This window comes from Martes martes (genome assembly GCF_963455335.1).
Source record: "Martes martes genome assembly, chromosome: 1".
Lineage (NCBI taxonomy): Eukaryota > Metazoa > Chordata > Mammalia > Carnivora > Mustelidae > Martes > Martes martes.
Genome location: NC_137888.1, coordinates 28,958,812 through 29,247,169, shown reverse-complemented (window position 1 = coordinate 29,247,169; position 288,358 = coordinate 28,958,812). Strand labels below are relative to the sequence as shown.

The 288,358-nt window shown below is 35.7% G+C and overlaps 1 pseudogene across 1 annotated transcript; it reads right to left on the bottom strand.

Moving 5' to 3' along the window:
• Positions 1 to 38,365: 38,365 nt before the first annotated feature.
• LOC308358627 (microtubule-associated protein RP/EB family member 1-like) lies at positions 38,366 to 39,177 on the bottom strand (annotated as a pseudogene). Its single transcript has one exon. The product of its transcript is annotated as a microtubule-associated protein RP/EB family member 1-like (transcript).
• Positions 39,178 to 288,358: the final 249,181 nt, after the last annotated feature.

Genomic DNA, 288,358 nt, shown 5'->3' with positions numbered 1-288,358 from the left:
AGATATATGACAGGAAGATGCCAGAAAACCACTGTAAGAAAAGCTTCCTGAAAAAGGAAGTGTGTTGTCCTAAGTTATGGAGAAGGTCTGGCAGAGTGGAGGGAAGTGAGGACGGAAAGATGTAGATCTTTGGGTGGATGAACAGCTTGGAGGAAATACTTGACAAGTCATTGTTTCAGGGCTTACAAATGCCTTATTTGGGTAAGAGACTGTATCCAAGGGTAATCATAAAAGGAATAAAGAGACAGGAAAATTTATCTTATTATTTTTAAAAAGATTTTATTTATTTATTTGACACAGAGAGAGAGATATCGAACACAAGCAGGGGGAGCAGCAGGCAGAGAGCGAAGCAGGCTCCCCACTGAGTAAGGAACCCCAGGGCTTCAATCCCAGGACCTGAGCTGAAGGAGACGCTTAACCGAGTCACCCAGGTGCCCCAATGTGTCCTATTTCTTAAAAGTTATAAGCTTAGGGGTGCCTGGGTGGCTCAGTGGGTTAAAGCCTCTGCCTTCAGCTCAGGTCATGATCCCAGGGTCCTGGGATCAAGCCCCGCATCAGGCTCTCTGCTCAGCAGGGAGTCTGCTTCCCTTCCTCTTTCTCTGCCTGCCTCTCTGCCTGCTTGTGATCTCTGTCTGTCAAATAAATAAATAAATAAATAAATCTTTAAAAAAAAAAAAGTTATAAGCTTGAAGTAATGACAGTTTAAAGGAAAATATTATCTACATTGTTAACATTTTCTAATTTTATGCTTCTAAGGTGAGCGAAGTTTGATTGCCTTCTCCCTTCATCCTCGCGTCAACACCCATGGATCGAAAAAATTTAACTTAGGACTGAGCCACTTCTTTGTTTCAGTGAGAAATATCTGTATTTATTTTCCATCTCAGTTTTTTTTTTTTAAGATTTTTATTTATTTATTTGACAGAGGTACAGTGAGAGAAGGAACACAAGCCGGGGGAGTGGGAGAGGGAGAAGCAGGCTTCCCACTGAACAGGGAGCCTGATGTGGGGCTTGATCCCAGGACCATAGAATCATTACCTGAGCCAAAGGCAGGTTGTTTAATGACTGAGCCACCCAGGCACCCCACCTCCCTTCCCAGGTTTTATCTAGACATGTCACGGAAGGGATGAGCTACAAAGGTTTAAGAAAATAAAGAGGGTAAAATAATGTTAAATAACCAATTAGAAATAGGATTGGTCAATTCATTTGGCACAAATGTCAGAAAAGAGTTCATTAGATTTTTAAATAATATGCTAAAACACAAGTATAAGGACAAGCACTTTTGCAGTCATTTAAAGAGATGCTGTAGAATAAAGCAGCAGCATACATGGGAGACACAATGGGACTCAGTGATGTGACTTTTTTTTGTCTGAAGGCAAACATACCCAGCGTAGTAGTAAGAGTAATGATAGTAATAACAGACAATAAGGACCACAAGAACAATAGCCACTGTTACTGGATGCCTGCTTTGTATCAGGCACTGCGCTGAGCTGATTAAATCTCATTTAAACCTTATGGTGAAATAGGGGGCAGATAAGTGGGACCCCCAAAAGGTAAACTGAGGCTCAGGGAGGTGACTTGAACAGCCAACCAAGATCATGCAGCTAGTTCACATCAGACCTGGGATTTGTGCCTAGGTTCATCAGGCTCAACAACCCATAAATGTACAGTACTGACAACCAAAGAATCTGCAGCCCTTTAAGCTTTTTCCTGATTGATGCAACTATAGGATTTCCTTTACGATGAGCACTGGGTGTTACAGGCAAATAATGAATCGTTGAACACTACATCAAAAATTACTGATGTACTATATGCTGGTTAATTTAATTAATTGAATTTTAAAAAAGGATCACCTTTAATACTAAACTGTATGGACATTGTTGAATTGGTGTGTGTTCTTAAAAAAGTGGCAGAATGATGCAAGTGCTTCAAAACAAGGCTATGTGGCATTTAGAAATGTAAGGGGATCTATGATAGCTTTTTTTCTAAATTATTATTGAAGGCTAATCATGTAAATGGGTATCACCTGAGATATCAGAACTAGGTCTGATGCAAAGGATTAAGGGCACATAGAATCGGGTTCAATATAAGGAACATTCTGACAACTGCTATGACTGAAAATAATTTTTTTGTGTCCAGAAATAATATGTTGTTCACAATATGTGTTGCATTACACTCAATTGGTGTATGTGTTTTGGGTAGATAATACTGCTCAAACATGGGAAATCCAGAAAAGGGTGTAATTCTATTAGAGGAGGAAGGACACCCATTTTTAGCTTAGAGGAAAAAATAAGAGAAAACAAATTGGGAAATTAAGGAGAGATTACACAGTTCTTGTAGAGAGAATAAAAAGCAAAAGGAGGGAAAGCAATTCAACCTAATGATTGCACTGTATTCCTTCTAAGAAATTTAAAATGTAGGGGGCACCTGGGTGGCTCAGTGGTTTAAGCCTCTGCCTTCGGCTCAGGGCATGATCTCAGGGTCCTGGGATAGAGCCCTGCATCGGACACTCTGCTCGGCGGGGAGCCTGCTTCTCTCTCTCTCTCTGCCTGCCTCTCTGCCTACTTGTGATCTCTCTCTCTGTCAAATAAATAAATAAAATCTTAAAAAAAAAAAGAAATTTAAAATGTAGAATGAAGTTCTTGGGTAACTATACACAATCCATTCCTGGGTGCTCTTACAAGAAGACCAATCCTCTTGGTCATTGTCTTACAGTGAGAAAAGAAATTGAAATAAATAGTAATTGAAGGCAAGTGATTAGGGGGGGTGGATCTTGAAAGGAGTTGGGGAAGAATTTGTGCCACAGCGGTAGAATGAAGACACACTGAAGCTGAAGAATTATATACACAAAGTACTATATCAGGAAAAAAAAAAAAAAAAGATCAGGTCAACATAGATAATAAATTCAGAGTTGCCTCCTCATATTTTATCACCCATTCTACAGATTTACACTCACTGAAGGAAATCTCAAGAACCACAGATGCACTAGTTCCCTGCATCAGTGGTCCTTAAAGTAGCAGAAATTATTACAGCCTGTCTGTGTTCTTCATCCTGCCCTTACCTGCATCCAGCAGCTTCTGGCCAAGAGTTGGAGAAAGGAGCAGAACGCGAAGTAACACTCCAAACAGACAAATGGTTATTGACTTTGTAAAGTCTCTAAATAACTATGTTGTTACATCTGAAACTAATGTAACATCATGTGTCAACCACACTTCAATTTAAAAAAATGTGAATTATTTGTTAAAAAAGGGGGGGAGGGCAGTCACAGATGTAATCACCATGTGCCTTGCATTGGTAAATGAGAAGACCAGAAGAGATCAAAACTGCCTATGTCCATGGGAGTGCCCTTGATGTAATCCTCATCTGTTTTGTGTACTGCATTTAAAAACAAGGATTGGAGCTGTTACCATTAATCCATGGTCTTTAAGAACAAGCACCTTGCTTTGGTACACATTACATCTTTTAGCACTAGTCCTGAGTCTGAGACAGCAAAGATGCTTAATATCATAGTAATTGCCTGTTGAACGGATCTCTCTCGGTGTCTAACCAGAATCTTGACAACTTGGCAGGAATGTTTTCAGAAATTAAGTTTGTTTCTTCCAAACAAACTTTGATTTCTTCTATAAGTCAATATGGCTATGTCTTTATCATAGTCACATTGTTCAATATTTCAAAATATTTCAAAAAGTATCTTAACATGTCTTACCATCACCTGGTAGGTATCGCTTGCCCAAAGTGAAGGAACTTGGTTGCATCTCCCCTAATATGGCTGGAGGATATGCAATCCAGTCTTTATCATATTTTTTAAAAGTATTCTTCTGGAGGACAAGGTGTAAATGCAAAACTATAAATATAACTTCTTTCGTATGAAACGTAAGTTACTTAGAAGAGGAGGAAAGACCCATGCTTCTTATAACAAATGTTTTTTTTAAAGAAGAGGCATCATTATCCTAATGGCTCAGTGTGGTATTGGAACATAAAATATTTCAAAATCAGTATTGCCATAGCTTGAGGCAGCTTATAACTTCATTATGACATTTTCTTCCTCACAACACAAGCAAAATATGTTTTTTTTCTTCTAACTTAAGTGATTTTGCAACTCCCTGAATAGTACTTGAAGATTTTCATGCTTCTTGGAATAAATTACATTCTTTTATTCCTAAAATATGATGCAATTCTTGAGAAGTGTCAGAAGAGAAGTGAAACCCTAGGGAAGCTATTAACAATTCATCATTTCCAATTCATATGGGAATGTGAATTACATAAAATGCAACTATCACAACTGAGAGAGTTGATCTTAGCTTGGTTTATGTTGAATATATTATCTTGAACAGCAAAAGAGGACACATTCCTTCACATTTTTGGTGTTTTAATGCAATTGTTACCAAATTTGATAGGAATTAGTTCAGATAGTGTCTATCTCTTCGTTATCAGCGTACCAATTATTTTGAAACTCTGATACTCAATGGCTATGTTTTTGTTTTTTGGTTTTTTTTAAGATTTTATTTATTTATTTGACAGAGAGAGATCACAAGTAGAAAGAGAGGGGGAAGCAGACTCCCTGCTGAGCAGAGAGCCCAATGTAGGGCTCAATCCCAGGACCCTGAGATTATGACTTGGGCTGAAGGCAGAGGCTTAACCCACTGAGCCACCCAGGATCCCTCAATGGCTATGTTTAAACAAAGTAAACTAGTAGATTAGAAGAAATCCAGCAAAATAAAGCTGAAAATCAATAATAAGAAAGGCATGGGATATGGTATGTAGTAGAAATAAATCAGGAATTATTTATTTTTTTAAGATTTTATTTATTTGTTTGACAGAGAGAGAGTGTGTGTGCACACAGGCATGGGGAGTGGCAGGCAGAGGGAGAGGGAGAAGCAGGCTCCTCACTGAGCAGAGAGCCTGACGCAGGGCTCAATCCCAGGACCTTAAACTGAAGGCAGACGCTTTACCAACTGAGCCACCCAGGTACCCTAAACCAGGAATTCTTTAAAAAGAAACTGGAAATGACAGAGTAGCACTAAGCACTAAGTTTAGAATACTACCAATTCAAATTAGAGTAAGAGATCAAACTCCAAGAACAGAATCAAATAAATTCCATGTTTTCATTTCGATGTGATGATATCAGCTTGTAGGCAAAAGGGAAGATCTATTTCTTCTTAAAGTAAGAAAAATGGTACCAATTAAAAACTTAAAAATTGAAAGTCTCCCCTGAAATTTCCACTCCAGGCAGGAACTAAACTGATTGAAGTGTGATTTAAGAAACTGATAGTATATAAGAAAAAGAATCCATTTAACTTTATGTTAGGATCCCTTGAGTGGTAGAGGAATCATAATATTAAGCCCACAGAGAATGAAGCAAAATCCTAGCACACTAATTTGCTTTGCAGAGGCAATATTTAAATGGTTGTAACTCTCTAGAGGCTTTTTGGCAGATTCCAGTTTTTAGATTCAAGCTTTAAGTCAAACACTGCAAGTTTAATTATGGCTACTTTAGACTATAAGCTGTCATCAACCTTGACGATATAAAAATAAGAGTACACTACATAAATGGGAAAGAGAGACAGAGCTCGTGAGACAGATGAAATGACAGAATGCTAATAGTGTCATACCACATAGTGTGTGGGTTTGGGCACAGTTAAAAAAATGGATAAGAGAAAAATGTAGGGTGTTTGTCATGTTACCTAAAGCCATATAATAATCAGTGGAAAGATTAAAATATTGACATAATTATGTAAAAACTTATAGCAAATGGAAGGTGACACTATAAATAAGCTAAATGCTTGTCTTTTAACATAAATAAAATATCTAAAGTAAATTGAGTAATAAAAGCATAGATTATTGTTAGAATTATGGAGATGACTATGAGAACAAATAAAAAAGGTAAAAATATGGTTTCTATTGGGATAGATGTTGGGGGCTTTAGGTCAAGCTGTTGTACAATTTATTTGCCTGTTCATGATTTACTTAATAAAAATAAAAATTATGTAATAATATAATGTGAATTAGTACACACTCCCTTATAATACAGATCTAAAACTTACACATATTTTCCACACCTACCAAAGCTGCTGTCTATATTATCTTTTGAGATAACTACAGCTTTTGATAAGGTGAACATTTTTTTTTAGTTACATGGGATCATAATATCAGCCATGGAAGGAACTAAATTCATTGAAAAAAAAATCAATTAGAAATGCTTAAATAGTGTTGTATGAAAGGAGAGAAGGTTAGAAATGCTTAAATAACTAAACCTCAAATCAAACACTACCCATTGTTTACCTGCAATTTTATAATATGTATGTGTATCAACAATCACATTACAGATATATTCACTGAATCTAGTATTCTGAATCATTCATATACACTTTGGCTTTATTCCCTTCAAATTCAACAATAAGAACATCCACTCCCTCTTCTTATATACAGCAATGTACTGATTTTATTTTTTATTACTCTGACTTAAAAAAAAAAAATACTTAACCCTCTTTTGTGTCCGAGGGTTAAGAGTTACAAAGGTAGGGGTGACTGGGTGGCTCAGTGAGTTAAGCATCTGCCTTCAGCTCAGGTCATGACCTGGGACGGAGCCCCACATCAGGCTCCCAGTTCAGCGAGGAGTCTGCTTCTCCCTCTCCTGCTCCTCCCCCCAGTTTGTGTGCTCTCCCATTCTCTCTCAAATAAATCAATAAAATCTTAAAAAAAAAAAAAAAAGAGTTACAAAGTTACATACTGACCTGCTTCCAATTTCTTCATGCCTAAGGGAGAAACAAATGGAAGATAACTTTCTTCTTTAATGCCTATAGCTTGGAAATGTGCTATTAATTATGATATGAGAATTCTTAATAGGAGATACTAACGTCTCCTGAGGGCTACAGCTGGTGAGTTTCTCTTGGGGTATTAAACTACTCTTCTTTTTGAGAAACCTTTAATAAATTACCGACTGCCTTGACCATACTGATATGGTAATTACTTCAAGAAAATTAATAGTATCCTAGGTGCCTACAAAATACATGTACACAAAAAAGGTCAATATAAACTTCATTTTTTAATTTAAGTAATGAGAAATTTACTGAGTCATCTTAACGAATTTTAGTCTTTTTATATATTACCGCTCTACATATCACTTGAGGTTTTATTCCAGCTGAACTGAACATCCTTCGTATACTCTGTTCTCATTTCTGGCCATTTACAACCAAAGATGAGAGAGATGTCTGTGTGTGTGTTTTTGTTTGGTGTGTTTTTTGTCAACATGTCTTGGGTTCCTCTCCATAAGTCCTTTCCATGTCTTTACTTTAGCAAACTCATATAATCCCTAGATAAATCATTGTTAAAAAGTGCTCTGGGGCACCTGTGTGGCTCAGTTGGTTAAGCGTCTGCCTTTGGCTCAGGTCATCCTCTCAAGGTCCGGGCATCGAGCCCCATGTCTGGCTCTCCACTCAGTGGGGAATCTGCTTCTCCCTCTCACTCTCCCTCTGTGCTCCCTCTCTCTCTCTCAAATAAATAATAAAAATAAATAAAATCTTAAAAAAAAATAAGTGCTCTGGAAAAGTTGCAGGTATTTGTAATCCTAACCCACTTTCCTATCCCTCAAATTGTTTGCAGAGCTCCTGGAATAGACAAGGTATTTCATATCATTTCAATTAAGTCTACTCTATTACATAGAAAATTTAATAGTACTGACCTTGATTTATTTATTGTTCATTTTGGGTAAAGATTTTTCTCTACAACCAACAGTTTATACTTTTAAATATAGTTCATTTTTGCCGGTGACAAAATTAGATTTGAACCACCTGCTTGTTGTGTGCAAGCTTCAACATCAAATTCACAGTTCATCACGCCGTAAATACTTATGCCTTGGGAACTTGCCAGACACATGCCTTTTTCGGTAATGTGATTTCACCCCAATTCCCTACTACAGAATTGTAACTCATGGAGCCAGCTAAACCATTCAGAGCAGACACTTAGAAATGTGCCTTTGATATAAAGGCATGCATAAGATGAGGGCTTTGCTCGATCTTAAACAAAATTAAATCAATTAAATACTCAAAGCCTATCATTATATAAAAGAAGTCTCCCTACACAGTTGTCAATCTCATTTCAGGTGAATACTAGATGATGGCGCTTACAAAAGTGGGCTATACTTTAAGTCGAGGAAGATAAGAAGGCAACATATAAGTAATTTACACAGCGCTGTTTGCTGTTAGACACACAGTTGCAATATAGGGCAGCAAAGTGGGACACCAAGCAGGAGGCAGTGAGAGATGATTAAGGTTTTAAATAAAAGCATATGTTATGAGACACATACCTTTGTTTCTATTTTTATTTTTGTTATTGCAAAAATAATACATAGCCCTGTTTAAGAGAAAAAAAAAAAGTGTGAACAGCAGAAAAAAGCACCCAAAGAAAATTAAATGCTCCACTCTAACTCACATCCTATCTATTCTCACTGATAATTACTGATAAGTTTTCTTTCTGACATTTGCTGATACATGTGTGTATAATTATTTTTCTTAAGGGAGAAAAAAATACACTTCACCCTTTTCCAAAATAAAGAGTCCCTTTTCCTCGAACATTTCATTGTATTATGTCTGCAGATTAAAGCTCATTCTTTTAAACAAATATTATGGGATATTATAAAATATTATGGGATATTATAAAATATCCCATTGTTTGTCTGTGCCAATAATTGTTTAGCTAGCCCCTCTAAATAGATTTATAAGCTAATTTCATTTTTTGTGTGGGATTACAAGTTATGCTAAAATAAAATATGTGTATGTGCATGTTTTGCTATACATTAATTTCCTTGTAGTAAAATTTCAGCATCTCCTGATACACATATTTCACATTTCACTAAATATGCCCGAATTCTTACCCTAAGAAGTCCTCATTGCCTTCCCTATTGTACTCCAGTGCTGTTTCTCATACCATGATGATAATGAGTATTATCAACATTTTAATACCTGCCAGTCTGATACAGAATTTCATTGCTTCGATTAGTTCTCTCTCAAGATCTTAAAGTTGTAATAATGTTCTATACATTGCCACATCCCATCTTCCCTACTGAACTCGTCAGCCCTCTACTCTACCAGTTGCTTCTCTGACCGTCCACCAAACCTGCTACTCAGGGCATCCAGAATCTTTCTCAAATCAATTATTTTCTTACTAATACCCTTCAACATCTTCCGACATCTCTTAGAGTCCAAAGTTACTTAATATGTTTCACAACACTGGTCGTGATGTTTCCAGACTAATCTCTCTTATTCCCATTACTAAAATCTGTTAGGAATAGAACTAACCAGCCAGAACCAAAAGGAACTACTTTCAGTACCTTAAATAGTCACATGTTGTCTCATCCCTAGTTTAAACGGGGATACCACCTTTCTGGGGATTCACTCAAATATGGGTTACATAACCCACATGGGTTCACAATATTGTTTGTTAACATGATGCTTACCATTGCTTCCTCAAGTGGCTTTTTTTGTTTTGTTTTGTTTATTTCTTCATTTGTTAGTTTTTACCCCTCAGTAAGACTAAGTCTGTAAGAGGCTTAGGTTTTTTTACTCTCTACCATACCATGAAACACAAAAGAGCTGTTCAATTAACCTGTATTGGATGCATTATATGATTAATATATGAGAGACAAAGTTGAAGCTGAAACTCAGCGCCTCTGAGAGTCTTTGGCTGCTTTGTCTGAGCTGGTTACCACCCATAGAAATCACTCCATGTGTGTAGTTGCACACTACTAGTAGTGTACTTTAGGGTCAGAATAAATGTAATTGCCAAGTGAATTCTAGTTAATCCACTTCAAATCTGGATTGTTCTTTATCAATTACTTTATTTGTTACATGCTACCAAAAAATATTTAAAAGATATTATCCCAAAAATATATTATTGCTTATAATTGAAGTTTGTCCCCCCCCCATGCTGTTAAGGAATTCCTGAAAGACTGTATGTGACACATGACATGTGACACATGAGAGGGAGATGGCATTTGATGGACACAGCAGTGGAGGGATCAGATGAACAATGTTTATCAACTACTATAGTGAAGATGAATTGTGAGATACAGTGGAAGGAAAACTAAAATACAAGAAACCATAACAAAACCATACAGGAAGGCTACATCAAGAACTTTCTAAATAAAGCCATAGGTTGATTATCTTAATTGTATTTAACATTAAAAACATTCAGTAAGATCATTGGTGCTTGACGACTGGGAACATTCTAAAATGACATAGAGTAAGAAGGAATGTAGAATAATCGAGAAAGAGGAAACAAATTTACTTTTACCCATATGGAGCGTGAAATGATGGTGGGACTTGGAAAGCATTTTCAAATATTTGATGACTTTCAGATAGGCCACCTCTGGGACTAATGGGGGAAAGTTTTAAGAAGCCAAGTGCCAATTAAACCTAAGAAAGAGTTTTCTGTTAAATGAATCCACTTGAAAATGAAAGAGGTTGCCACTGGAGGAAAGGATCCATGCTCACTGACGATGTTTCAGTCCATTATTGATGGCCACTTATCACGGCTGACACAAAGGAAACAGGATCAGCTAGAGGAAAGTGTATATTGATGGGGTATTCTGAGTTGCAAGGATATTTCCTGCTCCACTTGTTACACTGAAATATCAACTTGATTGCAATCACTAAGTAATTTAATTGTAAAATTCTAGGAACAAACAGAGCATTTGCAGGAGAGTCGATGGCTTCCTCCCCGCTGTTTACATTGGGCACGGGCTCAGGAAAAATCCCTACAGAGGCTATGGGATTGCAATACATTTTTAATAATGATATTTAGAGGCAGTAAAATTTATACCACAGCTACTGTGATCTGTTCTTTGGGACCCAAATTATAGACAATGATGGGGATCCTGATGAAAGATTCTGGGGGGAAAGGATTCAAGAACTCAATACATTTGCTCATACGAAATTTAAGAGTTAGAGCAAATTTGCAGTTCATGAAAATTTTTAAAAATTTCCAATGAAAAGTTGTGATGAAAAATTGAATTTTATAGAAGATTTTTCACTGTTAAATATCCCATTTTAAGTGTTAAGTTCCTATTTTTTTAAATATCCCTCTTGCACGACAACCCCCATCAATATTGTGAGATTGAAAACAAGAAAATTTTCTAAGAAATATCTTGATATTTTAGTCATTAATAGCATCATAAATATCTGCAAAACTTTTTCAGATAATTTTTTAAAAGTTCACCCTTATGTTGTTCTACTGTTACCTTGATAATTATTCTCCATCTTATATTCCACCTACTTTTTTTTACACATTAGATAGTTCAGACTTGCACAAACTATCAGTTTATCCCCACAATCTACACTCTGTGGGGGTACAGAGTGGGCCCTGCTTCCATGATCATATTTTACGGCAACTGAATGCTCTTATTTAAACACTCTCATTTTTTCTTTGTCATTGGAGTCCTCCCCATCCCACATTCTCAATTCCTCAACGCAAACAGACCAAATCCCGGCTATGGTGAGAAATGAATGCTATCTGCATATCTGTAACTTTATTGCTTTCTCCTTGACTTTTCCACTCCATTTTTTAAAAAACCTCCCTCCAATTACCAGCAATAAAAATGACAGAGGATGAAACATGTTTCCTTCTATATTTATTCCTCAATATTTCAATATTTATTCCTTATTTCTTCATCTGGAATGCCCACTCTTTACTACTGCCACTGATAGGTGTCTGGAACTCTCATTTGTCATCTCCATTGTTTACTGGTGTCCTTTTCTTACCAACTCTTAAAGACAGGGTACACATGAAGGCACGTGCTCTACCACTGAGCTACACCCCGCTACCAAGACAGGGTACAATCTGCTCTGTATTCCAATCCTAACCTTTGCCTCTCAGTGTTTCTTTACAGGGCTGGAAGCTATCTGCATCCCAATTCAATTAGAAAACAAAAACAAAAACAAAAACAAAAACAACCCAGAAAAAGTATTGACTACAAAATTTCATTTCGTTGTCAGAATATAAAAAATGCCAGAACCATAGTAAGCTCTCAATGAATGTTGAATGAATTGAATGTGAATTTGAATGTGAAGCACACTTTCCTTTTAACTACTGTTTCTCTCCTCCTGGGAGATGGAAGAATCAATACCAATTAAAAGAAATATTCTGAACATCCAAACACAACATGATAAATTTACTTAGGCCAATAATAAAGTAGTGATTTTTGTATACACACCATTCTAAAGAAGTGAAAAGGTGATTGATTTAGGAATATGGAATGCTATTAAAAAGATACTGATCTCTATCATGTGACTTGCTTTGCATGACATTAAAACAAATAATCCAATCCTACCAGGCCTGTAACAGCAATCATATGATGTCCATCATAGAAGATGCACAGTTCTTATCCCCATAGCAACATCTGTAGTACTTATGCTAATCACTTTAAATTAACCTTGATATGAAAAAAAAAATACCCCAGGGATATTGCTATTGTTGTGGAAGTTCAGATGAGTAACGTGATTTTCTAATAAAACTCCACAGCAAAATTAGGATGATAACTAGATCCTGTGAGCAAAATTTTTTAATATGCATTGGTTAAACCATAACAGCAGTACTAGCACAGGGGTAATTAGAGGTATCACAGATAATGAGCCACCTTATTGATTATTGCCCTTCTATAACCCAGTATAGTTCAAGTAAAGGAATGTGTTTAGAGTAATTTGCACTTTAAAAACACTGGATAATGATAATTTTACATTTGTAACTTTAAATTTTGGTATGAACTTAGTGCTCTCTTTTTCTCATAGAAATATTTTCTGTAGACATCAGAGCTTAAGAACAAACTTTGCCCACCTAGACATAAATCTAAGGAATTAAAAAAAAAAAAAAAGGCCTGTTATTGTACAAAGGAAGTACTTAGGCATTAGGGCAAAGGCACACATTTTCATCATTGGTCGAGTGATTTATAATATTATTTCAATGTAATAACTAACAATTTATTTGGAACCTTATACATAAAAGAAAAGTAAGTTATGCTATCAGAGTCTGCAAAATTCCTAAGTGGGAAACTATTTCATTTTAGTGTAAGTAAATTATGGAATTTCTTATTAGATGTCACCTCTATTTTAAAATCTATTTTGGGGTGCCTGGATGGCTCAGTCATTAAACGTCTACCTTTAGCTCAGGTCATGATCCCGAAGTTCTGGGATTGAGCACTGAATCCGGCTCCCTGCTTGGCAGGAAGCCTGCTTCTCCCTCTCCCACTCCCTCCTGCTGTGTTTCCTCTCTTGCTGTGTCTCTCTCTGTCAAATAAATAAATGAAATCTTTAAAAAAAAAAACTATTTTAATAAAATATAAAATCAGATATAAAATTTTATTTAGTTGAACAGCAGCAACTAAATTACAAGGGAAGAGAATTTTCTGAAAATAAATATAACTGCTTCTGTGCATTGAATTTTGAGGATTCCCCAGAGTAATTAAGTAATTAGGTTTTGCTTCTGAACTGGATTACTTAAATACGGGGTAACTAATTTTCAAAATTGTGAATCCAAGTGCTACTTGGCCCAAGGGACTAGCAAGTGAGATGGAAATATCACCTTTTGGGTAGTTTGGATTTGGCCCAAATTAATATATCAAAGACATCAAGATAGATAGATGAAGTTTTATATAGAGTAAATCAAGTTGTCAGAATACCTTGTGGTAAAAATAAAAATAATTTACTGTCAAACACTAGAGATGGTAGTGATATAGGGTTGGGGAGTATATTTATTTCCTATTGCTACTATAAAAAACTACCAAAGATTAAAGGTAATAAAACAACAAACATGCAGCATCTTAGAATTCTGGAGGTAAACAGTCAAAAAGGGTCTCACTGAGCTAAAATCAAGGTGTTAGGTGGAGTGCGTTCCTTTTGGAGGTTCTAGAGGAGAATCTTTTTTCTTTCTTTTTTTTTTTTAAGAGGAGAATCTTTTTAAGTGCCTTTTCAAGATTGTAGAGGCCATCTACACTCCTTGACTCATGACTTAATTCCTCCATCTTCAAAGACAACAAGATTAAAAGTAGTTCTTCTCATGCTGTTGTATTTCTTACTCTGTTTTTTCTCCTTCCTCTGTTAAGGACCTCTGTGATTATATTGGACCCACTTACATAATGAAAGCTAATATCCCTAATTTATGTACGGTCAGCTGATACCAAGTTTAATCCATCCACAACCTTAATTTCCCTTTGCCCAGTAAACTAACTTATGCATAACTGTTGAGATTTAGGACATAGACATCTTTGGGCAGCCATCATATTGCCTACTACAGATGTAATTGTCAAAAGATGGTCAATTAGTAAAGAGTTCATTAAGTTATTTTTTTGCTCTGTGATATGAGAAATAATATAGTTATCTTCCATTAAACTAAATTCCAGTTGTAGAATTATATTGAATTAAATTGGTGTAACACAATAAAACAGCCAGTATCTATTTAGATTTCTGAGGGAAGAAATAAATATTTTCCAAATTATGCTATTTATATTTATATATATTTATATAATACTTATATATATTTATAGTTGACCTTTAAACAATGGAGGGGTTGGGACACCAGCCCCCATACAGTCAAAAATCGATATAAAATTTTGACTTCCCAAAACTTAACTGCTAATAGCCTACCCTTGACTGGAAGCTTTATCAGGAACATAAATAGTCAATTAACACATATTTTATATCATATGTGTATTAGATGCTGTCTTCTTATCATAAAGTAAGCTAGAGAAAATAAAATGTTATTAAGAAGATCATAAGGAAGAGAAAATAGATTTATGAAACAAAGACAACTCTGCGAGTAGGTGGATTTGTGCAGTTCAAACCTGTGCTGTTCAAAGGTCAACCGTATAATGTTGTAGGTGGATCACACACAAAAAATGTCCAGCTGGGAATTTGGAACTGTATTACCACGGAGCCACTGGATAAAGCCAAGTGGGCCATGACATTATCCTTACAGTAAAACCACAGATACAAACTTAGCCACTGTCACTTCACTTTGTGAAAAGTGAGAAACAAAAACAACAAAATACTTCCTCTATTATAGGTATTTTAAGTCACCTTAATTCCTTTTCAGAATATGGAATATATTGATTTTATAATAGGCTGAATCTTGCCTTAATCAAAATGTTTTGAGTAATAAGTAATTAAGTATACACACAGGTGACACTAATATATTAGTAGGTAGGAGTAGGCATTAACTTGAAAGAAGAACAAATTTAGAATCAAACTAACCTTTTTGAAGAAGTATAATAGGACACATTAGGAAACACAAAACACATTCAAGACAAAAGATCATCTTAACCATGGATAATTGAAATGATTTTATACTATGAATTTCAATCTATGAAAGTAGAAAGATATTTTGTAGGGATATATTTCACTAGAGTCAAAGTTAAGGCTATAACTGAACACGATTAGAACATAAAAAATTAACAATGTTAGAATCATTAACGAAAAAGCTACTGGAGACAGCACACATAATTCTTAAGGCTCAAGGAGAATCATTTTAGTTTCACCAGTAATTACTTATAAGCCTTATCTTAAGAAAACTTTCACATTTTCAAAGTAAAATGTATATCACTTTGACAGAAACATGGAAAACTCTTTTGTCTAAAACTTTCAGTGATGACTTAACTGACAACAGGTATGCAGTATTAAGATTTTCTAAAACCAACTCAGGCCTTTATTTGTCCTATGTAGGTAAAAATAGACCCTAAACTTCATTTTACTTCTCAATGAGCCACATGCATTTTAGGTTGTAAACTGTATACAAAAGTTGCTCAATCATTTTATCAGGCCAGGTGCCTTAAAAAAAAAAAAAAAAAGCCACTGAAATTGTGTCTCTGTACCACAGACCTCTGCGATGGCAATGTGGAACAAAAATAGCAGAAGGATAAGTTCAATTAATGCTATCGTTTGACACAGCACAAGAGAAAAACTCTGGTTTGTTTGAACATCTTTTCTCTGTAAGTGTAGGCCTGGCACTGACATCCACTCACTGTGGAAGACACGAGGGACAGGTCTTTCTTGTCCTTGCACTTGAGACAATTGGACTTGTACAACTGTATATGGGGACATCTGAATCAGAAATGGGATAAATTACTTGAGTTGACAAAGGGGGCAGCAGGGATTTTTAAACAGATTACATAGTCAATGTTTGTTGAGTTTTTACTATGTACCCCACCTCTCTTCTCTTATAAGTTCTTAACTTATATCTTGCGACTAAGCTAATGGTGACCTTGACACTGTGAGGTTGCTATGAGGAAACAGAGGCACAACAGATTGAATTATTTGCCTGTGGTGACCTGCTATTAAGTAGTGAAAATGGAATTTGAATCCAGAAGGTCTGATTCCAAGTTCATGCCCTTCTTCATGGTATACCTCTGGTGTGGGCACCAGGGCCTTTTAAAGCCACTAACAATGTGGACAAAACCATTCTGGAAATATGACTGTTTTAAACCACAGAAGGTCATTTTTTTTTTTAATGCAAGAGTGTTGAGAGCTGTATAGAAAATACAATTGAACTATAAAAGCCAAAGTAATGGCCAGAGGAAGATTTTTTTAAAGTATACGAACTTAACATAGATAATACCACAAAACTTCAGTCAAAATAGATTTAATATAAAAAATGGCCAAATTAATTATCTTTGACCTTCAAAATAGATATGTATTTTCCATTTCTAAAAGATTAAATGCAGGAGTGCCTGGGTGGCTGAGTTGCTAAGCATCTGCCCTCAGCTCAGGTCATGATCCCAGGGTCCTGGGATCGAGCCCCGCATTGGGGTCCCTGCTCAGCCAGAAGCCTGCTTCTCCTTCTCCTACTCCCCCTACTTGTGTTCCCTCTCTCACTGTGTCTCTGTCAAATTAGAAAAAAAAAAAAAATCTTAAAAAAAAAATAAGCTTACTTGTGGAGCATAAGAATAACACGGAGGCCACTAGGAGATGGAGAGGAGAAGTGAGTTGTGGGAAATCAGAGAGGGAGACAAACCATGAGAGACTGTGGACTCTAAGAAACAAATAGGGTTTTGGAGGGTAAGGGGGTGGGGGGGATTGGGTGAGGCTGATGGTAGTTATTGTGGAGGGCACATATTGCATGGAGCACTGGGTATGGTGCCTAAACAATGAATTTTGGAACACTGAAAAATAAATAAATAAATACATACATGTAGATGAATCAACACAAAATGAAAGAAACCTTTAAAGTTCATGGTCATTAGGAACTGACCAATGTCCTTCTCTGAGAATTGACACCTGAGCTGACTTCCAAAGGGTGAGTTGTCATTTTCCAGATTGGGGGAAGTGGGACAGGTGCTCATAAACAGCTACTGACACTTGAGGGCATGAAGAAGCTGATCATAGTCTCAGAAAGTTGAGCTCACTCTGGTCTGCAGAACAGCCTTGTATAGGTGTCTATAGGTGGGTCAGAGGCTGTTGGGGAAATGAGATTTTTTAAATCCTGTATACAAATCTAAGAATGTTGGATCTTCTTCCATCAAAGGCAGTGGGAGGAGTATTAGAAGAAAATGAAGAGAATGTGTCCAGATTTTTCCCTCAAGGTAAGTCTAGCATCTTTTCTAAAGACAGGGTGAGGAGTATGAAATTATTGCCAGAAAAAAGAGAGAAAGAAGAGATTTTTCTATGGAAATAGAAAGAATGGTCAAGGGGAGTGATGACTGTAAGTTATAACTGAGAAGGTATGGTCATGATAACCATGATGTTGATAAGAGTTAACATGGATAATAATTACTCTTTCCTAGACATACCATTTCCCTAGCAACTCTATGAGATAGATATTTCTGTTATCAACATCAGTTTCACAGATCGGATGTGAAAGTTAAATAATTTGCCATGATTATAGAGCTAGCAAATGAAAGTGTTAAAGTCTAAATATAGCCTGTTTCTCTGTGAGCCTGCATTCTTTGCCACAATGAGGCAGCTTCCCTCCTTTGTCAGATCTGGGAGCAGAGAAAAGAGATGGCTCTAGGCTTCTGGGTTTTTTTTTTTTTTTTATTATTATTATTGGGAAAATTATGAGTTCCAGTAGCTGCTAGCTGTGCTCTCACCTGGTCTTTCCTCTGTGCATGTACATCCTTCGTGTCTCTTTGTCTTCCTATAAGGACACCAGTCTCATTGGATGAGGTCCCAACGTGTAAGACCTCATTGAACCTCAAATCTCTTTAAGGAGCAGTATCTCCAAATCACAGTAGGGGTTAAGACTTCAAAATAAGAATTTGAGAAGAACACATTTCAGTCCATGATAGTCACTGGGGGAAATTAGATGAATATATCTTGAACAGAGTTACAAATATAATACTGATAGAAAAAATTAGATAAGAGATTTAAGTGTATAAATTAGTAGCACTTGAAATTATGGATGGGGCCCCCCAAGAAGAATGTGAAGTGAGAAATTAATCAGAACAAACATGAAATCCTGAGTTTCAGGAGGAAGGAAAGAAAGAGAAGACAGTAAAGAAGAAGAGATAAGTAGGATAAACTGATGCCACAGAAGGTGTACATTTAATGATTTGTGGAGTTGTCAGAAGCTCCAAAGGCTAGAAAGAACTATAAAGAGAACTGAAAATGCTGTTTAATTTGGCAGTTTGGAAGACTTTCGTGACTTGAGCAAGTACAGTATCAGAGGCTAGGGGAAAAGGAAGACAGTATTAAACAGAGTAGAGGGCCCAGTAAATGTGGACAGACCTTTCAACACCCCTGGAGTGAACGGAAAAAAAGAGGAAGCTACTTGAGGGAGATATAGTGAGAAGGTGAGCGAATCCAGGCTCATTCTGAGAGAGAACAAAAGCTAAAAGTTAGTCTTAGTTTAATTTTTCTTAGGCTCTCTACTCAACCAGTAAATAGCAATGCAAAGATGTACGTATAGGTCAAAAGATCTGGTAAATAGATGCAACTCTTTATTGTAATTTCATACCTGCTGTACAGTGCAAACAGCCCAGCAAGAGAAACCCAGGGCTTAGACTCACTCACTGTCTTTATAGGTGAAGGTAGATAGGGGAGTGTTGTGGCCTGGTGCAGGGATGCAGGGGGAAAACCAGCACAGAGAGGTCCATTCTATTTCTATGGAAGAAAAGTGCTTATCACTGTTATACACTCCCTAATCACTGGGCTCTACAAGACATTCCAAAGCAGTGGGCCTGGCATTGACCTAGCATACAAGCAAGATGGACCTTATTCCCCCTTTTTTAAAAAGAAGTAAGTGGCTTAAACATGTTCCTAGGTGAAAAAGAAAATGAGGGTAAAGAGAAAGAGATTGGGATTCAGTAGACAGAAATTGTAATCTCCATTGACATCATTGAGCAGATGGATGGCGGTGATGAAACACGGCCCTTCAGCTAGCTGGTAGTTCGCTGTAAAGAAGAGGGACAAACAGACACATCAGTTGGTGAAGCTAAAGGCTGAGCTAGAGGAGAGAGGCCAGTTGAGAAATTTCACCTTAATTTCTCAAGAAAGAGGTGGCAAAATAATTCCTGCCATGGCATTAGTGTACAGTAAATCAAGTAGTTCAAGGAGACTGGAGACTAGTGGGGACAAAGTTGTGGAAATTAATGAGGTAGGAAAATCGTGACCAACAAAATGAAAACCAGCCCCATGGTGATATAAAGAAATAGTGAGAACCACTAGTTTCCAATCCAAACTGTGCTAGTCCCTTAACATCATCCCAACTACTTGCATCCAAGTCTGAAATCACCGCTACGAGGTCGGCCATGCCTTTCCTACCGGCCCCACACCATGGGTGGGACCCAACAGAATCCTCAGTCCTCTAAGTTTGCTCCTCCCCCTTCACCTTCTGAAGGCTGGGAGCTCTCCTGAGCCAGACTCTGCCTGGTCTGGACCTCTGGCCTCTCTCACAGGGCTTCCCGGGCATAGAACAGTGTGTGGCACAAGTGGGAGAAATAACTGTAGGGATAAACAAAGCCCTCATCTCTTCAACAAATTAGAGGGTTTGTGTGTTTTATAGAAGTTGGAGCATTGATACTGAGAGTAAAATGGACTCGGGAATTAGAAGATTTGGCAATGCTTTTCATTTTAGTAAGAGCAAGATAAAACATAGGTGTCATCAAGGCCCACACATATTTGACAAGGATCTTAGATGGAAAGCAATTTGAGGAGATTTTGAGCTTTTTGAAGGCAGGATGTCTTATTGACCTAGCCTAACACGTAGTTATTTATTTATAACACATAGTTATTTATTAACTAACACATAGTTAGTTATTTTGTAACTATTTATTGAAGCAATGAGTTCTACAACTTAAATCAACCCGAGTTCTGGGAACAGGATTGAGATTTAACATAATTTTTAAATTAAATGAAAATTTGAATAGAAATACTAAAAATAATGAAATTTCCTTTATCCATCAGTTATGGCAGATTCCATGATCCTTCTTTGTATTTCAAAATTTAAAGCAAAAATGGAAAATGAAAAGAACAGGGCGGTGTTCACTGCACGGACTTGCTTCGAGTTCCCAATTTAATGTTTAGCCTTTTCCTGACAGGAAGTTTCACATAAAAGGGAAGTATCTTAAGATTTAAAAGTGACTCAGTCTGGGTGGTAAGTTTATGGTTTTTTTTTTTTAAGATTCCATTTATTTATTTGACAGATGGAGATCGCAGAGAAGCAGGCAGAGAGAGGAGGAAGCAGGCTCCCTGCTGAGCAGAGAGCCCGATGCGGGGCTCGATCCCAGGACCCTGGGATCATGACCTGAGCCAAAGGCAGAGGCTTTAACCCACTGAGCCACCCAGGCGCCCCAGTTTATGGGGTTTTTAATTTTCTCCTTTTGCTTATCTGTATGCCCTAGTATTTCTTCAGTGGGAGTAGTCTGATATTTGTAAATGAGCACAGGAGTAGAACAAAGTAAGGTCAGTTAAACCATACCACTGCTGGGTACTTAAAAATGTGGGATTAAGTTCAAACTTCTCCACTTGAGCCCAGCTCCAAGCTCACTGTATAATCCTAGTTCTTATGCATTCCCAAGGCCCAACTCCACTCCAGTTACCATGTGTATCTGAATGTATCATTCTGTGCCCCGCCCCCGACACTCCCTACAGCCAGAAACCATTTCTCTTGGCCCCCTGCAATACATATTCTCCCCTCCTTCAAGATTCTACTTGACTCACATCTCTTCTGAAAAACCTTGTTTTGATTCCTAATGCATGCTTCACTCCGTCACCGAATGCCGTCTTAGGTGAGTAAGTACCATGAAAGCTTCTACTTGCCGCCTCCTGACCTGGCACGGGAGAAGAATGAGCCACAAACAAGTCAGCTGCAAGAGAATGGGAGCAGGGGGCGACAGTCTTTTCTACTGCATCTACTGCATTGTCAGAGAGTCATTTAAAAGGGAAATATCTATATTAAAAATCTTGGCTAGCTGCTCCCCAGCAGGGTCCAAAACGGAGGACGGATCTCCTCAGGTATATTCAATTTTTCATGATGCTTTCATTATGACTGGGCGTTTGCCTGAATGCCTGAACTCTAAATGTTCCTCTTCTCTCACTGAGATGTAGCATTCTCTTATCCTCTTTTGGATCGTTGGCCTGATAACCGAAACTCTGTCAGAAAATTTTTGTTGGTTAAATTTTAATGCTACAAGCTTTCTGACATATGAAAGTAGAAAAACCTCAATAAAGAAAGATGAGAATAGGCAAATCATGTTACCGTCTGACCTACCTGTCTCTTTATATTACACATTTTTTTCATGGGCTATTTCTAGTAGAATTCCTTTGCCTCTCGTTCTTTGAACAAGGAGCAGACTCATAATTCTAGTTTATTCTAAAGGTTTAAGTATCTAAACTTTTATACTTTACTACTTATGATGGGTAATACAACTCAAAAATTTCATTGTGTGTGTGTATGCGAAATCTGTGGAAAATGTTACTTGATGTATTTAGTCTTGAATTTTATGGCCTCCTATCCATGAATGAAATACAATACAGTATTTTTATTAACCACACCCTAGCACCCTACTGGATGTGTGTGACTCTTACGAGGTAAAAGATCAGTTTTCACACCAAGAAGTTCACAGTTCATGGATGATACAGGCTTTAAACATGCCCTACCTTGGAAGAAAAATGACTACAGTAAACAATGGTTTGTGAGAATACATGCCTATTTTAAAGTCATATTCAAAAAAAGTACTAAATGAGTGACATGTTAATGTTGTGAATTTAGAAAAGGAAAAAAAAAAAAACTATGGACTGAAAGATTTAAAGACACCTTCTTTGTAGAAGTTATTATCTTAATGGACACTGTAGAAAATGCCTTTGCAAAAGAGAAGGACGAGAAAAACCAAGCATTGAAAATTTTTGTTCTTTTGCAAACTTGTCCACAGGGAAGCCAGAATCTTTTCCTTTTCAGAATACATACACCCACCCACATGTGTATAAATATGGGAGGTGTGTATGTGGGTGTGTGCATTCAATTTCCCCTCTTAGCATTTTGGTTTAATTTTGTTTATGTCTAGATACCATTATGCTTCTGTATTTTTAACCTATTAAATATAAAAAGTACATTCACATACTGTGCATCTTTCTTGGAGGAGCTGTGAACACGTTTTACTCCTAGAGTTATGTACCTGTTGCAGGTCCTCAAAAGATGAGTACTTTGTAAGAACAAAGAATAACTAATTTTAGCCTATTTTTACTGCAAATACCACATTAATCCTAAATTGGAAAGTTATCTTCACAGAAATAGAAGTGAAGAATACAAAACATCCCTTTGCATTCACATTGTCTGTCATGCACGTACCTAATCATCAACATCCCAACAAGCTGGCATTTTCCTATACTCCTGTCTATATGACATCTGCACGGTCTAAAGAGATTTATACCTTAAAAAATACTTTATTTGAAGGCATGAATAAATTTGAAAGCATGGAAATTCATTACTAAATACTCTTCCCTCTGACAAAATCCTCTTTTAGTAGAATTTCAATATTTCTTTAAAACAGTGTTTAATATAAAACAAGATGAAAGCAACTGGATATCTTCCAGATGAATAGAAGGGATTATTTTCTTTCAACTCATATCTAAAATTTTCAATAGCGTCTTAGTTTCTCAAATATATGTTGCATTTTAAAAGTTACTTCAACTATGTCTTTATTGCAAGAAACTAATGTAAAAAAAAATGACCCTACTATTCTCAAAGCTTATAATGATGTCCATAGGGATGGAATGAAAATAATTTTTACTGGCTTTCTTCCTCAGAGTTATCAGTATAGAAGGTTTTCTTCCCCGCGCTCCCCTTTGGTTTTGTAGGTGCACAGAGGCTCCTTACTCATAACATGCATCTTTTTAATGAAAGAGATATATCACCTTTCCACATGTCAATCATGTTACAAAACTTACTTCAAGTTGCTAGAATAGTTGCCTAATTTGAGGAGAGGAAAATCACCTGTCACTGCCGACGGAGAACATAACATGGTAAGGTCATGATGGTACGTTTTACTTATAAGGCAAATTGTCTATCAGTGGCAGAAAGTTAGCAAATTACTGAAAAATCCGTCATAACAAATTCTTGCAATTTTGATCATACTTAAGGGCAGTTTGAGGCATAGACAATCACAACCACTTTGAAAACAATCTACCGGTTTCTCACTCTTAGATGGCATGACGGTGGTTAGCTTGTTTGGGAAACTGTTATGGACTGAACACCTGTGTTCCCCCCAAAATCATATGTTGAAATCTAATCCCCCGTGTGATGGTTTTGGTATTGGTATTACCTTTGGGAGGTAATTAGCTCATCATAATGAACCCTCATGAATCGGATTAGTGCCCTTGCAAGAAGACTCCAGAGAGCTTTTCCATCTGGTGAGGTACCTGCACCGGGAAGAGCGTTCTCACCAGAATTGGACCATGCTAACCAACACCATGATCTCAGACTTCTAGACTCCCGAATGATGAACAAATACATTTCTGTTGATAAGCCACTCAGTTTATTGCATTTTGTTATAGCAGCCAAGGTTGAGGAAAACAACAGCCTACAAAAGTAAGCATGATAGGTGAAGAATTCAATGTTTCGAAGGCTGCTGGGGAGATATCTCGTGGCTAACCTGTGTTACAGTGCTGTGCTTTCTGATCACTTATTTTTGACTAACTAAAAAATCAGGTAGAGACTTTTTTTCACCAAAAGAGGAGATCATAAATTCAGCATTCAGCTGTGAGGCAAAGAGACTTGTTGCTGAGAAGACAACAAAATAAAAGACTGAGTTGGGAGAAGGAAGGTGGTGGGACAGGACACCACATGTAGACAAAGCATATCTAGTGTAAGAGAGGCCAGAAGAGGCAGTGTGTTAGCAGGAATAGCACTCCTTATTTGCTAAGAGCTTAGATTCTAGTGTTGGAGAGGAACGTGTGTAACTCCTGTTCAGACTCTTACTAGATACATGACGTTAGGCAAGGTATTTAACTTCTCTGAGCCTCAGTTTCCTCATCTGTAAAATGGACCTCAGAACCCTGCCATGAGAGTTAGGAGAATTAAATATAATAATGAGGGTAAAACTCCAGTGTTAATATGCATTTAGTGAGTGGCAGCTTTAATGTTTATTATTTAAATAAACCGTGAGCATTTGGAGGGTCATCAGTTAAGAGAAAAGTTGTTTGTTTGTTTGTTGTTTGTTTTCCAGCAAATAGCACTAAAAGCTCTGATGCAACTACTTCATTAAGTCACTACAGATTACCAGGTGACACTATAAGCATGTGCTGAAGAAACCAAGAACAAAACAGCATAAACAAAACAAAAATTTAAAAAAAAAGGGAGAATATCAGAGAAGATGTAAAGCAGCTGTTTTACTTTTTTCATGATGTAAGTTTTATGTCGTGTTTTAAAATAAAATATTATAAATCAGTCTATTGAAATGTATACTGGGAAAAACATAACATTTTTAATATTTATGTCCTTTAAAGAGTTTGGCTTTACATGGGATATTAATGAATAGCAGAGGACACCAAAGCCATCCACTGAATCTAAAAGAAGAGAAATTCAAACCAGATCAAAGTCCCTTATCCGCAGATCCGCAGTGACAAGTGAGGAATGCTATTATCAGAAGCTTACCCTAAAATATTCATGGTATGCTGTCCATGCATTTGGTCTAGTTCTGAGTGGCAAAAAGTAATACAGTTTTCATTTTAGAGTATATTTTCACTCATTCACCTTAGATTCTTCATTTTTATAATGCCTCAAGGTCAAGAACCCCTTGATACATGCCTAATTCAATTTGCCCAAAGTGAGGTGAAAAACCAAAAAACCAACCTATATTGTATTTAACAGAATTCCCATTTCATGACTTTATTTGCTGCAAAGAGCCAAGTTCTACTGGGACATAAAACTTTACACTTTAATGATTATTTATTTCTTAGCATAACTGAATTTACAAACTTCTATCATGAAGGAAGAGTCAAGCATAGACATGGGGAATATAAGCCAGGTTAATGGAGACTCTTCTGGTAGGAAGGGTAGTGTATTTAAAGGGAATGAAGGTAAAGAGTGAGACTGAAGGTACTTTACAGTAATACCATAGGCCAGCCCTACATACAACCTTTATTCCTGCAGCAGGACAGGGCAGTATTTTTTTTAAACTAATACCTATTGTATATTTTGGGTCTTTTTTGTTTTTTTAAAGATTTTATGTATTTATTTGACAGAGAGAGAGAGAGAGATCACAAGGAGGCGAGAGGCAGGTGGGGGCGGGGAACAGTCTCCCAGCTGAGCAGAGAGCCCGATGCGGGGCTCCATCCCAGGACCCTGGGATCGTGACCCGAGCCGAAGGCAGAGGCTTTAACCCACTGAGCCACCCAGGCACCCCTATTTTGGGTCTTAATAATTACCATTTCCCCAAGCTCTCTACCCTTGGAAGCTTATGCATTCATTTTATTGAAGACAGGGTGGGTAGAGACTAGGGAAAAAAGGTCAAAGTGAGATTCGTTTTTTAAAAATAAAATTTTGCCTGTATCCAAACAAAACATCACTTTCATGTGTAAAAGCCAAGTAACTTGAAAGGAAAAAAGGTTTTCAGATTTTCAAACTCCATGGAGGTTGAGCATGAAGTAATGGTGTTTCTAGTTAACCTGGGCCCAAATGTGGCATGAGAGAAATCTAGATAATAAAGTGTCTACCAGGTAATCAACAGAAGAATCTATTACCTCCATATTCAAAATATTCAGTACCTGAACGCTTTCAAGTATCTTCAATTCCCTTATCTGGTCCAAGCCCCTACCATCCTAGGTTATTGCAATTGCTTCAAAATGTGATCCCTTGCCAATCTCTCCCATCATCAACCCCATGCACAGCACCACCCACAAGGCTTCTGTCAAAGGTAGGTCATGTTACATGATTCCTTTGCTCAAAACTCTCAATGGTACCTCATTTATCTCAGAATCAATACTGAAGTCTTGAGTTTACAAATATATTTCCGGCGACCTGAATAATACCTGGGACCTAGTAGGAAGTCACCAAATATTTGCTGGAGGAGTTAAGAAGAAATAGGTTGATTCTTATCTCATTCAAAGCTCAGGTCCTTTTTGTTGCCTAGGAGGCTTTAAAATTCTGCTCTCCACACCTCCATTTCATTTCTCACCTCTCTCTTTCTCAATCCTTCTGGCTAGATAGAGTATTTCCCAAACTCAGTAGATTGGGAAATAGACTGGATTCCTTCTGGGGGAAATGCTCTCTTGCAAGATAGCTGTGTTGTTCCCTCACTGTCTGTCTTTATTAAAGGCTTTGTGAATTCTTCCCTGTCTTATTTAAAATTAAAGCACCCATCCATCTCTCTTCTCTGCTGTATTTTCTACAAAATATTTATCACTATGTAATAGGCTATATATTTACTTTTTAATAAATCACCCCTTTCTCTACCTCACAAATATAAATGTTAGCACTGTGGGTATTTTTATCTCGTTTATTCATTCCTTTTCTTCCAATGCCTAGAACAGTGCTACCTGGCATTTAGTAGGTACTCAAAAAGCATGTATTGATTTAACAAGTGAATATGAAGAATGCCTGGTTTGGGTCACAAAGAGGAAGAGGATGGAAAAAAAAATAAATTAGAAACTCTGCAAGATAAAATGGACAAAAATATACTCCGATTTTACTCCTAATGCTGCCACTAATGAACTATATCATCTTAAAATACTTCTTGTACTTCCTCTTTTCTTTTTTTTTTTTTTAAAGATCTTATTTATTTATTTGACAGACAGAGATCACAAGTAGGCAGAGAGGCAGGCAGAGAGAGTGGGGGGAATCAGGCTCCCCGCTGAGCAGAGAGCCCGATACGGGGCTCGATCCCAGGACCCTGAGATCATGACCTGAGCCGAAGGCAGAGGCTTTAACCCACTGAGCCACCCAGGTGCCCCGTACTTCCTCTTTTCAAAATTTTAATGCTTTCTTTACAAGTAAAAGTTGGGTAAGATGATCTATGAGATCTTTAGCATCTGTGATATATATATTATATATGTATATTGTTTTATTTTTATGACAGATTCTATATTCCATTCTGTGCCCCTTTTGGAAAATATTTATAGTTACTTAAGTATATGTCTATATTAGTCTGACTTTTGTCAGAATTTACATGCCATATAGCACTTTTTAAAACTTTTCCTTCCAAATATAAATAATTACAAAAGAGAAATTTAAAAAATTTGCTGTTAGGCTTTCCAAAGTAATGATGACATGAAAGAAAAATACTACTCATACACATTTACAGCTGAAATCTATCGGAAAAAAATATAAAAGAATTTTCTCTTCCAGGCACTTTTCCCCAGCTGGTCTAAGGACATACATCATCATGACTTCTAAATTTTAATTTACAGGGAACAAATATGGTAGTTTTATAGGCCCCTGACCATTACGAAATCACTGATTGCAAGGCCTGTCTCCTCAGAAACTAATCAAAAGGTGACACATTCTGTTAACTTCTTATTATACATTCATAACACCATCTTTCAATTCAATGTCATAAAGAATTTATGTAGGGCATTAATCATGCAAGACCACTAAATTGTTCTCATTTCAGTGATAATTGTTTACTCCTATAAATGGTTTGTGTTGAGTCCCAACAATTCAGCTGAATAAAAAATCTCCCACTCACCCTGGGTTGGGAGAGAAAATTAACCTACAGAAAGGAAACAACAAACTGAATGTATAATATGATTAGTATAAAAAACTAAAATTTTGTAGAGTTCTCTTTTTGATAACAAAGACTGATGGCATCAAGGATAATTCTATAGTTTCCAATAAAAGGAATCTTGAAAAACAAAACGAAATAAAAGAACAATAAAACCCTGTGTGTCATCTGCAAATATGTAAAACTAATACCTAGTTGACATGGTTGATTCTGAAATCAACTAAAGGTACCATGTAAATGAAACTCAATGCACCTTGCTGGTCAATAAAACTAAACCTAATCAAAGCGGTGTCAATCATTTGCCAGGAACAAAAGGATAGAAAATCTAATGGTAAATTAATTCAGTAATGCCTGGTGAATTGGCATGAGAACCGCAAGTCTTATGACCTGACTTCTAACGCTTGGCCCACCAAATGCTTCCATAACCTTGACACTGACACCTGAACTCCTGTCTCAATTTCCTCATGTGTAAAATGAGAGGGCTGGACTCAATCATCTTGTAGGTTTGTCCTAACACCAACATTTTATGAGTCTATCAAGAAACTCAGCTAATCAAAACTTCGCTTAAAAAAAAAGAAAAAGCAATGATTTGTCATCTGCTTTTAGATTTCCCCACTGTCTACTGAGTGGAATAAGAATAGGATCAATTTGAGATCGTCCTTTCAGCCCAAGAGTGCCATAATAATGGCACTGTCTATTCCTGCTTTCTAAATGGAACCCTAGCACACACACACACACACATATATATATATATTTTTTTTTTCTGTAGTAAAGTGTCTATTTTATGAGCATAATAAATAGCAATTGCCCCTTAATGGCAACTTTAGCTGTGACCATTATGGCACAATTTAAGTGCTTAAAAACACTAATGGGAGTGATACAATGTTAATTATTCTAAGGATATGAAGCCTATACACAAGAACTCCTGCAAAATTAAGTAAAACCCTGGCTAATTCTAATTACAGTCTGTGTGGAAGAGATAAGAGAAATTAACACTCCCCCCCCTTTTTAGGGCATTCCTAATATAATAGTACTATTTGCCCACATTGGTTGAGAAAACATTGTAAGTGACTCAGAAAAGTAGGGTTCTGAAATAAAAGAATTTTTTTTCAGCTTAAAAAGGAAAGAAAAGATAAATTACATACACACAAAAAACATCTTTACTTGAAACAATGCTTACTTTCTTGCCTCTAAGCCTAGGGAAACCTGCTTTTAGAGAGCTCATTCATTACATTGTCAGACACAAATTAATTTTTGAACTATTTAGAAGAAATATATTTGAAAACCATGAAGACTCTCCTTCACCTTATCATATATGGAAAAACTGAATTTTTTAACAATGGCCATTTTAAGTATTTTTGTTTCTTTCCAAAATACCTATCTCTCCCTCTCCTTTTCCTTTTACTCATTTACTGAATGCCTCCTATGTGTTAGTACTGGGCATTAAAAAATGGGTAAATGATCTTGCTGCCCTTAAGGGGTTTACAGTCTAGCAGAGAAAGACAGAGTTTTAAAAACAAAATAATAGTTCATATTTACATCTTAGTATCTGTTATTAGATATAGTTCTCTCTCTTTGTCTTCCAGACTCTTTTTTTCTTCTTCAAATTCTCTTGTTGACTCATTATAAATTGATTTACATGGGTCCCTAACTAAATTGAATTAGAGTAGTAGAAATTAAGTTGCTGATTTATTTGATTTTACTAATTTGTTAGAAATAAAAAGTTCACAGGTTTTCAAAAACAAACAAACAAACAAAAAAAACTCTCTGCTGGAAAGCCCAGCACATTTCAAAGTGCTATCATTTTAAAATTGAGGCAAATGACATGTCATAAATAATGAAAACAATTGGGTGACAGCCTACAATCTTCAATACACACATTATTTTAACGGATCATAAACCAACTAACCTAGCATCAGGATAAGAAAAACCCACTCATTGTAGATAAATAACAGTCCTAACCAATTGAAATCATCTAATTTCATTGAAAAGCATCACATAATCTTTAAATTATAGGCATTTGGAGGTTAGCACAAATAGTTATGGCAAGTATCTAGGTACTTAAAAATTGTCATCCTCACCTTAAATCATTTATTATCTGTAACGGACTTTCTAATTTGTCAATATATCTAGTTTCAAGTGACCCATAGGGCATGTGTCAAATACCCACCTTGGCTATTTTTCATTTCAGCAACCCCACTTTTACAGCATTAGGGTAGTCTCCATGACATTTAATCTGTGTTCCCTTTGAAAAATAATTGTGTCAAAAAAAAAAATAATAGTGTCACTCTTCCTAAGTGTCTGTTTCCAAATACAGGATACTTCGCACACTCTGTTTTGTTTTGCTTTGTTTTGTTTTTCTAATATATGTAGATCTTCATCGTCTCCTGTGGTCAAATCATACTAAACATAAAGAGGGTTTATATATAAATTCACTGGTTCCATTGTCATTCCTTATGACCATTTTCTGAAATTTCTTTTTGTTGTTTACCTTTTAAAAACAAGACTTTAAAACTGGACATAATTTTTCATTCCCCTCAGATTTTTCTGAGATTTTTGCCCGGCATGTGAAAACAAACACGTACACATAACAAAGTCACTAACAATTTTCTCCCCTTACTCACAGGCTTGGAGTCAATGTTTTCAGACTGCTTCTTTCTGGTAAACCATTTTGCTTCTGATGATATTTCTTTTGCTATATGACTGTTTGTTTGTTTTTTCCTATACTAAATGTCAACATTGTAATCATCCATCTTATATTTCAGCTTCTTTACTGACCACTACAGTATGATCTACTTAGCATTGCCAGCATTTCCCACTAAGGTCATTAATCCCTCGGTTAGATGGTTACTCAAAAGGAACTTTGTTCCCACCACCAGAAAACAGATTTAAAAATAAATAACTTAGACAAAGCATCAAGGAGAGAAAACAGGGTGAGATGATGAGAGACTCTGGAAGCCACACGGGAATAGATAGTGTGTTGGAGAATGGAGGACCTAAGTGGTGGAGCTCTATAGAGGAGACACGATTTAGATCACAGAGGCTTGAGATGCCGCTATGAAGATGGCCAGTGACTGGTACGAACGCACTGTGAATGCAGCCAGTCATTGACTTTCTCTAGCACTGTTTCCTCATCTCTAAATCAAATAGTTCAATCCCCTCAGAGGATATTCTCAGAAGAAACAAAAGAAAAAGGCAGAACATTTAAGGAGTGTTTGATTAATAGATTAGGGGGAAAGAGATAAAATTGAAAATAAAATGGAAAAAGTATTTTGAAAGCCTGGACATTAAGCTATAAACAATTGGTTGTCATCAAGAATCATCTATAGAAATAAAATTATTGATCATTGTATTCTCCTTCTTTAGAAAGGCATGTTACACACACACACACACACACACACACACACACACACACACACAGATGCAGAGAGGATGCCATTATGGTATAACCAGTGTAATATTATCTCCCAGAGTCCCAAAGAATCTAGTAGAATCTAGTGTGCTTAAGTTGATCTTCTGTAAGTCAAAAGGAGGCCAAAATATTCCACTGGTAACACTAGCTGTAGGCTAGATCCAGAATAAAAAGAGATACAGAGACAGAATTACATAAGAGAAGTCAAGATGAAGCCCCCCCAAAAAATCTAGGATTTGGCATCTCAGATGTAATTCTATTTTCTAACAGAGGAAAGTAATGGGGATTTAGCCTCTAGTCTTCACTGGAAATCATCTAATTCAATTTGGATCAGGATAAAAAGAGGAGAGGAATGATAATCAATTCTTGCAATTCACTAGTTCTACTTATGCTAATAAGTAGCATAGTATGTATAGCACAGGTGGATGAATTGCCTTGGCAAAATGGGAGATGGAACATTCAGTAGAATCATAGTTCAATATACTATGGAGGTAAATTATTTGTCTAACATATAGTTTCCTTTGGGTTGTTGGTATTAGAGTGACATTTTGCTTTTTACTCCTGCCCGTGAAAATACTGAGTAACTTTCTGTACATTTGGAAATCTTTAATAAACAAGAAAATAGTTTATCTGATTATGTTTTTTAAACTTGAAATTTCACTTTTCAAATTAATTCAATTTTTACAAATATTGCCTTGATTCTCCTTTCTGGTCAGATACATTTTATTAAATAACAGAGAAACAGAGAGTATAGACACATGCATCAACAGTTGGAATTAGGAAATAAGCAGTGCTGTGAATAATTCCAAACCACTAGGTGGTTTCAAAAAAAAAAAAAAAATTCCATTTGGCTCTTGAATACACACAATGAGTTGGGGAAAATAGATTTATTTCTCTAATTACCCCATGTTGTACTTGGGCCAATACTGAAATGATTTTACATACCCTGAGCACACAGCAACTGCTGGAGGTGAGGAAAGACCTAGAAACATACCTGATACAGACAGAAAAACATTTTTTGCATACAATCCACAATGTAAAATGTCATTCTTAGTGTCTGCATTATGACAAAACTGGTCAATTTATTCAATACAGATAAGGAATTGAGAAAATTCCTCAAAAAGAAAAAAGAAAATCAAGTTAACTTTTTTAAATACTAAATTGATCCCTTCAGTCCAAAGAGCTAATTTCAAAGCCACATGCAGATGCAAATATAGTCTAAGTAAGAGCAAATTATATTGACAATTCCCCTATAAACGTTGATCACTTTTCCTACTCTATAAATAAAAATTTTTAAAATGAGTTTTACCAAATTTATAGTGGCCTTATATAAAATGGTGTAAGCACAGAAATATGAGATTTTTTAAGAAAGATTTATTTATTTATTTACTTATTTATGGAACAGACAGTAAAAGAGCACAAGCAGAAGGGGCAGAGGGAGAAAAAAGAAAGATGAGATGCTTTTAAAGATCAATGACAAATGAGAAATGCAGCCAAAGAAGACAAGGAAAAACAGAAAATGCATATGTTGAGTTACCATCTCTCCAGGATTTATTATGTGCTGAATATGGTGCTTGTCTATAGATACTTTATCATAACCCTCAAAAGAGTGCCCAAATGTAGGCATTAATATTGCTACTTTCCCAGTGAAAATTTGAGGCTCTCAGAGTTTGAGAAATTTATCTTACTCAAGATACAGCACTGGTAAGTTGGTAAAATTTTCCAGTTTGGACTCACATATGTCTGTTTCGAGGCTTTGCTTCCCCTGTTCCTGTCTACTAAAAAGAAAAAAAAGACGGACTGGAACGTGACGTTTTGTGCAGTACAGTGGAGACTCACCTTATCAAAGAAATAGAATAGTCCAGATCTGAAAGGTTACAGACTGAACCCTTAATCTAAAAATCAGAAAGACCCCTTCTTAGAACTCATGGGGTTTTAATGGAATATTATGCAGCCATTAAAAAACCCAAAATTTGCCATTTGCAATGATGTGGATGGAACTAGAGGGTATTATGCTGAACGAAATAAGTCAGAGAAAGACAATTATTGTATGATCTCACTGATACGAGGAATTTGAGAAACTAGATAGAGGATCATAGGAGAAGGGAGGGAAAAATGAAACAAGATGAAACCAGAGAGGGAGACAAACCATAAGAGACTCTTAATCTCAGGAAACAAACTGAGGGTTGCTGGAGTGGAGGGGGGTTGGAGGGATGGGGTAGCTGGGTTATGGACATTGGGGAGAGTATGTGCTACGGTGTGTCGCTGCCAGCGCGACAACACGACCCACTCAAGCTACTGTGCGGCCTCCCACAATGGTGAGTGCTGTGAATTGTGTAAGACTGATGAATCACAGACCTGTACCCCTGAAACAAATAATATGTTATTTGTTAATTTAAAAAAATAGTGGGGTTTGTTTCTTTAAGATGTGGGCTGTTAGTATCATGTGACGCACAGGTTTTTCTCAGGATTGTTTGAGTTTTACATGAAAAAAGCAGTTTTACACGAAAAGGTGAGAATTCATCTCTAAGGTCCCTCAGTAGATTAGGCCTAGACTAATATATGGATCATAATATTCATCTGGACCTGGTTTTCCTCCACAATAAAATTAAGAGTTAGCCTAGATGACTCTTAAGATTCTTTTTAGTTATAAAACTCAGTAAATGTTAGCATCCTTGCTTTTCAATCCAATATTCTCTCTACTACTCCAACCTATTTATCATTATAATACCAAATCCTTCTGATGGGCTGGTCATCACTAAGCCAGTTTATTAACAGTTGATCAGGTGATCAATGATCCGGTTTATTACCAGTTGATCAGAACCAGAACCAACATTCACTAGAGACAGGGAACCAAATATTTCTGGTTTGTATCTTGTCACCTGACAGGGACAGGGACTAAAGATATATATATATTGTGATTACAAAGGAATAGAATTTCCCTGTTTGACTGATGCCTGGGTGCTCTAATTTGTTCTTGGGCTTTGGGGCTGATCAACTTATGTGGGGGACATAAGTTCCTTGATTCTCCCTCCCCTGTTCAAGTTGTATTGATCTTGTTAAGAGCATCAGTGGGTCAGAACATTGGGAAAGAGCAGGACTGATCCAGGTTAATCTAAAATGAGAAGTAATATGAACATGGTACTTTCTTATCTCTCTCCATAAAACTATTTCCCATTTCAGGCAAATATTCAGGGTATTTGCCATGGCAGAACAAAATACACGTAGGTTGCATAAAACCATTTAGACATTAACCTATTTGGACTCCGTTCTATATGTTGATAGGATATGTGATTGTTATTTTTTTTTAGATTTAACATTTTTATGATTGGTTAATTTTTTAGGTTTAATGTTTATTTTATTTTTAATTAATGTTTTATTCTTAGTTAAATTCAATTAATTGGCATATAATGTATTATTAGTTTCAGAGGTTTCAGAGTTTAGTGATTCATCAGTCTTATGTAATACCCAGTGCTCATTACATCACATGCTCTCCTCAATGTCCATCATCCAGTTACCCCCATCCCCCGCACCCCCTCATCTCCAGCAACCCTGTTTATTTCCTATGATTAAGAGTCTCTTATGGTTTATCTTCCTCTCTGGTTTCATCTTGTTTCATTTTTCCCTTCATTCCTCTATGATTCCCTGTTTCGTTTCTTAAACTCCACATATGAGTGAGATCATATAATTGTCTTTCTCTGATTGATGTATTTTGTTTAGCATAATAACTCTAGTTCCATCGACTTCGTTGCAAATGGCAAGATTTTGTTTTTTGTGATGGATGAGTAGTATTCCATTATATATATATACTACCTCTTCTTTATCCATTCATCTGTCGATGGCCATCTGTGTTCTTTCCATAGTTCAGCTATTGTGGACATTGCCACTATAAACATTGGGGTTCATGTACCCTTCAGACAACATTTGTATCTTTGGAGTAAATATCCAGTAGTGCAATTTCTGGGTCATAGGGTAGCTCTATTTTCAACTTTTTGAGGAACCTCCATACTGCTTTCCAGAGTAGCTGCACGAGCTTGCATTCCACCAACAGTGTAAGAGGGTTCCCCTTTCTCCACATCCTCACCAACATCTTTTTAATTTTAGCCACTGATTTGTTAATTTTAGCCATTCTGACTGGTGTGAGGTAGTATCTCATTGTGGTTTTGATTTGTATGTCCCTGATGCTGAGTGATGTTTAACATTTTTTCATGAATCTATTGGTCATTTGTATGTCTTCTTTGGAGAAATGTCTGTTCATGTCTTCTGCCCATTTGATTAGATTATTGTTCTTTGGGTGTTGCGTTTGATAAGCTCTTTATAGATTTTGGATACTAGTCCTTTATCTGATAAAACATTCGCAAATATATTCTCCCATTCTGTTGGTTGTCTTTTGGTTCTGTCACTGTTTCCTTTGCTGTACAAAAGCTTTTTATCTTGATGAAGTCCCAATAGTTCATTTCTGCCTTTGTTTCCCTTGTCTTTTGAAGGTGTTTAGGAAGAAGTTGCTGCAGCAGAGGTCACAGAGGTTGCTGTCTGTGTTCTCCTCTAGCATTTTGATGGACTTCTGTCTCACAGTTAAGTCTTTCATTCATTTTGAGTCTATTTTTATGTATGGTATCAGGAAATGGTCCAGTTTCATTCTTCTGCATGTGGCTGTCCAGTTTTCCCAACACCATTTGTTGAAGAGATTGTCTTTTTACCATTGAATATTTTTCCTGCTTTCTTGAAGATCAGTTGAACACAGAGTCAAGGGTCCAGTTCTGGGTTCTCTATTCCATTCCATTGTTCTATGTGTCTGTTTTTGGCTAGTACCATACTGTCTTGATGATTACAGCTTTGTAATAGAGCTTGAAGTCTGGAATTGTGATGCCACCAGCTCTGGTTTTCTTTTTCAATATCCCTTTGACCATTCAGGGTCTTTTCTGGTTCCATACAAATTTTAGGATTATTTATCCCAGATCTATGAAAAAGTTGATGGTATTTTGACAGGGACTGAATTGAATGTGTAGATTTCTTTGGGTAGCATAGACTTTTTAACAATATTTCCTCTTCCAGTCAATGAGCATGGAATGTTTTTCCATTTTTTTGTATGTGTGTCTTCCTCAATTTCTTTCATGAGTGTTTAATAGTTTTTTGAGTACAGTTGCTCTGTCTCTTTGCTTAGGTTTATTCCTAGACATCTTATGGGGTTTGGTGCAGTTGTAAATAGGATAGACTTCTTAATTTCTCTTTCTTTTGTCTCATTGTTACTATATAGAAATGCCAAGTGATTTCTGTGCATTGATTTTATATCCTGCCACTTTGCTAAGTTCCCACATGAGTTCTAGCAATTTGGGGGTGGAGTCTTCTGGGTGTTCTGACATAAAGTACCATGTTATCTGCAAAGAGTGAGAGTTTGACTTCTTTGCCAATTCAGATGCCTTTAATTTCTTTTTATTGTCTGATTGCTGAGGCTAGGACTTCTAGTACAATATTGAACAACAGTGGTGATAGTGGACATCCCTGACGTGCTCCTGACCTTGGGGGAAAAGCTCTCAGTTTTTCCCCATTGAGAATGATATTCACTGTGGGGTTTTCATAGATGGCTTTGATGATATTGAGGTATGCACCCCCTATCCCTACACTGTGAAGAGTTTTAATCAAGAAAGGATGCTATACTTTGTCAAATGCTTCTTCTGCATTGATTGAGAGGATCATATGGTTCTTGTCTTTTCTTTTATTAATGTAGTATATCACATTGATTGATTTGTGGATGTTGAACCACCCTTGTAGCCCAGGAGTAAATCTCACTTGTTTGTAATGACTAATCCTTTTAATGTGCTCTTGGATCCTATTGGTTAATATATTGGTGAAAATTTTGGCATCCATGTTCATCAGGGATATTGGCCTGTAATTCTTTTTGGTGAAGTCTTTGTCTGGTTTGGGGATCAAGGTAATGCTGGCCTCATATAAAGAGTTTGGAAGTTTCCATTTCTATTTTCTATTGAAATAGCTTCAAAAGAATAGGTTTTCATTCTTCTTTAAATGTTTAGTAGAATTCTGCTGGGAAGCTATCTGGCCCTGGACTCTTGTTTCTTGGGAGATTTTTTAATTACTGCTTCAATTTCCTTGCTCGTTACTGGTCTCTTCAGGTTTTCTATTTCTTTCTGTTTCAGTTTTAGTAGTTTATAAGTTTCCAGTAATGCATCCATTTCTTCCAGATTGCCTAATTTGCTGGCATATAGTTGTTCATAATATGTTCTTATAATTGATTGTATTTCTTTGGTGTTGGTTGTGATCTCTCCTCTTTCATTCCTGATTTTATTTATTTGGCTCCTTTCTCTCTCTCTTTTTTAATTTTAAATACTCTTAAGGCATTTATTTATTAAAACATTCTCTGCCAAGATTTCATATTAGCTTAAAATTCAAATCAGTCTGTACATTTCTCTACTGAGGTTCCCACCACAGTGTATTCCATAAAAACTCCTTCTCCAGCAATCAGTGTTACCAAGGTCCACACAGTGAGCCCCATGGTCAGCCTCTTTGTTCCCTAGGTGACCCAACTAGATGTTAATACTGCTCTGCTACAATGCAGAAGTTCCTAACTCAAACTCACTGGAAAAGGGATGAAACTTCTGCAAAGTGCACTTTAAGAAGAGTACTGTTAAAAATAAATAAATAAATAAATAAAATAATTAAAAAAAAAAAAAAAAGAAGAGTACTGTTTGCTTATGAAAAGAAACCAGTGGGCCCTCTAAGAATAATAAAAGGGGGTATTTTATGGTTAAGCACGTGATTTGGAGTGAAGAATTCAGATGCTGCTCTGCTGGTCCCAGCTGTTAATAATTTTCTTGTTCCTCCTGTGGGCCCCTTTCATCAGGTACCAAAAAGACTTCATGTGTGGCAGAGAATGCCCACAGTCCTCTGAAATACAGGGTTGTTTTCCTGGCAAATCAATTCAACGTGCCTTAGTTTCTCAAAGTAGAAATCTCTTTCTTTCTCCGAGTCTTGATGGTATGTTTCAATACGCTGACCTGCTGCATCGATTCAGCTGCTTCATCATCCCTGTTGCCCACACCAGGTTTCTCTTGTGCCACATCTGGGCTAGCCTTAGGGTTTGCAGTGGTTCTTTGTGTTGCAATGGGCCTCTTGGGAGCTCACTGCAAGAGCTGAGAGGTTTCTTCAGTTTGTTCAGAGCTGGAGCAACAAGGGCGGGAGCCACTGCAGTTTCTTGACCTTGTCTGGCAACTACAGGGTCATAATCTTTTTCATCATAGTTTGCATCAATAAACTTCTTGAACCACTGAACAAATTCAAAATTGTCCTGAAACTTTCCTTTCACTAATTTGTCCACAGGAATTATTTTGTCAACATCCATTCTCTTAAAACCTGCTTGTATTTTGAAGTTCTGGATATATTCATGTTCTAGCTCATCCTGGAATTTCACTTTCTTCAAGGCAATGAAGCCATAGAACAACATGTCCATAAACTGACAATGGACAGTCCCTGAGCACAACTGTTCGATCTTCATCAGATTCAGTTACAGAGACTCATTGATCCAGGCCAGCATGTCATATAGACTTAGGTTATCACTGGTGACTGACATTGAGTATATGTTCACTGACACCTTCAGCTCTCGCTGGGACTGCATCCACTGCCTGTGGCCGGTTTTGGTTCTGTCTTCATCTCATTACACTTCTTCTTTTCTTTTTGATAAGTCTGGCTAGGGGTTTATCAATCTTATTAATTCTCTCAGAGAACCAGCTCCTAGTTTCATGGATCCATTCTACTGTTGTTTTGGTTTCTGCTTCATTGATTTCTGCTCTAATCTTTATTAATTCTTTTCTCCTCCTGGGTTTAGTCTTTATTTGCTGTTCTTTCTCCAACTCCCTTAGATATAAGGTCAGGTTGTGTATTTGAGAACTTTTTTGTTTCTTGAGAAAGACTTGCATTGTTATACACTTCTTTCTTAGGACTGCCTTTACTGCATCCCAAAGGTTTTATACTGTTGTGTTTTCATTTTCATTTGTTTCCATGATTTTTTTTCAATTCTTCTTTAATTTCCTGGCTGACCCATTCATTCTTTAGTAGGATGCTCTTTAGCCTCCATGTATTTGATTTCCTTCCAAATTTCCCCTTGTGACTGAATTCCAGTTTCAAAATACTGTGGTCTGAAAATATGCAAGGAATGATCCCAGTCTTTTGGTACCAGTTGAGACCTGATTTGTGACCTGGTATGTGATCTATTTTGGAGAATGTTTCATGTGCACTTGAGAAGAATGTGTATTTTCTTGCTTCAGGATGGAATGCTCTGAATATATCTGTCAAATTCATCTGGTCCAGTGTGTCATTCAAAGCCTTTGTTTCATTGTTGATCTTCTGCTTAGATGTTCTGTCCACTGCTGTGAGTGGGGTGTTAAAGTCCCTGACTATTATTGTATTATTATTGATATGTTTCTTTAATTTTATTATTAATTGGTTTATATAATTGGCTGCACCCATATTAAGGGCATACATATTTATAATTGTTATATCTTGTTGGATAGACCCTTTAATTATGATATGCTATTCTTCCTCATCTCTTACAGTCTTTGGTTTAGAATCTAATTTGTCTCATATAAGGATTGCCACCTCAGCCTTTTTTTGATGTTCAATAGAACAATAAATGGTTTTCCACAACCTCATTTCAATCTGGAGGAGTCTTTGGGTCTAAAATGAGTCTCTTGCAGACAGTATATCTATGAGTCTTGCTTTTGTATCCAAGCTGATATTCTGTGTCTTTTGATTGGGGCATTTAGCTCATTTACATTCAGAGTAACTACTGAAAGATATGAATTTAGTGCCACTGTATTACCTGTAAAGTCACTGTTTCTTTATATTGTCTCTGTTGCTTTCTGCTCTGTGTTACTTTTGGGCTCTCTCTTCACTTAAAGGAATCCTTTTAATATTTCTTGCAGAGCTGGTTTAGTGATCACAAATTCTTTTAGTTTTTGTTTGTCCTGGAAGCTTTTTAGTTCTTCTATTCTGAATGAAATCCTAGCTGAATAAAGTATTCTTGCCTGCATATTTTTCTCATTTAGCACTCTGAATATATCATGCTAGTCTTTTCTGGCCTGCCAGGTCTTTGTGGATTAGACTGCTGTGGGTCTAATATTTCTAACCTTGTAGGTTATGGACCCCTTGACCAGAGCTGCTTTCAGGATTTTCTCTTTGTCTCTGAGTTTTGCAAGTTTCAGTATTATATGTTGGGATGTTGACCTATTTTTATTGCTTTTGAGAAGTGTTTTCTGTGTCTCCAGGATTTGAAAGCCTACTTCCTTCACCAGATTAGGGAAGTTTTCCATTATAATTTGCTCAATATATCTCTCTCTCTCTCTCTCTCTCTCTCTCTCTCTCCTTCTTCTGGGATCCCAAATATTCTAATATTGTTTCGCTTTATGGTATCATTTATCTCTCAAGTTCTCCCCTCGTGATCCAGTAGTTGTTTATCTCTCTTTTTCTCAGGTTCTTTATTCTCCATCATTTTGTCTTCTATATCACTAATTCTCTCTTCTGTCTCATATATCCTAGCAGTTAGAATCTCTGTTTTTATTACATCTCATTAATACCTTTTTTTAAATTTTGAATTGATTAGATTTTACTCCTTTTATTTCTCCAGAAAAGGATTCCTGAGTGTCTTCTATACTTTTTTTCAGGCCCAGCTAGTGTCTTTATAATTATTATTCTAAACTCTAGTTCTGACATCTTACTTTTATCTATATTGATTTGGTCCCTGGCAATCAGTATGGCCTCTTGTTCTCTCTCTCTCTTTCTCTTTCTAGATTTTCTTCAGTTATTCATGAGAGACAGAGACAGAGAGAGAGGCAGAGGGAGAGTGGGACTCGATCCCAGGACCCTGGGATCACAACCTGAGCTGAAGGCTGATGCTTAATCCGACTGAGCCACCCAGGCACCATCTTGTTCTCTTTTTTGAGGTTGAGTTTTTCCATCTTGTGATTCTTGCAGAAAATAGTTGCTCTTCTACTTGTGAGTTGCAGCTATTCTTTTTTTAGATTTCTGGTTGAGTTCATAGGTGTTCAGAATTATTTGACAGTTATCTAGCCTAATTCCTGGAACCAGATGAAATTAAGGTCTCCTACTCTGAAGATATGTGATTGTTCTGTTTTTGTGCCTCAAAGCACTTTCAGAAATTTGACCATGATGAAAGGAACAGGTTCTCCACTTTGGACAGCAGTGTAGATAAGTGAATTTAAGTATAGAGTGAAGCCAGGCACCCTGATTTTTCCTATCTATAAAATGGGAATGACAATATCAACCCCATTGGTTTCTATGATGATAAAATGGATCAATGCATGTAAAAAAAATATGTAAAATACGTATGAATAGTAAATGCCATGTTACCTTTAGCTGTTTTTCTTTGCTGCCAATTGGATTTGAGCAGGAATTCATACTCTACCATTTGCCATCTATGTGACCAAGGGAGAGCCATTTAAACTCCCTGGAACCTCACCTTTTTTTATTCCTGAGATGAAGAAACATCAACCTATTAGTGCTACTGTGAGGATTGATAAAGATATACATAAAACTGGTGGTCTGATGCCTGACCCATGGTAAAGATTTAACACACTGATATCCCTTTACTTTTCTCTCTTCCTTTTAGTTACTACTAATCTCCTCCCTTGCCGCAAATTTCTAAATAGGCAACTATATTGTTAGAATATGGTGGAATTCACCCATTGAGCAAATGCGTTCTTTAAACATATTTATACATATGCGTGAATACAGATAAAACATTTAAATATATATATATATTTACACGTACATGTGCTCATTCAAAAAACACCATACTTGCCAATCACACTGTGTACATATTTTATTACAGATAAATTGAAGAAAATCATATGAGATTATAAAATACTATGTAAGTAGACCTATTTCTCATCTAAAGGTTAAACATAACCTTGCTGAAAAGTGGTCTGGTATTTCCCATGTCTGTTTCATAACTGTGTAAAAAACTCACTGTCCCTTTGAGCAACATTTACTTTTAAAGTAAGGAAAGAAAACCTGAACTTGACTTAGAGATTGCTCAGAGATTAAGCAATAAGCCATCCGCCTAATTACCCAGAGGACTTGCAGACCATTCCAGAATATCATTCTGCCTAGGAAGTTCTCCTTCTAATAATATTTATATTTCTTTTGAATATTATTTTTAGGCCATAATGCCTGTCAAATTATAGAAAATTGAGGCTCAGTTTCATCTCTAAAATAAAGGAAAAGGAAAAGATCTCTCAGGTTTTTTCTAGTTTAATTTTCTATGACTTTATGATTCTCTGGAGATTTGTTTCACTAGAATTGTTTGGGTGGGGGGTGAGAGAAGAAAAGAGAGTGTGGACAAGAACACTGGTAAATTTTAAAGTGGAGTTACAGCCAAGTTAACAGTCTACTAACAAAATGTAATATTGAAAAAAAAATAGAATACGTCACATCACTTTATTGTTGCTGCCACTCCAGTAATGAAAGGAAATCTGCAAGTGAATGTAAGAATGTGTTTTGGGTTACATTTTGAGCTTCAAATTTGTTAATGCAATTTTTGTGGAGGGTTCCCAAATCTGGGGAAAGTCAAAGAGGAAGTAAACTCATTCTCTGCTCCTGCGTAGATTCATTCTTGGTGTGAGCAATGATGGGTGTTGGCATGGAGGGTGGAGGGGAGAATAGAACACTTTGGGGGCATCTGGCAGAGCAGCAAAAGAGTCTTTTCAGCTTTGATGTTGACCAAGTCCCAGTTACAATTCTTACTAAAAAGCATACATTATCAGCCCAAATCTAGATTATAAAATATCCACTCCTCCCTTTATGTAAACTGCACAGAATAAAATTCTGACTCTTAGGCATATAATCCTATTAAAGTTTCAAGTATATTGCAGAGGAAACTACAAATAAACCTACATCTATCAGGTGTCTAAATCTAGCTTTTCACCTCTGACTTTCTGTTTTATGCTTTTTTTTCCGCTTGCTTTTCACTTTCTTAAATGCTTAAATGCCTTGGGGTTCTTAGTACCACATGCCACCAGCCAATATAAAACCTGTAAATGAAATTGAGAGGAAATTGGACATAAATGAGTAAATAAAGAACTGCTCAGGTCGCTTTGAAGACATCTTAGTTTTTATACAAGTGACAGTTGGAACAAATTGTGTTCACTGCAAAAGAAATAGCAATGAGCACTTGACAGAAAGTAGCTGACCCATTCAGTCATTAACTTTTCATAGAGTCCACAATATAAAGGATAAAACTTGTTTCTCTTTCCCTGTATTCTTAATATGTGATACAGTTTCTGACACAGAATAGATGTGTAATAAATATTTTAGCTGTTGTTATGTAAAGGAGAAAAGAGAAGCTTAGGCTTTATATGCAAATGTATATAATAGAGAGCAAAAATGATGTGTACACATTTGGTTGGGTAAGTTTAAAAGTTCCAATATCCACGTTTTTCTTGCTTGTTTTATTTGGTGATAGTTTGGAAACAAGGAAATATACTTAAGAATAAAATAATAAGCACACCAATTTCTTAAAGTTACAAATCACTCCCCAAATATGGAAACAAATCAAATTAACTTAAACCATCCATTTTTCCCTTTTATCCAAACACTGTGTTGAATTGCAAAGACTGCTGAGCAATAGAAAACCACAGAAGGGGAAAGCAAAAAGATTTGAAGAAACCACATTTGAAATCAGGTTAAAAAATAACTATAATTAGACACAAGTTAAGGAAAACTGCTAATTTGAACATCCCAGATTAGAAATAGTTGCTATCACAGAACAAAGATTAGCTATTAACAGGGTTCATTAGTGTGGAACAGAAGGTCACAGAGAGAGGACAGCACAGTGCAAGGGCAGTTCTGAAATCAGCTAGAAGCGAATAAGCTATTAGGAGAAAAAAAAAAAGGTTGAATTTAGGTTCTTTTACTCTGATCATTTTCTTAGGGAAAAATGCAAACAATAACACCTCTCATTTATGCGTGTCTCAAACTAAGGGCTGATCTGCACTGTCATTAGTTAGCAGGTGTCATTAAAGAATACTGTGGAAGAGAGAGAAAAGGAAGGTTAATTCTGATAGTCATCAATCTTCTGGGCTTTCCCAGTAATAAGCCAAAACAAATTTTAAAATGTTCCAGTCATGGAGAATATAGTCCTTAAGTCAATCTATGGGCTGGAGAAACTGAATTGAGGGTAAGAGCTCAGGAAAAACTGATATTCAGAAGAACTTTATGTGAAGTTACAGAAAAAGAAATAAGACTTTAAAAGGATAAAATGAACCCCCCAAAGGCATCAACAACAATTATCACGATTTTTTAATAATAAAGATTAAAGGGCCATAACAACATTTCTTCAACAGTATATTTATTCAATATCTTTATTTCTACCATTTTTATAAATAATATATTTTATAAATAATATTTATAAATATTATTATTTTATTATTATTTTATTATTATAAAATATTTATAAATAATATTTATAAATATTTATTAAAATATTTATAAATAATATTTATAAATATTTATAAATAATATTTTCCATATTCAGATAGGTTAGGATAATGAAGAATATCTTGACAGATTAATGAAGCACAAGTACTGGGTTCTGGAGACCCACATGAATGACTGACAATTCTCAGCTGCTTCTGAGAATTGTACCTGTTTATTCATAAGCTTGGAATTGCATCTTACACAAGCCTAAGGTCAAGAAAGTGAGGACAGAGCTTCACAGGAGCACAAAGGTGGGCTATAGGGGAGAGTATCTGTGACTGAGGACTATAAAACTGGGAGAAAGTCTTAAACAACATCTGCTCAAACTTCTAGATGTAACTCCCAGTTCTGTTTTTTGTTTTTTGTTTTTTGTTTTTTTAATATAGGAAACAGAGAAACATGTTAAATTATACCATGAGGATGAAATTATCAAAACTTCATGTGTGGGGAATAACAAGACAAGTAAGACAATTTTGTCAACAAATAAATAGCAATTTTTACAAAAAGGGAGGGGTGACTGATAGATTTAGAAAGACAGTGAAATATCAAAAGAATACGATGAGTAAACCTTAGATACAGATTCAAATAAATCAATTCTGATGAAACATTTATGGGACACTTAGAGAAATTTGAACATTAGGTATTTTATGACATTAAGAAATGGTTGTAAATACTTTTAGGAGTCTTAATGATATTATGACTATGTTTCACAAAGTTCTTATATTCTTAAGTTTTTAAGAATGAAATGGTATGATGTCTAGAAACTGTTTCAACATTACCTGAGATTAGAGGTATGGTAGGTAGGGATACAGGTAAAATAAGACTTGCGCAGTCTGATAGTTACTGAAGCTGAGTAATGGATACATGTAGTTCCTTACACTAATCTCTACATTTTTTTTTCTTTTTTACATTTTGAAATTTTGCAAATTAAAAAAAATATATATTAAAAGTCAATGAGAGCTATAAAGATGAAACTAAATAATTAAGCAAATTTGCTCCATGACATATATAATTATATTCAGGTATTTGATCTATATTTAATTATTCTAGTTTTCCCATTTAAAATAATTCATAATAACTTGAATGTTTGTTACTTCATTTTGAGGAAGGCAGTTTGGGGATGGAAAATACAAGAGTTGTACAGAGTTCAAAGAGAAGTTAAAGCCTCCCACCATGTGCTTTCAGTCTCTCTTGGCATAACATTCTTAGTCCTTATGGTGTCTTCCAAGGATTTATGATCTACTCCTAGTTACTGGTCAGACTGTCAGGGACCTTCCATGATCATCCTTTCTAAAGTGGTAGTACCATTACTCTCAACTCATTTTTCAGGCTTTATTTTTCCTTGTAGCATTATCCCTAATTTAAACTATGTTATAGATCTCTCTGTTTATTGGTTTTCTTATTCTCCTATATCATAATATTCATGATACAATATTTTGCTTTGTGGCTTTAATCTTCAAACATAGAACAAGGGTTAGCACATTATTAAACACTAAATAAATATTTGCTGAACATGAATTCTGAAATCCACACGTAGGTATTTATGACAAAGAGTTACTTGGGCTTTGCTAGAATAATAAATAAATAAATAAATAAATAAATAAATAAATAAACTGTGCATTCCATTGCCCCCAGCAGCAATTGTTAGGCTGAATGTTACTTGTTCTACTTTCTATCCATTGCTAATTCTTCCTTGGGGTGCTATGAGAGCATGCTCTATCTCCCATTGAATAAGGATGAGCTCTTTTCTTTTTGAAAGCTTGGCCAAGGTCATCCTTTTGCTTGGAATGCTGGGACTGCAAAATAATATTTATTTGAGACCCATAGCAATTATCCAAAGTCAAGCTGCCACCTTGGAGTTCTACTAGAACCAGGTCTGGTGTCCACTGAATCTCTGCCTCTTTCTTGTCCCTTGGTTCCCCTACATCAGGGGACAGGTAAAAGTTTTTCTGCAAATCCCTGAAACAGAATGGGTATGACTGAATCTCTTTTCTCAGAAAGGAGAGCTATCCCCCACTGAATGTTCTATCACTCCTGTTCTACCAGGCTTCCTAGGATGATATTTCAGCCTACCCTCTCTTTTTCAAGAAAACCTACCCTTAATCTACAAAGGCAAATTTTCTTCTAAGGATAACAAAGGTGACTTTCTCATATTAATCTCACTAGAGGCAGACACAAAATAAAACAAAAATCCAATTCACTATGTGGGCATTGTATATGACTTCAAAATGGACCTTTAATAGAAAAACTAACGCTTGTTCATATTCACATCTCCCCACACCTACTTTTTAAACTTAAATAAATAGATTAATGATCATTCAAATATTTTTAAAGCATAGATAGGCATATTTCACTTATCAGCTGATGTTTCTTAAATTTCTCAACAATTTTTCATTAGTAAAGCAGATAAATTTCCATTGTCATCTAAATGAAGGAAGGAGAAATAATAATAGGATTTTGAATAGCTCCAGATTGTTTCAGGAAATGTGTTATGTATTTATTTTTAATGTTTTTCAGAATAGCTCCAAAATAGATATATATCTCTATTTTACAAATAAGGAAACCTCAATTAAGGAAAGAAAATTACCAATGTTCACATAAATAATTAATGATAGATTTGGATTTGGACCTAGTTCCAATTAGTTTCATTATAATTTATTGTCACACTAGTACCTTTAGAGCAATATTAAACATGAGCATCTTAGAGGTAACATGTTCAAGATCTTAAGAGAATTAGAAATAACCAAAACTGACAATGACAAGTTTGTGAGCAAATGTATGCACTTTACTTTGATTAACTGAAATTCACACCTTTCTTTAAAATGTGTAGAAGTTTTGGAGCCCTACTGTGGCTACATAATAACATGACCTTTATTTCTGATGTTATTCTATTAAGTGAAACATATATATATGCATGAAGAAAAAGACAGCCAGGGAGTGTCCACTATATAACCATTTGTAAATCGTTCCTTTTGGAATGCTACGTGCTATTGAAGGATTAAAACATATGCGTGGCCACAACTTTGAATTCCTATGAAAGGGAGATTAGAGAGTTGCCCTTTTAAAACCAAAGAGCTCTGGAAAATGGTTTAGGGAATGCATTGTAGACCCATGCTCAAAATCTGTTTCCACCACATACTAGGTATGTGACCTTGGTGAGTTACTATACACTAAGTAAGTAACTTTCTCCCTTTATGAAATATGAGTAATAACAGAACTTGTCTCATAAGGTCATTGTGAGGATTACATAAATTAATGTGTGCAAAACACTTAAAATAGTGCCTGACATTTATTAAGTGCTATTTAAGTGTTAGTTGCTATTATTATTACTATGCTCTTTTATGGCTGGGTCCAAAGAAGATTCCATTCTAATAGAATGAAAAGAAATTCTCCATAAAGGGCACATCTGCTTCCAGTTCTTAGAAGTATTAGATTTAACATTTTCTGTCTCCCAACACTGGACTCTTCTTTGAAAATCAATATATTATTTTATTAATAAATGTGGTTTTTTTTCTTACAAAGAACTCATATAAACTCATATTTAGTAAAGTAGCAATAGTTACATGGCTAGGGTAATCTTTTAAAATAACAAACTCAAAATCAATTTTATGAACAACACACTCATTGTACTATTTGTATTTAGATTTCCCAGACATTTAAAGCAAATAATCTTCATGGGACTTGAAATGAAATTCTATTTCTATGAAAATAATTCTCTCTTCTCATATAAAACACTTACCTCTACTTTATGCACTTCACACAATTTTTTAATGTTGTTTGTAGTTATTTGTTAATTTATTAATCAGTAAAAGTAACGGAAACATACAACCCAAAGTTTCATCTCAAATAATCTACATTATTTGTTAAAAATTGTCATTAATATTTCCCTGATACCAAAGACTCAAATGTGAAGTTCATATCTTTTTAAAAAGTTTATAAACCTTAATTTATGATTAAATTTTACTAGGATGATCTTGACCAAGATTACCAAAAATTAAAACAAATCAGCCAAATCCCCATTTTTAGATAATATTACAAAGAACCTATGCATTCAGTTTTACATAAATTCCTCATTCAATTATTTATTCATTCACATGTTTATTAACCACCGATCATAACTTCTTGAACGGGGATGCATGCTCCATTTCTCAAGTCTTTTGTGGAACAAATAACATTATTTCATGTTAAACTGTTTTCAGATAGCCAGTGTTTTTTAATTTAGGGTTTGTAAAATAATATGATAAAGCCCATCTTACCTTAAAAAATTACAGTGAAAGGCATGCACAGGATAACTATAAATCAAGAATATTTTATTAAATGTTTTAATGGAGGTACAAAGCATGATGGGAATAGGGATGGAAGAAAAAATATAGTGAGGAGGACTGAGGAAAACTGCTTTTGAGTTAGACGTTGAATGACTAGGACAGGGTTTTGGTTGCTAAAGAGAAGAGCGAGCATTAATTAAAATCCAGAAACAGAAGAAGTATAGGATCTGTTGAAGAATTACATAATCAAGGGTAGCTGGCACACAGATGCTACTCGGGCAAAGCACAACATGAGACTAGAATATTAGAAAGAAGTTAGATCGGGAACAGGCAACTGTGAAGAAGAGAAGTACTCTTTGTAAGCAAAAGGAAGTCAGCAGGGGCTGCTGAGCCACACAGAGATACCAGCAGAACTAAGTCTTAGAAAGATGGCAGGGATGCCAGTAAGGAATGGATGTGCTCACATGCACACAAGTCAACATTTCTATGTAGTCTATTGCAGGGTCTTCCTCAATGCTTTTCAAAAGGGAATTTCTGTCTCTGTGACTTAAATAACAGCCCCCACAGGTCACCTACAAATACATAATATAAAAAGTATAACTTTTCACTGACATCGATGGGGCAGAAAGCATTTTCTTAGGTCTTTCTCTTATGGATGACATACTGAATTAGATTCCTAAGGCTGTCGTAACAAAAGTACCATAAGGAGCGGAGGGTAGAAGTATGAACTCAAGGTCTTGACAGGGCCATGTTTTTTCTGAAGCCTCTAGGGAAGGGTCTTTCCTTGCTTCCTCCTAGTTTCTGGTGGTTGCTGGCAATCTTCAGTGTTTAGCTTGTAGATACATGACTCCGATCTCTCTCTCCTGTCATCACATGGTCTTTTCTTCATTTCTCTATTTGCATTTCTTCTACTCTTCTTATAAGGACAGCAGCTATATTGAATTTAGGGTCTACTCTACCCCAGTATGATCTCTTGTTAACCGGATTACATCCTCAAAGACCCTATTTCCGAATAAGGTCACATTTACAGGTATTAGGGGTTAAGACTTCAACATATCCTTTTAGGAGACACAATTCATTCCACAACACATACTAACAACCTTTTAATGTGATATTCAAAAACTTCTGTAGTGGGGCACCTGGATGGCTCAGTGGGTTAAAGCCCCTGCCTTCAGCTCAGGTCATGATCTCAGGGTCCTGGGATCGAGCCCCATATCAGGCTCTCTGCTCACAGGGAGCCTACTTCCCCCCCTCTCTCTGCCTGCCTCTCTGCCTGCTTGTGATCTCTGTCTGTCAAATAAATAAATAAAATCTTAAAAAAAAATACAAAACCTTTGTAGTGAAAAATGTTGAACTATCTTTAAGAGCCTCATAAAAGTTACATATTGCTAAGCAGGGATAGTGGTTAGAAAGGCCATGGATACTAGAACTCCTTGTTGAGGAAATAGCAGATTATTTTTGTCTCGTTCTTCCAAAAAAATCTAAATCATATGTGCATTGTGCCAAAAGACCAAATCGCTGGGTGTGCTCTGCTTAACTGATTCAAACATCAGATTGGTTGAGGCAGTTAGTTATAATCTAGGAAAAGATCATTGATTACATTTACCAAAACTAATTCTCAAATCTTTCATCAAACTATTTTTCAAATCTGATTCTTGTCTCCAATTTCCTCTTTCCCTACTCCTGAGTCATTATTTATCCTATTTCCTCATCCCTTTCCATTTGCCACATACAAAGATAAAGCTCAGTGTCAGCTGCAAACATAATAATGTGTGGTTTTCCATCTTTCAGGTTAATGATGAAATGTGAAACAATAGTACTCCTGGTACCCTAAAATAAAGGCTATCATCAATAGCCATGATAGTAGCTAGGCCCGCACTAACAAAATTTCACAATTTAAACAGTATGTTCTAAACTTATTGATGAACATTTAGTGAAGGAAATAATCAGAAGTGATGATAAGTTATGGCTACCAGATTTCAATCTTCTAGAACTGTCACTTTTAAATTAGAGTGGATTGGGCTAATGGGTCTCATAGGTCTTTGATCATTAGGTGGTAGCCATGCCTTTCTGCATCATTTTCTGTCTCTCACATTTTAAACTAATTCTTGTTTACATCTCTTATCAAGTCAAAGTTTATTTTTCTGCCAAAGAACTAGTGTACTCATGCAAGTGCTCAGTTATATAGCAAACACTGTAAGCACTATCCAATATTGTTTTACAGACACTTATAAAGTGTCCTCAGCAGCAAAACACCTAATGCAAAATATTTATGCTATGCATATTTTCATTACTTACTATTCTATCCATAATTTAAATCACTGACATTTGCCAAATTATCAGACAAAGAGAAAGAATGATATAAGAAATGTTCTCCTTATACATCATGGCAAATCATGATCATTCATTTTGTGGGAGAAACATAAATTATAGCTTAACTTCAGTTATTGACATTAACGATTCTCATGATGTGTTTGAACAGGAAAAGAAAAAAAAAATAACAAAAGCTAGATGTATTAAGTGAATTATTTGAAAGCTAACATTTTTAGGGAAACTGTTAGAGAATATATTGTGCTCAATCATCTATGGCCAAGTTGGCCATTTTTCATTGGTTGGTTTAATTCACTTTGTTGTCATTGTTTAGAACTCCTCTATACCTTTCCAAAAAATGTTCTGCTTCTCTTTTTAGTTATCTACACATGGAACTTGTTGTCTTACTCAAACATCACAACACTTCCATTTTTGAAATATATAAAGCATATCTGATTTTTTCCCTAAGTAAAATGTCAATTCTAAGTGTTAGCTTTTATTTTATTCATATTTACTTATTACATTTATCACAGTAAATAAGCTTATACCAATAAAGCTAAAACTCCTCCTAATTCAGTAATGCACAGGGAATTTACACTTCAGAGCAGAGGAAAAGGAGCATTTGGTGCAGATTGCCACAAATTTGTTCAGGTGGAACAGGGTTGGGTGACATAACAGTCAAACAGCAGAGATGGTGTTGACAGTTTATAGACAGACAATGAAATTGGACTTTGAAGAGAGGAGCAGCTGTATTCTATTGTATCCTGCAATTAAAGCTATTAAGGTAGAAGGAAATCATCATCACTTCCACCTTCATGATTCTGGGCTGTCTCTCTGCATTGTCCTCATAAAGCCTGATACATTATATATTTCATCATGATAAAACACGTCATGAACATTTTTAAATTATTACTGTATAATGTATGCTTTTAAGAAACCCTGTATTTATTATTGTAAATGTTCAAATACTTACTCTGAATTATAGTGAAGATTATGAGAATATATTTTAAAAGTGTTCTCAGTGGCAAAATGATTCATTTTGAAGGCTAACTTTTAATTAATTCCACAATAGTGGAAATTTCATTTCTAGTCCCTTCCAGAAACTATAAAAATAACATCCTCTTCTTTGTGGTTATGAAAGATAAAAGCCACAACAAGTCAAACAGTGTGTATCATTCAGAAGCCATTTCTATGGTTATAAAAATTACTGTGTAAAAAACTGGGGACACATAGGATAGACATAAGCCATATCTACCCCCTAAATATACATAGCTCCTCTTTAATGCCCTACAGACCTAAAACATTAGAAAAATTATAGCCCTACATTTAAAACAGATATTTGAGATTTCATAATTAAATATTTTCCACTCATTAAGAGGAAATACAGTTTAGGATGAAGAAAAAAATATACAGGTTCTGAATTCTAGAGAGATCTGGGTGGGTTGAATGTCTATCTCTGTCATTTATCAGCTAAGTGACTTGATTCAAAATTAAAAGATTGTCACAGCCTTAACTTCAGGACTGTTTTGTCCACTACTATCCCATGTGCCAAGAACAGTGCCTGACACACACGGGACACTTAACACTACCTGTCGAGTAGAAGAATGAGTGAATGGTTAGACGTGTCAGAAATATAGTATGGGATTAATAAATTCTCTTGTCTTGGGGTCCTCTTTGACTTTGATTCTTCCTATCTCTTTTATTTTCTGCCGTAGCAGACTGGGATAATGTACCGAAATTTATCAGTATGGGAATATTTTAGTTCAATTATTATATGTAGGAGAGTCTGATTCACCCTTTAAAAGACTAACAGTAGACATATTTCTATAAAATGTAAAGAAAATCAAGTCATGTCCTTAAAACTTTAACAGAACTTTAAGAGAAATAGTTCATAATTCTGTCCAAATTAAACTTACTTTTCAAATTGATAAAATCTAGTTTAAAATAAGAACTAAATGATTCTGGTACATAAAACCAGAGTGAACAATTTACATACAGGTGCAATAATAGCTTTTATTTTTAACACTCATTCTGAAATTTTGCAGGATAAGTTATGAGTCTTATGACAAATATGCGTCCCAACCCTCCCGGTGAGGGTGTCCAGCCAGGCCTGCTAGAGTCATGACAGCCTGGAAGCTGCTGTGTCTAGTACAAGTCAGGGGATGATTCAGAGCCCCTAAAAAAATAGTATTTCTTTTATGAAAAACTATTCTGGATCACTATCATTTTAAAAATTCATACTATTTTTAGGGGCGCCTGGGTGGCTCAGTGGGTTAAAGTCTCTGCCTTCGGCCCAGGTCATGATCCCAGGGTCCTGGGATCGAGCCCCACATGGGGCTCTCTGCTCCACAGGGAGCCTGCCTCCTCCTCTCTCTCTGCCTACTTGTGATCTCTGTCTATCAAATAAATAAATAAAAATCTTAAAAAAAATTTGTACTATTTTTATTATTTCCTTGTTCAAAATTAAGAAAATTTTGAATCATACAATCACCATACAAAGATATCCAATTCTCAACTTTATCTTCTAGAACTGACTTTAATAAAGTAAAAATTACCTTTTGGGGAAAAAAAATTACCTTTTATCTCAAGATTTTTGAATCATGCACAGAGCTTTCCAGAGCTGTCACTCTCTCACTCAAAATTAATGTGACTCTTTGTGAAGAACATAATTAATGCAGTCCCCCCAACTCCCTCTTCTGTGGAGGAATTTACACCTTACAGAAAAGCAGGGCCCTTGGTGCTGATTTTGTTTTACAGGGTCACTCCTGTTGGCTCTGAAGTAATTGGATCCTCAAGATTATCACCTTACAGTGGTCCTTACATAGTCATATAGTGTCTTCCATATTTTTCTCCAAAATTAACCATGTTTCCTGTTCTGTCCCCCAGTCTAGTGTTAAAAGGATTTTTTCCCCCCAGTGCAGAGTGTTTGACTCTCACTTCTATATGGAAAGTTTCCATACTTTTAACCAGGTCTTTGAGTAGATAAGAATATTCTGTCTCTGTTTTTTACAAGGTTTAGCAAAAGGTCTTGTTTATTTATATATCAGTAAACACTCGGGCTGGGCTGAGCTCCATAGTAAAAAAGAATTCACAGTCTACAAAGCAATAAAAAATTCTGTCTTCATTGTGGATCGGGGTGGGGGGTGGATTTTTGGATGATGTTGATTTTAGGAAATTGTTTGAATATATACTCTTTGAAAGGACTGCTGATGTGCAAGTGTGCTTGTACACAAACATTTGTTAACTCTGGCCCCTTTCACCCAGTGTGTGGCCTAATAGTTACCCACAAGTTACCCTAATAGTTACCCTAAGAGTTACCCATAAGGATGCAGGAAGAATGAGCCAGGTACATATCCATTTCAAACTGGTGAAGAGGTCTCAAAGGAGACTGATTGTGATGTTCAAAACCTATAGCTGATGTCTTTTCTGTAATGATTTTTTAAAATGAGTAATTTAGGACTTGAGAAATGTACTGCTGAGAGTCAAGAAATATAAGAGTAGGAGGCAGAGTGATTAGGAGTAGAAGGTGGCGTGCATTCTTCAGCCAATGAAGAGGTAAAGGACTGGACATCAGGCTAGAGAAGCAAACTTAGCACTGAGAGCTGTCAAGAATGGGACTCCTATGAAGGAGATCTCATTTCTTCTCCCATTTTCTTTAGACTCTAAGAACAGGCATACTTAGCATACCTATTTAAGTGTTTTTTTCTCCTATACCATAAATTTTCCTACTTTTCAGTAAAGGGCATTACTCACAGAGCCTTATATGGAAGGAAATTGAGGGCAATGACAAAGGATTGTGTGGCTTTTGTGACATCAGCCTTCCATGTGCTTGCTCCGGCAGCCCAGATACTAACCATCAGCTGTCCAATAAGGACGAGGAGGTGATTCATTTTGGAATTCCAGGTGATGGTCAGAAGTAAAACCTAGGTAGACCTTTGAATGGCAGAAAGTTAAACTGGATAAGTAGAAGTGGATGGGGTGAATAGAAGTGCCATTCACAGAAATGATACAATCTTTTTAATTCCTAAAGGTACTAGCACTTAATGGGAAACAGATGTATGCTTGATTACAAGTGTATCTTCTTTATTAATAATTTATTTTTATTAGTTATTTTTCCAGCTTTATTGAGATATAACTGACAACACTGTTATGCAGTTAAAATATACAATATGATGATTTGACATATGTATATATTGTGAGATGAGGTGCCACAATCAATTAATACTTCCATTACTCCACATAGTTACCATTCTTTTTCTGCGGTGAGAACACTTAAGATTTATTCTCTTAGCAAATTTCAGATATACAATACAATATTATTAACTATAATCAACATGCTGTACACTAGATTTTCAGAACCATTCATCTTATAATGGAATGTGTGTACCCTATGACCAATATCTCCCCTATTTCCTTCATTCCCCAGGTCTTGGAAACCACTATTCTACTCTCGGTTTCTGAGTTCAACTTTATTTATTTATTTTAGAGTTCACATAAAATTGAGGTCATACAGTATTTGAATTTCTCTGTCTGGCTTTTTTCACTTAGCATAACCGCTCCTGTATCATCCATGTTGTTACAAATGGCAGGATAAAGAAAATGTGGTGTAGATCTTTATATGGGTATACATAATGAGATGTTATTTAGCTATAATAAAGAAGGAAACTTTACCATTTCCCATAAATGCATTTTAATGTCTGGTAGAAAAAATGTTCATTCTAAATAATTATAATATTTCTAAACTCTTGTGCTTAGTCATTGATTCATTAACAATGTATTTGGCAAATATGCACCAAGGCTTTTTCAAATTTATATTCACAGTTGTGAATAAAATACTGAAAACTTCTTCCTTCTTGAGTTTATCTTCAAATAGAGGAGCTAGACAATATGTAAGTAAACAAAGGGTGTATCAGAGTTCTCCAAAGAAACAGAACCAATGACACAGACAGACACACACACACACACACACACACAGTGAGAGAGAGAGAGAGAGAGACCTGTGATTTATTTAAGGAATTGGCTCAAATGACTATAGGGATTGGCAAGTAAGAATCTGCAAGGAAGGCCAACAGGCTGGGAATTCTTTTTTTTTTTTTTTTTAAGATTTTATTTATTTATTTGACAGACAGAGATCACAAGCAGGCAGAGAGGGCGACAGAGAGAGAGGAGGAAGCAGGCTCTCTGCTGAGCAGAGAGCCCGACTCGGGGCTCCATCCCAGGACCCTGGGGTCACGACCCCAGCCAAAGGCAGAGGCTTTAACCCACTGAGCCACCCGGCTCCCCAGGCTGGGAATTCTTGTAGGCATTGATATCACAGTCTTGAGTTGGAAGGTAGTCAAAGAACTCCTTCCCCTTTGAGGGAAACCAGCTTTTTCTCTTAAGACTTTTGACTGATTAGATGAGGCCCTCCCATAGTAGGGAGGGTAATCTGCTTTACTCAAAGTCCACTGATTTAATGGTTAATCATATCTGAAAAATACCTTCACAGCAAATCTAGACTAGTGTTTAATGAAACAAATGAACACTACATCGTAGCCAAATTGACACCTAAAATTAACCACCACAAAGAAAGACAAGTGTATTATTTTAGAAAAGATGGTCAGAGAATTCCTCTTAAAAGATGGGACATTTAAACAGAGATATGAGAAAAATGAAGGAGGGAGCCTTGAGAGTGTCTGGAGGAAGATCTTTCCTGAGCAAAGGAAAGAATGTGTACAAAGGCCCTAGGGCAGAAGTATCAGACAGTTTTTGAAGAATAACCGTACGATGCCCACTTTGCCTGGGTGTAGCAATCTAGGAAGAGAAAAAAATATCAAGAAACCAGCAAGGGGCTATTTGTTTTTTTTTAGGAACTTTGCTGTTTATTTTAAGAGCAATGAGAAGCCATGTAGAATTTTAATATATAAACGGCATGCTCTGACTCAAATATTAAGAAGTTCATTCTGGCTACTATGTGATGAATAGACCATAGAGAGGCAACAGTGGGAGCTGGAAGATAAGCCAGGGGTCTATTGAAATTTCATCATTGTAGGTTGGGATGCCATGGTGATAGGGTGGTTGGTGAGAATGGGTCAGACTCCTGATGTATTTGGAAGGTAGGCAATAGGATTTGCCGATGTTTCAGTAAAAATTGTAAAAAGTAATAGAGAAATGAAAAATGATTCTAAGGTTTGTGATCTCAATGAGATGAATGGGAGTCAAGATTTCAACTTGGAACAGGTTAGCCTTAACTTTGGGATGCCCGTTAGATATCCACATTGGGAAACCAAATGGTCAGTTGGAGGTAAGAGTTGTGGGAACAGTAGAAGTGAATTTGGTAGTCATCAAAATATAGAGGCATTTAAAACTTTAATAGTGGGTGAAATAATCTAGGAACTCAAATTGGATGAAAAAGATAATAGGTCTGAGAACAGAACCTGAGACATTCACACATCATTTATTCTCCTACATTAAATTTACAAATATCATCAGGGTCCAAGGATTTTTATTGAAACTGAATTACATTTATAGATTGATTAGGGTCATCCTGTGTTTTTTACATCCATCTATTCATCTTTACCCTAAAATGTGATTATATTTAAATTGGAACTTAAAGAACGAACAGTGGAATTCATTAGGTGAGATGGAGAAGTGGATGCAGAATTGGGCAATGCGGCAAACACTTTTTATATCTGAATTTTTGTAACTGTGACAACAATCTGGAATTATATAATACATTTATTTCACAGATAAGGAAAATTGGGGGCTTGGTAAGGTAAAGCAGTTTGCTAAATGTCCCAAATTTTGCCTGGAATAGAGTACAAAGACAATTTCAGAAGTGTTTTCATTATACAATGATTCTTTGCTGACCTCAAGGACTTTATAGTACGACTACTAGCTGAATTCATTATGAAGTATTAATAGGCATGTATTTTGTGAAGCACTCTCCCTTCATAGAAACATAAAACCATGGATAATTTGAGTAAGAAATGCCCATAGCTTTTCTAAATTCTTGATATAAAAGTAAAACCCAGACAGGCACTGGATTTATTTCGCATATGGATTTCATATTTTGTATTCTTGTAACATCGGTATTCTTCTTTACAGGCTATATGAGAGACCTGCTCAAAATCCACATTATGTGAACATTTTCACCCAATATTCAAGTACTTTTATAACATAACTGGTTGACCATATGTTTCTTCCCTATGTTTGATAATGCTTTAAAAAGAAAGAACAGAGCACATAAAATCTAGAGGAACAAGAAAATAGTCTATAACCTAAATGACCCAGAAAAATTGTAATATGTAACACCAGAATGAAGAAAGATTTATGACTGCCAGTGAACAAATGATTAATCATTTAATCATACCTGACCAAGTTAGTAAGTACTTTGGTGGTAAGACATTTAAGTTTTAATCACTTTTCACTTATTCAGTGTGAGACTGTTTGGGGGAATTAAGACATGACAGGGCATGTTTTAGTACTCCATTAACACACAACTCAGGCACACTCAAATATCTTCAACCACTTAAATCAGGTATTAATTAACCAATAAAACATAACCTGGAGGAACTGAGGGCTATTACATTATTTTTGTATCTTCAACACTGAAATCAGATGAGGGAAAAAAAAGAAATGGAATGAAGGAAAGTACAAAGTACTGTTAAAGACAAATTAAAAGCACTACTAAAATGAAGATTCCAGAGGATATTATTATTATATTTATCTTTTATCTCTTTAAAAATGTTTACCCCAAACATGTGTGCAGAAGTATCTTTCCCCCTTTTAAAAAAATGAAGCGAAATTAAAATAACCATCTTATTTTATTTTTTAATATTCATTCATTCATTCATTCATTTATTTTAGAGAGAATTAACCATTTTAAAGTGTACAATTCAGTGGCATGTTAGTACATTGATATTGTTGGGAAGCCACCATTTATATCAAATTCCAAAACATTTTTATTACCCTTGTACTCATTAAGCAGCCACTTAGTCCCTATTCTTCCTAGCCTTGGGCAACCACAAATCTGTTTTCTTTCTCTATGAATTTAAGTCTTTTGGATATTTCATATAAATGGAATCACGTGGTTATTCTTTTATGTCTGATTTATTACACTTAGCATAATGCTTTCAAGGTTTTGCCATCTGCTAGCATGTACCAGTATTTTCTTTTTATGCCTGAATAATATTCCACTGTATGTATATACCACATTTCATCCATTCATCCACTGATGGACAGACACTTGGGTTGTTTCCACCTTTAGGCTCTTGTGAATGGTGCAGCTATAAATATTCAGGTATGAATATTTTACCTGTTTTCAATTTGGGAGGGGGTATATACCTACGAATGGAAGTGCTGGATCTTGTGGGTATACTTTTAAAGGCAGATTTCCCCTCAATTTTGTGTTAAGTATTCCCATATTTTAGATACCCTTATTTGTGGATTAAATTCAAGAAATCAGGCATTTATTTAAAAAAAAAACCCTAAAAAAAAAAAAACTAACTAAAAATTATTTTCTACAACACAAACTCCTCATGATAGCTTTAAAGCTGAGGGGAAATAGGTGATCCATTCAACGTCTTGGAGTGGTACAGAACAAAACTTATTTTGGAGGGGTATGGAGGCCAGCAATGGAAGTTTGTGTTCTAACAACTTCACTAGTTTGGGTTATAGAATAAGGATTAGTAATGGACATGGATAGAGTGAGAGAGTATCACCAAGAGAAAACTTGAAGGCTTTACAAGATGTAAGGTGTAAAAATAAAGGGTATAGAATTTGAAAAAGCAAAAAAAAATTTATGAAAAAATAATATGTCTAGTATTTAGTGGAAAAGCATTAAACTTCCCAAAAGAATTGGATGAGGAGAAATTAGACCAAAGCAACGGTTTAAAGCTATCTTTGGTATTTTCATATCTTGGCCTCGACAAAAATTTCATTGGATGGATTTTTCTTACTTTAACTTTGCTTTGCTTTGCTTTTTTTTTTTTTTTAATCTTTTTTCTTTTCTTTTTTTGTCTAAATGTTTTGGATTTACATACTAAGATATATTAACATCCTAGGTTTGTCGCAGAGAGACAGTGACAAAATAGAAAATGCCAAATGTTAGGAAGACTTGTGTTGATGAGTGAGTTTAGCAACTACAAAATATCCAAGGAAATAAAAAAGGAGATCAAAGTGATATGGTCGACAGCAACAATCAAATAGATTTTTACCTGCATATAAATATTGAGACAACTACAATACAATGCATATATGCAGAAACATGTCCAAAACATGCCATTCTTTATTGCTTTTTTTCTATTTTGAATGTGGTTGTCTCTTCCAGTGAATGTAAATATTCCAATTTTGAAGGTTTATGGTTTTTTAAAAAGATTTTATTTATTTATTTGAGAGCGACAGAGACAGACTATGAGCAGGAGGGAGGATTCGAGGAAGAAGCAGACTCCCCACTGAGCAGGGAGCCCAACAAGGTTGGGCTCCATCCCAGGACCCCAAGATCATGACCTGAGCCAAAGGCAGAAACTTAACGAAATGAACCACCCACGTGCCCCTGGAAGCATTATATTCTAGGCTGGTGGTTGCCATAGAGGAAGTTGGTGGGGTGATGGGTGAAACAGATAAAGGGGATTAAGAGTACTCTTATTTTAAGGAGCAATGAGAAGAAATGTATAGAATTTTTGAATCATTATATTAAACACCTGAAACTAATATAACACTGTGCATTAAATGTACTTTAATAACAAAAATTTTAAAACAAGAAAAAACAAAAACAAAAAACAAAGCATTATATTTTACAATTAAGTTATTAAAAATTTAAACTATATTATAACAAAAGTATGTTTTAAAATTAAATTATAAAATTATAACTTTATATATATACAATTACAAAAACTAAAATTATTAGATAAGTAATTATTAAAAGGTATGTAACAATAAAGAAAATTATGTGTTTGTAAACCTATAAGCTTAAACTATAACTATAAACATATAAACATTAACTATCAATATGTTAAAAATACATATAACTATAAAATGTAAAAAGCCATTCAGTTAAGTCCTTTCTTCTGGGTTTGTTCATTTTAGAGGTGAAAAGAAGATAATTGACCAGAAAATCCAAGTTGGGTGAATGGATAACCTCTATTTACTCTGAGGAGAAAGCTATCTATAGTAAAAGTTTATGGCTAAATTATATAGGAAAATTAATATAAAGATGTAGGGAGGGGTGCCTGGGTGGCTCAGTGGGTTAAAGCCTCTGCCTTCAGCTCAGGTCATGATCTCAGGGTTCTGGGATCGAGCTCCGCATCGGGCTCTCTGATCAGCAGGGAGCCTGCTTCCCCCTCTGTCTCTGCCCGCTTCTCTGCCTACTTGTGATCTCTGTCTGTCAAATAAGTAAATAAAATATTAAAAAAAAAAAAAAAGATGTAGGGAGAGTGAAACATTGAGAAGTTTGTATGAGAGCAAAACCAAAAAACATTAAAAATTGAATTTTTTTCCTTCTCTTTCTTCCTTTGTGCCCTTTTGTAAACTAAATGTCATACTTTTCTGTGACAGTTTTGCCATCCAAGACAGACCATTTGCAGTGAATTTCCTTGAGACCTGGAGTAAAGAATGACCTTAAAAAATATATATATATATATGATTCTATCCTCAGAAGCAGATGGACCAAGGGCAAAAATCTATAAAAGAACATGTATGGTCTGAAGAAGTGAACATATACGCAGTTACTATATAATAATATCTTTAATATATCAAATAGAATTGTTTCAATCATGCAGTTAATTTTCATCTATTTACAACAACAAATATTGGAACTAGACTGATAAAATGCACAGGTAATTAAATAGTGTGGCCAAAAATTAAAACCTATATTTTTGAAGTATTAATAACACCTAATAACGTATTTTTTGTTCTAGTCTTTAGTCCCACATCTGACAAAGTACTGATGAGAGGGAGAATAGAAGAACTCTGGAAACTAGGGTTCTCATTCTAGGAGGAAGCAATGGTTAACTATTATAAATACATTTTCTTGAGTAATTTTTCAAAAGAAGCATGTGTATAATGCCTAAATGAAAACCAAAAGAAGTAGAATATAGTTCTGATTATATTGTTATATAATATATACTGATATATATAAATGTTATATATACACCAGAAGTTGCTTAAAGGAGTCCATATAAAGCTATACATTTCTGAATTATTTTCCATCTCCTTCATTCTGTATTTCCCACCCAAGGCCCTAATTCCTCAGTAACTTCTGAATTCCTTTTGGTACCTCAGTTGATCTCATTCAACTTAATATTGTTAACCACTCTGGAGTTATATGTGGGGTGTGTGTGTGTGTGTGTGTGTGCAAGTGCAGATTTATAGGATGAGTGGAAGGCTGGGCATCAGATAGAATAAGGTAGATATCATATTCTGATATAGCTAATACATATCCCACATGGTTACTTATTGATAGTGATGTAACTTGGTTCTGATTAATCTTCACTGATGATCAAGTAAATTAATTCTATAATACTTATAGTTTAAGGCATTTGTTCTATTCAATCTTCTTTTATTTTTCTGTTACTTTCAACCTACTGATTCTTTTTTTTTTTTTAAGATTTTATTTATTTATTTGACATACAGAGAGAGAGAGATCACAAGTAGGCAGGAAGGCAGGCAGAGAGGCAGGCAGAGAGAGAGAAGGGGAAGCAGGCTCCCTGCTCAGCAGGGTGCCCGATGCGGGGCTCGATCCCAGGACCCTGAGACCATGACCTGAGCTGAAGGCAGAGGCTTAACCCACTGAGCCACCCAGGCGCCCCTCTTTTTTTTTTTTTTTTTAAGATTTTATTTATTTATTTGACAGACAGAGATCACAAGTAGGCAGAGAGGCAGGCAGAGACAGAGGGGGAAGCAGGCTCCCTGCTGATCAGCGCGCCCGATGCGGGGCTCCATCTCAGGACCCTGAGATCACGACCCGAGCCAAAGGCAGAGGCTTTAACCCACTGAGCCACCCAGGCGCCCCTCCCTACATCTTTATATTAATTTTCCTATGTAATTTATATATTCCTATATAATTGCCAATCAGATCACTTCACTCACCTACTTGAAACTTTGATGGCATTTCATCACTCAGAATAAAAGCTGCACTCCTTTTCCTAGCTTACAAAGCCTAACGGGATTGGGGTTTTGTGCACATTTCTGACCTCATCTCATTCTGTTCTCCTCACTGACCTTCTTCCTCTCCCTATAACTTGCCAAACTCATTCTTGCCTCAAGTTACTTCTGGGACTCCCCTTAGCTTTGCTTTGCCAATTCCTTCTTGTCATTTAGATTTCAGTAAGCCCCACTGATCTGATAAGCGCCTTACTGGACTTGCCATAGTGTAATGTCTCTAGCACTTGTCATAATTTCATTGTTCTTTTATTTCAGCCCCTCCAGTTCACAAGGAGGCTTCTTCAGAATAAGGTTTTTGTTTGCTTCCTTGTGTTTTGTGTCCTTTACTGTGCCTGGTATAGTTGACACGCGGTGAACATTTGCCGAATGTATAAACAAAAGTTTGGAATGTTATTACTCACAGAAGTAGAAAGGAAGAAAAATATATCTGCAGTTTCCTCCTCCTCTCCCTCTTCTTCCTCATTTCCTTTCATCCAATAATCATTTACTTCTACATTCCAGATTTTTTCCTGGGAATCTCATTATAATTGTGCTTTCTATTTTATGAAATGATAGACTCTTCCTCTAAGACTTTCATTTTCAGGAAACATTCTTCCCTCTTGCCATCACACACACAACACAAAGTGCCTCAAGTTTTTAAAGCCAACATAGAATCTAATCGAACCAACTTCTGTTCTCCCTCCCTTTCCCAACTCCCTCCCTCACTTCTTCCTTCCTTGCTTGCTTCTTACCTTCCTTCCTACTTTTATGGGAGTGATAATAGTTCTCCTGAGACTAGGGTCTGCTCTTAACTCATCACTTTTTGTCTCCCTAACAATTTGCTGTATCAATCACCTCAGCCCTAATCCCAATCCTCTCCCTTTCCTGGTTCCAACAAAAAACAGAGTCAAATACAAATATCAACAATGAATCAACATAAATTCCTTCAACTCCAAATCTCTTTTGGTCTCCTTTCAAATTTTTTCCCTCTCTCACCCCTTCAACTGCTCTATTTTTTTCTATTTTCCTATTTCTCACTGATTCCTAAATCCACTGTTTTTTGTTTTTGTTTTTGTTTTTCCTACCCACATCACCCCAGGAATATATCTTTGCCAAGGTTACAAAAAATTCTTCCATCTTTTCATTCCATGGAAATTTCTCAGTCTTTTGTTTTCTTTGGCCCAGTAGCAACTGTTGACATTTAACCTACTCCCACCTCTCTGGTTGCCTTAACCTCTCTGGATGAAGTTCTCCATCTTTTTTGTGGGCTCCTTTCCTCTGATTAGAATTTTCTCTTTAGTATGTGCCCCTTATTATTTTATACACTTTTATTTTGTAGGCACGTCCAGTTCCAAATTTCTATTTCCAACATATTTGTATGCCTTACAAATCTATTTCTCCAGCTGTGTATTTCCTACGAAGCCACAAACTAATATATATGTGTATATATATATATATATATATATATTATTATATTATTTAATATACAATTATACATTGGGAAAGTTAGCATTTGACTCCACTTTGCTCATTCTGGTATCTTATCGTTCTGTGAACTGAACCTCATATAAACATACTTCATCTGTTATCTTTTCTGTCCTCCTTAGGAATCACTTGCTATCTTTCTAATTTCCTTCTGCTTCTAGTTTCTCCTCCTCCTGAGTTTTCAATGTGTACATGATAATATCTTAAAATTACGGATATCATCATTTTGCTTTGTTGCTTGAAATTCTTCAAATTTCTTGGTATAAAATTCATAGTCTTCCTTGTGTCTGGGTTTTATATGAAGCACAATTCTGTACCAAAAATTTTACTTGTATATATTTCTTTGAATTAATTATTAAATCTGGAAAAATCCTAATGTATTAAATTTAATAATGTTTTTTCATAAGTCCCCCTTATTCTGAAGTGAAATGAATTATCTTAATTAGTATTGTGCAGTCATTAAAATGTGAACATAGAAATTTTGAGGCATGGATTTGGTATATACCAAATAGATCCCATATTCACTGCACATAAGGCAAATATATTATTGTGAAAAGTAAAAAAACAAAAACAAAAAAACAACAAAAAAAACCCTACCATGAAAGGATAAGAATAGCATACCTTTTTTCTAAGAATAATAAATAGTAACTATCACTTTGAGATTCAGAAAACCACTAAATAACAGGGAAATAAAACATCTTTAGAATTTGCCCTCACACATTTATTTTTATTTTTCTAATATTTGAGAATACTCTCACTGATCCTTGCCAAATGTCATCATAAGACATTTCAAAGATATATGAGTTTTCATTATCACATAACCAGACATGTTCTGCGTAAACATTTTTGGGAAAAATATTTGTTAGAAAATCTGTGTGAAAAAACTCAAAGGCCTAACCCCCTTTCATAAAAAATATGTGCTCCTTCTAAGCCACCAATGCAATTCAAAAGTGTCACAATTCAATGTACCTTGGTTTTATATACGAAGGATAAAAATTTCTATACATAAGTACAGATCATTAGCCTAGAAAGAGACATAATATCAACCCAAATTAAATCTTACAGAAGCACCTTAAGGATTACCTGCAAAGGATCTAGAATTGGGTATTTATTACTCCAGAAAGTTGGAACTATTAGAAACAGTTCCAACATCACCTCTTTTTTGGTAACTCTCTGGTAGCTGTGAAGTCCTTTCCAAAAAAACTACAACTAGAAGACAGGTACACATAGTATGGCACCTGATGCTTCCAGTAGCTTGTAGTGAGAACACAGGAGGGCTTATTTTCAAGCTAGCTTTATGATTAACAGATGGGAGATGGAATGAGACAATGACTTGCCCCAAATTGTGTAGCTGGAGAGTGACAGAGCTAAAGCTCAAACTAAATCTTACGAATGACATCTTATACACTTTCTGCTTTCTCGTGTTTTGGCTGGTGAAAGGATATGGAATGGAGTATGGTGAACCAGTTCAAAAGTGGAATTTTGTATGGAATTTGAATTCTAGACAGTTTTCCTTCAGTTCAGATATCACCCTTAACTTTGAAAAACATTTTTTTAAAGAGGTTGAGATGTATTACTTTGGATAAACCTATTTTTCAAAGCAGATTCAAAAGATTCCTGAAAATAGTTAAAGCAACACACGTGGTGAATGTCTGCATGTTCTGTGGAAGGGGTTACTGGTATATCATTTCCTTAAGTTAGTTTAAGTAGGTGATTAAGAAATAGGGTGTAAAGAGCAAAGAGAATGGACAGCTGATCAAATGGCTCCTTCTCAAGAGACAGGAGTGGGGGGAAATGTCCATAGTTAATAGGACACAGAGTATTAGATTCAATACCAGTAAAATTCTCCTTAAGATAGAAATATTTTTCTCTTATCCTTTTTCACTTTCTTTTGGTTGTCACTAAATTAGATAAGAGGGTTTTCTTGATGGCCTGTAGGGGTATACCAAATAAAGAACTCACTTACCTAACACTTGAAATGACAAGCTAAAAACACAGAAGCGTTGGTTATAAGTCAGCATAAATCTAAATTGGATAATTTAATGGAAAGTATTTATTTCCTCAGTACTGCAGGTATTTTTAGAGGTGATTTCAATTTCTCCTGGGAAGAAAGGAGTGTTTGGCTTTTAATTGTTAATTGCTGCTTCTCAGTCAAGCTTTCCATGTTGCAGTACAAACTCCCTAGCTGACTATGAGCTCATTGGGAGTAAGGGCTGAACATTCCCACCATGTAACATGGTTACTCACACAACAGATAGCTCAATGGGTGTTTTTTTACTTTCTGGCAGAGATGATATGGATTATACATATGGCAGTTTCATATCCAGTGTCATTATGTTGGTAATATATGTGACTTATATGAAGAAGATACAACAAATCCTTAATTAATAATGAGAGTTAACATGTCACTGGTAAGAAGTAGTATATTCATAAACAAAGTAATTATTCTATACTGCTCAGTAAAATTATGCAATCATGTAAGCAAATTGTCTCTAAAAATAGTTTTAACATATCTTTACCTTCACAGGGCCATAACCACTATAATTCTTATCAGTGTTATTTTTTTTAATTAAAAAAATTAGCTAATAGTGTCAGGGCACATGAAAGTAACTTAAGAACATGACATAACTCTTTATTTCCTTAAATGAAATTTATCATTTTGAGTAATGATAATTTGTTTAATAAAAATATTAATTTGAGGAAGTTGGAAACATAAGAATTGTTCCTGAAAACATCATGTTAAGTAACTGAGTTTGTGATAAATTCTACACAAAATCCAGCTAACCTAATTTTGCAAATTGCTTGAAATCACACATGAAGACATTAACAATTCTTTTATTAAAGGATAAAATGACCATAATACCCAAGGCAATACACTGATTAAAGCAGGTGCAATTGAAGATAATCTGTAAGCTTCAAAATTCCTTGGATAATAGATCAGTGATTCACTGTAATGTGCTTATTAAGCAATATGGAAAATTGGGTCAAATTAGACAGTAAGATAGATTTGTTCATATATGACATGGCTTGCTATGGAGACAATCAAAGTGACATTTCTTAACTGAAGTCTCTAGAGATAAGATACTTGGCATCGAGTTAGTCTGTTACATAACCTTTTGGAAAATCTATGGCTGTGATCAGTAAAAGAAAATTACATCAAAAACAGGTGATCATGATATACAGTATAATTGTAGGGGACAACTTTTTCTTTCTCATCGTAAATTGAAATTCTGCCTTGTTGAAGAAATGAGGGCTTAGAAAAAGGCACTAATGGTTATTTGCATAAAATAATGTACCTAACTCACACACTTATGACGGCTGCTCTGGATGGCCAAGATAAACTCTCACATTCATGACGAACTAGTCCTCAGAGAGCTGTTGTAAGATTCTTATAATTGGTGATATCAATCATATTTTTGTCAGCTTTTCTGAAATGGAAATATTTATTTTTTCCATGAGGCAAAACATTTATTTTGCTTTGAAAAGATGACAGGAAATAAAACTATACTGCACAGAGTGAGTCGATGTTAGCTATATATTAATTAATTAGTGCAGGGAAACTTGAAAGTTGTTCTTTTAGCAGAGGTTTCCTGGGCAACTTCTATCTGAGGTTTGGTACTTCTTATACACATACGAGTGTATTATAAGACTTCTTTCCTTGGGTCACTAAACGGAGAGGAAGTCAGTGGTCCTTAAATACAAATCTGACTGAAAATAGTCTGTCTAAATTTGGATAACTCCCATGTTGGAATGTACTCATTTGATTGTTTTTTTGATATACATGTGAAATGAAGGGGAGATCCAGCTCACATAGGCCTTGCTACATTTGGTAAGGGTCATATTCCTGGAACAGAGTTGGCCGCACATATAGAGAGGACCTGATGTTGTCATGCTTGGACCACCTGAGATAACCAAATAGTCTCTCCACAGTGACACTGAAGGCACATTTGCTAAGAATAGAAACCATTTTCATTCTGCTTGGATGAAGAGGGACTCACTCGCTTGGGAGTCTTCAGGGTATTTGATGCCATCCCAACCTTCCCCTTCCATTTGCCTGCACCATCAGGTCACTCCCCTGCCTGGAATGATGTTCTTGACTTTTATTTCCTCTTTCTCAGTGGTTCTGAGGCTTCATGGTTCATGTGGTTCATGTCAGAATCAACTGCAGTGTTTGTTGAAGTGTCGAGTGAGGACCGGGCTCTACTCACATAGCTTTTGGTTCAGTACAATGGGGGTACGGTCCAAGAAGATTCATTTCTAAGAAGCTTCCAGATCATGCTGATGCAAACTTTGAGAGCCCCTGCTCTTCCGAGCTCCACTAGAATTTCCTTTGATTCATTCATGTTGTTTCCACTTATATATTGTTTTAATCATATTATCATCCATAAATTATATTAAAATATTGATGTATCATGAAGCTCTATAACCATGCACTGTTAGTCACATTAAATAACAGCAGAGCTTACAGTATTCTTCTAGTCCAGTTGCTCCATGACTTCTTGCTGCTCTAGACTCTCAACACAGTGGGGCTTCCTTCCAGACCCACTATTCCCTAGAGGAAATCCAATTTTGAAATTGTTTCTTTATCCAATTCTTCATTGCTTTTCTTTTCCCTCATGCAATCACAATTTCCATTTACTCAATGGAGGTGATCGCATTTATGTGGAATGAAGAAAGCAATCTACTTAAACTAAAATACATACTAATGCTTGAGACCTGGTTTGAATGTTCACATTTTAGAAAAAGATGCCTCAAAGCCAACATCAATTTCAAAACCATGACAACATGAAGCAAAAACTGTCAGGTAGTTGAGATGTGTTTCCTCCCTCATACCTGCTGTCTTTGATTGGACACATCTAGTCAGCACTGCAGATTAATCTAGATACAGAGCATTGGACTAAATAAATTGGTTTGGGGCTACATGAGATATTTAATAACTTTGTAGAAACCATATACAATTTATGTTTTAAGTAATGTGTTTGCATAGCCCCTCAATCAAAAGTTGGAAAGTTATAAGACCCTTGTGATAACCAATAAATCTGCCTAAACATCTGTTCTTACTGGAAATGTTCCAATAGGATGTTTCTATTTTTATAAAGTGAAAGAATTATTCCTTACTTGACAAAGGAAGCTCATGTTTCAGGTAATTATAATGTTCCCCTCAGAGGTACATATGAGGAAACTAAAAATCAGAAAAGTAATCGAACCTGAGGACACCCAGGGCTCACTCATCCAGAAGTAGTCAGCAGGATGGAGTTTCAAAATGCATTTTTTAATTTAATTTTTTTTTATTGTTCCCAAATTCATTGTTTATGCACCACACCCAGTGCTCCATGCAATATGTGCCCTCCATAATACCCACCACCAGGCTCACCCAACCCCCCACCCCCCTCCCCTCCAAAAACCTCAGTTTGTTTCTCAGAGTCCACAGTCTCTCATGGTTTGTCTCCCCTTCTAATTTCCCCCAACTCACTTCTCCTCGCCATCTCCCCATGTCTTCCATGTTACTCCTTATGCTCCACAAGGTAAGTGAAACCATATGATAATTGACTCTCTCTGCTTGACTTATTTTATAGCATAATCTCTTCCATTTTGAATGCAAAGCCACTTTCTTAATGGGGGTATTCTGAGAACTTGTATGAGAAGTACATCACTTGTCTAGGAGAGCAAAGAAGAATGGAGAATATGTAAACAATTAAATAGAGACTCAGGAATAGAAGGGAAAAGGCATTGGGAATTGTGTTTGAGTGGGGATGGCATGGCCATTTTCTGGAGGAATTCATACTTAAGGGTCCTGTCTAATGACTTCCACTGATACTGGTGCCTTGTCCCCTCTTCCACCCTTTCTTCTTCTTTTTATCTCTTTCCTCTTTATTCTCTTACATCTCCTCCTCTTCACTCTCCTTCTTCTTTTTAACTTGGTTCTTATTTTCTTGTTTCTTACTTTGACTCTGCCTAGTAAAATCTATATAATCACCACTTACCAACTTTATTTGCTCATATGATGGTTTCAGCCAACATCTGAACAATTGAAAATAACTGTGTATATATAGTCACAATTTCACTTTATGGCAAACTCCTTTAAAATCTGACTCCCACAGAAAAGGCATTTCATCTAGAATTGGATGCTGCTTGTCCCTAAAAGTAACACCCCAGATAAGTCGCTTAAGACCCCTCTGGGTCTTACTTTCATCCCTTAGCAAATAGTTGAATTAGGCAATTTCCCATTCTGAAGTTCATATTCTATCCTGTATTTTCTATTTGATATTTTTGCAAGGTTTTTTCCTCAGTTGTAATAAAAATCTTTATCTTCTGCTCACTGCCTACTCCTCTAAAAATATTTGTTTTCAGTACTAGCACTTTAGGCAATTTCTTTTACAAGTGGTTACTCTGGTATAAACTGGAAATATTATAAACAGAACCAGCCACTCAGGCAGTATGTGAGACATTTTTCTGGTCAAATCTCACACAATGTATTTAGTCGATTTACATTCTCCTCACTGAAGCTTATAAAGCAAGATAGAAAAGGCAGATTTTCACATTTCCTCAGGCAGAGGTCAGAAGTAACTTTCAGAGGGAACTTGAAGCTTAGGCAAAAATCCAAACACATAAAAGCACAACCATTTTAAAACTAGTAAAAATGAACTGTTACTCGGTATAGCAGATGGCAATATTTTATGAACCGTTTCGTAACATTATAGAACTCCCAGCATCTACTAAAATCCAGCCTCATGAATACCATTAAAGAGGCTATCCGGCTTTTGCACATGTATTTTTAAAGGAGATGCTATATTGTGAACCTAAAAAAGAATTTCTTAAGACATGAAACGACTGTCTGATGTGCTCCATGGCAGGTGAGAGGCAGGTCACCATGACATAAGCAGAGACCATTTTTTTTCATGTTGTGAAGACAGAAGGATATTAAAGTTACTGTATCTCTGTTTTAAAGAAACTCTCTAAGTTGTGTGAAGGTAGAAAAATCTTAATTTACATTAGAACATAACTTTTTAAATTCACATTTAGCCAATGACTATCTAATCTTAAGTTATTATTGCTAAGGGAACATTTACTATAAATTGCTAATCCATTTAGAACTAGCAGCTACTTACCTGATTGGGGGAATAAGCCAAGGAGAGTGTGAGGCACCTTCTGAATGGAGAGATGACATTTAATAGAGAGTAAAATTGCTGAATGGTGATGCACTACATACGTATAGATATCCTCGTCATGTCTCTGCCAAATAATATGGAAGGGAATGGAAGCATTCACAGCAAAAGTTTTGGAAAGTCTTTGGGGATTTTCTTCAGTAGTTAGATATAAGGAACAGCAGCAACAGGGATGTTTGATTAAACTGAATGCAATCACTGAGCGCCTGGGTGGCTCAGTTCGTTAAGGTACTGCCTTCAGCTCAGGTCATGATCCCAGAGTCCCTGGGATGGAGTCCCAGAATCAAGTCCCGTATTAGGCTCCCAGCTCCACAGGGAGTCTGCTTCTCCCTCTGACCTTCTCCCATCTCATGTTCTCTCTCTCTCTCTCTCTCTCAAATAAATAAATAAAATCTTTAAAAAAATAAATGAATGCAATCACTAACCAGGAAAACCAGGAAGGAAGGGAATTGGGTCCTATGAGCTCTGAGCCCTGTTTATTACCTGTCAGAATGGCTAAAAGCAAAAAATAAGAAACAGTGAGTGTTGGCAAGGGTTTGGAGTAGAAGGAGACTTTGTGCACTGTTGGTGGGAATGTAAATTGGTGCAGCCACTGCAGAAAACAGTATGGAGGTTCCTCAAAAATTTAAAAATATAATTACCCTATGATCCAGGAATCACATTACTGAGTATTCACTCAAAGAATATGAAAACACTAATTCAAAAGACATGCAGTCTTATGTTTATTGCATGATTATTTACAATAGCCAAATCCAGAAGCAGCCCAAGTGTCCATCAATAGAGGAATGGATAATGAAGATATAGTATAAAATGAATGGAATATTATTCAGCCACAAAAAGAAAGAAATCTTGCCATTTGCAATGACATGGATGGATCTAGACAGTACAATGCTATGTGAAATAGGTCAATCAGAGGAAGACAAATATCATATGATTTCACTCAGGTGGAGTTTAAGAAACAAAACAAATCAACGAAGAAAAAAAAAAAAAGACAAACCAAAGAAATAGACTTTTAACTAAAGAGAACACACACATGGTTACCAGAGGGGAGGTGGGTTGTGGAGAGGCTGAGAGAAATAGGTGAAAGGGATTAAGAATACACTTACCTTGATGAGCACTAGTAATATACAGAACTGCTGAATCACTATATTGTACACCTGAAACTAATTTAACACTGTCTATTAATTATAATGGAATTAAAATTTAAAAAACGAATACTATATATAAATCTGAGTGGCAGAAGTTATGAATTTTAAAATAAAAAAAAACATTTTTGCTTTTGTTTCCTTTGCCTTTGGAGACATGTCTTGAAAGAAGTTGTTGTGGCCAATGTCAAAGAGGTTACTGCCTATGTTCTCCTCTAGGATTTTGATAGATTCCTGCCTCATGTTGAGGTCTTTTAACTGCTTCTAGTTTATCTTTGTGTATGGTAAGCGAATGGTCAAGTTTCATTCTTCTATACATAGCTGTCCAATTATGGACATATTAATGGACATAGCTGTCCATTAACGAAGAGACTGTCTTTTTTCCACTGGATATTTTTTCCTGCTTTGTCAAAGATTACTTGACCATAGAGTTGTGGGTCCATATCTGGGCTCTCTACTCTGTTCTATGGAATGGGAAAAGATATTTGCAAATGACACTACAGGCAAAGGGTTGATTTCCAAGATCTATAAAGAACTCCTCAAACTCAACACTCAAAAAACAGATAATCATATCAAAAAATGGGCAGAATGCATGAACAGACACTTCTCCAAAGAAGACATATGAATGGCTAACAGACACATGAAAAAACTTTCATCATCATTAGCCATCAGGAAGATTCAAATCAAAACCACATTGAGATACCACCTTACACCAGTTAGAATGGCCAAAATTAACAAGATAGTAAACAACAAGTGTTGGAGAGGATGTGGAGAAAGGGGAACCCTCTTGTACTATTGGTGGGAATGCAAGTTGGTGCAGCCACTTTGGAAAACACTGTGGAGATTCCTTAAGAAATTAAAAATAGAGCTACCCTATGACCCTGCAATTGCACTACTGGGTATTTACCCCAAAGATACAGATATAGTGAAAGGGGGGGCCATATGTACCCCGATGTTCATAGCAGCAATGGTCACAATCGCCAAACTGTGGAAAGAGCCAAGATGCCCTTCAACAGATGAATGGATAAAAAAGATATGGTCCATATATACAATGGAATATTATATCTCCTTCAGAAAGGATGAATACCCAACTTTTGTATCAACATGGACGGGACTGGAGGAGATTATCCTGAGTGAAATAAGTCAAGCAGAGAGAGTCAATTATCATATGGTTTCACTTACTTGTGGAGCATAAGGAATAACATGGAGGACATTAGGAGAAGAAAAAGAAAATTGAATTGGGGGAAATCAGAGGGAGACAGAACGTGAGAGACTGTGGAATCTGAGAAACAAACTGAGGGTTTTGGAGGGGAGGGGTGCTGGGAGGTTGGGTGAGCCTGGTGGCAGGTGTTAAGGAGGGCACATATTGCATGGAGCACTGGGTATGGTGCATAAACAATGAACCTTGGAACACTGAAAAATAAAATAAAGTCTAAAAAAATATATAAATACAAAATAAAATAAAATAAAAAATAGTAGCTGGCTCTTCCTCTCTCAAAAATTAAGGTAAAAATTGCAATGTTATTAAGGTAACATTTAATAAACTTTTCAGAGATACCAGAGGTATCAAGACTTAATCTTGTTTCAGTAATAGAAATATTAATTTGATCATTCCCTGTAGAACTTGGTTTCATATGCAATATCTACATATTTTGTTGTAAAGCTGTAGGTTTGATATTTTTGTAGCATTGTAACTACCAATTTATAATACACTGATTAATGCTACATCAGTTATATATAGAGTGCTGTATAATCGCAAAAAATCATAACCCTATCTTGTTCAATAATGGAATGAGTAGTGATTATTTTCATCACTAAGTGACAGATTAATAAAAAAAATACATTATTTTTATCAGTTTTTAAACTCCTGGTCTGACTGAATATCAAAGGATCCTAAATGCTATCCATTACCTTCTTAAATATTTGTGACACAGGAACAACAGTTAAAAAATTTTTACCTTGAGAATGTATTTTATAGCAGATAAGAGGATAAACACTGTGCATATTATTATAGTTATTATATTTTTATTATTAATAATAATATATATAAATATTTAATATATTTAATATATGAATGCATGAACAGACACTTCTCCAAAGAAGACATATGAATGGCTAACACACACATGAAAAAACGTTCATCATCATTAGCCATCAGGGAGATTCAAATCAAAACGGATTTGAGAGCGGATAAAAGACCTCAACATGAGGTATTATAATTATTTATATATTTATATATATAAATGTTTATTATTATATTTTATACAATATTTATATTATATATAAAAAATATATATATATTTGCAGATATACCCAGGAAGTAGACATGATTATTTCCATTTTATAGTTAAAGTTGGGCAGCTTGACTAGGCTCCTACTGCTGGTACTCTGTGAGGTGAGAATTTGAACCCAGTACAGCCTGCTTGCAAAACCCATCTGCCTTGGATGATACCATTTGGGCTGTCACACTACACAATGCCAGTGAGCACCATTCATTTGCATTAGCTGTAATGGATAGCCTCTGAAGTTTTGCTGCCTCCTGAAATGTTATATAAAAACATTTTTCAGGGGCGCCTGGGTGGCTCAGTGGGTTAAGCCTCTGCCTTCAGCTCAGGTCATGATCTCAGGATCCTGGGATCGAGTCCCACATCGGGCTCTCTGCTCGGCAACGAGCCTGCTTCCTCCTCTCTCTCTGCTTGCCTCTCTGCCTACTTGTGATCTCTCTCTGTCAAATAAATAAAATCTTTAAAAAAAAAAAACACCATTTTTCAAGAACATTCATTATATTAAGTGTGATAAAAATCTATGTTGGTAAATATACCAGGGGATCCTAGCTCTCATATACATCAAGTCATTTCATATACATTCAAGATTTACCTTGAGGTAGCTAGGTATGACATTAGTGGCAGAAAATGCCACAGGATCTTCCAGACACCCAGGGTTAAAGAGTAGAACAGTGAAAGAATAGGACAATGGCTAAACTTGATCCATAAGACATTTCTTCAAATGAGTCACAGCCAAAATCAATAATCTGTCCAGCAAGCAAGCACAGATACCATAATCCTTCTAGTAAAAAGAGAACTCTTTCAGTAGATCGGCGTTCTTTCTTACAGCACGGGAAAGGAACAAAGATGGATCTAGGCATTGTTTTACCCCTCAGCTTTCAGGGACAAATCCATCGAAATCCAAACAAGAAAGACACAAACAGTTCAGGTACAGCTGAATCTCTCACAGCTATTTTACAAAGAATTATGTCAGTGCTACAATCTCTAGTCTAGATTTAGGGAAAGGGGAGAAAGAGCAAAACCAAACATAGCTTTGAAAGACTTGAAGGATTAATAAAAAAATGGAAGAACCTTGGTTAAGGCAAAGCTGACTATGGAATAAAGTGGGGATAGCTTCCCTTTACCCTCTGAGGGGATTATTTCAGTTGTGGCATCCAACCTGATAGTACTCTTAGTAAGTGTCGCGTCTTTAACACTGTACTAAAACTTCTCTTGAATTCTTTCCTCATTTTGGTTTCTTAGAATGAAATCAGCAATTTTGTTTGGAGTCACTGCATGAATAAATATATGAAGGTGACGTTTAAAAAGTAGTAAGTTTCCAAATACATTTAACACATAGTTCCTGTCCATACACAAGACACACACACACACATACACACACACACAAACACACACACACACACACATTTACTTTCAGTTGAGTTTTTTTAAAAGTAAAATAGCAGAATATATTTAATACAAAAGATCCCAAAACACATCACCAGAATGATCTTTTTTCTTTTCTTTTTCTTTTTTTTTTTTCTTTTGAGAAAGAGAGAGAGAAGGGGGAGATGGGAGGGGCAGAGGGGAGGACAGAGGGAGAATCTTAAGTAGGTCACCACCCAGTGCCTTCCTGAGCAAATTCTGCTTCCTGTTCCCCTACCGTATTGTTTAGGTTGTCATGATACAGGAAAACTTTCCATGCACCCCATGCTTGCCTTTGATCTTTGGCATTTCTGGCATTGCCATGTGAAGAATATGCCCATGGCCTGTTCATTCCAAGAGGAGAGTCAGAGAAAAGTAGAGGAAGCATCTTCTAGTTGAGTACAGCCTAGTTCAGTCAGCCTCTGCAGACTCTGAGTGAGTCCAGCTGAAATCTGCAGGGGCTCAAACCTTCACCTTATCAGCGGACTCAAGACAATGGAACCAAATAATGGTTTATTGCTGACAGGACACTGATGAGATTTTAGTGACTGTTTTACAGCATTTTTGTGACAACGGCTGCCTGATACACCCTGATATTTTATAGCAAATTCATCATCACACATATATTATACTTATTTGGTTTTTGGCTTATTGTCAAGTTCCTCTAATAGATGCTCCTTGAGAAGAGGGATTTTATTCTGTTTACTGTTACTCTTCTACCACCTAGAACGGGAGCTGGAGCTCAGTAATCACTCAATAAATATTTGTGGAATAAATTGTCTACTGTGTGTTTTTGTATTATCAAAAATGTGCAGGAACAGGGGCAGCTGGGTGGTTCAGGCAGTTGAGTATCCGGCTCTTAATTTCAGCTCAGGTCATGCTCTCAGGATCCTGGGATCAAGCCCCACACTGGGCTCCACACTCAGCAGGAAGTCTGCTTGAGGAGTTTTCTCCATCTCCCTATGCCCCTCCCCTCCCCCTGCTCATGCTTTCTCCTCTCTCTTTCTCTCTCTCAAATAAATATAAATCTTTAAAATAAATAAATAAATAAAATGTGTAGGAACGTAGGAGCTAAATGGACAAAACAAACACATTCTTTTGTCCTCATAGAAATTATAATCTAAATATTTCTATAAATACTCTAAATTTTATATTTTGCTGGTATAAAATGTTATATCATTTAAGTAGGATTAATTGGAAGTTTGTAGTATAATATTTATAATTTTATCTCTAGTGGCATCAACAAAACTAAACTGCTGTTACCAAAAAAAAATATTTTCACTTACAGCATTTCCTGTAAAATGGCATGAAGCTAATTGTCCTTATTTTCATCATGCTATTAAAATAACCTATACTTGCACATAATTGGCCTAGTATATTATTTATAATTCAATTATCTCTTTGTTTATTCTTTCCAGAGTTTGGCAGATCAACTAAATCTATGACCTTCTCCTTCCCTTTCCTCCCAATTTTTCTCAGTCAACTATGAGTTAAATATTTCATACATGCAAAGCACTACAACAGGTGTTTAAAGCTAACGTTAAAGATATGGTAGAATCTTTAGGGCCTAAAAAATATTAATTATCTTAGAAGATGAAATATCACCCCCAAAGGAGGCCAGACATGTTAGCAAGTAAATAAAACAATCTACAGCTTAGTCCAATGTGTATCTGCAACCTAAGTTCATACCACTCTCATGCTTCAGGAAAAATCTTAATGTCTCCTTAATGTCCTATTCTTTTTCACACTCCTTTCTTTTGCCTGTGTAAAAGATATAAAAAAGGTAAAACAAATATGTTACCCCTCCCTAGATATCCACTCAACACTTCCTCATTTGGAAGAGAGTTTATTGCTTTTACAAAACAGAATTAATAATGGTACCTGGAAAATATCCCCCCTTTTCATAATCTTTATGATTGCATCCGAAGTTCTGTGCTAAATTTTATATGACTTTATTTTTCTCAGGAAAGCCACTGTTCCTGGCCATTGTTCTAGTTAGACTCTCAAAGGGAATCTGACTCCCAAAACTTATAAATCATACACTGGAGTACAAACCGTTGAAAGTTAGAAATTCTTACTATTTGTTTATTATTACAATCCAAAAAGTAGGTATTCAGAAAATAATTTTTGAAAGTAGAAAAGATTACTTAGGTAATTGTTCAAGAGTAAATTCACTAAGTGTCAAAAGGTATCATATTAGATAAATATTATTTTGTTGGCTCAAAGAAGAGGTTCTTAGGTTGACTTGGCACACTCAAGTAAAACCTCAAAAGAGGCAGAACTTGAGAGGGGCCTAGAGGGTGGGCAGAAATAGGATATCAGGAGCCAACAAAATCTAAATAATATAGAGAAGAAAACAAGTCAAAAAGACCTGGGGTCTGAAATGGGCTTTGTATGCTTGTGGGTGTCAGTCCAAATAGATGTGAAGTGTTGATGTGTGCTCCCTTATAACAAAGTGAGTTCATTTTGAAAATTCATGAGCTCTGCTCATTGGGAAGCCATAGGAAGGCTTCTTGTAAGTTAAATCTTGTGAAAACTGCATTTTTGGAATGTAAACACCACTGATAGTCTTCTCAATGCTTTCTTTGACCTTTTTAAAATTTTTATTTTCAAGACTCTGACAGCATTGATCACCTGTGTCTGTTCAGCATTTTTTTCATGAGACTGACATACTGTCCCAGCGCTCACATCTATCAACATCGCTCTGATTTATCGGCTTAATAACAGGAAATCATTTGGTAGCCCAACTCTATTTTGCTTGAACACTGACCTGTGACCTTAATCTGATGCTTTTCAAGGTTCTTTGTTTTTCCATATAAGACCAATTAAGTTGAAGCATTTTGAAGAGACTATATGACATAAAAAGTCATATTTGAGCATTTAAAGCTAATTTTTCTTTCAAGCAGATAAAAATAAAAGAATAATTTCATTCAAATACTTAAAAATCACATTAATAATATAGTTATTAAAGAGACTGACTTACATTACCTAAGAACAATTTTTAAAAATTAATGTAGTGGCTGGAAGAATGCACAAGTCTAATTTTTATTTATTAATATAAAATGTGTAGATAACAGGATGAGTATTATATTAGTTCTTTTTTATAATAAATTTATTTTATAAATGCATATCTGTTTCTCAAAATATTATTTATATTTAATCCACTATCCCATTCTACAAATGAGCTTATACTAAAAACTTTTATAAACTATTGAATTTAGAAAAACAGAAATCTTTGAAAATGTTTTTATTAATACAGGATATTTTACTGATTGTCCAATTATAGAAAAAATTAATTAGGAGGTAACCATTGTCAATTCTGCTGAAAATTTGACACATACATTTTTCCCATAATTTAATGATGGGAAATGAGGCAGCTTTATGGAAGAAGCAACATAACACACACATATACATATACACACACATTCATGGAAACACAAATGTACACATATTGTATCAAATCACAGAGAAACGTTACAATTTCAGACACTTGATATTGTTAATTGTTAACTTGATATTGTTAATGATGAGTGTTATTATGCGGATTAAAAATGGGTTTAAGAATTTTTGAAAATTATGCAAAAGTTGTCTTTTGTATATAATGGTGTGGAGTTTCATAAAAACCATGTGAAGAATCATAGCTTTTAGTTATGGACATCTTTATTTGAATTACATAGAACAACCTTCATATCAGGCAACAAGTGCTGTGTGTTACTAATATCTATCAGGTTTCCCTTGCATTTTATGAACAATTAAAAGCTTACTGTTGAGCCATTCTAAGAGAAATAGTCTCATATACTGAAGTGATACACTTACTGGAAAAAAACCTGAAAATTAAATCTACCATAAGCATCTTTTAAAAATCTGCATAGCATAGTAAAAACGAGTGCTTCTAATTATCCAGTCATTCCACAAGAATTTATCGGTTGCCCTCCTACCTGCCACGACCTCTTCAAATAAAATTGGCTAATAGATGATTGATGTCCTTAAGCAACTTTAGATATTAAAAGTATTGGAGGATACAAGTATACACAGGATGCCATGGGAATATAAAACATTGAGTGTCAGAGAGGTTTCTCCTAAAGGGTAAGAACTTTATTTTTATCTAAACAATGAGTCAAAGGTAGATAAAACGAGCAAATAAAAAAACAAAACATCTTGGAAAATAACATGTAAGAAGATATGGTTATATAGAATTGTATACTTATTGTATTGTGGAAACTAAATTCACTCAGTAGAGAGTATGCATAAACAAATGGGGCTGGGAAAGGGGTAAAAGATAAGACTAGAAGTGTAGGCAAGTGCAAGATTACGAAGTGTCACTGATGTAGATTATGGGAAGCTATGGAGATAGGAGCAGTCTCCAAAGATGATCTACAAGAGAACCATCTTCCCCAGTGTTCATATTCTACTGCCAATCTTTCTCTTTAATACGAGGTGATCAAGTGATTCACTTTTAACCCCCCCCAAAAAATACAGTGAAAGTGATGCCATGTTTCCTCCAAGGCTGGGTTGTGAAGAAATCTTATGGCTTCTACCTAGTTCTCTTGAAGAGCTAGCTCTTGGTATGCTGCTTCTGGAACCCAACAACTATAGTATGAGAAGGCACAAGGAGAAGCCACTGTAGGGGAACTAGTCACAGTCCAGCCTAAGCTCCCAGCCACAGTAGCCAGTCACATGGTGAGCCACTTTGGGTTGTCTGGGCAACTGGAGACTTCAGATGACTAATCCTGGCCAACATATAACTATGGTCCTGAAACATACCCCTAGCAAGAATTATCTAGCTGAGTCTTGTCAACCCACAAGGTTATGAGAGATAATAATAAATCTATGTTTTATCTTTAACTTTTGGGGAAATTGTCACACAGCATTCAATAGCTGAAATAATATCACTTAAAGATTTTTAAATCTGGGCCATGTTTTAGGGAAATCACCCTAACTGTGATATGAATGGTAAAACAGAGCAAAATCTGAAGAGTAGCAATGCAAGTTATTACAGAAATTCAGATGAATATGATGAAGACTTGAACATAAGACAACGGAACAGAGAAGATCTAAAAGATATAATTAATAGGACCTGAAGCCTGATGTCTCACTGGATTTGGGTACAGAGGGAGTGGCAAGCAAAGGTGAGGAGTCTAGGTTAGGTTGCAAGATAACATATTTTCCTTCATTCCTTTCTTTATTCATCCATCTAGTAGATGTGCACTGAACCCTGATATCTGTGAAAAGGTGAACAGAAACAGCCAAGCATCCTGGTCACATGAATAAGCAGAAGCATATGGAACTAGATCTAGTCACGTACCACAGGAGGTTGACAGAGGACTAAATAGAGAATCTCAAAGAGGATTAGTAGCTGATTAAGTTGAGTCAGTGGGAAGAGTCATTTTACTTTCACAAGGAATAAGCATTATGCTTCCACAAAGAATCACATATGTGGGGAATTAAAAGATGAGAGAGAGCATAATGGGAAAGAATGGTAGGGGGTGACGTATGAATCAAAGCTCAAGAGAGGTAAGAAGGGGTAAAGTCTTATAAGCCTTGCCAGGCAGCATATAACAGACTTTGTATTTATTCTAACAGCACACAGGATTCCTTAGGTGGGTTTGAGAGCAGTGTGATAACAACACTTACTTATTATATTATTTTTTTAAGATTTTATTTATTTATGAGAGAGAGGGCTCCCTGCTGAGCAAGGAGCCCGATGCAGGACTCGATCCCAGGACCCTGGCATCATGACCTGAGCTGAAGGCAGCAGCCTAACTTGACTGAGCCACCCAAGCGCCCACTTACTATATTATAATTCTGATTTTAGTGTGGAGAAAGAATTGAAGAATTACTTGTATGCCTGTGAAAATACCCACCAGTAAGCCATTGTAGTACAAACCTTATAGTACATGACATATATTAATAACTCAATCAGTTAAAGTGCCTGGGTGGCTCAGTTGGTTAGGTGTCTGACTCTTGGTTTCAGCTCAGGTCATGGTCCCATGGGTTGTGGGACTGAGCCCCTTTTAAGTGCTTTACGCTCAGACAGGAATCTGCTTGATGATTATCTCCCTCTGCGCCTCACCCCACTAATATGTGCTTGCTCTATCGCTCTCAAATAAATAAATCTTTAAAAAAAACTCAGTAAGTCAATAAATGTTAACAGTTATGATTATCACCATCAGTATTATCACCACCATTGTTATTATGTTCAATTAGGTTGATAAAGACTGAAAGTAGACATACTTGAGATATATTCTGTGATAATATAAAAATAAATGGTGATGGTTTGACTGCAGGATCGGACTGTAAGTGAGAAGTGAATCAAAAATGACTCCTAGATTTCAGGTGTATACAAGAGGATAAAAAGTGATAGCCATTTGTGAGGAAAGATACAGTTGAGCCTGTTTGACAGCTGAAATAATATCCATTCAAAGACTTTTAAATGGATGAGTCTAAGATTTCTCTTATATATAAAGAGGAAATATTGAGTAGAAAATTGAATATTGCGGTTGAGAGAATGTGTTAAAGAAAGAGATGGGGATGACAACTGTAGCTGTAGGTACAGTAAGAGTGTCCAGTTAGACGGCAGACAGTGAGAGAAAAGGTTTAGGAATGAGTCTTGAGGAACTCCAACACTGAATGGCTAAATAGAACAGGTCTAATCTATATACTTTGAAAAATGGGAACAAGGGACAGAAAACTCACACATGTGTTATCAATAAGAAAAAAAAGGTTTTCAAGAAGGAGGGAGTGATTCATACTATAAAAGTTGCTGAGAATAAAAAGATGTGATTATTGTCGAACATAGAAGGACAGTGGTGGTTAAATGATAAGGACGAAGTCAAATTGTAGAAGAGTGAGGACTGAGTAGGACGTTAAAAAAAAAAAAGAGAGAGAGAGAGAGAAAGTTTTCAGGAGTCTTTCCAAATGTGTGGCTAGGAAGGGGAGAAGGCATAACAGGCTGAGCGAGGGTAGTTGTTACTTGTTTTCAATATTGGAGATTCCACTTAAAGGCCCACGCATTCTAAGTGAAATGAAGTAGTTAAATTAACAGGAGAAGAACAGGCTAATTTATCATGTGTTCAAGTAAAGTATACCTTTATCGTTTTCAACGTCAAATATAGTGTTTTGAAGTGATGACAGTGAGGGGCACGTGGTGGTTCAGTCATTAAGCGGCTACCTTCAGCCCAGGTCATAATCTCACTGTCCTGGGATGGTACCCCTCATCGGGTTCCCTGCTAAGCGGGAAGCGTGCTTCTCCCTCTCTCAATCCCCCTGCTTGTGCTCCTTTTCTTGCTGTCAAACAAATAAATAAAATATTTCAAAAAAAATAAAATAAAATAAAGTGACAACAGTGAATTCAATCTCTGTATTTGATTCCTCACCTTCCCAAGCTGCTATTTAATGTAGACTTGGAGAATTTAATGTAGACTCAGAGAATCTTTCCTTGTATCTAAAATGAGGATAATAATAGTTTCTGTATCAAAAGGCTGTTTAGAAGATTAAATGAAATAATTTACATAGCAATTTCAACATAAAGCTTGGCATTTTGTAAATGATTGTTACTGTTATTTCTTACTGCAAGAAACTGTCATGGCTGGCTACTCCTTTTTGAATTAAGCTCAGATTTGAAATAAAATTTATATTTTTAAGAGGATACTTTTGATACCATAATATATTGCTATGGAAGGCTCAAACACATAAGAAACACAGAGTCAACATGAACACTTCACTGCAACGTGCGCTTAACTTAGACAAGACTCTACCAGACAATATTTATACTAACCTATGCCACAAGTCTTTACCCATTTCTAGTGAGGATACTGTCATTTTAATACTTAAACACAAAAATAAGGTTGTGTTCTTTTTCTTCTAAATTACTTCATAAAACCAGCCCCTGAAAGGTATCCTTTCTCCCTGTAAAGACACCAACCAAAGAGAACATGTGGCTTTCAGGGTCACCTGGCAAGAGAATTGAGGAATGGATAGAGCACCTGGACCCTTCACTCGTCTGGCCCAGAAGTGGCACCTGTTACTTCTTACAGGCCTTAGCCAGAACTAGTCACGTGGTTCTGACCTTCCTTCCAAGGAGAATTAGGAATATAGGGGAGCATATAGAGCATTTCATGAGGGTACCATCTGTCATAGTTCTTAATGTGTATTTTATTTTTTGATACGTTTTTATTTTTATTTTTAATATTTATTTATTTATTTGAGAGAGACAGCTCACACGAACAGGGGGAGAAGCAGAGGGAGAGAGAATCTCGAGCAGACTCCCCGCTGAGCTTGGAGCCCAATAACGGGGCTCAGCCTCACAACCCTGAGATCATAACCTGAGCCAAAACCAAAGCTCAGACACTTAACTGACTGAGCCACCCAGGCACCCTTGTTTGAGACATTTTTAGAAGGTAGAGGAAAAAAATGCAGAAAAATATTGACCTGATTTTTCAATATCTCAATGTTGGTATATTTTACTTTTTAAGTTTTCTGTACAGAACATATTTCATACAGTTATCTTGGGTGCAATATCAGATATGGTTGCCATATAACATAACTGGAAAAAAATCAATACTGGCTGCATCATTAAGTTATTTTCAAACATGAAAGATACGTCAAGTGCCTTTTCATTCCTATCCACCATCGACTGGCCTGTAGGCAAATGGTTATGTAGGTTCTGGATATCCAACAAAAGTTCTCTCTTGATGTTCATACCTTGCTAAAAAAGACCATAAAGAATATTTCCCCATCCCAGTCCTTTTTATTGCACACAGCTGTAGAGGGTATCACGTCGTTCTGCAGCTATCATAAAACTTGTTCATAGCTATTCTTCCTTTTATCTTTTAAAATGCTATCGTGACATCTTAGCATAATGCCTGTTTTCTCAACAGAAACAAATTCATATCTGTACATACATAAAATTTAATATTAAAGCAAATTTTATTTCATGATAGTGAATGATGATAGTGGCACGGTGCTGTGAATTTAATGGCTGATGGAGCCGGGAAAGGGTCCTCGTATATCTCAAGATTAGTTATGACAGAGGGTCCCCAATGTTCTGAATGTACAGAACTGAAGTGTTGGCAATATGACCTGCATATATGAGACACACGTGCCAGAGATGGAGCACGCTGAGAGCCAGCCTGCACTTTCTACTTTTTTTTTTTTTAAGTTTTTATTTATTTATTTGACAGACAGAAATCACAAGTAGGCAGAGAGGCAGGCAGAGAGGGAGAGGGGGGAAGCAGGCTCCCTGCTGAGCAGAGGGTCCGATGTGGGGCTCGATCCCAGGACCCTGGGATCATGACCTGAGCTGAAGGCAGAGGCTTTAACCCACTGAGCCACCCAGGCGCCCCCCAGCCGGCACTTTCTAATAATGAATGATGGGGCACCAAAAGGTAGTAGAAACTTACATGAAAAACACCATAAGGTGACACAAATAAAGACACTCAATATCAGAAAATAATAAATATTAGCAATAAGAGTTTTCTTGCACACTATTATTCATATTTTTTCCTCTCTGAAAACACTTAGTTACCATGTAACATTAAATTAAAAAAAAAAAAAGGAAAGCATTACATTATGGTTCTCCTACTGAATGAAACAATTAGTGTGCATGGTCTCCCTGAAAGCCCACACTTTCCGAGTGATAACACAATTTATTCTGAAAGTGACATGTACCGACTTATAATAAAATTAATATAGGTATTGCCATGGCTTAAACTAATAATTTAGTTTGTAAAATAAAGTGATGGAAATGGCCAAACATAGGCCTTCGTATTTCATCCCGACAACAAATGTAAATTAACATTATAAATGCTAGGTCAGAATATAATTTTCTACCAGGTTAAGATAAAGATGTCTGGGGGCGCCTGGGTGGCTCAGTGGGTTAAAGCCTCTGCCTTCAGCTCAGGTCATGATCCCAGGGTCCTGGGATCGAGTCCCACATCGGGCTTTCTGCTCAGCAACGAGCCTGCTTCCCTTCCTCTCTCTCTGCCTGCGTCTCTGCCTACCTGTGATCTCTGTCTGTCAAATTAAATAAAATCTTTAAAAAAAAAAAAAAAGATAAAGATGTCTGATGTCATATGTAGTTACACAGTTTGGTATTCTAGGAGTCCAGCATCATTATTGTGCATATGATCTGTGTAGCTTGTTCCAAGAATTTTTTTAGAGAACATTTTCTATCTTTTATCTAGTATATTTTATTTTATTTATTTTTTTTAAAGATTTTATTTATTTATTTGACAGACAGAGATCACAAATAGGCAGAGAGGCAGGCAGAGACGGAGGGAGGAAGCAGGCTCCCTGCTGAGCAGAGAGCCCGATGCGGGGCTCGATCCCAGAACCTGGGATCATGACCTGAGCCAAAGGCAGAGGCTTTAACCCACTGAGCCACCCAGGTGCCCCTTTTATCTAGTATATTTTAATGGAGTAGGGGCCATGAGGAGGATAGGAAGCAAAAGGAGAAAATATGCAAATAGAAAAAAAAGACAATTTTTTTCTTTGTTTGTCAGACTAAAGCACCTTACCTAATGTAGGCACCCAAAATAACAAGAATAATTAAAATGTCTTGATTTCAATCTCCCTTAGTCTGGCAATGGTCTTTATAATACTTGAAGGTTAACAGTGTGACAGTGATGTACCAAGCCATGCAAACAAAGTATCTTTATGGAAGTGGACAGTTTTCTTGTGAAATGGATTAGAGAAAAATGTAGTATACAGAAAATGAGGGTCCTTCAACCCGATGAATATCATGAGTGTTCCTTTCTTAAAAACACTGTCAAAATTAGAAGCATTTATCTTATAACAACTCTCAATTATCTACATGTAGAATATCTACTTTGTGGATGATCTGACACAATTTTAAAATTTCACGATTTCTTCCTAACAACCATTGTTTTTCTGAAATAATTATCCAACACCTCAGTAATAAATAAAAACCTCAATAAAGCACAGTACAATAGAGTCTGGGTGGGACAAGTGAGTGTACAAGCTTGCATCCCAGATCCTATAATTGATTTCAAATCCCAATGTGAACTATTTTCATTATCCACTATTTTGTAATGTTTGCAATATTTCTCTGTATTCTTCTTAATGGTCAAATAATGAAATATGGAATGTACATTTTATCATAACTTGATACTTGCACATGCGTTCATATATACTTTTGACTAACGTAAATCCTTCCTTTGTTTCAACACGAACTCTAAAAATTATGATCCCTGTTTTAAGTAGTTATTGTGTTTTTCTGTAAGCCAACCAGTAATCTGGGCACTAGAAATTCATACACTTGTATACCAACCCAAGAGAATACCTTCCGTTGATGAGTTTATTTTCCTTTTGAGAAAGACTGTACCCATATAAACAAATGAATAAACAAATCAATAAAGAAAGGTTTAGATACTCATACGAATCATGAAGAAAATAATACTTGGTTATAGAGAGATTGATGGAAGAGATGATTTATCTATGGTAGTTAAAGAATAATCTCTTGAGGAGTAATAGTTGGGAGATCTGAAGAATTTAAGGAATGCAATAATTAAAAAAGAAAAAAGTCCTATTGAAAATACTCCAAACAGAGAAATAGCAGGCGCAAAGATCCTGAAGGAGATTAAAGGAAAAAAATATGTATATATACACTTCTGAATATATGATTGCATACGACTTTCCCTGCTTAAACTGGAGATCTATTTGACTTATCCTTGGAAATTAATATTTTTCTCCCTTCTGGAAGGTAGTAAGGCAATTGCGTTTCTAATGGTTAATTTATTTCCACCAGGGAAACCATAAAGGAGCTTATATTGCTGTCATTTAAAATTCTTAAATCCAAAGTTCTCTTTAAAGATGATTCTAATGGACTATAGACACCTACTGAGATTAAAAAACAAAAAAAATAACTGAATGGGGGTATTTTTGAGTGTGTGTCAGGAGTGGTTGCTAGAGATAGAGTGGCTTTGATCCTTCAGAGCAGAATTGAAAGAAAGGAAAGACAAAGAAAGCAAGGTTCATGGATTTGGCAGTGTGAGCCAAGTCCTTGGAGCGGTCTTATCTGTTTCGTACAAATGCTGAAGACAAAAGCTCTGGGACATGTTTTCAGGTCAACAACATATACCTTTAGGAGTATTCCCTTCTGATGTTTCTCAGACTGAATATACTACTTGTCTAATATCCTCATGAACGACATCAATAACTTGTGAATGTGAAAGAAATTTTGGATGCCAAAATCTTTTAGCTTTTCTCCAAGGAAGCATTCCTATTAAAACTTGGGATAATCACAACTCTGAGTCTGTACTTGTAATCAGACTGGAACATGTGAGGAACTTTAGACTGTGAAAAGTATTTGAACTATGAACAGAACCGACTTGCATGTCTTCTGTCAAAGCCTATTTCTCTTTCCAGCTCCCATTATTTTCTTTCTCTCTTCGTCTGTTTCTCTCTCTCTCTCATCCCCAAATACTTCTGCCCCATTTAATCACTGCTAAAATGTTAACAAATAACTATGATTTTAGGTGATGTCATGCACAAAGGTTAGTTGGACGGATACTTACTGAGAAGGTTGCTTCCACTAAGCCTCATAGTAACGGTTCTACTGCCAATTTCCATAGTAAGGTGGAAACCGCAAGTACCACCTAGCCATTTTGGGGATGCTCATGACAGTAGTACCATTGGCAAAAAAATAAAAAAATAAAAATAAAAAAAGTTAATTTATTTGAAATTTGCTAAAACCTCAAAGTTCTCATCTAGATGAAAAAACCATCTAACTTTAAGAGGGGATGGATGTTAACTAAACTTACTGTGGTAATTATTTTGCAATATATACATTTGTCCATTCATCATGCTATATACCTTAAACAATGTTGTATACCAATTATATCTCAATAAAATGAAGAAAAAATAAAAAGATGAGGATCTTTGGCTGTCACTTCATAATGGGGGCGTGGGGAAGGTGTCCAGACCCAGGCCATGCACAGAGGTAACCGTTGGTGCTTCTGTGCTCAGTGATAACTGTAAGTAAGCAATGGCAGCAATCACAGCCTGACCAGGAAAAGGCAACCACAGGCTCAGATTACTCGGGAATAAAGTCTAGATCATGGAAGCCCCCATCCCCGTAGGCACAGAACTCAGATTATCAGAACGTCTGGCATGGGATGTGGGGAATCTGAAATGGGTAATGGAGGTGAGAGACAATGAATGTCAATGACAAACCTAGGATTAGCTGCAGCATGAAAACTATAGATTGCTTTGCAAACCCTATTTAAGTCTTTTTAAGAGATTGTCAAAGGACCACTGCATTTAAGGATTGAAACTGTCCTCATTTTAGGGAAGAAATGAAGATAACTTGTCCTCAGATGAGCTTCAAATACTATAAAAGGATGCAAGCAGATCGAGTGTACAGAAGGAGACAGATCCTACACAGATCTGGTACCATTTTATACCACTTGGCCCTACCTATACTCTTGGGCCTCAGCTGCTTTTATTGATTTCCCAGCTGGAGGAGCCTTGGCAATGGGCCACGCCATTCTGATGATAATAAATTCCTGGCCACTGCCTCCACTTTCCTGCTGTTATGGATGGAGGAGACCCATGTGCAGTGCTGACCGGCAGGAGAGTATACCTACGCACTAGCCAAATTGGACCTGTAGACTCTGAAGCTAAATAACAAGGCTGAATTAGCTCATTTGATTAAACTAAGTAATGCAAAATTTGTCCAAAGAGAAAAGAGGGGGAAAAAATGGGGCTATAAAGGATACCCAAAAATTATAGGAAAAAAAAGGTAAAGGATCTTTTTTGAAGGAAAATTTAATTAGTAGCTTTCAAACTTTTCTGACAATGATAGTACTTATAGCACAGTGTGGTATACACATAACATATTCAGACATGCTTATGTATAAAATTATATGTACAATCGAGCTGAAGGAAACAAACAATATTTACTTTTACTACCTGTGGTGTGCTCTAATTATTTTTCTATTATATCTCACACTATTTATTTAAAATATAATTGCTGATCTTTGTGATCCATATTTGGATCATGAAATAAATTTAATATGTTTTGATCAGCATTAAAAAATCTAAATGCATCACTCAAATGCTCAACATTATTTGGTGAAATTTAATTTTAGTCATACACACATATATACATAGATGTATGTGTGTACGTGTACTGAGTTTTGCTATATTGTCAAATGTCAAAAAATAGGTTGAATGTCCCTATTCTACACTGTTCGACATCAAATTAGGAATTGAGAGGAAAGGACTCAGGTCAGTAATCCTGAAGCTGGGACTGTACATTAGAACCTAACATCTAGTCATGTTAGAATGAAAAATCACTGTTTTACAAATATTCACTAGTAGTTTTAGCACTGTACTTATATATCTATTCTTGATTTCCCTAATGTTGATTAAATATTAATTAAGCTACTTTGAGAAATTCCAAGTGGCTTCAGCTAAACTGAGAAAACAAAAATTAAAAAAGAGGTATTTGGGTCACATCTAGGCTAATAAAAAAGGACAGATACGATGTCTGCACTCCAGAGTCTAGATGTGATTGAAGTTGTTGGTGGAAGAGGATTAGATAAAGAAGTGAAAAATCAGAAGGGATTGAGTCTGGCTCCCTTCAGTGCTTACTTACAGAATTTTTGCTTTTATTCTCTGTTATTTTTAAACAGAAAGGCTTGTAGGCAACTAGGGTGACACAAACATACCACAAGGTATGAAGAGAAACATTAAACAAAATAAAGATTTAGGATTTGGGACAGCAATTATAAACTTATTTGCTTTACAAATCCCCCTTTATTTACTAGGTCCACCCCATTTCTCAGAAAAGAGCTGGTAAATTTTATTGTCAGCTGTAATATTCTACTAAAATTATTATTTTCAAATAATTTGAAAAGGAATTCTGCTAAAATATTTCAAATAAATTTAAAAATCATTTAAATAACACTTTTATAAATACCATCTTGTTTATGAATATCTTCCTTATACCAAACCCAGGAAGCTATTTTTTTTATTTTTTCCTAAAATTTTAAAGCCTCATTTTATTAACCTTTACATCTTTAAGCTACTAGATTATTTTAATATATGATATGATGCCAGAATCCTGTATTTTTTTCCACCAGATTTTCTTAATTCTTTCCTTATTATTTTACGATGGTGGTAATTCTGCCATAGATCAGATTTTATTGATGCATGGGTTTGTTTCTGGGTTGCTTATTTTATTCCACAGGCCTATTTATGAATCTTGTAGCTGCATAATCTTAATCTCTAGAGTTTAATTTAGGTCTTAATTTTTGTTGTTGTTGTTGGTTATCTATAGCTGTATGACAGATCACTCAAGAATTTAGTGGTTTAAGGCAACAATAAACATTTATTATCTCACATTTTGTGCAGGTCAGGACTTTGGGGAATGGCTCAGTTGTCCATTTCTGGCTCCGGGTCTCTCACTAAAGTCAAGATGCTGGCCAGGATTATAGTCAGCCACAGACTGACTAGGGGATTTGCTTTCAAGTGGCTTACTCACATGGCTGGCAAGTTGATGTTCGTGGTTGTGGAAGGGTTCAATTACTATCCACATGGGTTGCTCCTCACGAATGCTTGAGTATCTTTGCAACATGGCAGTAGGGTTGTCCTAGTACAGGCAACCCAGGAAAGAGGGCCAGAAGAAAGCTATCCTTTCTACGACTTACTCTTGGGAAGACACAACGCATCAATTCTCCATATTCTATCCATTAGAAGAGAGTCACTAAGTCCAGCCTACATTCATGAAGAATTTTTACTGTAATATTTACTCTGAATTCATAAGTTTCAACATATTTTGACATGACCCTATGTTTCTTTTTCTATGGAACATATTAATGTAATGATTTAAATTGATGGCTTTTCTGATGTTTTACTATTCATAGGTTTATTTGAGTTTCCTTATTTTATTTTATTTTTTTCTGGTAAGGCTTTGTAATTTATGCCTTGGGGGAAGTATTTCACTATATTACTGACATAAAGCTCTTAGTATTTTTCATAAATGTAGCTGTTTTACAATTTACACACAAAAATAAGCATAAACATAAGACCAACAACATATTCTTTCTAAACTTTTTCATTCTGTTTAATAGTAATTTTTCTTTTCAGGTTACAAAATAGTTTGATGTACCTTCTGGTTTTTTCTTTGTTCATTTGCTGAACAAGTCATACAATTGAAGAAGTTATTGTTATAGCAAGTTATAGGTGAGAAAACTGAATTTAATCACTTAATAGTAACGGTTGATTGAAAGACATTCCTAATAAAACTATTGAGTGGGCATATAGTAATGTTTCCCCTTGTTCTTTATTAATTATCCTTCATTTATTACCCACAGGATGAATTCCAATAATGTTGGCTATTTTTAGCTGCTTAAATTTGATCAAAATAATGCATGGAAGTCATATTACATTACCGATTGTTTCTATGTAACTTAGCACCAATTTGCTACTTGGTGCAATACAGTGTGACTACTAAAACTGAATAGAGGCTATAAAAGTTACCGTAACTTCTATAGAAGAAAAATGCAAGTCATTATACCACTTCCTTCCAAAGGGTAGCATACAGCTCAGGTGCTTTTAAACAGCCCAGTAATAAATGGATAGAAGACATAAAGATAGACAGACATACTTTAATACATGTTGTGTGTGTATGGGGGGGGGGTTCCCTGTATTGTCCTCCTTTCTGATGAACATTATACGGTTGAGATTTTAAAATATATATCATAAGTAGCACAGGGATATGTAGAATAGGTCATCTTCTGTCCACACTGTATTGAGAAGCATATTTATGTATAGAGCTTTTCTCCATATTATATCATAACCTAATAAATCTGAGTGTCCCAAACCACACAAAAACAATAAGATTTTTAAAAATAGATAAATGTTTTGATACATGAATAATAAAAGTTAGACATAAGTTTAAGAATATTTAGAAATTTGAGCTCTAACAAAGGTAAATTTTCCTTTGCTCACAAAAGTTATGTATAAAGCACCAGCCCCATATTAAGAATGATATTATTGGGTGTGCCTGGGTGGCTCAGTGGGTTAAAGCCTCTGCCTTCAGCACAGGTCATGGTCTCAGGGTTCTAGGATCGAGCCCCACATCAGGCTCTCTGCTCAGCAGGAAGCCTGCTTCCCCCTCTCTCTGCCTGCCTCTCTGCCTACCTGTGATCTGTCTCTGTGACAAATAAATAAATAAATAATCTTTTAAAAAAAAAAAAAGAATGATATTATCTTGGTCAAGATTGTATCGTAATTCAGCAAAATTACGACTTTCTTTAAATCTGTATGAAAATGCACTTAACGTGACATTCTCTTAATATGCCTCCACAATGTGATTCATATGTCAACTGGTAACTGAAGACCAACCAGTGTCATTCAAGATAGAGCTTCAAGACACCTAGTCCATGTTTCTGAGTCACTGAAGTCAAGTATCTTCTGATATTTGTATATCATTTTTGACACATTATTCTCTCAGTCTGTTAATAATCAGTGGCATTAGTCAGTTTGCTTTACCTGATTTTTAAACAGTGTTATACTTTGACAGCATATACAACTGGAATGAACCATGACTGATGGTGTAATTAGAACAATAAGAAAACATGAACAGAGCAACAGAGCATTGTGAGATTTCTACCTGTGTTTGTCAGAAGCAGCCTAGTGACTACATAACTCTTTCTATTTTAATTGGATTTTTATCTTCTTTGCAGATGTGACATTTATCCATCACCACATTAACAATGAAATAATTCTAACACTACAGTTGGCAAGATTAGAATGCCTATTACTAGGCACTACTCTATTTACTGAATCGCACGTTTTCTTATAGCTAAACTCAAAAAGAAGACATTGATAACTATCCAATACACTACAAATGCTTATAGCTTGCATGTAGTCTAAACATGGTAATGAGACATTTATTGTCTGATTACGAGCACAAAGAAATCCCAACCTTTTTGTATATTCATGGAGTCAAACTGAAAAAAAAAAAAATATGTCTCTGGGACTTCATTCTTCACATGCATAATGAATGATGCTGCTGTCAGCAATCAATCCAAAATAGCACTGGTATAATGTACCCCACAGTCAGACATGACATGCAGACAAATAAAAACCAATATTCATTTCTCTAATGAATTTATGAGTCAACATGGACAATAGCATATTAGAATCAGATCACTCCTGTCTATGTGCTTGCCATGTGTGTTTGACTTTATCTTGATTTTGTTTTTCCTTTATTCTCCTTCCTCTGAAAGGAATGTGAATGACAAGGACAACTAGTCAATGAAAGTACAGAAATTTTCAATCTCCTTTTAAGATATGGTAATGCATAACATTTAATAGGATTACTATAGGAGAAAGATAATAAACTTTGTCTAATTTCATAATATACAAATATATAGGGGATAATTAGTTTCTAAATTATGATCTACACATCGAGTCCCAAGAATTGAAATGAAGTCCAAATGTAAATACATATTATTATTTTTTTCTTTTTAAATTTAGGTTCAAGATAAAGAACAGCATGAAAATATCAATTTTATGGAATATCTGACACCGACACTATATGAAAAACAGATATAAACCAAAGAACAAAAAACAAGTATCTCTCTTCCTTACTATGATTTAATTTTTGTATTGCCTACTCTTATGTATGTGTTGGTTAAAAATAAAAAATGCAAAGCATCTAGCTCAGTGCCAGACAAATTACAGTTCCAACTTTGGAAAATGACAAGACTGGATAAAACTAAGTATCTGAAGCACAGTTTTCCAATATATTAAGAAACGATAATATGAGACCTTCCACTATAAAAGCATTCAGCAGTGAAATAAATTTGTGAAATACTGCATATATCAGATATTTCTTAAAGAATATGATAACCCAATCAGTTAAGAAAACATTTTTGTAACTTTAATTTACTCAGGTCAACACCTGAGTAAATTAAACTTAAGGTAATTTGATCATAAAACTTTACTTTTTCCAATCCAATCATTAATATCCTACCATATTTATATTCTTCTGAGCACACTTTGCCCAACATAAGCTTATTTTTTTAAGGGACAATTGCACTAACTTTCTCTTTTAGAGAACTGAAAGGTGCTTAACTGAATACCTATGACTTGTTAGGCAGGTCTTTTTACCAGTTAAAAATGTTTATTTAAATTTATGATATTTTTTAAAAAGAGGCTAGAAGAGAAAAATGATTTAAAAAATAAAGGTTTAGGTTTAGGTTTAATAGGATAATAATAAAATATTCTCCTAAGAGACTGGGAAGTTGAGGGGAATATTGAACCAAACCAACCTCTGCTAAGTTTTGATTTATATTCTCAGCTGCATCAGAATTGTGTCAAACAAAAAAACAAGATAAAACAGCTTCTTCCCTCTAAATAATTTTAACAGCATCAACATAAATCTATCAGAATGAAGGAGAAATACTGTGAAGGTATGAGTTCTCCAAGGAAAATTTTAAACAGGGACTCCTCTTTCTTTCTTTTTTTTTTTTAATTTTTTAAAAGTTATTTATTTATTTATTTGACAGAGAGAAAGATCACAGGTAGACAGAGAGGCAGGCAGAGAGAGAGGGGGCAGCAGGCTCCCTGCTGAGCAGAAAGCCCAATGTGGGGCTCGATTCCAGGACCCTGGGATCATGACCTGAGCTGAAGGCAGAGGCTTTAACCCACTGAGCCACCCAGCTGCCACAGTGACTCCTCTTTCTTGCTCATCATCTTACAGCTTTCTCGTAGCTGAGAAGAGCTCTTTCTCCTTGGTCAACTATCCCCTCTCATCTCTCTATCATTCCTACACTTTATCAACTACAAGAAATTTTTTTTTTTTTTTTTGCTTTGTCAAATGATTTTCCCTTTACGCTTTCATTATTTTGACTTTTAAGCAATGCAGATTGACTCTTATGATTCAGAAAGGCCAAACACTTATGGTATTATAGTTACTTATTGATCTCTAAAGTGTCTTTCCCTGGCCTCAAAATGCTTAAAAGAATTATAAGCTCTTTACAGAGTGGGAAATTGCCATTCTTGTGCCCCATTTACCTGGAGCCACTGCTGGCAGAGAAAGAGCTGCTGATTATGCCCAGAAATTTTCAAATAATTTTTAAGGATAACACCTTAGGTCATGGTTTGATGAAATCTTCCACCATTATAAACTTCACAGATGACATATGTGGGACACTCTTGGAAATTAATGATTAAATAGCTAAATAGGATTTTTTTTTCCAGGAAAGTTGCAACCAATCTCTTCTTTAGATCATAGGGTTTTTTTCCCCCAATAAACAAATACTGTTAAGTTAGGATAATTTAAGAGAAATGTGTTATAAAATTTTTGGTACAGCAGCACTGGGTGGTAGAGACAATGTATTTTTTTTTTAAAGAATATATCAAAAGAAGCGATATACTCCTTTTTTATAAGCTGCAGAGGCAAGAACAAATAATGTCATATTTGTGCACATGTGAGCAGACATGTGTGGTGAGGTAACACATGTCAATTTCAGGCTGAGGCACGGAAAAGCTTTGAAATAGTCCCCCATTGTGCCACACTGTTAGGTGGTTTACTGAGGCAGCTGGAACCCGGAGTGGCAACATGAAGAACATTCTCCCCAGAGAAGCATCTGGGGCTAGTGTGGATTTTGTATGAGAGGTAAGTTATCTTAAGTGGTCTAAAGCCACTCAAATTTTGTATTTGGTTATTATGACAATACAACTAAGCCCATTATGGATGATAGAACAGGTATTGTACACATCTGTAAAAATTTATCTCTAATAAAATGCTCGGGGGGGGGGGGGGTGCCTGGGTGGCTCATTCCTTCAGTGACTGCCTTTCGCTCAGGTCATGATCCTGGGGTCCTGGGATCAAGCCCCACATCAGGCTCCCTGGTTGGCCAGAAGCCCACTTCTCCTTCTCCCACTCCCCCCTGCTTGTGTTCCCTCTCTTTCTGTGTCTTTCTCTGTCAAATTAATAAATAAAAATCTTTAAAAAAAGAAAGAGTCTGACTCAGTCTCAGCTCAGGTCATGATCTCAGGGTCATGAGTTCAAGCCCCATGTTAGGCTCCAAATGCTCTAATATATTTTTTTGGAAAATGTCTTTATCTAAATATTTTTTAAATACTGGAAACAAAAATATGTACTTCAAATGCAAAAATTTTAGCATGATTTAATTTTGAGTGTTCCATGCTGCTTGCAAACCTCATTAACAAAGTAACATTGAATGCAAGAAATATGACCATCACATTTCAGTAATCTTTAAAATTTAAATGGCATCATCATAAAACCATTTGTTCAAATCTTCATCATTTTCTTCTGCCAATTTAAAATTTTTCATTCTGAAATTTTCAGATGTTAAGAGTAAAAATAAATTCTAATTAAAATACCGGGCTAACTCTATTACTAGATATTAATTACAAACCTATAATTGAAACATTCCTTTAAAAATGATAGATAATTATATTACAAGTGTGACTTTTCTGAAATATCACACTTTCCTGTGGTTTTTTAATCTTTCAGTCGGTCACTTAGCTTCATTTTGAGGATCTACTTTCTTGGACATTTTTAAATCACCAAACCTACTTCTGCTTTGGTTATTCAGTCTCCTACTTCTATCATTGTGGAAAAAGATAAAATCACAGAACTAAGACTACATGAAAAGGGACTTACTCTTTTCCTAAACATTCTGATATGTAGGGTGTTTCTGTTCTCTCGCATTACAGTGGAAACAATACTCATAAAATAAAAGATTATTTCAATAAAGGGCTTTTCTCATTATCAGCCTCTTCAGCTTCACGTTGGTAGTTAATATAGTGTAAAACTGTGTATTCTTTATTCCAGGGTCAGAAACATTTTTCTGTCTTTCCATTTGCGGCAAGTTAAGCAGATGGAAATTTTACCATGTTGTGAATAGCCAACGTAGGTGATAAACTCAACCATGTTATGTTTGTTAGTAATTGCTTTATGGGCAACCAAATGATGCTGAACAAGTATCTAAAAACTCTTTTCAGGGTAAGTACTCTATGTGGTGCTGCCTGGTTTCACTGATCCAGAAATAAAATTAGAAGATTATATCAGACCTTAATGTACAACAGTTAAACTCCATGTTGGGAAGAACAAACAGAATTGACTTTTGATATGTATACAAGTCAAGCTACAGAGATATTATTTAGAGAGGTTCCTGCCAGTCAACAGCATTCAGCAGCTCTAAAAACATAGCAAATCAGTTAAATGAAGTCTGGTTAAGAAAATTTTTATATGATATACACGTGTAGAACTACGTCCATCTCCTGGAGATTAGTCTCCAGATTTCCAAACACAGTGTAGCAAATTTCGTAAGTGATCTATTTTTTATATTCACCCATGATTAGTATGCCTTCTCTGCTACGAGGCTTATTGTGAATGCTAAGGAATATATCCTAGTGGTCTACAATGTAGGGAATGCAAAATGATCTTTTGGAAGGATAAAAAAGGAGTTCAATATGATTCATATATTTGAAACCCTCAAATTTACATTTTTATATAATTTATAATAAACATAATTCAGTAAATCATGTATATCACTTTTTAAAAGATTTTATTTATTTATTTGAGAGACAGAGATAGCGAGAGAGGGGCTCCCCAGGGAGCTCAACATGGGGCTCGATCCCAGGACCGCTGGGATCATGACCTGAGCCAAAGGTGGACACTTAACCCACTGAGCCACCCAGGTGTCCCAAGCATGTGTATCATTTATACCAACTTTTAAATACATAGATTTGGCAAGGTCAAAACATTTTTACAAATGAGGGACATGGTCAGTGAGTTTTGAGATCACTATTCTATTACAGAAATGAGAAAGTCAAGATATTCCTCTTTATTGTTTATAAATAAAAAATCATTCAATCATGTACTTAAAAATTCATAGTCACTTGTTCTTTATAACTTATAAAATGCCTTTGTAAGAATATATCCCCTTTATGGAACCGATTCTATCAAAGCTGCTGTCACTGCGGGAACCAGGTTGGTTATAATGAATAGGAACCTGGTGCATTTCATTAATGATCCAACCACTTACCACCTGCAATCCTTTGGTATTTTAACTACCCCAAGTTGAGTTTCTCATCTGTAAGATGGGAATAATTCAGATTACCTTTTACGTTATTGTGAGTTATTATGAGTTATAGATGAACTAACATGTACAATGTGGTTCAGAATATGTACTGAATAAACTTTGATTAAAATAAAGTTTCTAAAAGAAGTTTCAGTTGGTTCCAACCATTCTAAGTATCTCTCCTTAAAAATGTTTAAAATTATTCTTTAAATCAGAATTTTATGAGGACTATGAAGCCGTAAGCTATAGAACCGCAGTTTATATAGTCATTATGTAAATCATAAGTAGAGAAAGCCAACGAGAATTTTGGTAAGACAACAACCAACCTGGGTTAGTAAAAAGTCTCTTCTCATCAGAATGTTGCAGAAACCATTAAGTCCTCTACTAGAGCTGTGATTTTCCCCTTGGTGGGCTGTGCGTGGTGCTCATCAGATCAGGTGTGGATTCTTTTCACAAGAAACCATGAGCACACTGATGGTGTTCTGGTCATGTCCTTGTATTAAAATTTATTATCAGTTGCAATGATATCATGAGGGCTCTACATTTGAAGTACAGAGACCTGCTCCCTCAACACGAACTCAGTGAGCATATTTACATTGAACATGCTTGTTAGTTTAAATTTGCTACCACACATATTCATCTGTAAGAAAATTTTCTAGAAGATGGCTTACCATGAAAGTTCCTTTCAAAACCCCTTTAAGCTTGAGGGGGGAAAAAAGGCAAGGAAAAAATTGAACAGAATATTACTAAGTGTTTCATCTTCCTTTTCTCCCTGAGTTCTGATAGACGATTTCTCTATGCTAGTTTGCCTTCTCAATTTCAAATGGCTGTTGCATCTCAAAGTTGAAAAATATCTTCTTTCCATTAAGTTTTGACAACCTGGAGTTTTCTATTTAATTGTTCATGCTCACTGTACTGGACAATTACAATTTAAGAAAGTTAATTTAAAAATATGATTTATGCAACATACTTAGACTATGTAATAAATGTATTCATTTTATTCATTACTTAGAAAAAATCTTTACCTTCTTTTGCTAGCAACCTAAATTCTACTATAATAAGATGCAATTATAAAGAGTATATCATGATATTTTTATGGTTTTAAAGTAAATGGATGTAAGGATGTTAATTCAGCATTTTTAGTATTTCTAAAAAAAACCCTGGAAATAACCAAACTGTCTAACAATAGAACTGATTAAATGTCTGAATATCATTTTAATGGAATGGTTTATAATTTTTAGAAATGATGTAAGTGTGAAAAAATCTTCAGTGACATTAAAAATGTTCGCTATATATTTTGAGTAAAACAGGAGGTTAAGAAAAAACTATAGGATAATTATGCTTCTATTTCTATGGAAAAAATGCAGATAAACCTTTGGGGAAATACTGAGAATGTCAAGTTACCTTTGTGTCTTATAATTACAGACTTAGATTTTTTATTTGCCAATTAAAAATTTATATTAAATAATCTTATAAGAATAATAATTAGAATAAAATCTATTTTGGAGAAATAATTGGCCATATCTGTTTTATGAACACTTGACCAAAATTTTTCCTAAAGAAGGTCACAGCCATATGGCTAGTCCTTAATGAAGACTAGCAGAAATTCTTAAATTTTCAGAGAATAAGAAATATGTGGGCAATTTATCTAAAACGGTGCCTAAATCCCATTCCTCAGAGACTCTGATGAAGTTAGTCTGAAGTAGTTCCTAGTAAGTCAAATTCTTAAGGAGTACTTCAGATGATTCTGATAGAAGTGGCCAGTGAGAAAAACTGGACTGAAATTAACATTTAAACTGCACTCTTTTTCAACTGATCATCTTTTACATGGCAGACCATGCAGTATTTGTAGAAAGGGCACTTTTAACAATGAGAAATCATGCTGACCTGAAAAGTTTCTGTCTACATTTAATAACACCCTCAGATAAAGTTCAACAGCAGAAGTACCACCAGCAGGGGCAGAAGTAAAGATAACAGCTAATACTCATTTACCCTGTGAAACGTATTGCCCAAGCCTCACGATAAAGAGCCAACTCAATAAAAAGAATAGAAAATAATAATATCTGAAAGGCAGGTCTCAGCTCTGCTCAATTTCCACTAGAGGAAGGAAAAAGTTTAAAACGATTGAAGAGGTCTCAGGATAGATTTATAGACTATATATCCGAGAGAGCATCCTGATTAAACTGTTAGATGCAGGGAGAGGTTACTGGAGTAGTTTTTGACATAAAGATGAACACAGAATATTCCTAGGTCATTTTGCCGTATAATCCTTAAAAATTTACAGCTTGACTAAAAAAGGGAGCTGTGGCCATAGCAGCATCTTTTTAGATATGTCTACTAAGGCAAGGGAAACAAAAGAAAAATAAACTATTGGGACTATAATATCCAAAATACATGAAGAATGTATACAACTCAACACCAAAAGAAAACAAGCAATCTGAGTAAAAAAATGGGCAGAGGACACAAATGGCTATCTTTCTAAAGAAAACATACAGATGGCCAACCACATATAAAGATGTTCAACATCACTAATAATCAGGCAACTGCAAATCAACTCCAGAGTGAGATATCACCTTAGACCTGTCAGAATAGCTAAAATCAAGAAGACAAAAAATGACTAGTATGGGTGAGGATATAGAGGAAAAGGAAAGCTCACACACTGTTGGTGGGAATGTAAATTGATGAAGATTGTAATGTATATTACAATTGTAATGTATATTAATGTAAATTGCAAAGATGTATGCACCCTTATGTTTACTAAAGCATTATTTACAATAGCCCAAATATGGAAGCAATATAAGTGTCCACGATAGAAAAATGGAGACTGTGTATACATACCTCTCTCTCTCTCTCTCACACACACACACACACACACACACAAGAATATTATGCATCTGTTTTAAAAGGATGAGATCTTGCCATTTATGACAACATGGATAGACCCAGAGGGTATTATGCTAAGTGAAATAAGTCACACTGAGAAAGACAAATACCATATGATTTCACCCATGTGTGGAATCTTAAAAAAATAATCAACAAACAAACAGGCAAACACAAAAGCAGAATCAGACCTATAAATACAAAGAGCAAACTGATGGCTGAGGGGAGGGGATGGGCTAAATAAGTGAAGGCGAGTGGGAGATACAGGTGTCCATTTATGGAATGGACAAGCCATGGGAATAAAGGCATAGCACAAAGGAGCTTGTCAGAGATGTTGTCCTAGCATGGTATGGTGACAAATGGTAGTTACACCTGTGGTGAGCATGGGGTGACATACATAACTGTTGAATCACTATGTCGTACACCTGAAAGTAATGTAACGTTGTAAGTCTAATATGCACAAATGAAAGTATTTTAAGTGAATGGAGTTCTACAGTATTCTCTGTGCTTTCCAGGCTTCCTCCAAGTTTAATTGCTCAGTTTGTGGATTATGCAGCCCTTTTACTTGTTTCTCCTCTGCCCTGGGGGAAAATAACCTTTGGCCTTTCCATCCACCACATTCCTCCTGAAAGGCAAGTAGGGAGTGCACACTGGTAAAGCGACTTTCATATTCCCTGATTTCTTTCTTTCTCCTCCCTTCTCTCTCCCTTCCTCAGTTCCCTTAAATGAAGCACGTTTACTAAATTGAAACCAGATCCCAACACTATTAAAGGTTTCAGTTTAGTAGTGAAAGTTGGGCTATATGGAACCAAACAGTCTAGCAGCTGGGAGTGTACATTGGGCAATCCAGCAGAGAGCAAGAAGTTTCAAGCTGGTTTTATTAACATGAAAATTGGCTTGACACTTAATTTGCTGCATTTCTTCATCTAGCTACAAGAGGCAAGGGGAGAATTGTACCCAGATACAAATTGGCTCTCTTGCTTTCTCACTTGTGGGCGGACACTCACACTATTTTTTTAATAGCTGATGGGATGAACACAGATATACTGAAAATAATGACAAAGGAACTTAATAGCTCTCTACTGAACCAAGCTTCGTACCGCAGGTGCTGAATTCCTGGGTTGTCAAAATGCTTCTTCCGAAAACTACATTTCTGCCCTCTGGCTTTTAATACATAACTTTTCAAGAATAATTTTTTTTTTCTTCTTCCAAATATTTAAGATTCTTTTGACTAATAGTTCCTACGAAGCTCTGAATTAAACTAGGAAACATTCCTCTTACATTTCTACTGTTTCCACTTGAGTTGTTCAGGTACTGACATGCACTTCTCACAGAGGCTTCCTTGGAGGACTTCTGCAAAGGACTTCTACATAACCAATACCCAAGATTTCTTTTTTTTTTTAAATTTTTATTTATTTATTTGACAGACAGAGATCACAAGTACGCAGAGAGGCAGGCAGAGAGAGAGAAAGAAGCAGGCTCCCTGCTGAGCAGAGAGCCCGATGCGGGGCTCGATCCCAGGACCCGAGATCATGACCTGAGCAGAAGGCAGAGGCTTAACCCACTGAGCCACCCAGGCGCCCCAATACCCAAGATTTCTTTGAAACTCTCCTCTGCCCTTTCTCTATCCAAGTAACTAAAAATATATCATCGTGTTGTACAAAATATCCAAGCACTGGTTTTGCAAAAATGAGGGGCATAATAAAATTTCTTGTTCTGCCAGGATAAGGCACCTTGACTGGTTTTCTTGGGATCAAATGGACATTATCATTTCCAACACACCATCTTCCAGTATCTAATTTGTGAAGTCCACTGAATATAACACGAAGCCTCTCAAAAAAATTAAATTCAACAGTTAACATCCACGTTTTCAATCCATGTTCTGTATCGTGTTCTAGGTATTAGGCTAGAGATAGGATAATGGGCAGAAAGAACATTGCTATGCACCTGAGAAGTTCCCATTTTGTAATAGAGGGAGACTGCTCAGAGCTCCGTTGTACTAAGTCGGCATTGACCTCTAGATCCCAAAGACTGTCTACTTTGAAGACCTCTGACTCTGTCTGCAGGTGTTCAGGTATAGAGGCAATCTTGGCCCTTGTTGGGGGTAAAGTCAAAGTGCCAGAGAGTTAGTGCTTCTGGAAGGAGCCTTCCACCAGTGGCGGATGGAGATTTGGTGGATATATAAAACCCATTTCTGCACTCTGAGGGGATAACTCTGAGATGTGTTCTACCTTGCTCCTTCAAGACTTTCCAGGGGTATTGTGCCTCAGCCGCCCTCCGTGGTGGTCTGCTCAGTAAAGCACCCTTTACAGATCTCTTCTCTCGCTGGTTCTATCTACTTCCTCATTTTCCTAACTGCATCATGGGATCCCTTTCCAAATAAACTACGTAAACTGACATCCTTGTTTTAGACTTGTTTGGAATTATATACCTGGGGGTCTCAGCTCCTGCTGAATTTCCGTTTTCCTCCATGGAATTTCACATCCTCTCCCTCTCCACTTGGTGTCTCTAGTGGGAGAGTCAAGTGTCTTATATGCAATTCAGGGCTTCCAAGGATGCAAATAGAGAGACTGCCACTTCTTCTTAAGGCTTAAGCCTAGAACTGGAAATGTGTCACCCTTACCACATTCTATTAGTTAAAACAATCCATACAATCCCCCAAGATTTAAGGAGAACAGACAACACAAAGACATGGATATCAAAAGACAAGGTTCCTTGGGGCCACCAATGTGATGGAACCACCAACCTCGGGTGTGTGAGAATATATCCTCACAAGTCCATGGAAGAGAAAGGGTAGGAGGAAAGTCTAATCCTTAGCACATGATTTAACTAACTCTTCCATCACTCATTGACAGGCAGATGTTAAAAATAGGCCAAGGATAATTACCTACAGATTTCTAATTCTTTCTTCAATTTCTTAAACTGTGGAGCATTTCCTACATGGCCTACATTTTGCTAGGCACTGTGGGAGTACTTGCCCTCGATGGGAACAAATAACTTCATTATTTTGGCCATCTTTTTATGCTTTGCATGATCCCTATGGCTAGGCGGCTTTGGAACATGCTAGTCTCCATGCCTGGATATCACTTAGCTCTTTGATTCATTCTTACCTTCTATTTATCCTTCTAGTCCATATCAGAGTCACTTCTGTAGGGATACCTTCTCTGATCTCCCTGATTCAGAGCTCCTTGTCTTTTTTGTAACCTTTAGTGGAATCACATTTCTTTTTTACATTTGTTTTAGTTTCTGCACTAGTTCTAAATTCCATTAGAACAGGGACCCTTGTGCCTTCGCATTTTCATTTCCCCAACATCTAATATAGTCATAGACCTCAATAAAGAAATTTTTAAAAAATAAAAATTCTTACTTTTTATTTTTAAATATTTTAAATAAAAATTTTTATTTTCTTTTATTTAAAAAAAAAAATAAAGCCACCCCTGTCACAGTCAGAACTCAATAAAGAAATTTTTTAAAAATTAGTGACTGGGGCACCTGGGTGGCTCAGTGGGTTAAGCCTCTGGCTCTCGGTTTCGGCTAAGGTCCTGATCTCAGAATCCTGGGATCAAGTCCCATGTTGGCTCCTTACTCAGTAGAGTCGGCTTCTCTGCTTCTCTCTCCCTTTCCCTCAGCCCCTCCCCCTGCTCTCTCTCTCTCTAAATAAATAAATAAATCTTCTAAAAAATTAGTAGATGAATAAATAAAGCCTAATGGTGTGTCTTGTTAGTTACATGCTTTACTTCTTTCAGTTATTCTCTAGAAATAGACCTTAAAAACCCCATCCTTTCTCCAGTCATATTTTGCAGCTACATACAACCACATCTCAACAGACAAGAAATGTAAAAACCACCAAAATCTTAAAGCCTCCAAAATAATTTAAAGAAATTTATATAAGCCATAACTTTTAATGACTCTCTGAAAATCTTTTTTTTTTTTTTTCTTTTTTCTCCCTGTGAGCCCAATGCCTTGATTTCAAGACTTGGGTCACTTATCTCTGTATCTCATATGTTTTCAGATTCTAAAAATCTGTTAAATCACTGAATGCATACATTTAAAAATGTTCTAGTTGACCATTCATCTAAGAATTACAATAGAAATTGTGCATTAACTCGAAAGTTAATAATTTAAGTTTCAATTATTCCTATTTGATATATACTCTAAAATGCAATTATACGAGTAATACAATCTGGCATTTAACATTTTCAAACAAATCCCTACTTCCATGTTGTTCTCTGGGTACAGTCATATTTGACTTTTTGATTTGTGAGTCTATGACTATGAAATTAGGCATATTAGTGAAAGAGACAGAACTTTTTCACAGGTTTACTTGATGTAAAATGTGTGTCACTGTCAAATTTAAGTATATTTGTCAACTGATTACACTTAAAAACTGGAAAATCAAAATGATCCAAATGTAGGCTACGTATCAATTGACATATTTCATATATTTCTCATGTCTAAATGTGGTACAAGTTAGTTTCACACTCTACAAAGAATGCCCTCATAGCATTTTATTGCTATAATCCCAATTCAGGATGGCATATTTTCAGTGAAATTTAAGTACCCGATATTTACACAACTTTCAATGGATAGACTTTTCTAATGAACCTCTGCTTCTTATTTCCCAGAGAATATAAATTCTTTCTCAAGCAGGAATATTGCCTGTCTTATAAATGCTGTAGCTTGCACAAAATCTTGCAAATCCAACAAAGTTTTAAGTTCTGAGTGGACATAAAATTTGTCATTCCAATCCTGGAACTGTATATGCTTAACCTTTTGCAGTGGGTCTTATGTCCTTGAGAGGCATCAGCCCACTAGAGAGCACACTTATATTTGAGAGCATAGCCATGCCCTGACCATGCCCTCCCCCGGCATCGTATGTTTGGAGGCACAGAAAAAACTGGCTGGCATCACCATCTAGCTATCAGGGAGGGATGTGGATGGCATTATTAAGTGACTGATAATGTTATGAAAGGGCAAATACCCAGCAGTAGTAGGCAGTATTTTAGAAGCAATGTCATCTTCTTTTTCCTTCATTTTCTTTTTCCACTATTCTGTGTATGTTAATGGGATGCAGAACATAAACAAAAGAGAAGCAACATGGTGAAAGCTTCCGTTTTGATTACGAGAGGAATTTTCTGAATTTTTAAGGCGTGAGTATGTATAATACTTTTAAAACCACCCCGTTTTCTTTAAATTTTATTAAGCCATTTATTTATGTAGAATTCAGAGTACTAGTATTATTTAGTGTGCTTTAAAAACCACATGTGACATTTTTAATTTTAAAGATTTTATTTATTTGTCGGGGGAGAGAGAGAGAGAAAGCACAAGCAGGGGGAGAGGCAGGCAGAGGGAGAAGCAGGCTCCCCGCTGAGCAAGGAGCCCAATGCAGGACCCTATCCCAGGACCCTCGGATCATGACCTGAACTGAAGGCAGACGTTTAATGAACTGAGCCACCCAGGCGTCCCCTCATGTGACATTTTAATTAAGTGAATTGAAAATACTTCTCAAACCAGTGGCAAGATTGGAGATGGAATATAAAATTATTGTAAAAAATTTTCTTCCATGCCATCTATTGATTTCTTCCCTTCTAAATATTAATTGTCCTGCCTGATAGACTAACCTTGTTTTTTTTCCAGTTGTATGAAACCCAGTCAGCGGTGACCAACTCTGGTTACACAGTGGTATACTTGGGTCTTTTCACTCATATTCTTTATCATTATAATTAACGGCATATGTAAAATATTTTGGGGGGGAATCTAAATTCCAGCTCCATTCAATGCATATCAAATCATACCTTATTTATTTTTTTTTAACTTTGAATTTTCAAAAGCTTCAGCACTATCATCTCTCATACATGGACTTTAATGAGACCTAAACTTCAAAGCATGGTGATTCATATAGTTTTGTGCAAAGATTGGATCATTCTTTTGTTCAAACTCAATTTTGAATTGTACATTTTAAAAATACCTGTCAATGGGGCGCCTGGGTGGCTCAGTGGGTTAAGCCTCTCCCTTCGGCTTGGGTCATGATCTCAGGGCCCTGGGATGGAGCCCCACATCCGCTTTCTACTGAGTGGGGAGCCTGCTTCCCCCTCTCTCTCTGCCTGCCTCTCTGCCTACTTGTATCTCTGTCAAATAAATAAATAAGTAAAATCTTAAAAAAAAAAATCTGTCAAATAATTGAATGCTATATTAAATAATTAAATGTGATGGCATTTCACATATTTTATTGTGCTTTGAGGGTAGCTAGATTGGTGTACACTGAAAAATAACTCAGCCATGCAATTTAAAATCACTGATTCTCTATTTTGCTTTTCTTGGCCAAAGCACCCTACCTGTGACCCCAGCATCAAAGGATGTTCAAGCTAAGTGTACCTTCCAGACTGATAAAATGGATATCACGTAAAAGGCAATGGGCAGGACATTCTCGTGGATGATACTGTATGATTATTTCTGAGTTCAGTTTCCTGAAGTCTCTCTTGATTTTCCTCCAAATTGGATCAGAATGGCATCATAGTTTTCATCCTGACATGAACAAACTTAAGATAAGAAAGAGCATAAGAAAACCAGCCAGCAATCTCAAGGGAAAGAGAGAAATGCAGGCATTCTAAAGTGGTTATTCCATCTTTAAGGTTTAGAGATTTCTATAACCTTAAAGTGGTCAGATTACTGGTTCAGATCAATCTCTAGAACTGACTATAGAACTGGAACTAGAATTGGAAACATGGCTATCATTTATGTTCCTAAATATGAACTACGATAATCTTTCAAGTACACGTGGCAACATACACATGTCTATTCAGTTGTCGAGTCATCCACCTGCTCAAGTTTTGGGGACACACATACACAACTACACACATGCTAAATGGATAACAACAATGTTAATGTTATCTAAATGGATAACAACAATGGATGTGAACTATTTTCCTTAATGTACTCATTTTTTAATAGAAATTTCTGCCACAAAAATAACACGCAGAGGGAAAGAATGTTTATCATCTAACATTTTATTGTGTTTGACCAAAATGTAGCTTGAGAGCTATTTAAGGTAGGGTTACCCGGTAAAATACTAGACAAACTGCTAAATTTAAATTTCAGATAAATAATTGTTATTTGTTAAATAGAATATACTTAAACTAAATACTTTTATTGCTCATCTGAAATTCATGTTCAACTGGCCATCCTGCATTTTTTTTTGTTATTATATTTGGCAGTGCCAATATAAGACTGTCATTTAGTGGTAAGGTTTTAATCTTATAAATATCACATAAGTAGCATACAATTTTACATTCCATTTTGGAAGATATTCATATCTTAATATAATCCAATTAAAAATAAAACATTCTAAGCAATTAATTGTTGAATTTGAGACTCCTACTAGATTGTAGCTATTTTACTAATTGCTTAAAAATATCAATGCTTTTAGCAAATCTTAAACAATGAAATTTTCTTTTGAGATGGTGGTCATGGTTTCTAAATTCTCATTTATAAAATGTGAAGAAATAAGTACAATATTCTGCAGTGATCTGTTTTCCTTCCTTCCTTCCTTCCTTCCATTCTTCCTTCTACCCTTTTCTTGTCATTTCCTTTCCCTTCCTTCCCCTGGCCTCTTTTCCCTCTCATTGTGGTGTTAGACCTCAAAGATGGCCCTAGTGTCCTGTTCTGGTATTTGTGAATTTGCATAGCTTCCTCCTTAATTGCATCCAGGTTGGTTGATGTGTCCAATTGAATCCAGCATCAGTCCTTCCATGGCATACTCTTAAAAGATAGTGTGGCTTCTGCCTCATTCTCTTAGATTGCTCATTTTGGACAAAGTCAGCTACTATGTTGTAAAGAAGTTGTCATGTTGGAGACTTAAGGTCTCCTTCCAACAACCAGTGGGAAACTGGTCTCCTATTCATAGTCATGGGATTGAACTAGCAAAAAAACACACCCTCCAGCCCAGCCAAGCCTTCAGAGGACTGCATTCCTGGGTGACATTTTGATTGCAATATCATGAGAGACCTCAAGCACCCACCTACGGCAATCTGAGATGACTCACTCGAAGAAATTGTGTGAGATGATAAATATTTGTTGTTTTAAGCCATAAATTTTGGAGTAACTTGCTGGGTAGCAAAATATTACAAATGCTTTCAAGAAATCCGCTTTAAAAATAGATTTCAAAAAACATAAAATATTCCATACTAATGTCTTCATTTCATCTAAATGTCTTTGAGGCCATCAATTTCTAGAGCAAGGAGAACACTCATAAGTACAATTCCATTTTTCAAAAAACTTTACATTACTACACTACTGATCTAAATCTTGTTATTCTAACCATATATTTTTCCTAACATTTTTATTCCTATTTGAATATTATGCAGATTTTGTACTATTTCTACAAAATCTAGACATTGCTCTAGTCTTATTTGAACAACTCTTTGTAGCTCTAGATATGCCAATATGTAATCTTGTAGAAGACTAAACTCCATATTACATGAATGACACACTCAACTTTGATGATTACCATTTTGGCACACAATATATTCCTTTTACTTATAGGTGGAATTGTAATGATTCTAAGCAACAACGTGGAATACCCAAGCCTGGAAGTCATTGCTGTATTTCTTACACTAACTGGTCTCTGTTTCTTTACCTTTCAGTGTTCCCAAATATCAAAAATCAAAGGTTTTTTTTTTTTTTAATGTATAAATCCCTCTTTCATTAATATACCAATCAATTTATGAACACATGCACATGAACTTGATATTTAAATGACAAGCAACAAACAAACAAAACCAAACTTCCTCTGCTTGGTACCGGGCTAGCACAAACTCCTTCCCTTCTTTACTCCCTTACTTGTTATTTTGGTGTCACATAATACTCATTTGGGATCAAGAACATTCTTTTCTATTTGCTGATTTTTTCCTCTTGCAAAGGATCTCTTTTTCAGGTTAATGTTTCTGCTCGTTTATACTTACGACTATCTTGGGAATACTTAATCACATTATTTTGTTCTACTAAGCTTAATCTACTGGCATTAATGCTTACAAAGTATAGTCATAACTATGGAACTTTTAAATTTACTATATCATCCATGGTTTACACAACCATACTGCATGATATAATATTTTCCCTATAAATTTAAAACCTTACCACACTTGTGATTCATCTGATTTTAAACACGTAAAAGTCTTCCTTAATATTATCTGACCACCTTTAAGTCAACTCTAAAATATGCTAAAACCTCTATGTCTGATAGTTTCTAAACATCATAGAGATATCTAATTACTAAGGTTTGAGTATATTTTTTTTAATTCCTTTGAACATATATGCTTTTTGGCTGAAAAATAAAAGGCCTTTGTGTGATGCTTTCATAAAGTCAAGGAAGAAGGTAAATTTAAACAGTGTATTTATTTAAAGAATGATTAACTAGTTTATCAACTTTTCCCTACAGAGTCAGTGATGTTCAAAGGATTCTGACATTTTAAGTTTTTCAGAAATAAGACAAGTTGTTTCTTCCACCTGCTCAGCTACTCAAGGAACATAATTTATACCATAATTATAAGCGGAATTATCTAATGATATATAAATAAATTGCTAATAGTCTATTAGCTTGAAAAAAATACTTCAAAGGCAAAAGAATCTTGTCATCCCACTAATAAAAGAACCAAAAAATTCTATGAAATGAAGGATAGAAATAATTTAATACACATATATAAGCTTTTAAGACTTTCTAAGGATTGTTTTTCAAGCAAAACATACACAAATGTCCCATCGTAGATAATTTACTTATTTGCCAAACAACTTATTGAGCGCCAACTAATTCCATGTTTTAGGCACTGCTAGATATGAGAATTGAAAAGGATAATAAATCCCTTTTTTAGACAGATTTTGATAATTGAGCTGATGTGAAATGTCAAAATTGAACACAAGGTCCAGCCAGAAATAAAATGGGCCACTTATAAGCCACATTATCAACTTAATATTAGAAAAACAAAATGAGAGAACTAGTGGTACTTCCTATAAAGTGAATTGAAGAATACTGAATCTATAAAATTTCACTTACCAGTGCTATAAACTTTTAAGTACAACATGTCATATAAATAAATAAAAAGCTGAGGACGTGTACTTAGGCCTGAAGGGAGGTGAATGACAGTTACTTCTGAATTCTAAGAAAATCTAGATCAAATGCATGAACAAGTATTGTCAGAAGTTTATGATACCCATGACTTTTTATTCATGCCTGAATAACCATGTCATGCCTACTCTTCCTTCTGTTCAATCAAAATATCTGCTAACTATTTTCACAAAATTCTGTTAGATATCAACCGACCTGACTATAGTGCTCAAGTAATCACCTTATCACTTATCTTTGTGTATGATGACTACATCATAGTAGGTACGTAATAAATGTTGAAAGAATAAAATGAATGAATATCTAGAGGCAGTTCATAAAATATATTTGAATCTGATATTGGAATGACATTGCCCACTGAAACTATTAACTATACCATGCCTTGTAATTAACAGCCCTTCAGAATGGCCCAGAGATATAAGAAACACAAAATTTGCTGTATAGGTATAAATGTGATATTTTTGTAATTAGTAAAAACTACACAAATGTAAGGAAGAATGTTGATGATTAAGCAGAAAATCATGCTATTCCAATATATAATACGGTATTAATAACTGTAGTCATCTTGGGGTGCCTGGGTGGCTCAGTGGGTTAAGTGGCTGCCTTCGGCTCAGGTCATGATCCCAGAGTCCTGGGATCAAGACCTGTATTGGGCTCACAGCTCAGCCAAGAGTCTGTTTCTCCCTCTCCCTCTGCCTGCTGCTCTGCCTACTTGTGCTCTCTTTCTCTCTGTCAATTAAATAAAAGCTTAAAAAATAAAAAACCAACAAAAACTGCAGTCATCTTCACCATGTTATACATTGGACGTCTAAAACTCATCCTATGTAACTGCAACTTTGTATATTTAGACCAGCATCTCCCATTTCCCCCACATCTCTGCTCCTTGTAACCACCATTCTACTCTCTGCTTCTGTGTATCCTATTACACATATAAGTGAGATCATGTAGTATTTTTCTTTTTGTGTCTGGCTTATTTCACTTAGCATAATATCCTTCAGGTTCATACATCATTTCACCATGTATATAGAGCAAAAGATCATGTTGTAGTCCTCAAATACAAGTAATTTTTGTTTTAAAATATAATAAAAAACTAATGATGTATTGTATGATGACTAACATAACACAATTTAAAAAATAAAACATAATAAAATATAGTAAATTTTAAAAAGGAGGACAATTTTTTAAAAAAGAAAATTATAATACTGTGGATGAAACTATTGAAAAATATTAAAACCATAGTATTTTGTTAAAATGCAATAGTCAATTTTGTAGTAATTCCTAACTTTAATTTAGTTGAGGATGAATAATATATTGAAAAGGGACACAGAAAATATCTAGAATAGTAAAATAAATATATATATGAACTATATATTAACTATATATGGGAATAAAGCTAGTAAGTGATGTTATATTACAATTTTTTCCTGTGAGCCTAGCTCATAAGGATATAAATTTTTTTTATCCAAATCCCTAAATATTCTGGTGAGTTAGCACCTATTAGTATGGAAATAATACAGTGTTATAATATATCTAACCATGTATTCGAAATAAATAGAGGAAAAGAAAAATAAGTTTTGATAAAAAACACAAAGATTGTAGAAAGGCAAAAATCAGTTTAAAAATAGATGGAATCTAGAAGTACTTAGAAAAGAGAATATTCAGCTCTTGCATAGTTTTGATCACTGGAGGACTTTATGTTTTTCACACTAAATGTGACCTAGCAGACCAAATCACTCTTTACTTCACATCAATAAGATAAAATAAAGGGCAAAAGTAACAACCTATTACGGTTTTAGGGGAGTGGCATAACCAACCTGTCAGAGATAACGGGTAGAAACCTAGGTAAATCCCACTGAAGGAACACAGAAGGTATTTGAGGCAACTGGACACCTGTATGTCTTCTGCGATTAAATCTGAAAAGACATATCCACTTTGCTTTGCCTTTGCCACTAATTGGGTGCTCTTAGTGCACTGAAGACAGATTCGCTGTCTGTGTGGGTAGTGTGGGCAGATTGGCCAGGAATCTGACAATCTAGACTGACTGTTATTTTGATCACTCTTCTTCCCTTTACTATCTCTAAAAGTAATAGGGTCGGTCCCAAGTCATGACAAGAGCAGGGAGGCAACACCTCTGTCCCATATAATGTGACAATGTTACAAATGGGCAAGACGCCATGTTAGCAGATGGCAGAAAAAAACCCTGGAAGAAATTAAATGTGCCCCCTGATTTACAGTCATATAAATATAGTCAAATAATGTTGAAGTTGCAGTTTCTGTAAACCTTGTGCTGCTAAGTTTATGGGGATGAAACATTTAGTTCGGCTAAGAGTTCATTAAATTTAAATTGGATGAAGAGAGGCTGTGATGTGTTCTACTTAGTTTGATTTTAATGTTACTGCTCTCATGGAAAACCCACAAAATTGTCCTTCTGGAAGATTTTCCTGGAGTATGCTCTATTGTCACATATTATTTTAATCATACCAAACTGGAAAACCAAGAAGAAATTTAGAATGCATTGTCAAAGCCATAAAAGTTATATTTATCGACTGATAGTTGTACGGTATCAGGAACTGCTCTTAAGCGCTTTAAAATATCATCTCTATCCTCATAACAATCCTACTAATGGGTTTCCCATAAATGTTAGTTCTTTGTCTCTCTTCTCTTCCCAGGCAGGGATAGCTACCCCTGCTCTCTACTCCCATAAGCATAGGTCTGTAGACTGGATATAACATACATCTTATCCCATCTTGTGGTTGTTGAAACTATATATGTGTGTCTGTGGGCCCACTGGACTGCAAGCTCTGGAAGGGTAAAGCTTTATCATATTTATTTTTGAATTCACAAAAACTAACGTATGATAGGGATATATTAGGAGGTCACAAATGTTTGTTAAAAAGTGACTTGACGGGGTACCTGGGTGTCTCAGTGGGTTAAAGCCTCTGCCTTCGGCTCAGGTCATGATCCCATGGTCCTGTGATTGAGCCCCACATAGGGCTCTCTGCTCAGCAGGGAGCCTGCTTCCTCCTCTCTCTCTCTGCCTGCCTCTCTGCCTACTTGTGATCTCAGTCTGCCAAATAAATAAAATCTTAAAAAAAAAAAAAGTGACTTGACATTAATTTATTACCATGATCCTATAGTGTATTGGAATTTGGAACTGGACCTTTCAGTCTTAGGGCTTTGAGGGAGCAGTGAGAGGAAAACTGGATCTGTCCTGCTGGAAAGGCTGGTGCCATCCAATCAATATCACAATCGTGAAGATCACCAGAGGCAACTTGGAAAGGGTGAGATCAGGAAACCAGCCTCTGTATGTGACATTTCCCTCGTGATTACGATCATTTGGCTTAGCTCAAAAGAATGTTAATCCCAAATTTCCATCCATGTCTTTTCCACCCACTAATACTAATAGTCAAAAGTGAATCATAGTCGAATGTATGAACTTTTTATTGGAAATTTTCTGAAATATCTTTGTTCTTAGGAATCAAATGAAAATAAAACAAAACTGTAATGAGTTACTTTGTGTCTCTGTCAGAATATAGAATTAGAATAGCAGTGTTAGAGAAGCAAAAACTCAAATCTAAGAACTAAAGCATTTTTACAATATTGTGAATCTAAAAAGTATTTATTTCCTCTCCTCCTCTCAGTTAAAAACTATATTATCATCCCAAGCAAACTCACAAGTCCTGGTGATTTTTTTAATCATTCAGAGTTTATTCCAAAGCTTTCTTTTGGAATTCCTGAGAACTTCTTTGAAATCATTGTTCCCAATATGAAAATATACAATATAATGATTCCACTCTGATTTTTCTTTTGAAGGAGTCCACAGGGTTAAACAATCATGCTTTTTACGACTGTCCTTATGGTGTGGATTCATTATAAAAGTGTTAAGTGTGAATTTCTGAAACCTATGGGAAGGACAGAAACACAGGTATTTGGGCAGATGGGAATTATAAGGCCTTCTATATTTTAATATTTTCTGCTGAATAGACACAGACTACTGAAGCAGAAACACCACCTGGTTTCTTATTTTATACATAAACATAAACTGAGAAAAAAAGCATTCTCATAGCACTAAAACTAATTATAAACTCAAATAAATTTAATGGAAATATTGCAGCCTCATTTCCCCAAAAGTAGAGAATACATATTTTTAAAACCTAAAAAGTCTAAAGACAAAAGTAAAATATTCTACAGTCAAGGTTAGGCTTGCAGCGTATAAAACTAGTGAAACTGAATTTATGCTAAGATATTTACCTAAAAGCCAGTTTCTTGGATGGAATCTAAAAAAGAAACCTATCATTTTAAAAGACAGCTTTAAATCCGATTACTTTGAAAAAAGATACAACGTAAGTGTAATAATTTGACAACTACAACTACAATAAGCATTGACATTAACTCATGGATGGCAGAAAAATGTATTGTTTACCATTACTGATTATGTGGATTGCTTTGATAAAACATACTTTCTCCTTTTAGAGTACTGACAGTCTATTGAAATATTCTTCTGACATCACAATTGGGAATTGCTCATCTACTTCCTTCAAAACTCCTAAAGTCAGAACTTAATTCAGGACATAGATTTTTGTAACCATGGGTATATTTCTGGTAACTCTTCTTTACTGTTCTTATATCTGCAGTAAGCTTCAAAATTTAAAGTATATATACTGATCTACCCCTCTGCTCATTATCACCTTTTTTCTTAACCATTTCTTTGAGAGCACTTCCATGTTCGTTTTATCATTTTTACACCCAGCATGATATTTTCTCCTTCCCCTGCCTCTGTGGTTTCTAGCGCTACCAGTTGCACAAATTTGTTAGGCCTTAAAGGTCAAAACTGTTGACCAGAATGCATAATAAATGTCAGAAAGTGAGAACGCAGTAGTGAAAATGGCCCCTGATTAAAACAAAACAAAACCCACATGTAACAGAGGCTCATCATGTAGAGCACGCACTGTTAAGGGCATTTGCATATGATGTGCTAATGCTCATTGATTAATTTTTAATAGTACAATCAGGTTGAGAGTATAGAATAATAGCTGGGTGATGGGAAAATATATATGAGGAGGACACCATATTCGTGCTTGTACGCATATATGAGGGCGGATTGTTAAAATAAACAATTAGATAAATGCCACACCTATCTTCTCCATAGAGCTGAATTTTTCCCTTTCTATCTTCTCAACTCCACCTTTTTAATATGAACATGATTACAACATCACACAGCAACACTTTATCACCGAGTATGGATTGTTTTATTTTTTATTATAGATCACTGGGTATGAATCCTTTTACTATTCTATGGCATTTCAGAGATTTCTCTTTACCTCTATACAGTCAAGCTTCCAAAACCATGAGTCTCATATTTCCATGAGAGTTTTCCTTCTAACTCAGGTCTTCTATAGCTACCGTCTTCAGTTTTCCTTACTTGGAAATCTACTCATCTATTCCTCCAACTACAAACAAATTCAATTTTATCTTTAAAAAAAAATAAATAAAAGCAAAAGAAACAACAATCTTCCCCATTATCTAATCTTCTTCCACTCTCCCATAGTTTTCTCTTTTAGACTCTAAAATCCCCTGAACTACATTAGATGCTTCATTCTTTTTTTTTTTTTTAAGATTTTATTTATTTATTTGACAGACAGAGATCACAAGTAGGCAGAGAGGCAGGCAGAGAGAGAGGAGGAAGCAGGCTCCCTGTTGAGCAGAGAGCCCGATGTGGGACTCGATCCCAGGACCCTGGGATCATGACCTGAGCTGAAAGCAGAGGCTTTAACCCACTGAGCCACCCAGGTTCCCTAGACGCTTCATTCTTAACTCAAAGATTACTTCGTATTTTTTTAAGTCCAGTACTCATGTTCTCCTTACTACTTAGGAACTCTGCAGGGAATCTCTCTCTGTTGATCATTTCTGTATTCCTTCCGTATTTCCACAGAGTTCTAACTCTCCAGTAACCTTTTTGAAATTTCTGAATATTTCCTATCTCATTTGCTGGTTCCTCTTCTGATTCCTTAACTGTGGATATACTTTACATCAGAGGCATGTTTGCTTTTAAAAATTTTCAGCATTGTAAGGACACTGAACATGAGATCTACACTCTTAACTAATTTTAGGCGTAGATGGCATTACTGTTGACTACAGGTACAACACTATACGGCCTGTCTTTAGAGCATATTCATCTTGCTTAACCAAAACATTAAGCCATGGATTAGTAATTACCATTTCCCCCTTCTTCCGAGGTCCTGGAACCCTGCAGATATTTGTCTTTCTTTGGTTTATTGCACTTACCATAATGTCCTCAAGGTTCATCCATAGTTTTGCATAATGCAGAATTTCCTTCTTTTCTAAACTAAAATAGTATTCCATTGTATACACACACCGCATTTATCTCTCAATGGACATTTAGCTTGATTCCATATCCATATTGTGAATTGTAATGAAAATGGGAGTGCTAATACCTCTTTGAGATCTTGATTTCATTTATTTTGGATAAATACCACAATGGAATTGGGGGATCATATGGTAGTTCTAATTTTAATTTTTTGAGGAGCCTCCATAGCATTTTCCATGGTGGCTGCACTATTTTGCATTCCTACCAACAGTGTGCAGGAGTTCCAATTTCTCCACATACTCAAAATATTGTTGCCTTTTAAAGGTATTTATTTATTCAGTATATATATATATATATATATATATATACACATACACATATATATGCATACACACATATATATAATTTAATGGTTATAGTATAATTATCATATTATATTGTGTTACATTATTATGCTTGTATATAATTTATTATGTTAATTAAGTATACTATATTAATTAGAATTAATTAACACTAGCCAGGATAGCTACATATATATTAATTTATAATATATAATTTATGATTTACATATATAGCTAACCTGACAGGTGTGAAGGGGTATCTCATTGTCATTCCAGTTTACATTTCCTTGATGATTCATAATGTTGAACACCTTTTCATATATCTGTTGACCATTTGTATGTGTTCTTTGGAGAACATGTTTACTCAGGTCCTTAACCCTTTTTAAAGTGGGTCATGTGGTTTTTTGCTCCGAGTTGTAGGAGTTTATACATTTTGGTGATTAAACCCCTTCAATATATGATTGCAAACATTTTCTCCCATTCTGTAGGTTGCCTTTCACTCAACTGATTGTTTCTTTTGCTCTGTAGAACTTTTTGGGGTGCTGTAGCTCACCAGTTTATATTTTTGTTCTTGTTTCCTATGCCTTTGGTGTCATATAAATATTATTGTCAAGCCCAGGGTTATGAAGATTTCCCCCAATGTTTTGTTCTAAGAGTTTTATGATTTTTAATCCATATTAAGTTGGTTTTTTATATGGTATAAGATAAGGGTTCAATTTCTTTCTTTCTTTCTTTCTTTCTTTTTCTTTCTTCCTTTGTTTTTGTATGTAGCTATCCAGCTCTCCCAGTACCACTACCACTTGTTGAAGAGACTACCATTTACCTATTGTGTAGTCTTGGCAAAGATACATTTGATTTTAAAGCTAGAAGGCACTTCAGATGTCATCTACTCTGGAATGGATACTGTCAAAGTGGTACCATTCAAGTATGGAGAGAACATTTGTCAGTGCTACAGGTCCTTGACAGCCTGCATTTAATAGTCTTCCAAACTTTTTCAGAAATCTGATTCACCCCTCATTTCTTTTTATCCACAAACATTTAGACCCATCCCACCTATGTTATATCAGTGTTAACATCCACATGCATGCATAAACACTAACACTGGCAATCTTCACACTTTTCACCTTTTCCTTTTTGTACAAAATAATTAAAAGAAAGAGAGGTAAATTAGTAAGTATTTTAATATCATCCAAAGAGTTGATGCTAAACTGGGAAACTTAGCCCTAAAACATATACTTGCTTAACATCTCTGTCCTCATTTCAGTCCTTTTATTCTCAGATAAGCTAGGCTTAACTCCTTACAAACATACCTTTACACGCACTGGTTCACTTTCAAGGGAATGAAGAATTTGGGAATTTTAAGGGAATTTTAATGGTTTTAAAGGGAATAAGAGAATTTGGTTCTATTTAAAACATTTTTTGGATGTCTACTCTGTTACAGACACTGGGCTTTGGCTTTGGGTACAAAGAAGGTCTCTGTCCTTAAGAAATTCATAGTCTATTAGGAGAGCCAGAATCAGAAACCGATACTTCAAACACAGAGTGTAGTTTATGAATTGGTTACCTCAACTTTGGGAGTGACTACTATTTGCATTGGGGACATCATAGTGAACAAGGATATATATTCTCTGCATCACAGAGCTTCAGATTAGCAGAAAGAGAAAGAGTTACAAGTGAGAAAATGGTTTAAAAGGTTAGCATAGGTTGGTAGTTTGAGTAAGTAAAAATACAAAGCCTTCCAGTTAACTTTGAACTTCAGATAAGTAATAAATATTTTTAGTATACATGTGTCCCAATCGGTCCTAAATTTTGTTAAGTGGAGTGTCTTACTTTGTTTGGAAGAATCAGGATGCCAAATACACATTAACTAGGTAAAGAGGTAATGGTGAGATAAAAGGATGAAATTCTATTTTAGGCAAATTAAACAGTAAGTAGAAAGGCCCAAGGGCTAAAAAAAAATAATAATCATAATAAAGCATGGCTCACGCATGTATTAAAAAGGATCTCCATGTGGTTGAGACACAGAGTGCAGAGAAGATGAGAACAAATTTGTGGAAGTAGAAGGGGCCAAGATCATGGAGGAACTAGGTTGTGTTATTAATTTAAAAAAATGTCAATGCTAGTGGTATGCTTGGTTGGGCTAAGACAGCAGAAGAATTCCAGAAATTATCCTAGGTGGCTAGGATATTGAGTTTACCACATTCTCAGTGCAAGTGACTGTGCTATGTACACCTTTGGGTTACTTCACAGAACATATTTAATATACTAGAACAGATTTATCATATCAATAAATTAATATAATAATGTATATACCTTGTTAGTAACACATTAAAGATTAAGATCTATTGGCAAACCTAATAACTATGGCAATTTTAAAATTTTGATGAACATGAATGAAAATTGTTCATATGATTTATAACTGTTATGTATATTGAGTGATATTTTTAAATATCATTAAGGTGATATAAATGTATCATGATTTCTGTTGGTAATGAAGGTACAGATATTGCTAACAACTGTGGTTTGTTGCGTATATTCTTAAATGAAGACAAGGCTAGATATTACAGTAATGAAAATAGAAGCATAATCTTTGACATCCAAAATCACAACTACATGACCTCTACTCAGGGGCGCTTTGGAGGCCCTTGGATGTCAAGTCAAAGTCTACTGCTCCAATTGTCTCCATCATCTCATAGTGGAATGATTAATCTCTGTCTTCCTATAATGTCAGGCAGGGCTGCCTTTTTACCTAGTCGAACAAAAAGTACTTATTAAAAACCTAGAGTTCATAATGCATTACTTGAAAATAGCTAATAAAGATCACACAACAGGGATTTTCTTGTTTGCTAGTTTTTCAATCAGTTTGTACTTTAAGTATTTGAAGGACAGGAAATTAGGTATTTCCCCTCTTAATTTGACAATGCTACTTAAAGCCATTGTACAGGGGTGCCTGGATGGCTCAGTCATTTAAGCAGCTGCCTTCGGTTCAGATCATGATCTCAGGAACCCAGGATGAACCCCTTCGTCGGGCTCCATGCTCAGCAGGGGAGTCTGCTTCTCTCTCCCTCTGCCCCTGCTCCTGTGCTCTATCTCTCACTTACTCTCTCTCCCTCTCAAATATATAAATAAAAAATCTTAAAAAAAAAAAAAAAAAGGTTTGTACATCTATCATCGAATAAAAGTGCAGATCCATTGAGGCTAATGCCGTAAACCTGGTCTATCTTTACCATTTAGTTCATTGTGATCTACGGAACTCCCGGACATATCCATTCATTAACTGGACACTTTAATTCCTGGCTCACAATCTTCTTTTCCATCTCACATCCTGCTATTATTTTAGGACACTTCAAAATCCCCACGGACAGATAACCACGAGCCCTAGCATATCAACTCCTTGACTCACATTCAGTGAATTTACCTCCACTGACTTCCATTTCCACTCCTCCTTAAAACTATAACATGTCATCGCTCAGAAATTCTCTGCTTATATAATTTTGGACAAAAAAAAATTAATCATCTGGTCATCAACTCCTCTCTGTCCATTTTTCTTCCTCGGTTACCTCCCTTTCTCCTGTTTTCCAATTTATCACATCTATTCACTCCTTTCCCACAATAGCCCAGTTTTATCTCTGCATCTTTTCTATCATCTTAAATTCAGCAGCTCCCATGCAAATAGCTTCACATTTCTTTTCTCATATTATCTTTCTATCTCATTCATCAGGCAATATCAGCTATATGCCTTTGACAAATGACATCCTTGCTGCTAAGTGTAACTGCAGAAAAATATAACGAAATATACTGGCCCCACAACTGGAGGACCTACCCCCTGAGCTAGGTTTGGTGTGGTTCATGGCAGTTCTGTTTTCCTCTTCGGCTCTCTCCACTACTCGTCTGCAGGACCTTCTATTTCACCTTCTCCCTGTTCCTTTCAACTTGCTAAGTGCCACCTTAAGTTTTTACAGAGAAAATAGAAGCAATTAGATGGTAACCTCCTCACTCTGTGGCCAAACCTCCATGCTTACCCGCACTTGTCCCTGTTCCATTCGTTTTACTTTCTCTCTTGCTGCAGTGGGAGACATGGTCAACGTTGTAAGGATATATTCCTTCACATATAGGCAAGATTTTATCTCCTTTCACATCCTTAGGTATCCTCTTATGCTTATTCTCCCCTTTCTTTCGCAGACCTTTTCTTTGTGTCTTCACTTTCAAAGAAACCTCACTTCTTTCTTACCTTGACCTCTGAGCTATAACCACTCCTTTTTCCTCCCTTTCAAAACCAGACTTCATGAGTGGGTTGACTAAAGTCGTCTTTTCTACTTTCACATTTCGATTCATTTTTATTTTAAAAAGATTTGCAGTGTCCAAGCATTTGGGGGAAAAATCATTTCTACAGAAACTCTCTCATCACTTTGCTATTAAGAATTTTAGGCATGTTTCTGATTCCCTGACTAATGCACATAAGTAAATTTATTTCATAAGTTAGATGAAACAACTCTTTTATAGCCTTGATCCCATTTACAAAGAGACAATGCAATTTACTAAATGGTGCCCCAGTGGCCTGAAAGGTTAATTCAGATCAAACATGCAAGTAGTTTTTAATCTTTGTTGAGAGGTTGATTCACTGTTTAATACGGAACTCTAGTGACCTGTGTGAGGCCCGGGTCTACCTGCTTACACAGAAATACCTCAGTTCATCCATATTCTCTTTCAGTCACTCTCTCAAGATAAATTTGAGTCTAAATCCTGATCTAAACCTTATTAAATAAGAGTCTGAAGCCAAGATACACAACACTTTACTAGGAAGCTATCACAAAATTGTACATTTAGGAGAGGCAAGAGTGGACAATGGACAGCGGGAACCACTGAAGGAAATTAAGAGTAACCGTATAAAAAGATTGTTCTGCAATATATATTCCCTTTATTTCCAATCCACTGTTACACATATTAGCCTATCACATCAACAGGTATTTAAATATATAAACTGGAACGTCTGGGTGTTCTCTTTGCACATAACAGGAAGCAAGACATAGGAATATGAAGAGCTGGCAGAAAAAGAAGACAAAAAGAAACCTTAGAAGGGTCATCATAATTTTATGCAGAGACAAGGTAAAAAATGTGGACTAAGTATGATTTTCATAGTAAAAATCATACAAACTTGTCATTCGGACTCTTCATACCTATTCCAGTCCCATTCCTTTTTTTCAGAAGAATATTGCATAGATGGATTACTAAGGAAACACATTGTTTTGAAGAATACACTAAATCTTGTTTTCTAGTAACTACCGATGATACTTAAACCCCCTTAGGTCCCATTATCTCACTTTCTATAAGGAATATTGCATGCACTCTCGAGTTCTTGGTGTGAACATCAAAACGACTGGTGGAACTTTTCAGTGATGAAGATGGACACACCACACATGCTCCACCTGACTAAGAGCCAAATCAATTGGTTAGGAGTGGGGTGTGGGTATCAGTATATTTAAGAAGACGTTCTTTAAGTATTTCTAAGATCCACCTAGCATTGAAAAACCAGTGTTTCTTTGAGATACAAGTAATATACACCATATTAATACAAGTTATAATATGATAATCTGGATTTCAGGTCTGATGAGTGACATACAAAACTACTAGTCAGCATTTTTTAATAATTCCCTCATTCTCTACCTGCCTAACTTCTTCCTATTTCACATTACACATGGTTTTATTATTTTTTTTAATTTATTTTTTTACACATGCTTTTTTTTTTTTTTTAAGATTTCATTTATTTTTTGACAGACGGAGATCACAAGTAGGCAGAAAGGCAGGCAGAGAAAGAGAGAGGGTGGGGGGGAAGCAGGCTCCCTGCTGAGCAGAGATTCCTGATGCAGGGCTTGATCCCAGGACCCTGAGATCATGACCTGAGCCAAAGGTAGAGGCTTAACCCACTGAGCCACCTGGGCACCCCTTTACACATGCTTTTTTTTTTTTTTTTTTTAATTTTATTTAATTATTTGACAGAGGGAGAGAGAGATCACAAGTAGGCAGAGAGGCAGACAGAGAAAGAGGGGGGAAGCAGGCTCCCTGCTGAGCAGAGAGCCCAATTCGGGGCTCGATTCCAGGACCCTGAGATCATAACCTGAGCGGAAAGCAGAGACTTAACCCACTGAGCCACCCAGGTGCCCTTTACACATGCTTTTACTAGAAGTAAAGAATAGTCAAAAACCATTATCACTGGAAATACAGTCTTTTGAAATGTAATAAAAAATAATTAATGTATTCTGTGGACATATTGAACTTCCTTTTGGCTCTTGTTCTCAGCAACTATAGTTGAATGAACACAAAATTCACTACAGAATATAGGCTGCTATTCACCTAAACATTGTTGTCTGTTGAGTTCCTCATAGGAAATGTTCACTTATTATTACAACCAAAGTATAAATAAATACCCAAATACAGGTAGAGTTAAAATAATGCTAGATTTATTTGTTACAATATTTTCTTAAATTTGATATTTATCCCTTCAGTTGGAAGACATTCATCTATTTAATTGATGTTTTATACTTAGCTTTGCTGTCAAACTATCGATGCCTCCAATAATCTCACTGCTTTCCTGCTAGTAAGTGCTATTAAATATCAGCATGAATTTCTTGACCAACTCCAGGGATTGAGAACAAACTATTTATTGCCATTTCCCTGCTCCTTACACATATGGAACATCCTTTACTCATTGCTGATAGCTTTTATATATTTAAACATATGGAATGTAATGATAATTTTCTGTACAGATATAAAATAATTCTGATTCAGCCTTTCTAAAAAGGAAATGGGTACTATTCATTATAATTGGTAGTATTCTATTTGAGAAAATGGGAAATAGAAAAATTATTTAATTTGAAAGTAGTTGGAATTATCTAGAGAAAAATACAATTGATTGAAGCATATTCTTCCTAGCTGATTAATAAGAAATATTGATATTTTAATATTGACATAAAATGTCAGATAATCTATATGAGTTATATGTGTGCATGTGTCTATACTTCTCTACTAGTGAACATAGCCATCTTTAGTACTAATTCTGTTTTGAATGTGTTAGAGCAATCTATCTAATCAAAAATATCACCAGTAAATTAGGTTTTGTTTTCAACTTTTTAGACTAACATTATATACAGAAGTGTAACAATGTTGGCATCATCTAAACACATTATTTAAATACATTAGGTTAGCGCTTTACTTCTACATGTAGTTAGACCTTTTCTAACTACCACTGATTAAATGGATGGTAATTGCATTGTTAGTAGCATAATGATATATTCAGAGGTTTCTCAAAAAGGTCAAATAATAAATGACTGACATGGTGTAAAATCAACTATGGTAATTTTCCTTAAATAAAATAATGAATTCTTCAGAGAGGCAGTATTTTAAGTATTTATCTTATTTCCTATCACTAGATGAGTCTTTTAATAATATACTAAAATAGAAACTGTATATGGTCTGGAGAGTTACAGGTAAGATTATAGAGGAATGGTTAATTTAACTACTGATTAGGGTGTTTTCTTGATTCCAAATGCAAAGGCCTTTTCACCTGCTGATATATCACTATTATTAAAACAAAAAAACCATTAGAATTAGTTGTTCCACACTGAATATCAAATGAACATCCCATAATGAATATAATCATATAATATTGGAAGTAGCTATTCAGTACAATTTGCCAGGATTTAGCTACATGATTCCCATTAACATTAATAAAATATGAGGTTAAATCGCCTTGATGCATTTGACCTTAAGAACATCATGTTTTCTACTTTCACCGGGGAAGAAAAAAAACACAATGTACAACTTTTTCCTCAATAGACTGAGAAAATAAATCCTTATCACTGTAGTACTATGTGATCTAGATTTTACAGCTTCTTTTGTGGAGCAAAGACCTACACAGGTAGTTCATTTAGATCTTGATTGCCCTGAATAAAAAAGTAGTTCAGGTAATAAAACAAATCACCTTCACCTGTTTTCATTGCAGGCCAGTTAAGTACTGGCACAAAAATAGACACTTAGATCAATGGAACAGAATAGAAAACCCAGAAATGAATCCACAAATACAAGGTCAATTAATTTAATCTTCCACAAAGCAGGAAAGAATATCCAATGGGAAAAAGACAGTCTCTTCAACAAATAATGTAGGAAAAACTGGACAGCAACATGCAAAAAGATCAGAAACTGGTCCAGAAACTGGACCACTTTCTTACAACATGCACAAAAATGAATTCAAAATAGATTAAAAACCTAAATGTGAGAACTGAAACCATAAAAATCTTAGAATACAGGAAGTAACTTCTTTGACACCCACCATAGCAACTTCTTTCTAAATATGTCTCCTGAGGCAAGAGAAACAAAAGCAAAAATAAAGTAGTGGCACTTATCAAAATAAAAAGCTTCTACACAGTGAAGGAAACAATCAATAGAACTAAAAGGCTACCTACAGAATAGGAGGCTATAATTACAAATGACATATCTGATAAAGCATTAGTATACAAAATATATAAAGAACTTAAAAACTCAACACCGTAAAAATGAACCAATTAAAAAGTGGGCAGACAACATGCATACAGATGGCCAACAGACACATGAAAAGATGTTCAACATTACTATCACCAGGGAAATGCAAATCAAAACTACAATGAGATATCACCTCACACTTGTCAGAAGGCTAAAATCAACAACATGAGAAACAGCAGGTGTTGCTGAAGATCTGAAGAAAGGAACCCTCTTGCACTGTTGGTGGGAATGCAAATTGGTGCAGTCACTCTAGAAAACAGTATGGAGGTTCCTCAAAAAGTTAAAAATAGAACTACACTATGATTCAACAATTGCACAACTCAGTATTTACCCAAAGGATACAAAAACACTAATTCAAAGGGATATATGTACCCCAATGTTTATAGCAACATTATTTACAATAGGCAAATTATGGAAACAATCCAAATGTCCATGGACCGATGAATGGATAAAGATGATGTGGGGGATGTGTATGTGTGTGCGTGTGCGCACGCGCACACGCGCACACAGTTGGATATTCCTTAGCCATTAAAAAGAATGAAATCTTGTCATTTGCAGCAATATAGATGGAGAGTATGATGCTAAGAGAAATAATTGAGTCAGAGAAAGACAAATACCATATGATTTCACATGTATGTGGACTTTCAGAACCAAAACACATGAGCAAAGGGAAAAAATAGAAAGGGAGACAGATCAGGAAACAGACTCTAAACTATAGAACAAACTGATGGTTACCAGAGGGGAGACAAATGGAAAGATGGTTTAAACAGGTTAATGAGGATTAAGGAGGACACTTGTTGTGATGAACATTGGGTGTTGTATGGAATTGTTGAATCACTATATTGTACACCTGAAACTAATATTACACTGTTTATTAAACAACTGGAATTTAAATAAAAACTTTAAAAAAATGTGTTGGCAACCCAATTCCATTGGTGTTTGTATTAATTTGGAAAGAGATGTATTTGATTTAAATGTACACAGATACATGCAACTGTCCATTAACACCATACTGTCACTTATGCTCACTTTGACTCAACAGTGAGTCAAAACATAGTTTTCCTGTGGTTACTGCTCATATTTCAGGTTTTCTAGGCTCTCATTTTCTTCCAAACCAAAGATTTGGTGGAAGTATTGGGGAGGGGGGCTCAGAAAATACACAAATAACCTACAGTGTAGCATTTGGTAACATATATCTTAGCACATATACTTACCACTCCCATTAAACCTGCTTTCATTAAAGTCTACAAAACAAAATACATGGAGTCAGGGAAAGAAAACTAGAAAAAAAGGCATATTCGCTTCCTTATTACATATATGACCTGAGAAGTGTGGTTTAAATGTAGTTGCATTGGTATTTTGATCATTCTTAGTTCTCATAAAGAAAGATAATTGTACTGTAGAGAGTTACAGTACCTATGAACAATAACTGAAATAATTCTAGCTCATGAATTTTTCGTTTATCAGTTAACTTGGTAACTAATAGGATCTACAAAGTAATTCAATAAACAACTGACAAAACTGATTTGAAATGTCCTTAAGTATATTTTTAACTAAATGAGCTATACATAGTAGATGTGTGGTTTTTTTTAATTTGAGAATTTAAATATTTTACATGACTCAGTTTGGTTTGAAGATCATTTTAGCCTGATATGTGCTAGAAAACACATCCTTGTGAAAAATTTGATTTTTTGTAACTGATTACTGGTAGTTACAGGAAAACCCCACCCTTCTGGTATAGATAAGAACAAACTTCACTTGAGGTCCTTTATCACCTAGCTATCTTTTTGAACTTAAGAGTTTGGACTTGGAGAAAATAGTCCATGTGAATTTGATTTTTGTCTTCTGCTTGGGAATTTTATTGTCTGTGGCCGTCTTTCCAATGTGATGACTTGTACTATATCCTGACCACTTATGACTTGTTCATATTATTACTGTCCTTTTCACAGTGATTTAAATAAACTCCTCTTTTATTTTTAACCCTTTATAGTCAATCATTTTTTGTTGTTGTTGTTTTTTCTTAATACCTTAACTAAACTTCTTGTAAAGAGAAAGCACATGGAACTGGAATCAGAGATACTCATTCTACTTTTAACTCTTGTTACTATAAACCCTGGTCAAATTTGATCTTTGTTCATTTATTCTGTTACGTTTTTCCTTTGGTATTCTTAATTCCTTCAAACACTGACAGAGTAGATTCAGAATAGCAAAATGATGTTCTGGTATGAACTCCATACAAAGAGTCATTAAATCTCTGTTGTATGCCTGGCTTTTCAGCTAACAACATGGCCTGGGGCAAGGCACCTAAATTCTTTTAAGTCAGAGTGGTCTTAAATGTTCTATGAGTAGATTGAGTTAAATGATTTCTAAGGCACTTTTCTGAGATGTTATTTTTATAACATGCGGTAGTGAACCTACATCCATTCCAAGCAGAAAGGCTTTTATCCTTTAGTCATTTCTAGTTCTACCATCTATAATGATTATATGAAAAGAACAACTCAAATCTAGACAGTATTTCATGTTTATGATGATAGCTTGTTTTGATTACTGAATTGCCAGAACAGTAAGATCAATTCTAATTAACAACTAATTTTTTTCTAATTTTTGGCTATAAAACTGATTTTTATATTTCCATAAAATTAATGTTAACCTGGATATTTTCTTTTTAAAGATTTTATTTATTCATTTGACAGAGATCACAAGTAGGCAGAGAGGCAGGCAGAGAGAGAGGAAGGGAAGCAGGCTCCCTGCTGAGCAGAGAGCCTGATGTGGGGCTCGATCCCAGGACTCTGAGATCATGACCTGAGCCGAAGGCAGAGGCTTTAACCCACTGAGCCACCCAGGTACCCCTAACCTGGATATTTTTTAGTAACTTGCCTTGTAATGTTATTATGAAGATTTAAGCACTGTAAAAATAAAATCAGAAATGAAATGAAAGAAGAGACATTACAATTAATAATAGAAATACAAAGGATCATAAAAGACTATGAACAATTATACGCCTACCAATTGAATAGCCTGGAAAAAATGGATAATTCCTAGAACTGTATAACCTATCAATACTGAATCATGAAAAAATACAAAATTTGAATTGACTTTAGTAAGAAAATTGATTTAGTAATCAAAAATCAAGGTCCTGATGGCTTCACTGATAAATTTCATCAAACATTTACAGACAAATGAATGCCAATCCTTCTCAAAGTCTTCCAAAAAATTGAAGAAGAGGAAATACTTTCAAACTCATTTTTATGGGGACAGTGTTAACCCTGATGCCAAAGCCAGACAAGAACACTGCAAGGAAAAGAAAAAAAAAAAAATTACAGGCCAGTATCCCTGATAAACATAGATGCAAAACTCCTCAACAAAATACCAGTAAACTAAATTTAAGTCAATTAAAAGGATCACATACCATGAATTAATTGGATTTACCCCCAAGGGTTCTACTGTGTAAACCAATAAATGTGATACCTCAAAATAACAGAATGAAGGATAAAAATCATAGGATCAGCTCAACAGACACAGGAAAATCATTTGACAAAATTCAACATCTTTTCATGATAAAAGCTCTCAATAATTAAGTTTAGAAGGAATATACTTCAACATAATAAAGTCATATATGACAAGCCCACAACTAACATCACACTCAATGGTGAAAAGCTAGAAGCTTTTCTTGTAAGGTCAGGAAAAAGACAAGAATGCCACGGTCACTACTTCTATCCAACATAGTACTGGAAGTCATACTGAGAGCAGTTAGTTAAGAAAAAGAAATCAAAGATATCCAAATTTGAAAGGAAGAATAAAATTATCTTTGCTTGTGGATAATATGATATTTTATGGAGAAAACCCTAAAGACTTCACAGAAGAGTGTTAGAACTAATAAATGAATTCAGTGAAGTTGCAGAATACAAAATAAACATACAAAATCAATTAAGTTTCTGTCTACTAACAACTATTTGGAAGAGAAATTGAGAAATCAATCCCATTTGTAATAGCATCAAAAGAAAAAAAAACTACAAAAAAACAAAAAAACAACTTAGGAATAAATTTAACCAAGGTGGTAATAAGACATTTGTTAAAGAAACCAAAGATGCAAATTAAAAGAAAGATATCCTTTGCTCTTGGACCAAAATAATTAATATTGTTAAAATGACCACACTACATAAAGTGATCTACAAATTCAATACAATTACTATCAAAATTCCAATGGGATTGGCGCCTGGGTGGCTCAGTGGGTTAAAGCCTCTGCCTTTGGCTCAGGTCATGATCCCAGTGTCCTGGGATCGAGCCCCGGGTCGGCTCTCTGCTCAGTGGGGAGCCTGTTTCCCTTCCTCTCTCTCTGTCTGCCTCTCTGCCTACATATGATCTCTCTCTGTCAAATAAATAAATAAAATCTTTAAAAAAAAAATCCAATGGGATTTTCCACATGACTAGAAAAAATATTCTAAAATTTGTGTGGAACCACAAAAAGTCCCAAATAGCCAAAGTAATCTTGAGAAAGGACAGAGCTGAGGGCATCACACTTCTAGATTTCAAACTACATTACAAAGCCATAGTAATAAAAACAGTATGGTACTGGTATAAAAACGGGCACATAGGCCGAAGGAAAAGAACAGAGAGCCCAGAAATCAACGTAGACATATACGGCCAACTAATCTTTAAGAAGAGTGCCGAGAACACACAAAGGGTGTCCGTGTCTTCAATAGAACAGTCTCTTGCATAAATGATGTTGAGAAAACTAGATATCCACATGCAAAATAATGAAACCAATCCCATACCTTACCCCATTCACAAAAATTAAGTCAAAATGGATTAAATACTTAAATGTAGGACTCAAAATTGTAAAACTCCTAGAGGAAAACATGGAGAAAATATTTCCTTACATTGGTTACTCCAGTGATTTTTGGACATAACGCCGAACATTCAGTGTAGTGGGACTAAAAAACAAAACAAAGCAAAACAACCCACTTCTGCACAGCAAAAGAAACAATCAACAAAATTAAAAAAAGGCAACAGAAGGGAGAAAATATTTGTAAACCATATATCTGAAAAGGGGTTAATTAGTAAAATGTATTTTAAAAACCTCAGAAACCTCAATACCAAAATGTCAAATAATCTACAAAGGACCTGAATAAACATATTTCCAAAGAAGATATACAAATGGCTAGCAGATACATGAAAGGTAGTTAACATCAGAAATTATCAGAGAAATGCAAATCAAAACCACAATGAGATATCACTTCATATGTTTGGATGGTCATTATTTAAAAGGAACAGGATAACAGATGTTGGTGAGGCTATGGAGAAAAGCATCCCTTGTACTTTAATATAAATTGGTGCAGTCACTGTGCAAAACAGTGTGCATGTTCCTTAAAATAAATTTTAAGATATAGAACTACTCAAATGATCCAGTAATTCCACATCTGGGTATATATCTGAAGGATCCAAAATCAGTATCTCAAAAAGTTATACACACTTCCATGTTCACTGCAGCATTATTCACAATAGCCATGATGTAGAAACGACCTACGTGTCTGTCCACAGATGAATGGATAAAGGAAACGTGGTATTATATATACAAAATAGAATATTATTCAGTCTTAATACAGAAAGCCTGACATGTGTCCTAACATGAATGAAACTGGAGGGCATTATGATAAGTAAAATAAGCCAGACAGAGAAAAACAAAAACTGTATGGCGTCATTTGTATGTGAACTCTAAAGAAAGAGACAGAAACTGTCGAACTCAGCAAAACAGACAGTAGCGTGGTGGTTGCGGGAGTAGGTGGGTAGGGAAAATAGGGAGATGTTGGTAAAAAGATATAAACTTTGTTATAAGATGAGTATGTTCTCAGAATAGTGACTACAGTTAATAACACTGTATCATACACATGAAATAAGCTAAAAAAATAGATATTAAATGTTCTCACCACACACATATACATGAAAGTTAACTATGTGAGGTGATGAATGTATTAATTAACCTGATTGTTAATTAACATAATGATTTTACAATACACACGTATATAAAATCATCATGTTTTAAACAATTTTGTCAATTATACAATAAGGCTGAAAAAAATTAACACTATATAATGCAAGTTTTTGTATTATGGCTCATAATATTCTGTAGAAATTGACGATTCAAACTTTACATCATCCCAATCATGTGATTCCCATCAAAGCAAACAAAGGAGAAGCAAGAGAGAAGGTTGAGAGAGTAGATAATGATAGGCCAGTTAATGATGAGATATTTAACAGTATCTTCGGATGCCTTCGTCTAAATTTCTCGTCAAATCACTTTGTTTAAGCTATTTAAGGCTTCATGGTACTTAGTACCTTGTGGTACTATAAATCAGTACACTAAAATGCTTGCCTAGAGGTGAAATCAACATCCTAGTGCTCTCTGATTCAGGAAATACTGGCAAAAATTTGTGTTGAAAAGTTGTCATCTTGAAAGATTTGAATAATTTGTTATTTTAAAAACTTAAACTTTTTAAAGTAAGTTTTAATCAATACTAAATATAATGAATATAATCCTCGAGATATAAATGACATACTCTTTATTTTTTAATACCTTTCAATGCAAACATTCTTTTCCCACAAAAACACAAGAAAGATAGATCAGTGTTAAATAAAAGCATAGAACCATATAATAGTTTCAAAGACACTTAACACTAAGAATTTATATTTCCATTATAATGGATGATGGGGTTGAAATGATTAGGGAAATGTAACTCAAAAGACATAAGGTAACACGCCTAAAGTATTTGTTAATTAAATGACACCTTCTCCTGTTATAGAGAGTCAGGGCTGAGATTTTTTTTTTAATATTATAAAAATTTTTATTATTATTACATTTTGAAACGACAGTGCATGTCCTGATTTGGTTTCCTGGAGAGCAAATGGTTTCAGAGTAGAAAAAATTAACATATTGCTCTAGTATGATAGAAAAATAGGCCATTTATCATCTTGTTTTAAGGGAAAGTTCACGGATCAGCTGCTGTGTGCTGTTTGTGTGTGAGTTTCCTACACTTTGCATTGCTAAATAATTGAGAACATTAGCTCCCAAACCATGAAAAATTCATTTTGACATGATGTATTATTAATCAATTTAATTTAAAGTGATCTGGAAAGTTCCAATTTCAGTTGTGATGCTTGAAGATAAATTCAGGCAGTGGTTGGTACTTAATAAAATTGTGTAACTCTTTATTGCCTGATTTTTATTTTTTTTCCAAAAGTGGGTCAAACTGTAATGAAAATGGTATAAAAATAACAGGCTCACCATTTTAGTCTACAAATTCATTCACTTATGCAAAAATGAAAAACTGTAACAGATTTAGTCAGTCAACTCTTCATCAATTAGCAATATTGTGCCACCACCACTTTTAAATTCTACATTGATAATATACATGTGTACATGAGTGTATCATTTGAAGACTACAATTTGAAGGCTAGGTGCAAATCTTTCTTCCTTCCTCAGTGCTGACAACTGTGGCTCATGTTTTGCTTCCCAATTTGATAGAGATTATAGAGTAAATTTTAAAAACATTCAGTACCTTTGAGATAAAAGAAGATCAATGATTGCTTATGTAGTTCCTATGTCACCAACAACACTCATCTGAGACGAAAAGTAGAGTCCCTTAACACATAAACATCCAAAGCCACATGACTTTCTTAAAGCCTTTCAGATTTCTGAGAGTTGTACACTCCTGCCACATATCTCTTCACCTCTTTTCACCCTCAAGATTTTGGATCCCCACAAAGGTCCCATTTTCGTCCAAGGTTCTGTTTTTGTTCAAGGTCCCATTGCCTCAGAATCATTGATGTGGGGAGACCTTGGAGGGCCACAGTTGTGCTCCTGATCTAAATGTGCTTCTGTGACCATGATTCATTCCACATAGGAGGAGAGAAGGTAGGAAAGTCATACTGTTTCATTCCCTACAGCATACAGAGTAGTGAGACACAGAAAAAGAGACAGAGAGGGAGACAGAGCAAAGATATTTTTCAGGTTTTACTTTCATGTCTTCTCTCTTCCTCCATCATTCCCTCAATCCCAGCCATAATGTCATAAAGCCCTGGCCCAGGAATGTATGCAAGGGGTAGACAGGATTCTCTCCTCAGAATCACCTATATTTTCTAAAAATGAGACAGTGACATTGTGCCAAGCTTGTATGCTTGATTTTAAGATAACTTTTTCCATGACTCCATTCAAATTTTTATGTCTGGAAACTCCTGGAATATTCAGCCTAGTGTGCATACCCCCAGTGATCTGAACTCCAGCAGTAAACAAAACTGCTATATACAACTTGAAAATGGGGACCTTAAGTGCTAATTTGATAATAGTTTTTAAGCCAGAAACAAAATAGATAGACAAAAAAGACCAAGATAGGGCGCCCGGGTGGCTCAGTGGGTTAAGCCGCTGCCTTCGGCTCAGGTCATGATCTCAGGGTCCTGGGATCGAGTCCCGCATCGGGCTCTCTGCTCAGTGGGGAGCCTGTTTCCCTTTCTCTCTCTCTCTGTCTGCCTCTCTGCCTACTTGTGATCTCTGTCAAATAAATAAAATCCTAAAAAAAAAAAAAAAAAAAAAAAGACCAAGATAGGCAACTTCAGACATATATTCCTAATGGGATAAATATGTCTTTAGAGAAAGGAGAAGAGAGAGAATGTCCCATTGCTACTGGGAATGAATGGCATAAATGTTGTGGCCCTGACAAGCCCATTATCTTCTGTCCCACTCCCAGGACATATACACATTCTATCTGCCAATATTGCTAATGCAGGGTAATAAACAGAGTGAAACACTTTTGACTTAATGCTACCTTCCTCTTTCTGATAATTCACTTGCCTACTAGCATATATGTTACTTGAGTGTTGATCAGAAATATCCCTTATAACTGTGATATTTTAAGAGATATTTAAATGTTGAAGGAAGAATTAGAAATGTATGAACTGGTGTAGTGGAAGAAATGTGTCTATTCATGAACAGACACTTCTCCAAAGAAGACATACAAATGGCTAACAGACACATGAAAAAAGGTTCATCATCTTTAGCAATCAGGGAGATTCAAATCAAAACCACATTGAGATACCACTTTACACCAGTTAGAATGGCCAAAATTAACAAGACAGTAAACAACAAGTGCTGGAGAGGATGTGGAGAAACAGGAACCCTCTTACACTGTTGGTGGGAATGCAAGTTAGTGCAGCCACTTTGGAAAACAGTGTTTTCCGAAAGGAATTTCTTAGGAGATTCCTTAAGAAATTAAAAATAGAGCTACCCTATGGCCCTGCAATTTCACTACTGGCTATTTACCACAAAGATACAGATGTAGTGAAAACAAGGGCCACCCATACCCCAATGTTCATAGCAGCAATGGCCACAGACGCCAAACTGTGGAAAGAACCAAGATGCCCTTCAACAGATGAATGATAAAGAAGATATGGTCCATATATACAATGGAGTATTATGCCTCCATCAGAAAGGATGAATACCCAACTTTTACATCAACATGGACAGGACTGGAAGAGATTATGTTGAGTGAAATTAAGTCAAGCAGAGAGAGTCAAATATCAAACAGTTTCACTTAACTTGTGGAGCATAAGGAACAACACGGAGGACATTGGGAGATGGAGAGGAGAAGTGAGATGGGGGAAATCGGAGAGGGAGACAAACCATGAGAGACTCTGGACTCTGAGAAACAAATTGAGGGTTTTGGAGGGGACGTGGGTGCAGGGATGGGTGAGCCTGGAGGTGGGTATTGCGGAGGGCATGTATTGCATGGAGCACTGGATGTGGTGCATAAACAATGAATTTTGGAACACTGAAAAGAAATAAATAAAATAAAATGAGAAAAAAAAGAAATGTATCTTTATTATAGAAGGTATTTCACCTGAAATATTATGGCGGAAAAATAAGAGTTGGTTTTAATAAAGTTCAGTTGAGATAATTTTAGGAAAAGATTTAAAATGTACTCAAAAAAGGATAACAGGGAAAGGAAAAGTGGGGAGATTTTCTCTGTAAACAACATAATGGAACAATATTTTGTTACTAGAATTTTATGATCAAAAATTTCTATTTATTTTCTATGCTTCTGTTACCATACATATTACATTTATTTTCTGCTTACATATGTGCCTCTCTAGCTAGATGGTTTGCTTCCAGAGAGAAAGAACATGTCTTACCTACCTGGTGCATTGCCTGGCCATGATAGAAGCCTTGGTATATGTTTGTTGAATTAAACAGAACTTCGAAGTTCCATCTGGGTCTTTTGATTTCTATAAACTCAGCATATTAGCTATTTAGAATTTTGGCTCCTCTTGGGTTTAAAGTCTGCCAAATTTTGTTCATGGCCAGTGGACTTTGTTATCCAAAAGAATGATTCAACACAATGGAATGCCATGCAACCAAGTACTGTTCATTCATGATAATCTCATCATTATTTGTTAAAACAGCCAATCCCCTGGATAATTTGAAATTTGTCTTCTTTTAAATAGAAGATTTACATTCCTCTGAGTTGTCGATCCATGAGCATAAATTTTCCTCCAATAAAGCTTAAATCTTACACTTCTTATTCAGTTTTTAATGATTGCTCTGAAATAACACATTTCATACATCTCATCCAATAACAAAAATTACAAATGTTCATAGAGTAAAAATGACAAAAATCATGAAAGACGTATATTTTCATCTACCTCAGAATTACCATTCTTTCAGGGAATAAATCTGGGATGTTACTACAAAAACAAATTCAGATCAACCTCGAATAGAAATAAAGCAGCTTGAATTTACAGTACTTATTTTTTTAGGGAAGACTAAAGAAGAAATATTTCCATGAGTTCTGGTTTTATTGTGGATAAGTATGTTTATTTTTGATGATGTAATCATGATTAAAATGGTTTCAAATATGAAAGAAGTATATGAAGTGGCAAGGGATAGTATAAGCATATATTTCAGAAATGAAAGGGAAAATAGAAGTGGACTATGAAATAATGTAGCTATAACTATAAGAGCGATGTTTAAATTCAGTATTAAATGGAAGATACAAATCAATGAGGAGGGTTTCAGGGAAAGTCAATCTTAGCGATGGCATGAGGATAATTTTTTTGAGCTAATTTAGCTGATGAGGTGATAGATATTTTATTTAAATTTATTGAAAACTAAACCAAGACGTGAAGGAGAAGAAAATGACTGAACTTTTGGGTTAGATCCAAGATGTTGATAGACTTAGCGGGGAGACTTATCAGTGCAGTAAATGTTAAGATTCTATGATTAAAATGAACAAAAAAGTTAGTTTAATATGAACAGCTAAAAAGTTTTGAGAACAGCATGTAAATTAAACTGTATTAAATTCCACTTGCTTTACCCATCATATGCCTTGATTTCCACTTAAAAATAGATCCTTCTCTGTGGACCTACTTGAGTCGTTTCATTCACTCTGTACAATATTTCCATAGCTCAACAACTTAAATCATGAATTAACTTTTTCAACATAATTATATTCCCAAACAAGAAATCATAAAAGCAAATGTCTTAATGGAAAAGAAAGAAGGAAAAAATTTCATATGATTAAAATTCAATATCATGTCTAAGATTCATAGGTAAAATCAGATATGATATAAGCAGATACTTGGTAAAATCAATAAAATGAGGACAATCAAAATTAACTCCTTATTTTTTATTCTTTTTTCTTTATTTGTATTGTATGTTGAACTAATTAATGGGAAAATTAAAAACTCAGTTCTTATGAGCATAAAAGAAACACTGTAGTTTTGCTATAGCATCTTTGGTGGCTTAAAATAAATTTTCAGGTGAATAAAACCTTCTCACCAATAATCAAAAGTACTTTCTCTTCTTTTGTATAATTGGACACTCAAACTTCTATTAGGCTAGGAGTGAACTGAGAATACTTGGATGGAAACATAGAGATAGAAAAATTGAAAAACAGTAAAATATTATCAGTGGCCTCAGATTAGATGACAATCTAGGACCTAACCTTATCATGTAGATCAAAATGTGAAACTTCCGTCTATACATAAACACAAACACATACTTTTCTATCACAAAGAAAAAATCAATTTCAATATTCTAAATATTTACATTCATCCATTTTGTTGATGAAATCATAAAAGTTTTAATAGCCATAATCTTCATTATTTAATAATTTGATCATAATCCACATTGTTCAGTCTTGATTCATTAGGAAAGATCCCATGTATACTGTCTGCCCTACAGTGTGATGTTTCATGTATAGTGCAGATCCAATGAATGGCAGAGTATATCATTCAAATAATCACAAAGAATGACAGTAGTATACATAAGATTTCAAACCCTAAGGACTTCATCGACTTTTAGGCAGAAGAAGAAAGAGATTGCTAGAGCATTTTCTTTCCACCAATAAATTTCTAGTAGAAACAGAGCAGCCCAAGAAAAAAATACACTGAGATAATGATTTTGTCTAAATAGTGACAAAACATGTACGTGAAAACAAAATTTTGTCTTTTGTCCAGTTTTTTCTCTTTGAATAAACAAAGCCACAGATTCCTCTCAGAAATTGATATAAAATGAGCAGTTTAAAAATGTATTACAGTGAACACATGTTTGGGGGAGTGGCACTTTTTCTAGAAATAGATCAGCACTCTATCATATGTCCTCACTGAAATCCACAAATTAAAAAAATAATAATAACTGTTAATTTTAGGCATATTCTTACCTCAACATTGTGCTAAATTTGTTGTTGTTGTTACTTTTCGTATTGTTTTCTGTTTTTTTACACATATAGTTTTATTACTATCCCCCTTTTACTAACAAGAACACTGAAGTTAAAGGGTTTTGTAATGGGTTCAGGATAATAGCTTACTAAGTAATGGAGTTTAGTTTGAAAATTTACGAGTGTCGGTCCCAGAGACCATACTTTAAACTACCGCATCTGTTTCTCCTCAACAAACATACTACTCTAGTACGGTTTTTATACTACTTTTATATGAGCCCCACATCAGGTGAGAATTTACAACATTAGAGAGTTTTGCTTTGATTCACGTATAGAGTACCATCTGATAATTCTCTTTTCTAACTACTATTAAATATAATAAATGATAGTTACCTGATAAAGAAAAGGATGGTTATGAGGAGACAATTAAAAAATTATTGCTATGGGGCTTCCCTCACCACGGAGAAATTTCCCAGTCATTTCAAAACTAAAGATGTTCCTCTAGATGTGGAAGCTAAGGAAAAAACATGCTTCAGAAATTACCCACTGCCAGCATTTGACATAATCTTTCAGTTGGATCTAGTCATTATTCATCTTGAGGCCTATAATTTCATATTCTAAGTGGATATAAAGTTTTATAACTCTTCAAAAGCCCTCACATTTTTTCAGTGTATGCTTACTTTTTATGTACAGTAAAAGGTTCTGAAAATTTCTACAATAAAAAAATAAAATAAAAAACTTTCGCATGCATTAAACTTCATTTCCGGGGCACCTGGGTGGCTCAGTGGGTTTAAGCATCTGCCTTCGACCCAGGTCATGATCCCACTGTCCTGGGATTCAACCCTTCATTGCATCCAGCTCCTTGCTCAGCAGGAGTCTGCTTCTCCCTCTCTCTCTGCTTACCACTCCCCCTGCTTGTTAACTCTCTCTGTCCAATAAATAAATAAATAGAATCTTAAAAAAATAATAATAAAAAATAAATGAACTTAGTTTCCTAAAGTCCTTTGACTATAGAATTCTTTTCTCATTTAACACATGAATGTCTCAGTGTTCAATCCAAAATTTGCCACACCCTAGTATATTAGAATTCATATGGAATCCCTACAACCTGCCACACACTATCCAAAATTGATAAATTGCGTGAGTATCTAGTGAATTGAGAGGGAAAAAAAAAAAAAAACCTTAACAAATTAGCATAACTTGACTTTGAATTATCAATATTGATATGTTTTCAAATAATCACAAAGCTCAAAATATTCTGTAACCACCAAATTTACATAAATATGAAGAGAGAGTGAGCTGTTAATATCCTCTATTTTGTCAATTTCATTTTCCCTAAATTTCTTAAGTATCCCTTGCTTTCACTGCTGTTTGATCATTGATATTCCTCCAATTCATCAATGATATACCTACATCTGAACTATACTTGCAAAATATATTTGCACACTGATGTATGCAAGAACATGTTTGACAGGTACATTCTGATTCTTCTTTCTTATTGAAATGAATAGCTTTACTTAAATATCTTTTGTCTGAAACTTTGTTAAAGGAGATAACTTTTGGAAGGTAAATAATAAGCTAAATTGGAGTGATTAAGAATCTATTCACTACCCTTTAACAAAAACTACAGTATGTTTATTTTAAATGAGTTGAATCTTTTGGAAGTTATCTGTATTTGGAACAAAACAGACAACTGGCAAGGACAGATAAAATAGAATTCTGTCCATTAATTAAATGGCAAAGAAACAAAACTGCCTCTGCGTTGTTATCCAAGCCAGCTGAGCCCACATTTCTCAATTCCTTCCAACTATTACTGTTAAGAAACTTATCAACGGAGGTTGATATCTATGTCTGAATTGAGAAAAATAGTGATTACATTGATGTTCTCAATCAAATATCTCCTAAGACAGAGTTTTAATGGTATGCTTATTATATCCCTTGTTATACCTTTAACTGTAGGAATGAATACTTGGCCCATTCTAGGTCATGCTTTCTTTTTTAAAAAGGTCTCTGCTGATTATAAAATGGAACATGTATATGTACTTTTTTGAACACCTGGAAAATACAATATGCACATACGTGTATGTGTATACGTATGGTAAGAAAACAATAGCAAATATAATCGCTAAGGACAAATATGATGACTAATTTTTCATATTTAGAACATGAATTTTTCATCTCTTCTCCCAATGACATCCACAATCACCTGATGTCCCTCATTCTTACACTTCAATACTTTTACTATTGCCTTCTGTGTCTCTCATTAGAAGGACTTCCAATAAAGGTAACATAAATCCTTTATCTATATTTATATGTGTATTTTCTTCTTCTTCATACCATTCCCAGTATTCAATTTAATTCAACTATGAAAAGCAGTAAAGGAAACCTAATTTGTCTTTTTAATTTTTAAAAGATTTATTTATTCATTTTAGAGAGGTGGGGGAGGGGGGTAGAGAGAGAGGGAGAGAGGGAGTCCCCAAGCAGACTCCCCACTAAGTGCAAAGCCCAGTGTGGGGTTGAAATCATGACCCAAGCCAAAGCCAAGAGTCAGTCAAACCCCAAAGCCACCCCAGGGGCCCCAGGAAACCTGTTTTAAATGAAGTCAGGGAGTCCTGAAGAGGGAGTTCTCATGCATGTACCACTCTGCAGCCTGCATATCCAGCAGGAAGAATAAGATAATTATTTCAATAAGGAAAAACATTTTCACAGAAGAATTTTATCTCCTGCTTTTAAGAAAAGCCAACAAAAATCCCTCCCTGCCCCAGCAACAACACACCAACCACTGCTTGCCACCATCAAGAACCCACCACAACCTCAGACTCTTGTTCTTCTCCGATGAACTTTTGTTCAAGACAACCCTCCCCAATTTCCTTCTAAAACCTAATAAAATCTGACCCTTCCTTTGTCTCTTCGGACCTACCTATGGTTCACTATAGTTTGCTTGTTCCAAGTTCTAATTCACTTGCTATTCCCTAATAATTTTTTTTTAATTAAACAGTTCTTTTCCTGTTAAAAGGTAACACACCAAACTACTCTTACCATGGGTCAGATACTTGTCTGGGCATTGGGGATCCACAATAACAAGCATAATAGGGACAGACCCCACTCCCACTCTCACTGAGAAAGACGAAAGAAAGACCTAAATGATATGTAAATTAACAGAAAAGATTTGGATAGTTATGACCCTATGCAGAGAAGTAAGGCAAGGTCTTGTCAGAGTGACTAGAAGGATACTTTAGAAGATGAAGAAAGTTCTCTCTAATGGAATACAAACTGAGAACTGAATGTCAAGAATGAGTTGATTGTGTTAAGAAAGATCAAGAAGGAAATGGTCTAGGAGAAAGAAATAGCTAGTGCAAAATGCTTGTTGCAAACACTGCAATAAATGTCTCTAAGGAACAAAAGGACCAAAAACTCACTATGGGTGGGACATGATGAGAAAGGGGAAAAAGTGGTTCGAAATAAATGGGAAGAACTGGGATAGGGTTTTGTAGACCAGGGTCAAATGTGGAATTTATTATAAATGCAGTGAAAAGCCACTGGGACATTTTAAGCAGGTTAGATATATGATTAATTTTTTTAAGAAAAGCATTCTTAACTATAAATATTCAACTTAACTACAGAAAGGAGTCTTTGCAAAAATGCCCAAGCTGGACTGGACCCACAAAAAAGAGGAAATGTTTAATCTCTATATTTTCACGCAAATCACTTTTAGATATAATTGAATTTCTGGAATCTATTATTATTAGTAACTAGTAGTCATGCTGAGAAACTGGCCCTGGGCTAGGAATCAGAACATGGATTTTGGGATTTTCTACTTATTGTGTGACCTTGAGTGAATTATCTTCCTAGAAGACTTAATGCCCTAAGTGGAAAAATTAGGTGTCACACTGGCTCACCTTTGAAAATTGTACAGAAACATTCCTTTCCTCTTTACTATCTCTCTTCAAATCACTTCCTTATGGATCATTGTTTTTAAGGGAAAATATATATATATACACACATATATATGTACATACATATATATGTATATATGTTATATATGTTATATATATTATATATTATATATTATATATTATATATATTATATATTTATATGTATTTATATATAACATATATACATATATGTGTGTATATATATACACACATATATGTATATATATATTTTTCTCATTGTTATTTATATTTATATAATATATATATAAATATAAATAATAATGAGAATCAGGGCTATCCAGAATTGTTACTTACAAATAACACAAAAAGTCTTCATTCTTATCTATGTTTTCATTGACCAGCACTGACTGAGTTTGGAAAAAATATCTAATCCAAGCATTAGTTATCACCAGAGTTCCAACAGCATCAAAGTTATCAGAAGATACTTGATTATGGATGTCTAGCATAACTTACTTGCTTATTAAAAAAGTTGACTCTATCAATTCACTAAGTGTTTACTTTTTTTTTTTAAATACTCTCCATAATTGAAAAAAAAATAAAAGGAAAATTAATACTGGGATATTCTGATTTTAAATACAAGGGGAAAACATGAATAAAATCAATAACGAAATTGTGAAAATGTATAATAAAGAACCATAACTCTTTACTACTGGCATATTTAGTTTTTTTTCATGTCAGAGATGTGTATTATCAGACATTGGGATCTACTTAGTCATACCCATTTTTAAAAGGCATATAAAATGAGAAAAACACAAACAACTAAATGAAAAAGACAAGATACAATAATTACAGAAAGAATGCCAAGAATCTGCAATGTATTACAAAAATACACCAGCAAATCACTCTCAAAAGGCATGATTAGTTTCCAGGTATAATTTGCCCATATGCACCACCTGGTAAACCAATGGAAAGTAATTTCCCCAACCCTCGAATCTCCTTTCCCATAGGCTACCCTTGTGAGTTCTTTCCTCTTCAAGGTTGCTTTTGACATAAAAATGGTGTGGGGAGAAGAAAAGCAAATAGAAAAAGATGAACATAACGATTACAGCCAAGAAACCCATGTTTTTCAAACCTTCACAACTGCAGTTCTTCATGATCATTTTGGATACCTAGATGCCGTAATGACGTTGCTGTTTATGAGCAAAGAAGTAAAACGGGTTGGAAAACTTGCCAAGTAAAAGAAAGAACAACGGACTGATTACTGGCTCTTCCAAATTTAGTCAACATTTTAGTGTAAATTTGTGTATAACCCTTAGATATCAGAACTTTAGAAACTTCATGTGCAAACTAAAGGGATGTCACTAAACTGAATTTCAGTTCCTTGTACATCCCAAAGCTAAGAATCCAGGATGAATCACACGTGAAGTCATACAACAAACATTTATTGGTCCCTATCTTTCTCTCTGACTTCATCTCTAACCACATACCCTACCCTTCAGCCACACTGACCTTGCTCTTCCTGGAACAAACAGCCTTGTTCTCATATCAGAGCCTTAAGCATTAAGTACATTCTGCCTGGAATATTTCCAAGGCTCATTACTCAAATCTATACTCAACTGTCTCCTCCTCAAAAAGGTCTTCCTCAATTGCTCTACTTAATGCACCTTTACTCTTTCATTCTTTTCACTACTTGTATTTCTCCTAACATTTGTTATTGTCAGTAGTTGATTATCGTTCCCCCACCTTTCCTGTCTATGGGAAAGCTCCGGAAAGACTGCACAGTGTTGCCATTTTTAATTCTATGCCAATGAATATTGTTCCCTATAACATATTCCAGTATTATTCAATAAAGATAATATTTGTGCTTTATATCCTATTGTCATATTAGACGTAGCATGCTCAAAACCATACAAATTCTAGACTATCTTTTAACTTTCCCAATTTTCTCATTTTTTTTTAATATGAGAAGGTCGTGAACCATCTTCCTTCCCTCACCTCATCTCTTCAATTTATTCTACCATTAAGTTCTGCAATAGTTACTCTCTCAAACCTATCGTGCCTGCATTTCTATACCAATCCCAAAACAACTTCCATAATTTCTGACTTCTTGTCTGTCATGTATGATAAGGAGGAAGCATGCCTAAGGCTCTAGCCTTATGGTACTCCTTGCAACAATAAATAGTTTTTCCCCATTAACCTAAGTGATTCAATGCAAGCATCTTAGTTTGTAAGGTGCTTTGACATATGGTTCAACTTAGCTTTCAGATTTCCTAACTAGCAACTGTTTCAGTTTGTCAATGGCATAACTGTTTTAAGAGCATATGAGGATACTTTCTACTTTCTGTGGATTGTCTTATGATTTCCTTATGCTTTGTGTAATCCTTCCACATTAACTACTTTATTCTCAATTATCCAAACTCTACATACCTTCTAAGGCTTAGCTCAAGACTTCCTTCCCTATACCTAACATAATCCACTAAATTCTCAGTGATCTCTTCCTTCTCTAAACTCCAGTCACAATAAACTAAATAATATATACTAAATATAAAATTTATCCCATGCTGTAACTTCTTGTGTAACCAATTATTTTACATTGGCATGATTTCCCCAATCAGTTGAGATGGTCTAATTGGAAAGTACTTCACACTGTGTCTCTTGCATAGCAGAGATTAGACATTCAATAAGCAGTTGTATAAACAAGAGATTCAGACCATTATGTTTAAAACTCAATTCCCTGAAGCAATCAGAGGTAAAATAAACTGTTTATGGTCATAATCTATATATCACAGAGTCAGAATTTAAACCTAGAACTCTTAATGCATCATCAGAGATCTTGTCATCTCAAATTTTCTAATATATTTAGATCAACTCATAAATAATTTGTTTGGGGTAACATTTGTTTGATAACAATAACCTTACTGGTCTAAGGAAATGTTTAATAATATGACATAACACATATATTCCCACAGAGCAAAATATCAGCACTGTTTAATATCCAAACTAAGTGTTTTGGATTAAAAGTCACAGCTCTCAAATATTAGTATGCAAGTAGTCAGTCACCTGGAATTTCCTCTCCAATACAACTATCATGCAAAGAAGACTCTGATCTGGAAGATGTGTCTTGTTTAACAGACTCTGAAGGTGATTCTGATCATCACGGTCTTTAAATCATATTTTGAATTGAAGTAATGGCCTGAAGCTAAATCACCTAGGCAATGGAGTAAAAACTGTGGTTGAGGGAGAGGCAGAGGCCCCTGGGCATGTCATCTGGGTATAGCTTTTTGGAGAAGTTGATGTGGGTGAGTGCCATAGTCCTGAAGTTCTCCCTAAAACCAGCAATGCCTTTAAGAACTCTGTCTCTTGTTGATAATATGATAAAAAGAAAGATGAATGCTCCTTCTTTTCAGCATTTTTTAAAAAATCGATTATTTAATAATAATATAGAGAATTATTTTTTAATTTCAAGAACTACAAATATCTGTAACATACTGATTTTGCTGAATTAAAAATTACAAAGAGACTCCCTATTCTCATCTAGTATCTTTATGTACAGAAAAGAATGTAAAGAAATCTTTTCTCTGGAAACACAGTAAATGGCAAAAAAGCACTGCCTGAAAACATTGCTGAATGATCTCTTGAGATACTCCTTTTATCTAATGTAACCTACTAAGTCTAAACACTTTTTTTTTTGACAGATTTTTTTTTATTTATTTGACAGAGAGAGACAGACACTGAGAGAGGGAACACAAGCAGGGGGAGAGGGAGAAGCAGGCTTTGAGCTGAGCAGGGAGCCTAATGCAGGGCTTGATCCCAGAACCCTGGGATCATCACCCAAGCCAAAGGCAGACGCTTAGTGACTGAGCCACCAAGGCACCCCTAACTACTTCTAAGAAACAAACTCTCATTGGCTCAATGGCCCACCAAAGACATTCACAACCAAATACCCATAACCTATAAATGTGTCATTATATATGGTGATAGAGACTATGCAGATGTTATTAATGTTAAGAACCTTGAGATGAGTAGATCATTCTGGATTATCAGTCTAATCATACTAACTCTTAAAAGTAGAAGAGGTGGGAAAAAAGATGGGTCAGGGGAATGTAAATTGAGAAGGACTCGACATCTAGTTTTGAAGATGGAGGAAGGGAAACAAGAATGTGTGACCTCTAGAAGCAGCTCGTGGCTGTCAGCTTACAGGAAACAGAGATAGGGGTGGTTAATTTTATGTGGAAATGTGATGGAGCTAAGGAATGCTGAGATCCCTGGTAAAACTTTCCTCCTGGGTTGTATTGGTGAGACTTTCTAGAAGAGATAGCATTTGAATGAGTAGACAGACTAAAGAAGATAGCCTTCACCAATTAGAGTAGACATCATCCGATCACTGGGGACCTGAATCCAACAAAAAGGCAGAAGAAGGGGAGATTTGTTCTCTCTGCAGGAGCTGGGACATCCATCTTCTGCCCCCAGACACGGGACATCAGATATGAGAACTACTTGTTCTTGGGCCCTCTGATTCAGAGTACAACTTACATCACTGGATTCCCTGGTTATCAAGAGTTCAGGTTTGGACTGGAACTACACTACCAGTTTTCTTGGTCTTCTACCTTGCAAGCAACAGGCCATGAGACTTTTCAGCTTCCATAATCACACGAACCAATTCCTTATAATCGATCTCTTTCTATATATCAATATATCTGTCTGCAGACAGCTGACATAGAGACTTTGGTCCTACAGTCTCAAGGAACTGAAATCTGCCAAAAATCCAAATGAGCAGGAAACAGATTCTTCCCCAGAGCCTCCAAAAAGGAGAGCAGCCTGCTGACAACTTGATTTTGGTTGGGTGAGACCTGTATCAGACTTACAAAACTATAAGATAATAAATTTGTGTTGCGTAGATCTCTAAGTGTATGGTTATTTGTTACATCAGTGATAGAAAATTAGTACACTGACCTAATAAGGATGTAAGTAAAAGAGAGTATGTGATTTTAACAGGAAGGAAAGAGAGCTGCCATGCCTGAATGCACAATTACAGAAATGGCTTTAAGCATCATCTCCTATTCAATTGCCAAGTTAAGAGTGTAGATCAACATATGGAAACCCAGCATTTACCACTGGGGACATGAGATTGATAACTATGATTCAATACCTTCAACTGAAAAAATAATTAAATTCTAGACCAAGTGAAGCTTTGAATAAATATGCACTTGACAATTCTAGGCAGACATAGGTTATTAAGAAAAATCACAATTTAAAACAAATAAAATTGTTTTCAGCACTTAAAATTGTTCTCAGTCAGAGGCTAGGTCCATTTAGCTCCGTATTGTCTTCCAGGGAAACCAAGTTTTTTGTTATTGCTGTTCAAGCATGGATGTCTTGTTATCATTAACCTCAAAAAATCAGAAGTCCCCTCCACTATTGATCAAATTAACGGACTGCCTTCCAGAAATTCATATGGATATTTCTGAAAATTTTTCCTTATATTGTAGGGTATAATGATTTTACTTTTCAAAATGACAGTTGTGTGAACTAGTACATTTAAAAGATTTTACTAGCTTCTTCTAGTACAGTTGCTCTAAAATCTGGCAAATTAATTTTCATTCTCTTCAGGCTTTTTAACGATTCTGAACGGTTTCATAATATTTTTATTCTTATATTTCTGGGATAAAGATTTTATTTGATTTCCTCATCTGTAAAATACAGATGTTAATATTCATACCATATGTTTATTGTAAGGGTTAAGTATCGTAATGTATGGGAGGCAGGTAGAACAGTAGCTGATACTTGTAATAAATTTCAACTCTTACTGTTATTGTTGACTGGTTATTATTACTTAATCTTTTGTCACTTTCATTGTCTTTTCAAAAAGCCCCTTTTGGGCACCTGAGTGGCTCAGTGGGTTAAAGCCTCCGCCTTCGGCTCAGGTCGCGATCTCAGGGTCCTGGGATCGAGCCCCACATTGGGCTCTCAGCTCAGCAGGGAGCGTGCTTCCCTCTCTCTCTCTCTCTGCCTGCCTCTCTGCCTACTTGTGATCTCTCTCTGTCAAATAAATAAATAAAATCTTAAAAAAAAAAAGCCCCTTCAAGAAGCTGTCCGCCTATATTACATTTTACCATTGATCGTTTATCTTTTTTTTTTCATTAACCAATAACCTTCTACATTGCAGACATATACTATGTATTAAGGTTAGAAAGATGATTTTCCTCACTTTCAAAGTGCTCAGGGTCTAGCATTAGAATGGTCAGTTAAGGGCACATAGTATACCATTCAGACTAATGTAGGTTAACTACAATAACCAACATTCACAAAACTCAGTGTAAAGATTTATTTGAAATGTAAAGGCTTATTTCTTGTGCCTACAAAGTTGGCTATGAATACTGGAGACCACACAAGTTGTGGGTGATAGCTGAACTTTGCTCCTTATGGAAGCAGGACCCCTGCAGTAATGGGAGAGAACACGCATATGAATATATCTGCTCATATTTTCTTCACTAATGCAAACCTCATGGTCATACCAAAACTCAAGAAGGGAATGAAGTAAAATCTCTCCTGTGCCCAACAGGAGAACCAGAAATACTAGTTCTTAGCACTGTCTCCCCTTTGTATTTCTACCTTCACAATGAGTAAATTTTTGAACAGAGGTAGCAAACTGGCAGGCAAGGTGTGGAACCTTCTGGTAAATCTGTTTTGTATGATTCCTATTTGGGGATCATAGGGCAAACACTAAGCTGTCTAAGTAATTACAGAAATTGATAGAATTTCAGTTCCAATGACAATAAATACAAATAAGTCTAATAAACTTGATTTGACAAATAGCAAATATTTAATGGATATGCTCTATAAATTACATGTCTACTATACACCAAGATTTACATTGTTTTTATTTTTTAAAAGATTTTATTTAATTGAGAGAGAGAGTGAGCAGGGGGGAGGAGCAGAGGGAGAGGGACAAGCAGACTCTGAACTGAGCACGGAGCCAGACATGGTTCTCGATCTCACAACCCTAAGATCATAATCTGAGTCAAAATCAAGAGTCAGACACTTAACTTAGTAAAGCCACACAGGCACCCCCAAATTGACTTTGTTTTTAAAAAGTTACATCAAATCTCTAATGAAGTACACCTTCAGTATCTTGCTATAACATAGTTTATTTTCTCAAATTCTCAAAAGAATCACATAATATTTTAAAGCCAAAAAACCTGTTTAAAAAAATTTCTCTATATAGTGTCATTCTTACAAGTGATTGTATTTCAGTTTCCATACGAATTAGAGAATTTTTGTCAAAACCATAGATTTTATTTTACAATTAGCTAAGGTGATAACTGTGCTGAGAACTTGTATTTTCTTTCCCATTCAAAGATCATCCTGCTATCTAGACAGTTTCCCCTTTTTGGATGGAACACTTTCATATGTCTCAGTGCTGAGGAAAGACAGAATCTATAAATATTAATTTCATGATCTCAGTGGCAGAAATGAGAACAGTTATTGAGACACAGTCTGATTTCTCTAGTTTGGTGTCTAGAGATCTAGGGATAGTACTTCAATGCAATTTTATATTCAATTTTAAATATTCCAAAGTGTCTTTCAAGTGTAAGCTTCTTGTTAACTATTGTATATCTTTTTTTTTAACTTCTTGTCAACTATTAAGATTCCCCACAAGTACCAGCGAAGCAGCAGCATATTAATGAAAGTTTGTTTTCAAATTCTTGGGTTTCTGTAATTTATATAATGCTTCAGAAATTAAGTATATCCTTCATGCAGAAAAGTGGCTACACTAGTCCTAATATCCATTCATCCATTTCCCATATCCTAAAGTTATGGAATAACACCAACTTTAAAATGGAGTAATTATTTCTTGATGCTCTGTGCACTGACCTCTCCACAATAAACACTTAGAATTTTATTATCAATAGACTCAACTTGAGTATCTTCCACTACTAATTAATTGAGAAAATAAAAATACTGAAATAAATTTGCCTGTGGGTAAACAGAGCAAGGTAAGAAAGCTGGATTTTTTTCTCCATCAAAGTCAAACCATGTTTACTATACATTATTGTGGTAGTATGAACTTGATTTTTCTAAAATTGTTGTTATTTTAACAGTGTGTGCTCTTTAGTACATGAAAGTTCTTTGAGTGGAGAGATTTAGTTAGAAGTTAGGAGCTGATTCACTTGATAATCTTACTTTTTTTAAAAATTTTATTTATTTATTTGACAGAGAGAGAGAGAGAGAGCACAAGCTGGGGTAGCTATAGGCAGAGGGAGAGGGAGACGCAGGCTTTCTGCTGAGCTAGGAGCCCAACACAGAGCTTGATCCCGGTAGCCTGGGATCAAGACCTGAGCCAAAGGCAGACGCTTAACTAACGGAACCACCCAGGCACTCCTTTAGTCTTCTATCAATTATTCCTTGGAAAAGCTACATACTTTCCAATACCTGGTGTTATTATCCTAAGATGGGGATCTATCACGTCATGCATGACTTTTTGCATCTCTTTTCCACTCTGACCTATCTTACTCATCTCATTTTAAAAGTTGTCACGGTGTCATTAATTTGTTAAGAAATCTCCAGGATCTCTCAGTGAATAACATGTTAAAAGTCCTTCTTGGTAGGAGGAAAGGAATGTGGTGTCACACCACAGCAAGGCTTTTGGATTCCAACAGACCTTAGTTTTAATTTCAGATTCAACAATTAGGTGAACCACTTAATCTTTGTAGTCTTATGTATAACAGCAATGATGATTTTTCCCTCCTAAGGCTCCTCTCTCAAGGTGCTATCATGAAGAATAGATGTTTTACAGAGAAGCTAACTAAGCGTCTGGCACATAATAGACCCTTGTCATATTAATTCCTTTTCTTTCTCTCCTTATCATTTTATTTACTATTCAAAGACAGTTTGCAACATTGTTATCTTTAGCAAATACAAAATTACTGTAAGAATTTCTGACTATTTTTTTGCATTTCTCTTTCATCTCTCTGTGATATGATGTAAATATTATAAAATTATATTTTGCCTGTGTGTCTAACATAGACTGAATGTTACTGTATATACTGAATATACATATATGTGTTTTATATGTATATACATGACACTGTACACAGTTGTATGGTAAAAACTATGTAAGGTGTTCCTAGTGGATTATGTAATTTATTTTAAGGCCAAGTTTTATTATAAGAGATTTTTGTCTTAAATGGTAACGTTAGCTCCTAATCTTGTGTGACTTGATTTTTACCATCCAAAATATTCCCACTTATACTTGCACACACAGTCTGTCCTCTAGTCAGCTCACATGATACTTAGACTTTTCTCACTTTCCATCACCTTCGGTACATGGTTCTTTCTTATCTAAATACCTTCTCTCTCTCTCTCTGTCTGCTATTCACATCTTACTTAAACACAATGAGAATCTCGGCAATTACCCCCACCTTCAATTATTTATCTCACCTTTGAATTCCCTCTTTTTCATCTCCACTGCAAATATAACCATGTAATTAAATATGACTTTTTATAACATACTGTTGTTTTACGTGTAAGTTTTGCTCTAACTGGATGATATACTTCCAGACATTAGAGATGTATTTTCAAATTCTCTTGGACACAACAGCCTAATGATTGATTGACTAGATTATTATTATCTTATTTTTATTTATTTTTTAACTTTATTTCTAGTGTAGTTAGCATACAGTGTTCTATTAGTTTCAGGCATACAATATAGTGATTCAACAGTTCCATATATCACCCAGTGCTCATTATGAAGATTATCAATTTAGGTGAAATGTCTAAATGAAAATAGTTTTAATTTTCTATTTTTCTTCTCCTATAAATCCCCTACCTACCTGTATCCCTATAAGCAAATCCAACCATATTCCCACAAATTTCACACCTATCTGTTGTATGATAAAAAATACAAGTAAAACCTAACACCTTGTCACTAGGTGAAAACAACAACCACCACCACAAAATAAGGTTGATGGTGAGGAAATGACATGAGTTTTAAAGACTCCTTCCTAAACTTCCTTCTAAGCTGCATTTCCTTTCTTCCTATGGGCTATGTGATTTCAAGGAAATTTCTCCCCCACGTTTCTTTCTTACTAAGCCAATTACACTACTCTTCCCTCCCCCAATCTTCTATAGTGTTTCTCAAGACAAGGATAGGTACCTTTTACTTTAGCAATGGTTATTTTTAACAAACACGGGAAATCCAATAGGAGTAGATCAAAGCTCCTAATAACAAAGATGCTACAGAAGCTTCAAAAATCTGATAAAGTTCTTCACAATGATTATTTAATTCCCCCCAATACTGCTCTTGCTACTAATTTGGTATTGGACACTCCATAATTTTCAAATTTCCTGTACTAGAACTTCATTTATAAAAACATAAATAAAACATTTTCCAAATTATTCCTAAGTATGACTCTATGTTTAATATGGAGATACTTTTCTACTTCACTGAGGAACTTACTGCTTCAGTAGTTCTGAAACAACTTTAAAACCACTTGGGCTACTTAAAACATTAAAGGTCCTTGGGTTTTGTACCTAGAGACTCTTATTCAATAGGTCTGCGATGGAGCCTGGACACCTATATTTTTAACAAGCTCCCCTGGTGATTTTGATACACAGAGAAGACGTGATATCTGGGAAACATGCCATTTTACTGTTAGTGTAGAACACTAGCTGTCACCTGTTTGACACGCGACAGGCCCCCATTTAAGTTGTCAGCTCAAGGGAACTTCCTAATAGCACCTACATCTTCATGTTTAAATTTATGTACCTAAAAATGTGCATTTAAACCAATCCCTTTACTACACCAAAATGAATTCAGCCAAAAAAGCCTAATTCTCAATAATTTAGCAAGAGTTGGCTAGGAGTGCTGTAATTACACTAAGTTACTCATTTCTTCAAACAACACAAATTACTGTGAAGGGCATCAAAGTTCAGTTCATTTGAGGTATTTTTTTATTCCCAATTATATCAAAAACAGAACTTCATAGATTGAATTTGTGCCTGGATATCATAAATTTTAGTCCAATGTTCCAGTACTTCAAGTGTACATATCTTCTATAAAACAAACTTATTTCTCTTTATGGTTTCATTCTTTATTGTACATATTGTAACATATAAAATGTACAAAGAAAGCTAACACTTATCAGATGTCTTAGGATCAGCCCAATGCATGTTATCATGATTCTTATTTTTTAAAATAAAGAAACAGCAATATGTACAACAATTTAACAGGCATTTTATTTTTGGAGTTATTAATATCTACTCTATTTCTTCTGAAACAAAATAATATATACAGGTACCTGTACTGTGTATATGTAATGAGTTTTTCAAGTTCACTCTCGTAAATAAGCTCTAAGTTCTAATCCACAGTGTAGAGCTGTAGAAATGACTGAAAATAATTAAAGCAAAACTCGTGTTAACCAAGACACCATTATCCAAACAATCTTGTTTCATAGGAAGCCTTTGCAATAATTTAGCCTTTGCAATAATGTACAGTTTTCTAACTTGTAATTAAGATTTGCATTATTAATGCCAAGTATATTTTTGATAATGAAGCATAAATATATATGTAAAAGAAAAATCTCATTAAAGTCCATTGCCATCTACAAAAAAATAATAATGTTTTGAAGAAAACATCTAATAAAATTAGTCCTGAATAAGAGTCTTCAGATATATTTTTACTTATGTATTTACAGTGCCTAAACAAACTTAGAGTCTATTGTCTTCCTAATAGGTCTTATTTTAAACCATAGACTTGCAGTATTACAATTTTTGTTTCTGTTTTCCAGGAAGCATTTATCTTCACTATTTTTATTATTATCCTTCTTACAACAAACGCTTTTATCTGATAAAACAGTAACAAAATATGAAAAAAATGTTACAAAATTTCCAATTGGTAAGAACAATGGATATATTAAAAATTTTGTTTCAGACCAGAGAAACACTGTACAAGCTTATGTTTTTTCCCCTTTTTAAATAATTATCTTTTTTGCAGGTATGTCATGTATGTGAAATGCATACTGGCTTTGCATGTTGTGCACATTAAAAAAAACTGCCTCAAAACACAGTTCTATCCAGATTTAATCTCAAAGTCGTTTTCGACAAAATAGACTAGGCAGTCATTATTTATCAACTGGGGTTTGCAACTGCTGTGAGTTAAAATCTATGGCTAGATATATGCATCCTATTTTATCATTGAAAACCAGTTGCTCCATCAATAACTATGAGATACTATAACTGGGTCAACATGCACATAAATTAATAATAATAACATTTAATATGTATAATATTTATTACAACTAATATTCCTTGATTGTTTGCTATTTACTAGGCTTTATGCTAAAGATTCTACATGGATTATTTAACTGAACTTAAATAATGTCTTTTATTGTTCCTGTATTTTTTCTATATGGTCCACATTAACAGGAAAGCAAATGAAATTACTTTGCTTCACTTACTAGATAGACTTCACTGCCCGTGTGATTTGTCAAACATTACAGGGACTAAATGTCATATTGAATATGTACTATTCTTAGAAGTTTTAATTTCTATGTAATATCCATCTATTAATATAGCACCTGAACATGGAAGAGCTTGAAAAAGTGGAACAAGAGAATTCCTTTAAAAGGAGATGATAATCATTTACAGAGGAGGAAAGACAGACCTGGGTCCATAGTTCGGTGATAAACTTAGGACTAGAAAGCCAAGGAGAGAATATACAATGAAAAAGGAACAAGATAGGCGAGGGCTATTACTTTAAGTTTACAGGCTGAATTACTTAACGTACATGGGCTAACATAGCCAAGAGTGCATTAATGGAATTTTGATGAATTTCATCTTAGATGCACTATCTAGCGTAGTATAAATTATAGCTATATAACTTTGAATTAAGAAATAAAAATTACCACTTTAATGTATACCTTACTCTTTTCCCTTAAGCAAAAGTTATAAAATACAAAACTTTTGATAAATCAGTTTCAAAATATAAGCACAAATATATGCAGAATGGCTTATATATTAACTAAAATTTTACTATATCCTCCATATTTTCAATGGTTAAAGGATCAAAACTACTTAATATTATGAAAAAAAATGGCATATTATGACAACAGTGTTCCTGGATTTGAATGAAATATTCTTACAACAACACTTTTTTTTTTTTTTTTTTTGGTTGTATGGGGCGGGGTGGAACATTTGAATGTTTTCAGTAGAAATGGACAGTTACAGGGGGTGCCTGGGTGGCTCAGACGGTTAAGCTTCTGCCTTTGGTTCAGGTCATGAACCCGGGTCCTGAGATCAAGCCTCTGTGGGGCTCCCTGCTCAGTGGGGAGCCTGCTTCTCCCCCTGCCCCTCCCCTTCCACCCACCCCATTCATACTTTCTCTCTCCCTCTCAAATAAATAAATAAAATCTAAAAAAAAAAAAAAAAAAGAAAAAAGAAATCAACATTTATAAAGTTATTAGGGTATGAACTAAATATAATGAGTATCATTTTTTAATGAAATAGATCTCATTTCAAGAGAATTATTATTTTGAAGCCCCAAACCAGTGGAAATTTGGGAGAACTTTGTTAACAGTATAAGGGATGTGTGAGCCTAAGTGAAGAATGACTGCAGTTTGCTTTCAAAGTAGAATACTGAAAACCCCAAGCTACAAATAAATGTAACCATCATTTCCCAAGGTAGATGCAAACTGAAACATAGAAATACTTTCCTTAACTCTAGAATCTTATTGTTCTAGTGAGATAAATTGAGAGGCTAAAACTCATTGCCTAGATGTAATTGATGAAATTTAATTTTAATATAGATGCATATAACAAAGGGAAGTGGAAAGATGAGTTACTTCTCAAGAAGCTCTATCATTGCTTAGATGTGCATGTCATACAAACTGCCAAATTGGAAAACAGCCTTGTCTTACAGGGATAATGTATGCCTTTTATTAAAAAGACATGGAGGAAAAAAATTTTATGGATTTCTGTTTATCTGTAACGCTGAGTTTAAAATTTATAAGTATAGAGCATATAGGCTGAACAGTGCACATGCAGTAATATATTTGGAAAAAATTAATCTCAACAAGAAATCATAGTCCAAGATGATATCTTTCTATTGTTTTCAAATATCTTATTCATAGTCAACAAATTATTTCCATTTGAAACTTGCAGTGGTGACTCTAATTCAGAGTCCCATCTTGACACTAACCTAGGGTTCAGTCATTTTCTTGAAATATTCTGTATTTTTATTATTACATAGATTTTTTTTCTTTAAAATATGTTAGTACATGCTGGTAGATTATTTCTCTGCTCCATTTTTAAAGAGCTCCTAAAGGCATTACTTGTGAGGATTCTTGATTTGAAATGTCAGCTAATACCACAGTCAATAAGTTTTTATTGCTAATATTTCAATACCTGTTTACTGTGCATATCACATACTAACCTGCATACCTAAAATCAATTTATAAGATACAAACCCTGAATAAAATTTGAGTAGAATGAAAGATCCTTTCATGTAAAAACAAAAACAAAACAAAAACATGTTTTCTAACTTCAGAGCAATACAAATTTTTTACATAGGCTGAAAACATTTTTACATGGACTAATTTGTTTGCTTTCTTAAATTGTGCTGTTATCCAAAAATTAAAATATCCCCAGACTAGTTATTGTTTTAGATTTAAAAAGTCTGTTAAAGTAAATGCACCATTTAAGAAAACATGTGTTGAGCAATATATATTATTTATTCCTTATTGCATCTATGGACATAAAATACAAAGATGGAAGGGATGGATGGAAAGATGCATCAAAACAATGGGGAAAACTGTCAAAAATAGGGTTATCAGTGAACACTAACTTTCTTGGAAAAGAAAACGATCTGGAGGTGAAGACACAAAAAACAGGACACAATCTCAAAATTCCAAGGAGTTCCACTTACCTAGAAAATAAGGGGCAAAGAAGGAAGTTTGGAGGAAAGGCAGGAAAAAAAGGCCTCAAGACTTGGGAAAATTTACACTGTCACCAACTTTACACAATTTTACATGGCAATGATCTTATATTTGTTTTTTTGAAGATTTTATTTATTTATTCATGAGAGACACAGAGAGAGAGAGAGAGAGAGGCAGAGGGAGAAGCAGGCTCCCCACTGAGCTGGGAGGCAGTGGAACCCAGGGATTATGACCTGAGCCAAAAGTAGACACTTAACCGACTGAGCCACCCAGGCGCCCTGCAATGATCTTTTATAACATGTATTTTCTCTTTCACTTTTTAATTCCATTTCTAAAAGTTACAAGTATAATGCAAGAGTGAGACACAAAGAAATAAGTCACAGTTTTATGACCCAGCAATCACAAAAAAGAAGCACGCAACACAAAACATTTTTCATGATCGTCAGCATATTTACTATAAGAAACCCAGAACTGGTTTTGTTGCCTGAATTTTTGCCCAACTCCAGCGAATGTTGATAACGATTTTAGATTGAACTTTCTAAGGCTAAGATTTCATCAGATCATCCTCTTGCTTCTAATACATTAAATGACTTCCCATTGCCTTTATGATAAAACATAAACTTTTTGAAACAATGCAAGAACCTTCAAAATATGATCTGAGTTTTAAGCCTTTGTCCTTCTGCACACATGGGACATGATACTTTTTGATCATCTCACAAGCCTTCACTTATCTACAGCAAGACTCTAGAACTGTCCTACTTATACATACTCCTGCTTTTATCAACTAAAATTTTCATGATTTTAAACAAATTGTTTTGTTTAAAAAAAGAAAAAACTTTAAAAAATCCCCCACTTTTGTCATCTGTGAAATAAGAGTAACAATTATAATAACTTCCGAATAGGACTGTTTTAGGGGCTTGAAAAAAATCATGAAAATTCATTAGTACAGTATCTAGCACATTCATTCAACAACTATCGATTTCCTATTATGTGCAACACACAATTTTAGATGCTGGAAATACAAAAGCAAGTAAAACATAGGAAAAAAAAATCCCTGCTTTCAGGAATTCTAGTAAATATAATTGTCAAATAAATATGAGATGCTATTAATAGTAATGATTCTTCAAGACAGCCTAAATGTCTTCCCTTCCAGGAAACCTGACCTCACACCTTACTGGCCACTAGGATGACCATCCCATCATCTCTCTTGACTCTATGATATAAAACTTAATGCCATTTACTGTAAATGGTTATAAACTCCTACAGCTGTCCTCTAATCCTTGAGGGCAAGAACCATGGTTTATTTACCTTCTTCTTGCCAGTTCTTAGCATGATGTGTGGCCCACAGTTGGCACTCAAAAAGCATTTGGAGAACAATGGGGTATGCCATTTCAATACTGGATTAATAAGATCAACACAAACCTATTTCAATCCTGTATTTTAAACTCCCTGTTTGATACCGCAGTCCAGCCTTTTGTCCTAAACGATTCTTTAGACTCAAATACACTTGAGAAATTACCTTAACATCTACCACAATACAACCAACATGGAGGAAATTTCATGCATGTAGAAAAAGGAATCCTAAATTATGTATATCAGTTTTCTTTTTTTTTTAAGATTTTCTTTGTTTATTTGAGAGAGAGCACGAGAGAGAAGAAGGTCAGAGGGAGAAGCAGACTCCCCATGGAGCTGGAAGCCTGACGCGGGACTCGATCCCGAAACTCCAGGATCATGACCTGAGCAGAAGGGAGTCGCATAACCAACTGAGCCACCCAGGCACCAGTGTATATCAGTTTTAAATACATAGATACATACATGCATACACACTATCTGAATAAGGTATGCAATTTCCAGGAGAGCAGAATCTTTTGCTTGTTTTAGTCACTGCTGTATTTTCAGAACAATACCTCACACAGAGTAGGTATTCAATAAATATTTGTGGAAGGTCTGGTTTGTTTTATTAAGATAACCTATGTTCTTCTGAGAATAGGTTAAATAACTTCTATAAAGAAATGTGTGTTTAACAAATATATATGAACATACACTTCATAACATAATACATGCTAAAACAAACAAAGCATGTAGTGTATTTCATATATACATACATGTCCTTCATATTTAAATGTATGGCTTGGCTTGTGATGGCTCTTATTTAGAAAAAAAATAGCATTTTATCTTACATTTAAAGATGTACTCATTCAGGACGGAAGCTCATTAAATTATCAGAGTAATCAGAATCAGATTGTTCAGTCTCCAGTCAACCTTCCACATATTTAGCTGATAGCTTGTGTTCTGTTGGCTGTGAAAACTGACATATCCTTCTGTCGAAGAGAAACAAACCTAGAGACGCAAGAAAATGAGTCACATTGCAGAAGTGATGTGCTGATTCATTTCTGTTCATAAACTGATTCTCTTCACTTAAATTCCTCTTCCTTTGCTACTCTTTCTACTCAGAGACACTGACGCAAATACTGAGACCACAATCTGTGTAAGGGAGAAGAGCATTTTGGAGGGGTGGAGATAAAATACTGTTCTGAGTGGACTGTGACTGGTTCCAGCAGCCTTGGAAGAGTCCCTGATTTTAATGATTATCTATTTAACCAAATTCTACTTTTGTGTATGACCAAATATTTCATGCGCCAGTGGGCTTTCCACATCAGTCAGATAATTCTTGAGTCAAAAAGCTGAGCCAGGGCTCTCTGCCTCAAACATCTGTAGGGGTCAAGTAAGTGAAGTAATTCACTATTCAGTAATATTCAGTCTGCTTGTATGAGGCTAGACAGCTTCAGGCCATTGTCACCATCCCGAATATGGGTACATCTTGCCAGTCATGCAGATCTTCTGAAAGAATTGAGGAAATTTTATTTTTATTATGAAATCTTCTATTATTAAATATTTGAAACAATTGCTTTTTTTGTTTTTTGTTTTTTGTATTTTTAAAGAGACTCTTCAATCAGAATAATACAGATGTGCAGTATGGCCTCAGGTCTGAACTATATAAGGGAACTGGATGTGCACACGTACATGAACAATAAATCTTGGGTTTCAGTTTTTATGGCTTACCAGCCCCCTGCTTTAAAGAACAGGTCTAGGGTGCCTGGGTGGCTCAGGGGGTTAAGCCTCTGCCTTCAGCTCAGGTCATGATCCCAGAGTCCTGGGATTGAGCCCCACATCGGGCTCTCTGCTCAGCAGGAAGCCTGCTTCCTCCTCTCTCTCTCTCTCTCTGCCTGTATCTCTGACTGCTTGTGATCTCTCTCTGTCAAATAAATAAATAAAATCTTAAAAAAAAAAATAAATAAAGGGGCGCCTGGGTGGCTCAGTGGGTTAAAGCCTCTGCCTTCGGCTCAGGTCACGATCCCAGGGTCCTGGGATCGAGCCCCACATTGGGCTCTCAGCTCAGCAGGGAGCTTGCTTCTTCCTCTCTCTCTGCCTACCTCTCTGCCTACTTGTGATCTCTGTCTGTCAAAACAAACAAACAAAAAAACAAAAAAAAACTTAAAAAAATAATAATAAAGTATAAGTCCTACAACTTTCATTTATTTCTTCACTTTTTTCCCTCTACAAGTTTCTCTTGACAGTAGCAGAGCTCCAAAGAGTCGACCCAGATGGTCTCTAGAAGGCTGAATATGAACATAGACCCAGTAAGCCAGTTATCTCGTTCTGGTCTCTAAAGCATGGACTAAAGCACTTGTTGAGAATACACTGCATACTACAAAGGCAAATCAACAACTATACGAACATATCCCTATGTATAATCTATGCCCAAGGACAGGTTCGGTAACAATTACAAGAAAACTACTTGAACGGATTTTTTTTTTTTTTCCAGAGTGATTCATTCACCCCCATTGAAATGACTACACAGCTGGCAGAGAAAGCATTTCTGTGCCCTTGATTAACATGGCAGATTTATTTCTAATCTGTCCACTGTAAACACATCATCTCTTCTCTCCCTGAGCTTGATCAGGGAGGCTCTCCGGCGCTGCGGCCCGGCTGGCTCGTCTCGTCACATGCTTTGACATCTGCCAGCTCCACGGCGGACGCCGCCGTTGTGAAGTCTTAGTTTAAACCACTTCGTCCTCTGGGAATATCCTGCACAGAAATTTCTCTGACACTCAGAAAGTTCAGAGTCTCTAGTGGAACCTTACAGAGAGTTCACGAAATAAAGTAGCCTGCTCTCCAGGTCACCTATTCTTGTTTACTGCATATTGTCAGATTTATTAAGTTCATTCTAACAGAATCAGAGGTGCTTTTTTTTTTTTTTTAAATGAATGCCCTCTGACCACCGTAAAGCCATCTGAACCGTTGACAGTTGCCTGCACACCAGATATGCCAGATAATGTGTGTCTTTTCCTCTCTCATCACACATTAAGAGAACAAAAATTCAATTTTCGTACATTCTTAGAAATAGAATATTGACAAGTAATTTAAGTACCCTTCACTAGGGAAAGCACATGAATAATTTTTCAGTTCCTAATTAAATTGCTAAAAGTGAAAATAACATAACTATAAACTCAAGCCTCTGACCAGTGTCAAAAGCAGCACTATACCCATCAAAGTGAAACTTAAGCTGTTTTAATTCATATGCAGTGGGGGCACCTGGGTGGCTCAGTGGGTTAAAGCCTCTGCCTTTGGCTCAGGTCATGATCCCAGGGTCCTGGGTTCGAGCCCCACATCAGGCTCTCTGCTCCGCGGAGAGCCTGCTTTCTCCTCTCTGCTTGCTTGTGATCTCTATTTGTTAAATAAATAAAATCTTTAAAAAAAAAAAAGTTCAATTCATATGCAGTGTTTGGAGGTTGAGTGTGTTTGCTAAACAGTCACTGTTGAATGGATTCTCTACTTATTCACTACATAGTTGTATAAAAAGGAACAGAGTTGAATAGGCAACTCTACGTGTTCTACTTCTATGACGCAACATTAGCACGAAGGAGAAATCAGGACAATGGACGCTAACTGATCCTTAAGAGTAGAACAATCTGTCCTCTTTTTTTAATTGTCAGAATAGAAACTTTGCAGTCTTTCCAAAATTTACCTGTTTCTAGCTCACTTCATCTCATCAATTCTCACATCTTTCTGCATTTGCTTACAAAGTTGAACTCCTCTTTGATTTTGAAATAATCCTAAAGTTTGTCTATCCTGAAAACAAAATGCCCTACATTCTCTCATAACATCTTCTGTCTCCTTCCCTTTAGCCTGAAACTTAGTGAATATTCAAACTTCCTCACCTCCCCTCCACCCTCTAAACCCCAAGGGCAAGCTAGAACCACTCCCTCCGTAGCCACAAGAAAGCAACGTATTAGATCCATTCACCTTTACAGTCATGTAACATTTGTAGAGCGCCCTGCCTTCCAAGAAATCCCTTTTCTGCCTGTTCTCTTCCTACCTCTCTGCCTCTTCCCTGGCTTGCTTTCTTCTTCCGCCCAAAGTAGATACACCCATTACATTAGTATGCTTCTCATTCAGTGTTCTTCATTCTCCATATTTCTCATTCATAGTAGTTTTCAACCATTAGTATTCTGCTCAATGACTTTTCTTTAATGGATTCAACAATATGAGCTCATTAAGTTGATAAAAGCTCTTGATATGTTCTAAATACGTCTGGACTTAGTACCATAATAAAGCATTGTGCTTGAAGGTAGACTCTCCAGCAGGATTGTAAAGTTAGGTTTTAAATTCCAGCATTGTGCATTACTAGCAGCGAGACACAGGGCAAAATATAACTTCTCTAGGTCTCAGTTTTCTCAACTGTGAAATAATAATAGTATGTACCTTATTGTTATGAGAATTAAGTAAGTATGGACGAAATGGTTAGACAAGTACTAAGAACATCACAAACCTTCAATAAATAGTCTATGCCCCTGTTATATAGGTCCTTCTATCCAAAGTTGGTGTCTCCCCTACTCTTGATTTCCTGTGCCTTATTTAGTTCTCCTTCACCAGGCTCTCAGCACAGTAGTCAACTTTTTTAATGAACTCTTTTGCTTGAAAATTTGCAATGACTGCTTGTTTCAACTAAAAGTAAATCAAACACCTAAACTGCATCTAAATTTTGGCTCCTACCTTCCTTTCCAAACTCACTTCCTATCATTATTCTGTGTTCAGTGACCATTTGTTAGGCAATAAAACTGGCTGAGCTCATTCTCACTAGATGACCTGTGTAGAGAGTACATTTAGCTCATATCCAAATGAATGCCTCCTCTTCAAGGCCCACTTCCTAACTCAAACAGCACCTCCTTTAAGAGTCGTGTGCTGTCCTTCCAAATCAGAGTAACTCCCACTAACACTCACCCAGTCACTATCTGCTAATGTTCATTTTTCTTCATACCACTCAGGCATTCTGAAATTACACTATTTATTTGTTTACTTGTCTTCAGTTCTCCCATTCAGACTGTGAATTCCTCGAGTGCTGGGACTCTACTTGCTCACCACACTGGTTTATCATACTTAGAATGCTGCCCAGCATATAATAAAAGATAAAAAAAAAAATTACCTGGATATATAAATAAACCATTTTATGTTCTCCTGATAGAAATAATCTTTCCTTGGGGCACCTGGGTGGCTCAGTGGGTTAAGCCGCTGCCTTCGGCTCAGGTCATGATCTCAGGGTCCTGGGATCGAGTCCCGCATCCGGCTCTCTGCTCAGCAGGGAGCCTGCTTCCCTCTCTCCCTCTCTCTCTGCCTGCCTCTCTGTCTACTGTGATCTCCCTCTGTCAAATAAATAAATAAAATCTTTAAAAAAAAAAAAAAAGAAAGAATCTTTCCTTATTCCAAACAGCCATGATACTTCACCTGTATAATTTTCTTCTTATTTTTCACTTTCTAACTTATAGTGAGGTACTTTGTGAATATGTCTTCCTTTCCTCATGAGACTCTTAAGCTCCTTGAAATTAGAAACCAAGCAATGCTCATCTCGATTCATCATTTTTAGCACGTTGAAAGTACTTTTTCACATAGTAGGTGACCAATAAATATTTATAGACTAGATGAATGAGTAAATGGCATGCCAAATCTCTCTGTAGCTGAGTGAATATCTACTTGGTTTTAAAGGACATTAGAGCTCCACAGTTTCATTTAAATATCTTCTCAGAATTAGATCTCAAAGCCCTAGGCCGTTAGACGTGAAATAAACCACTGTATTCAATAAATCCCGCCAAAAATGTATCAGCCATTAAGGCACAGGTTATGCATCAAATCTACCAAGCATTTTTTTCTAGTGGCACCAATAACAATATAAGAAATATGGTAAAAATACCTACACCACACAGAAATAAGAATCAAGAATGTCACATAAATGAGCAACAATGAAATAACAAGCAGAACAGAGTAAATACAAGACAAAAGCTAATAGCAATAGTTGTTTTTAAACCAATAATAATTATAACATAGAAATGCTGATAAGATTACTGAAGATATTTTTTTTTAGTTTTACTAAATGAAGAAGGGTGCCTGAGTGCCTCCGTCGCTGAGCACCAGAGCTTGACTTGGGCTCAGGCCAGGATCTCTGGTCCTGGAATGGAGCCACAAGTAGGGCTCCATGCTGAACGCAGAGTCCACTTGTCCCTCTCCCTTCCTCTCTCCTTCTCCCCCTGTGTTCTCGCTCTCTCTCTTAAAACAAATAAAATCTTTATAAGAAAAACATAAACAAACAAAAATGAAGATTAACTGTTGAATAGAAAAGAAACTGAAGCTTCAATATAAGAAGTTAAATGAAGAGCATATAACCAGAAATACATTTCCTAAACCACAAGAAGTAAGATTCATCTACACAAACTTTCAAGTATTAGCTCAAATCAGAGCTGAAATGTTATTTCAAAGTCTGTTAATCTGGGTCACTAGAAATGTTACTTCGTATTGATGCTAATTCATATTTAATGAAAAAATAATGATAAAATAGCCTCTGTGAAAGAATTTATAAGCATCTTAAAAATTGTCATAAAGTTTATATTCAGAAGAAACTGCTTTCAATTAATTATGTTTTTCAAATTTGATGTTGAAATAAGAGTATAGAATTTACAAGTTGTCATAATTACGATTTTCTTCTTAAATATAGTTTTAGTGAGATGTTAATGTAAACTGTCCAATTTAACTTAAATTTCAATGCATCATTTTGGTGAATGTGTTAGAGATGTTATATCAATATCCCAATAACTCTTCAGTAAAGAAACTGGAATGGACATAAGAATATTTAGAATGAATTTAAAAATCATTTGTGGCACTTGGGTGGCTCAGTGGGTTAAGCCTCTGCCTTTGGCTCAGGTCATGGTCTCAGGGTCCTGGGATGGAGTCCTGCATTGGGCGGGGCGGTCTCTGCTCAGCAGGGAGCCTGCTCCCCACCCCACCGCCGCCTGCCTTTCTGCCGACTTGTGATCTCTCTGTCAAATAAATAAATAAAATCTTTTTAAAAAATCATTTTTATTTTGTGGTGCATGGGTGGCTCAGTGGGTTAAGCCTCTGCCTTTGGCTCAGGTAATGGTCTCAGGGTCCTGGGATGGAGTCCTGCATTGGGGGGGCGGTCTCTGCTCAGCAGGGAGCCTGCTCCCCACCCCACCACCGCCTGCCTCTCTGCCGACTTGTGATCTCTCTGTCAAATAAATAAATAAAATCTTTTTAAAAAATCATTTTTATTTTGTGGTGCATGGGTGGCTCAGTGGGTTAAGCCTCTGCCTTTGGCTCAGGTAATGGTCTCAGGGTCCTGGGATGGAGTCCTGCATTGGGGGGGCGGTCTCTGCTCAGCAGGGAGCCTGCTCCCCACCCCACCACCGCCTGCCTCTCTGCCGACTTGTGATCTCTCTGTCAAATAAATAAATAAAATCTTTTTAAAAAATCATTTTTATTTTGTGGTGCATGGGTGGCTCATCAGATAAGTGTCAGACTCTTGATTTCAGCTCAGGTCATGATTTCAGGGTCTTGAGATCAAGCCCTGATATCTGCATTTAATTCTGCACTCAGTGAGGAGTCAGCTTGAGATTCTCTCTGTCCCTCTCCCTCTGCCCCTCCCCACCCCATGTGTGCTCTCTCTCTAAAAAGTAAAATCTTTTTGAAAATCAATCTTTTAAATCAAATTTTAAAGAATAAAGTGATTTATTTTATAAAAATATATTCTCATGTGGTTATAGGCAAAAGTATGGATTCTAAGAATGTGTGTGTTTCTCATTTAAATAAATAGTTTTTTAAAAAAGAGTAGTTTAAAAGAAAACTTTCAGCAAGCCTACACTGAGACATTTCTCCTTTATAAATTCAAATCTGTCTAGAGTACATGTCATACAACTTATAATGCCTATTACTCCTTTTATTTTTATATCTCAAATTCTGCTTTTATTTAAGCCATGGCATCTCTTTTATGTACTATTAACAGTATTTTCCTTTGTTATGTAGGCTTCTGTGCTCAGTTCTCCCTATTCCTATCCCTATCATCTTCATCATTAAGCACAATCTACTTACTGCTTACATTATGGACTTTATTACTCTGTTAAAGTCATAAAATGATTCCTTGCCATTGCCACAGAATATAATTTAAAAAATCCTACCACTGCATGCAAAATAATTATGATCATTTTTTTTCTTCAGCAGTACTTGCTACAAAATTTTTTGTATATTTCTTTTGCTCCAACAATACCAAGTAGGTAGAAGTTTCTTACACATGTCAAATGATTTCATGACTCTGCATTCCTACATTCTGTTCCCACTTTTCAAAAATGCCTCCCACTACTTATTGGTTGGGCAAAATACTACTCTTTCTCTGAAACCCAGCTGAAGACTGAACATAACTCTCAGAACTATCTTGATAAATGTAGGCAGAATTGGTGTTTTCAATCCCTGTGATTCTGGAATATTTTGTATGAACTAACTTGTCTTGCTCCATATACTATTTTGCAATGTAATTATTTGTATTCTTGTGCATCTTACCAAAGCCTGGATTCCTTGCAGTCTTGGATATATCTTACTTCTCTTCAAATGTTTTGGTTGGGTTTTTTTGTTTGTTTATTTGCTTGTTTGTTTTAGGAAATGGATACAGGAATAGATGACATCTGATGTTTGGTTTTAATGATGAGATTATATATTTCTTAAAAGTTAACACATTTTAAAGAAACAAATATATCAGCAAACATCTAACACTGTTGCTATGGCTTAGTACATCAATAATTCCTACAAAGTTTGGAATGACTGACACCCTAGCAACTCATTTTATGATCTGTCACCATTGCTGAGATCAAATTAATAATCTCTTTTGGAAACATGTATTTAGAAACACACACAAAAGTAATAAATGTAAAATTTTAGCCTTAATTTCTTTGTAAGGTTTACTTGACTAGTATTCTTTTCGCCTAATCACAAAATAGAAGTTTAAAATTCTTTGACTGTCTTTCTGGTATTTTTATTTTATGCCTAGAAGTCATCTCACATTATGCTACAAGCTGCCACAATCTGTGACTTTTCTCTAGGTAAATTTCCAATAAAGAGGCACTGACAAAAATGGAGTGACAGAGGGTGACTTTAAAGTCAACCACTCAGTCACAGATGTGCTCCTAGAAATACATTAGTGCCCAGGGACCAAATTACATGCCACCAAGTTAAATCTTAGCAAACTGATACTGGTTATAATGTAATCAACTGGAAAAGTACCACCAAGTTGGGTTATCAATGATTCTTGAGTTATAACAGCAGCCTATTTCCACTAGAAAAAATACAACATATACAAGATAGTATCCTTTCTCCCCATAAAATAAAAAAAAAAAAATGCAAGTAGTTTGCTAGATATTTTTAGTATAACACTCTGTCATGCATGTGTTAGACAAGAAGATAGTAAACAGCTATGAACTTTGGTCCTCAGTTTTTCTCACATAGGGAGAGCATTCGCTGAAGTGTAAAAAAGAGAAAATAAAAATAACTTCAAAGAAAGCGAGAAGCAAGGAGGGCAGGAGATGAGCAAGGAGGACGATTGAGGGAATTAGCAAGAATGACTGAGGGAAAGCCTACAATATAACATCTCTTTCAGATCATATCAATTTTCCTCAGGTAATATTTTCAGTAGCAATTTCACAGTTTCCGAACCCCAATACTTTTTTTCTGTGTGCAGTACTCTTGCTCAGAAAGCAATAACTTCTCAAAAACAACCATCATGCAATCTCTTTTGTCAATAAAAGGCAACAATGCCTGAAGCATGACATTTAAATATGCCTTAAATCACTCATGCGACTATTCCATTAATGGTGCAATACAGCCATAGAGCCTTGTACTATGTCAACTTTATGGATTCCATTGTTTAATGTAAAATAGATATTTGGAAGATCTCTTGTGAGTTATTTTACGACTATTCCTTCCCCTAAAAGCTTGTACGTAATTCCATAGATATTAAGTTTTTGAATCTGGACAGCGAAATACTATGCACATAGATTTTTGTTAAATTGAATTTTCTAAACATTTTAGCAGATTTGATGTGCCATTACTAGATACTGAGAGACACTGCTTCTTAGGTTTTCACTATTCTCTCTAAGTTGTGGAGCTAGAAGCAAAGACTGTGTACAACGCTACACCTAGCTGACTAAAAGCACATACCTTCAGATAATAAAAGAAGAGTCAAACATAAACATGTGTTTGCAAACAGATAATTTGGGTGAAATCCATGGTATCCTCACCTAAGTGGCTCTCCATATTTGGAGGAATCCTGGTACCAATGACATTGCGTTAGGATCCTTGGCCACTTCTGTACATTTACAAGGCTCAGCGCTTTTGTTGAATTCACTGGGGCTAAGAAACCAATTTAGCCCCAAGTGAATACTTTGTTCTACTTCAAAGATTACTAGTTGGGGTTATTAAGAGCTTGGGACAATAAAATAGGCTTACTAGAAGGGTAGGTAGGTAGTTTGAGACTAAGATTTGGAAGAATTAAGGTAATTTAGAAAGGTTGAGGAAAAAAAAAACACTCAGCAAGTATTACAAGTACTTTTCACTGTTTCAGATGAAGGAGAAAGAAATGTGATAAGAGACTATCTTATTTTCAAGCTTAAAGTGAAAGAAAATATAGATATTAAGAAATCATACAATCCAAGATGGAAAGTGCTGGAATCCAGATACATATGAAGGATATAGGACTGAGCAGTCAAATATGACTCAGGAAGAGTGGAGTGTGTGATATCCTAGATAATAATGCTTGTACATGAATTGATCACTTAAACACTGGTAATTCTGACTCAATAATATTATACCTAAAAATATGATCTTCCCCACTACAATATAACTTCTGCTTTAGGAAACTGAATTGTTGGGGTGCCTGGGTGGCTCAGTGGATTAAGCCTCTGCCTTCGGCTCAGGTCATGATCCCAGAGTCCTGGGATCGAGCCCTGCATCGGGCTCCCTGCTCAGCAGGGAGCCTGCTTCCTCCTCCTCTCTCTCTCTCTCTCTCTCTGCCTGACTCTCTGCCTACTTGTGATCTGTCTGTCAAATAAATAAATAAAATCATTAAAAAAAAACAACTCAATCATCTTTTAATTTCTCAGAGAGACTAAATGACTTTCCACTTTTGTGCTATGCTTTGTATCATTCGCACCGCCTGAATTCTGCCTTTCCCTGTGAACAGTGAATAGTCATAGTTTTTGATCCACCGTCTATTTTATCTCCCATATTAATTCTCCTCCAGCTCTCCAGATAATACTTAGTTGCTTCCCCTGTATGCTCAGAGCACTTCATATTTATCTTCACTTCATAGCTTATCATCAACTTACCTGTAGGCTTTCTTTCCCAGGCAGTATAATTCTTGAGGTTAAGAATGTACCTCATTCTTCTCTGTAATTGCCTCAGTGCTTGATATATAGAAGGTGCACAATAAATGTTTATTAGATGAATATATGACTTCATGCATGAGAGTACTCAAGATTATTTAAGAACAGTTTGTGACCTCCGCAGTATGACATGAAGGTTGCCATCCTCATCCATCTGCCACTTGCTTAAATTCATTCTTCTGGATCTTGAGACTATTTTCATCTTTGAATATTTTCTATGAAAACCACCCAAACATTATCCGTGAAGATTTAAGTAAAGATAGACAACTCTCCGAGACAAAGCAGAATGCAAAATTTAAGTTAAATCATGAGTTGCCAAGATGACATGTTACCAATCTCACAGTTTTACTCAGACCTAACTCTGAAAACCACCTTACCTAGAATTTCCTGTTCTTACAACGCTTAGTGTTTATTTTAATGTCATCCCCCAATATCTCTTTATAGACATCATCTAACTCAATGATTCCATGTAATAAAGCTGGTGAACTCCTAAGGGGTCCTTACAACACTTGATGCTCCGGACCACCAGCTTTGAAAGAAAGAAAGAAAGAAAGAGAAAAGCTTATGATGGTAACACTATTAAAAAAAAAAAAAAAAAAGGTTGAAAGAATGGCCAAAGCTTTCTTTTGTTGAACCCACTTCAGAAATGAGCTATTATTATCTGAGCTATCGTCTTCTTAAGGCTGAGTGGAATGAAGACATAAAATAAAACTAAAATAAGCCATAAATTCAGGCTTGCACCAGCCTGCTGAAATTTCCAGGTGTTCTCAAAACAGCTTTCTCTAAGCAGGGTAGGTTTTTTTGCTTAGATTTTCAATTCTATTTAGCCTCCCCAGGTAGGCAGAGGCTAAGAGGTTGTACAATTGGTATAACAGAAAAATGTACAGGGAGTAAAGATGATAGCTAGCATCTGAGTGGGTTTTTGAAGGGGACTCAGATCTCAAGCAGAAAAAAATGGTGAAGATGCAGTAGTCCCCCGTTATCTGTGGTTCTTTTTTCCACAGTTTCAACTACCCATGGTCAACCATAGTCTGGAAACAGATGATCCTCCTTCTTTTTTTTTTTTTTTTAAATAAAGATTTTATTTATTTATGCAACAGACAGAGATCACAAGCAGGCAGAGAAACAGGCAGAGAGAGAGAAGAGGAAGCAGGCTCCCCGCTGAGCAGAGAGCCCGATGCAGGGCTCGATCCCAGGACCCTGGGACCATGATCTGAGCCGAAGGCAGAGGCTTTAACCCACTGAGCCACCCAGGTGCCCCAGATGATCCTCCTTCTAAGATATTGTCAGAAGGTCACTGGTAGCCTACCCCTATGTTGCAATGCCTACGTCACTCACCTCATGTCCTATGATGTCAGCATTTTATCATCTTAGATCACCACAAAAAGAAGGGTGAATAGAGTACAATAAGAAATTTTGAGAGACAGAGATACCACATTCACATAACTTTTATTACAGCATATTGTCATAATTATTCTATTTCTTTATTAGTTATTATTGTTAATCTCCTACTGTGCCTAACTTATAAATTAAACTTAATCATAGGTATGTACGTCTAAGAAAAAGATAGTATATATAGGGTTCAATATTATCTCCCATTTCAGGCATCTGCTATGGATTTTGGAACGTAATTCCTGTGAATAAGATGATACAATTGTATTAATGATGTTGCCAATGTCACAGGGAGGAGATTTCAGATTTCATAGTAGCTTATCCTCTTTCTTTTTTTTTTTTTTTTTAAGATTTTATTTATTTATTTGACAGAGAGAGATACAGCGAGAGGGGAAACACAAGCGGGGGGGTGGGAGAGGGAGAAGCAGACTCCCCGCCGAGCAAGGGGCCTGACATGGGGCTCAATCCCAGCACCCTGGGATCATGACCTGAGCCAAAGGCAGACACCCAATGACTGAGCCACCCAGGCGCCCAATAGTAGCTTACCCTCTTGTGATATTCTGGATGTTTTATCATTTAGGGCAAATTTCAAAAAGACCGCAAGAGTTTGAAGCCCTTCCCATCAAAGCACAAGAGGGTGGGAATTCTAACCACAATGTTAAAAACAAGTTTGTCTTGTGACTTGGCTTTGATTAAGTAAATGACCCAGAAACATTACTGTGTCTCCAGCCTCGTCCTCAAGAGGACTTGTAATTTTTATTAAGTTCTTCGAATAGATACAATCTAGTAGAATCTAAACAGGTTCTGCCTAGATTGTTAGTTGGACAGAGACATGTGGTGTAGATATCCTCATTAGCTGTGTGAGTAGAAAGATATCAGATATGAGAATAAGACTATTTCAGATATCACAGCTCATAGCCAAAACTATCACCAACCACAGAACTATGGGTAAATGCCACGAAGATCAACCTAGTCTGGCCATATAAGCAAAATGATCAGATGATCAACAGGTGAATTAACAATAATAACAGTGGTTGCTTTAATCATTAAGTTTTGGGAAGGTCTCCTTGCATATCAAAAATTTGCTGATGAATTCTTTATTATCATATTCACTAACTATTTAATATAATATTATAAGTGCTATAATAGGAATAATCAGAATGCTATGGAACATCCAATTTATGAAATGCTTTTCTTAAATGTACACATATGAATGTCTTCTTATTTAACCATTTCTATAAAGTTTATTTATTTATTTTTTTTTCATTTCTATAAAGTTTAAATAGCCAAACTGATATTCTGTCTAAATGTAGTGTGCTGAGCTGGTACCCTCTGTTTCCCAAATATTCAAGGGGTTGGAATAAAAAGAAATTGAATCAGACCATCTTCTACCCTTCCTGGGTAGCAAAAAGGGAACTCTGTATATTCAAACAGGGACAGGAGAGAGCCAAATCCTTCTCAAAACAGTAATGCAGTCATCTAGTATCACAAAAAGGACAAAAGTCAAAGCCATACCAGTGGAATTATTTATTCCAATTGGGCTTTGACCATAGTTCCCAAGGAATAAAATTATTTCTCTTGGCTAGAGGGTCTTGCTTTTTAATGATTTAGAAAGAATATTAAAAGCAGATTTCTCTGGTGTGGAAAGTCAACCCATATTAATGCTCATACATGGTGAACAAGATCTCATGCCCTAACTCTTCCATACCTCCACAACAAACCAACCATGTCTAAGGAGAATCTGACTAACCTTCAGGGGAAATTTCTATACTGATCTATCACAGATTTCTGGATTTAGTAGGATACCTCTTTTTTTTTTTTTTTTGAAGATTTTATTTATTTATTTGACAGAGAGAGATCACAAGTAGGCAGAGAGGCAGGCAGAGAGAGAGGGGGAAGCAGGCTCCCTGCTGAGCAGGGAGCCCAATGCAGATGCCGGGCTCCATCCCAGGACCTTGGGATCATGACCTGAGCCGAAGGCAGAGGCTTTAAACCACTGAGCCACCCAGGCGCCCCAGGATACCTCTGTTTTAACCACAATTTCTTCTAAGTAATCTCTTAGAGTACACATTCCACTCAATAGATTTTTATATTATTATTTTCTAATAGCCATATTTTTTTACCCATATTCTAAGAGACTTAAGGAAACCCTAATGGCTTGATATAAGTAATGTACATTTTTGAATGTGCTTAGTAATATAGTAATTATTCCAGCTTCTCAAGGTGAACACAAGTTTATATGGTGAAGTAATCACTCAGGAACCGGGAAGATTGATGTGAACGTATGTTTTGAATGATTCTGATACCGTACGTAAACCTTCAGAAGTCAGAGTGAAAAAATCAACTTGAAAAATGTGTCTTATTCAATGTGCAAAGATTGAAGCAAATATTTGATATGCAGCTAATTTCTAAGTTTCTTGTTTTGCTTTTTCTCACATCAGCAAATGTGCAGTCAATACAGTATGTGCAAAGCCTCAGATATAATTATGTATATAAAAGATTGTAAATAGCCTTTCAATTTTTTGGTAATTTACATATTTTGTGTGCACATAATATTCTGGAATAAACACATGATACCCAAAGAAGGTTAAAGATAGGAATAGATCATCTTTATTTTAATGAAGCAAAGTTCTTGCATTTCTAATATTTGTGTTCAAATTACAGAGTAAACCAAAGCATTAACTTAGCCACTTTCATGAATTTATACACATACACACACGCACAACACATGCTCACATGCTTGGGTTCACCATTTAGTATGTGTTAGCTCTGTGTCAGGAATTGTGCAGGATACAGGGGATAAAAAGCTAATTAAGTACCACAGAACTCTCAAAGGGAACAGATCCTTTCCTTATGAATAAGTGCAATGAGAAAATGCACAAAGGATCCTAAAGATAGGATCCTTAGGAAAAATAAAACTCAACTTAATACTCAGGAGTTGGAAAGTAGGTGACATATAAGTCAGTAATCAGTCTATTGCCTTGCTATAATAACTATTAGAGAATTTGCTTTTTATCAGTTAAGTTGATTGTTAAAGGCATATAGAAGAAGGTGCTTGTATTAATTATGGACCTTCATGCACAATTATGTCGCCCCATTCCAGTCTTTACTGTTGTACCAGGAAAGGCTGTTTTGGGCAGAAGTATTTGAGGTGACTTTAATTAGAATTATAATAGTCTTTACTTTGTATTATGAACAATAAAGAGCTCCTGGCAGGACAAGAAGTGATAACTCCAGTTATCTATTGTCTTATAGAAAGGTCTTTACTTTGCAGTTTCTTCAAAACTACTTTTTAAGTCAAAGATCCATTGTAAGGGTTAGTTTATTTAAAACTCTGAGAATATAATCCATTAATTTACTTAACCAGGTACAGATGAATTGTCATAAACTAAAAGAGATTTAAGAAGTTAGAACATCAGGGTGCCTGGGTGGCTCAGTGGGTTAAGCCTCTGCCTTCAGCTCAGGTCATGGTCTCAGGGTCCTGGGATTGAGCCCCACATCAGGCTCTCTGCTCAGCGGGGAGCCTGCTTCCCCCTCTCTCTCTGCCTGCCTCTCTGCCTACTTGTGATCTCTCTCTCTGTCAAATAAATAAATAAAATCTTAAAATAAGAAGTTAGAACATCATCTCCAAACCTTTCACTATGAAGCACTTATTCTTCCTTATGACTACCTCAAACTTGGTAGAGTCATGTGACTTCAACTATTGAAATACTGTCTGAAGGAAGACACCAAGTATATTGAATAAGTAGGATAAGCTCAAGTTATTTCTTATCATTTCTAAAGAAAATAAATAGAAGTTCTAGTTTACCTCCTCCCACCCCTTAATGCTTAATCTTGTGCACCGGGAATACCAATGCTTCACAGCTCTAGAGTAAAAAGAGCATATTAATTGCTGCCCAGTATGTACACATACATACCTCTGAAACAACCAAGCAATATACTCATTCTTACTAAATGTGAAGTTCTCTATGATTTTCTATATAATATATTCTATTTAATTAAAAATGTTTATTGTAATCCACTAAATTAAGCTTATAATTTATTAATGTACAACTATATGCAGTTTTAAAAATACTATTCTTGATAATGGAGAGATACTAAAAATCATGAAGCATAGTGGTGGTATTGTTAGGTGTGTAAGGCTCACTGCGGTATCTGAGTGGACATAAGACTAGACAGGAAAACAAATAGGACACAGCTGCATTACTCCTATCAAAAAATAATGTCTAAATTAGAGCGGTGTTAGTAGGAATTGAAAGGACAATTTTAAAACACAGGACTTATTTACTAGGTTGAATTAACTAGACTTAGTTACTTAATGGCTATGAGTAGTTGGAGGGTTGGGAAAGGGTAGTAAGAGAGACAAACCAGGGACCAATCCCTGTTGTACAACATAATTGAGCGGATGAATTCTGATGGTGCCACGAAGGTACTGTAAATATCAGGGGCTGATCGAGCTTAGTCGTGTTGACTTTGAAGCACCTCTAGAACATGTATTTAGAGATGTCCCACCGTTAGATGTTAGATCTGAAGTGCCAGCAAGAATTTTAGAAAACAGAAGTATGTAAGTCATCAGTACCTAGTAACTACCTCCCTTGTGAACAAAGGCAGATCACCTGGCGAGAGACTACAGAATGAAAGCAGCAGACCCCAGTGGCAGAATTATGAAGAGAACTAACACCTCCTGGCTAGACAATGCACAAAGAATCTCAAGAGAAGACCGTGCGGAACTTGGAGGATCAGGAGTTTGTAATGCCCCAAAGGGCTGATGAATAATTTCCAGATGTGCAGAAATAAAAAGTGTCCAAACAGCAGAGAAGACCATCAGGACCTGAACAGTAAATGTTCGTTGAGTTTGGAATTTTGGAATGATGAGGCCATTGATGAAGAGTGGGAGGTATTCCTGCAAAATACACTGCTGGGGTGAAGAAGTGGGTATAGACACACTGCTTTCACAATCTCTTCATGACAAGTTTGTAGGTGAAGGGAAGGGAGGAAATAGATGAGAGTAGTCTGGAATCAAGAGAAAGTTCTTTTATTTTTTGATGGCTGGTTTTGTTTTTGTTTTTGTTCATTAGCAGACTAAGAGTTTTGACAATATATTGCGATAAGGAATGAGAATGATGGAACCCTAATAAAAATTAAAATAAAGCCTAAAATTCACAACAAAAATATCAGTAAGGAATGTTATCATGTGATTTTCCCAAAATAAGATATATCAATGACCAATTTTTTAAATGAACTGATTTTTAAACCTTAAAAAAAAAGGACAAAGCAAAGTCTTAGAGCCATCAAAAAAGGATATTTTCACCTATTAAAATATATTTCTACATCTCATGAATACCTTCAACAGAATTTTAGTATTAATTAGAATTCCTGACTTTCAGACACATTATAAAATGGGGGAAAATAAACAAATAAATATGATATATTGTGACACATTAAAGATGGCCAAAGTCCGTTGATACTCCACCGTTCAAGAAGTAGGGTCTATGTTCTTCTGCCTTGAATCTGAGCGGACTTTGGGGACTCTTTAAACAAATCCAAAATAGTAAAAGAGAAACCCTTCTAGTTTCTGAACCTAGGCCTTAAGAAGAAACTACAGCTTCCTGTCTCTTGACACAGTATACCTAGCAGCTTCTTGCTGCCTGCCACGTGAGAAATCCAACCACCTTGACATGATCACACTGGAGTGGTCAGATGTAGACACTGGTCAGCTGATCCAGTTGAGTCCCACCTTGCAATCATTTCAGCCAAGGTACCAGATATATGAGTGAAGCTGCTCTGACCTTCCATACCAGCCCATCAGGCTGCTCGCTGATTACATCTGTTGACCTCAGTCAATGACACAGAGCATTGAATCTCTCAGATGAATCCTAATTCACAAAGTCATGGAACATAATAAAATAGTTATTGTTTTAAGCTGCCAAGTTTTTTAAAAGATTTTCTTTATGTATTTGACGGGGAGAGAGAGTGAGACAGAGAGAGGAGGGGAGCACAAGCAGGGAGAGCAGCAGGCAGAGGGAGAGGGAGAAGCCAAGCAGGGAGCCCGATGTGGGGCTCAATCTCAGGACCCTGCGATCATGACCTGAGCCAAAGGCAGATGTTTAACCAACCGAGCCACCCAGGTGCCCCTTAAGCTACTAAGTTTTAATGTAATTTGTTATGCAGCATTAATACCTGGAACACATGTTTTAAGAAAGACTATTGTAGTCATAAATTAACAATAAACAAGAAGTAAGGTACAAAAAACATGTCCCACCCACCCCTCAACGATTTTCTTGATAATTACTTATCTTAACTCCTTCTTTATATGCTACCCAGAGAAAGAAAACAATAAAAAAAATTCTCATGATTTGATTTGGTTTTATTCAATAGTGATACATGATTACTTTATAAAAATTTTAAAAATTTATCCTTCACCATATTTTGATATGACACTAAAAGAAAAAGAATCCTGTGATGTTAATGCTATTTTTATACCCATTATCTACACATATAAGTAACGTTCTTTAATAAAGAATAATAAATACATATCACTGTATGTTAGCAAATATTTTCCATTGTTGATAATGCATATTTGAGGCTGACTAAAAAAAAAAGATTGATAGCTAATGTATAAAATATAGTGAAACCTGATAATAGCTTCCAAATAATGTTTCCTTTCCACACAATACTCACTAAAACAAAACACACCAAAAAAACAAAATATCCAGGTATGAACCTTGATGTTCAAGGTAGATTTTTTATGTGCTTATTCTTTACGGAAATTGGAGACACTTGGATAATATAAATTACATAAAAAGTTCTATGAAGCCTAATTTTCTTTCATTTTGTGTGGTTTCCTGCAGACTATAATAACCAATTGTTTTAATTTAAATAATGTTGTGTGTGAGCATTTTCACTATGGTAAATTCAGGCAGAAACCACAGGAAGTAGTAATGCAGTAAATGGAATTTTCTCTACTGAGTCAGTGTTATCTCTAATATCTTGCAAAGTGTTAGGATGCATACTGCTGCTGGCATGATTCATTTTGGGGAAAAACAGTAAAAATGAATCTACTTCTTCCCTCTCCAGTTGTCCCCATCTCCCTACCACCACTGGGGATGGAAATTTGGGTGTACTAAATGAGGGTAAGAGTTTTAGAAGTATCTCTTTTTTGTTTGTTTGTTTTTAAGGCTTTTTTTCTTTTTTAAGATTTTATTTATTTATTTGACAGAGAGACAGGGAGAGGGAACACAAGCAGAAGGAGTGGGAGAGGGAGAAGTGGCTCCCCGCTGAGCAGGGAGCCCAATGCAGGGCTCAATCCCAGGACCCTGGGATCATGACCTGAGCTGAAGGCAGACATGTAATGACTGAGCCACCCAGGTGCCCCATAGAAGTATAAATTGGTAGATGGTAGATATAGACAGATGGATAGACGATTGATAGATACATAGATACATAGATAGATAACACAGATCCTCTCCACTACTGTTCAGAATGTTATATGAACTACAAAATTAGGAATTTGAATGTGGTGGGTAAATTATTTCATATGAGATACAATGAATGTAAAGCAAATAATATTTTCCAACTATCTTCTAAAACTAAAGATAGTTGACATTAAAAGGAAAGGGTCTAAGGAATTAGAAGTTTAAAGAAAGACTTATGTAAAAACGTTTTATCTCTATTTCTGCCTAAACTTTATGTTGGGTGCACATTATTTTAACTAACGATAGTATGAGTGATCCTATTAATTTATTTTCTTATAGTTAAAAAATATGCTTTTGATTGTAATTTTCACTGCTTGGAGTATAATAAAAAATGCTAAAAATGTAATGTTATATAAAGCAGCCCTGGACTAGATCTCTCTTTTTATTAATGAGTATTTCTCTGCTTAACAAAAACTAATTAATGTTAAGTACTATTTGAAGAGATATCTTTATATAAGAGATCAGATACAGAATATTTTTCAGTGCATGATTAGCTAAAAATATGTGAAAGACAAATTTTTCATGATATTTGCTCTTCATATAATAAAAAATTGAATTTAAAAGTATTATATCATATAAGGACCTTTCTTTAAAATTTTGATGATGCCATTAATTTTAACAATAGCATTACTATAAGATGAAGGCTAACCTCTAATAATTCATGTAAAAGTTGTTACTCTGTTGTTTTTCATTAGTGAATGCACAATTAACTGATTTAGATAAAACATAAAGACTCATAAATCCTTCATTCATGGACAGATATATATTGAGTGCCTATTAAGTGTCAGACGTAGTCACAAGCAAAAACTCCAGATTGTTTGGTTTTGGGAAACTTACATTCTAGGTGGAAAAATATAGAATAAAATAAAATATATTATGTCAGATTGTAAATGCTAAGAATGATAGAGCAGGAGAAGGAATACAGAGTTAATGGCTCTGAGAAGAGTGTTCTATTTTACAAAGTTTAATTAGGGAAGACCTCTCTGAAAAAGTGACCCTCGAGGAGAGCAGAATGAGCTGAGGGAAAGAGCCATGTAGATATCTGAAATAAAGAAATTCTCTGCTAAGGAAACAGAATATGGAAAGAGCTTGAAAAGAGGAAAGGGCATGGCCATGAGACTAAAGACAGGGAAAGCCAGCTGCTAGAACAGATGGACAATGGGAGAGATTAAAAGGACAGAAAGTAGAGGTGGGGTGGGTGAGGATCCTGGGAGGCCCTAGAAGGCCAAGGTAAGGGCTTCGTAATTAATTCCTAGGAAGATGGGAAGCTATCTCAATGTTTGGAATGGAGAAGTGACATTTTGTCTTTGGTTGTGAAAAGATCACTCTGGCTGTTATATATCATTAGTTACATAATACCGAATTACATTTGTTGTTAATAACAAAGGAGAGAAAATCCTGTTATGAATCATTATAAGAAAGTCAGACAAACCCAGCTCAAAGGTTCAATTTAATTGGTCGTTTTCAAGATATTTGCAACGCATTTTATGGATCTAATTGTACTCAATCTTAAGGTCTCGTCATTATTATAAGCCCTAATGTCAAATATGAAAATTAAAATTTCTCATTAGGGAATTCTGAGAAGTTCTTGGGTGATCTTCCATTAGCCTCACTTTTACTTCCATTTATAGTCTTACATGTCTTTCAAGGTCTAAATTACTATTCATCTAGCTCTCATCCAGCTATGAGTAATTTCTAATAGACAGATCCCCAGTTAGCTTCTGCATAGCAAAAAGCATGTGATGTACTAATTGAATCTCAATTAGCTTACACCATATCTCTTACAGAATTTCAAAACATGTTTGTTGCCATATTAAAGGTGTGGAGAAAGGAGGACAAATATTTTGTGTTCTTCTGCACTTCTGTGAAAAGGAATCCAACTAACTGTTTAGGACTCACGGCTTTCATCATATTCAAGTAGAAAAGAAGCCTATGAATAAATAAAGGGATAAGGTGCCTTCTTTTATGAGCTGTCAGAGAACAATGAAGAGCACAAGATAATGTTTACTTTAGAGCAAGGGGACAGGTGGCAGTATTGTCCACAAGAAGCCAAACCACAGGCTCATTCTTCCGCTCACCTGCGAGGCTGTGATCTGCTTCAGTTCCAAAATAATTAGCATGAAATGTGATTTCTTATTGGAAAATCACTCAGCTGGCTTACTTGAATCTCTATTGAGTTGGTTCACAAAGAAAACAACAGTGAAACAGCTAATAAGTTGGGGGCAAAAAGAAAGCCAAGCAAATTTATACTAAAAAAGGGAGAAACCCTTCATAATTAGATGAGATGGGAACTCATTGTGATTTATACAGTAGACCGCACTCCCTAGTAGAAGTTAAAATATATTTCTTTTAAGAGACACTATAAAGAGAGGAAAGTATTATTAAGGCCAGCAACCTAGAGAAACTGAGAAATTTTCAAAGAAAAGAGATGTTGTATAGGCCTCAGTATATTCAATTTCTTCATTTCCCCCCAAGGTTTTTGGTGAAATGAATGGTAGACTGTACTTTGTTTATGAACAATCTGGCACTTCCTAGGAATATAGTTTCTCACTATAATGAAAATAATGAAACAAATAATGAAGTTTTGGCAGAATTTAAAAATAACTTATGAATAATAGACTTATAAGTAGTCAGCAAATGTGGGATGAAGAAAGAGACCCAATTAACACCTGGTTTTCAACATATACATACTGAAACACACACACACACACACACACACACGTATATATATATACACATATATGTATATATATGCACAGTCATTATTCTAGGCTTAAGGAATACAGCTCTGAATAAGAAGTGCTCACATTCATGAAGTTTACATATAATGAAGAGAGAAAGATCATAAACAAATAAATCAATGAAAAAGAGCATTTTATTTATTTATTTGACACAGAGAGAGATCACAAGTAAGAAGAGAAGCAGACAGAGGGAGAGGGAGAAGCAGGCTCCCTGCTGAGCAGAGAGTCTGATGCAGGGCTGGATCCCAGGACTCTGAGATCATGACCTGAGTGGAAGGCAGAGGCTTAACCCACTGAGCCACCCAGACACCCCCCAAAAAGAGCATTTCAGACAGAAATGAATGCTGCAAATAAAGTAAAAATAGAGGAAAAGACTTGAGAGTTATTGGTTAAATTAGGTCATACTTTAGGAGTCAGGGAAGCAAGTGTTTCTGAAATTTCAATTGAATTAAAACTGAAAGGGCAAGAGGAAGTCATCAGGCAGTATCCTAGACAGAGGACATGGCAAATGCAAAGCCCCCAGGAGAGACAAAACTCAGAGCATCGAGAAGGCTGATGTAGCTGGAACACAGAATGTTAGGGAGGGAGGGAGGCAGTGGGAGGAAATGGTCCAGAAAATGTAAGCAGGGATCAAAACTTGAATTTTATTTTAGTGTGATGCAAAGCTATTGAACAGGTTTAATCTGAAGACAGACCAGATTTGATTTATATTATAAAAACAGTTCCCCTGAGGTCAATGTGACCAAGGTTGAATAGAAGTTAGAAGGTTAGAGGCATAGTTCAGATGAAAAACAATGATATCTTGGGCTAAGAAATTTAACTAAAGTGTCAGGAGAAATTTTTTTAAATTATAATAAAGAATAAAGTATTCTAAAAACCCTTGAGCACTTTACAATCATCCACTAACACATGTACAATTGATGTGCTAATTACAGATCATTCTAAGCCTTTGATTAATATTGGCTCCCTAAGGAGTCTTATTAAGCAAATATTTGTATCATTAAGACTAATTGATTTTCTTTTAGACATACAGACTAGTGCTTTTTACAAGTGAACGTACCAAACTTAAGAGAAGGATCATGGAGAGAACATTATCTATCACAGTTAACCTATACATCATCAGAGCCCTGGAAACCAGGGCCAGAGCATATTCACAGCATGATGCAAAATCAAAGCTACCTGTCCTTGACTTCATCTTCAATAATAAATACTTAAGAAGCTGAAGATGATGATGATGACTGATGATTGATGATGAAGATACTGTTACAGTAGCCTTTCAATGGAAAAATAGAAGTACTCATTTAAGGTGTTAAGCATCTTAATTTTTGAACTGTTTTCTATTAGTAGTGATAGATTTAGGCCAGTTCATCCATCATTTTCTAATAGACTCTCTTGTGATGAATTGCGAGAAGTCATTGTGTTAGGAGTTCAAAAGGAGGCCAAGGAACAGAAGCATAAATTTAACAGAGACCCTGATCCTGATTCTCTGTATGTGTTGTGTGTGTGTGTGTGTGTGAAAGAGAGAGAGAGAAAGAGAGAGAGTGTACACACCTGTGAGCTAGCAAGTGAGACAAAAGAGGAAGAAGCTATTAGAGATTTTAGAGATTTTACTTGAGTGCTACCCATTGTACTATTTCCTTACCTATTCACGGGTGATGAGAACAAGACAATTCACACAGATACCAAACACATCTGCCAGCCCAACGTCAAGTCAAAGGTATTATTTACCGTAACTGCCATTCAATTGTTAAACTTTTTGCTGTTGTTGTATTTACATTTTGCTCTTCCTCTTATGACATTCAATTACAACTTTTATTTTTTATTTTTTATTTTTTTAATTTTCATTTTTTTAATTATATTCAGTTAACCACTGTATGGTACATAATTAGTCCTTGATGCAGTGTTCAATGATTCATTAGTTACGTGTAACACCCAGTGCTCATCACAGCATGTGACCTCCTCAATACCCACCACCCTGCCAACCCCCTCCCCCAACCCTCCTCCCCTCTGAAACCCCGAGATTGTTTCTCAGGGTCCACAGTTTCTCACGGTTCCTCTCCCTCTCTGATTCCTCCCCTTTGGATTTCCTTCCCTTCGCCTGTCGTCCTCCATGTGGTTGTTTATGTTCCACCTATGAGTGGAACTGGCTTCTTCTGACTGGTTGCCTACTACAATCTCCACTAGCAGCAACCAAAAAAAGAAGGGAAATCATAATTACTGGGTTATGCTATTTCAAGAACTATGGATTAGACCCTGAAAGTGGGTAATTTCTTCAGCCTATTATTGTTGGGTAACATCTGCAAAGTTTTCAATCCAGAATATGACCAAAGCGCTACTTTTTACACATGTATCCATCAATTAATAGAGACTGGAGTATACTTCGTTGTTTTCCCATCATAAATAAGAAAATTGAAATATTGAGAGATATTCACCTTACCTAAGCTAACACAGCTGATTAGTGACTCATGAACCCCAGGGCTTCAAGTTAATAAAATACCATTTATATTATCCTAAGCAACCAAATACCATCATGATCAATATGATTACCAAAATAAGGTATCTATAATATTCACTCTCTTAAGTTTATATATAGTGTGTTTCTTGTGCCATTAAACTCATTTTGTATATTTACACACAAAAAAATACCCAGTACTTTAAAAGAGAATAGGTATTTTTTAATAAGCAACAAAGAGTGACTTAAAATATATTAGAATGTTTACAGATAAACAGTAATAATTCCCAGTTTTTTTTTTAAATAGTAGGCTTTCAATGTATACATTCTACTTTTTATTTATTATTTCTTTTTTTTAAAGATTTTATTTATTTATTTGACAGAGAGAGACACAGTGAAAGAGGGAACAGAAGCAGGGGGAGTGGGAGAGGGAGAAGCAGGCTTCCCGCCGAGCAGGGAGCCAGATACAGGGCTCAATCCCAGCACCCTGGGATCATGACCTGAGCCAAAGGCAGACATGTAACGACTGAGCCACCCAGATGCCCCTCTACCCTTTCTTAAATATCATTATGAATGACAGCCTTTTCATTGAAGAAAGTTTATTTTTTTGATGTTACTCATATAACCACATACACTTTTCTTTGTATTTAAATTTCAAGGTAGAAAGGTGAATTTCTAACAAAGATATTTTAGGAGTCAGGCTCCTATTACACTAGGTACCTAAAGGTTATGTATTCCCCTTACCGTGTTTTTCGGTATAAAATAAAATACTGAACTACAATATTTACTTAATCATGTGGCTCTTGAGTAATTACTAATTTTGGCAGATTTCTCTAAAATTATGGTCATGGGCAACTTTCAAAGCATTTGCTTTTTAAAGACAATAACATTCTGTCTTCCTTTGTTTTATTTCTATTTTATTTCTACCTTTGAGGTGCAGACACAATAAAAATTTCATCACCTTCAGAACAGCTTAAAACTCTACAACTAGAGAATAGTTGGGCACAGCAACAGCTAAATTGGGATAAATAGTAGATTCTGTTATTTTCTCAGCAATATCCTGCTGCCACTATGCTGGAAAAGTAAAATCATCAAAGCTGGGAAAGCACCAAGAGGCCTTTAGAAATCTTTTACAAGAAGTGTTGCACAAGAACCAGGCTCAAGTAAGTAGGTCTTGTTGCGTGTGCTTGCTGGTCTAGTAACACACTCCTCCGCATTGTCAGGTCTCACTTTAGACTGCTCTATTTACAGTCTGTGAGGTGTCTCTGTCAAGAGGAATTCTAGTCACAGCACTTATGAAAACAATATAGCATTTTCAACGTATTAATATAGCACATGAAAAAAAATGTCCAAACGTGGTTATATCTTTGAAATTGTGTCAGCTGAACTATAGTGACTGAATCAAACAGGACTTTTTTTTTTTCCTCATGATAAAAATAGTCTTAGAAGAAACAGTTCAGGCCTGATACGGGAGCTTTCCAACGCCATCACAGTGTCGTCTTTAAACTTTTAACTTTAATCTCCACAGAGTTTGGCATTTAACGTCATGCTCATAGGATGGTTGCTCTATTGCCAAGAATTATATCCATACAGGAGAAAGGGGAAAGGCCAAAGTCAAATAGCAAAAATCAGATTTTAGCCAATCCTCTTTCCTTTCAAAACTCTGCATGAGGGCCCACCAGTGATATCTACCTATATATTGTTGCCTAGAACTAGATCATGTGACTATGCCTAGTTTTAAAAAGTGTTTAGGAAGGTGATCATTCTAGCTGAGTACAATCCAATCTGAAAACAAAGAAAACATTTCCTTACTTAAGGAAAAAAAGGGTCAAATAGTACTGACAGACAAGTAAAATTTGTTTTCCCTTACTTATGAAGGAAATGTTGATCTTGTTTAAAAGTCAGCTAACTTTAGGGCACCTGCGTGGCTCAGTGGGTTGAGCATCTGACTCTTGGTTTCAGCTCAAGTCATGATCTCAGGTTCCTGAGACGGAGCCCCTGAGTTGGGCTCCACACTCAGCAGGAAGCCTGCTTAAGATTCTTTCACTCCCTCTCCCTTTGTCCCTCCCCTCACTGGCTCTCTCTCTCCAATAAATAAATAAATCTTTCAAAAAATATTAAAAGTTAGCTAACTCCTCCTTTGTTGTAGACATCTTCGATATTCCTACAGATAAAGAGCTTAGTAGACCTTTCTTTTTCAGATACAAAGTCAAGTATTTTAGCCAAGTTCCCTTAATATATTCCTTCATCTCTTTCTCTGTTCCTGCAGGCCTGGTCACCCCTACCTACACCTAAAATAAAACTCTTCAATAATAATTTTGATTTCAAGATGAGGAGTAGAATAGTTTTCTGAAAGGTGGAATGAAGAAAACGGGCCTTTATGTTTTATTTAAGGTAGAATGTTAAACCTGAAAAAGAGTGGATTTAAACCCAGGTCTATCACATGGTTGGGTCAACTTGAGAAGCATTAGAGGTTGACTTCCGATCAGGAAGCAAAGCAGCTCCTCTGTGAATGGCAGAACATGCAAGTCCCCATACCAATTATAGACGCAATTTCTTATAGAACTATAATGAACACAAGGGGGGATTAACCAGAGCAAATTTCTTGACCAATTCAGAATCAAACATGGACAGCCATAGTTTTATGGTCATCATGATTCACCCTGGCATGAAATTGGAAGTTGGGTTTATAATAGGTAACATGTCCCTAGGCCATCTTCAGATTGAATATAATATCATAACTTCAGATAGAGAGCCTTCTCTGTAATCTCTGTAATCAAGATCCTTATCTCTGTAAATTTCCTTGAGAAAGGTAAGGATTTTCAGGATTTATTAACATTAATATTCCAACCTATCCTCATCAGTATGTTTATTTTATAAGAGGGATTTCATAATAAACAGAAAAGTCTCTCATATATAACATCATAAGGAAGATGGTTGAGGATCATCTTGGAGGTCACTCAGAACTGAGATAATTTCAGACCTGGCTATTTCAACCTATGCAAACCCCTGACATCTCAATTTCCTCATTTTTAGAGTGACATAATAACACTTGCCTCAAATGTTGATTATAAAGCTTGAGTAACATAGTAAGCATAAATAATGCTTGAAGCAATGTCATCATATATTATATGCTCAGTAAATGATTGCCACTATTAATAAACCAAACTAGAAGGGAATGAAAAATGACTAAGTTTTCTAAGTTTTATCTACATTTAGAAGAATTTGGGAGATGTCCTGTGGGTTTTTGTAAAATAGGCTGATAATTAAATATCATTTTCTACCCCTTTCTCTCAAAATGTATTTTAATGCTTTTTAAAATATTATGAATAAAGTCACATGTGCAATTGAAAACATGTATTATCATTAGATCCCTTTATCAAAGCAAAAGTAGCCTCTTTAAGGTGCATAAACACTCAAGAAAAAACTAAAGGTAAGTTTGGGAAATAAAGATAGAAGATGGTTACCAAAGAGTTATCAAAAGAAACATTTAAATACCAAAGAATAGTAAACAATAGCAAATAGCTAAGCATAGAGACTATGCTTAGGATGAAATTATGTGAGCCTGAGAAACTTAAGTGTAAAGTATGCTTGGAGCATCTTACCATAAGAGAAAGAGTGTCACATGGACAGTAAAAAGCTTTACCAGAGCACTTCAATTTTTTTTATGTTTCATTAAAATGCTATGAACCAAACAGCCATAATATGCCTTCAACATTTACTTGTATTTGTCATTATAAGTCTAGAATAATATGAAATGTCTAACACAAAACAACGTAATGGGTACTCATAATTCATAATAAGAAACATGCTTGCACAAATGAAACTCATTCCTTGTATCTCAGATGAAAGTCTCTTTCAATTTTAAAGCATCCGTTCTAGCTAAAAGGGCTCATTCAATATTTAAAGAGCATCAACTTTCATCTTAAATAAGCTGTAAATGCTAAAACCTATTGTCCGAACTTAAGACAGTTTTGTTTTTGAAGAATGTACATGGGGCAAATATACATGTAAATACTCATTGTAGATTCCTCCCTTGTCTCTTTCCAAATAACCATAATTTGAATCTAAAGGAAAGGTTTGTAACTTACTTACTCTTTAAGTTAGAATGTATGATTATCAACATATGCTCTATTATAGATATACAGACATAAAAATACAGATTTATTGTACCTGTTATGAACAAAGATGAATATGAACTTGTCCCTGCCATCAAGAGCCCTACGCTCTAGTTATGAATGAGTCTGAATAATAAGCTAGCATTGATGTAAGATCTAAAATGAAAGAGTGAAGTGGGAGTTAATGGAATGGAGAAGGGAACAAATTTATTGGCTATTCACTGGAAGAGAAGGTAAAACTGAATGAAGAGCGTCATGGTGCCATATGGTTCAGTACCTAGAACCTGAACCATATGGTTCAGCACCTGGAAGAATGGGACAACAGACAAGAAACAAATCAGTCTTGAAGACAGCTGGTGTCTTTTTTGAAGTGGGAAAGAAGGAAGACATTTCCAGAACTGTGGCCATGCAAAAGCCCAAGTAAGAAGACTTAGGTAGACACAACAAATGTCTATGAGTAGGGAGAAGAGTGTGGTTGTGTGTAATTAGTTTTTAGGGGAGATGGGCTGTTAAATTATCCCACCTGGAGGGCTTTGACATAAGGCTCAGTATATTTTAAAACTACAAACAAGAAACTGCATTCAGACAATAACATTGTTTGCTCAGAACACTAAGAAAATAAACCATAAGTGGTTATTTTGTGAAACAGCCCCCCAAATATTTGGGGCAATAGGATTGTTTCCTTTGTGGGTAAACACATTTTAGAATTTTATGTACTTTTTAAAAAAATTTAGACTTAGTTTATAGGTAATTTGATGTAATTTGGTATTGTTAATCTATTCAAATTGTATTTTAATATTTCTATTTTCTAATTATATATTGCTATTGTAAAAACACAGTTTTGTTTACTGATCTTGTATTTTACAACCTTGGTAAAATCACATTAATTCAGTTGGATTTTTTGGTAGATCTCATTGAGATTTCTTTATTTACAATCATGTCATATATGAATAAAGAACATTTTCCTTTAGTTACTAAGTGCTCATTTCAATGACTCTTGCTAATCGTATACGTGTTGCCATCAAACAAGATAAAATAGTTTCATCACTCCAGAGAGTTCCATTTTGCAACTTTCCAGTAACCCTATCTCCCCTGAGTCATTAATTGTTCAGATTTCTATTATCACATATTTTTTTCCTAAAATTCATATAAACATACAGCATGTCCTCTATTGATTCCATTCATCACCAAATATTATTCTAATAGTTTAGCATTTTTTTTTTTTTTTTTATTTGACAGACAGAGATCACAAGTAGGCAGAGAGGCAGGCAGAGAGAGAGGGAAAGCAGGCTCCCTGCTGAGCAGGGAGCCCGACGTGGGGCTCGATCCCAGGACCCTGGGATCACGACCTGAGCTGAAGGCAGAGGCTTTAACCCACCGAGCCACCCAGGTGCCCCAATCACCAAATATTATTCTAAAACCCAAAGCAAACTCCTGAATAATATTTTCTGCACACAAAATCCTTAAGGTCACCAAAACGACTGCAGCTCCCAAATTCACCTAAACGCTACCTAGTGATCACGGGAAGAGCCCCACAGTCACCTTTTCAGGTTTATGTGTCTCCCACCCATTCTAAGAATTTTTATTTAACTTTAATTCATCATCTTATATTGGTATGTAGATATTCTGGGTGAAATAACATAATCCTAATGGCAGTTTTAGGTAGCTTTATTACATGGGATTTTGAGGAGGAAATGAATATATCTAGAATGTTAGCAGAATATAACGTTTAAGAGGATGGGCTCTCAGTCAGCACATTTAGTTCCTATCCTGATATTCACAATTTGACCTCAGGCAACTTCTTTAACATCTTCCACTTCCAGTTTTCCCAGCCCCAAATGAGGAATATTAGTACCTATCCTACAGTATCCATTTGATAATTGAATCATTATTATTGAACTTTATTAGCAAACATTATTGAATCTTAAACTTTGTCAAGCACTATAACATAAATAGTTAACTTACGTGAACTTTCTTAGCCCCTTGTTGATAATGAATGTAATTCATCTAGTACATTGCTGCATTTTCAAAACTCAAAAATTATTACCAGTTATAATTTCAATACTCCAAAGCATGATGGTTTAATAAAATAACTTATGAACCATGTCACATTCTTAGCCAGGGAGTAGTTATATATCACAATATCATCAGCGGCACATATCCCCTTGTGCACACACATGTAATACACACACACACAGAATTCAGTGTGGCATTTTTAAATCTCTAACGAAATATCATATTCGGTCCTAATGGCCAAGTGGAATAGGAAAGTTGGACTTATAAAACTTATTTTTAAAAAGAATAAATGGAAGTACATTATAGTTTAGTGATTTACTAAAAATCTCATGAGAAGTCTGTGGCAAATATCAGATATGTAAACAGACATCTCTTGTTAAGGGTTCTCCTCTTTCCTAATTACACTCAGTATTTTCCTATATGAAGGAAATGACTTTCCTTTGTAATTTTTTATTACATTTCTCAAAGCCTCTCTAAAAATATCATTTGCCTAGAACGTGTGACAGTGATTGGTGCCATGGAAAATTCATCACCTTCAGATGATTTTTTTTCACTCGATATTAGAATGGAAATTAGGATTTAATATATTACTGGTTTTATATACAACTTCCCACAAACAAAGCAGTAATAAATTATTGTACATGCATAATAAGCAACTGAGAGCTCTAAGTAATCATAAATAGTAATAACTATCTTTACTATTAGCATTTTAATAATAATTTATAAAAACATAATGAAGTTCTAATCTATCAAAAGTACACTCGATATCAAAGGAGATTTATTTTGGTAAGAAGTTACTCCAACAAAAGTAAAAGTGATTGGCTTAAACCTCATGAAAGCATCCCCAAAATGTTCTTTACTTAGGAAAAGGTTATGTCAATGTATCCAGAGTTCTGGCACATTCTTCTTACTAAGAACAGAAAAACGAAACAGCTGGAATTCAAAACATTTAAAAGCATATCTTAACATATATGAACCGCTCAGTTTTTGTCAAGTATTTAATGGTTGTCTATTTAAAAGTTAGTTATCTTGTAAAAAGAAGCTACTGAATTTTTGATAATCATATGCCTTGAATTGAAAGTATGCTATTCATTATGATTTAAAATGCTTCGTCTATGTTGAGTTTTAAAACAACTAGAGAAACAGATGTCAGACATCCAATGTTGCTATTCTCAATCAGAGATCATTTTTAGTTTAACTGTTCCTTCTCTACAACTGTAATAAATTTGCTTTCACATGCATTTCTGGTCACAAGAACTGCAACCCCTAAAAAATGTAAAGCAAGCTGAGATTTGCAAATGCCCCAGACGTTGTTATGCAAAGAAAGTCTCTGTCTAGCCTGAAAGAAAGAATTTAGGTGTTAATTAGGAGTGTGTTTTGTTAGTTCTCTCAATTCTAAGAAAACACAGTTTCAACCCCTCCAGAAACCATCAAATAAATTCAATGAGCTACACTTGTGGAACAGGTTGAAAAGGTGGTGGTAGCTCAAGACCCTGCTCTTTGCTTTGTATGTCCGTGTTTGAGAAACACCTTTTCTGAATAAAAAGGAACACACGGGCTTCTTTATTCTCTGTTGCCACCCACTGATGTCTGCCTTAAATTTTTACCCAGGTGACGAGCACGGGTCCAGTGAATATGAGAAACGGGGAAGAACAGAGCAGGTGTGGCTGAATGTGCAATGTAGTTCATCAGGTTCTGCTTGTAGACTCCAGGAGACTTTCCTTCGACAAAGGCGCCACAACTGTTCTCCAACCCACACACTGAGGAAATGGGATATGAAAATGTAAATATTGCTTCTTTAATTATCTCAAGTTCCTCATTCCTTATTAACAGTGTATTTACTAACTCAGGCTTAGCGCCTAAAATACTGCTCTTGTCCTTCTGCAAAATCATACCATAGCATTAAAACATGACATAAGACTACTCCTCTCCCATCCTCTTCAAGGCAATTTAGTTCTTGAGATGACTAGAAAAATCTTTTCAGAACAGTCCTGCCTAGAACATCTGCTTGAAACAGGGATCCAAAGCAATATTGCACAGTGCATTTCTAGTGTAGCTTCCATTTTGACCTTGCTTGTATTTATGTGCATTTACATAAATCCATGTACAATATGCAATATGCAAGGTCCATCAAATAACCAGAACGCTGACAGTGACTGTTAGAATTGTATTTCCGGAGAGAAAAAGGCATACTTGGAATTACAATATTGTTTAATATTTACCGAATTGTTCTACACCTTTCTTCGATAACCTCTTGTCAAAAGCTGCACGTGCCTTGCTATTTTCAGGGTACATTTGTAGCAACGGGGTAATCTAATTGTTGGTTATTTGGTTATAGCCATCTGTGACAGGCCAACTAGAGAACAGCCTGGAATCGGGCACCGTGTATTTATAACCTGATATTTACGGGAAACTCTGTAGTAAAACTCAGTCGCATGAAGGACCAAAGTTGCTGCTTCTGGAATCCACAGTGTATGGTACATAAAGGCCGCTTCATCAATCATCCCGGAACACAAGACAAAGACTCCAGTTTTCAAGAGTTTTTTTTGTTTTTTGTTTTTTGTTTTTTTTTTTAGTCATTTTAGTAAAAGAATAGTCACAAATAGTGTACTCGAAATAGTTCAGTGCATTTTTATCCACATTTGCATAAAGGATTAAACATCAAACTGGAGTATTTTATAAGCAGCTATACATAATTATTCTAGGTATAAGAAAAAAGTGTTTTCAAATCACTTTCTCAAAACTTTGAGCTAATCTGTAGCTAGGCTTCCACCACTCAATAAAGCGACAGGACGCATCAGGTGGAAAGCAGGCAAGAGGAAGCAGCGGAGTAATGGGGCACAAGGGGAGCCACGCCCTGTGTGTCTGATTGGCCTCACTCACCGGGACTAGTTCAGAGCCACTCTATCAGTCTGAGGCGGTGGTTTTCTCTGAAGATGGAAGTTGAGCCACGTCTTTCATTCTGCAGACACTGGTCAGGCTATAAATCTAGTTTAAGAGATTACTACACATTTGTAAAACTATTCCTTCTTCTTATTATTTTATTTTTTTTTTTTTTTAGATTTTATTTATTTATGACAGGCTCACAAGTAGGCAGAGAGGAAGGCAGAGGTGGGGGGCGTGGGGGTGGGGAGCACGCACCCTGCTGAGCAGAGAGCCCGATGTTGGGATCGATCTCAGGACTCTGAGATTATGACCTGAGCTGAAGGCAGAGGCTTAACCCACTGAGCCACCCAGGTGCCCCAAGACTATTCCTTCTTAACTTGAAGATCAAAATTATCTTACAGGTCATGAAATACTTTCATTTACTCGGTTAGCAAATGGCCATAGAAATACAACATAACTATTGCCAATGAGATGTTATAAATTTTATAAAGACATTCTTTTATCACTTTGTGTCTGATGATTACTATGGCATTATTGATGAAATATAGATATGACATGAGAAAATTATTAAAATTTATTGAATGTCAGCTTTGTCCCAAGCATTTTGATTAAATTTTCAGACTTCAAATTTACATAAAACCCGTGAGATTACTAGCAGTGTCTCCCCTTTAAAACTGAAGGAACTGAGAGCCTTACAGTTTACGTAATATACTCAAAATCACAGAGCTAATGATAAATCATAGTTTTAGTAATTTTAGGTAGTAATGATAGATAGACATGCACTTTAAGCCCCAGTTGGGCAGCACTTCGTACAATGTGAATCTTAAAAATAACATAGTTATGTACATGCATGTAAGGGGATATGCATGTATATTTATAAGAACATGGCAAACAATAACGGTAATAGAGAAACAAAGGCCTTGTGAAATACTGGCGCTCTCATTTTAATGCCAATTAACAAAAAGATTATACCGTAAAGGAAGATAATGGAGAGGATTCCTAAATGTGCCATATTGGGGAAAATGCCTTCTAACCTGATGGTTAAATTCTTTTAGAAAATGGTTAAATTCTTTTAGAAAATTTAGAAAATATTTAGAAAATTTAGAAAAAAAAATTAGAAAAAATTTAGAAAATAACCTGATGGTTAAATTTCTTTTAGGAAATGCCTTCTAACCTGATGGTTCATCAGAATCCATGCAAAGGTAAAGAAAAAAAAAATTTTTTTTTTAAGATTAAGATTCAAGCACCCCATTCCAGGTATAGCAAATCATAGTATGCAAAGGCAGGCGCAGTGATCCTTAGAACTGTTTCTGGGTCTAATCAATTCGCAGATCCACTTGACCAGGAGATCCAAGGGTCTACTAGTCTCTCCAGTTATTACATTCTGTGAGACTGTTTTATCAGTCCCCAAACTTGGGTAAAGCTAACAATATGAAAAGAAAATAATTCTGGGGGCACCTGGGTGGCTCAGTAGGTTAAAGACTCTGCCTTCAGCTCAGGTCATGATCCCAGGTCCTGGGATCGAGCCCCACATCAGGCTGTCTGCTCAGCAGGGAGCCTGCTTCTCCCTTCTCTCTCTCTGCCTGCTGCTCTGCCTACTTGTGATCTCTGTCTGTCAAATAAATAAATAAAACCTCTAAAAATAATAATAATAATAATTCTGTTTGCAAATTATCTTTTAGGAGGATAATGTGCAAAGGTTACAAATATAGGCAACTGTCATTTACCAGCACAATAAGAAGTCAAGATCCGGGGCTTCTGCGGTATATATTGTACTTTTTACTATTATTTTCTCTCCCTCTTTTTTTCTTTTTTCCTTAAATGACTTAGGGTTGAATCTCATGGCTGCTATGCAGCCACATGTGACATTGGACAATTATATAAACTTTCTATGTCTCAATTTCTTTACCTACAAAGGAGGTCATACCACATATATCATTATTGTATTGTAAGGATTGAGGGAAAATTCATGTGAGAATACCCAGTAAAATGGAAAGGTCCAGGTACTCAGGCAGTTATGACTATTGATTCATAATAAAACACTGAAAAAAATACATACCTACTTTATTCATATTTCCAAGTTACATCACTTTATGCCCTAATCATCTTCTTCTAGAGTACTTTTATGAAAAGACTAGAATAAGAATACATGATTCTTCTGATAATAATGGTAGTGTGTTTTCATGAACAAATTTCTATAAACACTAAAAAGAAAAAAGAGATGACTAATAGCAGATTTCTTACTTGCTTAAGTCTTGCCTGATTTCTCTTTGGCTTGGACAATGAGTCATTCTTTATATTCGACACATTTTATATTTAAAGCATATTTTAAATATGGGATAAAATCATAAGCCCCCATTAAAATAATCAATGCTATAAAGATTTCTATGGTATCTTTCAAATTCCAAATTATTAATGATTATACTAAATATCTTATTTTAATACTGGTATTTATACTGAACATTACTGAATAGCAAGAGAAAGTCAATTGGAATTCATAAAGCTGGTTGAGACTTAGTGCTGCCAATACAAATCTTATTATAAAACACCCCATTGTTTATATGAGAAAAAGACCAAATAGTCTTTTTCATCCAGAGAAATGATCAGTTACAACTGGAGATATGTTTCAAAGTGCCAAACCTGGATCTCCACTAAGGATGTGATGTCTTCCAGGTGTTGGGGGAAAAAAAAAGATGAAGAAGAAGAAGAGGAAGTGGGTACACATCAGTTGTGGAAAACAAGTATAAATTATGAATATAAAGTATGGTTTACACAAAGCAAAGCAATTACCTTCGGCTGTATGTTTCTTTGTGACTGGCCAAAAAAAAAAAAAAAAAATTTAAATTAAATTTAAAAAATAATCCTAGGAACAAAAGTTTAAACCCTAAATTCATTTCCTAAACACAAATTATAACATTTTCATGGCATTTCCATTGATAATGGGTTGAATGAAGCTTTACTGGGAGACAGTTAACCATGCTACCTCATGTTCCTGCATGTCTATAAGCGGACACATTGATGGTGTTTGTTTCAGAATATCTTTTCAAGAGGTTTGTATAGTGAACAGCCTTGAAAAGCAAAAATATTCCCTCACTCTGGGACCATGTCCAGGCCACACCCATGTCTAGTGTGAGCACAGGATTCCTTATCTGTGTCCCCTGAATCTCTTCATGTTTCGCTGTGGACATTTGGTCCCCAAAAAACTGACATAAGAAAAATGATGATGTCTTTTTCCTTACTATTTCTGTAAGGAAATATACTTTGTTTCTAACCCAGGAGACCCATGTCTTCTGCCATGACTAGGCTAACTCATTAGCTTGCAAGTAAGATAAAATCTCAGACTCTTCCTGGTTCTTATTACATTTTTGACATAAGTGGAACTTGATGTCTTAAACACATTTAATAAATAAATACACAAATAAATGAATTTGAAGCTCACACTTCTGAAGTAACATTTCCTAAGTTTAAATTCAGGTAGTTAGCTATAGCTGTGTGGTGTTAGAGATGTCCTATAATCTCTCCAGGACTGTTTGTTTCATCATCTGCAAAAGGAAGTTAATAATGTATTTCCTGTCCTTTAGGATTGCTATGATGAGTTAAATAAGTACACGTAAAGCACTTAGAATAGTGTCTCATATTCAACAGGTGTTTAATTAATGCCACTCCTACCATCATTTATTATTATTATAAAATTGGGAAAATAGAAATATAAAAAATCCATAATTTCATCATCATTTGTATGTGTTGTTAGGATTTTGGTTCCTTTTTGTTGTATTTTGTTTTGATGTTTATTTTCATAATTATCATAATTATCATAAATTAGTCATTTGGTTGCAAGGGATAGAGACTCATGAACATTTAAATTCTGACCCTCTGCTCTTTTCAGAAAGAACAAAGATCTTGGACAGTAAGATCATCAGGGTGGCCCACAGGAACTAGAAATTTGGAGAAAGATGCCATGTGTATGTACCTAGTTTACTAAGGAATCTCAGCTCCTTGGGGTATACACATAAAGCAGTGACTTAAGTTGTTTTTATTTATTATATTAAAAATCCCCTTTTTCATTTTTTAGTGATATTTCACTAGGCTTCATAAGTTTTTATATACTTTCAGTAAATGGCACTGCTCAATCATATAGCAGATTCAAAGTTTTCACTATCCATCCAGTCTGATGGAACTGAATGAAGAAAGGAGCAGCTGAGTTTTGCCACTCCTCCTTTTTGAACAAACTCCTCCAGTATTGAAAGCAGGGAGGAGAGATGAAGAGGCAAACAGTACATAACTGTTTGCATGTTGACGAGATGTGACCACTGCTCTCTAATTTAGTCTAGATTACTCTGGTACTAACAGCTCCCTACAGGTTGTGAGCATGGTATTTGGGGGGTAATTTTAAGCTTTCCCCCTGCTTTTCCCAATGCCAATGAATCCTTTACAGACAAGTCAGCTAATTTCCCTTTAATTAGTAGAAGCCTCCAATTCTCTTTTCTGTATAGTAGTGGTGAGGTTTGCCAATCTCTGCATTTTAACCTCTACACTTGAAATATTAATTCAGATCTCAACCTTTCCCTATTCAAGGCAAAGTAAGGGATTCCCCAAGGACAGCCCCCAACACACACACACCCCCACACAGCCCTTGACCAGAGCACTTCCCTGAAAAAAGATAGTCTCAGCCCTCAATTAGTGTGTTCTCCATAAGGTACACTCAATTTCCTTTTATCCCCAATCTTTTTTTTTTTTTTTTAAGATGTTATTTATTTCTTGGAGAAAGAGTATGAGTGAACAGGGAGGGGCAGAGGGGAGGAAGAAATAATCTGAAGCAGACTCCTCACTGAGCCTAGAACCAAAGCTGGGCTCTATCCCAGGACCGACCTCCATGAGATCATGACCTGAGCCGAAACCAAGAGGAAACCAAGAGTTGGAAGCTTAACTCACTGTGCCACTCAGGCTCCTATCTTCCCAATCTTCTTATATAGACTGATACTGACTGTATAAGGTACTGTGAAATGATGCTGAATAATGTTTGGGCAGATTCTGCATGTGTCTTAAATTTCAAGGTCAGAAGTTTGTAACATGTAGGTAATTTATTGCTTTTTGGTTTTAGCTTTCTTCTTCTGTTATTCTTAAAGAGCTGGAAGAGTCCTACTCATCACTCTCTTATGATCACACTATATTAGTAATTAAAAAACACTATCTTCAACATTAGATTATTGAATAGATATGATGTTTGGGTCTGCTACAGAGAACCACAAATCTACAAAATATTATAATGCAAAGGGATTTCCTAATATTGTTCATGTTCCCGACTTTTCCATTATCAATGATCCGATTTTGTGCTGTTCTTCCCTACGTGGTACCGTTGCACATGGCCAGGACAGGGTAGAGCATGACCAACACATTGTTTTCCTTGTTTACTTATTGGTATGTATGTATGTATGTATGTGTTTATTTATTTATTATAGCACTAATATCACATTTTAATTTTTTTTTAAGATTTTATTTATTTATTTGACAAACAGAGATCACAAGTAGGCAGAGAGGCGGGCTGGGGGTGGGGGAGGGGAAGCAGGCTCCCTGCTGAGCAGAGAGCCAGATAGGCTTGATCCCAGGACCCTGAGATTATGACCTGCGCCTAAGGCAGAGGCTTAACCCATTGAGCCACCCAGGTGCCCCAACATCACATTTATTAAGTGCCTACTATGTCCCAAAAGCTGTGATAAGAATTTTAAATCTATCTCATTTATTTTTATGCCAGCTTTAGGTACTGTATTTTTCCAGTTTATTGAGATATAATTGGCATGTAATATCACTTAAGTTTAAAGCATACAACATAATTTGATATACATATATATTGTTAAATGATCACCATAATAAAATAGTCAACACATCTATCACCTCATGTAGTTGTCATTTTTTGTTGTTATTGGTGATTGTTACTATTTTAAATTGACAACTCTGAAAAATATAAAATTGTCTTTGGTAAAATAAATTAAATAGAACAAAAATCACACTAAGTGCTCAGATTAGAACAGCTTTGACCATAACAGCTGAATTTCAAGCATATAAATCTTTTGTTCTGAATTACTGCATCATTAACAAACCAGTTTTTAACTTGTAATTTTTAAATACATATCCCCGATCATTAAAAAATGAAAAAAAGAAAAAAAGAAAAAGAAATGGGAATGCACACTCACTCCTACAGACACACAAATGACATAACATAAAATTTCAAAAGTTTTCTAAACATTATAGGTATAATGTAAATAAAATAATTATTTCCCAGTCAGTAAAAATGTTTTCATCACAATTTATCTAACTGTTTGCCATTGCTAAGGCATTAACTAATCAATCCAACAGTCAAAGAAATAGAATTCTATGCCTTAGAGTTTAAAAACACTGAAGGTGGTATGAAGGTAGTCACTCACAGTGAGAAATGCATATTAGAATATGAATTGGAACTTGGGTTGTCTGTCTTCCAGTTGTTTTGTTGAAAACAAATCTAATTCGCAGCAAGGACTGCTAATCATAAAAAGACATAATTCTTTTTTTTCCCCCCATGGTATTTCTCCATAGGTATTCCGCCACAAAAAGCTATGAACCTTAGATTCAGATGTAGCCATAGCCATCCTCAAGCTGTGCTTGTATCTATCAGACTGCATCATCCTCCCATTAGGGAGTATATCATGATGTTTTTATTCCCAATTGATGCAAAGTAGCCCTGTTGTAACAGAAGGCCACACAGGGAGTTTACTGAGTAATTTCTTTTGCTTTCACATTGTCACTCTGAGCATATCAGGCAAATTCTTCCCTTTCTGATTGGTGAAGAGATGGGTGAAAGCTGAAATTTCTTAGATCCCTTAGGAGGATGTAAAATGTAGGTTAAATTCTCATAATATGATTGACTTGAAAAAGTTATCTGCAAATCCCAGTGGAGAAAACATGACGAATGAGTGTCTGTAAAACATGAAATGTCCCTAAGTCATCTGGTAGCTCTGGAAAGTAAAATATGTCTTTTTGATAGACACTGCCCACATTTCCAACGGCTATATTATGCAACTGTCAACTGAATGTCATTAGACATGATTTTGAAGGCCAAAAGAGTAATATTTCATGGAACCAAAAACAATGTAATTTAAAAGTCAATAACCCCCACCCTGAATAAAAGTCTTGACCTCTGTTTTCAAAAGTAAATGGAAGGAAAGCCTTACACTTAACAACCAGGGCTTCCATGGAAGAATTATTTTTGGTTGTTTTTTAATATACTAAAAATTTTTTCTCAGTGGATTTTAAAAGACTGTTCGCGTTCGTAACTTGAAGGAACTAACATTCTTTCCTTTGGAGACTGCTAAATGCTTCAAGAAAAATAAGGAAACAAAGAATGCTTCACTTAGAGGTCCCAAGAGGGAAGCTTCCAGAAGGACAAGACTGATCTTTTGTGCATTTCTTCTTTTGTGTGATCAAAGCCTGAGCTAATTGGCCTGTAAGGACAAAGCTTGATCCATTTTAGGGCTCCCATAGAGCCTGCCTTATGGAAGGGGTAAGTAGATTAAAGAGAAACAGATCGCTTGGGAATAGAGGGTGACTGTCTTAAAAGGAGAACTTTCACATTTAAAATAATACAGCATCTGACAATACAAACAAAGTTGGGCATGCTTTGAAGTAGAAATGTTAAAGCAAATAAAATAAATCACAAAGAGTTACCGAAAAATAATGTATGTAAGGAAGTTTCATAAAACTTTCACTAATTAAATTATTTGAATGGAAGTAGGAAAGGAAGACATGGGCTGAAAAACTTGGTTATTTTGTTCTGGCACTGCCATGTACTCCCTGTGATGTTCTCAAAGGCTCTGGAAATTATTTTTGGTATTAACCTCAGGGCAATTTTTCAGTATATGAAAGTTCATTTTTCTTATAAAGACCAGGAGGGCTCAAATATATTTTATTCTTCAGATATATTTTGGGTAAAAGGGTTTAGAAGACATATGATCAGATTATATCTATGGAGCCCAATGCAAATTTTAGCACCCAAAATAGTTTCACTGTAATTCAACCAGGACTTAACTGTCTTTTTTTTTTTTTAAGATTTTATTTATTTATTTGACAGGCAGTGATCACAAGTAGGCAGAGAGGGAAGCAGAGAGAGAGGAGGAAGCAGGCTCCCCTCTGTGCAGAGAGCCCGATGCGGGGCTCAATTCCAGGACCCTGAGATCATGACCTGATTAGAAGGCAGAGGCTTAACCCACTGAGCCACCCAGGTGCACCAGGACTTAACTGTCTTATTAAAAATATTTCCCCTGAGCTGAAAAATGATACTCTGTTCACCCTTGATACAGACCCACCCACACACTTATACACACACATGCACATACTTCACACTCACACATTATGGAAAGTCTAGTTTCAGAGAATGAAGGAAAAGGGTGGCTATGGAAAGAAGTGCTTTCCCTGGGCCTCACACAGGCTTTGAGTCTCCCAAGATTCACAAGAGAATTTTGTTCCTGCCTGAGTCTCTGCCCTGGCCTCATTCCCATGGACATCTCACATACACACCTCCTTGAATCTTCAGTTCTTTTTTCTTTTATCTCCCAGCCCCTGCTCATTATCTCTGATTTCTGCTACATCCAAAATTTAAACCATCATCATAAGAGGCGGCCGAGCGTGGGGGTTAAGAGCATTCAGGCTCCGTGGTTATACAGATATGGACTGCAATCCCAGTCCGGAAATAACTGAATAGTACTTATTAAATTATTGGACCTCACAAATTACCAGTTTTATTATATATATCACATGAGGTTTAATGAGGATTAAGTAAAATAATGTATATTAAACATCCCGCATAAAATCTAAAATGCGTTACATAAATTATTGTAGTCATTAATGTGTCTAGATATCTCCCAAATCATTGACTTTCATCTTCCTTCCTTCCTTCCTTCCTTCCTTCCTCTTTCCTTCCTCCTTTCCTTCCTTCTTTCCTTTCTTTCTTTCTTCTTTCTAAGGGGTGGGGGGAAGCAGAGGGAGAGGGGGCAGAGAGAATCATAAGCAGGCTCCATGCCCAATGTGAAGCCTCATGCGGGGCTTGATCTCACAACCCTTAGATCATGACCTGAGCCAAAGTCAAGAGTTGGGACGCTTAACTACTGAGCCACACAGGCATCTCTCATCTTTCTTTCAACATATTTTTTGGGGGTGCCTGGGTGGCTCAGTGGATTAAAGTCTCTGCCTTCAGCTCAGGTCATGATCCCAGGGTCCTGGAATTTAGCCCCGTATCAGGCTCTCTGCTTAGCAGAGAGCCTACTTCCTCCTCTCTCTGCCTGCCTCTCTGCCTACTGTGATCTCTCTCTCTCTCTCTCTCTCTGTCAAATAAATAAATAAAATCTTTGAAAAAAATATGAAAAAAAAACCACACTTTTTTAACTGCCAAGTGGACATTTTCACTCAAACTGACCTATTCAAAACTGAACACATCGTTTCCTAAATCACATTCCATCATCATTTTCTGGTTTCAGGGTTAAACCTTGAAAGCATCTTTTCTTTTTCCTTTTATCCTTCATTCCTTCTGTTTAATCAGTGACCAAGTTGTAGAGCATTTACTGAAACAGGTCCACACTCCGTACAGACTGATAAGTGCCTCCTACCTGAACTTCAGATTTTGGGGACTCCTTGAATTTTAACCTTTGAAAGTACAGCTCAAAGAATGTTACTACCCTGACTGAAAGGTTCTAATGACCACAGTGGCTACCGATTTTGAACACAGTGGAATTTCACTGACATTTTTAAGGATGTCTCTATGAAATATTTCTACATGCTCAAAGCATATAGAATCACTTCTTTGCTTTTCTTTATTCATTTATACTATGCCTTCATTTATTATATAACTTATTTATATTAATAAATATTTGGTAAAGTAAATTCTATTTTAGTGAAAACCTGAAGTCTGAGCACTCCTGGATACAAATGTCATTGGGAATAAGAGTCTATCAATTTGTAAAAGGTTCTTTTCTTATAGTCAATTGTTTTAAGCCAAACAAATCAATTACCTTCTAAGATGATTATCTTAAAAGCTTAAGAAATTTTTTTAAGCTTAAGAATTCACTCATATATAACTAAAATAATAGAATTCCTGGAAATATTCTTTTTTTTTTTAAAGATTTATTTATTTGACAGAGATCACAAGCAGGCAAAGAGGCAGGCAGAGAGAGAGAGAGAGGAGGAAGCAGGCTCCCTGCCAAGCAGAGAGCCTGATATGGGGCTCGATCCCAGGACCTGGGATCATGACCTGAGCAGAAGGCAGAGGCTTTAACCCACTGAGCCACCCAGGCACTCCCATGGAAATATTCTTATATGAAATATTCTTACAGCTGGAAAGAAAAGAAAAAAAAAAAGCACAACCCTGAAAACAGATTCAAGGTATATCAAAATACCAAGACATAAAAATCAAATTTACTCAAGTTTAAACAATCTTTGGGCACAATGAGATCATAGTAAAAGTAATGAATCAGGTTTGGATTCTCATTTCCCTCAGGTGAATGGTATAAAATTATACCTTCCCCCAAATATCTCTGGAGGTCTCAAGAGCTTTCTCATTTGTGCTCACAAAAAAATTCCATTTCCACAGACTCTGCAATACCAGTGAGCATAGCAATTTCTTCAAAGTTACATCCTACTTGCAAGGTCTTGAGGTCTCACCACACCAGTATGACATGGTACCATTTCCCAATCACTGTCTCATTTTGCCACTTATATACCTTTTCAACAATAAAGATGCCAATATTTTCCAAAGAATTTAAAGAGGACTAGGCAGGAGTCATATTGCCTGGCTTTTCTAAATTGCCTCTTTCCCTCTGATTTCTAGGTTATATTTTGCAAGTTCTCATGTTCAAAACTTCATTCTAGAAGGTCTTCATCCCGCATGCAAATCGATTTATGCAGATGGACACCTGTGTACTGCCAGTCACTCATTTATCAGACAAATATTGAATTCCACATCGCACTCAGCTGGGAATATTCTGCTACAGATGAAGGCATCAAGCATTTTTATCACTTAAAGCAGAGAAAAATGGAAGAATTATGCTTGCAACATATCACATAGATTGTGTTCATTTTGCTGCTTCTTGGATTGAGAGCACCAATATAGATCATTTGGTCTGTGAAAGTTTTATTGAATCAATATACCATACCATAAGTAGTGATTGCAACCTTAGCTGAATTCCAGCTTGAACAAAGTCTACAAGTCAGAACTCCAAACTCAGAGTTTCTGGAAACTGATTACAAATTATATTTACTGACCTATATTTATTTAAGACCTATATGTGCTTATACATTCAATAAAATTTTGAGTCACAACTATGGCTGTTTTTACAAGACCAACCAACAAACTATATGTTAAAACTATGTAGAATCAATTTTAAAGAAATTCAATCATTCTGCATTTATTTAGAATCAGCCAGTAAACAACTGTTCAGTATTAAAATTATGATTTCAGTTTTCTCCCATAAATAGCAGGTATAGATTTTAACTAATCTACCTATGCCTTCTATTGAATGTGCCTCCAATACAGATCTATGTATTTGTCAAATTTTGAAAATAGAGTAGTTCAATGATGATAATATTGGGGGAAAGTTCTCTGGCAGTCTCATGGGTTTTTCTATCTTGTTACATAGCACTGATTGCCCTTTACACCAGCCTACATCCACAGGGATGCTTATTGAGGGAACAGGCTGGGAATACAGACTTAGTGCTTTCCAAATCTAAGAGCAGGCATGCTTACTGCTATTTACAGAAGACTCAGTTTCCTGAGGCTCACAGTTCTCCTGACACACCACCTACTGTGTGTACAATCGAATGATGGGCTCTCTCTATGTCACTCCCATAAACTTAGGTTCAAGGGGAATTAACACAAACATGAACATTTTCATGATGTTTACTGTTCTGTGAATAATAAGGTCTCTGCGACCAAAGAGTCACATGTGTCTTCTGCCAGGATCCATAAAGCTTGACAGGCTTACTAGTTAGTTTGCAAGATGGGCTCAGTGTAAGACCCTTCATTGTTCATGACAGTTTGGGGGGGATGGGATCCTAACAGAAGCATGGAAAAGGAATTTTAAGGACCTCACAGACTGATTAAAAAGATTCAAAGAAAGCCCAAGGGGTGGAGCGTAGACTGGCTCAGTTAGTAGACTCTTGATCTGGGGGACCTAAGTTCGATCCCCACACTGGGTGTAGAGATTACTTAAAAATAAAATCTTAAAAAAAAAAAAAAAGACAAACAAAGAGAAAAGCGAAGAAAGTCCACGGGGATCAATAGTGAATGTGTCATTAATTTAAATAAAGAAGGAGACCGTTAGACTGAAGTAGCTCTGATGCTGTGATAGCCTAACCTAACCAAAATCTCAGTCTGTAGATATCTCAGGATTATAAAATAAAATTTCTTATATGCTTCAGTTTATCTTTTAACAATGCTGGCCAAATTATATGGTCAAACAGGCAATATACAATCTTCTACTTTATTGGCTGCACTTCAAAAAAGAATTGGGAGGTGGCTTTAGTCCTCATATAGTGGAGTAGATTCAAAGACAGCAGCTAAAATGATTTATGTTGCATGCCTGACTCAGAGTAAGTGCATGGGGAATGATTATTCACCTGGATGACTGGAAAGAGAGGAGAATACCATGAACGGGTCATGTCCACCATCATGAAACTCTCCTTCCAAGAACAGTTTTCCGGTGGTCACTTTTCAATGTTACATTTTAATATGATAGAGACTAGCTAGTTATTTGTCAGACCTTCCAGCTAGCTCTTCCATGTCTCTCAGCTTTCCTTTGGGTTAAGGATGTTCAAGGGACTGAGTGCTGCCCAACAGAATGTTAGCAAGCAGTACAATAAATACAGTCTGCAGGAAATTTCTGGGGAATTTCTCAGGGATACTCTCTCATCTCATGTCAGCTGGTCTGATGCAAATAATCTAGGTGAAAACTCCAAAGCACTAGTGAAGAGAAAAGCACATTTTTTTTTCTCGAAAGGCAAGATAGTAAATATCAGGCTTTATGGGACACCTAAGATCTCTAACTCACATTATTCTTTATTTTTTACAATCCCTTTAAAAGAGTGAGAAACATTCTTAGTTCTGAGGTTGTTCAAAAAATGAGGTATGGGCTGGATTTAACCCACAGTGGGGGTGGACAAAGGCACTGGAGGAAAGAAACCTAGCTCACTGCAGGGAACAGAGACCTTCCACAGTAAAATGAGACGTGAGTCGGTGATCCCTTGAAATTCTGACAGCTTTTTTTTTTTCCTTATAATAATCTACCTAAAACTGTTATGATAATATTTCTGACAAGTTGAATCTGATGACAAATATCCTCAGACGATGAATGTGTTGTTTAATTGAAGGGGAATATAAATTAACATTACACTGATTCTGACCTTTAGAAAACATGACGATGCAGGTAAAGAACAGGTAATGATCTTTAAGGAGACAGAACATACCTAAAAGATTCACAACACAACCAAGAGAAACCGACTTCTTTGCCTTTATTTTACTGACAGTTCCCAAATGGCAGATTTGCTCTCAAATATTCTTATGATGATAATTACTAACATATTGTAATATATGTGGGAGCATACATTACCTCTGATATTTGCTTCTTTAGTTTTTAAAACATGAACAATGCATTTTTTAGAACTAAAAAAAAAAAAAAAAATATTTGAAATGTTGATACCTTTTCTATCCATCAGCTAAAGGTAAGAATCACACTCTATGAATGACTAGTCCTGGCTCTCCTAGCCATTACACCAATGTCTTTCCAAATATGGAGAGCTATACAATATTTTAAAATCATAATATGCTTTGTGACCTAGGATGTGATTTCTCCAAAAGTTAAATGCTTATAAAATGTCAGGATACTCCATTAGCTCTAAATCACATATACTGTAAAGCAGTCTAAATCTATTCAGGGCTTCACCACTTTAGATTTCACATTACATATATTTTTATACTCATATAACTCTAGTTAGAAATAAATCAGTTAGAGTAATAGGCTGACATCCAGGATAAGCGAAAATATTGTGCCTAAGACAAACAGGCTTTCTTGAATGTGGTCAAGGAGGTGAAACGTTTGGGTATTGTTCTATCCCACAAGGTTAAGGTACCTTGGAAAGATAAATTAAGTTATCTTGACTGAAGGCTGAAGGAGAGCAAAAGGACAGTTGCCAGCATGAATCTTCTCATTAGAATGATATGCAATTGCTCTGAACTCATCTTTGTATTTTTCATCATGTGTCACACCTTCACTGGCAACATCAACAGTGTTCTTGTGCAATTACCCAGCTTTTGACTATACAGTTTACATTCTGATACATAATACTTTTAGGGTTTTTTGTTTTGTTTTGTTTTCTGTATTTTGTGGGGGTTTTTTTGTTTTTTTGGTTTTTTTTCTGCAAGTGGCTGACTTTTATTAGAATTTGCTACTACTAGTTTATACAATAGAGTTTGAAGGAGCGCTTTGGTAGCACTAAGTAACCGATTATTATAATAAAGATAAACAATACCTATATGCCAAACTTTGGAAAATTTCCCCTAGATCATACGTATTAGGTAAGATGCTTATTGAAGAGTTATACATACATACGCTAATGTATGCATAACATACACAAACATTAGGGGCACCTGGGTGGCTCAGTGGGTTAAAGCCTCTGCCTTCGGCTCAGGTTATGATCCCAGGGTCCTGGGATCAAGCCCCACATCGGGCTCTCTGCTCAGCGGGAGCCTGCTTCCTCCTCTCTCTGCCTGCCTCTCTGCCTACTTGTGATCTCTATCTGTCAAATAAATAAACATACACAAACATTACAAGTTTTGAATTTCCTATGAACGAATAATCTTGGAGACATGAGCATATAGGATTGTATCCGCCCCCCCCCCAAAGATAATATGAGCTCAAATCAAATCAAACTCATATTAAAAGTGGTGTTGCACTGATATACTCTTAGAGTTCAGGAGTGGTTAGGAATTTCAAATAAAATGAGAGACTGTAATTTGTTAAGGAGAATAATCATGATGATGAAGAAATTAAGAAAAAAGAACTGAAGAAATTAACATGTAGAAATTAACACAAGAGTTGGGCGTCTTGCCCAAGTTCAGAGATCTTCAAAGTGAAGAATGAACTCTCAGGTTAATCAGTTTATTGTTCGGCAATATAAGCTCCCACGTCCAGAACAGGTGATGTATATGTGGATGTATATGGACAGTATATGGCTTCAATTTTACCTTACTGCCAATGTTTCACTAAAGTATATACCTTAAAATCTGAGCGTATTTTGTGGGTAAAGTGGAAACCTTTAGCAAACATTTGAGAAATTACTTAAATCTAATCTGTCACCTAAGTAGCTACATTGTAAAAGTAACCAAGATGTGATGAGTCAACAATTATGCTTCACTAACAAACATGCTACTTTGGAAACAGGGCATTCATGTCAAAGAAATCCTAAAAAAGGTCTAAAAAGACCAAATGAAAAGTAATATTTAAATAAGCTTAAAGGACATTTAAAAGGTCATAAAGAGAAAAGTTTGAAATTAAAAAACATATCGACAGACTAAAAAATATTGAGTAATAACAGATTAAACTGCAAAATTAGGTTTTTAAACATTCATTTGTACAATTAGATTTTATAAAACTGCAAGATTTCTAGATTTAAGTCACAAAGACATTCTCACTTAAGATATTCATTAAAAAAATCAAGAATTCCATTATGATCAGCTTGTCTAGCTATTTCTCTAAATGAATTTCTTATTCTTCGCTTCATCGTTCAGATTTTAGCAAGGTGTAGCAGTCTCCTTTAGTGAAGTAAATTTTGTTATATGTATACGTGAGAAATAAAAATCCATTTTTGGTTGTCAAATTGCTGGAGAACTAACAAAAATGAATGTGAGCATTTAAAAGAACAAGAAATTAAAGGAAGGAACTGGAAGACCAAATTAAAACTCCCAAGTATCATATTGCAGAGGTGAAGAAAGAAATTCAGGAGACAGTATCTGGCAGGTTGGTAGTTGTGTGTGAAAAAGGAAAAGAGACACGAACTCCATTCTATCAACAGGATGTGCTGAAGTTTGGTAAAGAGTCTCAATTTGTTATAGCTATGTGCTTAGGGTCTCAAAAACATCTACAGAAAGTTATTAGGCTTCTTTCTAATTCTGTGAGACCAAATAAAGGAAACCACATTTAAATGGAGTTAGGCCAGAAAGGGGAGCTGTCATACCCTACCACTCCTCTCTGTTACAGACCCAAGGAGAAGAGACAAACTTTGCCTCCTTGCCCAGCAACAAGCTCAGCCAATAAGAAAATAACACAACTTATTCAACAAGAGGTCATCACCACCCTAAACTCTGGATTTCCTTCCAAGGCCTTTCCTTCAAAGCAGCCCCTCTCACCTTCCCCCTTCTCTGTACAAGTCGTGTATCTCCACTCTGATCTCCAAATTTGCCTTTGGTTTGCTATAGCTTGCAGGTCCCAACTTGCAATTCCTCTCCTATTCCTGAATAAACCCACTTTGCTGGTAAGGTAACTGGCTATTTCCCTTTTAAGTTTGATAGCCTCAAAAACTTCTCTCTATATATAATCAAAAAAATCAAATTGAAACTATTCAAAACAGCATTGTTTTTTAAGTAATAAGAGCTGAATTTTCTTCTTCACCTCCACACTTCACATCCTTTATTGCTAGTTCTCTTTATTTTTTTTCTGATTCCACTCTGTTCCTCCACATCTTAATTCTTATGGTCACCACTTACTATGTATGCAGGACACCCTAAAGCTTTTCTTATTGCAGGGGAATTTTCACAGAATACGTGCAATTGGTGTGATGCCCAAATATGCCATAACAAAATAAGAGGGGGTAAAAAGTGTTTTTATCAAAGGTAGATTTTTGGGGCACCTGTGTGGCTCAGTGGGTTAAAGCCTCTGCCTTCGGTTCAGGTCATGATCCCAGGGTCCTGGGATCGAGCCACGCATCAGACTCTCTGCTCGGCAGGGAGCCTGCATCCCCCTCTCTCTCTGCTTCCCTCTCTGCCCACTTGTGACCTCTGTCTGTCAAATAAATAAAATCTTTTTAAAAAAAAAGTAGATCTTTTCTGATTACCTAAACAAAAGAAAGATTTCTTTTTATTTATCTGATGTAGAAAACAAAGGGAGAAGAAAAATTATTTTTTACTTATTTATTTGACAGACAGAGATCACAAGTAGGCAGAGAGACAGGCAGAGAGAGAGAGAAAGAGAGGAGGAAGCAGGCTCTCCGCTGAGCAGAGAGCCCAATGCGGGGCTAGATCCCAGTACCGTGGGAGCATGACCTGAGCCCAAGGGAGAGGCTTTAACCCACTCAATCACCCAGGTGCCCCTAGAAGAAAAATTGTTAAACTTCCTTACTACCTACAGCCCATTGACAAGTCCTTGAAACAGGCAGAGTGGCATTCCTCTAGGGACACAACTTCCTCAACGTTAATACTTTGCTAAGGGCAAAGGGCAAGCCTAGCCTGACCACTGCCACCCACTTCCGTAACTCTACTTTAATGTATAAAAATTATTTTGGAAACTTCCTTTATCTCCAACCACCCGTCCCCAAGATATGTGTTGGTAATCAGTCCCCCAAGCAGATTGCCCACCAATATACATCTGAAGGGTCTCATGACTAAAGTTTTATTAGACTGTAATAAATGACCTTGCCCCAACAATAGCTAGCCCCCCTCAAGATCCTGGAAGCCTTGCTTTCAAAATTCCTTAGACACTTACTTCTCCCTACCCGCCTCCCAACCTGAAAGTATATAATGGGCCCCTACTCATGACCCCAGTACAGCTCTTTCTGCTCATGGGTCCTGTCCCCTGCTTTGGTAAAATTATCTTTTTGTACCAAAGACATCTCAAGAATTCTTTCTTGATTGTTGGCTTCAAACCCTAACGTCTTTCCTACATCATATTAACTCTCTTCATTTTTATCTGAGGCATATCTATATCACCTCCTCTGTGGATCTAAAAAATAATTCCCGAAGTCTTGATGTATTATCACAGCAGGGAAGAGATCGTAAACGTTTGCTGGTATATGCAAGAGGTGTTTTCTCTGTGTGACTCAAGCTTCTGCCACCTGGCTTAGGGACATAAAGAGGTGGAAAGTACTAAAGTAGTGCTCTTGGCTAGAGGAGAGAGAGTCCCCCAATTTCCACTTAAAGATCAAATTAATGTGAAACCGTTTCAGAAACTTGTAAACAGCTTTATCAATATCATACTTTCTACCAGACAAGGATTAATCAGAAATATATTTCTTAAGTTCCGTATAACAGCTAAATCCCAGGAGACCAAAGAGAAATGGGATGAAATGGAATGTAACAATGTAAGAAATATAAGAGGGCAAACACATTCGAAAGTTTTCATAATGTTATCTCAAAATTTTGTATCATTATCAAATAAACATTTTAGAGTAATTTATACTGACTTGATTTTTCTTTTAAATGTTGTTTTGCACCTTTGGAATACAGCAAAGGAGGTCCTAAGAGAGAAGTATATAGCGGTACAGGTCTTCCTCAAGAAACAAGAAAAGTCTCAAATACACGACCTAACCTTACAATTACAGGAGCTGGAAAAAGAACATCAAATTTGGCCTAAATCCAGGAGGAGAAGGGAAGTAATAAGATCAGAGCAGAAATCAATGGTAATAGAAGTTAAATGTTGTTTTGCTCAAAATAAGTGAGATGGTCATTAAATGACCCCAGGTCATTAAATGGTCATCCCCAGATGTGGGACGGTCTTAAATTCTGGGTCATATAACACCTTGCATTATATACACAATTTGTAGAAAACACTAAGCAAATCAGTACCACAGAGTTATTATCACAGCCTCTTTCACTGGCTGAAACCATGAGTCCATAAACAAGGGACAACGGAGTCATTGTTTCGTATTGTTCCTCCTGCGTGAAACTGAGGGGGAGCAGAATTTGTCACCCCAAAATACACCTCTTGGCATAAGGAATATTTAGGCTGATTATTTTTAAGAAATAACAGACACAGGAAAGCCTCTGAAAACAAAGCAGAAAGGTACGCTTTGGTAAGAGACATTTACATTTACAAGGGAAATCTCCATTTGCAAAGGTGTCTCCAGGCTGCACCAGGATTGGGGAGGGCGGGTGACTAAATCTCTAGAAATTCACCAGCAGAGAAGATAAAGGTGATTACTTAAATTTGCATAACAACCGTACCCTTGTCTACTTTGCTTTTCCAGGTAACTTCCCATAACTCTCCCACCCCAAACATCCTTTGTCTTTAGCTGGAGATGTTATTTAAGGTGGTGGCTTAGGCCATTTCTGAGAGTTACTTAATTTTCCTGGGTGTCTCCAGGAGGTACATGTTATTAAACTTTTATTTGCTTTTCTTCTGTTAATCTGTTTTTTATTGGGGGTGGGAGGAGGAGGTAGTCTCAGCCCAGAACCTAGATGAGTAAAGGGAAAATTATTTTTCCTTCCCTACAAAACACAAAGATGACTACCAGTTTTGCCATTCACATTAAAAGTTAATAATCACAATATAAAATCTGTTTCCTATTTTTATTTTTGTAGTTAATAACATAACTTTAATTTTTCTTTCTTGATCCAGGTAGTGCATAAATGACAATAAATATTCTATAAGTTTAAATAATCCAAACATAATCTAAGTAGTATAAAAACATTGGCTCTTAGTGTTTCTCTACATGTGGGATTGCAGAAGAGACTTTGATGTAGGGGGGCTGATGCAGAGATGTTGGGATTTCAATAAATATCGATTGTGGGCTGAAAATATCAGACCTTGGGGTTAAAAATGAGCAGCAAGGAATCCTATGCCTCAAAAGAAGTAAGAGCCACACGGGGTGGAAGACCTCAGGAAATAAAATGAGAGGGGATCAAGGCTGGAGCACTTAGCGGGGAAAGGAGGCGAGGTATTTTCAAACAAAGAAGCAGAAGCAGCTTCTGGTTAAAGATAGTTTCAGAGTCAAAGTTGCTAATGAGTTATTCCTAAAAGCTGGAAACAAAGTTCCCCATATGATTTTCACAAATGATACTTTTAAATTGTCCTTTATTCTAATTATTGTTCCAAAGAACCAATACCATAAAAATAGACTTCTATGTTTAGATACAGAAAAAAAAATAAGTTACAAAACCATGTTTTACCTTTATTCTTCAAGATAACTTGCTTCATATTTATCTTTTCACTGAATTCCTGGTACATTACCACCCACGGGCTCAAAACATTTATTCAAAAATCTCTATCATAGTTATTTCATTTGAAGTGGTAGAAAAGCTTCAAAATGATAAATCCTATTGAAGGCAACTATAAACAACATTTGATTCATATATACTAAAACTTGTTATAAGTAACGAATGATTTAGATAGAGCACATTTACCACTGTCTAGCGATGAACATTTATTATGGGAATATCACAGCAGATGAGGCCGTGGTAGATAGTAAACCATCAATCAGATGCGACCCCACAACAAATTGTACCTCATCAACTGCTTTAATATGTCATGAAGCTTCCAAATAGACATCACTGGACCATTTGTTAAGCCCAAACTACTTTTTCACTGACAAAGCAAAAGACATTTGGTATTTTCATTTATATGTAATATCAAAATGAATCGATGGGATCTAGTCGTCCAAAATAGAATTTCTATGAGGATGGGCCATTGAAATTCAGACCTTCGCTTCTTTACAGAAATTACTTGTAATCATGGCCTTTTATTTTATTTTATTTTATTTTTACCAAATGTTATAAGAAAGAAGATTGTATTTAAATTCTGAAACTCTGAAAAGTCAACATTGCTATATTTTAAAATATATTTTTATTCAAGCAAAATGGAAGAAAAATGTCATTCCCGCTTACATTTCTGTTATAAAACTAAGTATTAAGACATTCCCAAATGACATTGCAAGAAGAGCAAAAATAAAAATAGCATAGTGAAATGCTCAGACGCTCACACAGGCTTGATAATTACACTATCAAGAAATGCTTCTTTGTGCTACAAAAAATACTTATTTCGAAAAAAAATCATAATCAAGCTTAGCCTTCTGGTATTAAAGAATCCCCTTTGTTCCTTCTGTCACATTTGTTATGATCTTTGTTTATCTCTGCAGTTAACGGAGCTTATTTCTCTTTCCTGGGACTCTGTGTAATTCCGCTTTACTTGGTGTTCTTCCTTAGACTGTAAGGTTCGTGAAGGTACAGGCAGCCGACCGAATTTCCACTCCATCCTGCCCCTTGGATGCAGGATGCATCTTTCAAACAGGGCCTTTAAAAAACCTACATAGATATAAGAAAATGTTGATGCTAATATTGATTTGAAAGTACTGTGTTTCCTATTCTAATATTCAGATATAGGCTTTGGAGGTATATTATGTATTTTGCCTGATAAGTTAGATTCTGGAAAGCCAAAGTCTCTTGTTAGTTAGACCTTTGAAGATGCATGTGTGTGGTTCCAAGAACATTAAATTACAAGAGGTCTAAAAGAAATGCAGCACTCTCTCGAGAAAGCAAATTAAAGGAATTTAGAACAGGATTTGGGAAGAGGGGCTCCAGAGTGAGGTGTTTTTTTCCCTCTCTCCCCAATTTGCAATAAGTTGTTGTTGTTGTTGTTTGCGTTTTGTTTTTTGGTTTTTTTTCCTCTCCCCAATTTGCAATAAGTGAGAAAAAAGACTTTTAAAATTGGATCCAGCGTGCTTGGGTGGCTGTCGTTAAGCATCTGCCTTCAGCTCAGGTCATGATCCCAGGGTCCTGGGACCGAATCCCACATCAGACTCCCCGGTAAGCAGGGAGCCTGCTTCTCCCACTCCTACTCCCCCAGCTTGTGTTCCCTCTCTCGCTCTCTGTCAAGCAAATAAATAATATCTTTAAAATAAAATAAGACAAAATAAAATTGGATCCAAAATTTCTATTACGTTTTAGACAACAGTCTACCATGAATCTCATTTCTTGCAAGGCCTTGCTGAGTTTACCAAACCACAGAGCATAACCACCCTCCGATTCTGAGCCATTCTGCAGTAGGTTACACAGGCAATTAGGCAGGTCAGGACAACTATCTTACAAGTACTTATTCTCCAGGGGAGGGGGAATGACATCTTTGCTATTTGCTATAAAAGATGCTAAGTCCCGGGCCCTAGGTTCCTTTAGTACAGGACCATCTGGGCCCATTCAGACACCCTGTAGGACGTGGGGATAGGGGTGATGTACATATCATATCCAAGGTCCTGCTGTTTACTGAGTCTGCAGTTTGTTAACAGGCTTGCTGTGATTCATTGAGTCTTGTCTACTTTTGGGAACCATGGAATTGTGGCCAACAGGCTCTCTTGCTTAGTCATCTCCTGGAGTCCTGTTACGCATTGCCATCCTCTATGAGGTTGGGGGTCTTCCATGGCAGTTAATGACATGTTTTATAAAAATAAAATTATACACTTTATGCTAAGAGGTTAACATACAAAGAACAAAAATCGCAAAAGAGAAATTTGAAAACTATATCATGTTCATTTGTTATCAAATGTTTCCATTACTGCAGTTATTATTTCTGGGGCTGTCTTCAAATGACATACTTCACAAGATCCTGCTTTATTTTAATTTTATACAACCACACAGTCTGAGAGTTGGATGGGAACATAGAGATAACTTCTCACAGCAGGTGTCCCCGAATGCTCTCCTCAGACTTCTAGTGATAATTCGTATTGATGTCCACAAGATAGACATATCATTTTCAGATGATTGCAGTCACTAGGGCATTAACTTTTACATTGATTTGAAATCTAGGGTTTTGTAAAACATCAATTAATTTAGCTAAGTTTTCTTTTCCTTTCTTTATTCTTCCATTTGTTTGTTTGTTTGTTTTTTCCACCCCTTTTGGAACACACATTTAAGCATCAAGGAGGGAAACTCTTCCCTTTCTCCTTGAAGTATCAAACCATCTATTTCCATCTTTCCACATGACTAAGAACGTTATCTTATTCCTCTTCTTTGGAGATAATAAGTCTCCACCTTTTTGTTTAACATTCCCCATAAGAAAAGTGTCCCAAATTTCACAATATCCTATTCACCACTGTCTATATGTTCTCTATGGAAATGTTTCAAAAAGAATGACCAAACTACTTCCTTCCTAAAATCTGCATAGTATGTGAATGTAACCAAAATGTAGATTTACCTATTTTTTCCTGAAATTCACATCACAACTGTTTGCTTAAATTAGGATTTTTTTTTCCACATGAAATGATTCCAATGATGTTTAAGCCATTCAGAATTAATCTAAACTGTTTATATTTACATGGGCTAGATTTTATTATATTGGGCTCTAATATCATCATCTAATTTGAGTATTTGAAAGATTTTATTAAATATATTGGTCACTAGAATCAAAGAATAATTTTTATTTTTATTTTTTAAGATTTTTATTTAATTATTTGATATATAGAGAGAGGGAAGGAGCTGGGATAGGAGCAGAGGGAGAAGCAGACTCCCCATTGAGCAGGGAGCCCCATGTGGGGCTTGATCCCAGGACCCTGAGATCATGACCTGAGCTGAGGGCAGACATAAAACCAACTGAGCCACCCAGGCACCCCAAAGAATAATTTTTAATGAATTTCTGCTTTTTATGATATTGAACTATGACACTGCTAACTATCATTCTTAACCATGAAAGCATATTTTTTCATGTAGTTAAGTGGAAAAGAAAACTGATAAAAATATGTGCTTCAAATATTCAGTTGAAAGGAAATTCATAAACTATAAGCTATACATAGCTAATGAACAAATACACACACACACACACACACACATATATAATTAAGGTATACTACTAATATACTAAATTTAAATTAAAACAAAGGACTAAAATAAGGGAATTTTTATATCAAATTGAAAAATATAAATGATAATTGACTATACTATTAAAAGAACACTCCATCCGGTATTCAAACGCAGTTTAGTTCAGCATGTAAATTGAAACTTTTTTTGTAATTCTATTTGGCATTATGAATCAAGAGCCTTAAAATGATCATATCTCCCGAGACAATAATTCTAGGGAATGATCAGATTTATGCTTAAAGATATTTATAGCAGAATAATAATGTAAATTATATATATATGGTAAAATAACTTCAAAAGCATATATGTAAGATAATTCACATTCTGCATTGAAAAGGTATATGCATGATGTAATGTAATATACATCTTTACTAATATGTGTATGCATGTGTATATCATATACACATATGATATATATCATATACACATATTCATATATGCATATGAACGCCAAGAAAACTACTGTAGTAATTTTTAGTTCTTTTTAAAGTTTTTCCTCCCGGGGTGCTTAGATGACTCAGTCAGTTAAGCATCTGCTTAGGTCAGGTCATGATCTCAGGGTCCAGGGATTGAGCCCCACATCTGGCTCCCTGCTCAGCAGGAAGTCTACTCCTCCCTCTCCCTCTGCCTACTGCTCCCCCTGCTTGTGCTCGTGCTCTCTCACTCTTTGTGTCAAATAAATAAATAAAATATTTAAAAAATAAAAAAAATAAAGCTTTTCCCCCAACTTCCAATGTCTTTACATTGACCATATGCTATTGTTTAAATGAAAAACTGAATTAAACCTTCAGCTTACTTAGGATCTAACCTGGGCTAACATACTATGATAATTACTAAAACTCCTGAACAGCTCCTATTTGCCAAGACTGGATATTTCTAGAAAATGCAGAACACAATATTAAAAAATTAAGCACCAAGATATTTTTTTATGTTATCCAACTTATGCTTTGTTCTTAGTTACCTAAAGTTCCAGAAATTATTTTTAAAGACAGAAGGTTTACTTCTCAACTAGTCAGAATTACATTTCCTGTAATACTTTTAGGTTCTCAGAATACTCTTAAAATAATTGAATCTTCAATAATACTCCAATCAATCGTAACTTAAATCCACACAGCTTCTGTTATGGCAGTTATTCAAGCCAATGCCATTCCTTTTTGATCAAGGAACAATTGTGCTTCCCTTTCCAATACCGTTCCAAATTTTTTTTTTAAAGATTTTATTTATTCATTTGATAGACATACATCACAAGTAGGCAGAGAGGCAGGCAGAGAGAGAGGGAGAAGCAGGCTCCCCGCTGAGCAGGGAGCCCGATGCAGGGCTCGATCCCAGGACCCTGAGATCATGACCTGAGCCGAAGGCAGAGGCTTTAACCCACTGAGCCACCCAGGCGTCCCCCCAAATGTTTTAATATTAAATTAACCCAGAGGAAAACTTGATTATTAATAATATGCAAGCAATGATTGTTCTTAAGTTTTGTGGGTTTTTTTTTTTTTTAAGATTTTATTTTTTTATTTGAGGGAGAAAGAACACGAGCCAGGGGGAGAGGTAGAGGCAAAGGGAGAAGCAGCCTCCCTGCTGAGCACAGAGCCCCACACAGGGCTGGATTCAAGAACCCTGTGATCATGACCTGAGCCAAAAGCAGATGCCCAACCGACTGAGCCACCCAGGTGCCCCTGTTTTTCCTTGGTTTTTATAATGACGATTTTTATACATCATGGAGAAGCAGGCAAGAAACTTATTAAACATGAATTGCTTTGATCTATAGACTGGCTAAAGCATAGACAAGAATGTATATATTCCAGGCTACTGCTAACCCCCATTTCCAACCATAGGATGATATCTGACACTCCCACACATTTGGAAGTTAGTTTTTAAATTATTTATTATTTCAAACTAAGGGGCATATTAGGGAAGAATGGCATAATCAGACTTCCCTCTTACCATAGTCAGGATTTTATTACCTTAATTATTTCCATATTTAGACCCACATATCTAAGCAGTAAATTCAGTTTAATCTAAAATATAGTGATTTTTTGCTAACTGGCTCTTTTTTTGCTTTAATACCATAATTGTTGACATTCATAAAGAAGACCCAGAGCCATTGTCATACCCTGAGAATGAAAATACATGAGAATTTGCAGTATTATGTTGAATAAAATGTAACATTTAAGAGTATTTGAAATTATTTCGGGCGTTCATATTGAGAATGATTGATTTGCTTTTAATATTTCTATTAATCCTAAAACTTCATTCATCCGAAAACTGCATTCTCAGATCATAGCAGATAACAGGAAAAAGAGGCATTTTCAAATCTTTCTCCCCCTTCCTCAAATAGTTGGGGGGAAAAAAGCTTTTTTGGGGGGAAAAAAGGTCTTATTTGAAATCAAACCCATTGATGAGAGCCCCCTATTTTCACATACTTCTTAAAATGTCCAGATTTTCCTAGCTGTGTCTGCATTATTTTAAATCTATAAACCATGCAAATTACTTAAAGCCTTCTGCCTCTCACAATCAACCCATAACAAAGATGCTATTAGGTAATTTAAAGGATTAAAGCAATTGTCAACTGGTTGAATGAGAGAGAAAATCCCTGTCCATTTTTCTGCCCTTTCCACTTTTCAAACATATCCACTTACAGTGACACTTAGAAAGTATCCTAAATGGGTAGTTGTACAATATTTTAAAAATAATGAATTTTATTGTCTATTTAAGGTATATATAAGCCACCCCATTCACTGAGTACTGCCCGGAGAAGAACACATAGCTTCAGTTCAAGAAGAGCATTGCAGTGTCATGTTTCAATAGTATTTTATTTATCCCTTGTGGTTTTTGAGGCTAGGGAAGGGAACTTTTTACTTTCTTAGTGTTTAATTCTTGACACCTCCAAGTACTTTCATGAGTACCTATATTTCTTCCATTTCTTCCTTTCAGTTGGTTTCTAATAGGAGGGAAAACACAAGACACTGACATTGAACATTTAGTATGATAGGTTCGATGGTATACCAATCTTTTCAATTGTGATAATGACAGATAATTTTATTGATGCTTAGCTGCAATCCTCAGTAGAACTTCTACTGTTTCTCGATGTTTATGTATTATTCAGACTAATAGTGATCCTAAAGCAGAAAAAGCTTCTTGTCTCTTAAAACTTTTATTGAGAAGAGTTCAAAATGCACACAGTTAAGTGCTATTCTGTGTGCATTTAATGTAGAGTGAAAAGCTGTTTGGTGCCCATTTTAGATTCACTGGCAACAAGACAGACAAGAAAGCATGTACAGGGAGTCATGAAGATATATATGAAAAATTAAGAGTTTAAAATTAATTTGAACTTATAATGTAATGCGCCACGTGGAAATCTAAAAATCAGTTTCCAAATGGAACAGCTTGAAACTTTTTCTTGCCATCTGGTTTTGGACCTGGCTCATTCAATTCCAATTCTGCCCTTGTAAATACTCTAATTTTATATATACTATATGGGAATGATAATCCATGCCACCTAAGCATATCTTGTTGTATTTCCTAAAAATATAGTTGTTTTTGTTTTTTTCTACACTATCAATATTTCCTGCATGTCCTCTTAATCATGGATACACTTATCTTTTTTTAAATCAGATGTGATATTATTATTTGATTTATTGACATACTAAAGAGTGATTGCATTTTATTTGGCTAATTTAAAAAAATATATATGTCTAACATTTTTACATCTTTAATGAGCCTAAAATACAGATTGATGAATTCAAATGAAGAGGGAAAAACAGATTTGGCTATTTGAGGTAAGTAAGGCCTAATATATAGACATAGGATTTAAAAAGATTATGCATGGAAAGCATTTACACATGTTGGCATACATGGAGGGCTCAGTAAATGTTAGCAATTAGCCTTTGCTTTTTTCTGTGTGTGCTAATAGTAATAAATAGAAGATTCGAATTTATATTTATTTTTTCTGAAGAAAATATTTATTGAAAAACTATTACTAGTTGCTTTACATATGCTATCTTATTCGTTCCACACAAAATAATACTGTGAGAATGTTAAGAATTAAAAAGTCAACCCCGCCACCAGAGTTCACAGCTAATAAATGACAGAGATATGAGCAGACATCTGAGGTCTTGTTTTTTGATGACAATCTCAAATAAGTTTAGCAAACGTGAGCTACCACATCATAAGAATGCTTTAATTGCCTTATAAATGTATCTGCAGGATACTGAAGCCAAGATTTTTGTAATCGAAATTATAAGAATTTAGGCTGCAATAAAATACATAAAAATGCATCTTTTCAAAGTATCTATTGATTGATCATTTAGTTCTTAATAATTTAGTCAGATCTAACTGAAAGGAGATGACAGTTTTAAGTCAAATGGATTTCCAGGAACTTCATGTTGTGTTTTTTGTTTTGTTATGTTTTTAAGATTATTTATTTATTTATTTGACAGAGAGAGAGAGAGAGAGATCCCAAGCAGGCAGAGAGGCAGGCAGAGGGGGAGGGGGAAGCAGGTTCCCTGCTGAGTAGAGAGCCTGATATGGGACTCCATCCCAGGACCTCGAGACCACGACCTGACCCGAAGGCAGAGGCTAAACCCACTGAGCCACCCAGGCGCCCCTCATATTGTGTTTTTAAAATTAATAATTGTAGGGACGCCTGGGTGGCTCAGATGGTTGAGCCGCTGCCTTCAGCTCAGGTCGTGATCCCAGGGTCCTGGGATCGAGTCCCGCATTGGGCTCCTTGTCCAGCAGGGAGCCTGCTTCTCTCTCTGCTTCTGCATGCCACTCTGCCTGCTTGTGCTCTCTCTCTCTCTGACAAATAAATAAATAAAATCTTTAAGAAAAAAAAAATTAATAATTGTAAGTTAAATTTTTGCTTTGGAAAAATATGTTACCACTTTCAAATTACTTAGCTCGTGTATCCATCCATGAATAAAAGAATGCTCTCATATATACATAAGACACTTAAAATTATAACAGTAAATCTTAAAGATCATCCAGTAGTTTAATTATGATATGAAGAACTCTTTCTTTTTAATAGGTATATTGAGACTTCAAGCTACATGTTTGTAGCTCTATGAAACTTCTATAAAACTGTATAACTTATAACTGATAAATGGCATAAGTGCATAATTTATACTCACATATTTAAATGCAGCAATTATAAAAGATTTATATTTATTTGTATATGTGATATACTCATATATATTTACATGCTAATTTATATAAACACACACACATACATATAGACTAATTTATTACAGTGATAAGGCAAAATTACTTAATAACTTTGATACAAAGTATTTTGAACTGTCAAACCACTTCAGAAGATGTTCTGCACAACATACATTATATAAGGCAAATAGCTTTCAGTGAAAATTTTTCACCAACAGTGACATTATATATTAAATTTTTCAGTGAGAGGAGGCCAACAACACAGCTTGAACTTTTATTCTACTGGATGATCCTGTGTCACTGCTTTTGTTTCTAAGCTTTCAAAATGTGAATCTTGCAAATATAAGGAGGCGGTGATAGGTATCTGCCAAAATCAGTGAGGTAATTGGCATTGCATATTATTCCCCTAAATATTATTGTAGTCATCATATGACTTATCTTGCCAAATTCTACGATGGCCCCTTGTTTCCAAGCCTAAATTCTAAATTCTAAATTCTATTTCTTCTCCATGACTGTCAAAGCTACATTTAACTGATTCTGCTGTTATTTCCCACTAATTCTCAACATGCTGCCCATCACAGTCTGGTTGGTTACTCGACTGTCCTCTAAATGTATGTTACGGTTTGCCTGGGTTGAGTCCCTGGCTCAAAAACACATTACTTGGTAACTTTAATCAAGTTGTTACTCTCATATAACAAATGGGGATGATAAAAATAACGATACCTTTTGGATAGGGTAGATGTAGGTACTAAATTACAGAACTCAAAGATATTACTTAACACAGAGCCTAGTGCAGAGTATGTGCTAAAGTAAAAAAGAAAAAAAAAAAAGGAAAGAAACCAACTTAGCTACATGTAGCATTAGCTCCATATTTCCTTGTCTTCCTTATTGTGGTTATTTAAAATATCTTTCCCTTTTCCATTTCCCTATTCAAAGCCCTTAAAAAATGAGACACATAATTTATAATGCATGTATTATACTAGTTATTTTTCCAAACATATCCTTATGCTTATCTTCTGTGTTCATTAAAATTATAAATTTTGCTAGGGAGCATTCAATAAATATTTGAATGAAGGTATACATTTCAGGTGTCCTACATATGGGTAAGCATAGTATGAGGGTATAGTTGATGGACATACATTTTGCTAATAGTACAATGCATACTGTTCCACTTTGAATGTACAAGTTACCTAACATTTTGCGGGGGAACCTTGAATGGAAATGCACGATCAGCACAGTTCTCTAACAGTGAGTCAAGTTTAACTCATCACACTTGGTAATCAACAACCTCAGCCCTAAATCCCTGCATGTGTCTCTACAACTGGTCCATGCAGTCCCCAAACAGGAGTGGACATTCTGTTAGATAAATGAAAATCCATACTAGTTAGCCAGAAGCAATTCTCAGGCCCCTATGGATTCTGGAAGGCACTTCAGTTACATTCTGAATTGCCCTAAAATAAATTCTTTATTAGCTGCCAGCTATTACATTAGAGATTTCATGATGTGCCCCTGTCTCCAGAACATAATCTTGGACTTTGCCCAGCATGATAACGGCTTCTCTGATGACAGAGCTTTTGACACTGATATGAAAGGGATTCTACTAAGCATATGTAGGGTCTATCCTAATAGTCTATGTGGTGAACTCTTCATAAATTGACAGAAGGAATGAATTTCTATACTTATTCTGGCAACATATCAAAAGCTATAAATTGTCAGTATTGAATTTATTCATTAAATCTTTGTATTTTCCTGAATAATAATACCAGGGAAATATTTTCCTTATGTGAGAATATAGATTTATTAATTTAGCATTTTGTACAGAGACAGAATTTAAAATGTAACCATTCAGATAAACATTATTCGTCAATGTATACATAATTTTTCTTATTGTGTCTGCATACTATTATTGGCTAATATCTCACTTATTTCTACCAAAGAGCTCCATTATAAAATGGAATATAAAGCATACACTGTAGGATTAATACGATGTACAAGTTTGTACTGGATTTCAAGTTGTACTAGATTTCAGAATGAATCTGTTAAGTATAAACCACATATAGCCTAAAAACTAATGGGCTCACAATTATTTTCTCCTTGTTATCAAGTACAGCTGCTCTTCCCTTCTTATTCCTAGACCACGTCACTCACAATGCCTCTCCACAGACCAAAGCTCCCAAATAGATATTTAAAATTTATATTTTAAGGTGAACTGTCACAGCGATTAAATAGCTAAAGATACTGTAAGATATCACAAAAACAGTAATAGGAATGATTTTTTTGTACTTTGAAAGCCATTGTTTTCTCAATTAAAAAAAAAAGAAAAAGAGAAAAAGCACAAATGGAAAAGACAAGACACACACACACACACACACACACACCAGTATAAATCATCCAGAAGTTAGAAAGTGATTTGTGGAACAGACTGAACGCTAGGGCTTACCCAAATTCACCCTATCTGAGGTTTGGGTATGATATAAAGAGAAGATGACTTCAGAATAAATTTTGGATATTTTACCCCTCCCCCGCTCACCCTTAAAATAACACCAAGCCCAACTTTAGTTTTGTTTTGAACAGCACTGTCACTTACCTTAACTGGAGACATGCTAATTAAAGAGGGGCAAAAAAATCCCCTTTCCTCCCCATCCACCCACCACAAAAAATAAAAAAATAAAAAAATAATTAAAAAAAATCCTTATAATCATAAATTACAGGTTCCTGGAGGGTTGAAATCTGTATGTATCATAGCTTTTTAGTGTTTTTGTGAGATTAAGCTTTGAGTAGCATCTTAATAAATGGCTTTGTGGAATCAGGAAAGAGTTCTCTTTCTTTTGTGATGTTGTGTATCACTTTTAGGTACCACTTAGGGACTCTGAAATTTTGATTTGATTTTTAACATTGTAACGCTGGAACTGTGATCCTTCACTTACTTTTCTTAAATTTTACTCCTAAATAAAGGTAATCCTATGGACTGGTATGGCTGAGTGACTGAAGGACAACTTTAGATGAGGCCCTAAGCTCTGGTCTCTGAAAACGTGATGCCTTTAGATGCAATGTGCTTCTTCTCTTTTCTTTTCAGAATAATTATCTGTTGTTTTGATGACCATGGTTTCTTTTTTCTTTTTTTTTTTAATTTTTTAAAATTCTTTTATAAACATATAATGTATTATTAGCCCCAGGGGTACAGGTCTGTGAATCGCCAGGTTTACACACTTCACAACACTCACCATTGATGACCATGGTTTCTTAATCAAACAACAATCTCTAACAGATAAAAGATCCACAGTCGTGACTGATCAAGATCACTATTTGATACACATAATATTTAATTTACTTACACTTTATATAAACTCTTACCACTCTTTGAATTATATTTTGAACTTCTAATTCTTTTTCAAGTAACAAATCCTATGAACATAACTTTATTTTACTTTCTTTTCTTCTTCTTCTTCTTCTTCTTTTTTTTTTTTTACATTCAAATAACTTTGAAGGTTGAAGGTTTGCATTTCAAAACTAAGGAAATGAAACTGCTCTCTGACCAAGGCCTAATGTAGCTGTGATCCATCCTGAAGCAAAATTTTATGGCTCAGTTGTAAACCCCTTGAAAATGTAGCTTATAATGTAAGTGCTGACATGATCTTAACTATGGCTTCATGAACCCCAACACTAATATAGCCAAGGCATTTCATTACTGTCAGCTTGTCTCACTTTGTAAAATTAAATATCCTCTTTAAAAATATTTATATGCCTTCGATTTCCTGAACGAAGTTTTCTTCATGGAATCTGGCTGATGAACCCTCTCCCTGGAGTGGAGACGGGTGGGGCTAATGGTTACACACATGTTGGAACCTGCACATATCACTGATAAGGATGGTTGGTGTGCATTCGCTTATTTTCAGATCATAGTCTTTCATAGGCATAATCTGACTTTATAAAAGAGAGACAGGTCCCAAAACATATTCTTCAAAATGAATCAGCACTCTACTTCCCGGGCAATAGTTTTCCCCCTTTTTGATAAAAGTGTGTATTCTATTTGTCAGTTAAATTCTGAGCATTTTTTCATCTATTTTCTAATATAAAAAATACTTAAAAACTCTTTCCAATTTTTCTTCTGTTTGTCATCCAGTAAAAAATGCATTTTAGGAAGTATGACCTGAAATCTTAGGGTGTTTTAATCACACGCAAAAAAACACATTATATTAATAACATAACTAAAATAAAATTTTGAGGTTAAAAGTGAAATAGTCAATTTGAATAAAAGTTAGACAAAAGTGGCTGTGGTTGAATTAAGATATTCAAGTCATAATTTGTAAGGTGAAAAAAGTTGACTGTTCTCAGGAACCATTTTTTTTTTTCTTACCAAAATCTCACATGTATTTTGCTGAATTTATCAAATGCTATTTTTCAAATAATACCAGCCAGAGAACATGAGCAAATTTTACAACATATCTTCATCAAGTTGTTAAGCATACTCCTCCTTAATTTCTATATCTAAAAAATACTCTGATATTTTGAACATGTAGGAAAAAAAAAATACTCATTTCAGACTTGGCTTTGGAATTTACTCTTTAGTTGTAGGAAAGATAAGGTATTAAATCTATTTATTGCATACAGATGGAGATTAAATAATTTAAACAAATGAAAAACAGAAGTGGTGATTATACACAGTGCAAAAAACACTCTATATTTTCCATGAATATTCATATAATTCGGTTTCCAGATTCAGTCTCACATTATAAATTACTTTTGAACAACAACGTTGCTTTCTTTTTTCCTTACTGCACTACTTTCTACGTGAGTCTGCCAGAATTTTCTAAGTTTTATAATACTATAAATACATTCATATTTTTCTAAAATTAAAACTGAAATTTAAATGATGTAGTAAAAGGGTAGTGATAAAAATGATTTCCCAACATTAGAAAGGTTAAGATATAGTTAGAAGTAAGAAATGTGTAATTAACACTTGAGTTATAGAATATTTTATTACCAGTCTAATATCTTATATACTCTGCTCATTCATCAAATTATTGGGCATTTATTACATGTAGGACTGCCTGTTAATTGAAGCAAAGACAAAATTTCTCTTCAAATAACTTATAAACTGGTAAACAAAACATAGAGACGTGCAACAATAAAGTACTGTAAAAACTGAAACTGTCCTCTGATCTAAATAAAATGTCCTAGTCATTTAAAAGATGGAATATTACTTTTGGTATGTAGTTGAGGGGTCTTTGATCTGGCAGTCAGAGCTAGTGTAGTGGCAAAGGGGCATTCCAGGAAAAACTTCAAAAACTAAATGATCTGTTTGTTTCTTCAAACCAGGAAGTCTATTCTGGTGTTTGTGAAAGAGTAAACCATCAGTATGCAAATTTTATAAATGAAAACCTTTACTTAGTACATAAGGTATTGAGGTTATTTGCTCAAAGAAAGCAGGTTTTCTTACCAGCTCATATAACTGGGAAAGATGTCAGAATCAATATCATAAAAACGGTCTTGCAGGTAGTAGACAGCAGCACATGGTTAAGATTTAAAACAACAACAACAAACTTTTAAGGTCAAAAAACTTCAAAACATTGCCCCAAATCCCTAAATAATTGCCAATATATTATGCAGGACCATGCAAATAATTACAAGAAAATCTAAAATGGCATTCCAAATATCCCCATATCAGTTTTCAACGTACCATGAGTTCAAATAATGCTATAGTATATGCTTATAATACATTCTAACCCTTCCTAGAGAGGGGGGTCATAATTGCCAGAGTGGTTTTCTTTGTTTAGTAAAGACAAACACAGGCAACTGACTGACAAAATTTTAAGAGGAAACAAGTATGAGTGATTTGTGAAAGGATCTTTTGAATCATCAAAAGTTTTAGGCTCTATTGCCATAGTTTAATTCTTAGGTCATAGCTGAGAAGCTTGAATGAACTCAACACTCACTTATGGGAGGGTCAGATGGAGTCAAGGTCAAGTGGAAGAGTGGATGGGGCATTAACTGCAAGCAAAATTGGCCCCTCCCCTTCCTTTGATAAGGGTTGTTCTGATTGGTCAGTGTTTGCGGTCCACCAGGTATTCAATGTTTTGACTTACCTTGGGGGCTGGCTTTACCTATTTATACCTTTTGCACCTATTTTTCTATTTACACTTATTTACCTCCTAATTTTCCCCTTCAATAGTAAGTGTAAGTGTTAAAACTTGGCTTAAATTCTAAGTTCCAATAGCAGAAGTTAAAAGAGAGAGAGAGAGATCTTTAAAAAATTATTTTTGTTATATATATTGACTCTCTACAATGTGAACTTCTCTGTAAAGTTACAGTCATTGGAATGGAACTCTTTCCATCTTTTAGATGTCTTCTCAGTGAGAGTAATTGAATGCAAAATAATTAGGTCTTTTAATCCTAATGAGGATGATGTCAGCACTGTAGTCAGGATTTCTGGTTAGTTTATCATGAATGCAAACTTATGATCACATATGCGATGCTCTGAACTAATCAGATGAGACACCTGCCTTCCCTTAAGGAGTTCATATATTGTGATTAAATAGAAAAGCCTGTGCCTCAGGGAAAGCTTGCTGGCCTATTAACCTATATTTGAGATTCATGTTCATTGATGAGCTTAAAAATCCCTTGGCAGCCAACAACAATCGGCATTTTTCCCAAATGTTCTAACAAGTCAGCTTAGAGATACCTGTTTTGAGCGGCCCAGCCTCGTGCTGCCTGTACCACCCCTCACAGGCCATAGCTACCCACTGATCTGTGAAGCTACTACTCCCTGGCCCTGCCCCAGTAACCCCCTCTCTCTGGATGGTGGTTCCTGCTAATACAACAAAAATGGAAATTGTCAGCGTGGGCAGGTTGCCATATGGAGGTTGACAGCTGCTCAATCAGATTAAGACAAATGCACATAGCCAATGTGAGTTAAAAAATTTTTTTTCAGAAGAAAACTCTGTTGTTTTGTTATTATTACTTTTTCCAGGATTTTTGAAAAAAAGAGCATCAGTTTTAAAGATCTTTCTCTAAAGCAGAGACGCTTCAATCAATCATTGATATGAAGCAATTTTTTAAAAGTAGTTAAAATCATCTTCTTCAAAATTTATTTGTGTTTTGAACTTTGATCCTTTTTGCCTCTGGCCATAGCATTTCATTTAAGAACGCTCATTTTCCACCTTCAGCCTACTCCATAAATACGTATACTTCTGGTAGGTATTCTACAAAATAATAATGGCCCCTACTTACTGAAAAGGAAAATAATGCTGAAAAACTGTAAAAATATGTTTCAGAAGACTTCATAATATGTCAAGGGAAAAGTAACAGAATTTTACAACCCATCAAAAGATAACACACAGCCATCAATAGCCAAGCTCATGAATAAATAAATATTTACAGCATGTACATATGCATATCATGGTAAAACTACTGTGCAGGAACTCAGAATGTGTGGAAAATATTTATGCAATGCATCTACCATGACAAAAAGAGACACTGAAAAGAAAATAATTTTAAAGAATGGTCAGCACGTTTAAAGTTTTCTAGTAACTGGCCCGACCTTTCTAAAATATATAAACCCTTTTAATGATAAATGAAATATGTTGCTATGATTGCCTATTCCTGAACTTGACTGAGTCATATCATCATCATACAGCAGAGCTAGCAAATTTCTAGCTGAGCTAGTTAGAGCACATTGGAAAAAGTAGTCATATGTTCAAAGACGAAACATTTCAGACCTGATTTACAAATGCAATCCAATGCATCTGTATTTAAAGCTGTGTGGAATGAATAAACGCTTAGGAACACATGCAAATATTTTGAAATAAACCTTTCTGACTAGGTTAACAATTTTTCCCAAGCCTTGCATGGATCTAACTTTCTCCCTGGGTAGCTAGAGCTCCAAAGTTGACAGCTAAAGTTTATCACAGGAAATGGTAGTACTTTTACATGCTGGAGGTGCAGACTGTCTTTGAAAAAATGAGATAGGAAGTACAAGTTAACACTTTTGACATCCCCTGGAGTCGATAACACACCATACATCTCTAGATCCCAAGCCACCAAAAAGCTGCCATGCGGGCTAACATAAATAACAGCTTGCAGTTTGCAAGAACCTCTCACCCCCTACACACACACACACACACACACACACACACACACACACACACACACTGATAACACGAGGAAATACAGTAATGTGGTGATATGATTTACAATGCCCAAAGATAATTTGCAGCTCCACTCCTCAGGAGTACATCTGCACCAACCGTCTAAGCTAAGTGCCTGTTGGAACTTTTCCCTCGAAGGTACTAGAGGTAGAAGATTTGTAATATCTTTAATGCAACAAAAGGAGAAGCAGGAAGATCAAACTGAAGGGGCTCCCGTATTTAGAAAATCCTGCTGAGATGTTGTGATGAATTATTAAAACTTCTTGTTAATGTTCATGCTTCTCCTTAACCTCCCATCATACCGTTGACAGTACAGCAAAGGTGGGGAAACCCAGAAAACGTTTCCGGAGCTGAGAGAAAAATGTTAGGTGAAAAGAAATGCTCCTGCAAAGCAAATCCTCCGACATCTCCCATCAGGATTTTTCCCCAAATATGCAAACAGAGTTCAGAAAGTCTCTCAGGGGCTATTTCTGCAGCATCGTTTGGCTTAGAGCATTCACAGAACAGACAAGGCGGGTAACTTGTGTTTAGTATAAACAAACGGCATTCATTCAGGAAAAGCATAATCAACTGAACTTTACAAAAAGGCAGGGTCAAAGTACCATAAATTCCCCCTCATCTCATCTGAATTTCTGGTCAGCAGAAGAAAATGGATTTCCAGTCTCCAAAGTACCGAAAGGCTTGTTCTTGTTCAGCAGATTTTTTTTTTCAATAAAGTTAATGCAATTTATCTTTATTATCACATCAACACTGATCGAGACGGCCAGCAAATTAGTGTCGGTGGCGCTGCGTTTCATCACATGCCCCTCCTCGGGCAGCCCTCTGACCGGTTCACAAAATCTGCCAAACAATTCAGGCATCTAACATATTCAGGACCCGTTTCTTTTTTTAAAAATAATGCAGCTTCCTCAGGATACCACCCATATGCTTGCACTAGAGTACCACGCGTCTGGCCCTATATCCTCCCTGCTGGAAACAATCCTTGCCATGCTTCGATAGCCCCGAAAGCCAAAAACCGCAAAAAAACCCCATATATTTATATCAATAACACAGAAAGAACTCTTCTTCCTCGCCACCTACAGCACAGATCGTCTTTCCTGAAATAAAAATCCGATTTCCAGCAGATGCAGCTGCTCTACCTTTAGCTGTCCTCAAGTTGCCATTGATCAGCCCTGCTAACTCCATTTAGATCTTTAACGCAAAACTTTCATCACTTACCCCCTTTCCAAGGTTTTCCTTTCCAGGGGGTCCGAGTCAGCTTGCTCAGAGTGGGTCCAGAGAAAAAGAGCATCAAAACGAAGAAAAGTTCAAGTCTAGTCAATTTCCTCACTTTCTCTAATGATAACATTGCCACAAGTTAATGTCACAAAATTTCTCACATCCTCTTCCCTCCCGGTTATTAAAATAGCATTAATCATTGAAAAACCTGAGGTAGGTGTTGTTTTGCCATCTCTCACAGCTGAAGTCGCAGCTCCCTGATGTAGCCCTGAGCCAAGCTACATTTCTCACGGATCCGGCTCCTCTCAGCACGCAGTCAGCTCTGCTCCAGCTCCAGGAGCTCGAAAATAATTTCTGATCTTCCCTTTGCTTTCAGTGGGAATAGATTCCTCAGAGTTTTGGGTGAGCTTGATGGAAAATGATAAAAACAGTCATGTCCGTGTCCAGCAGAAAAGAGAAAAGATGTCAGGATTGTGTGAAAAAGATGAGAAGCTGTTGTACTGACAGCCTTCAGGCTGCTGTGTGATCCTAATAGCCGAGCGACCAACCAAATTGCTCTTTTAAGAGTAATAAGGCTTCAGTGAAAGCCGGTGTCACTGCCACTCGGGTGGGTAGTGCTGGGCTTGAAAATCACCCAGGAACCGCCACAGATAACGACTGCTCAGCCCCGCTTCGGAATATTAAGGGCTGAGCAAAATACAGTATGCACAGAGGGTAGTTAATCTATTGTGTGGATAGACGCGGATTCCAGCGGTGTAGTGGGAAAAGACGCAGAACTTAAAACGTATTTTATTTTTCCTTTCCTTCACCTTGTGCCATTAGAAGGGGATTGCGTCTGCACTAATTACTCATCAAAGGGTCTGAAATATTTATTAAAGGAACAACAGCAAGTGTCTGATTTTTACTTCCAACAGTAAAACAGGCAGGGCAAGTTGTCAGTAGTTGCAGTTCTCTTCTGGATTCCAGTCGGTTTGTTTGGGCATTTCTGTGTGTCACCTGCATGAACCCACCGTGAATGCTGTGAGCAAACTTTTGGAAAAACCCACACAGGCTCGAACGGGGCTGTGCTAATCACACATTCAGGGGAGCACATTTTTTACGTGTTTGCGTACATCACCATGGAAATACAAAAAGCCCTCTAAGTCTCTCCGTCTTTTTTTAATTATATTTATGAAAACATCACTGATCACAAGGTGTGGTTATAATTAACATCCAGGCACATGACTCTGCTCCCGGACGAAGAGGAGGGAGGTGAAGGCAAATCAAATAAACGTAATTTAGTCTCTGTTGCCTGAAGTGAATTAGCATGATCGAAACATTCTGGGCAATATTTGAAATCTGTCTACATCTTAGTATTATCTAGATGGTCACTTATTCCTTTAATCAGTGGGCCACAAGGCATGAATTATGCATTTATGTACTTTAAAGTAATCAATTGCTATATTATGATAACCGCCAATTTATGGTGTTACCACTTTCAAAATGGGATAAATTGCCCTTTTCAAGTCGTATTATGGGAAGAAGTACTTTTAGAAGAAGAATTTATCTTTTTGAGATATACTACATTAAATTTGAAAATACAGTTATTAAGATTTGCTTTCATATAAAGGAAGCAATATTTGTCAAATATAGTATGTGATGCACAAAACAAATTCCCAGGTTATCCCTTAGTTTAGAAATAATAATCAACTTGTATTCAACTTGTCATTTGAAAACTTTTGAGGTAAGACAAAAGTTCATATCAGACTTATTTTATAAATAGTAAATTTAAAATTCTATGTCTCTGTATGCTTTCTAGTAGAAAGCCCAAATTTAACTCAGAATTCTATTTTCTCTTTACCTGTCATTCTTCATCTTTCTTACCTCAACTTTCTCTCTCCCTTCAGCAGAATGCATGTAAACAGAAGTGGTAAAATGAATTGGCCAACTTCCGCACCATCACTTTCTGAGGAAGATTCTAGAACTAAACTTATTTACTGTCTGCTGGTTCCATTCAGCCCAAAAGAAAGAACACCTTTTCATAATTAGGGAGTTCTGTTTTTTTCTTTTTCTTCTTGTTTAATCACCTGGATTTTAGGTGGAACAAGAGAATGTTAAGTTGCTTTAAACATGTTGAAAGGATGTTGATAGGGATGTCAAACATTCCTAAAGGGCCTGGGCCAGATTGAAGTTAATAGGAAATGCACTCCTTCCTTGATAGGGGATACAGTTGGCCAGGTTGATTCTAAGGAAATTTTAGATTTTTAAGCTTTGCTTCCTTGTTGGTGACCCCAGTAAACACAAGCCCACAGCTTTGTGTGGTGGGGAAACTGAACTGAAATTAGAGGGAGCAAATCTCTGCTCATGGAGGGAAGGCCATTCTCCTCCAGAACTCATCGGACTAAATGTGAAATGCTACTCAAGCTTTCTAGATACCAGAAGAGATACAGGGGAACTTTAAAAAGTGGGAATACCAAAGAGAATGAATAACAGGTAGAGTTCAAAGCAACAGAAATATTGAGTGGAGTGGCAGTGGAGACAAATTTTTGAATAGGTATGAGTACAGAAATGCCTTTCCAGCTACCTTATTAGTGACAATAAATTAGCGAACTTATTACCAATTCTAAGTATTTTACATGTGCTATGTCATTTAATCCTTACAAAAACCCAATGATCATAGGAGTAATGATCTTCCTTTTAGTACCTTAAGAAACTGAGGCACAGAGTTAAGTCACTTATCAAAGGTCATAGAGCTGTTGTGAATTTAAATGGCTCAGCTCTGAGCCTCTGCAAATCGCCATACTATGCTCTCTACCAAATCGTTCTCTTAACACTTCTGAGCTCAGCTTGCTCTTAAATAACATCTTTATATAAAAGAATAGTGAATAATGATGGCACACGCAGTATGTGCCGGGTTCTAATTAACTGCTTTACATATTTTAGTTATATTATTTCCACAACAACCTCATGAGATAATTCATTATTATTCATACTTTACAGGTGATTACTTCTTCAATATCACATGGTGAGTTAATAACAGAGCCAGGATTTGAACCGTGTACGGCCTGAGATTTTGTCATTCCACTTCTGTTTTCCAGAGTCTTGTGCATGGGTCTGAGCAAACCATAAGTACTCCAGTGGGGCTGGAAAGTAAGAGGATGGTGTGACAGGGGAGGGAGGGTCTTAGGGTCTGGGTGACATGGGATCTTCCACAGGTTGTTGGCAGCTGCAGGGAGGTCTATGGCTATGAAGGTACCAGAGAAGGCCCCCTAAGAGACAACTGGAAAACTTTTTCACTACCTGCATGTTCTCAAAGTAAAACACAAGGAAAGATTACACCCCAGCCAGACCTGACTTATGGACAGTTAGGATACAACATAATAACATTTTAGTGTAGGTCATAAAAATTTTTTAGGAAGACTGCAGAAGAGACATACAAAAAGGAAGTACATATGAAAACAAAGTAGAGTGAAAGACTTGGTGGAGCTAGGACACTTCATGCAGAAAAGCCGATCTTTTGACTAAGAATCAAGCGATGAATATATCTATCTTAAGAATAGGTCAAATCAGGCAAGAGGCAGAGAATAATCCAGGTTGAGGGAATTGCATGAACATAGTGACAAAGATGCAAGAAAGCCTGACTCCTTCTAAGAACTGCAAGAAGAACAGCATGACTGAGTATCTAAGCACATGGGTAAGCAGTGGGATTTGAGGTAGCAATGGTAGGCTGGGGCTAGATTAAAATTTTAAATATGCTTACTGCCAAAGGTCTTAGGATTTTTCTCAGTGATAGGAACTCAACTATGAGTTTAAATCAAGGAAATTATATGATCCAAATGAGTTTAAAAAAAAATAATTGGCTGTAGTATGGTGGAGAATGAAATTAGAAGCAAAGAAAAAAAAAAAAAAAACCTATGTAGAAAGATAGTGATATACCAAGCAAGATGTATTTGCAAATGAAACTAAAACTGTAAATAAATAGGAAGAGATAATTAATTCAACAGATACTTAATAATTACATATTTTGAGCCACAGAAAATGCTAGGTATTTTAAGATTAATAAGACAAAGCTTAATAAGACCCTATCATCAAGATGTTTATATCTTTAAGAATTTGGTGACAAAATACATATAAGAAGGAATGAACATTGCCCCAGTGTTTCAGCTCTCTTCTTTATATACGTTTTTATAAATTCAGTTTTGCCTGACCTGTTAATATCTGCTCCAACTTTGACATCATTAAGCAAGATTTAGATACCTTAGCAGTTATACTCATTTTTATTCTAATGCCACTATTTATTCTATTCTAATGACACTCCCTAACATCTTACTATTTATGTGCACTAAATACAATCTTATCTTTTATTTACTTTCTTAACAAGAAATCTCACTAATCTCTAATACTAGGTAACAATGGTGTAATGTAAGCTATTCCACTATGCTTTTAGTAATTGAAAATATACAAGATAAAACACCTCCTAATGAGTGTACAACCAAAAAATGTTACTAAGCATTTGAAAAACATTAGTTTATTTTTATATCGATATATTTTTCTAATCCCATAAATTATACTCACTTCATCACATGCAGTTACAGACTCGGCCAATTCCTTTTCTGAAAATCCTGTAACTTTGGTCATTAGGTAACTAGGTGCTTCTTAATCAGGGGCAATTATACCCTCACCCCAGGGGACATCTGGCAACGTTCTGAGACATTTTTTGGTTGTCATAATGAGGTGTGGATGCTGGAGGCCAGTGGTGCTGCCAAACATCTTATGACGAGGACAGTACCCACAACAAAGAAAAACTTGGCCAAAATATCAATGGTGCCAAAGCTGAGAAACTCTGAGGTATCTTCGGTTTGTCTGACCATTAGATGATTCCTCTAGCCATTTTTTCACTTAAGTATGACCAGAACAAATGATCTACTGGATAGGCTGCAAGATAATCACAGAATACTCTCATTACCAGAGCACTCTCCTACAACACTAACAAAAAATTTCCTATTCATATTCTTACGTTTCAAAGGAAGCCTCCCATTTACCCTACTATAATTCATTTACAAATGAGATGAATCACTCATCTCCCTGAACACCTTACATCAGGACAAAGAAGTGGCAGATTTTCTTGACTGGAGTGCTGGAAGGGGCTCAGAGATTCATGTGTAGATCAGTAAAAATCACTCTTGTACAGGAAATTCTTGGTGTTCCCTTATTACTCAAACACCAGAGAACATCATGGAGGCAAACTTAGCTGTCTGGTTCTCCAACTACTTTCTCTCTTAAAATGATAGCAGTGATTATTCTCTACTAACTATAGGTTGCACTATTATTAGTATATTTATATACTCCATTAATAAACCATCAGAACAAAATTTTAGTGGGAATTTAATCCAGGAGAAACTTATAAATTAGCCATAGCATTAACCTGATAACTTGAAGGTCCAGAGCTAAGTTCATTAATATATGCCTACATACATACATGGTTGTCGTTAATTACTTTGGTATTACTCTTTAATTCTTGAGCATTCTATTTTGACTATGCAAGTCAAAATACACATATGTATGTTTCAATGTCATGTTATGTTTTCCTTAAATAGAAACAATGAGGTATTTTATATAATACAGTACTTCTCTATCTTCTACTATAAATTCAAATCATTCCACAGGCTAAAGAAGGGAAACATCCCTTGTTTTTGTACAAGGTAACATATATATTAATTTTATTTTCAAGGTCAAATTAGTGCAGTTACATATGTACCAGGTCAAATATGTACTGGATAACTATTTCAGTTGTATCATGGTTGCAAAATTAACTCTGGATAATTTAAATCTGTACTTAATTGAAAGAAAAAAAATAATTTGTTTTTACTGCTGAGATGTATTTAGAAATATTTTCATTCCTTTTTCTTTTGCCAGGGATTTCTATAGCATGAACATCTCTGATTCCCTTTGACTTAAGACCCTGCCATACCTGGGGCTCTCCTCCTGTTAGCCTACAGTACAGAAGACAGCAAGGTAAGGATGACTCTATAAAGAGATTGGTGCAAGCTGGTAAGTTGCACTTTCAAATGAACACCTAATATTGCATTTTATTTTTGTCATTTTTTCCCTTTTCATAGAAAAATTAAATTAAAAAACCCAACTGAGCTACGTATGCCTTTATTGGAAGTTTCTAGTTATGGTTTTACTTCGTAATATGCTTTTAAAACCTTTTACTGAGAAAGACAACTTGATGTTTTGCTCCACATAAGCGTGTTTCGAAGGGTAATTCTATTTGTATTTTTCATAGCTTGCAGTAATCGAGGGTGTCCTGAGACCTGTCAGGGTCCCAAAAGGGAGGATTTCCATCAGCACTATTTTAGTGGCTAAATTCAGGCTAATTGAAAGCCATGATGATTGGTTCCAAATGTTGGTGGGTCCATTTGCATGAAGACATTGCATGGCCAAAGCTAGCTACAAAGGAAGCTGGAGAGTGAAGTTTTCATTCTGGAGAGCCATGTGACAAGCTAAAATTTGGGGATTCCATTCCTCTAAGAAAAAGGAAGTTTCTTAGGGTACAAGTATGGTGTTGATTCAGCAAGTCATGTGTGGGAGCTGGATACATGGGTTTTAAAAACATCTCCTTTAGGGCATTTGGCTGGCTCAGTCAGTAGAACGTGAACCTTTTGGTCTCAGCATTATGAGTTTGAGCCCCATGTTGGGTAAGGAGTCTACATAAACAAAAACAAAAACAAAACAATAGCAAAACCCCGTTCCAGGTATCTCTGATAATGCAGCCCTACTCCAGTGTTCGATAATGATCTTGAAAGGAAAATTTTGTCTGGGTTTGCTTTATAACACCTAGTCATTATGCTCATATACTTATTAATAAAATAAAATTAGTGTAAAGTATAAAATGCTTTCAGTGAAATTTAGTATGTTTAGGGAATTCCTGAGAAAATGAAATTAATTTCTAGCCTATGTTAACTCATCTTTAACCTAAGCTATAAATGAATACATAAGTTTTCTATAAAGAAGGCAGAATATGGGTCCTAAAGAGACATCCTAGTGATTTTCTAGAGAATGAGCCTTGGAATCTACTTAAGCACATCCAAACCTATAAAATACACTTTTTTTTTTTTTTTCCATCTGAGATATTGTCTCGGGCTTTCCTGAAGTTCATTTAAAGGACAGTGCTAGAAAGCTTGCCATGGTCTATTGACTATGCTACATCAATTACATAAAACTTTTCATATCTATAGGAGATATCAATAGGATGTTTATTAAAAAAATATTATTTCTTTCCAATATTTTATAATAACTTTACTCTAACAGGGGATAGTCCTTCCCACAAAGATATAAACTCTAAATAGTCTTTTTATCTTATAGCTTAAAAAGTCACTAAATCAGGGTTGCAGAGTCCCATGAGAATGTCTGTAGAGCATTAATATATATGCTTGAGTCTGCTTCAGCTCTCCCCAGAGCATTCTTGAGATCCCAGGAATACTATAATGTTGATTCAGTTTCTGGTTAAGTAGTAGATTTTCTAAGGAAAAGTGTCCATATTGTGAATGTTGAAGATACAAGATAAAATTGTTACATAACTAACTTTGCTTTTTTGAAAAAGCAAATAAATTACAATTTTCAGTTTATTTACAAGCTTAAAAATAGTGTAAATTTTAAACAAATTAAGAGTAACATTTAAGAACTATATTTAACTATTTTTGCAATGTCTTTACCGTCTATGATGAATTATAATTATCAATTAGGAATTCCTATAGGAATAGCTATCGTTCTATTATACAGCTATATATCTGTAGAGAATTAAGTTTTAAATGTCATGGACAAAAAATGGCTGTAGTATTAAAAGTAATTTATTTTTCTCTCATGGAAAAAGTCTGGATACAGGCATTGAGCTTTGCTTCATAAAGCTCTGTGAGAGTCAGGCTCCTATTTCTCCCCCCATCAATTTTATTGAGGTATAATTGATCATTAAAATTGTATATTTTTAAGTTGTACAACTTGATGATTTGATATACAAATATAATGCAAAATGTTCATCATAAGCAAGCTAATTAACATATCCATCACCTCATGTAGTTACCTGTGTATGTGTAGTTAGAACACTTAAGCTTAACACTTAACACTACCCTTGAATTTCTTCATTAGGAAGGCTCTCCATATTCCAAACAACTCAGGATCCAACAGGGTCTCTTCACCTGCAGACATCACGTCAGCAGGAAGGAGGACAAGGTAAAGGGGGCTGAAATGACAGAGATGGAAGCACCTGTCTCTTAGAAAGCTTTAGGAAAATTGCCACATGTCACTCTTGCTTGCAATACATTGGCCTTTTTTTTTTTTTTTTTTTTTTTGGTTCAATACAGATAAAGGAAGCTGGAAAGTGAAGTCTTTGTCTGGGTAGCCAGTGATCAGCAAAAAATATTGGGGTTACATTTTGTAGAAGAAAAGGGAGACTAGCTTTTGGAAGAAAAACTAGCAGTCTCTCACAAGGATATCATGACACATAGATGATAGGTAATAGAAATTTTTTTAAAAATTTAGTAATAATTTTTAACTACTACACAGTAACCTTTACTACTTTAGAGACTTGAATTATCATATGTAATGAGCTCAAGTCTATAATAAAACTAGCTTACTTTATAGGTTCATAGTATCTTAGAGTCGGATCAGGATGAAAGATCACCTAGTTTATAAAGAACAATGTACAAACATTTCTCACCGGTGGTGTATCAGCTTTTATTTAAATAATTCAAGTAAAAGATTCCGCTTGTTTTTTCTTAGAAAGACCATTCTTACATTGATCTCAAATGTTTTAGATGCTCCTAATTTCCAATCATTCATTCTAGCCCTACTCTTTAATGTAATGCTGAACAAATATTTTCTTTCTTGATCAGGACAATGCTTTGAATGTTAGGAAATAGCTGTTTTCCCCCCTTGAGTCTCACCCCCACACTCACCCTCAGGCCAAATAATTTGCTTTTCTTGAATACAAATTTCAGATTCATTATCATCTAAGTAATCTCCCTCCTTTGGATTTCTGGATGCTATTAAGTTTGTTAAAGACGATCTTAACATCTGATTCAACAATATTTATTCATCCTAGAGCATGAGACATTCTTCATTTTTTTTTCCTTCTTCCTAATTCAGGCTGAACTAAACATAACAGAAATGATCTGGCAGCTGTTCATAATACCCTCCCCCTTCCTATCCCCACCCACCTAGTTCCCATTGCTTCGATGGAGAGTTTGTCATAGGACAAAAGTATGGCTCACAATTGCTTCTACAGTTCATTTGTCCTGTGTCCTCTACCATTAAGCTAATGATTTTGACAAGAAAAGAGTCACCTGGCTTTATTTTCTTTTCTGTTGGATGTCAGTTTAATATGACCATGGGGACTATTCATTAGCTCCTGAAACTTCCAGGAAGAGGCAATTCCTTTTCTTTTATTTTAAATTACTTACACTATTTTAAAACAAACTGAAAATACCATTTTAAATAATCATGTCTAATAGTGCAATATATATATACACACTGATATATTAATATACATGTATATGCGTATGTACATATACAAGCACTAATTCCTAAGTAGGAGAATTTGTTAATTAATCACCCTTAACAGCAAAATAGCTTCCCATTAGTCAAGCCTCAGGTTAATTAATTCACCAGATGATGAGTGATAAAAGTCCTGGTGGTTTCTTCTTAACTACTTACTATTCCATCCAGAGGATATGCTCAATATATCTCACACAGAGCAGCTTGGTTTCTGCTTCTATGGGTGTTGAATTTTAGCCCTAGATTTCTTGGAATAAAAAAACACTGAATGCAATTTTTCTTTGACATAGACCTATTTAAAGTTGGGGAGAACAGTGGGCACCATTTAGGATTGAACAAATGAACAATTCAGGGAGCAGCCACAGTCTGCCATTGAGACCGAAGTAGATTTTTTATAAATAACGGTGACCACACATTCTAGGCAGAAAAGTCTGTATCACTGCAAGCATGACATTCCAATCAGATCTGCCCAATGAAGTGAATCACTGAAATGTTTCTTTTAGGCACTTTTTAGGTAACAGAAATGTCTAACCTTGTGTCAATAGCTGCATCCATGGCCATGGCTCAGCGTTCCTTAGCAACTCACTCCCAACTTCTTAAGGAGGTTGTAGGGAAGAAAGAAATCAAGACTTCAAACATAAATTTCCAAATCTAGCGGACACCTTGTCCCTAAACTCCAGGCTCATATAACTAACTTCTTATTCAACATCTCTACTTGTATGTGGTACTAGTGAGACTTTGAAGTGGACTCCCATAACCTTCACCCTTTCGTCTTCTCCTACTTCCTCTGTTACTCAGCTAATGATTATGTTCTTGTATTATAAAAAGAAAAATTACCTCACCTAATCATAATAGATCTTTAAAAGCAGAGCGCTTTCCCAGGGTGGCCGCAGAAGTGGAAGGCAGATGGGAAAGTCAGAGAGATCTGAGGCAAGAAAAGGACTTGATGGAATGTTACTGTCTTTGAAGATGGAGGAACCATGAACAATGACTAGAGAGTGACTCCTCTGATAAAAGCCCAGCAAGGATATAGGGACCTTAGTCTTAAACCACAAGGAATTTGAAATTTGCCAGCAATGTGAATAAACCTGGAAATGGATTCATTCCCAGAACGTACAGCTGCGAGCACAGTTTGGATGAGCTCTTGATTTTGGCTTTGTGAAACTCTAAGCAGAAAACCCGTCTACCTAGAGAAACGTGAATTAATAATGTGGATGTTATTTTAAGCTGTTAAGTTAGTGTTGATTTGTCATGCATCAATAGGCAACTGATACATATATCTAGCAAGTATCTCAAACTCAACCTGTTTAAAAAAAACAAATGAAAAAACTCCTGGCCTTTCCTCCCAGTCATCTTTCTTCAACCTTTTCCTTTTATTTAATGATTATTTCAGTCTTGTAGTTGTTCAGGCAAAAATCCTGGGGTCATTCTAAAATCCTCTTTTCTCTGAAATCCATGCATGAAATTCATCTCAAACCTGCTGAATTGATATCTACGAAATATCCAGAATCCAACCAGTTCCCTTACTTCTACTATCCCCACCCCGATCTAAGCGACTAACATCCTCACCTTTTACTGCAAGAGTCCACTACTTCCTATTTCAAACTTACCCCCATTTTCTTCTGACTTATTTTATCAACACAGGAGAGATAATTTTCTAAAAGCTAAAGTCATATCCCATATTTTCTAAAAATTCTGCATCACCTTCCCATTTAACTCAGAGGAAAAGGGAAAAGCCAATGCCCACATAATGACCTACAACACGTTTCATGATCTGTCCTTCCCCAATCCAATTTGACCTTAACTTATCCTCTTCTCTCCTTAACTCACTCTGCACCAGCCATATTGGCCTAGAAACACGTTCTAATGTTTGTTCTAAGGATAACGTGTCTGGATTCTTTGAATGTTAAGGCCCCTTTATTTCTGACTTCAGCTTTATTAAATCCCTCACTTGCTTCCTGTCTCTGCTCACTTTTCACCTTCTAAATGACACCTACCCATGCACCGTGATATCTATCCTCACCCCTACGACCCCCTTATCTTGCAGGGTTTGTTTTTTAATTTTTCCATCATATTAATTAATTTTTAACATGGTATACATTTTACTTCTTCATTGTGCTTTTTATTTTATTTCCTGTCTCCCTCTAAATAGACTGTAAGCTCTGTGAGAACAGACATTTTGTGAGTTTTGTTCACTGATGTATACATCTACAACACTTGAATATTTACCTGGTGTACAGAAGCAGCTCAATAAATATTTGTTAAACAAAGGAATGAAGGGCAGGCACTTAGGGACACTTATTAAAGGATAACACCACCTACAGATCAGAGGCTCTAGGCTGCCCCTGGCAGAGGCAGAAACTACAGTTATCTTGAACACGTTAAGCTGGCCATAAACCTAAACAACAACAACAACAACAACAACAAAGTTTGATACTGCATTTCTCTTTGGAAATTTTCATGATAGGGATAAAAAGAATGTGGAGGGGAACCTGGGTGGCTCAGTGGGTTGAGCCTCTGCCTTCGGCTCGGATCATGATCTCAGGGTCCTGGGATCGAGCCCCCATTCCGGCTCTCTGCTCAGCCAGGAGCCTGCTTCCCCCTCCCTCTTGGCTCACCAGCTCTACGACTCTAGCAGTGGGACGTTGGTTAACTTATTTAATCATTCTCTGTCTCATATCCTTCATTTAAAAATGGTGAAAACAACATCTATCTCATGGATTTGTTTTAGAGTTAAATGAGATAACAGATTAAGTGTCTGGCATACAGTATGTAGTCTAAGAATGTTAGACTTAGAAAGTCTAAGTCTAACATTAGACTTTTTGAGAGCAAGGTACTTTGCTTCTCTGAAACTGGATTTCAGAGTTTCAGATGCATAGAAGAAATCCTTCTATGCATCCTTTAACTTCAGATAGTTGAATAATTGCCAAGGGGTTGAAACCATCTTAGAGACACTTCTGAATCCATGTCATTTATTTGGGAATTATTTCAAATACTCTCTTTCTTCCCTGATTCTAGACTGGAACTCAAAACAAAGTTCCCAAAGACATAATTTAGAGATCTCATCTCTAATGCCAGTCTCTTAATTTGGAACCTCAAGCTCCCTGGGCTCTGCCTGATCCAGACTTGTACTGCATGTCTCGCTCCCATCTCCATTAACTTCGGTCCCTATTTTCCCTTTCCCACATTGCTCCTTCCCTCACTTTTGTGTAATCCAACATAACTCCTCTTTCTAACTCCTACAGAATCGAGAACAAGTCTTTGCACAGAGTATTTTTCACTGCATTTTGCTAAACAATTAAATGACTTAGAAAGTAACTTGAGCTGATAGTTCCTCCATGACGGTATATCGGGAGAAAGGCTGAATTATCTAGGGGTCTTATTCCTATGTTTCAGGCCTGAGAATGAGGATCTCCCCAGAGAACACTAACTCCAGTTCCTGATGGCATCTATTTGGGGTTAGCATTTTAGGTCTATCTTAAACAACATCGTCTCTGTGTAAATAAAGTCAGACAATCCACATGACCAGCATTGTCCCTTGTATCTATTCTTTTTTTTTTTTAATCGCTATTATCCTTTTAAAATATGTATGTTGTAGCTTACAGGAAGAAACCAGAGCATGAGATTGAAACACAATTTTTCTTCTAGGCACACTCCTTCATTTGCTTATGTTGCTCTCAAAAGCTTCCTTCAAGAATTAAATATATTTTTAAATGTCTGTCTCAGGTGGGACATCTTTTAAAGGTAAGAAATAAGCTTTCTTTTTTCCAAAGCACTTTAATTTTTTTTCTTTTTTTCTAAATATAATTTTTTTTTAAGATTTTATTTATTTATTTGACAGAGAGACAGATCACAAGCAGGCAGAGAGGAAGGCAGAGAGAGAGAGGGAAGCAGGTTCCCTGCTGAGCAGAGAGCCCAATACGGGACTCGATCCCAGGATCCTGGGATCATGACCTGAGCCAAAGGCAGAGGCTTTAACCCACTGAGCCACCCAGGTGCCCCCTAAATATAATTCTTAAAGCTGAGGCTATAAACATCATTTTCCTCTCTGGAAAAAAGATAACTAAGCACCATTTCAAAATGTAATTTTTAAAAGAGATTTTTAAGCATAAGCAGTAAGTGACATACCTTGCAGCACTGGTCTAGTTTTAAGACAGGCAGAACTCTGCATCAGCATAACCATATAGTGAGTAATTTCCACGTGATAAAAATTAACATTTGGGAAGTCTAATAGTGTCTCACTCCTGGTTTACTTAGAGGTAGTCAGGGAGAAGGAATGTTCTAGTACAAGCATGATAAGGCCATGGGAGACTTTTTTTTTTTAAACAGGATTTAGGGTGGGCAGCCTCTCCAAATAGGTACATCAACCCTTTTCTAGATGATGAAATCCAGTTTCAGAGAAGCAAAGTAACTTGCTCTCAAAAAACATGTTGCTGTACGGGTTGCCTAGGTGGTTCAGTCAGTTAAGTGTCTGCCTTCTGCTTGGCTCAGGTCAGGATCTCAGGGTCCTGGGATAGATCCCTGCACTGGGTTCTCTGCTCAGCTCTCACTCACCCTTGGCCCCTCCCCACCACTTCTGCTCTCTCTCTCTCTCTCTCTCTCTCAAATAAATAAATAAAATCTAAAAGAAAATATTTTGCTGTGTGAAGACTTAATAAAAGGAGCATTGTCTGTGTTTTCTCCACAGCATCAGAGAACATGAAGGCTCAGATCCTTGCACCTAAGACCATCCCACATACCATCCCACAGACCCAGTATTAGACAATGGCCTCTCTGAACTGTCTAAAGGACCCAAGGAGATATGCCACTGAGTGACTCATTCTGGTGTCTCTAATTTTGCTACCGAAGATATATTCCCTAATATTTCACATCTCCTCACATCTCCCCTCTTCATTACTTATTACTATTAATTATTTTTTTAGAGCAGCTTTAGGTTACAGCCAAACTGAATACAAGGTAAGATATTTCTCATATACCGTCTGCCCCACACAGGCATAGAGTCCCCCATTATGAGCCTCCCTCACCAGAGTGGTACAATACACACAATCATGAACCTACATTGGTACACTATCATCACCCAAAGCCCATAGAGTACATAAGAGTTCACCTTTAGTGTTGTACATTCCAACTATTTGGACAGATGTACAATGACATATCCATCACTGTAGTATTAGACAGATTATTTTCACTAGCCTAAAAGTCTTCTGTGCTTCCCTTCGTCTCCCCCCAACCCCTAAACCCTGGCAACCACTGATCTTTTTATTGTCCCTATAGCTTTGCCTTTTCTGGAATGTCACACAGTTGGAATCATACAGTACATAGGCCAGACCCTTTTTATTTTATGAACAAGGTATGATGTAAATAAGTAAAAATGTGGCAATTGTGATTTTAGAGACTTTTAGTTAATTAATGAAATAATGATATAACTGTAGTAATAAAGTTATTTTTTAACTTTCTCTCTTTTCCTATTACTCTTATTCCATTAAGCCTTCCCCCTACCCATTTTAAAACACAGAATCTGTAAAGCAATTTCCAAGTAAGAAGTCAGATACTTGGGAGGTTAGGGACTGGCACTATGTGTAATTACTTTAAAAATTGGCCCTATTCCGGCATTAATGGGTCATGGTCCCATATTTACACAGGAAATATTTATGAAATGCTGACTCTATTCCAGTAATCAAGTAAGCACTGAGGCAGGATTAAAAGGCAAATACTGGAATATTAGAAGTCAAAATTTTAACAGGTATAAATAAAATACCGTAGGAAAAGGGGGAAGACAAGATTAATCCTTATTGTTGGGGGTAGGGGTAATCAAAAGATTTTAACTAAAAAAGTGATACTGAGGGTCGGTAGGATTCTAATTTGTTTTAATGGAGGAAGAGAGGCAGGAATTAACTGAGAAAAGACATAGAAAGGGTTTGTTAGTTATTGTAACAAATTACCATAAATTTCATGGCTTGAAACAACAGAAATGCATTCTCTCACAGTTCTGGAGCACGGAAGTCTGAAACCTCGGTGCTAGTAGGACAGGACCATATTTCCTCTAGAATCTCTAGAGGAAAAACCTTCCTTTCTTCTTTCAGCTTCTGGTGATTGTCAGTATACATTGGCTTCATTGGCTTGTGGATACACCACTTGAATCTTTGCTTCCATTGTCACATCATTTCTTCCTCTGTGTGTTTGTTTTTCTCAGTATGTCTCTCTCTCTTTTTTTTTTAAAGATTTTATTTATTTATTTGTCAGAGAGAGAGTACACACAAGCAGGCAGAGAGGCAGGCAGAGGCAGTGAGAGAAGCAGGCTCCCTGCTGAGCAAGGAGCCTGATGTGGGACTCGATCCCAGGACCCTGGGATCATGACCTGAGCCGAAGGCAGCGGCTTAACCAACTGAGCCACCCAGGCGTCCCTCAGTATGTCTCTTTTAAGGACACTTGCCAGTATATTAAGGACCCACCTGGATAACCCAGGATGATCTTTTCTCAAGATCTCTTTAACTTAGTACATCTTCCAAGACTCTTTTCCCAAAGAAGGTAGCACTTGTAAGTTCCAAGATTCTACCTTTTCGAGGTAAACATCTTTTGTGGAGGATTTTTCAGCCTCCCACAGATGGGCATGTGCTTTCTGAGTGACTGTGCAACTGTGTTTGTATTTGGGTTTGGGGGGTGGAGTTGGGTCCAAGACCACTAAGTGTAAGACAGGCCTTGAAAAACTACTGAGTTCAGTATTACACTAGCATCCCTTACTTTGATCCTGAAAGCACCCAATTTTTAAGCTAAAGAAGTGTGGTTACTGTAGAAACTCAATACTCCTCCTTCCCTACTCTCCTCTTTTTTTTTTTTTTAAATGAAGTAACAGGCTTAGAAAGGTTAGGTAACTTAGTCACATCAGCGATTATGGACATGGTAAGTGGCAAACTCAGAATCCAAATATAAGTTATTCAACTTTTAATATCTTCTAGATGAGACATTTTATACTATATTTTCCCTCAAGTTATTGAAGGCCTACAAGTTATACACACACAGAATTCTAACATAGTGGCATATACATTAATTTCATCAATGAGTCCTTAAGTGTTGAGTCATAAAAAATACAATTTTATAACCCCACTATAGTGGAGGCTTTTCAGTTATTGAAAACAGGGACATACATCTACTACAGAATTTACAACAAAACAACATACTAGAATTTCTTATTTACATTTCTGCTTCAGAGCAATAAAAAATTTTTGAAAGCAGAGATTATATACCAGCAGCAACAAGTTTTGCCTCCACATCCACACTCCTTTTAAGAAAGTCTCCATAAGCATAGTCTGGATGGTCATTAGAAACATGTATAACTATTGCTACCTTTCCTCCACACTTCCATACCAACATAACCACTGGCTGGATTGGGGAAAGGAAATTAATCTCTGAGTCGAGATACAAATATTTTTAAAAAAACAATTTATATTAAGAATATTAGCATGAAAGTTATTGTGTCTGACTCACATTATTGGTTAAGTACATGAGTCAGAGTCAATTGATGCTTGCCTTGAGATTTTACGGCTTGCCCAGAATCCTGCCGAAGGGCCTCAACCTGAGCTAGTAACTTAAATTTGACCTTAATAACAGAACATCTCTCCTTGTGCTGAATGAGAAAGCCCCATCTGGATCAGTAGCCTCCTGAATTCTACTTATAATCTTCAGCAAGAGAGACATTTGGGCAATATTAACCTGCTTATAAATAATAGGTCGTAGGAGCACCATCACTCATTTGGGGAAGAGGTCAAAAACCACTCTTCATTGAAACCACGTGTCCCCTTTATGTGATTCTTTACTGAATCACCAAATTCATAATTAGGGTGCAAATGCTTTTGTCCAGGTCTACCTGATCATTGGCTATTACCTACAAGGCTAAAGACCAGGTGAAAATTTAAGAAAGGTATTTTTAAATCTATATACATTTACAGATAAATATTCTGTCACAGTATGCTACTTTAAAAAAAAAAAAAAAAAAAAGACCTGATTTGATCTCTACCACTGCTGTGCAGTATGAAGAGGTATCATACCCTCGTGTGTTAGAGCAGATGCTTGGAATTATTGACCCCAGTGCACAAAAGGAAAGTTCAAAAAATCACAAAAAGGCATCAGGGGAAATGAAATGAACAGAAAGTGGCATCTGGCTAGAAACTAGACATTAGCAAACTGGACCATTTAAAGCAAGTAAAACCATCAGCCCAGCGATGGCCCTCTTGAAGCTACTCCATCAGAGTCACCCCCTCGCATGTGACTTCTTTATAATTTCTACGCGACAACACTTAGTCTTCCTCCCTAAGGCAAAGACAGTAATATTCACCAAATACTTCACATGTTTTCTGCATTTCCTAGGCTTCTGGAAGTTGAGTGGAGCCACGTGACTGGAAATAGCCAAGGAAGGGACATGTGAGCTGAAGTGATGTGTATCAATTCTGGACTCAGCAGTCAATAGAGGCAAAGTAGAAGCCTGGTGTTCCGGAGACTACAGCTGAGATGGGACGTCAGCCATATTGAATCTCTGATTACAATAGGAAGCGAAGCCATCTGCATGCCCCCGTGCCTCCCTTACCTGTTCACCATAAGCAAGAAATATACTTTTGTTACAAGCCACTGAGATCCTAAGGGTTTTTCCTGCAGACTATCTGAATTGAATATGTCAAAGAAAAGTAAAATGATGATAAAGAAAAATTGGGAGTAATAGAATATGGGCTAAAAGAAACATGTCCTTGACCTTGCAAATCCAGGGAAATTCTAACCTTACCAAAGGTGGTAAAGTTAACAGTCCTGGCCCTTTTAACAGGGTCATCCCAGCATATGTTCATATCCCTCTCGCTCACAAAAGCAACAACTGCCATCTGATGATATTCTAGCCAATCATCAGTCAGTCAGAATGCCTCTGCTTATCCTTTTCTTGCCCTCCTGATTTTAACATGCTTTTTTACTCGTCGTCTTCTTTTTGGATTCAAAACCTTATTCCAGCACACCAGCTTGAACTGTTACTTCTATTCCCTGTTGCATGTAACACCTTTTCTGACTCACCTCCTGGCATATGGGCCTGCAGAGTTTCTGGTTCAATCTGGCCCCTTTGGCCTCTAGTGTCATTTCTGCCTAGCAAGGAAAAGGCTCCCTGCCTGTGCTTCTCGGTCATTTGAGGGATTAGATTCAGTTCCTTGATGAAAATGTTTGATTTTTATGAACATTTATTTTGCCCTTTAGAAGGGCACCCTTTCTAATTCCCATACTAACACATGCTAGCGGCCAAGAAGCCAGCTTGACTACTGAAGCCGTTAGGGTCTCTGTGTTCTGGTTTCTGTGTTATTGCTATTGCTGCTTGCCTGCAGTTTAATACCCTGGTACAGTTCCTTTTTCTCTGGTGAGAGAACTACAATACATCAGGGTTTTGTTTCCCTCCTTTAAAAAAATATTGTAATCTAACGATGTCTTTTAAAAACATGGTGTCATAACAAACCCCAAACTAAAATAATCTGAAAAAAAAATTCAAGAACAGCCACAGAACATTCAGAAAACTCATGTTCAAGAACTCATTAAATAGGGTTGTTTTTCATCGTGGTTATATGTAACAAGGCAGACTAACCAGATCACCGCAACGATTTAAATGGAAATAAAAACATGTATGTCAACCAACTGGAATTTAAATAGGAGATAAAATAAAAAAAGGAAATAAAAACATGATGTTAAGTTTGGCTTGAAAATGGAAGAAAAAGAGAGAGAGAGAAACTGAGGGAATCATATGCCTTTTCATGCTTTAAAATAATTAAAAATTATCTTCTATCCGTTAACATTTATCTAAACTGCACAAAGGACTATCTTTCTTGTTTAGGAAGTGTGATTGGTTATTTATTCCTTATGCTTTCACTTTGAACTTAATAATCAGATAATTCAGGTGGATAAACCACCCTGTCCACTTTGTCCCCGGTCACTGACAACACCTCACAGTTCCTTCCAAAGCCAGGTAGGAACAAGTAGGAGAGAATAGGTATGCAAAAGAGTCAACCTTGTTTAAGAGCAAAGGTTACATCTTAAACATTTGTTTTTGATCATGTTTGACAGGATACCCCAAGCACGATAGCTTCTTCATAAACACTTGAAATGCTTCTCTAATAGTGAAGGATAAGGGAAGGTTTATACTTTTCTGATGGTTGGCAATGCCATTCAGGTAGGTGTTGGAGGCACCCGACCTTACTGAGTTGATTTGTGTGGTGCTAACAACATCACTTGCCTATTAATATCACGTTCACTAGCCTGCTTCCTTCCCAGGCATTTTACCTAACATCTTTAACTGGACTGTTTTTCAGAGCAGACCAATTAAAAAATATGTATGAAGTGTTTTTTTCTGTGGTTCTAAATTTGGATTATGGAAAAGGAAGACAGAGAAATGTAGAAAGCAACCTACATCCTGTGGTTTTGAAACTTTTTAATAAATTATTATTTTTAGCAGAAGAACCATTTTCAAAAACAGTAGCTAACTCATGAGTACTTTTGCTCTGGGAGGGACTGTTCTATTGTTTTTTGTGTATTAACTCATTTAATCCCTGCAATCTAAGAGGTAGATGCTATTACAATTCTATTTTATCTATTCAAAAAATTCAGGGCACCCAGCTAATTTTTTTAATTTATTTATTTTTATTAACATATAATGTAATATTTGTTTCAGGGGTACAGGTCTGTGACTCGTCAGTCTTACACAATTCCATCCAGCTAATTAGCTAACATGGATCTGATCCTCTTAACTACTATGCCATATTGCATCTTACATGGAACATGTCTACAAAAAGGCAGAACTCTGTAGGTTGAAAGAAAAGATATCAACCCTAGAGCTTTGTGTGCTCTCTCCATTTTGGAAACCTCACACTTGGTAGAGCTGACTTTGATAACTTGCTCCAGACCAAACTACAGGGTTTTCCAAGTATAGGCAGTGTTGCAGATACATGCGATCAGCCGGTAGGTGGGTAATTCCAGAAATTAAAAATACTGGGAACTCCAATAAAAGGAAGTAATCCAAATGTAACATAATTTTCACTATTTTCCCAGAGCATGCTACATCAATAAGTTCTTCCTTCTTTTAATTAGTCATTTGACATTTTTATGTTTCTTTGATCAGACTTCATTTTCAAATAATTGTTTAGCCTTGACATAATTCTTCCACATCTCATAAAGACATTACTAGGGCCAATGAATAAATCATATTGTAAAACACATTTTTTATACTTAGATAAGGCCATCTCACTTTAAAGTAAATGATAAAAATTATTTTCGATAGAGCAGTTTTCCTCAAAAGATAAGCCTAGAAATCTTTTTTTCACTATTTTTTCTTACAGCCTCAGTGGAAAGTGAAGTATCCTACAAGGATGCCTACCTTTTTATTTGACCTGTTTTCTGAAAGGATCTAATTATGCACACCACACACACACACACACACAAATAGTAACAATAACATTACATAGCTTTTACTATGAGCCAGACACTCTTCTAAGTGCAGATATATATTTTATTTCATTTAATTCTTAAAGTGGTCTTATGAGGCACATTGTTTGATCATCCTGACTTTACAGATGAGGAACCTGAAGTATACAAACGATAGGATCTGGGATTCATACAAGGCAGTGTTTCTTTTGAGGACACACCTTTAACCACTATATAATGCTACCTCTCAACAAGTAAACCACTAGGAAAAGAGTACTCAAATAATAAAGAAAGCAGTGAAATGGAAATATGTCCAATGAGTTTTCTAATGCCATAAATAAAAGGGCCTTCTCAAGGCCCAGTCTCAACGTAACCAAAACTGAATTAATCATCTTCTCTCCAAAGCTGCCTTTTTTATTTTGCATTCCTCTGTTATCAGTCAGGATAGATTAGGTTAGGCACAATAACAACCCTGGTAGCTCAGTGGCTTAATGAAAGAAACGACATTTTTGGTCAGCTAGGGCTTTGTTTCATGTCCTCTTGATTTTGGGATCCAGGTAGATGGAGTAATGTCTGTTTGGAACATTGCCAGTCGAGGGCAGAGAGAAAAGGAAAACATTGTGAATCAAGCACCAGTTCTTAGAGCTTATTCCTTGTCATGTTTTATTACCTAGAGGATGTCATATGACCACAAATGAATCAACAGGTCAGGGACATATATTTACAACAGAGAAAGGAACAAATTATAGTAAGCAACTATGTATTCAGCTGAAGTCTCCATTGTAAATGATTAGCATTATCACCCACATAAGCAAGAAACCTGGAATTTATTCCTAAATTATATTTCTTCATCACCTTTCCATAAGCAAACCATACCCAAGACATATATAGTCCTCATTATAAACATGTCTCTCAACCATCTGCTTTCTTCCCTTTCTAGTGCCCCATATCCGATCTCAAAATCTTCCTCCCAGACTTGGCAATGGCGTCCTCACAGACTCCTCATCCCCTACGCAGCCTCATCCCCTTTTGGTCATCATCTACACTGTCACCGAAGTGATGTTGCTAAAAGAAAGCAATTTCCCTTCCTTGATTATAATTCTTTAATGATGTTTCATCTTCTACACTATTGATGTAAAAAAGCATCTTCCTGTCAAGATCGTTCTTACACCACCTCGCCAGTCCCCCACTAGACTTTGCAATTTGCAATTTGCTCTTTGCAATTCATCGAGCATACCGTGCCATTACTTGTTTTTGATCCTGATCTTGGGCTATTTTGCTTACTGAGTTGCCTACATCTTGTCTCTGCCAGGCAAAAATCCACTTCAATAAAGATCATTGCTTTTGTGAAAGGTTTTCTCTCTTCCTTTAACGGCTGTTTCCAACTCTGCCCTACAGTGTACTCTGAATAGGAAGTGCCATTCATTCTGTCTTTTCATTATTTCACATATCTTTTTATAGAATAATTATTTCTTTGAGTGCCTATGACTTCTACTGGCTGTGAACTTTTTAAGGGAAATGTTTATGCATTATTCATTTTTGTTTCTGTAGTGCCTACTACAGTGCCCAGAATATAATAACTACTCAGTAAATCCTGAACAATTAATGAGTTCTCATTAAACAGTAATGGGAGAGAATTGAGAGCGTGGGTACATATCATATTTACAATTGGAGATGAACGTAAACAAGTATACAGAAAATATGACAGGAAGTGGGCTTAACGAGGCAGGGAATAAGAAAATAGGGAAGATTCTGCTTAGGATAAGCAATAAAAATGATGAAAGATAAGGGAACTTGGGAGAGGCTTAAGTTCTCAAATGTTTGATTAGATCAGAGATTAAATTGTAAGAGTCAACAAGTTTACAATCTAGCGTTAACTTTTTCTTATACAATATGAGGATTTCCCTGTTTTTTAGAAAAGGTAATCTATTTCTATGTCCTTTCTCTTAAAATGAAGCTGACATAAAGGGAAGAATGTTTGATTTAATGTGATTGAAAGTGGTCTGTGTCTCTGGAATTTCATTTTCTTTAATCTCCTGAGATCTTAAACATCAAAATATTAAATGTTTACAATAACATTTAAATGTTTATATGTTAAGTGTTAAATATTTATAATAATAAAATATATTAAATTTTTGACTTTGGGACTTATTTTCTCTAACTCCCAATCTGCCAGTGATAAGAGTTTTGATGTTTTCTTCTTATATAAATGTAACAATAAAATTGTCACTACTCTTAATTTAATCTGGTACTAGAGCACCATCACTATAATTAAGTTACTTAAATTGCTTATAATTATGTGTCGCAATGAAATTATTTTTATACAGAAACAATAAGTGGGGGTAACAAGGGTGATAACTTAGAAAATCTAATACATTGCATGCATATCGCATTTATCCAGTGAAGGGCTACCTGGATTGTTCCACCGAATTCATGAGCAAAAAATAATAAAAAATTTTATTCCGAACAAGGAAATTTCTCCTTGTCCCACAGGAGTTGCAGTGATCTCTTATTAAACTTTGTTGTTATTTCTCAGATGTGCCTCTGGACTGAAATATTATTTCTCCAAACATACTTGTGCAGAGAGCATGATGGAAAAGATAGGCTTGTAGGACAAAAACGATTTGCTAAAAGCCTTTGAAAAGGAGCAACAGAAAAACAAAAGGACGAGTTTCAACAGTGAGATTGCATTGTGATTTCATGTGACTAGAAAGAGTTTAAGCCCTCCAAAAAATAATTCAGTTATATCCCGGCAACATAAGTGTGGCAGGTGAGAAAATGTGCCAGTAGAATTCACTCCGGGGAAATGCCAAGGTGCACGACCAGCTGGAATCATATGAAGGATTAAATGAAGAAAGGGGTCAAGCTCCTTTGGACAAAATTAAATTTTGCAGCTAAATTTAAAATGATCAAGAGTTATCAGGATTTTTTCACCCACAGGAGCTGATGACCAAATTATATTTTTGAGAAAGCTATTGAAAAATTGTATAAAGTCAGACCAGTGTGTTATTGCACACAGAGAGGAGCTGTGAATCAATGACTCAAGAAGGTGGAAAATGAATGGATAATCCTCTCAGTTACTTCATAAAATGAGTGGATTGTATCTATCAAATATACACTGAAAGAAGACAATGGGTGATGCCTTCAGCAGGGTAAGATGATTAAGTTTATCTCAGAATTCTTTAGAGCAGTTGTGTTCCCTGGAGTGCTCTATACTCTAAAGGAATGAGCAGGAATACTATTATAAACATCAGGGAAAGACCAGAATCTCATCAAGATAATTAAAGGTGAAAGAGACATATTTCTCAACAGAAAGGAATCTCTAATCCCAGAAATAGCATTAAGGATTAGTTTTAGGAAAAGAGTTTTCTATGCTGATTGGCCATCTTATTCCAAAAATAGTTGAGAGTATCATAATAAGATACTCCCAGATACCTATAAATTTACAAAATTTTCAAGGAGATGAAAACACATAGCAAAAGGAAAATAAGGGCAAGAATGTAAAATTGATTCTGGAATGAAACTAATACAATTAGAATGAGCCATTCATTTGGTTTTAGGCTTTCTAACAGTCAATGCAAAAAGTGGGAAATAGTCATTCCAAAATTCAGGTTCCATAGAAGAGGAAAATTACCCTGAGCAGGCCCAGGCCAGGAGGTCCCAGAAGATGGAAAGTTACTAACAATAAGCTAGAAATAACCAGAAGCCCTACTGGGAGCAAGAGATAACCAGCCTCTTCTGCTTCTGTAAACAGGCTTCCTGCCACAGGCCCCCTGCACTGCCCTAACAGCCTAAAGCAACCCCCTCCCCCACCCCCCCCCCCAGTTTAAACCCACCTACCAGCAGCCAGCATAGCTCTTGGAACCTGATCTCCTACACCCCACTATAAAAACCCTGTAACCCCACTACCCAGGGCCCGGAACTTCGAGCACAAGCTCATCTGGGTCCACCGGCATAAAATAAATTCGAGTTCTCCTACCTCTCCAGTGTCACTTAGTCTCTTGCAGGTCTGGTTATTTTTCTGCAACCATAAAATAAAAGCTGAGCAATAGCTCAGAGGAAGTGATCCTAAGACAAGAAAGGTACTTCTTCATAAGATTTTCATAAGACGATCCTGTGTAATAAAATGAAAAAATGCTCAACATCCTTAAACCCAATGTAATCAAGTTTCATAGTGCTGTTTCTTATCTTAAAATAACCCTAAACAGAGGTTGATGGCATTGTAGAAAACCGTGTTTCAGTGATATAGAGGCCAAGAGTACATTTTAGCATTCTGCATTTTAGCATTTCTTGCGGAATAGGTGAACTCCACATCCTCCAGGAACTCTGTCATAAATGTTCCTTCTGCCTATTAAATTTTAAATATGGGCTGGGTGACAAGAAATTTAGAAATGCACTCTCTTTTGAAAGCATCTCAAGTGCAGCTAGTCTATGCTGCTAGATGAGTGAAGATTCACGTATGATAAGAAAATACATATGTTTTAAGGCTGAGCCTATGTAGGAAAGTTGATTGTTTTTTACTGAAGCTGGGACATCAAAATCCTGCCAGGTCCTAAGAGACATCTAGAGCAAGCAAGTAATTTGTTAATATTATATTAAACTAGAATTTGGAAGACAGGCTGCTACACATGAGTTTGATGGGACAAGTATTTGTGTCCTGGGATAATACTCAAAAAGGCAGGTGAGAAATTCCATTGGTTCCTTAATGCACCTCTAATTCAATCTACTAATAAAACAGGCTGATTATGTCTGAATGACTTATTGGAATCTGTTACCCCCTCTTAAAAGAGCACACTGCTACATGACAGAGGACGATTTTATTATATATTTAGGTTTTAAAATTAAAAGGCTGCTTTCATTTTATACAGAACAACTCGGCTCAGAGTTTGTTTGTTCCTTTGTTTCATACACATGTCTCAATCAGGATTATTTCCAATAAAATAAAAACCATAAAAGCAAGACTTCAACCTCAATATCTTCTTGCCCTAAGGCGGACAGTAAAGGTGGTTCTAGGCACATAAGTACGTGTGTTTTCTTATTGAAAATTTTGCAAAGTGCAGTGTGCACCTGAACTAGAGATGTGAGATAATCTGTGATGTGATTGCTCCCTGCTACCGCCATGAGGCTTGAAACTAAATATGGGATTTGATACCCAGCAAGAATTACCACTCAGCCAGGCAGGCCCATTACCTAGTATTAAAAACAACCAAAAAACTATTGATAACTTCTCAAGTTGCTTTAAAAATAGTTTTAAATGAAGTGCTAAAAATGATTTAGACAGCACTAAATTTAAAATTTTAGTTTTAAAATTCCAGTGGGAAGAAAATATGCATAATAATAACCATAAAAAGTGAAATAACCCTAAGCCAATCACATTTATTATAAACATGCATTTGTAAGTGAGATAACCCTAAGTCAACCACATTTATAAACACTATGTATTGGTGAGGTGTTTTTTCAGGTTTTTTTTGGTTGTTTGTTTTTTAGAGAAAATAAACAATTTCATAGCATTATTGGATCTCACTTTTCAGTGGATTCATCTGGGAGAATTGTGACAATTTGCTCTGATACTTAAGTGAATCAGCCAACTCGAATGTGCCACTCTCAAAAATTGAGAATAATAGTTTAACAATGCAAGCCTCATTATTTCTCATTTATATCTTCTTGACTGACATTTTAAATGGCAAATATATTTTCTAAATAGTAAAATTACAGGACAATATTATTACATATTATTATAAAATACAGAACAGGTTGGCTCTACCCTTGGGAATAAAATTACAACTAAACAACAGTTGGAAACGCAACTATAGTTCCTGTACAGGCCACAGTCTCTGATCAATATGCCAAGATTGCTTTTGAAGCACTTATGAAGAATTCATAACACTCTTCTTACTATAAATTCAGTGCAACTAAAATGAAGATATAAAGATGTCAATGCTCTATCTATGAATGTTCACTACACAGTGTAACTTGAAAGGCTGGTCTTAAAGAGCTTTCAAACAGTCCATTCAATTAAATATTTATTGAGTGCCCTCTAGGGGCTTGGCTATTAGGTGAGCTCCAGAGGGGTACAGACCCGAGAACACATAATCTTTGAATTTGGGGATCAGCCTAAGAAACAATTTTTTGTGTTAACAATCTCATACACAGCAGGAACCATTTTTTCATATCCTCCTTATTGTATGTGAACAATGTTTGGTACTAAAATAAAGTGGCTCTCTAAAATGTCATAAAAAAGAATCATACTTTGGGAGATTTGGAAATTTTTGCAGAGAATATTACTTGTGCCTGCAATTTGGATAATAGGAGGAATACAGTCTAGTATATAAGGACCTGTTTCATCTTCCGGCAAAGGGAAGTGATGTAAGCAAAGTCATACACAGCATTAAGTTAGAACTCAGAGCAACCTTAGGGACAGTTGTAGGAAAATAAATCTGCCAGTGATTAAGAGTATATAGTATGCATCCATGTTTAATTGCATCATCAGAATTTCCCCAGATCATTAAAAACTTTTTTTTAAAAACATGCTATCTTGGTTCCATAGTATCCCAACAAGCCATAGTTCTAGTGGTTTTTGTCTATGAATGGATATGCTGCCTCATTTGTTATCTTTGGTACAATAGAAAATCCTCTCGGCATCACTTACTTAGGACAAATTCCTAGAAGTGTACTTATAATATCAAAAGACAAAAGTGTCTTTAAGTCTTCTAGCACAAACTGTCAAACCTTTCCAGAGGGCTACGCCAGTAAATATTCATACAAGCCGAATATAAGAAAATCCCCTGTACCATGTGAGAATGTGTTGGAACTTGCTATACCGATGGAGGAAAATGACATCAGTTTAAATGTGCACTGACTTGAAAGGACTTTGAACCAGACACTGAGGGAAAGAGGACAATTTGGAGAAGACCTCAAAGCAAATACAGGTGCCTGCTGTTTTAGGTGAAAGCTACAAAGAGCTTTGAGAAATAAAAGTTTCTAAGAAGAAATTAAAATTGATCACTTACCCGAGACCGTTGGAGTAAATCTAGAAAAGGGTCTAAACCGACCCTTGGAAATGCCTTAGTCAGCTCAGACATAATACCACAGACTGGGTGGCTTCAACAACAGAAATTTATTTCTCTCAGTTCTGGAGGCTGAAAAATCCGAGATCAAGATCAAGGTCCTGACTGACTCAATGTCTGGTGAGAGCTCTCTGCCTGCCTTGCAGACAGCTGCCTTCTTGCTGGGTCCTCACAGGGTAGAGAGAGATTGATCTCTTTCTTTTCTTATGAGTCCTACTGCATTAGGGTCTCACCCTTATGACCTCCTCTAACTTTGATTACTTCCTAAGGGCCCTACCTCCAGATATAGTCACACTGGAGGGTTAGGGCTTCAACGTATGAATTTGGGGTAGGGGGATAAAATCCAGAAAGGTACTTCTCATTAAAACTACAAAGAAAAAATTTCATGACAATCTGGATAAGCATAAACAGCGAAGATGAACACTTGCCACGGGAAATGCAGACTGCTTTTCAGTAACGCATGCTCATTTTATAATGTTCTCTTACATACCAGGAAAGGAGCTTCCATACATCACAAAAGCATTGGGGATATAACACGAGGATACCTTAAAAGTGGGCCAGTAGAGTTGTGAAGGAACAATGAAGAGATGTTATTTTAAATCCCAACGTTAGAGAAGACACCTAAAGCAGAGAGAGACAAGCCAAGGTCTGAGAGTAAGCCCTGGGGAGCTGACACAGTCAAGCAAGTAGCAAATGTGTTGCTAAAATGAATCCTGAAATTGTGGTCAGAAGAAAAAAGGCACACTGTCATGGGAGTCAAAGCCAAGATTAAAACGCTAAATTTATGGACTTTTGTTGTCATCTTTTTTCTCTTTTAAATCTTTATCTAGATTCCAGTTTCGGGGACAGAATGCTTTTGATACGGTTATGATGGGCATCACTTTGTTGAGTCTAAAACAGAAACCACTAATACTTTTAGGACAAAATTAACGTGTAAAGCATTATAGCATTCTTCAATAAACTGCAGGCCCTTGAACTTTGTGGTATTTATATTTGTTGAGTTCCGTATTTATTTATCACAGGAGAAAAAACACCCTCCTGCTTCATGTGTGTGGGAATATCAAACAGATTGTGTTCTAGGAGACTAAGGAATAAGGTTTTTACTCTTGATCTATGTAAAACACGTGCATTAGGTCATTTGAGACATAATAACCAATTGGACCACAATATACCTACTTTTCACTTGTCATAGTGGCAGAAAGCCCAATGCCAGAGATAAATTGCAGATCTATTTCAATAAGAAAGTCTAAGTAAAGAATGTTGGTTATGTGGAATAATTTGAAGATACATTTTCAAAACATGATCCAAGAAGTTAAAGCCTGAGTAGTATAACAGAGTAGAGTATTTTAAGGTGATACAAGGGAATCTGACTCTTGTAGGAAGAAAAGCACATAATGGAGAGATAAATACAAAAACCGTGTTTGGATAACTGATCTATACAAGTTCAACTTACTTGGAAATCTTCCCTAAAGTCAATCTATCCAATTATTAGAAACTTGCAAGAAATTTTCCAAAATAAGGTAAGCTTATAATGGTCACCCTACACACACACACACACACACACACACACACACGCACGCGCACACAGATAAGCATTACAGACACTTGCATATATCCATATCCATCTATCTAGAGATATATCACATAAATGTATGTATATATATTTAATTAAAATATAATTGCACTTTCTATTTGCAGTGGCTGTAATAACATTTATATATCTAAATATGTTACTGGAAAAGAATGGGAAAATTTTTCTGTACTGTGTTTTCAGTTGGCCCATAACATACAGGATACCCTGGGGCATCACCTTTATCTCCCAGATACTGGGTAGGAATGGGATAATGACTTATAGTGAGGAATATGTTATAAGGGTAACAGCTTAATCAATAAACTATAAAAGAAGGATTAGTGGTATTCACAAATTAAATCGGCAGATTTCCCTCTTAATTCTCAAACCCTATACCTCTATCCTCCTTTCTCCTCTCCAAATACCTGATGACAGCCAGATCATCAACACAGAACTATTTCCGTTTCTGACACGTACATGTGTCTCCGTGTTCAGATCTATCACCACAGAGTGACAGGTTCCAGATGCTTTCTAACTTTTACTTTGGAGGAAATCTTTTAAAATAAATGCCAGGACAAACTTGTATTTTTCTCTCCCTGTTCTGTTATTTTTATTGACTCCTCAAAACCTTCTGTCTCCATGTCTACTGGCTTGACAAGATGAGATGAAGCATAGTAGTTTCTGAGAGAAACTGAAGGTATTTATTTGGGGGCAAATCTATTAAAATTCTGTTTCAGGAACAACAACTTCGACAAGTTGATTGCTACCACAACCAACATCCAGAAATGCACTTGTGGTTTTCTAGTTTATTAGAATGCAAAACTGGAATTATTCAAGGTGTCTGTAAGGCTATGAGTATTTTGATTGAAATACTAGAATCTATCCTTTATTATAAATGGAGAACTTTTGGAACCTGATCTTTGGATAAGTCTCAAGTCAATCACAATGTTTTCCCTCATTTTGGAGGCTCAATTCTATTTGATTTCAATTTCTACTTTCCTCACCCAATTACTCTTGCTCTGTGGCAGATATTATTAAACCATAAAAATTTAACTTTATCATTAATTAGAATGGAGAGCCTGACAATATTACATTTTACCCTTTACCTCTTAATGAGGATTAAGATGAGTTATGCTTTGATCCAGTAATCTCCATACAGTACCAACAAAGGACTGTGCAAAACTACGCTACTGAGTGACAATTATTAGAATCCAATGAGTTTCTTGCTAAAAATTTTAACTTTAAACCTGAAAGAGTATGAAGTGGTTTGGTTGTATTGTGTATTTACTCTTTCTTATGGTTAGGGGTACAGAAGATGCATTCCAAGAAAGTGGTTAGGTTTTACTTATGTACCTAGCTATTAATGGATTTTTATGTGACAATAAAACCATCCTATAAAAATAAAATTTTTGTACCTAAAGCATTCATTATTTGACTGAAAGTTGTTTGTTTATAGAGTAAGAAACATAATTGTATATCCCAAGAATACTGTTTATTTTTTCAAGATTTATTACTTTAGAGAGAGTGAAAGAGATGGCAAGCATGTGGGGGAAGGGGCAGAGGAAGAGGGGGAGAATCTTCCAGCAGACTTCAGGCTAAGGGCAGAGCCTGATGTGGGGCTTGATCTCATGACCTTGAGATCATGACTTGAGCTGAGACCAAGAGTCATATGCTTGACTGAGTGAGCTACCCAGGTGCTCCAACAATACTGCTTATTTTTAACGGTGTTGTTATTGAGTAAAGTATGTTAACTTTTGGTAGTAGCATTCAAGGGCAATTGCTTGAGGATTTTGTAACCCTCCCATATCCTCCCTTTTCACAATGGTTTTGTCCAATCCCTGCTTCTTTCATTTCATACTGATGGCTCTTTACTTCCATTCCATACCAACCAATCTATGGATAGATATTAATTTAAGCATAACAGACAAAGCAATCTCATTAAGGGTATGAAACTATCTTGCTTCCTTGCTTTTTGCCATCCAGAATGGAACCTCCAATTTTGTGGAACCCTTCTTGCATTTCTTCAATTATCCCTTACTCTCAGGTTGGCTCTCTTTGTTACACACACACACACACACACACACACACACACACACTCATCCTCATGCAAACCTCTTTTCTATATTACTTTCCCTCTGAAACATTCTGTTATCTCATTTCTGTGTCTTCACCCTGCATTTCCTCCTTAATTCATACAGATTATTAAAGTATTAAGTTAGATATTTTCTCCAGAAGCCCTTATCAATACTCCAAATACTGGGTTAATTTTTCTTTTCTGCATTTGCTAAGGACCTGGAATGGGATTTTTGATGTAGAAGTGTTTCAGTCAATTGTCAAAAATACAACACTGTATTTGTCTGTTTGTGTGATGTGCCTCACCAGATGGAAGTTCTCTAAGAGTGCACGGTATGTCATTCACCACTTGTACCCTATCGTTAGGTGCAATACACAGCACCTAATATGTGCTCAACAGATAATGTTGAGTATGTGAACAAATGACTGCTTAGTGATTTGAACTGTACATTTTCTGCATTGTCTAACATGGTAGCCATGAGCCACATATGTCTACTGAGTACTGAAAATGTGACCAGTACAAAATGAGATGTACTTAAATGTAAAATACATGTAAGAGTTTGAAGACTTACTATGAAAAAAGGTAAAATATCTCATTAATAATTTTATATGGATTACATGTTTAAATAATATTTTTTATATATCGGATTAAATAAAATATATTATGAATTTTAATTTTACTTGTTCCTATTGCCTCAATAGGGCTAAAATTTTTAAATTAAGAGTGTGGCTCACATTCATGGCTCATGGTGTATTTCTATTGGGCAGCCCTAGTATAAATCACACAGACTCCAGAAACAAGAACATAATCACCCCATTATTACAGCCTTCTTCTCATTCAGTGTTAGGTAAGGCATTGTCCCATTGTTAATTAGATTAAAACCCAGTCTTATTTTAAATTGTACCAGTTAGTATTCCTTAATTTATGTACTTTGATTACTCAACACTGTTATCTTTAATTACAATTAGATTATTGTGATGATATTAACAATCTACACATAAGAGTCTTAAATGTGTTAAAATTACAACATTTCCAATATGGGGACATCCAGAATACATTCTCATTTTAGAGTTTAGAGGTAAAAAGGAAAGAATGACTCTATACCAGCATGGTCTGATACAACATTCTGCATGAAGGGGAATGTTCTATATCTGTGCTATTCAACAGAGGAGCCACTAACCACAGGTGGATATTTGAGCACATCAAATATGGTTAGTGTCATTGACAAAATGAATTCTTAATTAATTTAAATAGCCACATGTAGCCTATACCTGTTGTCTTGGACACTGCACCTCCGGATAGAAAGGTAATACCTGCGCTAAAGCTAGCAATATTAAGTTTCAACTAAATTTGTCTTGAAATACCATATTGAGATTATTTCTATCTCATCTAAATCACGAGTGAGTAAAATGTAAATTTCAGAAAGACTTTGTGTGTTGGGTTTTAAGTGTTTTTTTTTCTTATGAAATAAAGACGCATATTTGAGTTACCAGTACGATCTCCTTATAATGTTAATTATCTGATATCAGCATCCTTTCATGTTGTTAAATTATACCTGTTTGATTTTTAAGATGAGACCATCCACAAAAAACAATTAAAAAATATTCCTACCAAGTTTTTGGTTTGTCTTGTTTGTTACACTTTTACTAAGCACACTGCTTTTGAAACTCTGTGAGTGACTGATTCCAGATAACCTAAACCTCTGGAAGTCATTTACAGGAGGGCTTTATTGTGTAAAAACAATTTCTGATTTAAGAATACACAAAACAGATTGTGTATTTAAAATTCTAAACCTCATTCTTCCAATTTGTCTCCTGCAGAATGTCCAGAAAATAGGTCTTTAAAGAACAAGATGTAATTAACATTTAGCTTTATGTGATTTAATTATGAGCTAATATCTGATTGAACAGATAACATTTCTGCCCGTGGTTTTCAGGGAATCATATAATCATAGGGTAGGCAAGGTTCTTGTCCAAATTTTTCATTTTGTAAATTGGAAATACTAGTTACAGAATAAAATGATTGTGAAAGTCATAGTTACATAGCAGGGACTGAGATGGAGACTATCTGATTTTTAGGAACTTTTAGAATAACTATTGTCCTTTTAAATTTTATTGTTTCCTTTGAAAAGTGTCTATGTGACATATCTGTATTCCATTATCCAAGAATATCCCACATCTGTTCGGTCATAGTAGAAAGGAAAGAAAACTAATCTTTCCTGAGTACCTGCTCTGAACTGGTCATCATGCCTGATATTTCCCTACACTGTTACTTCATATAACATATTTTCGGCAGGGGGTGGGGGAGGTGAAGAAATAAGAGCTCTCATCATACAGGAAATTTTTCCTGGTTAAAAAAAAAAGCCCTAAGCACCTGGGTGGCTCAGTGGGTTGAGCGTCTGCCTTTGGCTTGAATCATGATCCCAGTGTCCTGGAACTGAGTCCCACATAGGGCTCTCTGCTCAGTGGGGAGCCTGCTCTGGAGCCTGCTCCTCCCTCCCCTTCCAACCCGTGGTCTCTGTCATTCTCTGTGTCTCTGTCTCTCAAATAAATAATTTTTTTAAAAAAAGCTCCCTGATGAGGGCATACAGGGATTGGGGGAAGGAGGTCAAGATTCATGTCCATGTTGTTCTAATCATGAAGTCTATGCCTTTCCATATCACAGTGATTCTTCTTAGAAACCCAGATATTTTATAATCTTGTCTGATTCAGAATAGCAGAGAGGTTAAAGCCAATATGACTTTTTTGGAGATATGTTTAGAAAACATTTGTTATCAAACATACAACAGTTCATTTTTTAAAGGCTTTATACTCCCCCCCCCATTAAAATATGATGGTTCTCATACTAAATTAATTTCATTTAGATCTCTTCAACAGTCATGCTACCAAAAAATTCATATTGTTTTCTTTTGTTCCTCACTTTAAATTCTAGAAAACATTCTCTATGGAGCCAAATAACTTCATTGATTGAGCTTTGTAGTTGTCAAATAATATTTCTGGTATTATATAGAAACTTTCCTAGAAAAACTGAATTTAGTTTCAAAGAAATTATGCATAGGAAAAAACCAGAGCATTCAAATAACTTGACATTCTGATCCTTTTTTTGGTGAACATAAAATGGCTAGAAACAATCAATAGTCATGAAGTACATGTAAAACAGATTAAGGACTGTAAATGTATTTATGTATTTTTCTAGGTAAAAAAAATCACCTAAAAGTATGTTAGTCATTAGAAATACAATTCCTGAACTGAGACTGACCTGGCCTTGACTTCTGGCTCCATCACTTACTGTAATTGTGACTGTAGGTATGCAAACTCTCATATTACTCACCTGCAAGATGGTAGCAATATTTGACTTTACCTCATATCATCATAAGTATAATACTTGGCATGGAAAAGTACACATAGTATTTGCTCAATTAGTACAATTATTGTTGCTTCCTTTATTATTGTGCAATTAAAATGCAGTGAGTGGGGTGCCTGGGTGGCTCAGTGGGTTAAAGCCTCTGCCTTCCGCTCGGGTCATGATCTCGGAGTCCTGGGATCGAGCCCCGCGTCGGGCTCTCTGCTCCGCAGGGAGCCTGCTTCCTCCTCTCTCTATGCCTGCCTCTCTGCCTACTTATGATCTCCGTCTGTCAAATAAATAAATCAAAAAAATCTAAAAAAAAAAATGCAGTGAGTTAGGACATTTATTATATTCAATAACCCAGTCATATATACAAAGAGAAGGGTATATGTTATAATTATTTTTTAAGTTCCAATGACACAGGCCTTCATATATTACATTTACTGAACTCATGTAAACTAACTAGACAAAACAGTTCCTCTCCTGATAGGTGTCTAAATAATGTTGATATATTACTTTAAAGTTAGGGTGCTTGTTCTAGGACAGATTGAGTAATAACCTCCATTTCACAGCAAATCACACACTAAAACTACAAGACAGTTTAGGGACAAATGTACAACATATAGTCAAACTTCTTTAAAAAGTTGCAATTCTGGAAGCATAAGAAAATATGCCCCTTAATTGCAGATCTACTTTTGAAAATTCTTTCATTTTTATTATTAAGGTAAAGTCGAAGAAAAAAATTACCTATGCATATTACTGCTAAAAATACAAATAAAATGACCTACTGCTGAGAAGCAGTGTCTCGTTTATTCTATGCACAGCAGCCAGAAAAAAAAAAACATGATGTCTCACTGTTGCTACCTTGCTGACATGTCAGAATTGTACTGAGTCCCTCCGTAAGGGGTATGCTCTGATTAGCAGGGAGCTCTAATACTTACTCTGTTTTGTTTTTCAGTCGAGTTTCAAAACAGAACAATATATTTTTTTAATTACTTGTTTTTAATAACATCTCATGCTCCATGACTTTACCTCTTCTTCTTTCACATTTATTATATGAGCTGAGGTAAACAGATGGTCCTACCAAGGCATAAAAAAATAAAGAGATTATGCCAGGGGGTCATAGGTTTGATAAGTGCTAGTTTATCTAAACATCGGGACACAAACTGTTTAACTTAAAAATCTCTGTCCCTGAGAGATACCATTCTTCTCAGGCATTATAATAAATACCTTACTTTGATGTTTTACATTGAAAAAAATTCTATTTATATAGCTTTGCAGATTTTTTTAAAGCTCAACAAAATTATTAGGAATTTGGATGTATGGAGCACATTTTAATTTAATTTTTTTTGCACATTTTAATTTTAAATGACACATATCAGAAAAAAGAGACAACTGAAATGGCAGAATTAAAAAAAAAAAAAAAATCCAGATAGGTTTTTGTCTCTTTGGAGACAAGAAAGTCACTTCAGAAATTATCTTAAGGGCCAATATTTATTGAGTCTGATTTTATTATTAAGTACAAAGACTGGGTAGTTCATCTCAGTGGAATAAAGGGTCTGGGGGAGAGGTGGGGTGGAAGAAATGAAGAAATGACAGCGAAAAAGAAAGGGGGCAAAAAGAGAACGTGTATTGTGTGTGTGCTGTCCAGTGACTAAGGAGTTGAAGTATTTTAACAGATGCATATATGCACAGATACAGAGCCTTATTGAACAGATTGTAGAGAGGGGATTGGAGGTTCTGCCCATATCAGGAAATATAAATCAACCTATTCATTGATTTCATTGATTAGGTTGTATGAGTTCTATAGTGACAGATACTTAATCCACTTAAATTTACTAGATGCTTTGGCTTTAAACATGTGTAATCTGCAATGGAGACTCGATCCCTACCAGAAAGAAGGATATCACTTTCAGGAATCACATACTCTCCCTGGTTCTGGTTGTCTCTCACTCTTTTTCAGTTCTCTTAGTACATATGTTCTTACTGCATATGCAGTAGCACTCACCAAGGAGTTGGTTAAAAATCAAATACATAATCAGTTAATGAGTTAAATCTTGTTTTAGGTAACAACTCTTGGAGTCAAAAACACAATTTAAAAAGTATTACCCTATTCAGGGTTTTGTTTGTTTGTTTGTTGTTTCTTTCTTTCCTTTTTTTTGCACTCAAATAATTGGTTCACTTCCATATTGATACAAACATAAGTAAGCTTCCTTTAAATAATTACTCTGATAAGCCACTTACCAGTAGCAGTGGCTATTCAAGAGGCTAACAATAATAAAAAAAAATTCCTAAGTCTTTCTAAGTAGAGAATCCACCTGGTGTTTCAAAGTACATCCTCAATTCAGTGTAATAAAAACTACTGTACGTAGGCAGAGTAGTTGCTATGATCTCTCTTCCATAATTACTGAAACTGACACTCTTGGTTATAAAGATAAGTGATTGGCTAAGGTCTCCAAGCTTTCAGGAAGCCCACCTCGTATGAGAATCCAAGTTTCTGTACTCTGAGTGTTTTTCTTTAAACTGTTCCACACTAATTATAAGCTAGTAGTGAAATTAATGCTATTTTTTTAAAAGATTTTACTTATTCACTTGACAGACAGAGATCACAAGTAGGCAGAGCAGCAGGCAGAGAGGGAGGAAGGGAAGCAGGCTCCCTGCTGAGGAGATAGCCTAACATGGGGCTCGATCCCAGGACCCAGAGATCATGACCCAAGCCAAAGGCAGAGGCTCCAACCCACTGAGCTACCCAGGCGCCCCAAATTAATGCTATTTTTATTCCTCCTCTCTCCCTCTGTCCTTCCTTTCTTCTTTCCATATTTTTAAAGAACATATCTAGCATAATATATTCATTATTTAACTAATTTATTCAACATTTATTATGTGCCAGGTGCTTACTATGTACAAAAGTGCTCCAGTAACATTATGAAGAAAATACAAAACCTAAGCTGTATCCACACCTATCACTAGAAACTCTTAAAAAGAAACTGGGGGAGGGGGAAAAAGAAGTTATCATCTAGGACACTGATCTCATTCACAGCGTGATGCCATCTCCTTACACCACAGGCTCTTGTGAGCTCCTGTTCTCTCAACTAAAGTACGGGGACCTGTACAACACTGGAAGATATAATCTATCTTTGCTGTAGCATACAAACTGGAGTTATCTATGGAAATGTGTCATGCTTCTGAGCAGGGTCTATTTTATTGGTGGTAATGAAAAAAAAAATGATGAGAATCTCAGTTTTAGACAGAGGAGAAACGTGTGTTGAAAAGATTGGGTTGTCTTAAATCTTCCTTTCGGCAGCCAGAAGAGGTGAAACACTTATGTGCCACTGAGGTTCCCGTGAACCACTACTTCAATGTTTATACAAGTGAAGTGAAAATGACCTTTGAGAAATCACCTAGGATGTATCCAGACTTCAATAAGTACTATTCTTAAACTCTTTCAGCAGTTTGACAGTCAATTCCATTTTTTAACCACATCTAAGGAAGGGGATTGTGTAAAATCCAATAGTAGCCTTTTCTACTTGTAGTACAAAGAATTTCTTGCCACCTCCTTATTACCGTCTTTAATCATCTAACTTCACCAGACTCTGATTTCTTTCCTTTTAATCTCAGTGTGAATAGAGAATGAAAGATCAATCACCTTCAATAGAAACTCCAATTTGGACATAGTTCGGTTAATATTCTATGTCAATTTTCCAATATGGGAAACACTTTTAGGTCAGTGTTGATTTTCACATTTTAAATACAGGCAACACTAAATAGTTCTTGCTACCGCAGGAAAACTTGGAAACATGGGATTTTCCAAAAATGTAAGAAAACCACAAACATTGGTTTTTAGGACATCTGAAAGATAACTGTCTTGTTACTTCAATGGATTCATTAATCATTGATTTTATTTAGTTTTTTTTCCCCCATTCAACCATAACTTATTGAGTTTATATATGTGCTAGAAAATGTACTATGTGTTAGTGATAAAAAAAGGTAGATAAACCATGACCATCCCTTCAAAAGTGCACAGTCCACTGGGAGACTTAGGTTTGTATATGGTTATTCTAGATCTTTCGAATCTAATATAAAGAAGGGACAAGTAACCCATGAAGTGAATGTCATCAAATTAAGGGCAGAAAGAGTTTTAACAAGTGAGACGTCAACATTGTAAAGCTTCATATTGAAAATAGGATAAAAGCAGCTCTGTAGCTCAGGGGTTAGAGTATTGGTCTCGTGAAAATAGGATAAAAGTTACTTCAGTGTTTCTGTGAAGCAAGTAATATTAAAACAAATCTCTGATTTGAATTCCTGCCAAAGATGACTGACAGATTAACGCTATAGCCTGTAGGAGTAAGGGTCTAAGTACCGCTGTGTGAAAAACTTTCTTTTTTTTTTTAAGATTTTATTTATTTATTTGACAGACAGATCACAAGTAGGCAGAGAGGCAGGCAGAGAGAGAGGAGGAAGCAGGCTCCCTGCTGAGCAGAGAGACCTATGCGGGGCTCCATCCCAGGACCCTGGGATGATGACCTGAGCCAAAGGCAGAGGCTTTAACCCACTGAGCCACCCAGGTGCCCCTGTGAAAAACTTTCTATGTGTGTATAGTTCAATACATTATTTCACCTTTTAAAAATTTACCATGAAGATTCAGGGTTGCAGGGTTCCCTTATCAGTAAATAAACTGAATAGCGAGTACATGAGACATTTGTGCTTTTAAAAATTATGAAATTGAATGGAGAATAAAATTATAATAAACAATATTACTCTGGATTATGGACTAAATTATGCTTCCCCCATTCACATGTTGAAGCGCTAACTCTTAATGTGACTGTATTTGGAAATACGGCTTTTAAGGAGGTAAAAAAGGTAAGATGAGACTCTAAGGATAGGACCCTAACCCAATAGGACTGGTTCTCTTATAAAAGAAAGAAGAGACAGCAGGGATGTGTGTACAAAGAGGAAAAGTCCATGTGAGGACACAATGAGAGCGTAGCTATCTGCAAGCCAAGAAGAGAAGTCTCACCAGAAATAAATCGTGATGGCACCTCGATCTTGGACTTCACCCTCTGACACTGTGAGAAAGTCTGTTGTTTATGCTCCAGTCAGTCATATTCTGTTATGATGGCCTGAGGTGACTAATACATTTTGTTAAAAAAAAATATTCCAACAAGTAGCTTATAGCATTTTCTTAATGGTAACTGGTAACATGTGTTAGGCCCTTGCTGGATTTTAGGTCTTGTATTTAGAATGTTATGAGTATAATCTTGTCTAAACCTCAGGACAGTCTGAAGAGATAGGCATTTCCATCATGTCATTGCATAGATGTGAGTTATAGAGAGGCTGATATGCCAAAGGTTAGCTAACTAGAGTGTAAACTTTTGTCCTTAGGATAAAGAGTATAGTTCATAGGGTAAAGAGTATTTTTGGTATTAAGCACAGATTTGCTTAAACATTAAGAATCATTGAATACTACATCAAAAACTAATGATGTACTAAATGTTGGCTAATTGAATAAAATGTTAAAACTATTTTAATATTATTATTATTATTATTATTATTAAGATTTTATTTATTTATTTGACAGACAAAGATCATAAGTAGGCAGAGAGGCAGGCAGCGAAAGAGAGGAGGAAGCAGGCTCTCTGTGGAGCCGAGAGCCCAATGTGGGGCTCGATCCCAGGACGCTGGGATCATGACCTGAGCCGAAGGTAGAGGCTTTAACCCACTGAGCCACCCAGGCGCCCCCTATTTTAATATTATATTCTAATTCCATATTTATCATATAATACAAGTAAACAAAAATAGTGATATAATGGGACTTAACAAAAAATGGGATTTGACACAAGTAAATTTATGAGCTCTATCACTTGCTAAAACTCCATATTTGGGAAGAAACATGAAACATTAGATGACTGTTGCAACTATATTGTACTTACTTATAAAACTTATATTATAAATATAAATATTAAATTTAATGTCTGATAGCATAACCAAATTGCAAAAACTTGGTTACTATTTCAAAGGCCAATTATATGAATCTGCCACTAAAACTTAAAACCTACAACATTTCAAAATAGACTTGCTAGTGATTAAAAAAATATATATCCACAAACATGAAGGCTTGAAATGTAATAAGGGCCCAAATGAGTTAGTGATGGCTGTCATAAAAATCTGGCAGGGCATTCTATTTACAATTTGTAATAAAACTGTCACACATTGAATTTATAAAAGCATTTATCTTAGAAAAATAAATCTATTTGCCAAGGGCAAGTTAATAACCTCTACAGTTCATTTGAATATAGGGACAAAGAGATAGTTTGGCTAATAGAGCATTATAAGTAGTGTATGAAGAAATTTACAGGATGCTGTGACAATGGAAACATCATTCAGAAACATTCTATGGTGTGAATGAACAGCAGAAATACTTTCCATATTATCTGAAATACAAATCAATATTGCTAACCATCAACCTAAAGAACATGCACACAAAGAAAATTGTATTCATGTGTTCCATTTTCAGAAACAATTAAAAATATTTCAATTTAAGTACCAAAAGCACATGTGGATTTTTAAAATATCTAATTGAATGCACAGCCATTTCCTAAGGATTAGAAATTGTTTACTTGTTTGAGGAATGAAAGGAAAGAAAATGTTATTTATTACACAGGGTTTTACAGATACCCAGAAATATAAACATACATGATTCTTAATAAACTGTTCCTTAAAATTTCAGATAAGCTTAATGGAAGCATGGAACGACAGCAGTTTCTACTAGTATGAATCTACAACTATCTCATTTATTCGTGGTAAGAGAACAACGCAGAAGACAGCTTGGAATGAAGACTCTAACCGTATCCATTTCATAGGAAAGGGACCTCAAAAATCATAATTTTATTTCTTGTATTATTGTTAAAAATCAAGCAGCATGCACTTTAACTGAGTCACGCTACATTCTGTAGGCAAGGAAATATACGAGAAAGTCATAACTAGAATCATGGAGAGAGGTACATGGATAAATCTGCAAAAAGTTTATATTGCACTATAGGAAAATAGAAAACCAGCAGGAAAAAGCAAGTGAAGAGATAATACATTGATTTAAAAGCTTCTGATTTGTAGTACTCAATTGGAATAGGACTGTAGCTAGGATTTAGTTCTTTCTAATCTACAAGGTAACTTACCAGGTATCATCCCATTTCACCATCACAATAAGCTTCTAAAGCAAAACTTATCACGTGAAAATTTCTGCTATTTGTTCAAATTCATGGAAGCTAGATCTTTGGGATTCCAACCTGATAGCCCTCCTCAAAGGTAATCGGCAACCACTGCAGGCTAAGAAACCCTGGGCTGTGACTGAACAGTATTTGTTGACAATTTTTGCAGCAGGGTGAATGAAGTTAACTTTGAAACGGAGAAAAAGCTCAGGTTGTTGTTGCACTTACATAGCAACCAAGAGATCCAGTGTTTTAAAAGAGCTAGGAATGCGGAGCTGCAAGGACGACCAATATAAGGTTCAGGAAATGTCTTCGGTCCTGTCCTAGGACCTAGGATATGTTGAATTTGGAGTGCAGAGATTTAGCTTGTGAAATAGAGCCCTGCTGCTGTTGATGTTACCTCTAAGCTGCCAACACTTAACAACGAAGAGATTTTACATAAAAGTTTGAATTTCCATCATTTAAAATTTTCAGAAGATCTGGCACCAATTTGCAGGAAGTAGCAAGTCTCTGTGCTCTACCAAGTAGAACAGATCTCTATTTTGTCCAAAATTCTGATTACTCCCTACTGTTTCTTTTCTATAAAACAACAACACTTTGTAGAGTTTATAGTTAATAATACCGGTCTTATATACTTGGGTTTTTTTCTAAGAGTGTAGATCTTATGTTAAATGTTCTTCTTTAAAAATGTAAAGATGATAAGAGAAAATTTTTGGAGGTGATGGAAAACATTTACAGCATAGACTGTGGCGACAGTTTCCCAGATGTATTTTCAGACTCATCAAGTTGTATACATTAAACATGTACAGTTTTTGTATGTCAATTATACTCACTTTTTTTTTTTTTTTTTAGATTTTATTTATTTGACAGACAGAGATCACAAGAAGGCAGAGAGGCAGGCAGAGAGAGAGGAGGGAGCAGGCTCCCTGCCAAGCAGAGAGCCTGATGTGGGGCTCGATCCCAGGACCCTGAGATCATGACCTGAGCCGAAGGCAGAGGCTTAACCCACTGAGCCACCCAGGCACCCCATACTCACTGTTTCTTAACCTTGACCTTCTTCATACACCTCTGTTACCTTTCCTACCCCTGGGGGTTTCTGGGCTTGCAAGATTGGTTTTAGAGCCTGAGACTCTTGAAAACCATACATATACTTTTTACTATTTGTCTGCCGTGAGTTTTCTAAAATACTACATGTGAGGGGATGATTAGCTAACATCCAGCATTAGAGGCAACCTCAAGTTAAGAAACAGAGAGAGAAAGGTTACAAAGAGAGGAAAAAGGCAGTCAAAAAAATCAAAACCAGATTCTCTACCAAAGCCGAGAGTCAACCATGTCAAGGTCAGTAAAAACAAATTTTCCTTGGGGCGCCTGGGTAGCTCAGTCATCAGTCATCTCCCTCCGGCTTAGGTCATGATACTAGGGTCCTGGGGTAGAGCCCTGCATCAGTCTCTCTGCTCAGGTGGGAAGCCTGCTTCTCCCTCCACCCCCCCACCCCCTGTTGCGTTCCCTTTCTCTTTGCGTCTCTCTCTGTCAAATAAATAAATAAAATCTTAAAAACAAAACTTTTCCATTCTATGTCCTCTGAAAAAGTGGTGAGTTCACTAACATTTGAAAAATTTTATATGCTATCAACTTTTTAGCATTACCTCAGAATAAATCACTTATTCAATAAGTTGAAGGGGAAAAAAAAGTGAGGCCAATTTTATTCAAGTCATCAGATGTTCATATTCTGTCATATAGCCTAAATTAAACATATAAAATCCATTAAATATTTTGACCTTAACTTTTAAAGAGAGTAGTCCAGTTTATAGTAGTATAAAACACAATAAAATGCATCTAGGGGTAGTAAATACAAAGCCATCCCATTTGCCACTGCTCTGATGATTAAAACAAGATGAAGATTCCTCTTCCATGTGACAGGCTCTGAAATGTGATGATAGGCATTTGCCTCATAAAGCCACCTGAATAAAATAAGGTCTAAATTATCTTTGCATTTCAAAGGGCCATAACTATATGTTTCCTCCAACAATAGTAAAGTGGATCCAAAAGGAAACCAACTTTTCTGTAACATATTTTGAAATCTTTTTATTATTTTAAAATTAATTTTTAATTCCAGTATAATTACTGTACAGTGTTATATTAGTATCAGGTGATCTCTAAAATATTTTTATATCCTTTTTTCTTACCAACTCTATAATGGTCTTTCTCAACCATTACCTGCTACATTTATAAAATATAAATTATACAGTATACCAGGAATCACATTTTTAAATAGAATATATCAATTTAACCATACATGAAAAATGTATTCTAATACATACAACCAACCAAAAAAAAAAATAATAATAATAATACTTTTTCTATGAGGTAAGAACTTACTTAACATAAGGCTAAATGGAGCAATCAAAATACTTTTAGGCTCATTTTAATTTTATGTTTGTTCATGTGAAAATATTGTTTGCTACTTTAATTCTAATAAGGCATGATAATTACATTTTAATTTATATTTCAACCCTTTCTATATTAAAGTTAACTTGATATAAGTGATCATGTGTTGGGTTACAAAATGAATAACGTAACAATACAATAAATCAAATTTTGAACATATCTTCAAATTCTATGAACATGTATAGTTCAGGAAGAAATGTATATGTGATGATCTGATAAAAATAGGAATTTACACCCACTTGAGAGTTACATAAGAAATTCTGAAAAATGCCTCAGGCCTCTGCAGGTAAAGGAGGCCAAGAGGGATTTCCCGAGGTGAAATAGAATAGCTACTATTACTTTAAAGAGAATAGCTCTCTCTATATTAAAATTCACAGGAAGCATTAATTTGCAAAATTAGAAGAAATTATTGGGGTTAAAAGAAAAGTTTGAGCAAAACTAAACTGGAACCCAAACTCCCTTTATTTTTTTTAAGTTTTTATTTAAATTCCAGCTTGTTAACATCAGTGTAATATTAGTTTCATGTGTACAGTAATGAGTGAAATCATATAGTATTTATCTTTTCTCTGACTGACTTATTTGGCTTACCATTATACTCTCTAACTCCACGTTGCTGCAAATAACAAGATTTCTTTCTTTTTTATGGCTGAGAAAATTTACCATTGTATCTATTTTCCATTGTATGTATGTACGTATGTACCTTTCTATCTATCTATCTATCATCAATCAACTATCATCCATATCACCTCTTCTTTATCCATTCATCAGTTGATGGACACTTGGGCTGTTTCCATAGTTCTGGCTATTGTAGATAATTCTGCTAAAAACACTGGGGTGTGTGTATCCCCTTGAATTAGTATGCCTGTATTCTTTGGGCAAATACCTCGTAGTGCAATTGCTAGATGGTAGGGTAGTTCTATTTTTAACTTTTTGAGGAACCTCCATACTGTTTTCCAGAGTGGCTGCACCGGTTTGCATTCCCACCAACAGTGCTGGAGGGTTCTTTGTTCCTCATATCCTTACCAACACCTGCTATTTCTTGTGATGTTGATTTTAGCCATTCTGACAGGTGTGAGGTGATATCTCATTGTATTTTTGATTTGCATTTCCCTGATGATGAGTAATGTTGAGCAACTTTTCACACGTCTGTCCGTCGTCTGTATGTCTGCTTTGGGGAAAATGTCTATTCATGTCTTTTGCCCATGTTTTAATTGGATTATTCCTTTTCTCGGTGTTGAGTTTTAGAAGTTCTTTGTAAATTTTGGATACTAACCCTTTATCAGATGCATCATTTGCAAATATCTTCTCCCATTCCAAAGGTTGCCTTTTAGTTTGTTGATTGTTTCTTTCACTGTGCAGAAGGCTTTTCTTTTGATGAAGTCCCAATAATTTATTTTTGCTTTGTTTCCCTTGTCTGAGGAGAGGTACCAGTAAGATGTGGCTTGGTCAATGTTGAGGAAGTTACTGCCTGTGTTCTCCTCTAGGATTTTAATGATTTCATTTCTCACATTTAGGTCTTTAATACATTTTGAATTTATTTATGTGTAGGGTGTAAGAACGCGGTCCAGTTTCATTCTTTTGAGTATTGCTGTCCAGTTTTCCCAACACCATTTGTTGAAAAGACATTCTTTTTCCTATTAGATACTCTTTTCTGCTTTGTCAAAGATTAATTGAGCATATAGTTGTGGGTTTCCACCTTATTTTTGATAAGAAATCACACTGGAAGTTGAATTAAATCTCAAGATCATACAATTATTTAGCCGTTCTTTTCCGGATTCCTATTTCTGTAACTTTCCTAGTATAATACATGGCAAAATTAGTCTCAATGTCCTACATCCTTTTCTGCATTCACTCTCACTGTTTCCTTATATCCTATCATAAGAAAAACTGTGACAAAAAATATGAAGTAGAAAAAAATTACTAGGAGTCCTTCTTAAGGTATCCTCTGGGTTTACCTCTATCATGCACTGCTTTTGAGCTATTTTATAACTCTGTAAGTTATATGATACTAAAAGAAATGCAAATTATATCTGGAGGCTATGCACTTGACTATTGTCCTGTGGATATTGACCAGTTTTTCAGCAGCCTGTAAATTCATTTCAGCATTCCTGTGTGGTCCTTTGAAATTTCCTTTGAACTAATTGCGCTTTCTTACTGGCTCCTTGATCCATTAATGGATTAAATAAAAATTGTGCCTTTCATACTTGCATGAATCATGAATTTATCTTTTCAAATAAATATTTTTTAAAGATTTATTTATTTTAGAGAGCAAGAAAAAGAAAGAGAATGCACAAGTGGGGGGAGGAACAGGAGAGAATCTTCAAGCAGACTCCCTGCTGAGCATGGAGCCCAATGCAGGGCTTCTTCTTGTTACTGAGATCATGACCTGACCCAAAACCAAGGGTGGGACACTTAAGTGGCTAAGCCACCCAGGTGCCCCTTAAAATAAATGTCATCTGGCACCATTTTTCTTTTTTCTTTTTTTTAAAAGATTTTATTTATTTATTTGACAGAGAGAGATGCAGCAAGAGAGGGAACACAAGTAGGGAGAGAGGGAGAGGGAGAACCAGGTTTCCCAGTGAGCAAGGAGCCAGATGTGGGGCTCAATCCCAGGACTCTGGGATCACGACTTGGGCCAAAGGCAGACGCTTAACAACTGAGCCATCCTAGTACCCTCATCTGATACCATTTTTCTTTAGTGCAGTCCACTCAGCCTCCATCCTCCCTTTCCACCTGGAGTTGTTCTTGAAATAGTTCTAATTTTCTTCTAATAATCAAAGCAAAGGTCTGTTCCCAATTCTCCAATTTGCCCCTGGGGATTCTGATACTCTCACCAGTCATCTTCTCTTTAACCTCTGGAATATCATCCTTTACTCTTTTCTATTCTCATGGTCACCGTCTCTTACCCCAAATAGAATCAGCCCTCTATGATGTGTAGAAATTGGAGTTTATGTTCACTGTTTGGACTTAGTAAATTATTTGGATATATTATCTCCTCTCCCAAGTCATTTGTATTTCACTGATCAGCACTGGTATTCCACACATACTTATCCCTGGCCCTCATCTAGACCATCACCACACTCTTCTGCAGAGTAATTCTTCTTTATGGTTTGAACTACATACAGAAAACTGACAAATAAATTTTCTGACTCTGAACTTTTCCAGGATTCCAAAATAATTTGATCATTTATTTCCAGTAAAGATCCCTGTTGGCCTACCACTTCCTACAAGGTTTCAAGAACTGTGAAATATCTAAGCTTTACTCTGCTTGCAAGCTAAGAAGTTAGGCAGACACACATTCATGGATGCTGACAGAAGAAACAAGACTCCTTGGTCAGAAACAAAGGATTTTATTACTCATTGCTGAGCAGGCAACATGAGCTTCCTATTCATATGGATTCTCCTTGTTCTCCAAATTCCATGGGAAGAAAATGGGTGTAGGCCCAAGTTGCTGTTATGCACACAGTGTGTCACTGCTACAGAACTTCAAGCTTAAGAAATCCCAGTCTTTAATACTGAAAGCCAAACATTTGTCTCAGAAAAAGATATTACCCTTATTCATTGAACAATAAATAAATTTGCCCTCTGTTCAGCAGAGAAACACTACTGTTAACTTCCAAGGCTGTTCACTATCTTGAAAATAGTCCAGAATGAAAGCAATCAGTACCTCCACCTACAAGATGTAAAGAAACAGGAGAAACCTATGCGTAACTGACTCTCAAATAAACAAAGGCAAAATCCTTGAGTAAGTAATTGTGAGCTTTCAGAAACTGGTCCTCACCTTATTTCTTTAGCCCTGTGTCTGCTTTAGCATGAAGTGAATAAACTTCACACATCATACATAAAAGAGTTAAGTCTAGAGAATTAAATAAATGACTAATGACTACCACATTGGTGAAGAGGTAGAGATTAGAATTAATTCACTATAGCTTCTGATTCATGTTCTTTTAGTTAGATTTTATGGCACACACTCCCTGCTATTTTCTCCTGAAAGGAGATATTTCAGAAAAGAAATTAACATCACTAGAAAGCAAAAGACAATGAGATTAGTGTACCTTGCCTGAGAATACAGTAATAACCATTTAACTTTCCAAAAATAGTCTTTAATCTTACTCAACAGATGGGTAAATGATGCCCCAGCCCCCTTAACTGGATAATGATCATTAGGAAAGAAGAAAAGTTGATAAAGTGATGATTCTCCCTTCCAAAATATAAATAAGTAAGTAAGTAAATAAATAAATAAATAGCATTAGTCATTATTTGAAATTCCAAGACTATATTAGTCTTTATGTTCTATTAACATCAGGGATTTATTAGTAGAAAACAATAAGAAAGAAAGAATGAAAGAAAAGTAGGTCATTCAGATTAAGTAGAGATGCTTAGAAAAATTATTTTTTTTTTAGTATATGTGCTGCCGAAGCGAGCACTTATTTTTTTTTTTTTAGATGTATTCATTCATATGTGGAAAAATCTGTGGTGAGGAAGACAACAGTCCAATAGGAAAGCTAAAGGAAGCTACACTCTTTGAGAAAAATATCAGAAAAAATTTTTTTTTAAAAGGAGATAAAGTAATGGTCAATCAGCAGATTAAAATCAGTATGATAACAATAGAACCATGAAAGAAATACCATATATACAGATAACCCTTTAAATAACCAAAGATCACTATATCTCACATTTGTAGTTTTTAATGAAACTTTTTTTTTTCTAATTTAAGGCAACTAGTATGACATCTTAGTTGAGAGTCTAAATTATTTTTGGTTCTTAGAGTAAGTTGTACACTGAAATTGATTTTTAAAAATTGTAAGAATACAACATTGCTTTGCTTTTTAAAATTGAAACCCTTAAAACAGTTGGCTTTTAATATGACGTTGAATAAAGAATTATTGTTTTCTGAGGATTAGTAATAATAAAAATAAAAAACCTAAAATAAACATTAATGTTAACATAAAATATCAAATATACAGCTTAAAGAATATTAAAATTGATCCAAATCAAAACCATGCTAATATACCACAAAGATACCATAAATCATAGGAACTCCTACACAGAAGAAAAAAGAAGTTAAGTGTTTCATTTGGGTAAGAAGCTTAAGATCAAAGAATAAGAACCACTTTTTATTAAAGTTGTAGGTTAAGATAAAATCAAATGAAAGGGTCCAATTATGATCTCTCTAGTCCAACAGGTCAACAGATGAGAAAAATATAGAAAATATGCCTTTCCCGAAAAATCTTATCAAGGTTAACAGAATTAACCGAGATCTGAGAAAAAATTTTAGTTTGTTTTCCAATGATGCAGGCTTAAGTTTAAAAGAGTTCGTTTAAACATTTTGTATCTCCATATCTCAAAATTCTTTATTTTATAAGATCTTCTATTGCCTCATTTTATTGCTATTGATCTGAACCTAAATGTCAATAATTGTGGAAAAAAGATTAACTCTGTTATTCTAGGAAGTTGCTTTTAATTGCACGTGGATTTACTGTATAAGGATAAATAACTTGTTAATCAGAGAAAAAGAGTTAATTAGTAATCTCTGTGATTTTTACTTGAACACTTAAATTTAAATCTATAAACCTTTTCTCATTATTCTATTTTCAAGCCAACATCTACTTTGGCCTTAGGAATTCATATTGTTTTTTGATATCATAGAATATTGGCTATGGAGAAATGTTTTAAATTCAGAATCAATGGTTAGAACTTAAATTTTGCAGCTCATCTCAGTTTTGGAGCCTAGTGCCTGAAAATTAAGTTTTATGCAAAGAACTTATCCCAAGATGGTCTTGGTAGAAAATAAGAGAGCAAATATCATCCATCATGGGTAATCTCCCAATGGACTAATGTGTAATTCAATGGGAATATTAAGACAAAATTTTTATGCCATTTTCAGACCTTTGTGAGTTTTCATGCATTATATTTTCACTCTTTTCTGGATAGGGTGGGAACCCTAGAAAATTCAACATAAATAGTAGCAGGTAATCTTATGCATTTTCAGGTCTGCAAACATTATTTTTTCTGATGGCTCTAAACTCTATACTACCTGGTAAAGATTGTCCTAGCTGTAAGCCAGTTTATGTATTTTAAGTACATAATGCATAGCTCCCACAGGAACCAGAAACTTCCCTTAAACTTCCCCTCTCCTTGTCTTTTTATCCTAGTGAATGGCATCATTAACATTTGTCCAAAGTAGCAGCCTAAAACTTTCCATTTCTGCTGTTCCAATAGCTCACCAATTACCAAGTCCTTCCTATTCTATTAATTGAAATCTTCATTGAAATAACTGTAGATTCATATGCAGTTATAAGAAATAATATGGCGAGGTCCTGTGTATACTTTACTCAGATACTCCCAATGGTAACAATTGTAAAAACAAAGTATAATATCACAACCAGGATATTGATTTGCACTGATAAAATTCACAGATTCTTTTTTAAAAATTTTTTAAAATTTATTTATTTGACAAAAAGATCACAAGTAGGCAGAAAGGAAGGCAGAGAGAGAGGGGGAACCAGGTTCCCTGCTGAGCAGAGAGCCCAATGCGGGGCTCGATCTCAGGACCCCAGGATCAGGACCTGAGCCAAAGGCAGAGGCTTAACCCACTGAGCCACCCAGGCGCCCCAAAATTCACATGTTCTTATTCATGTTTTGTTGTTGTTGTTGTTCCTCTGTCTCTCTCTCTCTCTCTGTATACTTAAGTCTATACAATTTTATCACATTGGTTCATGCATCTACCACAACAGTGAAGATATGGAATAGTTACATCATCACAAAGATCTTGTCAAGTTTTTTGCTATTATTTTTTAATTTCCAATTTCTCTTCTTCTACTTTCCTCTCCAACCACTCACCTTCTGTATTAAAATAACCTTGCAGGCATTTCTAACTTTCCATTCCTCCAATGTATCTTTTACAATGCATTTATAAAATGCAAATCTGATTGTGTCACTGCTCTAGGCAAGTGCCAAAGAAGCCAATTCTCTAAGTCTCTGACTTATTCCTAATTTACACACCGGAAATTCTGCACATTACTAAAATATAAAATTTAAACCAAAAGTTCCTGGTATAGTTTGTTAGTCCTAGAAAGAAGAAATAAAATATTTTTGCTGCCTGTCCTTTTAGTATATTATTCAGTGACAATCCAGAGTCTTAACTATGAATTTGGTGGCTCCCATAGTCACTCATGCAAAATTTTGTAAGAAATTTATAGTAACTATATTCCAATTTTGTTTTTATATTTAGAAATATTAATCCAAATGGCCTATAAGCTCTTGCTTTTACAGATTCATATCATTCCAGTCACAGCATAGCAACTAAGGAAAAAAGCCAGAGATAGATTTCCAAAAGTAAAATTACTGGTACTAAAGATGAGTTTCTTGAAACTACTATTAAAATTACCAATTTATTTTACAGACAGCTATAGACTGCTATTAATGATTTATATATTGACTACTATAACATATCATATTACTTTTGAGAGTATGCTGCTTTGCTGTAAATAATTTGTCTTACGGTTTCTAGAAATTTGTTGACTCTTCTCCATTTTTCTTCTCTCAAGATAAGTGTTCTCCTGAGAGTTAAGAATGTAACTTACCAGAAATTTATCCAGCTACTTCCTACCCAAAGAGAATTTTGTAGCATTTTGCACTGAGAGACATTACTAAATTATTAGAATGGATGAGCTTTCCCACTTTTTCTATATGTAAATTAAAATAGATGTTATATAATGCTAATACTCATGTGTGCTTGTACTTACCTAGTTCTGTAAGAAAGGCAACAAAAACTTGCCAGGATCTTTTTTTCTCCTCTCACATTATTATAGCATGACTCAGTGGTTATAAAGAATGGCAATTAGCTTTTATTGTAAATATTATTCATTACATTATATTTTGCCACGTTATATATAGGAACATACCTGCCTTTAAAATTCTTACAAATTTCTCATTAAAGCATCTGCTGGGCTATAGGACTCAAGGCCTTAAATACCAATCTAAGTGTTGCTGTGCAGGTATTTTGTAGATGTAGTCAATACTTACAATCAGTTGACTTTAAGTAAAGCAGATTACCCTGGATAGTGTAGTGAGTCTCAGTCAATCAATTGATGCCTCAAGAACAAAACCAGATTTCCTACAGAAGAAGAAATTCTACCCCAAGAGTAAAACATCGGGGCAACTGGGTGGCTCAGTTGGTTAAGCGACTGCCTTTAGCTCAGGTCATGATCATGGGGTTCCAGGATGGAGTCCCACATGGTGCTCCCTGCTCAGCAGGGAGTCTGCTTCTCCCTCTAATCTTCTCCCCTCTCATGCTCGCTCTCTCTCTTGCATAAATAAATAAAATCTTTAAAATAAACAAACAAATAAATAAATAAATAAATAAATAAATAAGAATACAAGATCACTTCTTCCTCAAGTTTCTAGCCTTTAGGCCTGCCCTACAAATTTCAGGCTTGCCAGCCGCCAAGATCCTGTGAACCAATTCCTTAAAGTAAAGCTCTTCTCTCACACTATGAATGGCTAGAAAGATAAAGATACAGATATACTGATAATTTCCTATTGGTTTTTATTTCTCTAGAGAACCCTAATATAAATCACACTGATTCATGATAGAAATTGTATTGATTAATGAAATATTCATATCCACAGTCTATCAAAACCACCCTAATATTTTTAATGGACAAAGATGATTGTCTCCCTTGATCCGTTCATCTTCCTTCATCAAGTCGCATCCAACAGTCTGGTTTTTGTTTTTTTTTTTTAATTTTTTTTATTTTTTAATAAACATATAATGTATTTTTATCCCCAGGGGTACAGGTGTGTGAATCGCCAGGTTTACACACTTCACAGCACTCACCATAGCACATACCCTCCCCAATGTCCATTTCCCCACCACCCTCTCCCGTCCCCCCAGCAACCCTCAGTTTGTTTTGTGAGATTCAGAGTCACTTATGGTTTGTCTCCCTCCCGATCCCATCTTGTTTCATTTATTCTTCTCCTACCCCCCTAACCCCCCATGTTGCATCTCCACTTCCTCATATCAGGGAGATCATATGATAGTTGTCTTTCTCTGACTGCCAACAGTCTGGTTTATCAGTTGGAGATGAACCTACACTTGGTTTCACAGTTAGGCCTAGATTAGTCCAAACTGATCTGTATAATCACCATTCATAATCACTGTATTCACGATATGAATGATGATGGCATGAGTTCGCTCACTGTACCATGTCTATTTTTCAGTGATTCAGTTCCACATTAAAATACAACCAATATCTTACAATTTACTCATTTACTTGCTTCAAGCCCGCTCAAATGTCACCTGATAGTTGACATTCCACTACCTCACATAAACGCACTGCAAGCACCAGTCTTCTGGCTCTCTTAGTCTCCATAATCAGCCT